The 288,358-nt window shown below is 40.1% G+C and overlaps 1 protein-coding gene across 1 annotated transcript; it reads left to right on the top strand.

Moving 5' to 3' along the window:
- Positions 1–71,629: 71,629 nt before the first annotated feature.
- On the top strand, positions 71,630–262,632 carry SCARF2 (scavenger receptor class F member 2). Its single transcript, XM_075214734.1, has 11 exons — positions 71,630–72,316; positions 157,150–157,208; positions 169,826–169,927; positions 178,524–179,043; positions 180,239–180,457; positions 183,372–183,500; positions 193,901–194,004; positions 204,510–204,627; positions 205,024–205,145; positions 257,359–257,511; positions 258,922–262,632. The coding sequence occupies exons 1-11, from the start codon at positions 72,081–72,083 to the stop codon at positions 260,178–260,180; spliced, it is 3,021 nt and encodes a 1,006-aa protein (XP_075070835.1). The 5' UTR covers positions 71,630–72,080; the 3' UTR covers positions 260,181–262,632.
- The last annotated feature ends 25,726 nt before the right edge of the window (positions 262,633–288,358 follow it).

The following is a 288,358-nucleotide window of genomic DNA, read 5'->3' as shown; positions in this document are numbered from 1 at the left end:
GGGGCTGGAATCATCAGGACCGCCCCTGGTCTAAAGGGGGCGGCCCGACTGTCACTACTGCATGACAGGCAGTCTGGCAGCGATTGCTGCTAGCTGCCTGTCAGTGCGGGCGCTTCTTACTGTGGTCATGTGAGATCAGGACTTCCACACCTCATGTGACCGAGTAAGAAGCGCCTGCGGCCGCACCGACAGGCAGCTAGCAGCGATCACTGCCAGACTGCCTGTCATGTATAGCGCTGGAGAAAAGACTGCTGCGCCAGAACAACAGCAGGTAATTCCAAATGTCTGGGGTCGGAGGGGCTGTGCAGATGAGAACGCAAAAGGAGGCAAGTAAGAATGCTGAAGGGGCAGGTGAAGAGGCTGAACAGGGCTGATGTAGTGGTTGAGGGAGATATTTAATAAAATAGAGCAGCTTTGGAGGGGGGCATGATCTTTGTATTGTGTGGCGGTTATGAGGATGCTCTCTGTGGTTCTAGGGTCATTAGAATGCTAAATATTAGACGGGTGGAGCTGATAGAAGTTTGTATTTGATTATAGCTCTTTCTCAACAATTTTCATATATTTTATTGCCTACATATCCCTGTGCTATGGGGTAGTTTTATTTGGCCATAATGGACTTTTGTGTTTTGGAGCCTAATCATTCATAATTTGTTAACATTTAGCATTATAATACAATTGCATATTTTCAAAACAGGACCCCAACTTTACAGAAGGCAGCTAGATGATAACAAAAAATAATTGCAAAGATGGATCTGTCTGCGCTGACTGGTATACTAGCTGCCTCTGTTTGCTAGCATACAACCTATCTATGTATGTACAGATGAACAAAACCTAATAATATATGCAAACAGATATGGCGCTTATACTCTATTAGATCTCAAAAAGAACACAAAAAAGGTAGTCCAGAATCTATACGTATTATTAGAGTCCCAAAAAAATGTCTTCAATGTTCATATGGTCTCAACGAAATTTGATCCCAAAGGGAGGGTGTTGTATATCCGGATATTGTTTTCCACCAATGTTCATACATATAAATAAGCAGAAAAAGATTGTGTTACTCCGTGTTCACTTATATTCTACTACGATCAAAAAAACCTTATAATGCCCGTGTGGTATAAAAGGTATTTAATTATCACCATGTGTGACCAGAAGTTCCCCGCTGAAAAATACACTTACACAGGAAGATATCTGTGATTCCAATGATGGTAATGGAGTACACTTGTAGATCTTCAATTAAATCCACGTAATTCTTTGAGTATAAGCTCAAAAAAAAAATAAAAGTGCTCCAAATGGTGCATTATCGCAATAAAATAAATTTATTATAAGCACAATATAAAAACAAGTAAAAGGTATGATCTGAGTGAAATCGCTGGTAAACCTGATACGGTTGGACTCTTACCCCATGTGGGATGATCTTGCGCATGTAGGGAAACCTTTATGTCCCTCTCCAAAGATCGGGTTGCCGGCTGGTTGTCACTGCATACTTTTCAACACTTGGGTTTGAATTCCTCTCCTCTCAGGGAATCAGCGTATTTCCTCTCAGTCCTCCTCGTCACCGCCTCTGCCAACGTATTTCAATTTGAAAAAATCTTTATCAAGGCAATATAGTGACACTACAAACGGCAAGGTCTTAAAGCGCATGCGTCCAAACAAAACTTTCCCGATTAGCATACGGTTGTCATGGTAACCCGTCATAACTCGAGAAGGATAGTTTAAAACAAATCCAGGTATTTCCTTATGTGCTTATGTCCAGACTTCACATATATAAAGTATTTCAAACATAATTCACATGATACACCAATATGAATCACACTCTAACATAAAATACTCCCCACTTTTTTCATTAATGATCCCGTCCATTCCCAAACTATTCTCACAGGTCCACACTTTCTTTCCCTCCTCGGAGTAAGCAAAACAAGTAACACTTCAATATATGCCCAATGGGGGAGAATAGGAGAGAGAATACTTATCTAGTTGGATAAAACATAGTATATATAATGGAAAGGTTTTTAGGCACAGCCTAATAGATCTTAACTTTCCCAATTATCTTATATTAATCATGTTAATACACTTTGTCACTCGGGATTAGGGGTTTGTTCTTATATATACAGATAAACATGAACCTCTCCATATTAGATTAACTGTGGTTTCAAAATAACCATTATACTAAGTACATGGGACTCTAATAATACATATATAGATTCTGGACTACCTTTTTGTGTTCTTTTTGAGATCTAATAGAGTATAAGCGCCATATCCGTTTGCATATATTATTAGATGATAACAAAGCTGCCAGAACGGGGAAGAGAGAAGAGCAAGAACTGGTAATAGAGAATGCACATTCTGTTTAAATTTGAATGCTGGCGAATACTCCTGAATATATTGGGGGGGGGGGGGGGTGCTTGTAGCCTAGGGTGGCTGGAACCTTTAATTGGGCCCTGTTGAAGCATTAGAGGATTGGTTATTGGCCATATCTCCTGATCACATTATTTACTTACAGCCTATGTTTCATTGTTTCATTCAGTGTGTATATTTAAACTAGTCATCTACACACTTGTATTCATGATAAAGGTTTTGAACAAAAGCTTCAAATGACACAAACTTTAATTACATCAATGGTTCTGTCACACACGATGACAAAAGCTAACACCAACATGTCATCATCAGCCATTTATATAGCGTCACTACTTCCACAGCGCTGTACAGAGGATGTGCACCCATTTGAAAAAATAATACCACTTTTTGGACATGACATAGCAATACGTCATTGCAAACCTCCAAATCATGGGATCAGATCACTGCCAACATCCTGCCTACATTCTAAACAACATGCAAGACTGAAACAACAATGATCCTTGTGTACTTATATAAATAAACAATAGGTTATTGGAACACACACATCTTTGAGTAAGTAAAGCATTGAGTAATTAATTCTTAATAACATTTGTTAACTATCACTGCATGCCAGAGTCTCCCAGAAAACTAACATATTGCTGAAAGAATAAAATCGAGCACATATGTATCAAAAAAAAGTCAGCACCAAATGATAAAATATCCACCAAGGCTCTAATTATAATAACCTTTTTTCTGTGTCACCCCCTCGAGCAAGAAGTTATACATGATCAGTAATAATGGATTTCAATGATGGTACAAAGTGGCCTATGCCAAGAAAATGTTTAGGCATTGGTTTATCAGCACAATTACTTTCAATGGCCTTTTAAGTACTAGTCATGTGATTGCCATTGCATTGCCAAAAATATCCACAGTTTTACCCACATAATAGAATTGGCAAGAACTCTTTGGGGTTGGGGTAACTTAAAAAAGGAAAATTTGTAAAACAGTTTCTACCAATTTTTTTTGACTTATTATCCATTTGGCGGTGTTACCCTTCCTACCCCACAGTGGAATGTATTGACAGTAATTTTCCCAGCTCTATTCATAGACTATAAAATCTGTGAAATGTGAATTTAAATATATAGTGTGAAATAGCAATACAAAATCGATACTTGAGTATACTACCACCGGAACTTTACACCTTTGCAAAACACCCTGCAGCAAAAATGGATTTGCGCATACTTTCTCTGAAATGTTGCCAATCTCTAATGTTTAATAATGTTTTACTGGACTATGTTCTAAAATAGGTGTGCACAACCATTTTGGCCTGAGGGCCACATTGGGAAATTCAAAAGACTGCAATAGTTCCTGACTTGAAATTGTAAAATACTTTGAATGTACTGTAGGAAAAGAGAAACCTCCATACCGAACATCAAGTCACTTTTGGGGGCAGAATTGTGCATGAAGGGGGCATGGCCGTGTCTCAATTTCTTCTCCTTCCCTTCCCGCTAGAGGAAGGCTGGCAAATTTTAGCCCGGCGGGCAAGACTTGACTCCGAAGCCCATAAGGAACATTTGAAAGGAAAAAAATGCAGGTGGCACAGTGACCCAGCCCAAGGTAGGCCACTATTGGATTAGCCTGAGGGTCTTATGCCCCCCAGCCAACCCCTGCTTCCTACCTCATTTTAGTAACACAATTCCACACCACCACAACCACAAATGCCAAGAAATGACATGTCCTCTTGTGGAGCTGTTGCTCCAAAATCTATGGATTAGAGTTGTTCCTGATTAACCTAATGTACTCTGGTGGCGGCTCATACCTTGCAGGTGCTGTTAGTTTGCTTCCTGTACATTTGTGTGCCCCACCTATCATGTGAGTGGAAATTTTTTTTAAATAAATTAATCTTAGCAATCAAGGGATATATTTTTCTAAGCGTCTGTTCTGATGAACTGACAATTCTTGCACTTTGTCATCATTTTTTAAAATGGCAATTTTATTAAAGACAATGGTCATTGGATGTTGTCTTTAATAAAACTGCTGTTTTTTTAAAAAAAATGGCAGCAAAGCGTCAAAAGTTGGCAGTTCGCCGGAACTACTGCTTAGTAAATATACGCCCCATATTCTGTTTATCATATTTTAGAGATATTTGTTTAGAGGTATCCAATGCATTTAAGACACCATACCATTCCAGAGGCTTACTTTCAGTCCTAATCCAAATAAACAATGGTCAATGTAATGCTTGTCAAGTAATATGTATATGCCTTGATAAAGGCTCTGATTGAGCCGAAACGCGTTGGCTGATGGGAGATTTGTGACGTCAGATGTTAGAAGTCAGCGGGTTTTTTCCCTTATCGTACTTTTGTGTCGTGGTGGGTAGCGGAGATTGCGAGTGAGGAGTGCCCGGGACACCGCTCGCTGTATGTCATCCTACGATACGTCTCTTTAATATCTGGAGGACGGTAAGGGTCCATCTACCCCCTGCTTATAAGCTCCATCTGCCGCTGTGCATTTGATTCTTTTGGTTTTTATTGTATGAATAAATCCTCCATACGTTTTTATACTATGAAGTATTTTATTTTTTCTATATGAACTCCTTCATTATCGAGTGTGGCAGAAGCTTTGACCCTACAGAAGGAGCGATATCTGCATTACATGTTTGATCACCTTTGTTATTTGGTGAGTGCATACCCCTGAGGGGTTAAGTTTAACCCTTTAACAACACGTGGTGTTTGTGTTATTCCTGGATTAGTGCACAGGTTTCTAAGGGTTACCTCTGACCATCGACATTTACCCACAGATTGCACTATGTTTTGGTTTTGTCTTCTCCTTTCTTCTATATTGATCCACGCTGGAGTATGAAGATATTGGGACTATTTCAGAAGATTCATCATTTCTCCTTTTGGAATGTAGGACTTTTGAGTCATTGACTTTTTAGAATTTTTATTGGTTATTCTTCTTTATTATATTTATATTTTTTCTGGCTGTATATTGTATCCCACATTTGGCGCCTGTCAGCAATTCTCTGTTTATGATATGTATTTGAGCCCATGATATAACTGTGTTCAAAATACACTAATTTATAATTCTATATATCTATCATTGCTTGTATATTGCTGCCAGTGCAAACCCTGGATAATTGCTGGAAGAATGCATTTATTTTTTTCAAATACTGAAATATTTAGCATTTTAATGTATTATAAGGAAAGAATTTAAAGAGCAACTGTTTTAGGCAATACCTGTCATTTATCAAGCCCAAAAGTTTAAGCAACAGTGTAGCAGACCTCATCCATAAAAAAAAAAAGAAACAGAAGTGACACATATGCAAAGTAACCCTAGCAATATAAACAGCAAAAAGGAAAAAGAGAAAACATATAGAGACATATACTGCCGGTTTCAACTGTAATAAGACATAATTCCTGACACAGACAATATTTTGGCCTAATTCTATTCCCTCCTGTTATTACAGATTACCTAGGGGAAAAAATACATATGATAATCAAATATAAAATATTCAGAGACAATGCATACACACTGTTACATAAATAAAAATAAATCATAATCATGATTGAGGCCCTTAAGCTAGTGTGTTTTAAACTCATATATTCCATATATTTCACTCTGAGTGAAGTTCATTGCCACCTGCTACAGGGTTTAAGTACATGATTAATGACCATACGTTTCAGTATTTGAACTGAATAGCAGGCTGCTTGCAAATGTCTAAGTACCAGAAGTACCATATAGAATAATGTATGTTTACTAATGTGGTTCTTTACTTGTTCAATAGTTTCCCCAATGTATCCCAGGTTATACGAACTGAGGTTTATGGCAACCTGTTATCTCAAAACTCTTTCCTGAATGTAGATGATGAAAGGAACTACTTATCCTTATTTTGTGTTCAGTGGTTACATTCAGGCATGGGTAAGATCCATACAGTTTAGGACCAAAATATGCGGGAATTCCAGTAGGACTGTCTGATTTAACCCTATTTTTTTTTAGTAGGACTCTTTCTAAACGATTGTAAAGGGTGATTTTGTACTTCTGGAATACTTGCATACTGTTCAATTGCTCTTGGCCTTTGATGGTTAAACCAGAAATTCTATGGAAAATGCAATACATTGGACACTATGCTTGAAAACAAGTAAAAAGCAAGATATCATGTCCATAAGAGACAAGAAGAGTAAATATGATATGACATGACAGTCATTAATGAATCCTTTCACCGTTTCTATCATTCGTTTTACAGTTTACAGAAAGATGTACCCCTCTCACCCTCTTCATCCATTGTTATACAGCAGTATTTAAATAGCTGCCACTTACCAACACTGGATAGAACTTTAGCTACTAAAATGAACTCATATATAACTGAAGATTTGAAATAGGCTCTTAAGGTTCAGAAACACTCTAAGGCTCCCGGCCATGATGCCTTCACCATTTTGTATTATAGAACTTTCTCACATATTTTGTTTACGCGTTTGCTCTCCACTTTTAACTCGGTTCTTCATGGTGAGAAGTTTCACAGGGATACCAACTGCTCCACCATCATAGTTATCCCCCAAACCTAATAAAGACCTCATCGCTTGTGTCAACTATTGTCTCAACTCTAAACACAGATGTCAATCTATTCACTAAGATCTTACTGAACAGACTGAATACTCATCTATCTCACCTTATTGACCCAGATAGGGTTGGTTTTGTCCCAACCAGACAAGCTCTTGATAACACCAGAAGGGCGATAGACTTGATTTCTTATATCAACCAGTCGAAGATTCCCTCAGTGATTTTGGTGTTAGATGCTGAGAATGCCTTTGATAGGCTCTCCTGGCCATTTATGTTTCAAACTCTCAAAAACTTTAGATTCTTTGGCAACTTTCTTCAAGCTATTCAATCTTTATACCATATTCCGTTGTCTTTGGTTTCCACAAGTGGCTTGTACTCCTCCGTATTTGGTATTAGTAATGGGACTAAACATGCCAGCCCTCTCTCCCTCCTCATTTATGCAACCACTCGCTGCTAGAGTTCAACTGAACCCAGATGTGAAGGGAATCCAGATTAAGTGCAGACAGTATAAAATTTCACTCTTTGGGGACAATGTTGTTTTAACCATGTGATCACCTCAGATCTCCTTCCCTAATTTGTTTGTGGAACTTCAGAAATTCAGCCTCTTATCCGACTAAAATGAGTAACTGCAAGTCCGAGTCTGAGTCGTTTGCTCTCTATCTCCCTTCCCACACTCGAAAGCTACTAGAAATCAATTTAGACTTTCAATGGCACTTTATAGCAATTCACGATATCTAGGTGTTTCCGTCACCAAAACCTATGATAATCTTTTCAAAAGCTAATTACACTCCGTTGTTGTCCATCATTAAGCGGGACCTGCATACCTGGAATTCCCTTTACATTTCGTGGTTCGGGAGGACCAACACCATTAAGATGAAAGTTCTCCTCAAGCTGTTGTATTTATTTCAAACTTTATCTGTGAAAGTTTCAGATGCTTTCCTTTGCTCCCTTTAATCCCTATGTGGCAAATGTGTTTGGAACGGCAAAAAACCTAGACGCTGTAAATATTGTCTAGCTATGTCCAAACACAATGTGGAGTTGGGCCTTTCTCTGTTAATAGATATTATCACATTACCCAACAGAGTCATCTCATTTCTTGTTTAAGCGCTTCCGGTATCAAGAAATGGGTTGATATTGAGAACGCAATGTCTAGTGACTTGGGGATAAGGTTTTTGCCCTCCATATCTAGAAGGGCAGACCAACCTCAACCTCTACTGTCCCCTCTATTCATTTTACTCTGGAGACATCGGATAAATGAAACAGTTTGAATTGGCTCCCTACCCTTCCCCACTTACGCCGCTCTGGAAACACCCTAAGTTTCCTTTGGGTTGTACTATGACTTTTGCCCACTTATGGCTTATACTGGGTTTGGATCAGTTCCTTTACATAATGGGTAAACATGGTGCGCAGAAAACATAACCTCCCCAGTACCTTTCGATTCTATTATATATTATGTCCAATTAAAAAGTTTTATACAAGCTCAGACACATTCCTCCAAGCTTTGTCCCCAAACGCCTTTTGAACTCCACTGTATTTATAACCTAGTCGTCTAGGCTATATCCCTCTACTCAATATCTCTTTTCTGTCTTCTTCCTCCCCACATTTGGATTCATTTGAACAAGCATGTTAGTGGACCTTGGAATAACGTTTGTTATGTTCGTATTGTCACTACCAATACATATTGTCCAATGTAATAAATGTGGTTCCAACACACAAAGAGATTTAATAACAAAAGATAGCAAAATTACAGCAAACCAGGATTATGCATACGAAGGTATAACAAAATACAGTAAAGTATAACCGAGTGCATAGCGCAATGGAGTCCAGGTATCAGGCATCAGTCCTGATGTCTGATTTAGCAAACAGAATGAATGATACTGTCCAGTAGCTTATTATGCAGTTTGAGTTAACAAAAAAAAACCAGTGGTGATGTCACAACATACACAAAGATAAACTAAGATCTTTCATCATTGGTCCAGGGTTTATGATGATCCAGTAGAATGCTGGTCATACGTTAGTTCAATGGAGTTCTCTATTCAAAGGAAGGGGCAGCTCACTAGAACAGCTGAACACATATAGTGCCTGAGGGAACCGACTAAATCCAGTTTAAACCAGCTTAGTTACATGTGCTGCCTACAGTATTATAGAGTATCAATCTTATAATAATTATAACGATCGCAGTGTGCGATCGCTTAGCCGCTGCTACCTGATTTCTACTGGTGAAATGAGGAATGATATAAGACCAAACCACGTACATTTCTTAATACTTGACCCATAAATACCTGTAATGTAATTTTATCTTTGTATAAATAATGTTTAGGTTTTACTAATAAACTGATGTGCATTGGAACTTTATTAAATGTGCACTATTTACAAATGTATGTGTAAATGTAAGTGTGTGTGTTGTTTACCTGTGCGACTGTTATTATACAGAGCGTACTAATCGCAATCGCACGGTAAACCAATATTAATCAATTTAGTCGACTTCAACCAATTGTTTGACTTCAACAGGCCACCCTTTGATAGTGCACAAAACTATCGCCTAACACTCTCACCCTTGCAAGATATTATTGCAGGATCTCAGTAGTACATTTCTTTTTTCTGTGATATTTGTACCTTTTAACACCATCACACCATCTGTGGATATCAGTCATGTCATCAGGGAAAAGAGTCATAATTTCCGAAATTACTTTAGAAAACATATATCTCTGGAGCTCAGAGTTAATCATTTGCATGCCCTACCCCCACATATGGAACACATTGAAAGGATATAAGGCACAATATAATATGTTACTCAATTTTCTAGTAAAGTTCCTCATGCCTAGTATTTTCATCTGTCCAAGGTAAGTTTGCCCTTTTACAATATTTAAACAATAACCTAGAGTAATTTTCGCAACAACCACTTATGTCTGTTATATAACCGAATTTAAGATATCTTTCAGCCTTGTCTGAACATACAGTTCAGCTTCCCAATACTCAAGTTTCTTTGTATGTGAAAAATTCAGACTCAAAAGACACCAGTCTACTGAGTATTGGCCTCCCACCCCATAATTCGAGTACCTCAGAAATATTTAGAGGGATAGAGAACTAATCCTACATAATTTTGTCTCTGAGGCATACACAGCATTTGGTTTGTTCTAAGACCTTACCCACTAAAGGATGATAATCATTCTCATTAATGCCTGCCCAAGTACAAATAATTACTGGACTGGCATTGCTGGATGCACTTCTCTTCAACTATCGGGTCATATTACTTACAGACACAATATTCTTCAGAAATAGCCCCTCACACTGTCACCCAGCAGACCTTTTCTTTACCCCCGAATTGAAAAGTGTAGTCAGGTGGACCGATTGTGTTCAAAATTTCTCCTCCATCCCCACATCCTCAGTATCACTTCCTGAACCAGTCTCCATCACCTGATCACTAATGCAAAAATAGAATGTCCTGGGATAATAATAAAGATGAGAGAAACACTGGAAAGGGTAAAACAGAAAAATTGCTGATCGATGATGGGATAACAGTCTTTGCAAAGTTCTTGCGATCTTAGGTTTCCCAGAACAGAATGACAAGAGTCATCCTCGGCTATTTTGAACCTTCTGCGGGTTGTTGACTTCTCTGCAGTGGATGGAACGGATCCAAGTGTCTCTGCTAGTTTCAGAGATGTAGTGCTGGTCATCAACACTTGGAACCTTCTGACCTGTCTGTTAAACAACTTGAGCATAGGAAATTACAGTCCATAACATATTCTCCCAGTCCAATATCATGATAGTGTTTAACATATCAGGAGGCAGTGTTTCTAACGTCCTTTGTTGCTGTCTCACTATTTGCTTCTCTGTATAAGATTTTGAACAGTCTCTTCATCATTACATTTTAAGTCGTCTCAGGAATCTACCATCAAGTGAGGTTGCTTGTCAAAAGTATTTCAAAAGGTGTCAGGTTGAGAGGTGGTTTAGGAGTGTTTCTGATAGTGTGGAGGACTAGTGGCAAAAGCTTCCGGCCACTCCAATCTAGTTTCAACTATAACTCTATTCAATTTGTTCTTGATAGTACCATATATCCTCTCTAATTTCCCACTGGCTTTTGTCATATAGAGAGTTTGTATCAAGTGCCCAGAAGTTTCACACATGATCTGAAAGATCACCAGTAAAATGAGTACCCCTATCACTTTTTATAATTCTAGGGATACAGTATCTGTATACAAATTCCTGGGTATGAAGCAGCAGTGTTAGTGACACATGGAAATGTCTTTACCCAGTTATAAAATAAAATATGTTACGACTCTGCCGATGTTTTATATGTGGCAGCAGTACCTTTAATCCACCAGAGGTGCTGCTGTTCTGCTCCTGATCTTGCACCATGCCTGAAGGGGTTAACCTCTTTGCCAATTAGAACTGCACCTGGCTCTCAGCTTCTTATACCTGCATCAACCTGTGCTCAGTGCAGTTCATCCGTGTATACCTGGCTGCTGCTTGTGTCCCCCTGTTCCAGTTTGGTTCTGCTGATACTTGATCTTCTGTTGTGACTTTGGCCTGTTTACCGTTTATGCTTGTTTTGCTCGTAACACGGGACTCTGCCTGAATACTGGATACTGCTTGAATTCTTGTTGCCCTCGACCTCGGCCTGATTACCGGACTATGCTAGTTTGCTTGTGACCCTGTACTTTGCCTGCACTCTGGTTTTGCTTGTACTGGTGTTGTCAGACCTCTGCCTGATCATAGGACTCTACTCCTCTGTTTGCTGCCCTGGACAGACTCTTGCATCCTGGCATTGGGTAACTCACCATTCTTATCCCTGCAATTAAACTATATATGCATTCACTGGAACCTGTTATTTCTGTGTACCTTCCTGTCACACCCGTTCATATTTATTTTGGGAGTTATACCTATTTATGAAAACCTGCACGTTCCTTGAACTGAATCTTTGCTCATATATTTTGCCGGAATAAGACATTTGTATTATACTTCCGTGGCCGCTTCCTGAGTTTACTAGGAATCATAACATGAGGAACTGTCATACAATCTAGGCCTGCTGATTGCACGCTCTCTGCTTAGTCTCGGGATTCCTGGTATTTTTGTATTGAACTCTGTGTTTGGCTATTGAGACCATGTCACTTAATCCACAACTACAAATACTGCAGTTGGACATTATTCAGCTCTGTTATCAAATCATACAGGTATCTCCTTTACTCCAAGAACTGCTTAAAACCCTTCCTGCTTGTGTGTTAAGTAGTTTCAGCACTAATTCTGATTCTAAAGCAACAAACTCCTCTAATGAAAGCATGCAAAACGCAGAGAATCCTCCCAGAACTTCTTCTGACATTGGTGCTGCATCTATGGAGTGTCAGCGTTCCCTACCATTAGGGATTCTAAACGATCAAGCTACCTGCGTCCCCATCTTACTGAGGAAGAATGAGGGTACAGAAGTAAACTATGCCTCTACTGCACCAGTGGCGAACATTTCTTACAAGACTGTCCACTCCGCAGACCACAACGTCCTATGGAGCAGCCTTCAGTGTGCTCCTCTCCAGATCCTGGTTTGTTCAGCATGTGACCTCCTGTTGCTTTACTTCAACCTAATCCGTTCCCTGAGATGGGGCCTAATCTGCCAGTTCCAGCTGCCTGTCTTGCAGTGCCAGTTCCAAATGCCGCCTGTCCTGCGGTGCCAGTTCCAGTTGCCGCCAGGACTGAGTCTCCTGCTGCTGTGTCCGGTCCTGAGTCTCCTGCCGCTGTGTCCGGTCCTGAGTCTCCTGCCGCTGTGTCCGGTCCTGTGTCTCCTGCCGCTGTGTCCGGTCCTGAGTCTGCTGCCTCTACTCCCGAGTCTTCGGCCGCTGCCTCTACTCCCGAGTCTTCGGCCGCTGCCTCTACTCCCGAGTCTTTAGCTACAGAGGGGGCGCTGCCCTTCCAGTCCGCTCCGGAGGGGGCCCTGTCCCTCCAGCCCACTCCAGAGTTGCCAGTCCATGCGGTTCAGCCCGAGTTGCCAGTCCATGCGGTTCAGCCCGAGTTGCCAGTCCATGCGTTTCAGCCCGAGTTGCCAGTCCATGCGGTTCAGCTCCAGTTCCCTATCTATGCGGTTCAGCCCGAGTTGCCTGTCCATGTGATTCAGCCCGAGTTGCCTGTCCATGTGGTTCAGCCCGAGTTGCCTGTCCATGCAGTTCAGCCAGAGTTACCACTTGGTGCTGTCTGCTCTGAGGCATCTCGCAGTGCTGTCTGCTCTGAGGCATATCGCAGTGCTGTCTGCTCTGAGCCATCTCGCAGTGCTGTCTGCTCTGAGGCATCTCACAGTGCTGTCTGCTCTGAGGCATCTCGCAGTGCTGTCTGCTCTGAGGCATCTCGCAGTGCTATCCAGTCGGAGTGCTGTGCCCAGTCCGGGCTTCCCGTCAAGTGTAAACAACTTGCTGTCCCAGCCGGGGAGTCTTGCTCTGCCGTCCAAGCCGGGGAGTCTTGCTCTGCCGTCCCAGCCGGGGAGTCTTGCTCTGCCGTCCCAGCCGGGGAGTCTTGCTCTGCCGTCCCAGCCGGGGACTCTCCAGAGACTGCTGCACAAGCTGGGAACTCTTCAGAGTCTGCTATTGAGCCTGAACGCCCAAAAGTCTCTTCCGAATCTTCAGACCCTCCTCCAGCCTTCTTTGACGGAGATCTGAAACAATTTTCTTTAGTCCTTCAACTCTGTATGAAACAATTTGAAGAATTTCCAGGATATTTCTCTGACCAATTTAACCAAGTTGATACTATTATCATGAATTTCAGAGGGGAGCTGCAGACTTGGGTTTTTTCCCTTCTTAATTCTGATGATCCCATTACCCACAACACCATAGACTTTGCTAATGCAGTCTGCCAGAAATATCTTCCACCTACAGCCAAGTCACATGATCTGGGTTTCTATGTGCCACCTCAGTCACAACAAACCTCAACCTTGGTACCTGGCTTTTGGGTATATCACCATCCTGCAATAAAAAGAAGAGGAGGAAGACCTGAAGGAAGCTTGTATGGCGCGTCTGGAAATCGCTCCTTAAAGGGGGGGCTATGTTACGACTCTGCCTATGTTTTATATGTGGCGGCAGTACCTTTAATCCACCAGAGGTGTTGCTGTTCTGCCCCTGAGTTTGCACCATGCCTGTTTAACCTCCTTGCCAATTAGAACTGCAGCTGGCTCTCCGCTTCTTATACCTGCCTCAACCTGTGCTCAGTGCAGTTCATCCGTGTATACCTGGCTGCTGCTTGTGTCCCCCTGTTCCAGTTTGGTTCTGCTGATTCTTGATCTCCTGTTGTGACCTTGGCCTGTTTACTGTTTATGCTTGTTTGCTCGTGACCCCGATCTCTGCCTGAACTTGTACTGGTGTTGGCAGACCTCTGCCTGGTCATTGGACTCTACTCCTCTGTTTGCTTCCTTGGACAGACTCTTGCATCCTGGCATTGGGTAACTCACCATTCTTATCCCATTCTTATTCTTATTGCCTTTGTTGAAGTCGTATAATTGGATGAACGAAAGTATATTGGTTTAATATTGGTTTGCCGTGCGTATTGCGAAGCGTACGCCACGTGTTACGTGGCGTGGTGCGTTCACACGGTAAAATACGCACGCACACACTCGCATTACAACAGTTAGTTATTTATATAATTTCATATTGGTCCTGTTACACTGTAATTCAGGAGCAGATAGTATCCGGTTTATTATTAGTCTATATATATATATATATATATATATATATATATATATATATGTATATATATATATATATATAGTGATTATATGTACAGTGTAGTGTTATTAAAGGTTTAAGTAATAGGAAAGGTGTCATGCCTGATATCATATTGAAGCCCTAATCATCAGCAGCTATCCGGTGCAGTCGGCGAAGAGATCGCACATTGCATACTTTAATTATTGATATTGGAGAGTAAACCTTTGTATGATACTGGCTATGAAAAGGAGCAGACCCCCTTGAGAGAAGACCCCCACCTGGATTCCTTAGATTGAATCAACCTATTACCTGTCTGGCCTGGACCCACCCAACGTCTGGACCTATAGAAACAATCTACGTCATCTCTATTGTTCACAATGAAACACTGACTGTATATATATTAGCTGCATCTCACTGGCGCCTCAGTCAACTCTGACACAATATTCTATACAGAATATTGTCCATCGGGTCCCGTGGTTGCGCAGCGTGCGCAAGCGATTGCATTGGTATGTATTATCTTTTGGTATTGGCTGTGCTGTACTGTACTTTATCATAATATAATAATGTATTGCAATTGTTGACTATTTACATCTGCTAAAATAAATCACTTTGTGCTTTGGACACACATTCAATTGATTGGGCAATGCTTATTTTAAAACGATAGAATTACTTTAATACCTTTTTTCTAGCTTGAGAAGAAAAGTCTGGTGCACACCAGTATGCTCTTACCAGCTTGCACATACATTCTTTACCCAGATGAGTCAGACCATGTGCTGCCTGAGCTAGGCCTGGAAGATATGCTCTGGGAGCTACGAGCCTACCTCGTCCATCTCTCCAGAGTTCAGAGTACTCCTGACCACATCCCTTCGCCTTCCAGACTACCTTTTCCTGTAGGGAAATCTTGCAAAACTACCAACTTTAGGAAAACACACATTCAACGGTCATTTTGACCCACCTACCACAGTATGCCATTGCATACTTGCCTTATTTCCTACACATTATATACTTCGTCAAACCTATTGGCCCTTGCTTAACCCGTACTTCATCGACCATCTCATACGTTTGTTTAGCACCCATGTGGAAACGGAATCCTCAACGCTTTGCAGTATAAAACAGTGGCCATGAATGAGTTCTGTAAGCTGCGTCCACTCACTTCTTCTCCACTGCGTACCACTAAACAATATACGCAATTCCCAACAGTCATTTTCAACTTGGAAAACGGAAATATCAATGTTTAGTGCCCATGTGGAAGTGGACTCCTCAACGCTTCGCAGCACAATTATATCCCACCTTTCCAGTTAAGTTCCTGCCGAGTACTTTAGAACTGGGAGCACTAAATATTGAATAATACCAGCCTTTCCAGAAAATTTCCTCTGACCATCCACAGTCACAATCACAGTTGCGTATGGAACACGTGCGGTCCGAACTCAGAGCTTACAGATATTAATTATCTGTATGCTCTATAATTACTTTTGGGATTGTCAAAAAAACCTTCATTTTTAACGTATACCTTGATTACCAACTTTGACGTCAACTTTATACCGTTTCTTCAACAGTCTCTTGTTATACCTTGTTTCCTCAACAGTCTGTCTAATTTCACAATCACGCAATTCACAATACACATACACCTTTGTTTTCTGTACAAAAAAATATTTTCCCAAATGTTGGTAATAACTTCTCAGAGGTTTTAACAATTCATTTCACTATAAAATACAACAGCAATATCTATCAATATAATTGTTTAAATATGTGGCATATGTACAGGGAGTTATATGCGTATGCTATGCAAACAAACCACATATTGAACACTGCACTGGCAATGGGTTAGGGCTCCAGGAAGTGCTTTCCACTGATTGGAGGCTGTCATCAGCTTAGCTAAAGCAGTACAATGATTGGCTGAGAGGGAGCAGGTGACTGAATCCAAGATGGAGGCGCCCAGGCACTTGATTTGGAGTGAACTATAGAGTGGAGACAGACTGGGCAGCACCCTGCAGGGAGACCAGAGACCAGCAAAGCCTGCGGACCGCAAGGATAATTTAGAAAGACAGCCAAGGGTAAGTAACAGGACCTTAGAGCCTAGTGTGTGACACGTAACTTAAATTCATAATATGTTGATAACTCTAGTTCTAAACAATTTAAAATGGATTCATTTGAGGTTTAATTTCACTAAGCATATGTGAGCACGTTCATCACCCATAGATTAGACACATTATGTTATAATCAACTACACTATGCAATTCTTTTCCCTTTCCATGATGATTTGTTGGGAGCATCACACAAGAATGACTATTATCTGATTCACCATTGAATAGGTGAGCATTTGACATACACTTTAGTAATCCTATTTCTTTAAAAGCTATATGCACACTGGCCCTGATTCATTAAGGAAAGTAAGGCAAAACAATGAGTAAATTTTCTCCTGGACAAAACCATGTTACAATGCAGTGGGTGCATATTAGTTTATTATTTTGCACATAAGTTAAATACTGGCTGATCTAGGACAGGCCCTACCCCAACAATAAAACTGCAATCACATTTTAAATTTAGCTCCCCCTCCAATGCAACATGGTTTTGCCAAGGTGTAAAGTTACTCCTTTATATGCTTTACTTTCCTTAATGAATCAGGACCACTATGTACATTTTCTCCTCTTTTGCATGGATTAAACTGCACTGAGGGATATAACTACATTGGATAAATATTTTGGAAGGATTCTGGGGACCCTCATTTTCCCACTTGTCAGCAAAATAAGAACCATGAATCTGTATACTAAATGTTTTAAACTTGTGACGGAGCTGTTCAAAGAATCTACATACCAAAATAATATTTCAGCAACCGTAAACATTATTTTGAGAATTCTGGTGTAACATTTTTGTACTTGAGGTCTTTTCAAGAGGGACAAGTCCTGCCCTAAGCTGCCTTCTGGCATCTAAGCTACACCCATGTTGAGTAGGTGGACTTCAAACACACAATTTAGGCTACTGAATAATAAAAAGAAATCTAAGCTGATATTAATCAAAATATTACAATTTTTGCAGGACCTTTCCTGGCTTACTTTTCAGAAATTGAGGTTTTTGCTCCCACTTAATACCTAGTAGCAAGAAAGAAGCACTGGGCCTTTGCCTTTTCCCTGATGGCACCCCATAACAGCAAGTTAATTGCCCGCTGCAGCCCAGATTGTCTGACCTAGTTTACCTGAGTTTTTTGTTTGCTTATAATAGACTTACATTAATGGTCATCAGTGGAATTACATTCTCTGCATTGGTTTCCCAAAGAGAACCTTTTAAGAGGGTATGGAAAGGACCAGGATGGCCTCTTTCTGGAGAACCATCAGAACAATTCTTCCAGTTCGAATAGCACATGAAGAATACAGGTTGATCCTAACTGGAAACTGACACTGCTACAATGTCCTTTCAGTTCCGTGATATCAGAAATGCATCATTCTGATTCATGGCCAATATAGATCCACTGAGATTTTGTCAGCCCTTTTGAGATACAAAACATTTCTTTGATAATGCATCTGGAGTTTACAAGACAAGTTTTATGACTTGATGGAGAAGAACATTGTTTTCTTATAGCTAACAGATAGTTAAAGTTCTGCATTGTTTCAGGCTTGATAACCATTAGGGGATTCTTTCTTTTTGCACTGTGGGTTTTTATTTTGATCATATCAAGTTTTACTTTACTTTAAGGTACACAGATTTTCTGTATATTTTATAGAAGAATCCTACTTGAAAAGCTCTGGATTACCTGCTATTTGATATATGTGTAATCAATATTAGATGTTTATATATCATCTTTTTATTTATATCCAATCCAAATATTACATATGTCTGTACAGAGAATATATAATCATTAATCGGTACCTGCCCCATTCAATCTTGCAATCTAAATTTCATACCAGACGGTCACAAACACATACATAATAGGGTCCATTTTGTCAGAAGCCAATTAACCTTTCAGCATGTTTTGGCTGGGGAAGGAAACTGGAGCATCCACAGAAAACCCAACATTGGATAGGTTTTTAATATGCAAACATATGGTCCTAAGTTCTATTGAAAATGTATGCTTTATGTATGGACTCTTCAGCTTTGTTCCACTGTTACTTTTCTATATCTGTTACTGTTTGAAGATGTTATATGTTGGTTTCCAATAATTTAGTAACGCCCATATTCTCTACCGAGACAAACAACTCTTGAACACTCTTTTGAAACAAGAATCCAATTTACTAGTTGGACCTTTTTCAAAATATTTCTGAGAATTTTTGGTCCCTTTTTCCCTGCTCTGATAGGGTTATATATACTATTCTACTTCACAGTGGACTGTATTAACATTCTAAGGCAAGGTAGGAGAAATAAGTTATAGGGTTCCTGAGTATGGGGGGTCTACCCACTACCTTCCATGCACCTATTTCCTTAGCCAGGCTGTAACTTAGGTGTCACTCCTGGAATGTTCTTTTTCCGATGGGTTTATTGTATTACAAAGTCAAATGTCTATGTGTTTTTTCCCCCACCCCTACTTCTTACCTGGTGTGCAGATAGTCATTTTAATTGCGAATTCTGGGGAATATATGGTACAAGCTTCTAAATATCTAGATGGCTCTGACGTCTGCAAACTTTGTACATATTCAGTAAATAGGAAAAAAAAAAAATATAAATTCTTTATAATGCAGTCCTTGCTCTGGACTCACACAACTTAGAAACTCATGAGAAATCCTGGGAAAGAAATCCTGAGAAGACTCTTAATAAGAAGGACTGAATGTAAATTAGAAAAATAATTAAGAAGTCATCAATTAATATAAATATCAGAACGTCTACCATATACTAGATGGTATCTAATGTTTCCTCAATAGTTTGACCTTTGTTTCAGAGACTGTAGATTACTGAGTACTTTCCAGTACTATTGGTGGTGCTGTTCTATGTTAAATAAAATTTTGGAGCATGGACTCTAAGCTAATTGAACAAACTAAGATTAGAGCAAATCAACGAAACAAGTTTATTAGTCACCAACAAATCAAATTAATTATTCACATCTGCAATGCTGCAAAATTTCATATCACTAAAACATCGTAAAGGGCATACCCCACTCTCCAGAAGTGAAATATTAAATTATCAAATAGAATATGCTTTATAGCCATTATGGAATACATTACAAATCTTGTTAATAATTATATGCCCACATTTCATAGTGTTTAGAATATAATGGCCCCCACCGCTTTGCCTGGAATAAGTTAAAAAGTTTGGGCTTGGGGTTCCCTAAGAAGATCACCCTTCTTGCCCTCACTTCTTTATTTCCTTTTCCCAAATACTTATCTCCTCTCTAGAACCATTTTCTCGCCTTTCCAGGCATTTACCCTATTTTTAAGTTTATGGATTTATTTCAAGGCTTTATCCAGATCTTTAGCCAATAACATCTTAGTAATTTGAAGATTTGTTTGCAACCGGGCTGGGTTGGGACTCTGGAATAGAACTGGTGGCTATGCGCAAGAAGCTGGGTGGCTTGATTAGGTTCCTTCGCATGGTAGAAAATAAACTGGCACAGATGTTTGTTGCTGAGAGTTCAAGAGGCTACTAGATATGAATGGCTTTGGAGACTGGAAAAAAGTCTGGAATAGCATGACAGTGATCAGATTTAGCAGAAGAGACCAGGCTGGAACCAGAATGCTGGACCGCACTGTAACTAGAACACTGGGCTGGGCTGAAACCGGAATGCAGGCTGTGCTGTCTGAGCAGAAACAACTGAGTAGACTGCAGACTGCTAGAAGACAAGTTGGCGTCTGAGGAATCAACATTGCACTGGCAATGGGTTAGAGCTCCAGGAAGTCCTTTTATAGTAATTGCTTTTCCCTGATTGGAGGTTGTGGTCAGCTGAGTAGAAGCAGCACTCTGACTGGCTGAAAGGGAACAGGTGACTGAATCCAAGATGGAGGCTCCCAGGCACTGGATTTGGAGGGAACTCTAGAGTGAAGACAGACTGGGCAGCACCCTTCAGAGAGACCAGCAGAACCTGCAGACCACAGGGACAGCTTAGAAAAACAGCAGAGGGGTAAGTAACAGGACCTTAGAGCCTAGTGTGAGACAAGTAATTTAAATTTGCTTTCCTTGGAGATTCCAGGTGCCATAATATGTTGATTATTTTACATTATGAATACTATAACCTGGACATATAAGTTATGATTTTTTTAACCTACTAAACGCCGCCTGGATTACATTATACTGGCAATGGGTCTGCCCATTGTCGCTTTAAAAGCACCATTTGCACTGTGTCTATTAGAAATTACGTTATTTCTTTATGTAGATATTTATGACAGTTGCATTTTTTCCATCTGTACATCATTAGAGCTGCCGGACATAATGATTGCTTGCTATATGGTAAGTCCATATTGTAATACTGTCACTTATTGTTTTTGGGGTTAATTTGTAGTTCTCAACTGTCGGCTTTGTCAGAGCCGATGACACCACTACCACTAATTTTAAAGATGCCCATACATCCGTTGTTCAAGAGTAGCAGTGATCGATTTCCACTCCACATAAAAGGACGAATTGCACTGTTGGGATTGGTTACGTACTGGGATGAACAATATTGCCACCACGTGTTCCTACATGGCAGTGTTGAACACATACAGTGATGAGGTTCATCATTTAAGCTGTATTTCATCTCAACTCAATCAAATCTGATAAGATTAGATTTATATAGTATAGTATGTTAATTTTCTAGCCCACATATGGTACAATGGTTTAATATTTTGTTAGAAATTTACCAAAATTGGCCAACCAAATCATGCAGCTTGTGGCCAGATTATCTAGTCAACCACTTGGGCACATTTATAGTCTGCAAAATGTTTAACCAGTACATTAAGCATGACTTTAAATTAAATGAATTCAAATTTTATATCAGAACTTTTGTCTAATTTATGGATAAATGTATGTTATATTAATAAGAATTTTAGTCTGAAAATATATTGTGTATAGATATTTCATATTTTATCTTTCCTTAAATTATGTTTGTTTAGTGGCAAGCTGAAGTTATAACTGTTTTTATGTTTAAGTCAATTAGTAAAAACAATGATGGCTGTCTTTTGACAGCAGGAAAACAATTCCCAAATTGCTAGCATTACCTGGTGCTCAGGTTCACATACAGGGGTATACTGTTAAATCTACTTAAAGAATACCCTGGAAGAATTCCTTATGGTTCTCCTGCATTATTCATCAGGAAGCACATTGTGACAAATTCCTCACACCTAATGATGCGATGACAGGTGTTGTTAAAACGTCAAGTATGATATGAGGAGGAAATATTGCTTCGAGTCAGCACAAGTTCATACTGATCCTTCAGGAAGTTGAAGAAAAGTGTGGAGTAATCCTTGTACCAGATATATTATGAATTAGTGCAGAGAATAATATAATTTATATCTATGACCTTAGAAAGGAAATGCTAATATTCGCTAAATATCATTTCATAGCTAGATGCAAATACCTTTCAGACTCATGCTATAGTGGGTTTATTAAATAACATCTTAGAACCACAAAGGTAAAGTATGTAAATGTATTAATAAAAATAAGTACAAAATAATGTTGAAAAAAAGAATACCATTATAGCAAAATACATTGAACACAGAAAAACAGCTGAAACAAGATAATGTAGTAACAGAAATAGAGTAAATACAATATATATAAGTAAACGCTATTTGGCCAATGGCACAAACAGGATAAAGTCAGAAGGATCTGAACCAATCAGTAGGACAAGGAAAGAGTCCAGGGATCAATAGTATAAGGTCCACAATAGAGACTCCTGCAAGACAGGGCTAAAATACTCTAGGTAGCAAAGATTGTCTGGTAAATAAACACATTAGTGAAGTACCTGAGCAACAGGAAAGCTGGCATAAAATAGTCCCAAGGATCAAGAACTGCACTCTACATTTTGCATCTCCAGGCCCCATAAAGTTTAGGTAGGATATATCCTTCTGAGGCCCCCTACACTCTGCTCCAAAAAAAAAAGACTGGGGACCTATTCTGAGCATGCGCCTCATGCACATGTTTTCACTGCACATGCAAGACCGCACTTAGAAGAGGACTCCAGTTTTTTGTTTTTTTTTCAGAGCAGAGCAGTATCATTGGGAGAAATTGTGGGGGCTCTGTGGGTCCAGCATTGTCTCTATCTCTATCTCTTATCTCTGGCTCAATAAAGGCTGCATCCCCTGCACCCACGGTAGTTCCACCACTGCTCAGGATTACAGACGTAGATGGTAATGTATCATCATCATCAACAACATTTATTAATATAGCGCCAACAGATTCCGTAGCGCTTTACAATTGAGAACAAATAGTAATAAAACAATTCTGAGTAATACATACATACAGAGCGGTAAGAAGGCCCTGCTCACAAGCTTACAATCTATGAAGCAATGGTTTGATACACAAGGGTAAGTGCTATATAATATTGAATATTTGTCCAGCTAGAATGCAAGGGTTACAAAGTATTTAGTGGGCTGTCACACAACTATGTTGGTCTTGACTTGTGTTAGTTGTGTAGAGGATGGTAATAGGCTAACCTAGGGAGATTAAGAGGGTGGCTGAGAAATATTATAAGCTTGTCTGAAGAGGTGGGTGTTCAGAGACGGCTTGCATGTTTGAAGACTAGAGGAAAGTCTTGTGGTGCGAAGGAGGGAATTCCATAATGTGGGTGCAGTCCGATAAAAGTCCTGTAACCGAGAATGGGAGGAAGTGATGAGAGTAGAAGAGAGACACAGATCTTGTGCAGAACGGAGGTGTCGATTTGCAGGTATTTTGAGACAAGTGAGAAATAAAAATGTCAGACAGAAAGCTTCTATTGTTGAGTGGAAATATTATTAATTCTGTTTTTGAAAGATTGAGTTTGAGTTGGCAAGAGGACATCCAAGAAGAAATGTCAGAAAGACAGTCAGTAACTTGAGACAACACAGATGGTGAGAGATCAGGAGAGGTTAGATAAATTTGTGTATCATCCGCATAGACATGATTCTCAAAACTAATAGGAGCTTATTAGTTTTCCAAGAGAAGTTCTGTAGATAGAGAATAGCAGAGAACCTAGAACTAATCCTTGTGGTACTCCAAATGATAAAAGAAGCAAAGTGAAGGTTGTTCCAGAGAAATTAACAAAGAGCGATAAGGTAAGTAGGATGAGAACCAGAATAGGACAGTGTCTTGAAGACCAAGGGATTGTAGCGTCTGTATGAGAGAGTGGTTAACAGTGTTGAATGCAGCAGAGAGTTCCAGGAGAACTATAAGAGAGTAATCACCTTTAGTTTTAGCTGTGATCAGATCATTGAAAACCTTGATCATTGCAGTCTCTGTGGAGTGTTGAGAGCGAAAGCCTAATTGAAGAGGATCCAATAGGTTTTTTGCAGTAAGGAAACATGTGAGGTGAGTGTAGACAATTCTCTCGAGAAGTTTGGAGCGGCATGGCAACCAAGAGATGGGGTGGTAATTTGAGAGAGAGTTCGGATCAGAATGTTGTTTTTTTTAGCATAAGAGTAATCACTGCGTGCTTGAAAAGTGATGGAAATATACCAGTAGAGAGAGAGAGATTACAGATTTTAGTTAGAGGTGGAATGAGCGTACGGGGCAAGGACCTACCAATTTGTGAGGATATGGGATCAAGAAGACAGGAAGTACAGTAGGAAGATAAGAAGAGTGTAGAAACTTCCTCTTCATTTGTGAGATCAAATGAAGAGAATGTGTCAGAGGATGTTAGGAAGGAATTGAGCTGATTGCTAGTCAAGGGAGGAGATACCATTTCAAGTCTGATCCTATCAATCTTGTCCTTGACAGAAGAAGCAAGATCCTGGGCACTGATGGTAGTCGGAGAGTTTGGGGTGGGAGGATTGAGAAGAGATTTAAATGTGTTAAAAAAAAGTGTATGGGGTTAGAATCCTGAGCATAGATGAGAGATTGGAAGTATGCTTGTTTAGCAGTGTCCAGAGCATTTCGATAGGAGTGGTAGATAGCAGTATATACGCTAAAATCATTACAGATACAGAATTTACGCCAGTGACGTTCAGCTTTATGAGAACGTTTTTGTAGATTTCGTGTTAGTTTAGTGTGCCACGATTGACAACGAAGTCTACGTGGAGTATGAAGAGTCGCTGGAGCCACTTGATTAATAGCTAGGGTATGGTGAAAATTAGGAACTGCCATATCAAGGGAAGGTGAATGTAGAAATTGGGGAGAGAAGGTGTTGGAGAAATTTGGAAAACTGTTGAAAATCCATAGAGTTAATATTCCTGCGGGTATGAGAAGGCATAAAAGAGTTTGACAGCAGGGAGGTTAAAGAACAAGGAGTAAGCGAGTAACTAATATTGTGATGATCTGAGAGGGGGAAAGGAGTGTTAAGGAAATTAGAAACGGACCATAGTCTAGAGAAAAAAAGATCATCCCACTGGGAGAGGTCAAGTGAGGAGGTTAGAGAGAGCAGTTTTGAAGCAGCATTAGAACGTGGATTAGCAATAGGGATGTTGAAATCACCCATGATGATGGTGGGGATGTCAGAAGATAAGAAGTAAGGGAGCCATGCAGTGAAATGTTCAAGAAATTATAGGTGGGGTCAAGGGCGGTAATAGATCGCTGCGATACGTATAGAGAATGGGTTAAAAATCCTAACAGTATTTGAACGTGAGTGATGAGACATTTGGTAGAACTGTAAATGTGTACTGTGGGAAGAGAACTAGTCCAACCCCACATCCCTATCTGCATCCAGGACTGGGGACAGGGCCGGACTGGCCATCTGGCACTTCTGGCAAATGCCAGAAGGGCCGATGGCTGGATGGGTTGGCCCGACTCTTCTTCTCCTCTGTCGCGTGCTCCTCCACTCCCTCCCCCTTAAGCCCTCTAAGCTGGACACAGTTTCAAGATTTTTGTTTTCTGAATGGGGGAGGGGATCGCGAGGGTGCCGCGATTTTTGTGGGGGGGATCGCGGGGTGCCGCGATTATCGCGGGTGGGGGCCACGGGGTGCCGCAATTTTCGCAAGGGGCGGGTCGCGGGGTGCCGCGATTTTCACGGTGGGGTCACCAGTGTGAGAGAGCCAGGAGGTAGGGGATGCAGAGAGAGGGGTGAGAGAGCATGGGGGTGCAGAGAGAGGGGTGAGAGATCCAGGGGGAAGGGGATGCTGGGAGAGGGGTGAGAGATCCAGATGGAAGGGGTGCAGAGAGAGGGGTGAGAGAACCAGCGGGGTATGGGGTGCTGGGAGAGGGGTGAGAGAACCAGCGGGGTAGAGGATGCTGGGAGAGGGGTGAGAGATCCAGGGGGAAAAGGGTGCTGGGAGAGGGGTGAGAGATCCAGGGGGAAGGGGGTGCTAGGAGAGGGGTGAGAGGTCCAAGAAGAAGGGGGTGCTGGGAGAGGGGTGGGAGATCCAGGGAGAAGGGGGTGCTGGGAGAGGGGTGAGAGTGCCAGGGGAGAAGGTGGTGCCAGGGGAGAAGTTGGTGCAGGAAGACGTGTGCGAGAGCCCGGGGAGAAGGTGGTGCAGGGGGTTAGGTGTGAGAGAGCCAGGGGGAAGGGGGTGCAGAAAGATGTGTGAGGGCCATGGGGGTAGAGGGTGCAGGAAGACGTGTGAGAGTGCCAGGGGAGAAGATGGGTTAGGTGAAAGGGACAAAGGAGAAGATGGTGCAGGGGCATAGGTAAAAGAAAGTGTAAAGGGAGAGACATCTTAAGAGTGGGAATGTCAGGGATGCAACCATCATGAAACACAGCTGGTAATGAAGAATTGGGACAAGTGTTAAAAAAAATTCCACTACGCTCTGTTCCTGCTCCCGACTGCCCATGTGAGCTTACAGCTGCTGATCCCTCCTCGCCCAGCGCGCCCAGTAGGAGAACAGAACACAGGATGCTATGATCAGGTAAGTTCATATATTTTCTTGTGTGCAATGTGTTTTTAACCATCCTTTCTTGAACTGGGGGCACTACTGTGTATCCAATGACATTTAAAACACTATGTATTTTTAATTAAGAGGAAAAAACACTGCTTGTCATAATTTTTTCTGTGATTGTGTCAATATATCTATTTTTCTTTGCATTGTAAATGGTGTATTAAGCTGCTCCTGGGACTAGCACTCTCAGTATCTGATATGCTGTACCAATTTTTAATTGTGAATGAGTTTTTGTCTGGGCACTACTAATGATTTGGGGGCACTTCTATGGCATAAATATGATTTGGGGGCACTATTGTGGCATAATATGATTTGGGGGAACTACTGTGTGGTATATGATTTGAGGGCACTACTATGCCATAATATGATTTGTGGCACTACTATGTGGCATAATATGACCTTGGGGCACTATGATGTGGCATAATATAAACTGAGCACACTACGTTGTGGCATAATATGAACTGGGGGCACTACGTTGTGGCATAATATGAACTTCTGCCAAAGGCAAGTCTCTCATTGTTGAATATGAGAGGAGCCCAAAGAAGTTGCTGTACTGGGGCTCAAAATTCCTCTTGTCGGCCCTGCCTGTGAGTCACGGGGGTAGACGTCTCCAGGTAAATAATCTAAATATTTCCTATCTAATCAAACTGATGGATCACATCCAATTATCCCTCACACACCTCCTCTATACCCCTTAATTTATATACTGTTATTTAAAATGAATGGAAAAGACGCATATCCAGTTACTGTAGTAAAAAAATATTTTTCTCTGACATTTTGCTGTAGATGGAAATACTTTTAATGCGGCCGTGTGGGTTCAAATGGTCATTCAATAGTTATGGTTTTTTTTAGATATATGTTAGTTTTATTTCATGTGGAATGATTCATGAAAATTCTGCCATTACTATTTAATTGAGGGAAAAGGGTACCTGTTACCTATATGTGTGTAAGTATTCTGTTGTTGCTATTTTGTGGGAGATTTGAAAAAAGCAAAACATTGGTTTCCTACAGTGGTGCCTCTATAATTGGTGGCATTACTGTAGTATGGGGTGGCGTGGTGGTGGCAATGCTGTAGTGTATTTGGGGCTTAGTATTGTTAATAAGTAGGAGAGGGTATTGCTGTAATGTGGGGGGATGCTGGTTGCTGCAATGTGGGGGGTAATGCTGGTTGCTGTAATGTGGGGGGTGATGCCGGTTGCTGTAATGTGGGTGGGTATTGATGTAGTATGAGTGTGTGTGGGGGGTTATTTATTGCTGTAATTTGGGTACTAATAATGTATTGTCATGGTATTTATTGATGTAATTGGGGTGCTAACAATGCAATGTTGAGAGTCATTAGGAGAAATAAATACCCCCCCCCCCACACACACACACACTCATACTACATCATGTTGTACAGCACCAGCAACGCACACTGAGCCAGCATCAGTGTGCAACAATATAGTGCATGGGGCCCACAACACGTGGGCCTGTGTGCTTTAAATGCCAGGGCTGATTGTTAGTCCCAGTCCGGCCCTGACTGGGGATGTGGGTGAAATGGAGGAAGAACCTGAAAAAACAATGAATTAAGAAGAACCTGGAAAAACAATGCAAGACACCTACTGTTGACACCAGCAATTTCATCAAGAATGAAACAACTTGAAAAACAGTGTATTATACATTCATGACACTACATTGTAGTTATGAAGATACAATTATATGTTTTACACCTCAAGTAAGTTCTACAGAAATTTTAGCCAACTAAGTGGGCATTATCTAAAGCACAAAAAATATATCCTGTTATGATTTTGGTTGATGTAATGCAGTACAGGTTTTTTAGATCAGTATACAAATAGTAGGTAGAAGTGTTTCCCTAAAAAACTGCATATATTCTTCTGAGTCACCTATCACACATCTATTAAAGGGTACCTGTCATCTACACAGTGGAAGCAGCCACAAAATAATTAGTTATGTATTACTGAATTATTTTAAAAGACCTTGATGGACTTGTTGCCCATATTTCAATTTTACTAAGTAAACTACCATGTAAGGAAAAACAGAATATGATGATGTGCAATACACTTTATTATTCACAAGTGTGCCTGCATGTCCGCCTAGTGGATACACAACCACATTCCACTTTTAGGATCTGTCTACATAAATACTCTGTATATCCATTTGCTGGAAATGTGTAAGGTGGAAAGAGTAAAAACTTCACTTCAAAGTCCTGCCTACTATCACTTCTCCTAAAATCCTACTCATTCAAGCCACATTTTATATATTAAATGGTAAAAGTACATTGGGGTGTTTTTATTTCATGGGTCCTTTTTGTGTAATTAAATGCAATGCAAATGCAATCAAAATGCCGCAATTGGCCTTCCAAAATGGTGTGATTCACCGAGAATCGCGTCAAATGATGCGATTCTCTGTGATATTCAGGATCCGGGAGAATTGCCAGCTCGCTCGGACTTTCCTGGAGAGTTGACAAATATGTAAAATACATCTTATAATGTGACAGGAAAACGTCTCTGTAGCCATCTGCTAGTCTGGTTACAGTAGACCCATAAAGTGAACTCTCCATCCATTAAATCTTTGAAGCTTATTTAAATATCTCACGTTACAAACACACTTTCTGTAGAAAGAAGCTCACCATGAAATATGTGCATAACATCACAACATGGCATATGTGCTAAGAGGTGCCTACTGCAACTTCACAAATAACTGGGAGTTTATTGGAATGCGTTTCCTTGGCCAAACAGCTGCATGCAAGCCTCACATCACCAACTTCCACTGCCAAGCGTCAGATGGAGTGGTGTAAAGCCCACCGACACTGGAATGTGGAGCAGAGGAAACGTGTTCTGTTGAGTGATGTATCATGCTTTTGTGTTTGTAAAGCAGATGGGTGAGTCTGGGTTTGGCGGATGCCAGGACAATATTACCTGCCTGACTTCTTTATGCAAACTGTGAAGTTTGGTCGAGGAGGGATAATAGTATGGGGCTGTTTTTCAGGATTTGGGCTAGACCCCTTATCTCAAATGAAGGGCAATCTTAATGTTTCAGCATACCAAGTCATTGTGGACAATGCTATGCTTCCAACTTTGTGGCGTCAGTTTGGGGAAGGCCCTTTTCTATTCCAACATGACTGTGCCCCAGTGCACAAAGCAAGGACTACAAAGACATTGTTTGATGAGTTTGCTGTGGAAAAACTTGACTGGCCTGCACAGAGCCCTGACCTTAACCCCATTGAACTCCTTTGGGATGAACTGGAACGAAGATTGTTAGCAAGGCCTTCTCGTCCAACATCAGTGCCTGACCTCATAAATGCTCTACAGAATGAATATGCACAGATGCCCACAGAAACACTCAAACATCTTGTGGAAAGCCTTAAAAGAATAGTTAAAAGTTGTTATCACTGCAAAAGGGGGACCAACTCCATATTAAAGTATAATTATTTGAATACAATGTCATTACAGTCCGTGTTGGTGCAATGGTCAAGCGTCTGAATACTTTTGTCCATATAGTGTATGTGTTTTCGTTTTGGATCTGTATAAACTTTGTGTGTAGATTTTGATTTTGGCAAAACCGCCATTACGTGTTTTGGTTTTGGATCTGTATTTTTTTTTAAAATTGCTGCAATATGCTAAAATCACATAATTTGGCTCTTTCTTGTTCCTACATTATTATTAACCTCAATAACACTAATTTGCAGTCATTTCCAGTCAATTATGACCACCTAACAGGTTACAATATTATTTTCATCCACTTTTGGCCAAAAACTGCAGCGAATTAGCTGGATACTAAGTGACAGAGCAACGGCATAAACACATGGCAGTTTATATCGCATGCAGGAAACCTTGCCACACAGCAATGGCAGATAAGAAAAGTAGTGCAAGATGGAATTGTTTTTGGGGCCTTCCACCCACCCTTATGTTGGATTGGCATGATATGTTTGAGGTTTTTGTTACAGATGGAAGAGTAAAAGTCCTACGAGTTCAAAGGTCTGGAGTCACTCTGCTGTGGGGTGTGAAGTGTGTCCATGTAGTGGGTCATAAATCCATCTGTAAAGAAAACCTCCTTTTTATTACTTTAGCTTATCTAAATGATGTATCCCCTCCCACTGTACAAATTTCTTGATGTAACAGCTCTTAAATGTTGTGCCTTTTTCTCAGTCATTCATTTGTAAACTTGCCTGATGAAGGGGCCTCTGTGCTCTGAAAGCTATTAAATACAATAATTATTTTTGGTTAGCCAATAAAGGTATCACTCCTATAATACTTTTGTCTTTATTTACACGAAAGTATTTAACATCACATAGATTTTTCTGGCTAAAACGGTACTGCAATAATAATGTTTTACTTTCAAAAATGACTCTGGTCCACGGGACACATTCACATTATTATGTGCATACTGACATCTATTACTATGAATGGCCTAAAACTCGGAAGGGGGTGGGTTGATTTTGAGGGGACTGGCTCCCTTGAGGTAAATGCAACTATTTTGACAGGAAAACTCATTTTTTTCTTCATCTACGGCTTGTATGTTATGTTATGTACTCAGCTTTACAAAAAACAATGCAGACCACAATCCAACAGTATGGTGGCTTAGTGGCTAGTACTTCTGCCTTACAGCACTGGGGTCGTGAGTTCAATTCCCAACCATGCCCTTACCTGTCTCAACTTTCTGGGCCTGAATAAAGGAAATAAAGTTAACCAAAGAGGAACTTTGACCCTTTGCCAAACCATGTTGTGACCCGTGTAAAATAAAGCTTAATGTATGTGGTACATGTGCAATCATTATTCGCAAAATTGACATGAATATATGTTTTATAACTACATTAAAAAAGACAAAAATTTTTTTTTTAAAAAAACCTTAAACCGAACCGTAAAATTTTTCAGAAATTAAAATGTTTTTTGGGGAGTTTTTGGCATTTTGTTATTTTTTTTCTCGTATTTTGCAAGTTTCTTCATTAGGCAAAACGTCATTGTTTGTATATTTTGGATGGGACCGCACTAGATCACTTAAAATGTATTGCAGCCTGTGGGAAAGGTGTAGGGGTTTGTCCCAATCCCCAATAGTTAAGTGAAATACTAAGTTAAGTGAGTTTTGGATTCTATAAGTACCGCCCTCCACGGCCATCCAGCACCATTTCACAGGGAGATACAGAAGCGGTAGCATGGTTCTTGGCAGTCTCTAGTGCAGTTAGGCAGCGTCATATCTAAAACAGAAAGAGGAAGGGTGGCAGTTTTCAGTCTATAGTGACATTCTATTGAGTTATAGCTCACACAGAAACAGGAGAGGTCCATTGCTCCATTCATCATCATCATCATCAACATTTATTTATATATATTGCTCATTGTCATTGCTGAAATAGGAATAATAGGGCTGTCAGTGTTCTTCAAAATCTCCAGTCACATTCTACTGTGCCATAGCTCACCCAGAAATAGGATAGGGGACAGTGTTTAGTGCTGAAACAGAGAATCAAATATTAGGGCTGGCAGTGGTTTTAAAAATCTTCATTGACATTCTACTGTGCCATAGCTCGTAAGGAAACAGGAGGGGTGGCAGTGTCCTTGTCACTCTCCAGTCTTCAGTCACATTGTTCTTGTCACTCTCCAGTCTCAGTCATGATGATACTAATCCCTCTACGTCATGTGCTAAAGCCTATGTTCAGGTGCATAGTTGTTTTAAGTCAGGGAAACAAAAATGTAAAAAAAGCTTGTAATTTTTTAAAGAAAAAAACAAATCTAATAAAGGTGAAAGTTTACACTACACTATACTAAGAGGCATACCGCTAACAACCTGTTTGAAAAACTAAGGGATGTCATTGTAACATGCTTATCCCGTTTGAACTCTCCTGAGGATATGTCATTTATGGTAACGCCACCAATATTGTGAGAGCATTACAGCTTGGTGAAATCCATCATATTCCCTGTTTTGTTCACACAGTCTTCTTGGTCGTACAGAGCTTTTTGAAAAATGACAGTGACGTTTTGGTGACTATGCTTGATCCTATGCCAATATCAACTTGTGTGTCAGTTCCTGCACTTGTCCATAAATCCGCTAAGAGTGTCTCTTCAATCAGGCAGTCTGTGTCACCTAGAAAGACAGATAACAAGAAGGAAAAAACCTTCTCTATGCCACCTCAGTCTCAACAAGCTTTAACCTTGGTAACTGGATTTATGGGCATATCGCCATCTTGTAATAAAATAAAAGGTCCTATCCCGACCCTTGGCTGGGACTCAGACTCTGAAAGTGAATTCGTTGAAGATACTAGTGGACGAACCTGCCAATTCTTCTTTTGCTTTTGAGGAATTGGGTCTTCTCTGTACTCCTAATTGTGTCTTCAGGAAGATCCCATAAAAAGAAGAAGAGGAGGAAAACCTGAAGGGAGCTTGTATGGATCGTCTGGAAGCCGCTCCTTAAAGGGGGAGCTATGTTACGTCTCTGCTTATTATTTGTATCTAGCAGCAGTACCTCATACCGCAAGATGTGCTGCTGTGCTGTTCCTGAACTCTTCAACATGCCCGAAGGAGTTAATCTCCTTGCCTGATGCTTAATTAGAACTGCACCTGTCGCACTGCTTCAAATACCTGCCTCAAACTGTGCTTTGTGCAGTTCAACCGTTTATTCCTGGCTGCTGCTTGTTTCCCCCTGTTCCTGTGTTTGCTCCATTGCTGCTTGATCTTCTGTTGTCACCCTCGGCTTGATTCCTGGACCCTGCTCGTTTGCCTGTTGCCCTGACCTTCAGTTTGACTTCTGGACTTTGCTTATTCGCTTGTGACCCTGATCTCTGCCTGGCTATTTAAATTCTGTTAACCAGATCTCTGTTTGTTCCCTGGACTCTGTCTGCTTCCCTGGACAACCTAGTGCCTCCTGGACTGGGGTAACTTATATTACCAGTTCCTGCCATTTAACTGTACAGTCACTATTTGGAACCTCTTCTTATCTGTGGATTTGAGTTATCCTTGTTTATGTATTTGCCTGAATAAAGACATTTTGCTTTATACTTCCATTGCTGCTTTGTGAATGCACTAGAATTCATAACAACTATTAGATATTACACATCAACCACTTCACATTGCATTGTATTACAACTGTGCATCCACCATGGTTATTTCAAAAAATAGTACATTGTTTGACATTAATCTAAAAAAAAAATATGAGTGAAGTGTATTAAGCTGTATGTTGTACATATTTAGTTGTAGGTGTTTTAAATGAACAATGCTTTTTGAACAGTTTAGTGTTGTTATACAGCGCTGCTGCTATAGCTTTTTTGGACTTAAACATGACCCCGAGCTTCCTTAAGCTTAAGAATGAAGTTAAGAAAAACACAAAGCATTTCTTCTTATATATCTGACGGATCCAAAGGCAAACCCCTACTCCTCTTAAGTCATTAAGATCTTCACCCAATCTTCGCCCATTCCCCTCCCTTTCCCAACCCTTTTTTCTTAAGTGGTCGGAGAACTTCTTAAGTGAAGTTAAGAAGGATTTAAATCTAATATTAAGAGATTCTTAACTTACGCAACAGATTTTCCTTCTTATCTCCCTTTTCTGAGAATGCGTAGAGACGATTTTCATAGGATCCACAAAAAATGGCAGATAAGATCAATAATGATTCGGGCCCATAGACAGTATTATTAGGGCAACAAGTGAAATGTAGAGAGTGTTATTAGGTTGACAATTCAAATGTAGACAGTATAATTCTTAATTCTAACCCTGTCCCTATCTCTAGACCTATCTCTATCCCTAGACCTGTCCCTATCCCTGACCCTATCGCTAGACATGTCCCTTTCCCTAGACCTGTCCCTATCCCTGTCCTTATCGCTAGACATGTCCCTATCCCTAGACCTGTCCTTAACCATATCCCTAGTTCTATAATATTACTGTCCACATTTGAATAGTCTACCTAATCATACTGTCCACCATGTGAATTGGCAAACTAATAATATTGTTGACCTGAATTGATGACTGTTACACAAGCTGATAGACCAAGGCCAAAATGTAAAACAGTACAAGATGGAATTGTCCTTGAAAACATGTTAAAAAGGACTTCTACCATTTAACAAACCAAGCACTTCAGTGGCAAGAACACTGCTACCCCTCCAGTTTCTGAGTGAGCAATGGCACTGGAGAGTGACATGAACACTGCTACCCCTCCTGTTTCTGTGTGAGCAATGGCAATGAGCAATGTCGCTGGAGGATGGAGAGTGACAACAACACTGCTACCCCTGTTTCTGTGTGAGCAGCAATGGCACTGAGAAATGTCACTGGAGACAAACAAGAATGCTGCTACTCCTCCTGTGACTGTCTGAGCAATGGTGCCAGATATCTGGTGGAGGGAGGTACCCTTGGAATCCAAAACCCGCGAGATCCGACAATGCGACAATGACGTTTTGCCTGTGATACATTGTGGCAAACACTGCACTACTGAATCAATCTTGCTGTTTATTTAGGAAGTGTCAGGATAGCATAAACAGTAATTTTCATCACAATCTCTCCCACAAGCCACTAACTGGCATCAGAGGCCCCGCTCACAAATACAAACAGTGTTTTTATCCTCCACTCAAGCACCACAAACAAATCACAACACAACAAACCAACTAGAGGGAATTTAACCCTGCTTGCAACCTGCTCCTGCAGACTAGCTGGGATTTTACCCGTTTCCCTATAGGAGAGGTGTACCAAATAAGACTCTTTGCCACACCACTATATATATATATATATATATATATATATATATATATTACATATTACAAATGTATACATATAGAAGGATAGAAGGTTTGGGGCTTAAGCTAGAGGTAATCTAGTCTTTAAATTAAAACATTTTGCCAATTACATACTAAGGAGAAAGGAATAGTACTGAACTTATTTGTGTAACAATCTTATGCTATATAATACTTAAATACTTACAATAGGAGTCAGTTATGCTCTTAGTTTTAAGAATTAGCTGAAAATAAGCCTTAATAAGTTTCAGATAACATTTTTTCCACAGGCATCCACTGTACTACCATGCTTACTGTACCATCAGCGTACACAAGTTGCAGGCCATTGCTTTTACCACATGAGGGAGAAAGATACTAGAATAACTCTTTAGTTACTAAACTAAAATAGGTTGAGCACCACTGCTCTACGCAATTGTATTCTATGCATTAAACTCCATACATACTTGCATTTGGAATGCATTTTTATAGTTTCTTAAAATACTAGTAAACATTCATATAAACTGCATTGATTTCATGTTTTTAATATGTATTTTATATGTGTTTAGATTTATCTACAAGTGGCTTCAATTTGAGTTATTCAAGCCATGTGGAAACACATATGTAAATGTTTCTTACTTGCATCTCACTGCATTTACAATGCGCTTCCATTGAAACGGATATGTTTTCAACTGCGTTGAAGTTAAACAAGAAATGTCCAAATACACTGCAGTGAAACGCAAGTTAAAGAGAGGTAAAAACAAATATATATATATATATATATATATATATATATATATATATATATATATATATATTCTTATAATTTTTAAAAGGTCAAAGTAAGAGAAATCAGACATCACAAGTGGGTGTTAACCTACGTTTTTAATGGAGGCCGGTGATACAGAATGATTGTTGCTGCTGCACACTAGCCACGAATGATAAATAGTCTAAAGATATCTGTTTACCACATTTCTACTTACCTAAGTTCTACTGTTTATAATTCCATAGGGTTTTTATTTACATGGTGGTTTTTTTAGAGACTGGTGTTTCTTGTAGTTTATATGCATGTACATTCGCCAACATAAATATGTGCATTTTGAGTATTGATTTTTACAACATTCATATTGGTCTCCAACTAATGCTTATAAATGCAATTTATTCAGCTTCGCAGAACATGCTGATGGAAAGGTTTTAAACCTGTAAGTAGCATTAATATTATGTTTTAAACACACAGGAATTTGTGTTCTCTGATGAAATGATACCATCAATAAAGATCTGTCCATCTGGTTCTTCTGGCTCCTGTTTTTAATTCTATACATTTTTAAATGTTTACATTATTATTATATTATTACATTAAGGCTTTACAATGGTCTCTAGTTATTCTCAGTGATAATGATTCATGTAATCTATTCATTTTTACCAAAAGGTTTTTGGATCTCCATAGCATAAGCTGCCTCCTAAAGGTAGTGTTATTTACTTATTACAGTTCATTACTGTTGCCTTCCACAAGGTAAAGCTAGGGCATTTTTGATTGTGGATTAAGTTGCATTCAGTTTTGGCATAATAACCATTTTGCAAAACTAACTTCCAGTGTATTTAATACATAATGCATACAGTTAAATGTGTTGGTCCCAATCTATTATTGAGTTAAGGAACCAACACTCTGTGAGTTTATACAATCCTATAATGCCCCAAAGTAAGATCCAACTGAAGTGTATTTTTTATATTTTTAGAATTTTCAACAACCTTCATTGGGATTTATCCATCTTTATTTTGATTATTCTGCTTTATTCACTTCATTCCTCGATGGTTTTACATTTTTTGAGTTCCTGGTTTGGTTTTCTTTCATTTTCAATTTACCCTTCTGGACTAATGCACCTGTTCTCAGTAACTGCTTTCACTCGTACTGTACATGCTTCTGTTCTATGTTGATTTTCCCAACCGTGGAGAATGATCTGCCGGGATGTGATCTGTATTTCCCAAGTTCTCCTCTTCTGTGATTCCACCTATCTCCTTACACCTTGTTGTTTGTCTACGTATCTACCAACAGTCCAGATTTTCATAAGACTTTCCCGATTTCTGGTCGTCAAAAGGGCTGTGACCTTTTGGAAAAACAGACAAGGTTTCACCCAAAAAGGGTGTGTTGTGGCATGGTTTGTGGTTTGTATGGATGAGGCAATTCTTAGTTTGTCCCAATTTTATAATTTTCAAAGTGTGTTTGTGTCAATTTTAGATTGTATGTTGTCATAGATAGGGCTCATGTTTGTTTACTGTTTGTGATATGCTTGTATTCCAATTTCCACTTAGTAGACTGCTGAATATGTAGTGGACAATAAAGAACCAATCTAGCAACTTTGAAACAAGTGGCTTATGGGCTTTGCTGAAAGGTTAAGCTGATATGAGGCATGTCTATACTACATTCCAACCTACTGCTGCAGATAACAAGGAGTTTTAATTTTTTAACAAAATGCTTATTTTCGTCTTGAAAAATTCTTATGTTGGCAATGTTTTAATGTTTTAGCAGATTTACTAATAACTAATGTGTCACTATTTGTGTTTTATAGTACACACTAATCCTACACATATGTTTACGATACTTTGTATAATTGGAATGAGCAGAAACCGATACAGTTAAGTGTGATCATATACTACACAGTACGTGTACATTGCACTTCTGATGCTCAAAGGTGGGAACTTCTGACCCTGAGATTTCAGCCGTTACATGTAATGAGGCAGGTATTAATGTTCAACGTAATTAACAGTACCTGAACAGGACAGAGATTATCGTGACAGGTACTGAGTAATTTTATATATATGGGCCTTCTCCACACTGTGTGTGGTTAGCCACTTTGATGTTGAGCTCTACCTCCATTGAGCGAGTGAATACACCGCCAAATCTCTGGGCCACAAGTTGTCCAGCTGCACTAAAAAGCCCACATTCCACTCCAAAAAGTTATGTCTATTTCTAATATGCTGTAGTACAGCTGCGCAATTCTCAGCTCCTGCCATTTGTGCTGAAAGAATATTAATGGGCTTTGGTCTAGCTTCAGCAGTCATTCCTTGTGTGTTGTTTCTTAAAATTAATATAAGTTAAATGTAGCTACTACAACAGAATAATGTGTTTTACCCCTGAATGTCAATGTCCTCAGATGTGCCATAACGCATTTGTTCTCATTTCTTAATGGTATTCATAACGGCAAACAACCATCTTAGGCAGATCGTTAAATCAAAACTGACAATCCATGAAAGAGCATATGGATATCTGTGATATTAAATGTTGAGCTTTTTTTACAGCTTTTAACCGAACAGAGATAGAAAAGTTCAGCTTAAGACAACACAAATACATCAGCTGTGTCATTCATGCAATATTTTCACAGTTTTGGTTCAATTCACAAGGTTGATCTTTTATCCCAATCTCCCAAATCCCTTAAGCCACATTTAGCATCTACAGACATATCTGTCATCCTCTGACAACCGCACAGGACAAGTTATAAACAGTGCACAACAATTTTGCTGAATTTAATATTTATATTGATCATATTAATAAACCACTGAACTACAATCAATAACCAGGTGATTTCTCTTCAACCGCTGTGTTTGATGGAACAGATTGCACTAATTACATAGCTTGTACACAACCATTATAAAGCTCATAGCAAATAATTTGTGTTTTTTTTAAGCCAGCAGAATAATAGAGTACATTCCTCTTGTCAACTATGCAGCATATTAGCTGTGAAAAAATGTATAATATACTATTATATTACAATACTAGTATTTTACTATAGAGGCAATCAGAAGGAATTTACTACTAGATGTGCACAGGAATTAACAATTTAGGTATTGTGCGGTTATCCTAAAATCTTAATACATTTTGTCTGTATTACTGTGCTTGACCGTTTTATTACTGCCAGACTACATCCTGTCACACAGACATCAGGGTAAATCATATGACCTAGGTACTACAAAATAATCATGACAGACTCACTAGGTATATATATATATATATATATATATATATATATATATATATATATATATATATTGTCCTATAGATTGTAAGCTTGCGATCAGGGTTCTCTTACTTCTCTGTCTGTATGTATTACCCAGTATTGTCTTATTAATGTTTGTTCCCAATTGTAAAGCGCTACGGAATCTGCTGGCGCAATATAAATAAATGTTGATGATGATGATAGGTGCCAGTTTTGGATTTCCCAGTAAGCTTCTTGGGTCCATGGATAATTCACATTATCAGTTTTTATACCAGCTGTCTAAAATAACAGAAGAGATTTAAATGGTAGTATCTTCCAAATACAATGTGGTGTGTAAAAATACAATATAACTGAACTTTGTAGTTTTCCATTAGAAAAAAAATGCAAATATAAATACTGTATATAAAGACATGGGATCAATTATCCAGAAAGCCACACCACTTTCATACCTGCTGCAACATAATAGGCCACTTTGAAAAGCAATTGTGAAACGTACGTTAATATAGGGACATCGTTGTGACAGGGGGATAGGGGCAGTGTTGGACTGGGGCATGAAGGGCCCACCGGGGGACTGCACCGCTAGGGGCCCACCAGAGGGGGTGTGGCCAGCCATCAAATAGGCGAGACCAGACACTAGAGGGGAAGTGGTCAGCCCACGAAGGACAGCTAGCACCATAGTGTAGTATATAAAGCATGCAGTGTGTATACAAAGAATACAGCCTTGACCTGCCCCTTAGATTGGGCAGAACAGTCACCAAAAATCGGGTTAGTCCCACTAGACTCAGAACATTTGACAGACTGTCCTACCTGTTCTTGTCACTTTGACCACCTGTGGCCGCTGGTTTCTTTAGTTGCAGCTTATCTGGATCTTGGAACGTTGGGGGCCCTATTTAGAAAAAAAAAATGGGTACATTTAGAAAATTCCAACCAGCCCCGGCATTAATTTAAATCAATAGGACCCACAATTAATACTTAGGCCTTCCTCCAGCCCCAACATTAAAGTAATAGTATTCACATTCAATAAATAAACCTATTTTCCTCCCACCAAACAGCCCCAGCAATAAATTAATAGCATTTATGTATAATAAATATACCTATTTCCCGCAACCATCACTGCCATTAAATAATTCATATTCATATTTAATAAATAGACCTCATGCTCCTCAAATTCAGCCCTGCATTCAATTAATAGCCCCCAAACCACCCCATCTTAAATTAATAGTCTCCACTATAAAATTAAATTGCCCCACCATCACCCCACAAACAAAATAGCACCCATTAGTTACCCAGCACCTACCACACACACATAACATTGCCACAAGCCCGCTGTGCCATCACACACACATTACTCTGCCCCTTCATCTCCATGCTGCTTTTGCTCCCCCCTTCCCCGGGCACCCCTTGATCACCCTGTGCCATGCTGCTTTGGCCCCCCTTCACACTCTGTCATGCTGACCTGGCCCCCCTTCACACTCTGCTATGCTGACCTGGCCCACCATCACACTCTGCCATGCTGACCTGACCCCCCTTCACACTCTGCCATGCTGACCTGACCCCCCCTTCACACTCTGCTATGCTGACCTGGCCCACCATCACACTCTGCCATGCTGACCTGACCCCCCTTCACACTCTGCCATGCTGACCTGACCCCCCCTTCACACTCTGCCATGCTAACCTGGCCCCCCTTCACACTCTGCCATGCTGACCTGGCCCTCCTTCACACTCTGCCATGCTGACCTGGCCCCCCTTAACACTCTGCCATGCTGACCTGGCCCCCCTTCACACTCTGTCATGCTGACCTGGCCCCCCTTCACACTCTGCCATGCTGACCTGGCCCACCATCACACTCTGCCATGCTGACCTGCCCCCCCTTCACACTCTGCCATGCTGACCTGACCCTCCTTCACACTCTGCCATGCTGACCTGGCTCCCCTTCACACTCTGACATGCTGACATGACCCCCCTTCACACTCTGCCATGCTGACCTGGCCCCCCTTCTCACTCTGCCATGCTGACCTGACCCTCCTTCACACTCTGCCATGCTGACCTGGCTCCCCTTCACACTCTGACATGCTGACATGACCCCCCTTCACACTCTGCCATGCTGACCTGGCCCCCCTTCACACTCTGCCATGCTGACCTGGACCCCCCTTCACACTCCTGCCATGCTGACCTGGACCCCCTTTACACTCCCGCCATGCTGCTTTGGCCCCTTCTTACTCTCTGCCATGCTGCCTCTGCCCCTTATCCCTCATACCTCTACCCATTTCCCTCATTTACCCCTCATTCATCTCTGCTTATTGATCTCTCTGTAAAAAAAAATACAAAAAAACGTCAGGCTGGCTTGGGAGTGCACTTACTTACCTGTGCAAAGCTCTGGCCAGCGTCCTTTCTTCATGCTCCTCTGGGCGGACAGGAACTCCTCCTCCTCTGCTCAAAGTGGAAAAACACACTACCACGCAGGTGCAGAGAGCCCAGACGTGGCTCTCTGCACCTGCGCGGTAGTGTGGTTACCCGAAGTGTCGCCGCCGCCGCCATCGGAAGTGTAGGGAACCAGCTGTTCGGTAAGCTCCGCCCTAATAATGGAGGGAGCGGAGCTTCACCCGGCAGGGCCTGCCAGTGGTTAGTCCGGCTGCCAGGCAGGCCAGTCCGAGGCTGGATAGGGGAATCGAGGACAATTCATTTAAGGAATCTCAATGCAAAGTTAGGTATAATTACATGGTGTTTCAGCCAGCCAGATCATTATGGAAATTGGCATGTAAATGTAACTAAGTGGAATTTATACATTAACGCTACCAGTTAATATCATACCGCTGTACACCCAATACATAATACCTCTGAGGTGTCCTGCACACCATGGGACAGTAACGTTGTTGTGTGATTACATGTGGGGTCATATTTTAACAACAAAGATGGTTGTTCAGGTGTTACAATGACACAGATGGTCTTATAAGGATATGTGAACACAGAACGTTATTGTGACATACACAACTAAAAAGTAAAACACCTACAATTCAGTATTACTGTCATTGAATTAACACTAGTATTATAAGGAGGGCAATAAAATGTGATTTAATTGAAATCACAGTCCTCTGCTTTTTGACCTGATATTATCAAAAATATAATGTGAACATATAAAGCAATTTTTGGAGAATCGCGTTGCCAGACAACTAGTAGTTTCTCTGTAGTGCAACATTGTACCCTACTCCAATATACATTAGAACTACCTAAATGTGCATAGCAACTGTTTATCTAGTGGTTAGCAGTGGTTAGTCACCATAATTTTATGCATGCCAATATACTCCACGCAGCTGGTTTATAGCAACTAAAAGTCTACGGTATTATACAGAGATAATAATAATGCTTGTACACATCCAGTCATCAAATAAAATATGGACTAACTGTGCAACAAGTATTTTGAGGGAATAACACTAAATTATAATTGTTAATCACTGAAATTGCACTTGAGAGTCCTTGTTTCACATATCACTTACCAGGTTTTAAAGGCAATAACATCATTACAGCCTATATCCAAGTGAAGAATCCTGCAGGTTCACTAAAACCCGATATACAATGTCCCATAATGAGGTATAGTGAAAACATCACTTACCACTAAAAAGAACACTCAACTGTGCTCAATTTATTTTAATATTTTATATTTTGCTTTTTAATTAACATTTTATGGACACACATTACAAGTTATATTTTATTTCATCACCTTTATTTTGGTTAGCTATATGTGGATTCACTAACAGATCCTAAATAACGCACCTTTATTAATACCCAGGGGGTGCCTCATATTAACAGTAGATCTTTTCTCTCTCTCATGTTGTATATAATAGGCCATGTTTCTAGTCCATCAAAACCATGCACCTTCCCAAGGAGACCATGCCCCTTTTGCTTTCAGAACCTTGGGGTTACCCCAGGCAAAATTAGGACTGCTGGCATGTAATGCCAATATCATACAGCGTTTAAGAAAACATTTATAATGATGAGATAAAAAAAATAAATTTGTCTAATGGTGAGCCTTCAACATGGAAATATACTTAAAGCGAATTAAAGGTATAGCAAAATAAAATAAATGGTCAAGTGAACCACATATGGCATGTTGAAGGTTGATGGTAAGGTTTGATTGGATTTAGTCAGAAAATAAGTATATGAATAATCCCCAAAAAAGTATAGTATTAATACTGTCACATATCTCAGCATATAGAACAAGAGAAGGAGCACAATATGCAAATAATAAGAACCATGGCCAGCAAATCAAGCTGCGTGTTCTTCTTTTAGTAAGCCTTGGAAGCTCAAAAAGTGTTGGGTTCACCATTGATTAAAATATCAGTAAATATAATGGAAAAATATCTTTTTCTGCGGGAGATGAAGGCCTCTGTACAATAATAATGGACCCTTTGGAAATTACATAAGAGGTTCCCAATTACCATCTGTAAAACCCAAAGCTTAACTTAAATCTGTATTCCGAAAGTAAAGTGTATCAAGTTTTCTCAGTAGAGCAGTACAAGTCAAAATAAACATTTATTTCTTTATATTTCCTGTGGGTAAAAATGTACTTTGCAATAATTTTGTCCATTATTATAATTTGGAGAGGTAAAGCTTTGGTTAGGAAGTAATAGTTAAAAATTCTTTAAAACCGATGGAGCTATTGGAACAAGTCAAAATTATTCCCTAATATTTAATAAAGTGTTATTGCCTATTAAAATGGCTTAAACAAACATCTTATTTCCCTTCATTATGTTACAAAACCCAGGCAGGAGGGGATTAAACAGCTCTGACTTGACATCATGTCAAAGAATTACATCGTACACAGCCTTTGTGATGTCACTCAGCTTGGTACTGCATTTTTGACATATTACATGTTGACAGTGCTCATTCATTCCATATGATCTTTTTAAATAGATAATCAAGGATAAGGCTTGTGTGAACCATGCTTATGAAAAGCTTATGTCACAGCTGAAAACATTGCTATTGTCATGTGTTTTGTAGCGTTATTACTGCATTATAACTGAACCAATCATTTAGCTTGGGTAATATGGTGGGAGTGCATGGCCAGAGTTGGACTGTGGCCACTGGCCACCACAAGACGCTAATTAAATATTGGCTGCAATGTATTCTATAAGTAAATAAGGAAGTACATATCCATATTTACATTTTTATAACACCGGGAACCACATATGAGTTTGTGGTGGGCTGCAAAGGTTAATGTGTGCAGTGTTTAGGGCACAGGTAATTAATGAACTTTATTTCATGGTGCAGAAAATGAAATGCCTTACTGAATAACAATTCATTTAACATTAATTTTCTATTAACAGCTAAACTGTTGTCAATCACCAATATTAATTTTGCTTTGGCAGTCAATGGTGCTTGTGCTAAGGTACAGTTTATTTACATTATACAGAGTCCAATCCCATAGTTGCCTCAGGTTCCATTGAAGTGATCAAGAACAACCACTTATGGTTGTTGACCACCGATTTGCTGTACATAATGTTCAAAGCGAATGTTATGTAAAGCTCAATAAGGAAGCCTAGACTAAAATCTTAATTTCTTGGTCCTCTAACTCTACCATACCTTAAATACTTGACACATATTTGACACCCCTATGCTTGTTGGGACTACATTTCTAGGTTTGCATTAACCGAGTAAAAGTAACTACAGGAAAAAATATATAAAAGTCCACTTTTATCTAATTTGTCTGTTTTCCTATTTTTTAATTATCTATTGTATTAAGCGAAAGCCCTATCTGCCCCAAGAAGACAATCTGAAATTTACTAGCGCACAAAAAGTAGTGAAGATTTTATATATATATATATATATATATATATATATATATATATAAATATATAATTTATTTACACATATACATACATATACACAGTGATCAAAGTGGGCTGGTATTAGGTGATATTCTACACAACCACTTATTCCACTGCCTTCCCTTTAAAACTACCAGATTCCATTCACTTGCATTTTCCATACCATCACTTCTAAATTTCCACTGCAGCTACTGTGTGTGTGTGTATATATATGTATATATATATATATATATATATATATATTATATATATATACACCGCACGCACGCACACACACACACAGGCCTCTAAGAGAGAGTTAGGTGTTCAGCTGACAGTCTGCAAGGCAAAGCTGCATACAAAATTATATATTTGCATACCGGCGCACTTAGTTTAACGATAAACAGGTGGAGGACATGTGTGTGACAAAATAATGGTATAGTGTGTGATTTAACTTACATATTTTGTAGTGGTTTAGAATGATGGCTGCAGCCAGAGATGATTTTGCCAATTATTGAAGTTTTAGTAATAAATAACTGCATCCAGGTGCTGGATTACAGTCTGCAAAGATGAGTTCTGCAGTTGGACCCACAGTCTTATGAAGAGCTTGCCATAGTGGTAGGGAGGTTTGGTGCTTTTCAATAAATAACCAAAGCACCTGCGCTGGTGCCAAAACCGAGGCCACGTAAGAAGTCAGGATTGACAATCCTTGCCACGAGGCCGAATGGTAAAATTGCTATTAACAGAGGGCCGGTTACAAAGGTGTTTAATCTGAAGTGCTTTGAATGTGGGGAGCCAAGTGTCCTAAACTACCGGTACCCATGGACTGTTTTGTTGTGCATGTTGGACCTGCTTATCCAAGTTGTTGTACTATGAGTCCCACTTCAGGAAATCCTTGTTTGTTCCGAGTGACAGTGCTTATCAACCAAAATCTTATGCTAACTTTGGTTGACTAGGAGTAAGCTTACAATGGTTTCCAGATCTGTCCTGCCTGAAACCATAACTACTTGGTTTCCTAAAGTGAAGGTCCTTTGCATATATTGGATTGCTGAGGAGTGTGAGAGAACTCTTCTTTCTGCCAATCACCCTTAAAAACCAAACAGTTATGGTAATGGCTGCCATAGTGCTTATTCTGGGTAGAGACTTCCCACAACTTAAAGAGGTCCCCTGTGAACAAGTCCAACCGGACATGTCGGCATCTGATTCAACGGTCGGAAGACTGGTCTTAAAGGATCTGTCCAATAAATCACAGTGTTGGGATCTTGACCTTAGGGAACAACCCGGAATGCTATCCTGGGGGTCATGGCAGGATTTCTATGAAAGTGTCACCGTTCGGGGAAGCCTGGGCAGTCAAACCTGTGCTGGCTGGTGATGTCGCGGATAAGCCCTCCCTGTCTGTCGGTGAAGATACTGATTGGTCCACAATAACAACTTTATTTCCTTTGCAGGACTTTGTTCGTGACCAGCTTAATGATGCAACCTTGGAACATGCATTTGAAAATGTGACTGAGGTAAATAATATAGCAAAATCCATCCAGCCTGCCAATTGTACACCATATTTTGCTGTTAAAAACTATTTCAGATAGATTTGATGTTGTACAAGGCGAAAAGGAAGAACAGTTAATGGTACCTCAAGTTAATGTACTTCTAGTGCTAAAACCAGCACATACACATCTGTGGAGAATAAAACACGGGAACAAGTTCTGCTCAGGTTATACTGTCCCAGTGTACATATGACGGTAAAAAGGTATTGCCGGTCTTATCCCATTTGTCAGAGAACCTCACCCAAACCTTCGGGTCAGGCACTTCTTATACCAATATCTGTAGTTCAGGTTCCCTTTGAACATATAGATATGGACCTTGTGGAGCCACTGGAGAAGTCTGCTTATATAATAGTGGTGCTTGACTATGAGATCTGACATCCAGAGGCAGTTCCCTTGCGGAATATAAAGTCCAGCACCATTGCTAAAGAGCTAGTGTTGATTTTTACATTTTTGGGAATAGCTAAGGAAATTCTCAGTGACCAGGAAACCCTTTTCACATCCAATTTGATGAAGGGCATGTGTCAGCTACCGTGTAGCATTCACAAGCGCTTTAACCACACATTAAAGAACACAATGAGGAAGCAGTGGCGCAAAAAGAATCAAGATTAGGACACTCATATCTTCTAATTGTTGTTTGCTATCTGTGAAGTATCTCAAGCCTCAACAGGTTTTAGTCCTTTTGAGTTATTGTTCATGAGACAGCCATGGGGTATCTTGGATATGTTGAAAGAAAAGTGGAAGCAGCAAGGCCCTAGAGAGCCAAATCTGGTAGTTTGTGGCCCAAATATATGAGAGGTTGGGAAAGATAGGGTCCATTGTACAACAACATGTATAAGAGGCTTAGGAATGGCAAAACTTATAACAAAACTGCTGTAGTTGACTCCTTGAATCCTGGGGACAAGGTCCTGGTTCGAATCCAGGAAAACAAACTTTTCACCCACTGGCAAGGTCCGTATGAAGTCCTAAGGGCTGTCGGCCCTATCAATTACAGGATCTGCCAATTGGAGAGGAACAAATATAGAATGTCAATCGCCTTAAAACTTGATATGAAGAGGACCCCTCTCCTTGGGTTGTGAGTACTGTCAGTGAAAACTCTGAAAAAAATACTGAAAAGTTCCTATAGAGCCAGCTTTATATGTTAGGCAAAATCAGCAGACTGAGGGAATGATACTCCGGAACAGGAATATGTTTTCTCCCATTCCTGGACGCACTACTGTAATTGAACATGACATTGTCACTCCTCTAGGAGTTGTCATAAAGCAGAAGTCGTACTGGATTCCTGTAGCCAGATGAAAGAGATTAAGAAAATGGTCCAGCTGGACACAATTGATGAATTCACTAGTGAGTGAAACAACACTACAATAATGAGTGTCTGCAGGAAACCGTGAACTATGGTGGAGGTTCCTTGCAAGTTTGGGGCTGCATTTCAGGAAATGAAGTTGTGGATTTGGGCAGGATTAATGGTGTCCTGAGTGCTGAAAAATACAGGCAGGTACTTATCCATCATGTAATATAATCAGAAAGGCGCCTGATTGGCTTCAAATTTATTCTGCAGCAGGACAAAGACCCCAAACATACAGCCAGATACTTTATATCATCATCATTTATTTATATAGCGCCACTGATTCCGCAGCGCTGTACAGAGAACTCACTCACATCAGTCCCTGCTCCATTGGAGCTTACAGTCTAAATTCCCTAACATACATACACAGAGAGAGAGAGAGAGAGAGAGAGAGAATAGGGTCAATTTTGATAGCAGCCAATTAACCTATTAGTATGTTTTTGGAGTGTGGGAGGAAACCGGAGCACATGGAGGAAACCCACGCAAACGTGGGGAGAACATACAAACTCCACACAGATAAGGCCATGGTCGGGAACTGAACTCATGACCCCACTTAGCCACTGTGCTGCAAATTGCCCTTGATAAACATATGTAGTGTCTCCTGTTTTTAAAATTTTGGTGATCACAGTTCAAATCTGGGTGTATTTTTCTTTTTTTTTTTACTTTCTTGCAAATAAGCAAAAAAAGCAATATTAGAAAATACATAACATCCCTATCACAAGTTGTATAAATGTGGACACCAAATTTGTAATCAGTTTCCTTGTATAAAACAAGCAAGATATGAAAAGGATTGACCCAATGTAAATGTATAATGTAATACAGCCACAGTAATACACATTGCTACACCAGGGCAATATGCTCATTTTCATACTTGCTTCCCAATTCTCACTATTAGTGTTCAGACATGCAGTGATTTACTATACTTCATTATATAATACATTCCACTTCAAAATACATACACATAAAAAACTGTCTCACACTCTTTTTAGTTTTAAAGTGACCCACAGTGAGCTGAGTATCAATCAGTCACAAGCACCTTCTGTCGCTAAAAGAGTTAAGGAAAACAATTTATATAAACAAAGCAAGGATGTAATTATTACCCTTCTGGGACTGTGCTCTACATGTGTTCAGAATACTAGTGCTTTGCAAAAAGACATTTCCATGGTTTAAAGGAATGGACTTTGCGGTTACAGATCTTGTGATTTTGGCTTCCTGGTCCCTTGACTCAGCCCTTCATGTGATTTGGAATACATTCTTACTATTTTACAGGGTATTCCAGAGTCTTAACCCTTGGGGCACCTAAATGCTCATAGTCTTTGTGGATTGTGACCATATGATTGCTTGTTAGTGGACTGGCTCTCATGTCATGAAAGAAAGCAGTGGGGGGTCCCCATTTGTTTAGATCATGCTCTAAGCACAAAGTCTGGGTAGAATATGAGCACTTAAGACATTCTTACCTTCAACATTATAACCTTACCATGTGGCACTCATGAATCTCATAAGGATACCTAAATGCTTTTCATTCTTACTAGTGAACCTTAACTAAGGTCCAGACCTCTCTTTGGAGGGATGTTAGCACCTTAACTGAAAGCAGTTTATATTGTATAGTGTTCCTAGCTTCTGTAAAATGTATTTTTTTAATGTGTTACTTGTCAGCTGCTCTCTCCATATAATCTTCAACTGGAACGCTGTACTGGTCATGTGAATTCTGCTTGTTCAGACAACCCTGTTATTACAATTCCAGAAGCTGGATAGTTTGTGTAACACAAAATCTGTTGTAAGCTTACAGTGCACCATTAGTGTTAAACTCACTATGAATTTTCATTAGTCACATGAAAATTAACATTCACATTAGGAGAGGAGCATGTTTACATACATTCTAACATTTCTTTAAGCTGTACAACTGCCATTTCTAACACTAAGCAATAATATCTCCCTGATACTTTCCCCCCTATATATATGTTCTGCTTTAGAAGTATGCCACAACGCCACTGCTCCTACTGCCTTCATTGTAAAACTATAACATTCCATTCACTTACATTCCTATAATCATAGCGCCACTTCTAAATTTCCACATTGACCACTGCGTTTACATACATTTATCTACAATTTCAACAGAATACAGAATATTTTGGTAAAAGGCAAAGATGGAATCCCCCCCATCAAAATCCTGGTCTTGTCCCTGAAAGCATTTACAGACGCTGATCAGCACTGTTATGTTGATATAACTAGTTTGCAACAGACTTTGCAATTTTAATTGTACCCTCTCCTCCATATCATAATCTTCTAGGATATATGTATTCAATGGAGACTAAATATAAACAAAAGGACAAGTTCAGTTTTGCCACATGTAGGTGGCCATATTGGATGAGGTCTGCCATTTGGTGCATGGGCCAAATGAGTGAGTGAATTAGATGATCGCCCATAGTGCTCATCTGTAATTTACCAACATGTCCGGTAGTACTTTGGTTGATTTTGATCATATTGTTATTGGGAAACTGTCTTTTTTTGGCCACATGCAAAGAAATCAGGCCAATTGACCAATATATCTGATGATTTCCAACATCAAGTTCTGTGTAATATGGTGGTGTTATACAAATAGGTCACAACAATAATGATTTTCCAGCATGCATGACAATTTTTTGTAATGTGAACAAACATTTAACCCATATTACAAAAGTCCATATAAATACAATAAAATAGTTAATTTAACATACTTACAGTACCTCAGCTCTACTACCTTGTTATTTGCAGATTGGGTGCTGTTACTATGACATCTCTGAATAAGGGCAGTATTATGCAGTATATACTGGAAGTAAATTAAATTCTATTATTTTTTATGCTCATTTTAGAATGTTCTTTGCAATGATTATATTATGCATATCAGTTATAACCTTGTAATTGTCAAAATCGTGGGCAGCACGGTGGCTTAGTGGTTAGCACTTCTGCCTCACAGCACTGAAGTCATGAGTTTGATTCCTGAGCATGGCCTTATCTGTGGGGAGTTTGTATGTTCTCCCCGTGTTTGTGTGGGTTTCCTCCGGGTGCTCCAGTTTCCTCCCACACATTCCAAAAACATGCAAGTTGGTTAATTGGCTGCTATTAAATTGACCCTAGTCTGTGTGTGTGTATGTTAGGGAATTTACATTGTAAGCTCCTATAGGGCAGGGACCGATGTGAGTGAGTTTACTGTACAGCGGTGCAGAAGTAGTAGCGCTATATAAATAGCTGCTGATGATGATGATGAATGAACATGGCAGAAGAACATTTATTTAAAGTTGTTTTGATTAATAAACCATATAAAAAGCCACTAGAGCCAAAATTATATAAAAATAAAACACTTTATTATAAATGTTATTATTCTGTGCTAACTTTTTCATCATTCGCATTGTGTTCTTGACTACTACCTTGCTATTGATCTTGGTATGTATTGGTCAGCTTTGTACTGCTGATTGATGATACACAAAACTCTACTTTACAAATACTGCATTGTACTTCATAGCTTTATAGTGTCAACTCAGTGCTCATCCTGCAATTCCCAAAAGCTCAGACTGAGGAAAAGGTTACTGCAGATTAATTATTAAATACACTCTGGCATTGGAAAATTATATTAAAACAGGGTCACCATCAGGGGGTTACACAAAGGAGCTATGTGAAAGGTAGACTGGCAGTTCAGGGGGCAATGTGATAAACTTTTGACACTCCTTTGTTGCTAATGGGAGGAGCCACTTAAAGCTGTCAGTGACATTAACATCTAGTAGACTGCTCTATAAACTCTGATTTACTAATAATGTAAGGATGTACAGTTTCCTGTCTGACATAAACAAATAAGAGAAAGCTATTTAATGATCTCTGCTCAATGTTACTGAGAGCTCCTGACTTTTTCCCCTCCTATAAACAGGCAAATGGCAAGGCTGGGGCTCAGGCAGACAGTGAGTACATCATAGCAATATGGAAGGTAGGTCTGCTAGACACTAGCTACCAGATTGGCAGATTGGAGGTCTGGTAAACATTTGCCACAATATTGAATGTTTGCATTATACTAGCAGCCTGATTTATGTCCTAACTATCATAATGGATAACTTATCTATACCATAGCCACATGAATGGCGGTCTTTAATGTATACTAACATTGGGGTTTGCAATATTATAGCTATATAGTAACCTATATCATACCACCCAACAATTTTTGAAAAACAAAATCAGGACAAAATAAGCTCCAAGCATGAGCCAACCAAAATACTGCTTGATCCACCTAAATTATGCCCAAAACTACCTAACCACACCCACATTTCCCACAAAGCCACACCTGATTTTCAACAGCTCATACCGCCAATGGGAAAAGTTCTACCAAAATCAAAACTTTTGGGAAGAATGCAACAGAATTTTCTTAGATTTTTATATTTGCCACTAAAATGGAGTCTATGTTACATCCTATAGATTGTAAGCTTGTGAGCAGGGCCCAATTAGCTCTTTGTCTGTTTTACCAAGTATTGTTTATAACTGTGTTTGTCCCCAATCGTATAGCAGTACAGAATTTGCTGGCACAATATAAATAAATGTTGATGATGATACTAGCCATTAGAGAGAACTACTGTAGTCACAGGTGAAAGGTGGGTTGCGCTGTTTATAAGGTTGTAGGGTGTCCCAAGATCTCTCTGTAATAGCAATAGTTGTTCAAAGACACCAAGGCCATGTGTTGTATGGGACCCGGATCTGCCTTATCTGTGATAAAGTACAGCTGCCATCTCTCTGGTTTTCTCCAGGGTAGTCCAGATTTTTGGTACTGTATCAGTTTACATGGGCAACCATTTTTTTAGGAGTCCTGGGAACTGGGCACTGCGTTCACTTGCTTCTCATAAGCATAGTTCCCGCTCCTAATCTCTTGCACCAGTTGATCAATCTACCAGTGTACACAGAGATCCAGAATGGAGCAGGTTCAGCAAATTGGAAGTGATAAGTAGCTGGCTTACATTAACAGTGCAGAGGAGTCTTAAGAAAGAGCAGCCTATTCAACTACTGCATGTGAGTGTGTAATCCTTACATGTATATTAAATGCAGTATTTTGTTGTACTGTGGTCATAAAGGGATTTGCATTTTAATGTAGTTAACATAATATAGGTTTTGCTTTAATTTATTGACATTTATTTAAAAGAACTCCACAATAGTCTGCAGAGCTTCACAACTGGATTTTATTGTAATCAGCCAATCTGATAACCCGAAAGGTCTCTGTAATGTATTGTCATCACCATAACATCAGCTCCTATGGTGATGGACACCTTCACCCACAAAGAGAACCACCATTAACTCTCCTGACTTGTTCACACACACTGACTTTAAAAGCAAATGCACTATTTACCCCCAATACTGCAAAGGTCCCTAAATTGCCACCTTTCAGAAACTGGTGGAAGAGGATTTGGAAAAAATGTACATCCCGAAAAAGACCACCCAGTCTAATATCAGCAAAACAAAATATTTGGCAATTAGGGAGCTTGAATCAAATTGAGACATAGTAATCAAACCGGCTATCAAACCGGCTATCATCACAATTATTTTTGGACCACCAGTGGGTACTATAGACAGATTTGTGGGACTGCGGTGGGCGCTAAATTTTGCACCCATCACCAAAGACTTAGTCGCAACTGCTCCATGTTGAAACAGTATGATTTGCAGGCTACAACACTCAATAATAGATTTCTTGAAAGGGCCTTTAATGAACAGCTGGTCGAACAAGCTTACACTGAAATGTGGGAGACAAATAGAGATAGCCTTTATACATAGGGTCCCAGGATACCTCTATACAACGCCCATTCATCACGACATTTAGCAGGGACACAAAGAAAGTTGAAAAGATCATAAGAAAGCACTGGGGAATACTACTGTGTGATGACCAATTGAAAGAGCTACTGCCAGAAAAACCCAAGTCTGTTTGCAAAAAAGCAGACGGTCTTAAGAACAGATCGGTCAAGAGCAGTATTCAGACAAACACCCAGAATATCACAAACACCTGGCTAGGGGAGAATACCAGTGGTTTTCACTATTGTAATCATTGCCATGCCTGTAAGACCCATCCTAACTAAACCCATTAAAACCTTTAACTCCAAAGTAATAGCTGAAGTACACAAGATCTGTGACAAACTTATTTGCGATAGTAATGGTATCATTTACCTACTAGAGTGTCCGTGTGGTAGGCAATATGTGGGAAGATCTATTTGTAACCTACACACAAGGATCTCTGAGCATCAGAGAAACATTAGAAAGGAATTCCAGGCACACAGTGTCTCAGATCACTTTGCAAAACATCATGGAAAGGATCCCTCATTACTGAAATTTTTGAGATCTGTAAAGTACAGAAACCATGAAGAGGAGGAAACTACATATATCTAGGGAAGAAAGCAAATGGATTTACAATCTCAAAACCCTTACACCTAATGGGCTAAACATTGATTTTGAGTTAGCTAGCTTTCTGTAGAAATAACATACCAACATCCTTGCTTATTTCCTCCTATACATACAGGAGCATTTTCATCTAGCTCCCTCTATTTATATTTCTATATATTTTTTTTTCTGGAATCTTGAAGGAATTCACACTATTTGCCTATTTTTTATGCGTTGACATTTGAATTCATTATGTTTATTGACATGTCATGGTCATATAATAAACCAGAGACTTTCATTCAGTATCCATTTTTACTGAGTTATGTATCTATACCATGGACCATTGTTGTCTTTACTGCTGCACATTCCTTCACAATCTTTCTGCTGACAAAGCTTTCTTCACAAAACAGAAGAGGATTCACTTATTACCTGTGATCATTGGGTCCTTAGCCTTCAGCTGTCTATCTATAAAAACAGCCAATCAAAGGTTAGGAAGCTCAGCACTATCTTACTGAAATCAGTCTACTCTGCAAATATCCCTGAGGAAGCCAATGTACTTGGTGAAACGCGTTGGTTTGCTGTTATTCTTACATCTGACTACTCACATATCTCTAAGGACAGAAATTCTTTCCTGGAACACGGGCAAAGATTTTTCACTTAGAAACAACGCATGCTTACCAACTATCTACATACCGCCGGGACGTGAAAACCATCTGGAGGCAGACTCACCTGCGGCCTGCATTGGAGGAGCTGTTTCGTGGACTGAAGACCGGGGACTGCACCCGAGAGTGGGGTAAGTCATTTCACTCAGGCTCCTGCTGTTTACCCACTACTGCCTACTACTCCATGCAATTATTGTACCGGTATTGATTGAGACATTTCATATTCTCTTCACTTCGTTGCTGGAAGTATGCCATAGGAAGGCGCTTCAGAGGAAACTTTGGACTACTGGATTTTTTTAAACAGTTCTTTTCGTGGAGGACTTTGTTTTTGGATCATTACTTGTGAATACCTATTGTGTGCACACACTCAGAAGTAAGAGCTCTTAACAGACTTTTTCATTACCTCAGTTTACTATTATATTGATGTATTGTTTATTTGCTTACTGCTTTATGGTTATTACATTATTCTGCTTTACCATAAAGTGAGTTGCATCTATTTTTGCTTTAACACACTAACAGGCACCTTGGGAATTACTGATACATAAGATCAGCTCTGCTCACCAGACTATGGGCTCTCCATTGTACTGTAGTCTTTACATTGTAATAGAGTCACCAGAATATTAGCTGCTTATGTTAATGTGGTTACCAGAAATGTGCTCCCCATTGTATATTGTCACTGGAATATGGGCTCTACATTGTATTGTGGTCACAAGAATATTGGCTATAAAACATTTACTTTTTTTGACAAGCTATTATGCTATTTACATTTTAGCCAGTGCACCACAATGAATTTAGAATATTACTTTTTACCATAGTATGGCATGCTAATTAAAATATTATTTGCTGAGGCATTGCTCCTGTCTATGTTTGGCCTTCACAAAAGGTGAAACCTTATCCTAAATGGTGCACATATATACACCATTATATTCAATTAACCTCTAGGAATATTGTTTTTGCAAGAGTTTAAATCAGCAGAATAGCTACAACAATCTGATTTACAAGTATGTGTCTCAGTAAATCTGTGTAATATTAAAGTGCTTAAATACAGTGGAGAAAATCAGTTTGCAGCTGTACCAATATTCATGAGAATGCAATCTATCCATGCAATAGGAACTAGTGTTATTACTAGTTATTACTTCAGCGAGAACTGTTAGGCTGCTTTTTGTTTGAGCCCACAATTGGCTGTCTCCACTGTTTGTAGGTGATGGGTATTCTGCCCTGCATGTTATCTAACAGAATATTCTTCCACTTGACCTTTTGCTTGCGCCAGTATAGAAACTAAGCCTGTATGGCACTGGGTTATCAGGTACTGAGGCTCAAGATATTTACTCACTAGCACTGTGCTATTGCTAAAATCATTGTGCAAGATCATCACCATCATTTATTTATATAGTGCCTGCAAATGCCACAGCGCTTTACAATTGGGAGCAAACGCAGTAATAATGCAATACTGGGTAATGCAGACAGAGAGATAAGGAGGCCCTGCTCGCAAGCATTATGTCAGCTTGTCTAGATACGAGTACCAATTAAAACAGGCACCCCTCTCTGTCCATATAAGTTTAGATTTTCTCTAAGTTTTCTACAATTTGTGTTCAAACACCATAGGGTTTCTGTATTTAAAAAGTGAGGCTGCAGTAGTCTATTTATGGAAATTTTAATGTCGATAAAAATATCACTAATTTTTATCAATGTAAAATTAAGCATTGTCACTTCAAAATAAGAAATCTTAATAAATTGATAACATTGCACTAAACAGCAAAGAAATGAGTGCATTTATTCTTCTCCACTGCCATATTATATATATATATATATATATATATATATATATATATATAGATAGATATTATTTTCCAGCTGCCATATTGTATTATTCATTTTGACTCAATGGACAGACTGCATTATTAGCACGAGTGTATTTTTCTAAATTGTTAAGCATGATTGTTTAACTTTTATATAGACATGTCAAGCCACAGTGTAAACAAAATATATACATGTGGCTTTCTTTAGATTACCACATGAATAAGGGAAATGGTATTTGGAGTGGGTTTGGTTGTTTCCTTTGGTGTAATTCTCTAGGATATATGCAAATATTTATTCTTAGTCATGTGGTATCCTATATATATTCCTAATCCATTACATAGTTTAGATAAATGTGTAAATTTAAAAAATTGGGATACATGCTTCAGAGTTTTGCTTACAATTAAGTCCACCCATTTTACACATTGACACTTGCTGGCCTTGTCTGAGCCCAGTATGTGATAGCAATTAAGAAAGTGGAGTAATGCCTGCATTTAACGGTAGACATACTGTATTTCAGCAAATATAGGAATTAGAATAGGAGCAGAGGATGAGTTGGGAAAGAGGTGGTTTATTGTGAAATTGGATGACAAGTGTGACTTTAGACATTCAGTACATAAAGTAACTGAATATTGCCCAGTGATCATTTCTAAACCATTGTTATATAAATAAGTTGTTATATAAATGAGTTGTAATGAATATTTGAACTACCGGGATATGGAACGTTATGCATGTGTTAATACTATTTTAGTATTGATGTAAATGTGCTCCACCCCTGTGAGCTCATTCTTATTCTGTAACATGAAACTTATTTTTTATGGTTATTATGTATAGTAAGATGCATCAGGCCACACTGTTAAGCTGCGACCATATAGGACATCACAGCCACAGGCAGCAAGATGCCAGGATTGGTTTTCAGGGACCACTAGTGTGAGCATGGAGGGAGGACTCAGTGACCATCAGTTGTTGAAGGTGGAGGGGGCTTGTTGCTCAAAGCTATCTTCAACTGAAAGGATCACGGGAGCTGGGGTATAAGATTCAAAACTAGCAATAGAAGTACAGAGGGGATGAAATGCCTCATGCCCCAGCGATAACAGTGGGAGCAGTGGAGTGAATGAGATGGATGAAAGGAGTTCTGCAGCTACCAGGAGTGTGAGAGAAAGATAATAGTGATCTGTGTTGTGATTGGTCGGTGTATTTGGACGTATACTGTGACTGTGTGTGTGGTGGAGTGCCACATACACAACATGGCAAATGGCAAATGAACACAACACCCAAAATCTTTTATGCAAAGTAAATAAACCTAGTTTGTATAACCTCTCTATAATACATCACTTAGATTCCCTTTAAGTGTGAGGTTGCTTGCCTTGGAACCCTCTTACGTTCTCTTATGTCTTTCTTGCAGTGAGATGCCAAAAACTGTACCCAATATTTAAAATGTGGTCTAACTATTGACTTGTACTTTGAAAATACTCTTTACATCACATGCATTTATACTAGGGGTGTGCACCGGCCACTTTTGGGGTTTTGGGTTTTGGGTAGAGATGGGCGGGTCCGGTTCTCCGAGAACCGAACCCACCCGAACTTTGGGTATCCGAGTACCGAGCTGAGCAGCTCGGTACTCTCCCGCCCATTCCGAATCCAAATCGAGGCCGAACGTCATTGTGACGTTGTCGGATCTCGGGACTCGGTTCTCGCGATACTTCAACTTTATAAATACACGCCTCCACAGCAATCCATCGCCATTTGACAGAGGGAGAGAGCAGGGTGTAGTCATAGGCTAATTAGAGCAGGGACAGAGAATACAATATTGTTCTTGCAATTGCTCTAACCAAAATCGCTAGTGCAGAGAGGAGGATAAAGGTTTATTATTTTTTCTTCATATTTGGCACTCCCCAGCGCTTTTGGGGTGTCCCCCATAATTGTGCATTAATATTTCTGGCTGTCAAAAGTCATATCTGTCAGCAGTATCTACTAAATAATTTGTAGCACACCTCAGTGCTTTTGGGGTGTCCTCCCTAATTGTGCATTAATATTTCTGGCTGTCAAAAGTCATATCTGTCAGCAGTATCTACTAAATAATTTGTAGCACTCCTCAGTGCTTTTGGGGTGTCCTCCCTAATTGTGCATTAATATTTCTGGCTGTCAAAAGTCATATCTGTCAGCAGTATCTACTAAATAATTTGTAGCACACCTCAGTGCTTTTGGGGTGTCCTCCCTAATTGTGCATTAATATTTCTGGCTGTCAAAAGTCATATCTGTCAGCAGTATCTACTAAATAATTTTTAGCACTCCTCAGTGTTTTTGGGGTGTCCTCCCTAATTGTGCATTAATATTTCTGGCTGTCAAAAGTCATATCTGTCAGCAGTATCTACTAAATAATTTTTAGCACTCCTCAGTGTTTTTGGGGTGTCCTCCCTAATTGTGCATTAATATTTCTGGCTGTCAAAAGTCATATCTGTCAGCAGTATCTACTAAATAATTTTTAGCACTCCTCAGTGTTTTTGGGGTGTCCTCCCTAATTGTGCATTAATATTTCTGGCTGTCAAAAGTCATATCTGTCAGCAGTATCTACTAAATAATTTTTAGCACTCCTCAGTGTTTTTGGGGTGTCCTCCCTAATTGTGCATTAATATTTCTGGCTGTCAAAAGTCATATCTGTCAGCAGTATCTACTAAATAATTTTTAGCACTCCTCAGTGTTTTTGGGGTGTCCTCCCTAATTGTGCATTAATATTTCTGGCTGTCAAAAGTCATATCTGTCAGCAGTATCTACTAAATAATTTTTAGCACTCCTCAGTGTTTTTGGGGTGTCCTCCCTAATTGTGCATTAATATTTCTGGCTGTCAAAAGTCATAACTGTCAGCAGAATCTACTAAATAATTTTTAGCACTCCTCAGTGCTTTTGGGGTGTCCTCCCTAATTGTGCATTAATATTTCTGGCTGTCAAAAGTCATAACTGTCAGCAGAATCTACTAAATAATTTTTAGCACTCCCCGGTGGTTTGCGCTCAGAATGGATTCAAAGCAGTCCACATATGATCTAAATGAGCAACCAGGTTCTGTCACCAGTCCTGATGTTAGTGTTCCCAGTACGTCATCTGGCCAAGGCGATGTCAAACAACAGAGTGTTTTCAAATTAGTGCAAAAAACAAAAACCAAAAAAAAATTTACTGTATTGAAGCGAAAAAGAAGTGTAACTGAGCAAAAGTTAAGTGACGATAAAAAAAAAATTGCAAGCATGCCATTCTACACACGCAGTGGCAAAGAGAGAATGAGGCCTTCACCTTTGGCTATTAGTGGCAGATCCCAAAAAGTTACCCAGCCTACAATTGGTGCACAACTACTGTTACGCGTCAAAGCCGAGCTGCAAGATAACAGTGAGGCATTACAGGAGAATATTTGCTCTGATTCACAAATGACAACAATCCCTGTGGAGAGTCCATCCAACAGTGGGATGTCTAATCGTGAGCATTCTGCTGATGTGTGCCTTAATAGCCCGAGTGTAGCCGGTAATACCCAAATTGAGGATGCCACTTTGGAATTAGAAGAGGATGAGGGGGAGATTTGTGTAGGCGACGAGGGCGCTAATGAGGATGTTGATGAGGATGAGGTTGTTTGTGTAAGTCCTGCACCAGTGGCAGCAGTTCTGGCACGTGACAAGAAAAAGGCCATTGTCATGCCTGGGCATAAAACAAAAAAATCCACTTCTTATGTGTGGAATTATTTCTACCCAAATCCAGACAACAATTGTATAGCCATTTGTAGTGTATGTGAAGCCACAGTCAGTCGAGGGAGGGACCTTAACCATCTTGGAACCTCGTCTATGTTACGCCATTTAACGAGAGTTCATGGCAAAGTGTTGGGAAAAGCTGAAAGTTCTTCCCAAAAGAATACAAGCACTCCCTCATCAGCTAAGACCCTCCGCTCACCGACATACCGACGGCTACAAAATACACCCACCACACCATCCTCATCAATATCCTCAGTAGCGCTCGGAGTTAGCCCGGCATCCCACTTAAGGCTGGATGACTCCGGCACTATTATTGATTCCTCTGAAGAAAGCGTTAGTCCTGCTGCTGCTGTTGCTGCTGCTGGGGGTGAATCGTCATCCCAGAGGCAGGTGAATAAAATGAGCAGTCCTACATTTCAGCAATTAACTGTGAAACAATCATTTGCGAGGGGAAGCAAATATGACAGCAGTCACCCAGTCGCCAAGCGAATCACAGACGCCATGGCTGCAATGTTAGTGTTAGATCTGCGACCAATCTCCACAATAAACGCAGCTGGTTTTTCACAGTTAATTGAGGTTTTGTGTCCGCGTTACAGAATTCCATCGCGACACCATTTCTCCCGTAAAGCTATTCCACAACTATACCAAAAAGTGTGTAAAAATGTAGAGATTGCGCTGAAAAATGCCATTCTGCCCACTGTTCACTTAACCACAGATATGTGGACAAGTGGAAGTGACCAAACCAAAGACTATATGACTGTGACAGCCCACTGGGTTGGTCATTCACCTTCACCAGCAGGAACAGCAGCAGCATGTACATCACTACGTAACATTTGTCACAGGCAGGCCACTCTTTGTATCACCGGCTTCACTAACAGGCATACGGCTAACAATTTGTTACGCAAACTGAGAGATGTGATTGATGCATGGCTTATACCACTCGGACTCTCCCCAAGGTATGTCATTTCAGATAACGCCAACAATATAGTGCGAGCATTACAGCTGGGTGATTTCCAACATATTCCCTGTTTTGCTCACACCATCAACTTGGTGGTGCAGAGCTTCCTACGAAATAACCGTGAGGTGCAGGAGATGCTTTCGGTGGCCCGTAAAATTTCAGGCCATTTCAGGCATTCAGCCACAGCATGTAGGAGATTACAGCAGCTCCAAGAGCAGTTTAACTTGCCCTGCCACCAACTTAAGCAAGAGGTGGTAACTCGGTGGAATTCCACCCTGTACATGCTTCAGAGGATGGAGGAACAGCACAAAGCCATCCAAGCATATTGCACAAGTCATGACATTGGGAAAGGAGGGGGGATATATTTCACTCTTGCACAGTGGGGAATCCTTTCAGTGCTGTGCAAGGTGCTGAAACCATTTGAAGTTGTGACATGTGAGGTCAGTGCTGACTCTGCTAGTTTGAGCCAAGTCATTCCTTTAATTAGACTATTGGAAAAGCAGCTTGAGAAAATGAAGGAGGAGCTGAAAGCAAGCAATTCAGCAAAGTATGTTGGCCTTGTCGATCAAGTACTTAATTCGCTTCACAATGATCCTCGAGTTATTAAGATCTTGAACTCGGATCAGTACGTTTTGGCCACTGTGCTTGATCCAAGGTTTAAAACCTACATTGAGTCTTTACTTGTAAATGAGCGAGATGTGAACTTTTGCAAGGAGCTATTGCTCAGCAAGTTGGCCGCTGAACTGGGCCTCGGCTTGACGACGTGTCCTCCTTCACTTTCTCAAGCTGTTGCTCGTAAAAAATTAAATTTCCAAAAAAGAAGCAGGGAAGACACAGGGGGCAGACGAGAACAATTTAACATCTGGGCTGGTTTGAAGGATTTTTCAAAAAAATGTGTCACTTTGCCCATAACTCCATCCAATATGAGTATAAACATGCAAAGGATGGTGGAGGATTATTTTCAAGAGGTAGTTGATATGGAAATGTCAGACAGTCCCTTTCCTTACTGGGAAGAAAAGCAGGCCATTTGGAAACCCATGTACAAACTTGCTTTGCAATACCTAAGCTGCCCACCCTCCAGTGTGTACTCTGAACGAGTGTTCAGCACAGCAGGGAACTTAGTCAGTGATCGCCGTAGAAGGTTACTTCCCAAAAATGTGGAGAAAATGATGTTTATAAAAATGAACTACATCTTCCACGAGGAAGGCCTTCACCATTCAAGACATCCAAGCACTGACTGTTCTCTAATGGCGGATTCAAGCGGCGATGAATTGATAGTCTGTGATGATGACGTACACACTGATGAGGGTGAGGATTAAGCTGAAGATGATGCCGATAACATCTTTTTAAAACTTTCTATGTAAGTGTAGGGTGCAATCTACCCCCAAAGAGGAAAGGGACTTGTGGCATTTCCATATCACATACCATCTTGAAAGGCTGCTGTTAGGGCAATTTATCCTTAAGGGTAGGGTGTCATAGACAGAGTGACCCTAAACTGGCTTTGTCCATTTTTCATAATATTGTACAGTCTATAATGGCTGAATTTTTGGGTATTTTATACAAGTGGAGGGGGGCCTAGAGAGACAGAAACCAAACTGGCTTTTTCCATGTCAATTAATATTGTACAGTCTATAATGGCTGAATTTTTTGGTATTTTATACAAGTGGAGGGGGGCCTAGAGAGACAGAGTGACCCCAAACTGTCTTTCTCCATGTCAATTAATATTGTACAGTCTATAATGGCTGAATTTTTTAGTATTTTATACAAGTGGAGGGGGGCCTAGAGAGACAGAAACCAAACTGGCTTTCTCCATGTCAATTAATATTGTACAGTCTATAATGGCTGAATTTTTTGGTATTTTATACAAGTGGAGGGGGGCCTTGAGAGACAGAAACCAAACTGGCTTTCTCCATGTCAATTAATATTGTACAGTCTATAATGGCTGAATTTTTTGGTATTTTATACAAGTGGAGGGGGGCCTTGAGAGACAGAAACCAAACTGGCTTTCTCCATGTCAATTAATATTGTACAGTCTATAATGGCTGAATTTTTTGGTATTTTATACAAGTGGAGGGGGGCCTTGAGAGACAGAAACCAAACTGGCTTTTTCCATTTCTTTACATATTTAACTATAAGTGTAGGGTGTAATATACATTCAAAGATGATGGCTGCATTGCCAATATGCATAGATGGAGAGGAAGACAATCTGTTTTGTGTGTAGAATAGGCCTACCAACGAAGAATTAAACTGTTTTTTTGGATGATTTATTACCTCAACAATTAGATTACTTGTCTCTAAAACAGTTGGAGCACTAAATTGGGTTAATTTAGGCCCAAAAACATGGATTTTCCCAAAAAATAGCAAAACAAAACCAAACAAAACCAAAACCAAAACCTAAACACGCAATGGCGGTTTTGCAAAACCAAAACCAAAACCAAAACACGACGGTAATCCAGATCCAAAACCGAATCCAAAACCAAAACACGGGGGTCAGTGACCATCTCTAGTTTTGGGTTCTGATTAGCTTGAGGTTTTGGGTTCTGATTTGTTTTGCCAAAACACCCCACGAAAGGTTTTGGTTCTGATTTTGGGTTTTGGGTCCTGATTTTTTTTATAAAAAGCATAAAAAGGTGCTAAAATCCATATATTATTTTTTTTTTCACTCCTACACTATTATTAACCTCAATTACATTCACTTTCACTAATTTCCAGTCTATTCTGAACACCTCACACCTCACAATATTGTTTTCAGTCTAAAAGGTTGCACCGAGGTAGCTGGATGTCTAAGCTAAGCGACACAAGTGGACGGCACAAACACGTGGCCCATCTAGGAGTGGCACTGCAGTGACAGACAGGATGGCAGTTTGCAAGAGTTTGCTAGAGGTGCAAGATGGAATTGTCCTTGGGCCCTCCCACCCACCCTGATGTTGTTGAAATAGGACATTCGCACTTTAACAAACCAATCAGGAACAGTGAACGTAGTTTAATCTCTGGTACTAATATTTCTGGACTGCAGGAATAGTGAACGTAGTTTAATCTCTGGTACTAATATTTCTGGACTGCAGGAACAGTGAGCGTAGTTTAATCTCTGGTACTAATATTTCTGGACTGCAGGAACAGTGAACGTAGTTTAATCTCTGGTACTAATATTTCTGGACTGCAGGAACAGTAAACGTAGTTTAATCTCTGGTACTAATATTTCTGGACTGCAGGAACAGTGAACGTAGTTTAATCTCTGGTACTAATATTTCTGGACTGCAGGACTATCTCTGATCGATATCGTGGAGGAAATTGACGAGGAGGGTGTTGCTGGTGTGGATACAACAGGACCAAGGGATTTAGGTGTCCCTGGACTGCTGACGGTCCTAGCCAAAGGTCCTGAACTAAACACTGAATTATGAAGGTTCTTCAGGTGACGTATAAGGGAGGTTGTCCTTAAGTGGCCAAGATCCTTACCCCTGCTTATTTGAGCTTTACATAAGGTACATACGGCCATACATTTGTTGTCCGGATTGGGATAGAAATAACTCCAGATCGAAGAGGTGGATTTTTTGGTCTTCTGCCCAGGCATGACGATTGGCTTTTTCATCTCATGGACAACAACTGTTTCCCCCCTGGTGCCTCATTTAAGATAACCACGTCAGCATCCTCCTCGTTAAGTTCCTCCTCAGCACCAGCTACATCAATATCCTCCTCCCGGTGTACAACATTCACACCTTCATTAGCCAAATCTGTAACTGGACTGTGGGTGATCCTTCCAGCATATGCAGAGGGCGTGCTGCAAATGGTGTAAGGAGCCACCTCTTCCCGTACAGTGATGGGAAGGTCAGGCTTCACAACCACCAACACCCTTGGACTCGCCTTGGGGATTTCTGATGTCATCTGTTTAGAAGGCAGAGTTGTTTGCTGTGTTGTTGATGACAGCTTAACTCTCTTAATTTTTTTGGAGGGGGGGAGGAGGAGGGCTTAGATCCTTGGGTGAAGCTGAACCACTAGTCCTGAACACAGGCCAGGGCCTAGGCCGTTCCTTGCCACTCCGTGTCGTAAATGGCATATTGTCAAGTTTACGTTTCTCCTCAGATGGTTTAATTTCCTTTTTTTGCTAATTTTAGTGAACTTTGGGTTTTTGGATTTTACATGCCCTCTACTAGGAGATTGGGCATCGGCCTTGGCAGACGACATTGATGGCATTTCATCATCTATGTCATGACTAGTGGCAGCAGCTTCAGCATTAGGAGGAAGTGGGACTTGATTTTTCCCTACTTTATCCTCCAAATTTTTGTACTCCATTATAATTTAATCTCTGGTACTAATATTTCTGGACTGCAGGAACAGTGAACGTATTTATATATTGCAGTACTAATAGTTCTTGACTGCAGGAACAGTGAACGTATTTAGATATTGCAGTACTAATATTTCTTGACTGCAGGAACAGTGAACGTAGTAAAATATTGCAGTACTAATATTTCTTGACTGCAGGAACAGTGAACGTAGGTAAATATTGCAGTACTAATATTTCTGGACTGCAAGAACAGTGAACGTAGGTAAATATTGCAGTACTAATATTTCTGGACTGCAAGAACAGTGAACGTAGGTAAATATTGCAGTACTAATATTTCTGGATTGCAAGAACTGTGAACGTAGGTAAATATTGCAGTACTAATATTTCTGGACTGCAAGAACAGTGAACGTATTTTAATTTAGCAGTACTAATATTTCTGGACTGCAAGAACAGTGAACGTAGGTAAATATTGCAGTACTAATATTTCTGGACTGCAAGAACAGTGAACGTAGGTAAATATTGCAGTACTAATATTTCTGGACTGCAAGAACAGTGAACGTAGGTAAATATTGCAGTACTAATATTTCTGGACTGCAAGAACAGTGAACGTAGGTAAATATTGCAGTACTAATATTTCTGGACTGCAAGAACAGTGAAGGTAGGTAAATATTGCAGTATTAATATTTCTGGACTGCAAGAACAGTGAACGTAGGTAAATATTGCAGTACTAATATTTCTGGACTGCAAGAACAGTGAAGGTAGGTAAATATTGCAGTATTAATATTTCTGGACTGCAAGAACAGTGAACGTAGGTAAATATTGCAGTATTAATATTTCTGGACTGCAAGAACAGTGAACGTAGGTAAATATTGCAGTACTAATATTTCTGGACTGCAAGAACAGTGAACGTAGGTAAATATTGCAGTACTAATATTTCTGGATTGCAAGAACTGTGAACGTAGGTAAATATTGCAGTACTAATATTTCTGGACTGCAAGAACAGTGAACGTATTTTAATTTAGCAGTACTAATATTTCTGGACTGCAAGAACAGTGAACGTAGGTAAATATTGCAGTACTAATATTTCTGGACTGCAAGAACAGTGAACGTAGGTAAATATTGCAGTACTAATATTTCTGGACTGCAAGAACAGTGAACGTAGGTAAATATTGCAGTACTAATATTTCTGGACTGCAAGAACAGTGAACGTAGGTAAATATTGCAGTACTAATATTTCTGGACTGCAAGAACAGTGAAGGTAGGTAAATATTGCAGTATTAATATTTCTGGACTGCAAGAACAGTGAACGTAGGTAAATATTGCAGTATTAATATTTCTGGACTGCAAGAACAGTGAACGTAGGTAAATATTGCAGTACTAATATTTCTGGACTGCAAGAACAGTGAACGTAGGTAAATATTGCAGTACTAATATTTCTGGACTGCAAGAACAGTGAACGTAGGTAAATATTGCAGTACTAATATTTCTGGACTGCAAGAACAGTGAACGTATTTTAATTTAGCAGTACTAATATTTCTGGACTGCAAGAACAGTGAACGTAGGTAAATATTGCAGTACTAATATTTCTGGACTGCAAGAACAGTGAACGTAGGTATTGCAGTACTAATATTTCTGGACTGCAAGAATATATTGCACTAGAATTTTTTTTATACTTTTTAAGTAATTTTTGTATATTTTTTTAAATTATTTTTGTATAATTTTTTTTTTATTTTTTTAAAAAAAATTATGATTTTTTAATAATTATAAAATTACTATGGACTTAGCAGAACAAAGCCCAGAACAAAAGCACCACTGGACTCAGCAGGACAGAGCACTGGCCAAAACACCACTGGACTCAGCAGGACAGAGCACAGGACAAAAGCACCACTGGACTCAGCAGGACAGAGCACAGGACAAATGCACCACTGGACTCAGCAGGACAGAGCACTGGACAAATGCACCACTGGACTCAGCAGGACAGAGCACTGGCCAAAGCACCACTGGACTCAGCAGCACAGAGCACAGGACAAAAGCATAAAGCATCACTACCCTACAACCTCCCTCTTCCCTGATCTCAGCCCAAATGAAGATGGCGGCCGCAAGCGGGGAATTTATGCAATCCGAGTCTCGCGAGATCCGACGCGAGACTTGGATGTTATAGCCTCGTTTTGGATTGAGGGCGCCGCCGGAAATGCCCGAACAGTGCTCGGATCCCGTCGGATCCGCACTGTTCGGGTGGGCTCGGATTAGCGGAATCCGAGCCCGCTCATCCCTAATTTATACCTTTTTTTCAAGCATTCCAGGATTTCAGTTGCCTTTGTAGCAGCTGCTTGGCATTGTGTGCTGCTACTCGGCTTACTGTCAACCATTATTCTTAAGTATTTTTCATTCATTTTATCCAGTTATATTCCATTAAATGTGTAATACTACTTTTATTTACATTACATTTAATCTGCCATGTCACAGCAGTTTACCATTTTTCATAAGCCATTCTGTAGCAATTGACAATCCTGGTATGTTTTAGTAACCTATATATTTAAGTGTCATCAGTGACTTAGATTTTAGGCCATACACACAGTCATTAGTAAAAAAAAAGATTAAAAAGGAAAGGGGCTAAGTATTTAATAACTTTAGCCTAGTCTGAATATGTTCCAAGATTTTCTACCCTTCAATCTTTCCTACCCATGTACATACATTTTCCCCTACAACTAGTACTCTCATCTTATTAACCAAACTGTGGATCAGTTTCACTTTCTCAAAATCTAAGTATATCAGATAATTTACACCAGCAGGATCCAGTTTGAAACTAATATCCTCATAAAAACTAATCATATTTCTTAGGCATGAGCGGTCCGTCATGAAACTATGTGACTCTGCTATCAAATTATGTCGGGTGTGGCACTAACCCGGTTAGGAGTCCATATATATATATATATATATATATATAAGAAAAAGTGATCTATCAATTACCGGATAGATGCCATCTAGGTCAGGTGTTTTATCTTCTTAATGTATTTTAGGCATTTCTGCCCCTCCTCCTGTGTTTTACAAGTAACATTTAATGGTGTGCATAGATTATTGCTAAACACTATATTTCCTGGGTTTCCTCCTTTGAGAATACAGATGAAAAACACATTTAAAAGATCAGCTTTCTCTTCATCTTCTACAAATATTTTGCTTATATTTAGTGGCCTACTATTTTAAGTTTTAATTTTCTTGCTGTTTATTTACTTGAAAAATATTTTGGGATTAGACTTGTAAGCTTTTGCAATCTGTTTTTCTGCTTCGGTCTATGCTAACCTTGTTTCCTGTTTACAGATTTTGTTATATTGCTTGTACTTCCATTCTGGTTTTAACAACATAAAGATTTTTTTTCACATATAACCTTCAATATGTGCTTATTTAACCACATTGGTTGCCTTTTATTCCTAGAAATGTCATACTATATGTACTTTCATTATGCGTTTTACCACACTTAACAACTTTTTAGTTGTCCTCTCCAGGAGATGCTGGAGGGGAGGTGAATTGGCAGTGTGGAGGGGGGCTGAGTGCCGCAAATCGCATCACTTTGGCGCATTCCTGGAAAGTGGCATGTATGATTTTGTGTCTGTGCCTTTATTTAAAAAGTGTACTTTCCCAGTCCACAAACTTCAATGCTCTTCTAAAATTCATAGATTTAATAGCTTCCTTACACAACATTTAATTAAAACTGAAAAAAAATGTTAGGACTATTATTCACTGTATGCTCCCTCACCTAAACATTAGATATAATATCTATTTTATTAGACAGCGCCAATTCCAGCATTGCTCCCGCCTTAGTTGGTTCTCATACCATTTGAGAAAGGTAGTTGTCATAAAATAGGTCAAAATCAGTGACTTTTGCCAGAACAAATATTTTCCTTGTCCCATTTTATGTATGGATAATTACAATCACCCATGAGAATGACCACCATTTTATAATTACATTTCAGTAAAATAGTTTATGCTAATTGGTATAGAACAAACCCCAGTCAGTACTTTACTGCTATGGTTTTCTCCATACCTATCTTCCCATACAGTCCCTACCTTATCATAAAGTCCTAAACACTGTTTTACACATACACAATCCTTGTTACCATTGTTAATATATTTCCTAAACATGCTATATTCTCTCAAATTCACTTTGCAGTCCTGACTTTCATCCAGGCAAGCCTAAGTTCACTAACATCTTTTTACGCCAATTTAAATTTATGCACACTTCCATATCATCTCTCCTAAAACCCTCACCCGATGCTCTCTTGTTTCTTGTCTACACTAGCCAGTTACTTGTCTACCCTCCACCTTTTTTCTAGTTTAAACTATTACCCACCTAACCATACTCTTCCCCAGCAAAGCTGCTGCAACCCCATTAAACTGCATCGGATCCCTACTGTAGAGCCTGCAGCCAAGAGAAATTGACCTAGGTCTCTAAAAACCCACAGTCTTCCTTCTGGCGCCATCTTCTCAGCCATTTCTTGCTTTGATCTGTATAATGGACCTTTCCAAGTTTTCATCTTACATTATGCATAAGGTATAGAAAACATTGCTTCACAGTAACATCTCCCTGGACCTTTGACTATTATTGTAAAGCCTTTGGGTACTCACTAAAGGTCATTTACAAATTTACAAAAAATTTGCATATACACTGCTTCTTGCTTTCTGCATGTGCCCCTTATTGCCTGGGTTCAAGTTGCTGGTCTTTGGAAACATTTGACTACAAGGGGATGCATCTATATTTGTAGGTTTGCACATATTTAGGGGGAAAAAAAAGTAAAAATATCCCTACCTGCAGCACTTCCTCTTTAGGACCACCCCTTAATTAATGTCACTTTTGAGTATTTGAAAGATATTATTATTATTTTATTTTTATAGTGATAATCAAATTAATCATATAATATGTCATCATTCACATCAGTAACTGTCCCATTGGAGCATACAGTTTAAATTCACTAACACACACACACACAGACTAGGGTTCTTTTTGTTATAAGCCAATTAACTATCTGACAAAATAATATCTTTTTGGAGTGTGGGAAGAAACTGGAGCACCCAGAGGAAACCCACGCATACACGGGGAGAACATACAAACTCCACGCAGATTGGGCCATGGTCGGGATCAAACCAATGCCTCTGGTGCTGTGAGACTGCAATGTTAACCACATTGGCACTGTGCTTCCCTGGTGCATCAAGAAATGTTCTTATCCTCAAAAGTACATCTGAAAGGTGCAAATTATGTCCCATTAAAATGATAAGAATGAGGATGAGTTTCCGGCTACAGATAATCCAGGTCCTTTTGTGTGGAGGAAAATGTTGTACACTCACCATTAAGGTGGGGAATACATCCCTAAAGACACCTAGTCCACCCCTGGCAGTTCATTTAAATAACCCTGTAATATGAAATCTCTTTTTCACATCACTACTTACCAAGACACAACCCCATTTTCTCATCTCCTTCCATCCATCTATTTGTGCAACAACTTTCACATGTGACACAAAACAGCATTTGCAATGTGTATTTGCACATTTGTAGATGACACATATAATCACTTCCCAGTTTGTTTTTTCACTTCTATAATAAACCCCCCATAAATATTCACCACAAAAGATGAGAAGAAACACTCAGTTATAGTAATATTACATACTGAACCACCCAAAAAAAGCATCATGCTCATATAAGAATCACTGAAATCAGCTTATACCAATAAACAAATCGTTTTAACTGTTATTATAATAGTTGTTTCCACATTTCCAAACTACACTGTTGCAAATACTCATCTTGGAAACATGTGAAGAAAGAATATTCAATTCCTGACAGAAAAAGTTATCTGACTAATCCTAGCTGCGATGCCCAAAGTGTAGAAGGTTGGGTGGGACATGTCCCCTTTGCCCCACCTCCTAGAGGATCAGGGTAGCAAATCTGGAATTTCCTTCTGCCACTCCTGCAGTAAAAATCATTTCAAGCTGCCTGGCAGTCAGAGTAACTGAGCTTCATTTCCGTTTGCAGAAAGTACTCAGTGCTGGGACTGTGAGCTGCTTGCAGCATAATAACAACACGTTTATCCCTCATCTACTCCACATCCTTGTACCTCAGCTTCCAGGGGGGGATATATATCCTGCTCCTACTCGCCCACTCATAGGACCCTCGGATGTACAAGTCCATCTCTCCTTCTAATGAAGAGCCTGTGAAGTTATTACCCACTCACTGGACAAACCATCTGGAAGTTGTTGTTGGATGATACCTCGTGGATGTAACACTAGTGGATTCTTTCTCTACTTCGCTACAAGTTTGGAGCCCTCTATGCCCCCTTCCCTGGCTGCCTTCTCCCTGCTGCGATGGTCATATGCTTCCTCCTGTCTGCCTCTGGGGGACTCTGAAACTTTCTTGAGCGTATTTTAGTGCTTTTTTTTGTAAGGAGAGTGTTTGGGATGGAGATTGAGCAATCGGCTTCTCTGGGTCGGATGGGGATGAGGAAAACAGGACAGTTAAGTGGAATGGAGGGAATATGTCAGAGGAAATGTACTCTACAGCTTCTTAAACTCAAGGGGAAAATAACACCCGGGTCTCACATCTTCTTTGTGATGATTTTAATGCTTTGCTGTGTGAACTATGGAAGTGGCCAGGACCTGAATCCTAGAGGAAGGAATGTATGCAAATCTCAAGGGTAAGAAACTGTACATCGCATATTGTATATTTAGTTCAACACATACATCTGTTCCTGTTCTCAGACTAGTGTGTATATTTGTGTATATAATAATATATGCCTTGGTCATAATGTGCAAACTAGTCCCTGCTATAACTGCGATATATATATATATATATATATATATATATATATATATATATATATATATATATATATATATATATATATATTGTCCTATGCAAATCACACTAAAAACCCCAGGACAATTATAAGTGACAAAGTGCATCTAGTATTGGTAAATTCCCAATAGGAGGGGCCTTAGGATTGCATAACAGATTATTGATTGGTTCATTGTGCTCAACTTGTTGAAGAAAGGTCCCAGGCGATAGAAGAGCACAGAACAGTGTCACTGCTCCAGTTTCCATTATAGCTGTGGCTGCTGTGATTTATTTCATTTTAAAGAAGAGTAAAGTGACACACACACAGCGTAAATCAGATACTCGTGGCACTGACTGACAGATAAGTGCATGGAAAGTCAGTTTATAATTTAACAAGGCACACAGAAGTCCACATGATTTAACTTACTGTGATTTCTCACATTCTACATTCATTTGTTGAATCTTTACCACTTATATTGAAAGACATTGCTTTTGCCAGGCAATACATCTCAGTTAATGTCATAAATGTGTCTTCTACCCGAATTCGTCATAGTTATTGGAATTGGAGCCTTTAATATATAAGTATATTAAGTGGCAGAATGTACTGTGGAAAATAATATTTTTTTTATAACAATTTACAAAGTGGCTGATTAAGTTCTGTTGGGGTCATTTACAGTAAACAGAGGTGTCACACGTTCGTTAATGAGCAGTCTTGCCGTTTTCCATCCATGAAAATGTTACCTCTCTCCTGGTCCTGACAAGACACCAAGGGCTACATTTACTAAACGGCGGGTTTGAAAAAGTGGAGATGTTGCCTATAGCAACCAATCAGATTCTAGCTGTCATTTATTTGGTACATTCTATAAAATGATAGCTAAAATCTGATTGGTTGCTATAGGCAACATCTCCACTTTTTCAAACCCACAGTTTAGTAAATCTAGCCCCAAGTCCCAGGTTGCCAGAGCAGCATTAAGTTGTGTAAGTCAGACCAAATTTCTACCCACCTAACAAAGTAGTTAGGGTGCATATTAAACATTGTGGAGTGAATAACATATACCTTTTTGTTTGTTTGTTTCATTGGTTTTTATTGAACTGTTTTGTGGTATATGGGATGGGGTACAGAAAAAAGGAAGGGGGGGGGCACATATAGTCACATAAATAATATACATAGTCACATAGCTTATTTGCACCTCTGATAGCTGCCCAGCACTCCAGTACTGAAAAAAATGGGCAAAAAGATTTGGATTCTAGGTGCTCTCTCTTCAAATGCAGAAATTGTAGCTGATGTCTGCTTACATTTGAGGCTTTGTTCACCAGACATGATGTGTAAGAGTAGAATCATTATGAGAATGTTGTTTAAAGCTTTTTAGAGGGGAACATTCTCAAGGGAAATCTTGTGTAAAGAAAGCTATTGCTACTTTTTCCTTATATTGTAACAATTCACTAACTTGCCTTTTAGTGGCATACCCAGTGTGTTAATTCATAAACAGGATGTGTATCAGAAATGTTCTCACACAGTAAAGTTTATTTAACTCATGTATAATGCAGAGACTGCTACTCAGCAGCAATACTAATGTAGACTTTTTTCTTTATTACAATCATGTGTAGGTTAGGCAGTTTTTACACTTCACACATTTTTCTTAAGTTGGCCATACAGAGGCTGATCTGGCTGCCTTGCTACAACAAGGGAGCTCTCTGTCAGGTTTGCCCATACACATACATTAGATATACTGTCTGGTGAAATGTACCATGCTTGTAAAATGGAGAGACTAAAGATGAATTCCATCCATTCTAAAATTCCCACCAGACTCCTCCCCAGCTGCTCCTGCCGTCCAATAAGCTGCAGTTTACTTCTGAAATGCTCACATGTAGCACTGGCCATTATTATATCAGAGAACTGAAGCAGAGGGGCAGGGGCTGAACGTTTCAATCTGAAGTCCTGGCAGTTGCTATAACTTATTACATATGGTATTTGAGAAACTACACAAAGGAACACCTAATTTGAGCAATGACATGAAAATGTACCCCAGAACTAGCACATTTTCTTAAGCTGCATTACAAAACACAAAATACATATTTGTAGCTGACCCCTATGATGATGATGATGATGCCATGTGAGAGTTTTTAATTTTGGAATTTGGGGAGAATGATCAAAGTTTTCTTCCATAAACTTTATGGTTAAAGCTAGAATTAGGAATGTGAGATCTAGGGTTAGGGATATGTTTATATTTTCCGCTTTGGATTAATAACATACTTTTTTAGCGACACCTTATCATAATTGTGTCCATAACTGTATATAGTATCGACAACAAAAGGTGGTTAAGGGATCGTAAGAATCATACTACTCACTTCGCCGTCTCATAATATCTAGCAAAACACTTCTGTATGTACTGTTGTAGTGTCAGCTAAGCAATTTTACTGACCTTAACTTTTTCTTCTTGGGATGAAAATATTGCTTCTTCTTTTTTTTCTTGCTGACTGTCAGAAAATGTAACTTCCATTTAGCAATAATATTATGTTTAGGTTTGTGGTTATCCCATTTATTTAACTTGGTGGGTATGTCTTTTTTTTGTAGCAACAACCCTGAAAGTGACTGATGGGAGTTGCTTCACTGGGACATCTCCCATTGGTTAGAGCAACTTCCCTGACTTTCTCTAAGCGCAGTCAGTTCTCACGGAATCAATGCAATGCAATTGTCTGCAGATCTGTCCATAAAATGAGAAATAGTGTATTATGAATGCAGCAACTGATTATATAGATCACTCCAACATTTTGGAATTCCCACTAGAGTAAACCATGTTTGGGGCAGCAGGCAAGCTCCCAATACTAATGTATGTTGAATAGAGCTTAGTGAAGCTTGGTGAGCTGGGGAACTGGATCTTACTATTTGGACCTGAAGCTTGATCTGTACATTAAATTCATCCCATGTCTCTTATTACATACCAATTTCAGTTCAACGTTCATATTAATGTATTCCTACATCAACTAGCAGGAATCTGACTTCTTTGAAAATAAACATTTAAAAATTTAATTAAATTTTTTTTAAAATTTAAAAAATTTCCCCTGCAAAGTCGACGATTTCCGGTGACTTGCAGAAATTGGAACTTATTACAGTTACCCCCTGGAATAAATAAATGAATATTCAGTATAATAATGGGAAGAACAATTCTGAAAATACTTTATTTGTGCATCAATTTGTTTTAGTTTTACTTGTAAATGTTCTAGATTGATCAGGAGTTTCTTTTTTTCGCATTGTTAGAGTGTGTCTGTCAGACACACAGAATGAAGCCATTTTGTGGGCTGAACCAATTAAAAAGTGACCCTCTTCAATTTCCTCTGCCCCTGGGTTCTCTAGTGCAAGTGGAATTGTCACACAATGACTGCTTAATTATCTTCTATGAGTACGCCATCTCTTAGAGGAAAGGGGTGTTCTAATTTAGGCCAATCACAGTATGCAAACAGATGATGACCTGGACACAGATACATATGCGCCTGCCAAAGCCGTATAATATGTGGATGGTCAAGGACAGGTGCATATCATCATCATCATCAGCAGCTATTTATATGGCGTCACTAATTTTTCAGCACAGTACAGAGAACTCACTCACATCAGTAGTGGATGATGAGGAGGACAGCAATGGTAATTCGCTTGTAGTCTGTTGTTTGCGAATGATCCTGATTTATTTCATGAGCATATATTTTGCTTTTGTGTGCTTGTTTAAGCAAAATAGTTATTTTTCCTGTATTAGAGTTTTTTTAAGTGTTATTGATGCCTAATAACGAAATGTATTTTGCAGTAAAAAAATAAATGGTATTAAACATGGGCGTAAGTGTCTGGCATAAACCATTAAATTTCAAGCGGCGCTGCATTGTAAAGGGAAGTTTCCCTTTACAATGCAGCGCCGCTTGAAATTTAATCGCCGAACACGCTGAACACACGGGTGTTGAAGAACCCGCATGTTCATACATTTACCCCCAGGTGACACCAAGTTTCCATCAGTAATTTATCTCATCTGTTTAAGATTTGGTTTATAGTGTGTGACTGGAGTAGCATGAATATGATAAGTAAGCTACTTTCCTGTCTCCATGTGTGATAAAAATGATTGCTTCTTCCATCAGAGACATCATGTATATTATTAAGTGTGAGCATTCTGATCTTTTTTGTACAGAACAGGTGAGCGGAAATAAAATGAATACTACTGATGTTCTGTAATGAAACGCAAGGTCACCTTTACAGACATTAAATATTGTAAGAAGCTAGTTTCTTTTAGATTTAGCGGCGGGTTACCAATAGTTTATGGCGCAGTTTTTTTTCCATTCCCCTTCCCTACTGCTGTTTAATGCTGATTATTTTTAATAGATAGACCAAGTACAGTGTTAGGGAAACTAATGAGGTCACTACTGTAAAAAAAATAGTTTTTTGATAAAAAAAAAAAAAAAAAAAGACCCAGTGAAGAAACACAATTAAAGGAAACATGTTGGATAAATATTTTAGAATTACTGTGAAAAAAACAATATACAGATCATGCTTGCATCATTGTAGCGCTGCGGAATCAGTGGCGCTATATAAATAAATGATGATGATGATTGTACTTGAAATTTATAACCACAATGTGTCATGACTTGCTACCAGAATCATAACTAGTCCTTATTGCCTTCAAATTTAACTTAAACTTTAAATTTTCCTACGCCCACTTTAGGTTTGCACCCTGGGCGGTTGCTCCTATCGAACAGCCCTAGTTAACGCCCTGCTTGCTATTATTTGTAAATTAATCGTCCTACTGGCAGCTAATTGGCATATTATGATCAGCATTTTAATGCTCTATTTTGCATCTATTGCAACTTGACAATGGTCACAGTCTGAAACACTGTGTGATCTGTTGTCTATTCCCATCTTACCTCCAATTAAACTGGTGGAACAGTGGTGTACAGTGTTTCATTTTGGAGACTGCATGACAGACTGATATCCATTATCCATTTCTGGAGTAGCAGTTAAAATAAATTCTACATACATAAATGTGTAGTCTGAATAAGGTTATCCTGCACATGGTTCTTGGCTTATGTAGAATGCCTATATTGCTTGCATTTTGATCCGTGTTCTGTTGTTGCAGTCTTGCCGCTCTAGCAATCAGGATAGGATAACATAAAATGTTGACATTTAATTTCGTAACACATATCAACAAACTGTGACACTAAGGCAACACATAGCTGCTGTCTTTGTGTGTCATAACAGACCCAGACAGAGACTCATTGTGTCATCAAGAACCCATTATATTAAATAAGATGTATATACATTTTGTTCATAGTACGATAGGCTGAAGGTAAAGAGTCTTTTTGTGCCGACATATATGTTGCAATTGACGTCTTTCATGAACCAGAACCTCAATTTGTTACTATTGTTATACCATTACTTGTCGTAATATTGACTCTTCACCACAGTCTCACCTGTAGGTACTGTTTTCCAGCAAAGAGAACATTTTCAAATCCAGGTTGGATACCAGAGTTATGATATTTCCCCTTCTCAGCCTAACTATTATCGAGAGGGTACGAGTGAGCACAGGATATGTGTATATGTAAGTTGGTATTCTGGATAACAAGGGAAGCTGGAGAGTTAGAAAGAATTGGTTTTATTGATAATGGAAATAATGGGTGATACACTTTGGAGGGATGTTGCAGAAAGGACACACTACACAGAGATTATGAGGCTGTGTCCGGCACAAACCCACTAAACCTAAGGATCACATGCTCATCTGTCAGATTTATTGTCACTGTTCTGTAATACCATATATTACCAGCATACCAGCAGTGAGTATGATGCCAAACAAATGTACTTGGAGCGCAGATACTCCAAGCTGCTGGAAGACCAAAAGATTACCTATGCAGCACAAAAGTGAAAGCCTTCTCCTGGAACCAGGTCTAGTTATCAATGAAGGATAATCATTGTTGCCAGAAGCTGGCTTTTTAAGATTTCTAAAATGACTCCATCTTCCACTGTCTCTTCTCATTCTAACCATATCACAACCGTACCACAACACTGGTAGCGGCACAGCAATGTCAGTCTCAAGTGGCTGCTTAATTATTACTGGCTGATTACTGGCTGATAATGCAGCTGCCTTACAATAGCCACACATCATTTCCCCACTACCAGCTACAATTCTTATTCTGCTACCTTGTGTATTAGGTGTTCCCCATTCCATGTGAACCAAAAGAGCTTTGGGAAACAAATCATTCCTCTATGGAATATATAAGGGTCATTTCTGATCATTTCCAGCTTCACAACTGCAGTACATTGCCTAATTTCTAGTGTTTGTGATCAGTTAAGCATTGAAGATGATAAAGTAGACTAGACTATATAATAAGTGGGCTTTATAATAAGTAGAGCGCAGTCAGGAGATGTCTCTAGGTTTGTGAATGGCTACCAAAAAGGTACATAAAGGAGTCATGTTTTTGAATTGTCAAGAAAGGTTTATTAGCATAGATAAAGGCTTATGGGCATATTACTGCTCTGGTGTCTTGAGAACAAAATCTCAATAAGGTGCTGTTTGTGCACCCATTGCATGCACAAATTGTGTGCTCTGAATACTTCACTTTTCTCCTTTACTTTTACAAGCTGTTTAAAGTGCATTTGAGAGTTAGAGTTAGAGCTGCAGAACATGCAATTTAAGACCATGCTTATTTAATAAGAGTTGTAACCAAAGCAATACATGTAGTTGGTACCTAAACATGACATTGCATGTAGTAAACAGGAGGGATACATGTTTAGCTTGTAAAGGAGCATACAGGTCAGCTGAAAGCATTGGGAAAATGTATGCATGCTGTATTATTATTATTATTTATTTATAGGGTGCCACAAGATTTCTGCAGCGCCATTCAGAATACAAATAGTGAGGGTAAACAGGCACAATGCAGGGGAAGAGAGAGGTGAGGATATCAAGCATGGAGAGATGGTTAGAAATGCTGTAGACATCTATACACGTGTGCGCTTAAACAAAGCACACCTGTACCTCTTAGTGTGAATGATAACTATTTAGAAATGCCAGACATGCTTGGGTTATATACACTAGATGACATCTAATTAGCATTTAATTTTGGGTGCCACGTAGCCCTTTTGTTCCTAGATGTCTCCATAGTTTGAAGTCCATTATTATTTTATTGATTTTTATTTTTCATCTGCTTTATGTTTGCTGATAGATTTCACCCTCCCATTGTCTCAGCTTTGCCCATTCCAATAAGATTATAAGTTCTCACCGTTACCCTCTTGTCTACTCCCTACTATAGCCATTGTACCCTAGGCAGCATACTGTTTTGGACCCCCTTCCCACTTCCGCTGGTCATGAGTTATGTTCCTGATATGGGCCCTATCTAGTGTTAGGGCTAACGGCTAACGGCTACCAAGATAAACTTTTAGAACAGATGGTATAGAGGTCTTCACCTTTAGCAGCCGCCTTTCCCGTAGAGCTTTATGTGCTTTTAGGTACTTGGATGCTCCCAGGTCTTAAGCTGTAGCGTAGTAAAAGTTTATCTATGGCGGCCGTAGAGCAGCTGGAATAGCAGATGGTAGCCAAGACTGGAGAGTGTGTTTAGAAGCAGGCCACGGTCAGGGGTCCATAGCAGGCAGATTAGTCAAGGATAGGCCAAAGAATGAGGACTGGCAGCGAGCAGGGATTACCAACAACAAAGCCAAGGGTCAGGGCAAATAGAGTGCAAGCAGGGTCCAGAAACAAAAAACAAAAGCAAGAGTCACAACAGAGAATAAGATCAAGTAGCAAAGTATACACAGGCACAGAGCAGGTTAGCAAAATGTGCAGCACACAGGACGCTATAACCCACAGGGAGGCTAAGCCCTCCCTGCCTAAAATACTAACACTGTCCAATCAGAAGCCAGATATCCAATAAACAATAATTAGCCCCCCCAGGAGGTAGTCATTTAAAACCTGTTATTTGCGCACCCGCCCAGCTGTCACAGATGCCGGGATGCGGCGCTGATTGTGAAGGCGGAATGGAGGTAGCAGAAGTGACGTTCCAGCTGTTGTCATGACACCCAGGACACAGGTGGGCGCAGCCCAACAGGAGCCACGGCTCGTAACATCTAGGGTTAATTTTATCAGAAGCCATTAGCCTACCAATATGTCTTTTGTAGTGTAGTAGGGAACCGGAGCACTTGGAGGAAACCCATGCAAACATGAGGAGAACATGCAAACTCCACACACACATGACATAATTAAAAAGGGACTAGCCTTTTATCTTTTACCATGCAGGGACCAAAGTGTGGCTCTGGCCTCAATGTCAGCTATAGGAGAATTTTCTTAGTGAACCATTCATTTTCACAAGTGACCACGTCCAGGGCCCGATTAAGGGTACCAGCCGCCCTAGGCTATTACCGCCGCAGCGCCCCCCTTCCCCCAATATAAGCGTATAGGAATACTCCTGAATATGTATATTCAGGAGAATTCGCCAGCATTCAAATTTAGACAGAGTACATTCTCTCTTACCTGTTCTTGCTCTTCTCTATTCCCTGTTCTTGCAGCTTTATTGTCTTGTAGCTGCTTCTGGAAAGTTTGGGTCCTGTTTTGAAAATATGCAGCAATTGTATTATAATGCTAAATGTCAACAAATCCTGAATGATTAGGCTCCAAAATACAACAGTCCATTGTGGCCAGATAAAACTACCCCATAACACAGGGATATGTAGGCAATAAAATATATGAAAATTGTTGTCAAAGAGCTACAATCAAATATAAACCTCTATCAGCCTCACCTGACTAATATTTAGCATTCTAATGACGCTAGAGACCACAGAGACCATCCTCATACCCGCCACACAATACAAAGATTATGCCCACCCAAAACTGATCTAGTTTTTAAATAGTCCCCTCAACCATTTCATCAGCCCCGATCAGCCTCATCACCTGCCCCCTAAGCATTGTTATCTGCCCCATTAGCCTCTTCACCTGCCCCCTTAGCATTGTTATCTGCCCCCATTAGCCTCTTCACCTGCCCCCTTAGCATTGTTATCTGCCCCATTAGCCTCTTCACCTGCCCCCTTAGCATTGTTATCTGCCCCATTAGCCTCTTCACCTGCCCCCTTAGCATTGTTATCTGCCCCATTAGCCTCTTCACCTGCCCCCTTAGCATTGTTATCTGCCCCATTAGCCTCTTCACCTGCCCCCTTTAGCATTGTTACCAGCCCCTCCGTCCCCAGACATAAGGACTTACCTGTTCTTCCTGCACAGCAGTCTTCTCTCCAGCGCTATACATGACAGGCAGTCTGGCAGCGATCGCTGCTAGCTGCCTGTCAGTGCGGCCGCGGCCGCTTCTTACTGTGGTCACATGAGGTGTGGAAGTCCTAATCTCACGTGACCACATTAAGAAGCTCCGGTGGGCGCACTGACAGGCAGCTAGCAGCAATCGCTGCCAGACTGCCTGTCATGTAGTAGTGACAGTCGGGCCGCCCCCTTTACACCAGGGGCGGTCCCGATGATGCAGGCCCGGCGCTGCCTAAATAAAAAAAAAAAAATGGCATTGAAAAAAAATGAATCTCGGTGATGCTGCGCCCCCCAGGCTCCAGCGCCCCAGGCTGCAACCTGGTCAGCCTATTGGCTGATCAGGCCCTGACCACGTCCTTTCACAACATCCCAGCAGTATGTTCAACCCCAACTTTAGAACACTCTAGTTTGACGGATTTTTTTTTGAAACTGTAAAGAGGCTGTGAAGTTCCAAATATGTCCAAAAAGAGTTTCAGTCACAATTAACTACAGCTTAATCTATATTATCGTTTGATGTTTTTGTAATCAATGTCTCTTTAAGGAATTTTTTGACTGCAAAATAACAATTTGATAGTATCGCCGTTGCTCCAAAATGCTTACAATATTGAATTGGCTATTTAGACTACTAAGGTCCTGAGGAAAAGAAACCCACAGCCTTGGAATAGATTGTATGGGTTTGTGTAGAAAAATGGGAACTGGTATTATTATAATATTTAGCAACAACATATTTGTAATGAAAATATAAAGCTGTTCATTGTGTACAGTCATATATACAGTGCAGGTTCCTGGTAATTTATAAAATGCATGTAGATTTTATAGCAACTTATTTGATACACTTAACTTTTTGTGTGACTCCAACATTCAATAACTGTAATAACCAGCAATGCCCTACTCTGTACGTGTATATGGTAGGAATAATTACAAATGTCGTAGGACTGTTTTGGGGTTGGATTCTGATTTTTTGAGAACGTAACAATGTCTCTCATTACATAGTATATAGTGCAGTGTTCTTATTAGTATGCTCTGCTAAGTTTCATGATATTTGAGCTGGATAGGATGAAAAACATTCTGGAGAGTACCTGGAGAAACATTGGAGGCTGTGGGCAGAGGTCTGGAAAGACTTATCCTTTCCCAACATTCTGTGCATGTGTTGAAGCCTAGAGATACTTATAGTTAGACCATAGTTACCACAAAAGCAAGATATAACATCCTAAGCATTTTAAAATCTGCACTAAAAATATAACATCAAAACTGCAACAGAATGAAATATGTGTGATGTTACTGGAGTTATTTCTTTATAAAACTATATATGGGTTATAGTGTAAAAGCACGCCCCAAGAGTTATTTTGGAACAATTGTACTTACAGTTTAATGCAAACAGCTGCTACATAAGAGAATAGTGTAATGTTACATTTCTTTTAACACACATAGTTTGCGGTCCTGAAGGATTTGCAGGCATGTTTACTGTAGTATAGCAATACATTTTATACATACATTTTTACCGGTTTGTATGTAGAATAATATTATAAAATTAATAGAAAAATGAAACCCAAATTTGATAAATTAACGTTAGCTGGCAATTCTTATTTCTGACCCTAATAATTACAAATTGACAATACACATTAGGAAGATAACGCTGGTGTATATTGTACAGAGTGTTTACATTTTATTGTTTTATTGAAGTTTTGGGGCTGTGTTACATATAGGTTCTGATTACCACTGACTTCATAGAGTAATTTTCTATCATTGACTATTATTTACTATTATTAACATATGTTATAGAGATAATGCCTAATTAATACAGTTATAGTTCAAACATTTAAATTATTATCATATGATATAGAGATAGGGGCTGATGCAGACCAAGTACTACACCAGTTTGCTGATGCAGTGTATCTTGCGTGAAAACATTCCCAGGAAAACGCCTATGTACCCATGCAGAGTTGAGCGATTCTGCCACTTACACTAGTCTGTGCCTGGGGAGGTGGGACGCAGGGGCAGGCTGGACCGGGGGGCAGGGGGACAGCGGGCCGCTCAATCTAACGGCTGTTCGGGCCGGCCTCACCCCCCAACCCCCCGTTGATGCAATAATAGCTTAATAATACCGGCGGCCGCATAGCGTGTCATGTGATGCGGCCGCATGTGTGCCCCCCCCGGGCTGAAACCTGAGAGTGGTCAGGGGCAGGTACAAATATCGGATGATGACGGTCTCTGGCATAAGTGAATTGCTCATGATAGGCTGCGATTGCACCACTGACACTGGTTGTGCTTTCTTCATGGCTTGGCATAGATTATGCTTTGTGTTAATGTAAATAGGGAGTTATTTCTGCTATATCAGATTTTTTTTTAAGTCTTATTGATAAAATAGCATATGCGTTTGCTGCACATTAAACAAACAGATCTTAAGATGCATACGGCAAATGGTTGTAAATATGACATTTTTATATCCGGCTATTTTGAGAATAAATTACACTAACGCGTACATCATGCACTCATATCAGCTTATGCTATTTTCTCTGTATCCCTCCGAACCATTATTCCAAAATGTTAATAAAACAGCCCTGTCTAACTATCAAGAAAAAAAATCTATATAAAATTCACTTTGACTGTATTGCAAAGTAAACATGTTTTCACTTTAATTTAAATGTAACACACTTGTTAAATTTGCTCTTATAACTAGTGTATCTCTGGCCATTAAAGGGGTAGAAGATTAACTTTAAACATGCCCTCTACATATAGCATCCCCCCCCCCCGGCACCTCCTCCAAACCCGTCTAACCCTGAACAACTCACATTTTCCCTGCAGCAATTATTGGCATACATGCCCACCTGTCATGTGACAAGTGTATGAGGTGGCGTGGTGAAACCATTGCCATCAACATGGCCCTGCCACACTCTATGAAAAGCTGCATTGAAGTCGAGTCGTCCATAGACGAGAACTGAGCTGCAACATGAACTTACTCTTATCTTCAACAAGTTAACTCGTGCATGATACTCATGCATTCTAGTCAAATCAAGCTACTTAAGGTGTTAAAAAGATTCTTGTCATGCATTTGGGCCATAGCCCAGGCCTCCTCAGGGGAAGAGCGTTACTTCCCGACATAAGCGCCCTTTTTTAACGTGGTTTTGTCTACATGTCACCACCTCATCATTTTTCTCCATCACCTCATCCTTCATTTTCATCGCCACATCTATCCAGATGTCTATCCAGGCACAGGGATCTCTCTCAGCGGTCCTGAGTATCACACTCCTCTCGCTCTGTCACCCCCGGCAACCACCAACCACTCCCCACTGTCACCCCCGGCAACCACCAACCACTCCCAACTGTCACTTCTCCTTCAAGAAATATATTTATATATTTTTTAAATCTTTATAAACACTTTTAACAATTAACAAATTAAATTAACAAATTAAAAACATCTTAGTATACCAAATTTCAGCCTTTTCTGAATTTTTTTTCCCACACACACTAAGAATTTAGTAGGTCAGTGTATAACTCTGCCCAGCAGGTGGCGCTGCAGCTTGGTTTTATTTTTTCCACACACACACACACACACACACACAGACAGGCTAACACACGCCACTAAGCATTTATATTATAGATTAATGGGGGTGGTCCCTAGGTGTAATGATATTTGATATATGTGAGCGGCATGTTTATTGTTTATGAAAAAAAAAGTACTGAAATGTATTGTTATTTATTTTAAAACAAGATTCCAGATATAATCATGGTGGGTGGAAGCACACTGCAAATGATTTGCTAAATGGGGCTCACAATATCTGTAGGAAGATACACTTGGTGATCATGTATTTGTGTATGAAATTATGACCAAGTATCAGCAAATCCCTTTTATGTTGGCTTTCAGAATCTTATAAACAATTGGTTTCCAGATCACAGATTCCATTAAGACTGGATTGCTGGGTACCGCGGGCTCCAGATGCTATTCTCATCCCTCCACGGTACATAGTCTTCACAAGAATTGAAAAGCCCAATTATTACTGGTGCACTGGATACATATCATGAGAGACAGTAAGCTTATAAGCTAAAGTACCCAATTTTGTACATAAATGCCCTAGTAAGAAAAATACATTACAAAGACATTTTAACATACTTCATTAACTGGGCCACACATGCTACAATCATAGGCAAATATTTGTAGCCCCAGGATGAGCCAAGAGTAATCTGCTTAAACTCAATGCATTATTATCGAATATATATAATCGTAAATACGGGTGAAAAATGATTAGTATCAGCCTGTATGTATGGTCATATTCCAACCATACTAAGTACTGGTATCTGCCCCAGTGTCACCGGATGTAGTTCATCTGCTCTAGCTATGAGCTGCATGACTGGATACTGAGCATTACATAGATCTACTTTTGTCTGTGAACACCTTCAAGCAATGTATCTATATAATCTGTGAGTTCTGTGATTTCAGTACCCATAAAGTACTGGCATGTTTTATAAGAAACAAAATATGATCTACTATGATTATAAGGATGTTAGCAGTCACCTTTGTAATCTTTATCCAGCTTATAAATGCTTGGCTCACATTTTGTCCATTTAACACTGGTATTGTTTACTATCTGATGTTTGGCTTTAAAATGGCTGCAGGAGGGGTGCAGGTGTGCATGACTAGGAAGACCTATCAGGAACCTCCATCACCGACATTGCTACCCCACACTTCTCTCTGCTGCGTCACACAGCCCGGGTTTCAGCCGGGGTTATTAGACGGAACAGCGGAGCCCTGGGCAACAATGGCTACATGTAGCAGCAACCAGTGCTTTGGTAGTGGGAGGAACTTATTAGCTTCAGGTAGTAAAGGAGCTTTAACATTAAAAGGAATGCCTCTGCTTACCCAATCCAGGATGTTGTAAATTTTGTTCTAAATATCATTTTATTTGTAATTTGTGGAAGAATATTGTGGCTGTAACTGCTTTGCATTGGTTAATGTCATATCTGGCACAGAAATTAATGTTTTATAGCTGTTGCAATGGATATCACACAATCATGGATAATAGCATTAATGACCTTTCCATTTAATAAGAACATGTCATGTAATGAGCATTTTCAATGCTTAGGGTGGATTGTATAAAACAGGAGAATTTGTTCCAACACACCGGAAAAAATAATGTAATTTTAAATGTAAATAAGACAATGGTTCTCTCAGTATTTAGCATTACTTCAGCACACAGTTAACTGTTCATAATATAAAGCCTGAGAGTCAGGAGAAGGTTTCTGAAATGTAAACATTTTACATTGAGTTGTACATCGGATTTCCTGTGAACCCTCCTATTCTCTCTGGGCCTCACTGGAGCTGCACAATAATTGTAGCTGACAGCACAGCCTGGCTGCACACATCAATATTCATGTATGGCTTGGAACATTTTCTTCCTGCAACTGAATGTATTGTTAGAACAATGTCCTCTACTTTTTCATAATCACGTGAATGAGAAACTTCACTCTCACAGAAATAGCACATAAGCAACTACTGTCAGATACCAAATCCATGTGTCCTTTCGCTCTTAATGAAGTCCTATCTAGATTCTCTAACATTGTCATTGCTATAACTCTTTAAATAGTTTCACTTCATTTCCTTTGTGAACTATGAACAACTGGATGTTGCCTGATGTATACATATTATACATTGTGTGTAACCATATGTCTCGTAGAGATTCATTACTCATTCCTGGGGGTAAGTTTATCAAGCTGTAAGTTTGAAAAATTGGAGATGTTGCCTATAGCAACCAATCAGATTCTAGCTGTCATTTATTTAGTACATTCTACAAAATGACAGCTAACATCTGATTAAGAACATCTCCACTTTTTCAAACCCGCAGCTTAAGCCAAAACCTAATTTAGAAAAGCACAGGAACAAAAGTAGAAAGTACTACTTTACTTAAATGGTAGTAAATGACTGAAACTGACCTCCAACCAGGGGGTAAATGTATCAATATGCGGGTTCTTCAACATCCGCGTGTTCAGCCTCTTCCGCGATTAAATTTCAAGCGGCGCTGCATTGTAAAGGGTTAACTTCCCTTTACAATGCAGCGCCGCTTGAAATTTAATCGCGGAAGAGGCTGAACACGCGGGTGTTGAAGAACCCGCATATTGATACATTTACCCCCAGGTGTTAATACTAATTCACCAGAACCCATAATAAAATGTAGGAAGGGCCCGGTGATCCACTGCAGAGGCCCCTGCTCTGCTCTTCTCAACATGACTGGGGAGCCAGCACAAGCACAGCAATGCTCAGTTCTGGCTTCACTGGAAATGCACTAACCCCCACATTTATGGGCCCTCTCCCCACAATAGCAACCACATGGGAAGCTCCAGAGGTACTTCCACCACTGCCTCCAGCAAAATGAATAAATCTGGAATGATTTGATAAACAAAAAGACAGTCCATGAATTATTTGGATTGATTACCTACCCACAATAATGCATTAAACATATATGATGGAATGGAATATATGCATATATTGCATTTAGTGTGCATTACAGATGTATAATTTCTTCTGTAGTCATCTTTTCACACGCCTTCATGGAGCCATCTCAAAAAGAGGTATATTATTCATGAATATTAATGACAGAGAACATTTCGTGCCAGTATCATGCCCATTGTGCTTCTGAGAAATCTTGTTCCCTTATCAAATTGTAGGACGTCTGCCAACTTTCAGCACATTGGCTCTGAATGATCCGTAGTGGCCAATCATTTTCAGCCTATATGGGAGACCATACTAACCAAGCTCATTTAAATTATACCTAGACAGCAATTACAAGACACAGATGAAGATACACTGGTCTATTGCTGATTTTCTCAAGAATCTTATGTGTATTAACTGTACACAGCAATTTAGATTTAACTTAGACTGTACTATTAATATGGCCTTTTTCAAAACTGCAGTTACACTTTAGTAAGTTAATATAAAAAAGTTATTATTATGCTCATTTATTCCTTTTAAAAGTGTTTTGTGTTACGAGCCGCGGCGGTGCCCAGCCGTTGCAGGGCAGCCGGGCGCGTACGCAACAGCGGGACAAGCCTGCGGGCTAATTTGGCCACTTAATGTAATTAGAGAGCTGGGCTCTCATTGGTCTGCTCCAGTATTTAGGGCAATGAGGTCTGCTGCCTCATTGCCGGTTATAGCTTCTGTCCCACAGTCTGCTGACCTGCTTGTTCCTGTTCCTGTTCCTGTTCCTGTCTATAGTATTCTGCTGACCTCTCATGTATGACCCTTGGCTTTGGATTTGGAATTCGCTTGTGTATCCCGTGACCCTGACCTTTGGCCTGTCTACTGTTTCTCGTGTTTGCCTGTGACCCTTGACCCCGGCCTGTTAAACTGATCTTGCTACCTGCTGCCGGCCCTTGACCTCTGCGTGAACCTCACTCCGCTTGCCTGGGTTCTCCCCAGCCGGTACACACCTCACGACCCTCTGTCAGTCTGCAGCCCAGTCTGTCCCCACCATCAGGGGCTCCAGTGAACACCTAATTGGCAGAGTAGACTCCGCGTTGTGTTGTGCCGGCTGGAGGGGTTCCTAACATTATAACTGGCCCACTCACGGAGACGAGGTTGGAATGGATGCAAGTGGATCCACACCGTCTCCGGCACAAGCCCTAGCAGCCCATGTTGAGTCCTTGTATCAGATGATCCAGGGATTGGCTGAGCGTCTGTCTGTTCAAGAAGAAGTCGCAAAAACTTCACAACCCACTCCAAGATCCACCTGTGAACCTAAGATGAATTTGCCGGATCGCTTCTCTGGAAATAGATCCCTGTTTCGGAATTATAGGGAGAGTTGCAAGCTCTATTTCCGGTTGAGACCCCGCTCCTCCGGGTCAGAGCATCAAAGAGTCGGGATTATCATTTCCCTCCTACAAGGTGACCCCCAGTCCTGGGCCTTTTCTTTGCCACAGACCAGTCCTGCCATGCAGTCCGTAGACGCTTTCTTTGAGGCATTGGGTCTACTATATGATGACCCGGATCGAGTGGCCTCCGCGGAAGCTCATCTACGGGCCTTGAAACAAGGCCGGCGGTCGGCAGAAGAATACTGCGCTGAATTCCGTAGATGGTCACCTGATAGTGGATGGAGTGATCCGGCCTTACGTAGTCAGTTCCGTCTCGGCCTATCGGAACAGATCAAAGACTCTTTGGTGCAATACCCATCTCCTACATCTCTGGAGGATCTGATGCACCTCTCCATTAAAATCGACAGGAGGTTTAAAGAGCGGAAAACCGAAAAGGAGACATCATCGCCTCCATCCGCCTTCATTCCTGTTTCCACGGATGGTGAGGAACCGATGCAATTAGGGGCATATCGCCTTTCCCCTGAGGAAAGAGTCAGGAGACAATCACAAGGCCTATGTCTCTATTGTGGCACAAAAGGCCACTTCTCCCGTTCCTGCCCAAATAAGCCGGGAAAAGAGCATGCCTAGGGAACGAGGTGAGAGTTCACCTAGGTCTGCAGATTGTTTCCCCGAAGAATGCTGTTTTGATTCCTGCACAGCTCACCTTCAGTGCTCGTTCTGTGAAACTATCGGCCTTCATTCACAGTGGAGCTGCTGGCAACTTCCTCGACCTCGAGTTTGCCCGATCCGCTGGGATTCCGCGGATTAAACTCCAATCTGCCATTACGGTATGTGGCTTAGATGGTAGTCCGTTGCCAGGCGGCAAGATTACTTGGGAGACCCCAACACTACAGTTGAACATTGGCGCTCTCCATTCGGAATCCATAGTCTTCCGTCTTATCGAATGTCCGTCGGTTCCTTTAATTCTGGGCCACCCCTGGCTATCCCGCCATAACCCCGTCATGGATTGGGTAAAAGGAGAAATTGTCCAGTGGAGCCCTCATTGTACACAGTCTTGCTTGACACTACCTCTGCGTGTGATTCACTCTATTCCGGAGCAGCTCCCTTCACAGTATCGTGACTACCGGGATGTTTTCTCCGAAAATGCTGCTGACACTCTACCACCGCCCTGGGATTTCGACTGTGCCATTGAGCTCATGCCGGGCTCTAAGTTACCCAAGGGACGCTTGTACTCTCTCTCCGGCCCAGAGACCAAATCCATGCAAGAGTATATTGACGAAAACTTGGAGAAAGGCTTCATCAGGCCATCCAAGTCCCCAGTAGGAGCAGGGTGCTTCTTTGTGTCCAAGAAGGACGGCGGACTCAGACCCTGTATCGATTATCGGGGGCTGAACCTTATAACGGTCAAGAACACCTATCCCCTTCCCCTCATCTCCGTACTTTTTGATCAACTAAGAGGGGCAACTATCTTTACAAAAATTGATCTTCGTGGTGCCTATAATCTCATACGTATTAGAGCAGGTGATGAGTGGAAGACGGCATTCAACACGCTCTCGGGCCACTTCGAATATCTGGTCATGCCGTTTGGCCTTAGTAATGCTCCTGCTGTATTCCAGGATTTGATTAATGAGGTGTTACGTGAGTTCCTGGGACACTTTGTTGTTGTCTACTTAGATGACATCCTCATATATTCAAAATCATTGTCTGTGCACCAGGGTCATGTCAGACTAGTCCTACAGAAATTGCGGGAACATCACCTCTACGCTAAACTCGAGAAATCCGAGTTCGAGGTCCAGAGGGTATCCTTCTTGGGCTATATAATCTCCTCAGAAGGTTTCACCATAGACCCAACCAAGGTCCAGGCAATCCTGGATTGGGTACAACCAAATAACCTCAAGACGGTCCAGAGATTCCTGGGATTCGCCAATTATTACAGGAGATTTATTGGCGGTTTCACTGATATCGTGGCTCCTATCGTCACCTTGACCCGCAAAGGAGGTGATCCAGCTGTTTGGTCACAACAGGCAATAACTGCATTCGAAACCCTGAAGAAAGCTTTTGTGTCCGCTCAGGTCCTCAGACACCCGGATCCTAAGGTACCGTTTATTCTTGAGGTAGATGCCTCTGACGTCGGTGCTGGGGCCATCTTGTCACAAAAGGATCCCCAGACCCACCGCTTACATCCATGTGCCTTTTTTTCCCGTCAGTTCTCCTCAGCGGAAACCAACTATGACGTGGGAAACTGAGAATTGCTGGCAATTAAATGGGCCTTTGAGGAATGGCGACACTGGTTGGAAGGCGCTGCACACCAGATCTCCGTCATAACGGATCATAAGAATCTGCAGTATATACAGTCAGCCAAACGTCTGAACCCCCGACAGGTTCGTTGGTCGCTGTTCTTCACTCGGTTTAACTTTATTATCACCTATCGTCCTGGTTCTAAAAATATTCAAGCGGACGGCCTGTCCAGAAGTTTCCTGGCACATCATGCTCCGGACTCTAGCCCAGAACCTATTGTTCCTGTGTCTATAATCCATGCCGGATTAACTCAAGATTTGAGCTGTACCTTACAAAGGTTCCAGTGGTTGGCTCCTGATAATACTCCGGTAGGATGCTTGTTTGTTCCTGTTCATCTAAGAAAGGCAGTCCTTACTGAAGCACACAATAGTCAGTCTGCTGGACACCCTGGAGTCTTCAAAACATTGGAAATCCTTTCCCGTACTGTATGGTGGCCATCACTGTCTGCCGATGTCAAGAGTCATGTCTTGTCTTGTGAAGTTTGTGCCAGGAACAAAGTTCCCAGGACTTGCCGGGTAGGTCAGTTGGTTCCGTTGGCCGCTCCTGCAAAGCCTTGGATACATTTGTCCATGGACTTTATCGTTGATTTACCACCTTCTGCGGGACACAATACCATTTGGGTCGTGGTAGACCGCTTCAGCAAAATTTCATTCCACTAACCCGGCTTCCTACTGCTCGAGATCTAGCCATTCTCTTCATACAACATATTTTCCGTCTCCATGGACTTCCTTCTGATATCGTTTCTGATCGTGGATCACAATTCATTGCACAATTCTGGAAATCCTTCTGTAGCCTACTCGGAATTAAAATCAGCTTGTCATCCGCATACCACCCTCAGTCAAACGGGCAAACCGAAAGGGTTAACCAGGCCTTGGAGCAATTTTTAAGATGCTACACATCAGAGTTCCATGATAACTGGTCCTCCTTGTTACCCTGGGCGGAATTTGCTTGTTATAACTCGTGCCATTCATCCACCAAAGTCTCTCCATTTTTTAGCAATTATGGCTTTCACCCCAGATCCAACTCCTTATACTCACTCAAATCTGCTGGTATCCAGGAGATCCGCTCCACTGCCAGGGACCTCAGACTTATCTGGATGAAGGTACACTCATCTTTGTGACGAGCTTCATTTGCTGCAAAAACAAATTCTGACCGCCACCGTACCATCTGCTCTCTCAAGGTGGGTCAGAAAGTATGGCTCTCTACAAAAAATATCAGGCTCAGACAGCCTTGCAAAAAGTTGGGCCCTAAGTTCATTAGGCCATTCTCCATTATCAAGAAGGTTAATTCCGTAGCATTCAGGTTAAAAATTCCGGTTTCATTAAGGATCCCCAACACATTTCATTGTTCATTGTTGAAGCCGGTACTATATCCTAGCCAAACCCAGTCTCCAAGTGTGCTTGGGGGAAATTCAAGCAAACCACTAAGATACGTGGTCCAAAGGATCCTGGATTCTAAAAAAAGTACAAGGGCAGGTGCACTTCCTGGTGCAATGGAGGAACCGCGGATTAGAAGAGCGCTCTTGGGTTCCGCGCAGACAACTCCATGCCCCAAAAATCTGAAGGAGTTCTTCAAAAGATTCCCTAGAAAACCGGGATGTCGGGGTGCCTTGACCCCTCCTCAAGGGGGGGGTACTGTTACGAGCCGCGGCGGTGCCCAGCTGCCGCGACTTTCCTACCTCCGTCCCGGCCGTCGCTATGGCGACCGGGACGTCACTTCCGGGGGCTTGCCTGCCGTTGCCGTGGCAATGGATAGACGCTCCTCTCTCCAGCGTCGCGTCCCGGCGTTGCAGGGCAGCCTGGCGCGTGCGCAACAACGGGACATGCCTGCGGGCTAATTTGGCCACTTAATGTAATTAGAGAGCTGGGCTCTCATTGGTCTGCTCCAGTATTTAGGGCAATGAGGTCTGCTGCCTCATTGCCGGTTATAGCTTCTGTCCCACAGTCTGCTGACCTGCTTGTTCCTGTTCCTGTTCCTGTCTCTAGTATTCTGCTGACCTCTCGTGTATGACCCTTGGCTTTGGATTTGGACTTCGCTTGTGTATCCCGTGATCCTGACCTTTGGCCTGTCTACTGTTTCTCGTGTTTGCCTGTGACCCTTGACCCCGGCCTTGTTAAATGGGACTTGCTACCTGCTGCCGGCCCTTGACCTCTGCGTGAACCTCACTCCGCTTGCCTGGGTTCTCCCCAGCCGGTACACACCTCACGACCCTCTGTCAGTCTGCAGCCCAGTCTGTCCCCACCATCAGGGTCTCCAGTGAACACCTGATTGGCAGAGTAGACTCCGGGTTGTGTTGTGCCAGCTGGAGGGGTTCCTAACATTTTGTAAGTCCATCAATATACAGCTCAGATAAACAACTTGTTAACATAGCTGCGTTACATTGGAATGTAACTCTATTTATTAATAATTCATTGTGCTTTAAGATTAAATTAAATCATTAGTATGATTGGAAATCCTTCTTATGAAGTCCAGTTGACACAAAGAAATAAGAGAGTAGTGACATTTAATGATATGTCCATCCCATTTTTGTCCACTCTCCCAGAATTTCTGGGAGACTCCCGAATTCTGAGTAGGTCTCTTGGACTCTCAGGAGAGCAAGCCATTCTCCCACATCCTGCCCACTTTCTAGGGATAGTGACCTCCAGGATGCGATTCATCCCGATTTGCGAAATTTTGTCCCCTCCCCTTGGTGAAATAGTGGGGCATTGAAACGATTTCGCCTCCCTCCGTATTTTCACTTCACCTCCCCTCTGGGATCTTCTTGGTTACGAAGTAGTCTCCTTACTCAGCAGTTTTCTACTCTTTTTAAAATCGTTGAGAAGCATTTGTACATGTTATTTCTGTCGCAGAGCCTGCCCTGCGTCACACAACACTATTCGTAGAATTTGAGATGTTTTTTCGAGTATTGCCTTCCAAAATGTCATGCATGTGCTAGGGAGATATGCTGGTGACCAATGAGTTTAGCTGTAATAAGTTGATGTATAGCATGCTGTAGTGTTTATTGCAGCATAAGGACCATTTTGTAGAAACCGAGATCAAGGTTTCAGTCAGTTACTGTCAGGGATTCCCATATGAATGTACTAAAGACATACAGCTGACCACAAATGTTGCTGCTTAGCTTTGGCAAAAATACACCTATGGTGACAAAGAAATATACTTCAAATAGTTCTGTATTACTGAAGATATGCCACAACTAGGAACATGAATAGTGCAGTTAGGTAAGCATTAGCGCTTATGTGTCTGATCTGATGATTATTGCATGAGATAATAAGAAAACTCGCTGCATAAACCAAAGAAAAGAAAAACATTACTTTTGCATTAGCTGCATTGTCTAATAATTATACTTGCCTACTCTCCCGTAATTTCGGGGAGTCCTCCCTGTCTCCCAGAAGAGTAGGCAAACCTACAGGCTCTGTAAAATACCGAAATTCACGGCATTGAATAGCGGGGTGGGGCTTAATGATTCAATTAAGCCACGCCCCCGCTATTCAATACCTTGAATTTCTGTATTTTATGGTAGGGGTGGGGCTATAGTAACTTAATTACGTCGGCACGCCCCCTCCTACCCTCTGTCACATGATCTGTACTCTGATCTCCCAGAGTACAGATTTAAAAAGTAGGCAAGTTTGCTAATAATGACTGCTGACTGGCTATGGTTGATTCTATGTAATTCAATGACAGATGCTGGAGGGTGGAGATTCATGCTGAAGATAAACCCGATACCAGAGAACTCTAAAATGAAATAGTAGGTTTGAGCAAAAGGAAGTATTTCTGTTCAACAATCTTTCAGGAAGTATGTAGTTACTCTTTGCTTACCATTGGATTGTGGTGTGTGTGGCACATTTACTGTCAACTCAGAGCTTATATGTTTGATTTGGCAAGCCAAACACAAGTTTATTATGATGACTTCTGCCAAAACATGTAAGAAAGAAGAAAAAATACAGTGAAAATATGTCACCTGTACACTATTACCATAGATCATATTGCCCATTTAGTGGAAAATTAATTTTACTTCTAAGACAGGATATGCTGTATTTCCCTTTAAGTGCATCTAGTTAGTTCTCGGTGACATACAGAGGAAACACAACACAGACATTCAGTTCAGGTATTTTTTAATGATGCTTGAAAAGTGTGGACAGGCCAACTCCTCACAGACCTCTTAATGTAAACTGGAAAGTTTCTTCCTCCTTGCACAATGTGAATGTTTAAAAATAGCTGTCCGTGGCTGGGATGACTAATGTGTGCTTCTTGTTTTGCAAAGTTTTCCTTAATTCACTTTGGAAAGGTTGTGGGGATGAATAAACTTTCAGATTAAAACCAAATGGTCACTTCATTTTAAAGGCGAAGTCGCACTGGATCAGAATTGGTTTACAGTGAAAAATATCTTTTTCTTCTGTTAATTTAGGAGCTCTAGAAGTTTGTGAATCAGATACACTCATAGTTACCAACATTTTAAAATAGTTTCCAAGGATACTGCTGCTGAGCATGTGCATCTGAGCACGTCACTAACGATACTGTCTTGGTGGACCTTGGAGCACCACAATCCCCATCGTGTAATGTTGCCTTAATTTGATGAAACAAATTGTTTGAGAAGAATAGTACAGTATTGCAGTTAACCAAGGCCTTGGCTACAATAAATACAATGGTTCCCAATACAAGCAGATCAGGATGTGTGGCCTACTGCTATATGTGCTTTCCGCAGTACCCTTTATAAAGATTTTCCACTGCCACTGGAGTGTGGATAAACAATTTACTGTTATTTTGTCAATCCCATATTATCCTCCTGCTTATTTTGCCCCATCCAGCTTACTAGTTTCAATGGTGGACTGCACCACCAGCTTCTATATGTGGGCTCCTTCTGCTGCCAGCTTACTAACATTGCTGGCAACAGCAAAAACCTGCCATTAGGGTTCATGCACATTACGTAAAGCAATCATGGTTTACCTGTAAGACCGTTAGAACACAATATTACAAATACCAATGTTTTCAATGTACATATTATGTATTTGTTTACATTGTACTTAAATTCTGAGTACTGCAAATATACTGTAGCACTTCGTTTCACTTGCATCCTACATTTGGGTACAGAGGCTGTGTTTACCATAGAGATTAATGATTGCTATAATAACATATGGTTCCAGCTGTGTCTACCGTGTGTTTGAAGGAACTTACTGCATCTTAGGCTGTCAACAATACCAAGGTCTGTTTACTGAACGTAGTCCAGGTCCACTGTTAACTTAGGTCAACTATGGGCTCTAGCCACCTAGGGTAACACGTTTGATCATAGTCCCAAGAAAAGTAGACCTAAGTCAAGCAATAACAATGGAAGGGATGGGAGACAAGGAGAAGAGGCACATCCTTCTTCACTATGGTAAAGGGCGACAGACAGTATGGGAGAAACTGCCGAAACCTCAGTAGGTGTTACATGTGAGATACGTGTATTTTGTTCGTGATATGGGATGGGTTTATATCCTAAACTGGGGAAATGGATGGTTATGATACTTGTCTAGGATTTATGTAATCCGATGGACAACAAGAAATACAGGAGAAAGTCCTAACCGCAAAGTAGAGATAGGTCTGGCAGGAGTTAAGGTGACAACAAATTTCAAGTTCACTTAACACAAGTATAAACAATTCAAACGTAACGTATCTAAATTGATTTAAAGGCCCAGACAAGAAACAAAAAGCCATATTGTCACCAGCGATGCAACATTGGCCATTGTGGACAAAGGTAAGCAAGTGATGGCCTCTGGTGATCAGGAATAAGAAAACATCATAAATCATGTCATACCCTGACCAGAGGCTTTAGCTATGCCACTGCTCATCCTTCCTCTTTTAGTTCATTTAAATAACCAATTTAAACACCTAGTGACTTATTGAAAGCATTTAGTCTATAGTCTATATTGCTACATAAACATCACCATCTTCGGCACAACAGATGCAAGTAAGATCAAAAGCCAAAGCTGGCCGAGAAAGCCAGTCTAGCTCTACCTAACTATTTTTACTTCCTAGTTTCGCAGATCCATCATGCTTACCACTGGTTATAGCCATTCGCAATGACTTCAGCAATGACACTGGATGCAGAATTCCACAGTCTGGCAAACCTTCTTCTGAAATTCGCTTTACAACTAGCCTGTGTAATAAACCACATTTCTACATTTACCCCTTTGTGGAATAATGGGTTGGTCTATGTTGACATTCCTATTGTTTTGGAGGTAGTTGAAGCAAGCTGGTATTGTGAATATAAGACAAGTCTATGAACAAGTGAGACTAGACCTACTACACGAAATTGTGAATGAGCATAAGTTTCAAAATGTCATGAGTACCATTCTCATCCATAGCCTTCTCTGCTGTTGCTTGTATGTCCTCCCAGTGTTTGTGTGGGTTTCCTCCTGGTGCTCCAGTTTCCTTCCACACTCCAAAAACATACTGGCAGGTTAATCGTCTTTTGACAAAATATAACCCAGTGCCTATTAGGGAAATTAGACTGCAAAGGGACTTATGTAAATGGAAAATATTCTTTGTACAGCGCTACATAATTGGTGGTGCTATATAAATACATCTTCATGATCATCATCACCATTTATTTATATATAGCGCCACTAATTCCGCAGCACTGTACAGAGAACTCACTCTCATCAGTCCCTGCCCCATTGGGGCTTACAGTCTAAATTCCCTAACACACACAAGGACACACAGACTAGGGTCATTTTGTTAGCAGTCAATTAATCTACCAGTATGTTTTTGGAGTGTGAGAGGAAACCGGAGCACCCGGAGGAAACCCACGCAAACACAGGGAGAACATACAAACTCCTCACAGATAAGGTCATGGTCAGGAATTTAACTCATGACCCTATTGCTGTAAGGCAGAAGTGCTAACCACCTAGCCACCGTTATGATGATGATAGTGGAAACCTGTCCTAGCCTGTTAAGGCCAGAGCTGTAGCCTCTATGGGAAGGGGGTCCTCAGAAAACTTTCATAGATTATACTTCTCCCAAGCTGATCCCTGTGCTTATGCTATTACCGGGTGATAAAAAAGATCAGGACTTCTGGAGTGGCTTTTGGTTCCAGGATAAAGGTACGGTGCCCCGAAGACCTCAGTCCATTGTACCAATATTATATAAATAAGTAAAAGAAACACACTTATTTTAAAAAATACACTTTAAGTGAAGTAAAATCCTCTAGTTTACTATTTTATTTAAAAAAAAATTCTTTTTTCTTTATGTGCGAGCCCCATCTCCTCTCTCCTTGCATCCTAATACTTGGAAAGCTTCCATTGGCACTCTGTGTATGTACTTATTAGTTGTAACCTTTGATTGCTCTTTGAATAACTGTCTAGCTTTCAGTCGGGCCTCAGCAGCTTTATTAATACAAATATTGTGTGCTATTTATCATTACACATGCATACTTTTCCCAGCTGCCCCATAACACATGGCTTCTGTATAGAAAGACAAACAGCTGCATCCTGCCAGAGTCTGTTCCTTTTTATAGACAGCTGGCAATAAAGCCAGATAAATATCAATATTGGGTTTTAATGCTAGAATTGTCACTGTTTCAGATGCCATGTTTTGGAAGGCTTTTAACCTGAATAAGTTAGATCTTTACTTTCTAGCACTCAAAGACATTTGTACAGCTGGCATACACGATGCAGAATCTAGGATTATTTGTAGTCAGTTCTGTTCCTGCACAGGCTTAGGTAGGTAGAGAAAATCAAAGCCGTGTTATAAATATATAGCCGTTTTAGTTAGAAGACAAGCGGAAAGGCCATCTTCTCGGAAATTAGAATATTTTGTACTTTTGTTGTAAAACCAAAAATAGTGTATCGGGTTTAGTAGAATTCTTTATATGTATGCTAATGTATGAGGAGAGTGTGAGAAATGAAAATTGTTTTCTGATGTAGTCTTCACTTTCATATTTCTGCATTAATAATCGTACATACCAGCTCAGTACTTTTGGATTTGTGAAGTGGAAAAAAATATGTCTGAAGAGCTTGGTATGTCAAGTTCAGGTGGGGCCAACACGAGTTTAATATAGCACAAAAAGAATTTATCAGTGAAAAACCCATATGTTGCCTGTATTCTGACTCTGGTATTACAGATTTTGTGGGACTCTGATCCATATTTTAGGGTTAACAAATTCTATTGAAAAGGTTTTTGGAATCCCAAAGCCTACTATGAACTTTAATTTTCATATTTAAACTAAACATGGGAGCATATTAAGATTAAACATGGGGAGCCTGATTCATCAAGGTACGTATACTGAGTGCAATGTGCGTTTGTTTTACAATGCACTTATTTCAGGCCTTCGCACACCCGAATTCGACAAGCATCTGAAGATACGTGCACTGATGAATACAGGTGTAGGTCTGCTCTCCTCTACTACACACGAGACTGCAGGGTACGTCAAATACCTATGTGGCATATATATTCTCAAAAGAATGCATAGAAAAAGAAAAAAACAATTAATGTCACCTGTTAATAATATAGTTGTGGCTGGGTCACTTATAAATGACTTATTGTATAAATTTATTTCAGTTAGTGGCGCAGTGCGCTGATGTATATAGTTGCAAATGTACTGATTTTTGCATTAGAAATGTATTGATTTCTGATGCAGTAGGTATATGTTAGAGAAAATGTGTTTTTGTAAGAGAGGAAATCCCATGCTAATTAGGCCTTTTCATTTGTGAGTGACCAAGACATCTTTTAGCCTAAATGCACAGGAGGGGGTTGTTAGATTTTCAATCTGTGTCTTAGAGAGATTGGGAACCTAATTTAAGAAATCACAGATTGATCTAAATTGATCTAAATTCTGTTATGTTTAAATTGCATTTAAATACGAGCTAATCATTGAATATAATATCTCAGACTTTGTGGTGCCAGGTAGGAAAGGGGGTTGGTATACCCCCTGCCAACATGTGTGTGAGAAACAGTATATAAAGAGCTCTGTTGGACCATGTAAAATATTATACCATCTCTACTTCTGGATGATCATTAGTACCTCCAACTAGTGTGTAATTGTCCTTGTAAGGACCCCTTGAGCAAATAAACATCACTGCTTGAAGATTCTGCCTGACAGCTATTGCCTACTGTATCCTTTGACCAACAGATAAGAACTTACACTCTAATCCATTCCCCGGCTGTCCTGTGTTGAACCCCAGTGTCTCTGTGTCAATGATCTGCCCGCTACCCAGCAGTCCTGATCCATAGTAAGCGGTCAGCAGGTACCAGCCAACCCACAGCAAAGTGGCGCTGTAGCAGCTATATCAGCTACCCCAGAAGTGAGCGGTTCTAGGTGCCATGAAGGAACGTAGTGGTGACAGTGAGATTCTCCTATAACTTTTGTGCAGTTGGCATTCACAGTCGGCAAGTGTCTGGTGGCAAGGTAACACCAGTAGGAGTAGTCAGTAATAGTCGGTTACTGATGGTGAGAAAGAGACCCAAATAAACTGTGCAAGAAGAACATCCCGTCATCCTTCTTCCCCCAACAGACCGGGAGGCGACTGGGAGGCGAAGTAAGCCTATCCAGTCACTATAGGCTTTAATTAAAAAACACTTTTTTCCCCCATACAATTAATTTATTAGGATGCTATAAATGTCTACTGTACATAAAATTATTTTTTACAGTTTCTCCAGATAGCATACACCTGTTATAGTATGCATAACCAGCCGTCATCAATAGTGAGCGGCACTTAGGCTAGCCCTGTAGCTGGAGCAAGAGATATGGCTGAAAAACAAGTAGCTAAGAGATGCACAGAGCTTGAATAGGACACTGCTGCATGTGCTCAAGTTTGGCATGTCCTTACTGTACATTTACTATTGCCAAACATCCCCTTCCTACCACATTCTGTCTCTGAAATCTTAGGCTGCAGAACGTGTCCTTTGTGTTCAAAATGAATTTAACGTGCTGTGTTCTGTTGCGTATGGCATGCCCAGAGTGATTTTGTGGATGATACGCACAAAATTGCTGTTTACGCCCCTCGATGAATCAGGCCCAGAAAACCTAAATAATGAAATCATGTCTGTATTTTTAGCTCAACGTTAGTGATTAAGATAATTTTTAGTCTTATGTTCTAAAATCTTAGGGAAAAATAGAATCTTGCAAAGTACAATATGGGTATGTTCAAGGATTATGAGCAATGTAGACCTGGACTCAGGCGCACCTGACAGGAAAAGTAACTACCTCTGGTGTAAGATGCGAACTGATAATGATGACAATCAGCTGAGATGTGTCCGACTCAGCATTCTATGAATAATGTGTGTTTTTCTGGACTAACTAGAAGGTCTGATGGAACATTTTAAATACTTTCGAAACATAGCTTGACACTTTGTTGAGTTTCTGTTTGCTTGATCAAACACAATGTAATTGAAAGCAAGTTTTTAGACATAGGAACCAATATGGTTAATTCTATCTGCTGTAAATCAGTCCTATATACAGGTCACTTATCTATCCACACAGCGAAGTAACTGGATCAGTGTCCAATTTGACCACACATGTTAGTGGCCAGTTGACCGAGATCCAGCCATGTGGCACGCATGTTCATCCTCCCATTCCCGGTTACATGACTTTTTTTCGGGCTGCACCCACTCTATGGAATTCTCTCCCTCGCACAGTAAGACTCTGCTCTGGTCTACAAACTTTCAAGCATTCTCTGAAAACCTACCTCTTCAGACAAGCTTATAATATTCCTCGGCCACCCTCTTAACCTCGCTACCTTTAGCCTGTTACAAAGTTTCACGCGGGACGGCTGCCCCCTGACCAACATTGTTGTGTGACGGGTTAATTTAGCTTATGAGTCACTTTTACCTTTGCAGTCTGGCTGGGCCAAAATGAAAAATGTAGACTTAACCTCATGTGTAAATCTCGTGCCATCTCCCATTGTCCCATAGATTGTAGGCTTGCGAGCAGGGCCTTCTCACCTCTTTGTCTGTTTTACCCAGTTTGTTTATTAGTTTATTATGTTTGTCCTCAATTGTAAAGCGCTACGGAATATGTTGGTGCTATATAAATAAATGATGATGATGATGATGATGATGCCCAGCAGATCTCTTCTGACTTTCCAGGGGCCTATTAGACTGCAGATGACTGCACAAACAGGCCAATAGAGGTCATCTGCAGTCCTCTTCCCACAGCATCCTTCAACTTGTCTGATAATAATTCAATCAATGGAGATAGATTTGGAATATCTGCACATATTGTGGCATGCATGGCCAGCAACTAGGTTAGACCACACCTAAGACATGCAGAAGCTTCTGGCAGTATTCCCATCGCATAGTCCTATTCAGACCGATAAACTAGTGGCATATGGCTGCTCGTATGCATTACAAAAGAAGAGAGCTGGAGTTTTTTTTCCAATGCATTAACATTAATGGTAAGTATCAGTCTGATGTAATATTGGAGTAGCTAAAAACAATGCAATTTGAATGTTTAGTTACAGCTGTAAATTTACATTAAAATGAAAGTATACACAAACAAATGTATAAACAGATATATAAATTATTTTTTTCATAGAGAGGTGCATTTGACACCAATATCTTCCCATAGATACCACACATCAGTACAACTTACATTATGTTACTCTCAGTCTTTGTCTCTCTGCTTCTCTGCTTTCCCCTCTTAACAGCAGTGTCAGACTGGAGCATGAAGGGCCCACCGGGGGACTGGAACACTAGGGCCCCACTAGAGGGGGTGTGGTCAGCCATCATAGAGGCGGCACCTGACACTAGAGGGAGAGTGGTCAGTCCACGAAGGACAACTAGCACCTTAGTGTAGTATATAAAGCATACAGTGTGTGTATAAAGAATACACAGTCTTGACCTGCCCCTTAGATTGGGCAGAACAGTCACCAAAAATCAGGATTGTCCCACTAGACAAGGCTTGGCTAACCTGTGGCACTCCAGGTGTTGTGAAACTACAAGCCCCAGCATGCTTTGCCAATATATAGCAGCTTATTGCCGTAAGGGTATGCTGGGACTTGTAGTTTCACAACACCTGGAGTACCACAGGTTAGCCAAGCCTGCACTAGACTCAGAACATTTGACAGACTGTCCTACCTGTTGTCACTTTTACCACCTGTGGCTGCTGGTTTCTTTAGTTGCGGCTTGTCTGGATCCTGGAATGTTGAGGGCCCTATTTGGAAAAAATAATGGGTACATTTAGAAACGCCAAACTTCCCTGCCATTAAATCAACAGCACTTACATTTAATAATTAGGCCTCTCTCCAGCCTCAATATTAAAGTAATAGTGCTCACATTTGATAAATAGATCTATTTCCCTCCAACCAACCCCAAAATTAAATTAATAGTATTCCCATTTAATAAATAAACCTATTACACTCCCTCCAAACAGCCCCAGCAATAAATTAATAGTATTTACGTTTAATACATCCATTTCTCACAACCATTCCTAGCATTAAATAATTAATATTCACATTTAATAGATAGCCCTCAGCCCCTCATTCAATTATAGACCCAAACCACCTCAGCATTAAAGGTCCCATCACCCCCTCCATATAGTGTTCTCTGTGCAGCCTCCCTCACTATAGTTTAGCATAGGCATTCCTCCCTCACTATAGTTTAGTATAGTCAGCCCCCTATAGTTTAGTATAGATAGGCAGCCCCCATATGCAACATAGTAGTGCCCCCAAAACAATGTTATGCCACACAGTAGTGCCCCATAAACAATATTATGCCACACAGTAGTGCCCCCAATGTTGTGCCACACAGTAGTGCCCCCAATGTTGTGCCACACAGTAGTGCCCCCAATGTTATGCCACACAGTAGTGCCCCAATGCTATGCCATACAGTAGTGCCCCCAATGTTATGCCACACAGTAGTGCCCCAAATGTTATGCCATGCAAGGGTCCCAATTCTCTCACACACACATATAAATATATATATATATATATATATATATATATATATATATATAGTGATAGCACAAACAATATAAACAAATGGTTAAAGAGTCTAAGTACCCATATGTTGATTTCTGCAGCCTCTCTGCTCCTTCTCCCTTCAGCGGTGGCGGGAACATCAGCTGACAGGGGGAGGGGGTGGGTCACATGATCGCAGCTGCGATCGCAATTGAGCAGCAGGGACGCCGGAGAGGACCCTGGTGAGGACAACAGGCCTCCAGGTAAGCTCCGCCCATGTGTAAAAGGGGGTGTGGCCGTAAGGTAGCAGGACCTACCAGTGATTTCACTGGTAGCCCACTGGACCAATCAGACGCTGCTTAACAGTATGACACTACAGCGCTTTCTTCACCTACACCATCGCTTACATGGGCACGTTAATGCTTCCCACATCATCGGCACACTCATCTCCTGAAATGTTATGTGCTGCTGTGGATATTCAGATGATCTTATTGGCTACATCTTTGTCCATGTCAAAACAGAGTACACAAAAACAAGCAGATTTGAAGAATGATAGCAAAAAGTTCTTAGATACTAGTCAAGTAATCCATCTAAACCATCTAATTTACTTTACTCAAATTGTGTATTTTCTGTAAAAAGTGTGAGATCTGTAATTAAATGCTCAATATAATTGATAAACAGCTAGCCCTTATATGAACATAGGTAATTATTACTTAGGATTTTAATACCTTATGGTTAATAAGTTATGAACCTTTTTATACATTTCTACTTAATTTGAAGGATTACTGTTTTCTACTGTCATTTCTAAGATCTTGTACCCTCTATATCATCCCTCTTAGTTTCTCAGTTTCAGGTTAATCCACCGAATACATGCTATGAAAAAAATACAATATGTTTTTTGGAAAAAAAAAAAGTATTTTAATTTCCATTAAATCAATAACTTAAGATGCACAATGATTCTAGTGTGAAGTAAATTGCATGACAGCATGTAGGGTGTTCTGGCACAGGTAAAGGGCATGGTGTTCAAATTAACAAGCAATGATTTATTAAGCTAGTACTTCTAGACTGGACTGAGGGGTTTGACTTCTCCCCCCCTTGGAAAAGCCTGGCTCGGGAGCCTTTTTAATGAACGTTTAAAGCAGGAACATGTGTACATATGGACCCAGAAATTATCATTTACAGTTTCCTGTCTCACACACTCATGTTCATGCTGTGTGCACAGCTTAGTTAATGAAACCAAATCCTGCTCAGAGTTTTTGGTTATTAGCACAATTCCACCTCAAAGCAACAAATCTGGGCTACGATTGCTAGAGTTTTCAATTTCAGCAGTGTGCGGAGCTTGCCGAAATAATTTGAGCTGGCTTTTCTCCAGTGCTGATAAATTGGCCTACACTGCTGACTTCACGCTGTTTTAGTCTAGGTACAGTTAACTCCTGCTGGAATGTCTAAATCACTGTGAATTATCTAAGGTACAGTCCAGGGGAGATTTTCAGCAAGGTTACAAGAGGTTGACAACATGACACCTTCTTACAAAAATGCATATTTCAGCATTCACCATTCACAGTCAGTTTTTATTGGTATTAAATAGTGGAATAATCCAGGAACATTTCTTATTTTCTCATTAATTTACCCAATCTGATGTGTTACATGGATAGCATTTGCATAATACTCTTTCTGAAGGAAATTTGCCTTTGTGAAACATAACTCAATTATCTATTAAAGGTTGATAAACATGAATACCAATAAAATGCTCTTACCATCTGTTCCCCTTTCTCTGGCTTTCATTTTTCTTTATAATTGTATTCATTTATTTTTCTTTTGTTTTTCAGTATCTGTAACTTTGCGTACTATAGCTCTTTGCATTACATATATAGGGGGAGATTCAGTTAGGAGTGATGTGCCACCAGACATGGCCTCGATGTCCAGTTTCTCACGTTGCCTCCTATTACAGTAGCCTCTATGGTCTATAGGAAAAATGAGGGGTGGTTTCTGATTGAGCATCACATCAATGTGTCTCCGCAGACTGTTCCGGAGACACAAAGCCTTGTATTGAATCTCCCCCATAGGGTAGACTTCAGTGCACATTCTGTACTTTATGGCTTCACATCATGGTTACAACCATTCACTTCATTAGAAAGGTGAGGTATTAATCTACTTGGTGGCAGAACTTAATGAAATGGTGCAGTAAAGTCCTCTCTTTTGAAAATAAATGTATTGAGCTGCAGTAGTTAGGCTGGGTACTCGCTACTGAAAATTTCTCCTGCTGCCCTATCAATAACAATTTTACCGATAGCTGATAAAAAAGAGCCCTGATCAGCATGCCAATTCATGTGTGCACACTATACACGTTTTAAAAGATTTACACTTAGATATGTGCTCTTCATCTGTCATAACCATCTAATGAAAAGATCATGATTCTATGGAGATTCTGATTGTGAGTCCATGCACACTGCCCAATTGAAAGAACATCGCTCAATTGTGGGCCGAGATTTTTAGTCCTGTTTAAAAATCTAATAATTTGATGAGATGAGCTTTGGAATGATAATCGCTCATCGTTTCAGTGTACGCACTAACGCAATATCAGGCTGAACAGTCTTTAATCGTGTGATTCCCACAATGTTTGGCTAAGGAGCTTATAGTGTGTACCCAGCCTTACTCACTGCATTGAGTTACCACTATTGCATTTACAAATGTTTTTCCACAATGTTTTATAACTGAACATAGGATTCCTACTTGTTTAACTTCTGTATTGCTTGAAAACATTGTAGTGGTTCTGCAACATAGCTGGAAGTTAGAGTGGTCTATTTATCAATGGGTGAAAACTACAGATTTAGGACTTATACTGATTTAACAAAGCCCCCAGGCCAGTAAAGTCCTTCAGTTGGTATCACCAGTGGTAGCCTTCCTCTGTCCTCCTATCGCTATCGCCATCTCAGATAGACGAAAGCCAGTGATCAGCCCAGGAAAAATGATGACAGCTGATGGTCAGCCCACCCAAAAATTCTTTATTATTAAAATAAAGCATTTTCCCCATTATTTTTGTTTTGTGAAACATCCACTCACTTTTGCTTGGACCCCATAGAGACTCGAGCAAAAATGAGCATTACTTTTTACAGTTACGTTTTACAGTACAAATGGTAAAAAAATGCACAGACGCAGTGTTCCTCAGTTGATTCAGTTTAGTCTTTTGCAGATTCATTAAAACATCATTACACATATACAGATGCTCTGATATCACCAATTCCATAAATCTGACTATATATGCAGCCATTTGGATCACCAATTTGGTTGTGTCGAGATTGTTAAACCATGTTGGCCCCAAATTACTGAGTGCACATGTTCAAGTTTTATCACTTGCAGAAAATCTCATACCCAATAACAGTGATCTATCCAATCTTGTTACCCATGAAACTGGCTAAATTGGACACAGGACTTTTTTGGCAGCTTGTGTTGGGATAGTTTTACTAGAATCCTAGTGAGCGACTTGTGTCTTTTGGTCATTCATGGGGGCAGTAGCTATGGTACTTCTAAAAAACAAGCTAGAAGCACTTGAGAAAGACAAAACAGAATTAAACAAGGTTAGGAAGGCCATATGTGCACCTGTTAAAGACTACAAACAGTCTGAGAAACTTGCCTGTATTATACTAAAATAAAATACTTTGTTTCTCTACTCTGATTTAACAATGTTCTGGCTATTTATACAAATGTCGTTCACTAGATGTGAATTATCTTACAAATAACTTTCTGTATTGCATTTCAAGACTTTTAATTACAGAGATGTGCTCACTGCAATTACCTTTGCTAGATAGTTTATCTGATGAAGGGCAAGGGAATAGAGTCCCAAATGCTTTGATCTTTTTTTGTCACTGTTTGATTGTCAAATGCACAGTAAAACTGAAATATTATAGTAATAATTACTTTAATCTACTTCTCACTGTGACCTGAATAAGTCATTTTTTTGAATGACTGCAGTTGAAATATGATCTGGAAATCTCTGAATATATAATGAATATTCTTGCTTGTCAGATTCTTAGTTTCTAACACAACATTGAAAATGTATTAATTTATGAATATACAAGATAGATAGATTTTTTTTCAACAATGAATGTGCATGGCTGCTATATTTGAGCACTGCTAAAATTGTTACTCCTAATAAATGCCCTGGAACACTCATTTTGCATCCTATTACTATGAATAAAATGTGAATGCACTTTGCTCACTTTCCAGTGGCAGAATGGGGTGGGTTCTACTGGTAAATAAGTGTGATCTCACTATAAATGCGCATGTCCTACTTGGATTAAGGCATGGTTTAAACCAGTGTTTCCCAAACTCAGTCCTCAGGTCCCCGTAACAGTGAAGGTTTTCCAGGTGACAAGTAAAATTTTTAGTACTACCTATGGATCTATTACAGTGTGTCAGTCAGTAATGAATACTCCTCCAGCAAGGAGATATGGAAAACATATCGCTGTTAGGGGATCCTGGATTAGGTTTGTGAAACACTGCTTGACTTATTGATGACATGTGCTTATTTGTCAGAAGTTTCTATATGAAAATTTTGGTAGGTATAAAGATGGCATAAGTAAACAGGTACAATTAAATCAAACTAACCCGTTGTTTCTGCCTTCTGTAGTGTTTTCGGTACATTAGGGGAGTCCTCTAAAATTGGAAGTGTCCTGCCTTAATCGGGATAATATAAGTGTGGTTGGGGTCTATAGATATATGTGCAGGGTTATTTAGCTGTATTAAAGAAATTAAAATGTTGTCAATCAAATTAGAACAAAGTTCCTTAAAAAATATTTGCAGGAATGTCCTTACACACTACAGTGTTCAGGAAGTAAGCAAAGTAAATTAGTTTTGGAAATATTCGTAGGTTTTAGACGATAAGATGCTAGATGCACAGCAGTGCTACATGTACATTGGCATAGCTGATGTTTATCAGCCATAATTGTTCTAGAAATGATTTTTTGAGTTTTTTCGCTTGTGCCCTTTGGTGAAGGGGAAGCCTACTTACCATGGACAGAAAGAATTGAATATTGTCATCCCAGCATACACAATGGTCAGTACAGGAAAAAGCCTTTATTATTTAAATAGAACATTTTTCTCTTAGGTTTCTATTTTGTACATATTTTTTACTCTTTTCATATTTTTTCCTTAATGAAAGTGGAACTGGAAGCCCAAGTTCAGGCTTCCAGTTCCACATCGAATGTGTGAAGTACAATGTCAGGTCAGCCATACGCAGAGACACCCTGGACTGACTTGCAAAGTGATAATCAAGTAGTCTTATTTAGAGAAGCTCAGGCTCGGTTCCCCGAGAAGCGAACACACCTAAACTTAGCAGATCCGAGTACTGAGTCAAGCCAGCTCGGTACTTTCGCGCCCTCGGAATTAAAAAACAAAGCAAAACATCATTGTTACATCGTCGGATCTCACGAGTATTGGATTCTATAAGTACCGCCCGCCATGCAGATCCAGTGCCATTTCACAGAGGTACACAGAAGGGGTAGCACGGTTCTTGGCAGTCTCTAGTGCAGTTGGGCGGCATCATAAATAGAAAAGAAAGAGGAGGGGTAGCAGTGTTCTTCAAAATCAGTCTTGGTCTAAATCTGCAATCAAATTATACAGTGTTATATAGGTAACACACAAACAGGAGAGCTCCATTGCTCCATTGCTAATTGTCATTGCTCAAATAGAAATAATAGGGCTGGCAGTCTTGGTCTTCTAAATCTGCGGTCACATACTGTGCTATCATAATGCAAAACATCTTTTACCTTGATCAAGAAAAAAAGAACTGTAATCCAGGCAAAGTTATCTGCAGAAAAAAATAAAATTGCCAATATGCCATTCTACACACGCAGTGGCTAGGAAACAATGAGGCCTTCGCCTTTCTCTGAGTGTAGTTCTGCAACTGTCACGGAGGCATCTTCTTGTAAGGTCAGTCATGACCAAGCAAGACCTTCTCATTCTGACCCCAAAAGGGCGTCCAAATACTTTTACGTGTAACAGCCGAGCTGGAAGAAAACATTAAGTCATTAGAGGAAAATGTATGTTCAGATTCAGAAAAGACACAAATCCCTGAGGAGAGTCTATCCACGAGTACTATGTGTAAGCCTGACCTTTCTGATAGTGTACCCATAAAGAAGGCCCTTTTCAGCATTTCTGCAGATGTATGCATGAACAGCCGAAGTGTAGGCGGTGATACACAAATTGTGGATACCAATTTGGAATTGCAAGAGGATGAGGGGGATATTTGTGTAGCTGACGAGGGCGCTAATGGGGATGTTGATGAGGATAATGTTGTTTGTGTAAGTCCTGCACCAGTGGAAGCAGTTCTTGCACATGATAAGAAGAAGGCCATTGTCATGCCTGGGTATAAAACCAAAAAATCCACCTCTTATGTGTGGAATTATTTTTACCCAAATCCTGACAACAGTTGTCTAGCCATTTGTAGCGTTTGTAAAGCCACAGTCAGTAGACGTAGGGCCCGTAACCATCTAGGAACCTCATCCATGTTTCGCCATTTGAAGCAAGTTCATGGCAAGCTGTTGGGAAAATTGGAAACTTATGCTAAAAAATAACAACAAGCAGTCCATCATCAGCTAGGTCCCTTTTCTCAGCTAGATCCCAACACCTGAAAACTACACCCACAACACCGTCCTCATCAACATCCTCAGTAGCAATCGGAGTTAGTCCTGCATTCAAGTTGCTAAGGCTAGATGACTCCTCCACTATTCTGGATTCCTTAGAAGTATTCTTGAGCGTTAGTTCCACTGCTACTGCAGCTGGTGCTTGAGGGTGAATCTTCATCCCAGATGCAGACCAAGAAGAAGACTACTAGTAGTTTACAATCATTGACTGTTAAACAATCCTTTGCAAGAGGAAGCAAGAATGAAAGCTGTCACCCAGTCGCAAAGTAGATCACAAACGCCATGGCGACTATGCTAGTTTTAGATCTGCGTCCAATATCCACTATTAATGCAGCTGGTTTTAGACAGTTACTTGAGGTCTTCTGTCTCCATTACCAAATTCCATCACGACACCATTTTACTAGGAAAGCTATAACTCACCTCTACCAGAAGGTTCGTAACAATGAAATTATTGGGCTACAAAATGCCATTCTACCCACTGTACACTTAACCACAGATATGAACTGGGCAAGCTAAAGATTATATGACTGTGACAGCCCACTGGGTTGGTGATTCGCCTTCACAAGCTGGAAAAACAGCGGCATGTACCCAAGTACGCCACATTTCTCACAGGCAGGCTACTCTGTGTATCACCGGCTTTACTAAGAGGCATACAACTGACAATCTTTTACAAAAACTAAGGGATATCATTGCAACATAACTTATCCCGCTTGGACTCTCCTCAGGATATGTCATTTCTGATAATGCCACGAATATTGTGAGAGCATTACAGCTGGGTGAATTCCATCACATTCCCTCTTTTGCTCACACAATAAACTTGGTGGTGCAGAGCTTTTTAAAAAATGACAGGAACGTGCAGGAGATGCTGTCTGTGGCCCGTAAAATATCTGGACATTTACGGCATTCGGCAACAGCATGTAGGAGATTGCAGCAACTACAAGAGCAATTTAATTTGCCCTGCCACCAACTGAAGCAAGAGGTGGTGCTTCTGCGGATGTAGGAACAGTGGAAAACCATCCATGCTTATTTCACAAGCCATTACATTGGGAAAGGAGGGGGATGTATTTTACTCAAGAGGCCAACATTAATGATGGGGTAGATCTTAGAAACCTGGGGCCTGATTCATTAAGGATCTTAACTTAAGAAACTTCTTGTTTCAGTCTCCTGGACAAAACCATGTTACAGTGCAAGGGGGGAAAATTAGTGTTCTGTTTTGCACATAAGTTAAATACTGACTGTTTTTTCATGTAGCACACAAATATCAACTTTAAATGTTAGTGTACAAATAAGCTATCAAGTATTTGTGTGCTACATGAAAAAACAGAGAGTATTTAACTTATGTGCAAAACAGAATGCTAATTTGCACCCCTTGCATTGTAACATGGTTTTGTCCAGGAGACTTAAATTAAGAAGTTTCTTAAGTTAAGATCCTTAATGAATCAGGCCCCTGGTTATTAAAGACATAATCTAGAAATAAAATGTTTTTTATTTTCAGTGCTAGATGAAACTTTCAGAGCAGGTCTGGCCAACCAGTGGCTCTCCAGGTGTTGTGAAATTTCAAGTCCCATCATGCTTTGCCATAGATTGCCAGCTGATAGCTGGTAGGGAATGCTGAAACATGTAGTTTCACAACATCTAGAGAGCCACAGGTTTGCCAGAAAGTGATTGAAACTCTATCTTGCATTTTCTGCTTATAGTAAAAGCTTAATTGACCTGTATATTGTTCTGAAAATACAGATATAAAAACATGCCCCTGTAAGGTATGATCTACTGTTACCAAATATAATGCAAAGAGCGGTAAGATAATAAACATCACTGTTGTGTATCCAGGTAAATACCAAAGCTACTCAGAAATAGCATTATTCCAGAATGTTAACTAACCCAGTAGTACCAAGAAAAATTATTGACACTAAAACTATTTGTAGCAAAAATTCCATTTTATTTCAAATGACACTGAAATAGGATTAGAAAATACCCTAGTTTTGGCACTCTGTAAAAGAATATTGCATTCATTCATTTTATATAAAGGAAATTTGTAAAGGTTTATCATTGTTTGTCACATCTATCCAGCATCTCTTATTTGTAGCCTTCAGTGTTTCTAGTAGCACTCCTCCTACACCACATGCCAGAAAGAATTGAATATTGTCATCCAAGCATACACAATAAATTTCACAAAATGCAAGTTTATAAATAAAAGAAATACAATGCGGAATGGCATTCAGTGGAATAATGAAGCAGAAATGGAATAGTGTGCTATTCACACCTTTGTAAAAGGCCTGTTCTGATGAAATTTTGATTTGCACTATATTTCACCGCAATTTCTGAGGAAGTGAGGAAGGTGTGGATGACGTAAAAGAAAAGTTATTTCAGCTGTGTGGAAAATTGACCCTTGGCCTGCTGCTGAGGTTTTTTTTCCCTAGTTTAGTGACTTGATGCATGCAGTAGAATTCGCTGGAGAAAATATGCGGAGATGTATGCAGAATATACTATGACTTTTTGTGTAACTTGAAAGCTGGGTTTTCTCTGGAAAAGGAATGCACCATTTGGTACAGTAAAGCTGTATATATCTGTAAGTAATACTGCTGGTTTTTTTTTTTTGGTTTTTTTTTTACTAAAGATATACTGAGCTAAGTGTAACATTTTGTAGCGTTCTATACAAAGAACAGTAAATCCATTGATTCAGAGCAACATTTCATGGGTAAAATGAAGACATATGTTTACGGTTTTATCTACAAGTAAATTATTAAAGATCATTTATGAAAGTGTAAAACTACAGTGTCAATTCTGTTTTGTAAAATTACGCTCTTAGATTTACCTAAATGCATCTGAGTTTACTGGGAAGCTCATGGATTTGCACTGTCCAATTGAAGACATTGGGTGGATCATGGGGTCTCCTTACTGAGTAAAGGCACATGGGTTTTTCTACTGCATCCAATGAAAAATTAGATTTTGATTTTCAGGGTGAGATTAGTTAACTGAGATAAAGGGATGCAAATAAGGTGTAATGCTCCTAATTTGCAGGAGGGCACATTGCCAATTTCTCCCCTCACATGGATTTGATGTGTCCACCATGTCCCTTATTCTTTTAATAGGTGACAGTTTGATTTTCCAATTGCAATTCTGCTGAAAACTGCATTTATAGGCGCACTTAGACCAAAACTGCAAACACACAATGGTCCTGCAGTAAAGGCAGTCTCGTGATTAACTCAAGACATAAATTATGCTGAGTCTTAAAGGGGAAAAGCTGAAAATAATCTAAATAAATAAATAAAGGAGGTGGTTCTAAGTGTTAGCAGGCTGGACTTTGAGGTGACGTTTTTACTCTTTACACCAGGGTAATTTTTTAGGTGTGGATATCTGTTAAAGGACCTGTGGTAGCGCCTCACATGCGCACGCTATCCTTTAATTATATTCTTAGATACACTTGCTATAAAACTCGCACTTTTATGCACTTTTCCTTACACAGTGTTGCCTTACTCAGTCTTTTGACCACACTAAATAACACAAGTTTTACAGAACTATTTTTCCAATATTCACTGTATCTCAGCAGTACTTCACAGTATATATTCGTTATAAATAATCAATACTCACAACATATGTATGTATTTAAATCAAAGTATTTTACTGTTAACACAGAAAAGCTTGTATTCACAATTCACACATATATCATAACGTTGTTCAACATAACATAGTATATAAATATAGCATTAACCCTAGGTTCACCGCCGTTATTCCTTACACTATCCTAGCTTTGCATATGTATCCTTAATAAGAATCAGTATTTATAATATTGATTTAACTATCACATATCAGATAATAGCTACTCAATTATATGTATATAAATAGTTAAATCCACATTACAAATACACATATAGCTCTATGGATATATATATATATATATATATATATATATATATATTAATTAACCCGTGCATGATACTCATGCATTCTAGTCAAATCAAGATACTTAAGGTCTTAAAAAGGTTCTTGTCATGCATTTGGGCCTAGCCCAGGCCTCCTCAGGGGAAGATCGTTACTTCCTGACGCAAGCGCCCTTTTTAATGTGTGTTCATGAGGTAAAATTACCTCACGAAAATGAGTTTGACCCCTCAACTCGTAAATTTAGCCTTTACTACCCCTCCCACGGGGGAAGGGGGGATGATGGAAGTTAACTGACTTGACTATTCTAATTTTTTTGTCAAATAATGTCAGTATACCAAATTTCAGGTCAATTGGATGAGCCCTTTCTGAGAAAATAGTTTTTTCCACACACACACACACTAACGCACGCCTCTACACATGTGTGTTCATGAGGTAAAATTACCTCACGAAAATGAGTTTGAGCCCTACCAAATTTCAGCCCTTTTTGAATTTTTTTTTCCCACACACACTAAGAATTTAGTAGGTCAGTGTATAACTCTGCCCAGCAGGTGGTGCTGCAACTTGTTTTTTTTTTTCCACACACAGACGCCACTAAGCATTTATATATTACATATATATATATATATATTAATGATACTTATCAAGTCCTTGTATCCTCGGTCCTATTCTTATCTGCAGTGTAGGGAACGTTCCTGTAGTATAGAATCCTTTCTTGTAGCTTAGTGTAATATATATATATAGTAGTGTGTTGTAATCCTATAGATCTTTTTTGCAGTGTAGTGTATCCCTATTTGTATAATGTTCCTAGTATATTTTCTGCAGTGTAGTGTATCCCTAGTGATAGAATCCTTTCTTGTAGCTTAGTGTAATATATATATAGTAGTGTGTTGTAATCCTATAGATGTTTTCTGCAGTGCAGTGTATCCCTCGTGTAATGTATCCCTAGTGTATTTTCTGCAGTGTAGTCTAGAGCTCGTTGTCAAGGGGCAGCAGGCATGCAGAGAGAGCCAGGGGAGTCCAAGTCTGGACTTTTATAGTCCAGGCTAGGAAAACTCCCAGCCTGCCCAGCAGCCACACTTGTGTGGTGATTCACCACACACACGTGTAGCTTCCTGTGCGTCCAGGGGTGATAATGTCATCACCCCTGGCGATTCTCCCCACTGTGTATGTGCCGACTTGAGTCGGCACACACAGTGGGGATTCTAATATGCAACTGCGCATGCGTGACTCGCGCATGCGTAGTTGTACTCGGTACGTGCACGCGCGCCCACATACCCATACGTGCGCGCGCAAGTTGCGCATGCACACGTACTATCCTTCGCTCCCCTTCACAATATCCATAGTGTAAAGCTACTTTATTCTAATTAATAAAAAGAAATTAGGGTAAACTTTGAATATTTGTCTTCTACTGTAAATCTGTAAAGGAGTTTTTTTGACGTTTAAGTTAAGCTTAAAATAGTCCTGGCTATCATATAATGTTTTGCTGCTTTTATCTTTGTATTCACAACTATGTTAAAATTTAAATATAGGAAAAAAATATTTCATTGTTCCCTTTTTGGTACTGTATTGAGGGCAAGGTCTAACATTTGCCACAAAAATCATGGTCAATAAATTCCGTCATTGTAACCATTTTATATAATGATATCAATAGTTTTTTTCCAAGTCAATATATTTATTCATCTGTACAAATAAACACAAATCTAAAGAAATCATATTGTTGCAAAATGAATGACGTTTTGTCACGATGTAATCTTATTGCTAGATCAGTGGTCAGAATGAAACTTCAAATTTTGTCTGCTTTCTTAAAAGGAATAGAAAACATTTGCTATATTTTACTATGGAAAAAATGTATACCTTATTTCCAAAGTCAAAAGAAACCTTATATTTGTTCTCGGATAAAATAAGCCCTGTTGGGATTTAAGTTGCTTCACAAATTACTGTAACTTGGCAATTATTATCTGGTTTTAATAATTCTTGATAATGGAGAGACCATTATAGTTCGCAACTTTGCATGTTTCAATTACATCTGAGGAATTGGTTACAAATTTGCTAATTATTTGTCTGTGTGATTTTCAGTCACCAGGCTAGAATACCTGATCTGTCCTTTACTCAGGAATTTTGATCTATTTTTTCCTACTGTAGATAATTAGGTTATCAACCCTGGCAGTAAATAGGAGTACAAACCTAGTTACCCCCCTCACTATGGGGCTGACGTGTCATTATAAGCAGCATATTGGGGGACTTGCATGCTCATTTATTGTTTGTTACTAGGTGTTGACTTTGTATGTTGTAATTAATAATATGAATAAAGTTCTTGATGCCTCCCTTGTGTTACTGCATTTTATGGAATCATTTTGATGGTCTCTTAATGTGTCTTTGTATTGGAATTTTTGCTTTGTGACTTTAATAACTGCCCACATATAGAACTACAGACTCCAGCTGTGGCTTCTATACATTATTATTATTGTAGTTTTGTAAGGTGCACCAGTGCTCTGCCGTGCCATTCAATAAGGAAAACAGGACATACAGACAACAGGGATATGCAATAAATAAATGCAGACAAAGGGTAGGGAGAGTCCGGCTCATTAGAGAGCTGACAGAGCTGAAGAAGGAAGAAAGAGTTTGGTTCAAATGGAGATTGGGACAGTTGTGAGGGTGCATTAATGTCAGTTGTAGCTGGGTTAAGGTAAGCTCTAATAAAGAGATGGGTTTGCAGTATGAAGATTTGAAGACTGTGGGAAAGCCTGATTGGGCGTTGTAGGGAATTCCATAAGTGGGTACCTACATGGAAGAAGTCTTGTAGGCAGGAGTTAGAGGTGGTTAGTAAAGGTAACACGAGTTGCAGATCAGTGGTAAATCGAAGAGGGCGAGTATTTTAAAATGAGATATGAGATATATGAAGTGGTGGTGTTATTGAGGGCTTTGTATCAAGGGTGAGTAATTTGAATTGGATCCTGAATAATACAGTGATCCAGTGTAGGGATTTGCAAGATTGCGTGCCAAACGTGGAACTTTGAAAGAGGAATATGCAGCAGCATTTAGGATGAATTAAAGTGGGGATACATGAGTGAGGGGAATGCAAGATAGTAGGAGATTGTAGTACATGAGAGAATGGATAAGAATATTGGTAACATTTTGGGTAAGAAAAGGGCATATTCTGGCAGTGTTTTTAAAGGATAGTTGACAGGACTGGCATAGAGACTGGATGTGAGGAATAAAGCAGAGGGCTAAGTCAAGTGTGACTCCAAAACAGGGGGCTTTAGAGACTGAGGAAATTGTGGTGTCACTGATTGTGAGGCAGATTTGAGGGGAGGTGGTAATTTTGGGAGGAGGAAAGATCATAAGTTCTGTTTTGGACATATTGAAATTTAGGTAACATTGGGATATCCATGTGTGATAGCCAAAAGACAGTTTATCACAGAAAATAATATAGAAGGGAAGAGGTCAAGAGAAGAGATATAGACTTGGACGTCTTCAGCACAGAGTTAATACTGGAGGCAGAATGAGCAAATTACTTCCCTAAGAGAAGAGGTGTATAGTGAGAAAAGTAAAAGTCCAACAGCTTTGTGGGATCCCAACAGATAGTGGGAGTGGAGGGGACTAAGTGCCAGAGGTAGGAACAAGGAGAGGTTCAATAGATAGGAAGTGAACCAAGAAATAATTATGTCAAGAAGTCCAATGGATTGAAGGGTCTGTAGAAGAAGAGGATGATCAATAGTGCCAAAAACAGCCAAGAGGTCCATCAAGATGAGTATGGAGAAATGACCCTTATACTTTGCAATAAGTACGTCATTGATCACTTTTGTAAAATCACTTTCAATGGAATCTTGGGGTCGAAAGCCTTATTTCAGAGAGTCAAGAATGGAGTAAGAGGAGAGAAAGTGATACAGGCGGTTGGTTATACACCAGTCGCTCAAATAGTTTGATTGCAAAGATGAGGAGAGAAATAGGTCAATAGTTGCAGAGGCTGGATCAGTAGATGGTTTCTTTACATTTGGTGAAATGAGCACATACTTAAAGGAGAGTGGAAATGTGTCAATGGAGAGAGACAGGATGAATAGGTGAGCTAGAGGTGGGCATGCAGTGGGGAATAAGGAGCAGAGAAGTTGGTAGGGAATAGGGTCGAGGGAACAGGTTATAGGGTGAGATGATAAGATGAGTGCAGAGCTTTTGACTTCGTTCCTGTAGATAATTAATTGAGGGTAGATTGGGGAGTGTAGTAAGCATGATCAGATAGTGGGAATTGTATGGAACCTAGGCTTAGATGAGCTGTCACCAGCTGGTTCAGACCCTGTAGCTGCAAAGCAACCTGAAATCTTCATCATTACCTTTCCACCACCACGCTATTGGTTGGTATGTAGTTCTTGAGGTGACATGTGGTGTCTGGTTTTCACCAAACATAGTGTTGTGACTAAACACAAAACAACTCTACCTTGATCTCAACAGAAATACTGTGTTTCATCTAGATGCAGCTTTACAAACTTATGCTGTACTGCTACCCTTCCATGAAAACCATACTTGTTCAGTCTTTTTCTGATGGTAGAGTCCTGAACATTTACCATGTTGTCAGAGGCCTGTAGATCTGTAGTTGTATCTTTTGGATTCTTACAATTTCTCAGAGCATCACATGGTCTGATCTTCGGGTGAATTTGTTCACTGCTCAGAACACTGGTAACTGCTTCAATCTTCTCCATTTGTAAATAATTTTTCCCACTGTGGAATGATTTACTTAAAATTGCAATAATTTTATCTTCTTTAAGATCATTGCAGTTGTCTTTTCTCCATGAGATTGTGTTGACACAAGCCTGAATGCTTTATCACTTCCTGTTGATCAAATAATGAAGTGTACTTGATTACCAACACCCAGATAAAACTTTCTTCTTTATGGATATGGAAGCAGTAACAATGTGTTAGGAACCCCTCCAGCCGGCACAACACAAACCGGAATCTACTCTGCCAGTCAGGTGTTCACTGGAGCCCCTGATGGTGGGGACAGACTGGGCCGCAGACTGACAGAGGGTCGTGAAGTGCGTACCAGCTGGGGAGAACCCAGGCAAGAGGAGACAGGTCCACGCAGAGGTCAAGGGCCGGCAGCAGACAACAGTATCGATTAACAAGCTGAGGTCAGGGGTCACAGGCAAATAGCAGAACGGGTATACCGGCCAAAGATCAGGGTCACAGGAAACACAAGCAAGGTCCAAATCAAAGCCAAGGGTCATACACGGGGAGTCAAGTAGAGATATCAGGATACAGGACAGGAACTAGCAGGTTAGCAGACTGGAACACAGGAGCTATAACCGGCAATGAGGCAGCAGACCTCATTGCCTTAAATACCAGTGGCCACCAATCAGAGCCTAGCTCTGAATTAGACACAGCCCCCAGCATAATTAATAGGCTGCATTAATTAGCCCACAGGCTAGAACATATGGTGAGCGCTGCGCCCGGCTTCCTCTCATTGCCGGGACGCAGCGCTGAAGCGTCTTCTCGTTGCCCCGGCAACGGCCGGGTCAGGGCCGGAAGTGACGTCCCGGTCGCCATAGCGACGGCCGGGACGCAGGTGAGTGAGTCGCGGCGGCTGGGCACCGCCGCGGCTCATAACAGTACCCCCCCCTTGAGGAGGGGTCGAGGGACCCCGACATCCAGGTTTTCTTGGGAACCTCCTGAAGAATTCCTTCAATTGTTTAGGGGCATGGAGTTGTCTTCGCGGAACCCAAGATCGCTCTTCTAACCCGCGGTTCCTCCACTGCAGCAGGAAGTGCACCTGTCCTTGCACTTTTTTGGAATCTAAAATCCTTTGAACCACATATCTTAGTGGCTTACTCGAACTTCCCCCAGGCACAGTTGAGGATTGGCTAGGATACAATACCGGCTTCAACAATGAACAATGAAATGTGTTCGGAATTTTTAGTGAACTAGGAATCTTCAATCTAAAAGCTACCGGATTGATCTGTTTGGTAATCATGAACGGCCCAATAAATTTAGGCCCTAGTTTTTTACAAGGCTGTCTGAGCCTAAGATTTCTAGTTGATAGCCATACTTTCTGGCCCACTTTGAATGGGCAGGTGGTACGGTGGCGATCCGAAAATTTTTTGGCCGACAATGAGGATTTTTTCAAGGAGGACTGAACTTTCCCCCAAATTACTTTCAGATCAGCAGCTGTGGAATGAATCTCCGGAATACCAGCAGATTTGAGAGAGTACAGAGAATTAGACTTGGGATGGAAACCGAAGTTACAGTAGAACGGGGAAGTTTGAGTAGATGAGTGAGATGAGTTATTGTAGGCAAACTCTGCCCAAGGCAGCAAAGATGACCAGTTGTCATGGAATTCTGAGGAATAACATCGGAGGAACTGTTCAAGTGCTTGGTTAACCCTTTCAGTTTGCCCGTTAGACTGAGGGTGGTATGCAGATGACAGACTGATCCGGATTCCGAGGAGGGTGCAGAAGGATTTCCAGAATTGTGCTATGAATTGTGAACCACGATCAGAAACAATATCGGAAGGAAGTCCATGGAGCCGGAAAACATGTTGTATGAAGAGAATGGCCAGATCTCGAGCTGTAGGAAGCCTGGTTAATGGGATGAAATGTGCCATTTTACTGAAACGGTCCACCACAACCCAAATAGTATTATGTCCTGCAGAAGGTGGCAAATCAACAATAAAATCCATGGACAAATGTGTCCAAGGTTTTGCAGGAATGGGCAATGGAAGCAATTGACCCACCGGGTGAGTCCTGGGGACTTTGTTCCTGGCACAAATTTCACACGAGAGGACATGACTCTTGACGTCAGCAGACAAGGATGGCCACCAGACCGTACAGGAAAGGATCTCCAGCGTCTTATAAACTCCAGGGTGTCCAGCAGACCTACTATTATGCGCCTCTGCAAGAACCGCCTTCCTTAGATGGACTGGAACAAAAAGACGTTGTTCCGGAGTAGTATCAGGGGCTAATTTCTGGAATCTCTGAAGTGTGATACTCAGATCTTGGGTTAATCCAACATGGATTATGGAAGGAGGAATAATAGGCTCTGGGTTCGAAACTGGAACGTGGTGTGCCAAGAAACTTCTGGACAGAGCATCTGCCCGGACATTTTTGGAACCCGGTCGATAGGTGATCAGGAAATTGAACCGGGTAAAGAATAACGACCAACGGGCCTGTCTGGGATTTAGACGTTTGGCCGATTGTATATATTGCAAGTTCTTGTGGTCGGTAATGACAGAGATCTGATGTGGAGCACCCTCCAGCCAATGTCGCCACTCCTCAAAGGCCCATTTGATTGCCAACAGTTCCCTATTCCCGACATCATAGTTGGCTTCTGCTGAAGAGAACTGACGGGAGAAATAGGCACACGGGTGTAGACGATTAGTATGAGGGTCCTTCTGTGATAGTATAGCCCCAGCACCGACGTCAGAGGCGTCGACCTCAAGAACAAATGATTTAGCTGGATCCGGGTGTCTAAGGACCTGAGCGGAGACAAAGGCTTTTTTCAGGCTTTCGAATGAGGCTACTGCTTGAGGCGACCAATTAGTTGGATCCATTCCTTTACGGGTTAGGGCCACAATGGGAGCCACGATGTCCGCAAAACCTGGAATGAACCTTCTATAATAATTGGAGAAGCCCAGAAACCTCTGCACCGCCTTAAGGTTGTTTGGTTGCACCCAATCTAGAATAGCCTGAACCTTAGTTGGATCCATGGAGAATCCCTCAGAAGAGATTATGTAACCTAAAAAGGATACTTTCTGCACCTCGAACTCACACTTTTCTAGTTTGGCGTAAAGGTGGTTCTCTCGCAGTCTTCGTAGAACTTGTTTAACGTGATTCTGATGTACAGACAGAGATCTGGAATAGATGAGGATATCATCTAAATAGACGACCACGAAACTACCAAGAAAGTCCCGAAGAACCTCATTGATTAAGTCCTGGAATACTGCAGGTGCATTGCTAAGACCGAACGGCATAACCAAGTATTCATAATGGCCAGAGTGCGTGTTGAATGCCGTCTTCCACTCGTCTCCCTCCTTGATACGGATGAGGTTATACGCTCCACGAAGATCGATTTTTGAGAAGACAGTAGCACCTCTCAGCTGATCAAATAATACGGAGATGAGCGGAAGGGGATAGGTATTCTTGATTGTAATAAGATTCAATCCCCGGTAATCAATACAGGGTCTTAGTCCTCCGTCCTTTTTGGATACAAAGAAGCATCCTGCTCCTACGGGAGATTTAGATGGCCTGATGAAGCCCTTCTCCAGATTTTCTTCAATGTATTCCTGCATGGACTTGGTCTCCGGACCAGAGAGAGAGTACAGGCGACCCTTAGGCAACTTGGAACCAGGAATAAGCTCGATGGCACAGTCAAAGTCACGGTGAGGTGGTAAGGTGTCAGCAGCTTTCTTGGAGAACACATCCCAGAACTCATGATATTGTGAGGGAAGCTGCTCCGGAATAGACTGAATAACCCGCAGGGGCAGTGACAAGCAGGACTGTGTACAGTAAGAGCTCCACTGGACAATTTCTCCTTTTACCCAGTCCATGACAGGGTTATGACGGGAAAGCCATGGGTGGCCCAAGATCAAGGGAACTGATGAACAATCGATAAGAAGGAAGGTTATTGACTCTGAATGGAGAGCTCCGATTTTTAATTGTAGTGGCGAGGTCTCCCAGGAAATCTTGCCACCAGGCAACGGACCTCCATCTAATCCACAGACAGTAATAGCGGACTTGAGTTTTACCATCGGAATTTTAGCAGCGCGGGCGAACCCGATGTCCAGGAAGTTGCCTGCAGCTCCACTATCAACGAAGGCGGACAGGTCCATTGAACGAGCACTAAACATGAGCTGTGCAGGGATCAATACGGCGTTTTTCGGGGAGACAATCTGCAGACCTAGGTGAACTTTACCCTCGTTCCCTAGGCATGCTCTTTTCCCGGCTTATTCGGGCAGGAACGGGAGAAGTGGCCTTTTGTGCCGCAATAGAGACATAGGCCCTGTGATCTTCTCTTGTCTCTTTCCTCAGAGGAGAGACGATACGCCCCCAATTGCATGGGTTCCTCACCATCCGTGGGAACAGGAATGAAGCCGGATAGAGGTGATGATGTCTCCTTTTCGATTTTCCGCTCTTTAAATCTCCTGTCGATTTTAATGGAGAGGTGCATCAGATCCTCCAGAGAGGTAGGAGATGGGTACTGCACCAAAGAGTCTTTGACCTCATCCGACAGGCCAAGACGGAACTGACTCCGCAAGGCAGGATCATTCCATCCACTATCAGGTGACCATCTACGGAATTCAGCGCAGTATTCCTCTGCCGAGCGCCGGCCTTGTTTCAAGGCCCGTAGATGAGTTTCAGCGGAGGCAGTACGGTCCGGGTCGTCATATAGTAGACCTAACGCCTCGAAGAAAGCGTCTACTGACTGCATGGCAGGACTGGTCTGCGGCAAGGAAAACGCCCAGGACTGGGGGTCACCCTGTAGAAGGGAAATGATAATCCCGACTCTTTGATGCTCTGATCCGGAGGAGCGGGGTCTCAATCGGAAATAGAGCTTGCAGCTCTCCCTGAAATTCCGAAACAGGGACCTATTTCAAGAGAAGCGATCCGGCAAGTTCATCTTAGGTTCACAGATGGAACTTGGAGTGGGTTGTGACACTTTTGCGGCTTCTTCTTGAACAGACAGACGCTCAGCCAATCCCTGGATCATCTGATATAAGGACTCAACATGGGCTGCTAGGGCTTGTGCCGGAGACGGTGAGGATCCACTTGCATCCATTCCAACCTCGTCTCCGTGAGTGGGCCGGTTATAATGTTAGGAACCCCTCCAGCCGGCACAATACAACCCGGAATCTACTCTGCCAGTCAGGTGTTCACTGGAGCCCCTGATGGTGGGGACAGACTGGGCCGCAGACTGACAGAGGGTCGTGAAGTGCGTACCAGCTGGGGAGAACCCAGGCAAGAGGAGACAGGTCCACGCAGAGGTCAAGGGCCGGCAGCAGACAACAGTATCGATTAACAAGCTGAAGTCAGGGGTCACAGGCAAATAGCAGAACGGGTATACCGGCCAAAGATCAGGGTCACAGGAAACACGAGCAAGGTCCAAATCAAAGCCAAGGGTCATACACGGGGAGTCAAGTAGAGATATCAGGATACAGGACAGGAACTAGCAGGTTAGCAGACTGGAACACAGGAGCTATAACCGGCAATGAGGCAGCAGACCTCATTGCCTTAAATACCAGTGGCCACCAATCAGAGCCTAGCTCTGAATTAGACACAGCCCCCAGCATAATTAATAGGCTGCATTAATTAGCCCACAGGCTAGAACATATGGTGAGCGCTGCGCCCGGCTTCCTCTCATTGCCGGGACGCAGCGCTGAAGCGTCTTCTCATTGCCCCGGCAACGGCCGGGTCAGGGCCGGAAGTGACGTCCCGGTCGCCATAGCGACGGCCGGGACGCAGGTGAGTGAGTCGCGGCGGCTGGGCACCGCCGCGGCTCATAACACAATGTACTTACTTTTAACATGTGACTTTTTTTCATGATGGATTATTTTTGATTAATAAGTAATGACACTAATACAAGTAAAATATGTTGTAGGTCATTTCTCCATGAGATTAGATTTAGCAAAATTAGGACTTGATTATTTGTTAATTATGTCCTCACATGCAAAAGCCATGTCCAAACAACAATTATACTGCTGCTGGAGGAGGCGGCACCACAATGCTTTCTTGTGTAAAGACCACTGGGTGTAGGACACAAGAGCTGTGGAGGAGCTGAAATTCAAAATGTTTGCAGGAGAATTGACCATGGATTAGATTCAGGGGGTAAATAAATATCTTACAAGTGACAAGGATCCCAGACCCTATGGTTCTTTTAGTTAGCAGAAATTGTTTTTTTGGTTATTGTTTAATTCTGGATAGAGGTATGCTTGAGAAAATAAAATGTATTTTCATTTATTCAAATTATATTGTAAACCATAAGAAACAATAAATTAAAATGAAATGCATATGACACTGCTATCTTTCCATTCCACCATGCACTTAGGACTGCTTTAGCTTTTGTTGGTAGATTACAAAATCATGTAGCTGATAACTAGTTTAATGTGATGCAACCAGATATCTTAAAGAGATTCAGAGCTACTTGATTTGCTTTTAGCATACTTTTTGCACTCTCTGTTTGTCTCTATTCCACGTGAAGAGTATGGGGGACAGAGGGTACATTTTTGTAGGTACAGCCTTTGAGTAGCCTGTTCTAAACAATAATAATAATTTTTAATTCATATAGCGTCTGTCTTCCAATGGGACTCAAAGCACTTTACATTATTGCTTTTTGCATCATTAATCACCAATACTTGCAGGGGTAGATTGGGAACATAAAGTGGCCCTGGAAAAAATTCTGAAAGTGGCCTCATGTGGGCGGGAGCAAATCAACTGTAGGAAGGGCAAACACAAAAGGAGGCGGGATTAGTACAAAGTTGACTATGCCACCAGAGGGCTGTAAAGTGCTAGACTGCCCATTATATACCCCCAAAATGCCCACTCATGGGTCAGAGCTCTAAATCGGGACTGTCCCGCTGAAATTGGGACAATTGGGAGGTATGATTATTGGTTCACCCGCATAATGGCTGCCTCCTCTGTGTACGAGTGATGGGTACACTAATACATAGAAAGTAGGACAAAATGAGCAACTAAATTTAGTAGTAGCAACCCAGTAACAGAAAATGTCATCACAATATACATATTCGTGTTTATATAATAACATGGTGCAGAGGAATTGCCAATATAGAAAAATACAGTTGGCAGACTGTCCTGCTCTCTCCTACCTGTTCTTGTTGCTTTGCCCACCTGTGGCTGCTGGTGTCACTTGATCAGTTGCCGCTTGTCTGGATCCTGGAATTCTGGGGGCCCTATTTGGAAAAAAAATGAGTACATGAAATTTAGAAAACTCCAATGAGCTCCGGTGTTAAATCAATAGCACCCACATTTAATAAATAGGCTTCCCTCCAGCCCCAACATTAAAATACTAGTATTCACATTTAATAAATAAACCTATATCCCTCCCTCCAAACAGCCCCAGCAATAAATTAATAGCATTTACGTTTAATAAATATAGCCATTTCCCACGACCATGCCGGCATTAAATAATTCATATTCACAGTTAATAAATAGCTCTCTTTCCCAAACTTTGCCCCACATTCAAATAATAGCCCTCAAATTGCCCCACCATACCAGTAAAGGTCCCATCATCTCACCTTAAATTAATAGGCCCCACTATTGAATTAAATAGCACCACCATAACCCCACAAATAAATTACTAGCACCCACCATTAAATAATTAGCACCAACCCACAGTCCACCATTAAATTAAAAGCCTACCTCCCACCCAAATTAAAGTAGTGAACGCCCACCGCCCCAGCAATAAATAGCATTTACGTTTAATAAATATAACTATTTCCCGCAACCATCACTGCCATTAAATAATTCATATTCCCATTAAATAAATAGACCTAATTCTTCCCAAACTCACCCCACATTCAATTAATAGCCCTCAAACCACCCCATCTTAAATTAATAGGCCCCGCTATTAAATTAAATTGCCCCACCATCACCTCAGAAACAAAATCGCACCCACACCCATATTACATTGCCACAAGCCCCCTTTGCCATCACACACATTACATTGCCACAAGCCCCCTTTGCCAGCACACATATTACATTGCCACAAGTCCTCTTTGCCAGCACACACATTACATTGCCACAAGCCCCTGTTTGCCAGCACATAACATTGCCATCAGCCCTCCCCCTGATGTCCTCTCACACACACACACACACACACACACACAACATTGCCATCAGCCCCCCCTGCTGCCCTCACACACACACATAACATTGCCATCAGCCCTCCCCCTGATGTCCTCTCACACACACACACACACACACACACACACACACACACAACATTGCCATCAGCCCCCCCTGCTGCCCTCACACACACACATAACATTGCCATTAGCCCTGTCACTGCTGCCCTCACACACACACACAACATTACCATCAGCCCCCCCTGCTCCCCGCACCCCCCCACAATGCCATCAGCCCCCCCTTGCTGCCCTCACACACACACACACACACACACAACATTGCCATCAGAGCCCCCCTGCTGCCCTCACACAACATTGCTATCAACCCCCCCTGATGCCCTCACACACACAGCCAAAAAACCCCCCTGCTGCTCACACACACGCACATTGCCAACCCCCCCCCCCCTGCTACTCACACACGATTCCAACAGGCCACCCCCCGCTGCTGCTGCGCCTGCACCTGTCACCAGCTTCCAGCGGCGCTTCTTTGCTCACATGGGCTGGCACCTGTCACATGGTGCACGTCCCATGTGATATCTAATTCTTGTGTGATAGGCCGCACATAGTGAGGATGGCCAGCAGATCCGCGGCCATTTCAAGGAGGTTGGCTGGTTCTGGGAAGTTTACCAGTCACCTTCCTTGCTTAAGGTCATAGGCCTACAGGGAAATTTCCTGGTAGGCCTGGATACCAATCCGCCCCTGGATACTTGTATCATAAGCTTTCTATATACCTTTATCTGTAATCTCAGTGGTATAATATTTCTAATAGCTTATCCTACCTAATAAAGATCTAAACTAACCTGGGAAAATGTTATGTGATGACAGTTCAGTAATCTATACTTTTTTGCCTCGTATGTCAGAAGAAATCAGTTAAATCATAAAATCATTCCGATGTTGCTTTGTTCCTGCTGCATTATTTCCATGAATGCCTGGATATATGCAATGAACGAGTAAGTAAGATTTGTGTTTTCTTAGTGCCAGTTTATAACCAGTAATCCCAAATGTCAAATTACCCCTAGTTTGATATGCGGTGTATAACCAGAACTTACCCCCTGCTGTCAGGGAGGTCAGTGCAGGACACAGAAGTAAAACACCAGTAATTGGCCTTAAGAAACTATCTTTCTGGTAGTAATATAATATAATACATCAGGCTTCTTTTTATCTTTTACATGTTTGCATATCACATGTAATTATAATAGTGCTGTTTAAAACATGTCTAACATCTATCATTTTGTTCAGCAGACCATTGTGTTTAACATCAATAATTATGAGTGCAGACCATTGTGTAGATGGTAAAATCTTAAATGTACTGAATGTAGTAAGTAACAGTAATAATTGATATTTCTTACAGTTTAAAATGTCAAGTATATAAAAATATGAAATACCTTTCTCTGTTCTATTGAAAATGTATTCAAATATAAAATCTAATTGATGTTCTTCAGTGGGGTAGACACAATATATTAGCAGCACAGCTGATAAATAGAAATGTTTTAATATTCGACAGCATTCTTATGGCCCATAGATGGTATTTGTTAAATGATTACATGGAAGGTAATCCATCAGACTCCAATTGATCTAAATGTAGCTGTACTGAACTCAGCCTCCATCGATTAAAAGAAAACTTACATGAGAAAGCTGCTGCAACATGTACTTGAGTTCCATAAATCATTTTGATTAAGTTATACAACATAGTTGAAACCAAATCTAATCAGTATGAGAAATTGTTTCCAAACTAGCACTTTACAATGTAAAAAAGTAGAAAATACTTTCAGTTTTTTTTATCTATTTTGCATCTTTAAATATTGCATATACTAGTTTTGAGACTTTTGTTGCCATTTTATACAATGATTCACTTCTGCCTACACTTATCCTCATGAACCTCACATTTGTTAACATGCCAAAGGCAACCCCCCATTTCTCTGAAGGCCAGCATCTGCAGGCTGCCAAGTACTTGTATGGCCTCCTCTTCCTGAACATGTTCAATATTCCTTCTCAAATTTTCCACTGTGTATACTGTATAAATGGGTGGTTGACCCAAACCAATTGACAAACACAAAAGTAAAAAAACAAAATAATAAAGACAATTTTAATCAGTACCTCCATTTACATATATTGTAAATGTAGCTATTGTATTAGTAATTGCGCTGATGTACGTTCTCTTCGAAGTCAGACAATTGCTACAGAGTACAATAACTAGACCATTCCATGAGGAAACCAATTGTAATACCCATAATTACCTACTCACAGATCTATGATGGTGGCCAATTGGTTAGATTCCATCAGAATGTCCCATGTTTAGCTATAGTTATGTGATTGTTTACATCATACTTGACTACTCTCCCAGAATTTCTGGGAGGCTCCCAAATTTCGGGGAGTCCTCCCAGACTCCTGGAAGAGTAGGCAAATCTCCCGGACCCTGTAAAATGCAGAAATTCACAGCATTGAATAGTGAGGGGCGGGGCTTAATTACGTCATTACGCCCCGTCTCCACTATTCAATACCTTGAATTTCTGTATTTTATGGAAGGGACGGGGCTATAGTGACGTAATAACGTTGTCACGCTCCATCCTACCGTCTATCACATGATTTGTACTCCGATCTCCTGGAGTACAGATTTAAAAGTAGGCAGGTATGGTTTACATTAACTATTTACATGTATGTGGGCTGACTTTGCATATTCTATAATAATGACTAATTAGGCAGCTGTAAGTCTAGGCTTTATAGTATCCCTCAGTGGTTGAAGTGGGCTGGTATATGGTGGTATACACCACATCTGCAACTGCCTTCATTGCAAAACTATCAAATTCAATTCAAATATTTTCCATATTTTCAAACACTTTTCCATTTCCACTTCGACCACTTGTATCCCTGCATAAATTGAATTCAAAGTGATCTAGGTAAGAAAATTAAAGGCACTTAGGGAGGATTTCCGGAATGCCTCCGGAATGGTCTTGAGGGCACTCCACAGAGATGTATCTTTGTTGATTTTTCCTTACACACCACAGAGGTGCACAGGGAAGTCCGCAATGTTTGGGTACCATTGTACCCAGAAATGAGTACAGCCGGCCATCACTGTGATGTCTGGTGGCACATCATGGGGAATTGAATCCCCTCCCTTAGAATGAAATAAACAGTTTAATGTGTATTTTACATTTCAATTACACGCAACAATAATGACAATAATATAATGACAGATTTTAGTGCACCTACTACCTGCATTCTACACATGAAAAGATATTTAAAAGAGCAGAAGAATATTGACATTTCCAGGCATTATAAAACGCTGCTGTCAACAGAAATTTTAGCTGTGGTTTATTAAACATCTTAATTTAGCTACTTTATCATCTCACCCCACTAAAGGTAACACCATCTGTTCATTGTCAATGGAACTAGTAATCCATCATTATCACTTTCAGACTTTACAGAATAGTAATAGATCATCTCTTTGCAGCCCCACTTAACTCATTAAATGTCTTCTGTTCATTTTCAAACTGTAGTGAACTGGTGTATTGTGAATAAATGTGTGTAACTACTGACATTCCATCTACAATAATAGGTGTTATGTAGGGATCTGTTAAGTATAGAAGGTTTTTCAAATAGGCAATGTCTGGGCATCTGTTGCTTACACAAAGGGGAGGATCCATTTTGGGGACTGATCCACTCAATTACAATTCAGTGAGGCATATCTTGAACAGTGTTAATGAGACATAGGGCTAGATTTACTAAGCTGCGGGTTTGAAAAAGTGGGGATGTTGCCTATAGCAACCAATCAGATTCTAGCTTTCATTTTTTTAGCACCTTCTACAAAATGAGACCTAGAATCTGATTGGTTGCTATAGGCAACATCCCCACTTTTTCAAACCCGCAGCTTAGTAAATCTAGTCCATAGTGTATTGATAGACTGCATCTTTATGTATATTAGGCCAGCCCACCTGTACACTATGTATAGACGACATGTACTCTTATTTCTTCCAAAAACAACCAAGAAATCACTACTGCGTTAAGGATGAAGAGCAATACATGCAAAGTAGTTAGCATTGCTTCCTTACAGTGCTGGGGTCATGAATTCTAGTCCAACCAGAGCCCTATCTGTGAGGAGTTTGTATGTTCTCCCTGTGTTTGTGTGGGTTTCCTACGGGTGCTTCGGTTTCCTCCCACACTCCAAAAACATACTGGTAGGCTAATAAGCTTCTGACATAATAAGCTCCAATGAGTCAGGGAGTGAAGAGAATTATTACAAACCCACTGTTATATGATTGACGCTATATGATCAATAATAATAATAAAAATGAAGGATCTGATTGAAAAGAACGGCTGCACCTTGAACTCTGCTTGCTCTGTATCCTACGTCCATACTGTCCCCCCATTCTGACTGTCAGGATATTTAACTGCCAGGACTATATATAGGTTTGTCTGTGTGCATAAATGCAGGAGTGAAATAATGCAGGGGAAAATAAAATTAGAGTGTGGGAACAAAAAAAACCTGGCCCATCTCACAAGGGATACAATAATACACCAAGCAATAGTAAGGTTTTTTACAATTATTTTAAATTTATATTTCTTGTCTGTAATTCACTTTATTGTGCACAATACACTACATTACTGTTTAGTTCACAAATGTTCTTTTTATTAGAGTTCAACAACATAATCTTTAAAACCCTGTGCACGACCAATTAACCCTTCTACCCCTGTAAGTTCATTGCATACAAATGTGCTTTAGATTTGTTCAACACAGACGGTATTAAGAGAAACACATGTGTCGTTTAATAATTAGGTGTCAGCCTGCGTGACATATCTACAGCTCTTAGCCAATAACAACATACTGGAACTGGATGAAGCTATCTCATGAATACTAACTTGGAAAGGTTAGAAAGTTGCTGTATTTAATCCAACTCAAGCTCTGGAGACAGTTTAGTGGGAAACAACCAAATGCAGTTCAAGTACTTGGACAAAAAAAATAACACCCTCTGGCCTTCTCTAGCTAAAGAGTTGGGAATTGCATAGTTTGAATAGTTTTCTGTTTGTAAAGACATCATTGGTAGTTACACATACTTGCCTACTTTTTAAATCTTTACTCCGGGAGATCGAAGTACAGATCACGTGACAGAGGGTAGGAGGGAGGCGTGACGACGTTGTTACGTCACTATAGCCCTTACCCTACTATAAAATACAGAAAATTATTGCCATTGAATAGCGTGGGGTGGGGCTTAATGACACAATTAAGCCTCGCCCCCGCTTTTCCATTCAGAGAATTTTGGCATTTTACAGGGTTCCGGGAGGTTTGCCTACTCTTCTGGGATTCAGGAGTCTCCTGGAAATTCTGGGAGAGTAGGCAAGTATATGTAACAGCAACTTTAAACAACCCGTAAGTACTTTCTGAGCCTGATGTTTGTAATCCTCCTAAACTGACTGGCTCTTACTGTATTTGTTGTTATGATTGTTCAGTATGTGTCATGAAAACGTAACATATGCTTGCAGCCAGGGCTGGACTGGGACTAAAAATCAGCCCTGGCATTTAAAGTACACAGGCCCACCTCAGGTCCAGAAGCAAAAAAATCGTGAGCCGTCGCGCAGCGGCGGCACCAAAAAGGGCGTGGCCAACATGGGGCATTGATACATACATTATAATAAAACATTACATTTATCATGCCCTCCCAGCCACATCACGCCATCCCCCCAGGCACATTATGACACCCCCAGCCCACTGTACTTATCTATGCTGCTGACATCCATCAGGGTGGGAACTTCCTGTAGAGTGAACAGGGAAGCTCTTAGTCTCACAAGATTACCAAATCTTGTGAGACCTAGAGCTCCTCGGCTTGCTCTGCAGGCTGTGTCCTGTCCAGGGACTGGGAGCAACTATCAGATTCCTCCTGCTAACCAGAGCTGGATTAACGCTCGGGGGGCCTGGGTTATTTAAGACAGGGGGCCCCTATTATGTAACATGGTTATCATATTAGACACAATGTTAGAAAAATACACAGGCAATACTGTGTGCACTACTGTTATGTGCACGCAGCTTTGCCTTCACAAGCAGTACATTGTGAAGTGGGACTTACCTCCCAACTGTCCTTGTAGTCTGATCAAATCTCACTAAACGAGACAGTCATCAAAATTCGGGACTTCCCCACCTGTGTTCTTGTCACTTACACCACCTGTGGCTGCTGGTGTCTTTAGTAGCTGCTTGTCTGGATCCTCGAATGCTGGAGGCCCTATTTGGAAAAAAAAAATGGGTACATGTAATTTAGAAACCTCCAACCAGCCCTGGTGTTTAATCAATGCAACCCATGTTTTATAATTAGGCCTCCCTCCAGCCTCAGCATTAAAATTGTAGTATTCACGTTTAATAAATAAACCTATATACCTCCCTCCAAACAACCCCAGCAATAAATTAAATCGCATTTACGTTTAAGAAATATACCTATTTCCCCCAACAATCAATGCCATTAAATAATTCCTATTCACATTTAATAAATAGACGTTATTTTTTCCCCAAACAGCCCCACTTTCAATTAATAGCCCCCAAATAATATTATGCCACAATAGTGCCCCAGTTCGTACAATAGTGCCCCCAAATTATTTTATACCACAATACTGCCCCCGGTTAATATTATATCTCAATAGTGCCCCCAAATCATATTATGCCATACAGTAGTGCCCCAAATCATATTATGCCATACAGTAGTGCCCCAAATCATATTATGCCACAAAGTAAACATATTAACAACACTAAATTACATTTGCATAAAATGTGAGGTTATATAAATATCCAGTACGAATATATAGCCCACCCCTCCCCCCTGTGTGGCATCCTCACTTTTCTCCCCCCCCCCCTGCTTTCTGTGTGCCATTCTCTTCCCCCTTTTCCAGCTTTCTGTGTGCCATTCTCTTCCTCCTTTTCATGCTTTCTGTGTGCCATTCTCTTCCCCCTTTTCCTGCTTTCTGTGTGCCATTCTCTTCCCCCTTTTCCTGCTTCTGTCTGCCAGTCTCTTCCCTCTTTTCCTGCTTTGTGTGCCATTCTCTTCCCCCTTTTCCTACTTTCTGTGTGCCATTCTCTTCCCCCTTTTCCTGCTTTCTGTGTGCCATTCTCTTCCCCCTTTTCCTGCTTTCTTTGTGCCATTCTCTTCCCCCTTTTCCTGCTTTCTGTGTGCCATTCTCTTCCCTCTTTTCCAGCTTTCTGTGTGCCATTCTTTTCCCTCTTTTCCTGCTTTCTGTGTGCCATTCTCTTCCCTCTTTTCCTGCTTTGTGTGCCATTCTCTTCCCCCTTTTCCTGCTTTCTGTGTGCCATTCTCTTCCCTCTTTTTCTGCTTTCTGTGGGCCATTCTCTCCCCCCTTTTTCTGCTTTCTGTGTGCCATTCTCTTCCCCCTTTTCCTGCTTTCTGTGTGCCATTCTCTTCCCCCTTTTCCTGCTTTCTGTGTGCCATTCTCTTCCCCCTTTTCCTGCTTTCTGTGTGCCATTCTCTTCCCTCTTTTTCTGCTTTCTGTGTGCCATTCTCTTCCCCCTTTTTCTGCTTTCTGTGTGCCATTCTCTTCCCCCTTTTCCTGCTTTCTGTGTGCCATTCTCTTCCCCCTTTTCCTGCTTTCTGTGTGCCATTCTCTTCCCCCTTTTTCTGCTTTCTGTGTGCCATTCTCTTCCCCCTTTTCCTGCTTTCTGTGTGCCATTCTCTTCCCCCTTTTCCTGCTTTCTGTGTGCCATTCTCTTCCCCCTTTTCCAGCTTTCTGTGTGCCATTCTCTTCCTCCTTTTCATGCTTTCTGTGTGCCATTCTCTTCCCCCTTTTCCTGCTTTCTGTGTGCCATTCTCTTCCCCCTTTTCCTGCTTCTGTCTGCCAGTCTCTTCCCTCTTTTCCTGCTTTGTGTGCCATTATCTTCCCCCTTTTCCTACTTTCTGTGTGCCATTCTCTTCCCCCTTTTCCTGCTTTCTGTGTGCCATTCTCTTCCCCCTTTTCCTGCTTTCTTTGTGCCATTCTCTTCCCCCTTTTCCTGCTTTCTGTGTGCCATTCTCTTCCCTCTTTTCCAGCTTTCTGTGTGCCATTCTTTTCCCTCTTTTCCTGCTTTCTGTGTGCCATTCTCTTCCCTCTTTTCCTGCTTTGTGTGCCATTCTCTTCCCCCTTTTCCAGCTTTCTGTGTGCCATTCTCTTCCCCCTTTTCCTGCTTTCTGTGTGCCATTCTCTTCCCTCTTTTTCTGCTTTCTGTGTGCCATTCTCTTCCCCCTTTTTCTGCTTTCTGTGTGCCATTCTCTTCCCCCTTTTCCTGCTTTCTGTGTGCCATTCTCTTCCCCCTTTTCCTGCTTTCTGTGTGCCATTCTCTTCCCCCTTTTCCTGCTTTCTGTGTGCCATTCTCTTCCCTCTTTTTCTGCTTTCTGTGTGCCATTCTCTTCCCCCTTTTTCTGCTTTCTGTGTGCCATTCTCTTCCCCCTTTTCCTGCTTTCTGTGTGCCATTCTCTTCCCCGTTTTCCTGCTTTCTGTGTGCCATTCTCTTCCCCCTTTTTCTGCTTTCTGTGTGCCATTCTCTTCCCCCTTTTCCTGCTTTCTGTGTGCCATTCTCTTCCCCCTTTTCCTGCTTTCTGTGTGCCATTCTCTTCCCCCTTTTCCTGCTTTCTGTGTGCCATTCTCTTCTCCCTTTTTCTGCTTTCTGTGTGCCATTCTCTTCCCCCTTTTTCTGCTTTCTGTGTGCCATTCTCTTCCCCCTTTTCCTGCTTTCTGTGTGCCATTCTCTTCCCCCTTTTCCTGCTTTCTGTCTGCCATTCTCTTCCCTCTTTTCCTGCTTTGTGTGCCATTATCTTCCCCCTTTTCCTGCTTTCTGTGTGGCATTCTCTTCCCCCTTTTCCTGCTTTCTGTGTGCCATTCTCTTCCCTCTTTTTCTGCTTTCTGTGTGCCATTCTCTTCCCCCTTTTTCTGCTTTCTGTGTGCCATTCTCTTCCCCCTTTTTCTGCTTCCTGTGTGCCATTCTCTTCCCTCTTTTCCTGCTTTCTGTGTGCCATTCTCTTCCCCCTTTTCCTATTTCTGTCTGCCATTCTCTTCCCTCTTTTCCTGCTTTGTGTGCCATTATCTTCCCCCTTTTCCTGCTTTCTGTGTGGCATTCTCTTCCCCCTTTTCCTGCTTTCTGTGTGCCATTCTCTTCCCTTTTCCTGCTTTCTGTGTGCCATTCTCTTCCCCCTTTTTCTGCTTTCTGTGTGCCATTCTCTTCCCCCTTTTCCAGCTTTCTGTGTGCCATTCTCTTCCCCCTTTTCCTGCTTTCTGTGTGCCATTCTCTTCCCCCTTTTTCTGCTTTCTGTGTGCCATTCTCTTCCCCCTTTTCCTGCTTTCTGTGTGCCATTCTCTTCCCCCTTTTCCTGCTTTCTGTGTGCCATTCTCTTCCCCCTTTTCCTGCTTTCTGTGTGCCATTCTCTTCCCCCTTTTCCTGCTTTCTGTGTGCCATTCTCTTCTCCCTTTTTCTGCTTTCTGTGTGCCATTCTCTTCCCCCTTTTTCTGCTTTCTGTGTGCCATTCTCTTCCCCCTTTTCCTGCTTTCTGTGTGCCATTCTCTTCCCTCTTTTTCTGCTTTCTGTGTGCCATTCTCTTCCCCCTTTTTCTGCTTTCTGTGTGCCATTCTCTTCCCCCTTTTTCTGCTTCCTGTGTGCCATTCTCTTCCCTCTTTTCCTGCTTTCTGTGTGCCATTCTCTTCCCCCTTTTCCAGCTTTCTGTGTGCCATTCTCTTCCCCCTTTTCCTGCTTTCTGTGTGCCATTCTCTTCCCCCTTTTTCTGCTTTCTGTGTGCCATTCTCTTCCCCCTTTTCCTGCTTTCTGTGTGCCATTCTCTTCCCCCTTTTCCTGCTTTCTGTGTGCCATTCTCTTCCCTCTTTTTCTGCTTTCTGTGTGCCATTCTCTTCCCCCTTTTTCTGCTTTCTGTGTGCCACTCTCTTCCCCCTTTTCCTGCTTTCTGTGTGCCATTCTCTTCCCCCTTTTCCTGCTTTCTGTGTGCCATTCTCTTCCCCCTTTTTCTGCTTTCTGTGTGCCATTCTCTTCCCCCTTTTCCTGCTTTCTGTGTGCCATTCTCTTCCCCCTTTTCCTGCTTTCTGTGTGCCATTCTCTTCCCCCTTTTCCTGCTTTCTGTGTGCCATTCTCTTCCCCCTTTTCCTGCTTTCTGTCTGCCATTCTCTTCCCTCTTTTCCTGCTTTGTGTGCCATTATCTTCCCCCTTTTCCTGCTTTCTGTGTGGCATTCTCTTCCCCCTTTTCCTGCTTTCTGTGTGCCATTCTCTTCCCTCTTTTTCTGCTTTCTGTGTGCCATTCTCTTCCCCCTTTTTCTGCTTTCTGTGTGCCATTCTCTTCCCCCTTTTTCTGCTTCCTGTGTGCCATTCTCTTCCCTCTTTTCCTGCTTTCTGTGTGCCATTCTCTTCCCCCTTTTCCTATTTCTGTCTGCCATTCTCTTCCCTCTTTTCCTGCTTTGTGTGCCATTATCTTCCCCCTTTTCCTGCTTTCTGTGTGGCATTCTCTTCCCCCTTTTCTTGCTTTCTGTGTGCCATTCTCTTCCCTTTTCCTGCTTTCTGTGTGCCATTCTCTTCCCCCTTTTTCTGCTTTCTGTGTGCCATTCTCTTCCCCCTTTTCCTGCTTTCTGTGTGCCATTCTCTTCCCTTTTCCTGCTTTCTGTGTGCCATTCTCTTCCCCCTTTTTCTGCTTTCTGTGTGCCATTCTCTTCCCCCTTTTCCAGCTTTCTGTGTGCCATTCTCTTCCCCCTTTTCCTGCTTTCTGTGTGCCATTCTCTTCCCCCTTTTTCTGCTTTCTGTGTGCCATTCTCTTCCCCCTTTTTCTGCTTTCTGTGTGCCATTCTCTTCCCCCTTTTCCTGCTTTCTGTGTGCCATTCTCTTCCCCCTTTTCCTGCTTTCTGTGTGCCATTCTCTTCCCCCTTTTCCTGCTTTCTGTGTGCCATTCTCTTCCCTCTTTTTCTGCTTTCTGTGTGCCATTCTCTTCCCCCTTTTTCTGCTTTCTGTGTGCCATTCTCTTCCCCCTTTTCCTGCTTTCTGTGTGCCATTCTCTTCCCCCTTTTCCTGCTTTCTGTGTGCCATTCTCTTCCCCCTTTTTCTGCTTTCTGTGTGCCATTCTCTTCCCCCTTTTCCTGCTTTCTGTGTGCCATTCTCTTCCCCCTTTTCCTGCTTTCTGTGTGCCATTCTCTTCCCCCTTTTCCTGCTTTCTGTGTGCCATTCTCTTCCCCCTTTTCCTGCTTTCTGTGTGCCATTCTCTTCTCCCTTTTTCTGCTTTCTGTGTGCCATTCTCTTCCCCCTTTTTCTGCTTTCTGTGTGCCATTCTCTTCCCCCTTTTCCTGCTTTCTGTGTGCCATTCTCTTCCCCCTTTTCCTGCTTTCTGTCTGCCATTCTCTTCCCTCTTTTCCTGCTTTGTGTGCCATTATCTTCCCCCTTTTCCTGCTTTCTGTGTGGCATTCTCTTCCCCCTTTTCCTGCTTTCTGTGTGCCATTCTCTTCCCTCTTTTTCTGCTTTCTGTGTGCCATTCTCTTCCCCCTTTTTCTGCTTTCTGTGTGCCATTCTCTTCCCCCTTTTTCTGCTTCCTGTGTGCCATTCTCTTCCCTCTTTTCCTGCTTTCTGTGTGCCATTCTCTTCCCCCTTTTCCTATTTCTGTCTGCCATTCTCTTCCCTCTTTTCCTGCTTTGTGTGCCATTATCTTCCCCCTTTTCCTGCTTTCTGTGTGGCATTCTCTTCCCCCTTTTCCTGCTTTCTGTGTGCCATTCTCTTCCCTTTTCCTGCTTTCTGTGTGCCATTCTTTTCCCCCTTTTTCTGCTTTCTGTGTGCCATTCTCTTCCCCCTTTTCCAGCTTTCTGTGTGCCATTCTCTTTCCCCTTTTCCTGCTTTCTGTGTGCCATTCTCTTCCCCCTTTTTCTGCTTTCTGTGTGCCATTCTCTTCCCCCTTTTCCTGCTTTCTGTGTGCCATTCTCTTCCCCCTTTTCCTGCTTTCTGTGTGCCATTCTCTTCCCCCTTTTCCTGCTTTCTGTGTGCCATTCTCTTCCCCCTTTTCCTGCTTTCTGTGTGCCATTCTCTTCTCCCTTTTTCTGCTTTCTGTGTGCCATTCTCTTCCCCCTTTTTCTGCTTTCTGTGTGCCATTCTCTTCCCCCTTTTCCTGCTTTCTGTGTGCCATTCTCTTCCCTCTTTTTCTGCTTTCTGTGTGCCATTCTCTTCCCCCTTTTTCTGCTTTCTGTGTGCCATTCTCTTCCCCCTTTTTCTGCTTCCTGTGTGCCATTCTCTTCCCTCTTTTCCTGCTTTCTGTGTGCCATTCTCTTCCCCCTTTTCCAGCTTTCTGTGTGCCATTCTCTTCCCCCTTTTCCTGCTTTCTGTGTGCCATTCTCTTCCCCCTTTTTCTGCTTTCTGTGTGCCATTCTCTTCCCCCTTTTCCTGCTTTCTGTGTGCCATTCTCTTCCCCCTTTTCCTGCTTTCTGTGTGCCATTCTCTTCCCTCTTTTTCTGCTTTCTGTGTGCCATTCTCTTCCCCCTTTTCCTGCTTTCTGTGTGCCATTCTCTTCCCCCTTTTTCTGCTTTCTGTGTGCCATTCTCTTCCCCCTTTTCCTGCTTTCTGTGTGCCATTCTCTTCCCCCTTTTCCTGCTTTCTGTGTGCCATTCTCTTCCCCCTTTTCCTGCTTTCTGTGTGCCATTCTCTTCCCCCTTTTCCTGCTTTCTGTGTGCCATTCTCTTCTCCCTTTTTCTGCTTTCTGTGTGCCATTCTCTTCCCCCTTTTTCTGCTTTCTGTGTGCCATTCTCTTCCCCCTTTTCCTGCTTTCTGTGTGCCATTCTCTTCCCCCTTTTCCTGCTTTCTGTCTGCCATTCTCTTCCCTCTTTTCCTGCTTTGTGTGCCATTATCTTCCCCCTTTTCCTGCTTTCTGTGTGCCATTCTCTTCCCCCTTTTCCTGCTTTCTGTGTGCCATTCTCTTCCCTCTTTTTCTGCTTTCTGTGTGCCATTCTCTTCCCCCTTTTTCTGCTTTCTGTGTGCCATTCTCTTCCCCCTTTTTCTGCTTCCTGTGTGCCATTCTCTTCCCTCTTTTCCTGCTTTCTGTGTGCCATTCTCTTCCCCCTTTTCCTATTTCTGTCTGCCATTCTCTTCCCTCTTTTCCTGCTTTGTGTGCCATTATCTTCCCCCTTTTCCTGCTTTCTGTGTGGCATTCTCTTCCCCCTTTTCCTGCTTTCTGTGTGCCATTCTCTTCCCTTTTCCTGCTTTCTGTGTGCCATTCTCTTCCCCCTTTTTCTGCTTTCTGTGTGCCATTCTCTTCCCCCTTTTCCAGCTTTCTGTGTGCCATTCTCTTCCCCCTTTTCCTGCTTTCTGTGTGCCATTCTCTTCCCCCTTTTTCTGCTTTCTGTGTGCCATTCTCTTCCCCCTTTTCCTGCTTTCTGTGTGCCATTCTCTTCCCCCTTTTCCTGCTTTCTGTGTGCCATTCTCTTCCCCCTTTTCCTGCTTTCTGTGTGCCATTCTCTTCCCCCTTTTCCTGCTTTCTGTGTGCCATTCTCTTCTCCCTTTTTCTGCTTTCTGTGTGGCATTCTCTTCCCCCTTTTCCTGCTTTCTGTGTGCCATTCTCTTCTCCCTTTTTCTGCTTTCTGTGTGCCATTCTCTTCCCCCTTTTTCTGCTTTCTGTGTGCCATTCTCTTCCCCCTTTTCCTGCTTTCTGTGTGCCATTCTCTTCCCCCTTTTCCTGCTTTCTGTCTGCCATTCTCTTCCCTCTTTTCCTGCTTTGTGTGCCATTATCTTCCCCCTTTTCCTGCTTTCTGTGTGCCATTCTCTTCCCCCTTTTCCTGCTTTCTGTGTGCCATTCTCTTCCCTCTTTTTCTGCTTTCTGTGTGCCATTCTCTTCCCCCTTTTTCTGCTTTCTGTGTGCCATTCTCTTCCCCCTTTTTCTGCTTCCTGTGTGCCATTCTCTTCCCTCTTTTCCTGCTTTCTGTGTGCCATTCTCTTCCCCCTTTTCCTATTTCTGTCTGCCATTCTCTTCCCTCTTTTCCTGCTTTGTGTGCCATTATCTTCCCCCTTTTCCTGCTTTCTGTGTGGCATTCTCTTCCCCCTTTTCCTGCTTTCTGTGTGCCATTCTCTTCCCTTTTCCTGCTTTCTGTGTGCCATTCTCTTCCCCCTTTTTCTGCTTTCTGTGTGCCATTCTCTTCCCCCTTTTCCAGCTTTCTGTGTGCCATTCTCTTCCCCCTTTTCCTGCTTTCTGTGTGCCATTCTCTTCCCCCTTTTTCTGCTTTCTGTGTGCCATTCTCTTCCCCCTTTTCCTGCTTTCTGTGTGCCATTCTCTTCCCCCTTTTCCTGCTTTCTGTGTGCCATTCTCTTCCCCCTTTTCCTGCTTTCTGTGTGCCATTCTCTTCCCCCTTTTCCTGCTTTCTGTGTGCCATTCTCTTCTCCCTTTTTCTGCTTTCTGTGTGCCATTCTCTTCCCCCTTTTTCTGCTTTCTGTGTGCCATTCTCTTCCCCCTTTTCCTGCTTTCTGTGTGCCATTCTCTTCCCTCTTTTTCTGCTTTCTGTGTGCCATTCTCTTCCCCCTTTTTCTGCTTTCTGTGTGCCATTCTCTTCCCCCTTTTTCTGCTTCCTGTGTGCCATTCTCTTCCCTCTTTTCCTGCTTTCTGTGTGCCATTCTCTTCCCCCTTTTCCTGCTTTCTGTCTGCCATTCTCTTCCCTCTTTTCCTGCTTTGTGTGCCATTATCTTCCCCCTTTTCCTGCTTTCTGTGTGGCATTCTTTTCCCCCTTTTCCTGCTTTCTGTGTGCCATTCTCTTCCCCCTTTTTCTGCTTTCTGTGTGCCATTCTCTTCCCTTTTCCTGCTTTCTGTGTGTCATTCTCTTCCCCCTTTTCCAGCTTTCTGTGTGCCATTCTCTTCCCCCTTTTCCTGCTTTCTGTGTGCCATTCTCTTCCCCCTTTTTCTGCTTTCTGTGTGCCATTCTCTTCCCCCTTTTCCTGCTTTCTGTGTGCCATTCTCTTCCCCCTTTTCCTGCTTTCTGTGTGCCATTCTTTTCCCCCTTTTCCTGCTTTCTGTGTGCCATTCTCTTCCCCGTTTTCCTGCTTTCTGTGTGCCATTCTCTTCTCCCTTTTTCTGCTTTCTGTGTGCCATTCTCTTCCCCCTTTTTCTGCTTTCTGTGTGCCATTCTCTTCCCCCTTTTCCTGCTTTCTGTGTGCCATTCTCTTCCCCCTTTTCCTGCTTTCTGTCTGCCATTCTCTTCCCTCTTTTCCTGCTTTGTGTGCCATTCTCTTCCCTCTTTTCCTGCTTTCTGTGTGCCATTCTCTTCCCTCTTTTCCTGCTTTCTGTGTGCCATTCTCTTCCCCCTTTTCCTGCTTTCTGTGTGCCATTCTCTTCCCCCTTTTCCTGCTTTCTGTGTGCCATTCTCTTCCCCCTTTTCCTGCTTTCTGTGTGCCATTCTCTTCCCCCTTTTCCTGCTTTCTGTGTGCCATTCTCTTCCCCCTTTTTCTGCTTTCTGTGTGCCATTCTCTGCCCCCTTTTTCTGCTTTCTGTGTGCCATTCTCTTCCCCCTTTTCCTGCTTTCTGTGTGCCATTCTCTTCCCCCTTTTCCTGCTTTCTGTCTGCCATTCTCTTCCCTCTTTTCCTGCTTTGTGTGTGCCATTCTCTTCCCCCTTTTCCTGCTTCTGTCTGCCATTCTCTTCCCTCTTTTCCTGCTTTGTGTGCCATTATCTTCCCCCTTTTCCTGCTTTCTGTGTGGCATCCGTCACCCGCTATCTCCCCTACCCCCACCGTTTTACTGTACTTACCTTTTCATCTTCTTTTCTCCTCCTGTTTCTGTCTTCTTTCTTCTTCTGTTCCACGCTCCTCAGACCCGGCCGACTCGACAGTGCAGCGCGCAGCGCTGCCCATGTGATCTGGTGGCTGGTTCCTGGGGAGGAGCCAGCCACCAGGCTGTCAATGCACGCTGTGTCAGTGCATGGTGTACGCTGTCAGTACACCGTGCACCGACTGCCAGGGACCGGACCGGCCCATCTGCCCATCGGCCCTTCTGGCATTTGCCAGAAGTGCCAGATGGCCAGTCCGGCCCTGCTTGCAGCCCACTTATGAAGAAAGTGAAGTAGTGTAGTAGCAGTAGTGGTAAGGGATCGTAAAGTCCAAAATGGAAGCATATTTATTCATGGTCTTAAAGTTACCATGTAAAATTAGGGTTGGCTATATATATTAGTTTAAATATATGATACTTCATGATAAAATATCTCCCCACTTTGAAAATTAATTTTTTAAGATACATTTTACTGGGATCAGAGTAACATTTTCTTATCATTCTTGACCTCCTGCACATCTGTGTGTTCCAGTTTTAAGGTGTTATAGAATAACCTGTAGCCAAATAGATCATCATAATTGTCAAAGCAGCCCATATTATTTCAGAATGTGAGTGAACTGATCTTGTGGGAGGCAGTGACCTGTTTGCTTCTGTGAATATGGGGCTATTTAACAAGTGAAGAAGAGCCAAAATGCTGGTGTAAACTAGAGATGTTCAGGTTCGATTTTCTGAAAACTGAGCCCACCCGAACTTAGGGGATCTGAGTAGGCTTGTGAGCTGGCTTGGTATCTCAGCGTGTCCTCGAATCTGAATTGAGGCAAAACGTCATTGTTCCATTGTCGGATCTCACGGGTTTTGGATTCCATAAGTACCTCCCTCCCCAGGAGATCCAGCGCCATTGCTCAGACAGAAACAGGGGTAGCAGTGTTCTTGTCACTCTCCAGTCTCCAGTGCCATTGCTCATACAGAAGCAGGAGGGGTAGCAGTGTTCTTGTCACATGCCAAAAATTGACTGGAAATGATTGGAAATTAATGTTACAGCGGTTAAAAATAATGTAGGAATAAAAAAAGAGCAAAATGATGTGGTTTTAGCAAAAAATCGGGTTCCAAAACCAAAATAGGAAGTTAGTCCAGATCCAAAACCAAAACCAAAACACGGGGGTCAGTGAACATCACTAGTGTTCACCTCTTTCTTATTTAACACTGGATAAATTTAGATTAGGCTGCCGGTGAAGGAAAAAGGGCTTAGTAAAGGAGGGGAGTCTTCTCCAGGACTCCTTTCTTATTTTGGGCAAAACAAAAATGAGCCATATTTTTCCTTTATTAAATTTGCCAAATGCTGAAGGTTGGCTTTTATGCTGTTATCCAAGTCTATACTTTATTAGAATCTAGTATTAACCACAAGAACAAATAACAAAAAAAAGACAATATTATTAATTCTTTTATGTAATTTTTAAATAAATTTGACTTAAAATATAATGCTATGACTTATTATTTAGTTTTCATTTTAAAGGGGTCTTCTATGAAGAGAGTGGAACAGCATTAATAGTATCCGGCATAAATGCTAGCTTACTGTGACTCTAGGAAGCTGCTGAATACCGTTAATGAAAGTATTTCATCAACATTTATTTATACAACGCCAGCCGATTCCATAGTGCTTTACAATTTGGAACAAACAGTAATAAAACAATACTGGGTAATACATACATACGTAGAGATAAGAAGGCCCCTGGCCGCAAGCTTACAATATATGGGACAATGGTTTGATACACAAGGGTAAGTGTTACATCATATTGAATACTTGTCCAGCTAGAGTGCAAAGGTTATAAAGTATGTATGCTCAGTCACACAACTATGTTGGTCAGAAGGTTGTTGTCTTGTGTTAGCTTTGTAGAATTTTGCAATAGGGTAACCTAGGGAGATTAAGAGGGTGGTAAAGGAATCTTATAAGCTTGTCTGAAGAGGTGGGTTTTCATAGAACACTTGAAGGTTTTAAGACCTGAGGAAAGTCTTTTCGTGCGAAGGAGTGAATTCCATAAAGTGGGTGCAGGCCGAAAAAAGTCCGGTAACCGAGAATGGGAGGAAGTGATGAGAGTGGAAGAGAGACACAGATCTTGTGCAGAACGGAGGTGTCGAGTTGGGAGATATTTTGAGACAAGTGAGAAGATTTATGTGCAATTATGATGATTGCCTTGTATGTTAGTAGAAGAATTTTATATTGGATTTATTGAAAAGCAGACAACCAATGTAGAGACTGACAGAGTGACCAGGAGATGTAAAATGATTTGCAAGGAAAATCAATCTAGCGGATGCGTGCAAAAAAGATTGTAGGGGCTTGAGTCTGATTTTGGGAAGACCAGTAAGGAGGGAATTACAATAGTCGATGCGGGAGATGATGACTGCCTGAACTAAAGTTTTTGCAATGTCTTGTGTGAGATATGTTCATATTCTGGATATGTTTTTTAGATGTATGCAGCATGATGTAAATATAGAGTTGATGTGGGAAACGAAGTATAATTGCGAATCAAGAATTACACCTGGGCATCGAGCTTGCGGGGTGGGATTTATGGTCATGTTGTCAACAGAAATAGAAATGTCAGGCAGCAAGCTTCTATTGTTGGGTGGGAATATTATTAATTCTGTTTTTGAAAGATTGAGTTTGTATGTCTTTAGTAAACAATGAGAGTGAGTGGGCATCAGGACTGTCTTTATTACAGTCAAGCTGCTAGAACAGGAATTGGAATGTCTAGAAATGGGACCTGCCATAATACAGGCTGTGTCTAATTCTGCTGGTGACTTTGATATTTAATGTCCACACAAAATCCAAGATGTAACTTGGGGTCAGGGGTCATAGGCAGGGCTAAAACCAGACAGGAAGGAACAGCAAACAAAATAGGGTAGGTCAGGTCGGACATAAATGCAGGCCAAAATATTCAAGACTTGATAGGACTGATCAGACAGGTCAGGTCAGGTCATGTTATGCCCCTCCTTATATAGGTCTAGACTGAAATACAGATGGCTGATTAATGATGTTGAGAAATAGAAACTGAACTAGTGAGCTATGCTCATGTGACTTAGAATGTCACATTCAAGTGCAAAAAGGACAGGTTTTCTCCTAAAGATCACACATTAATAATATCAATGTTAGAAACTACTGAAACACATACAATAAGGGCATGTCCCCAGCATTTATCTTGCCTTGCAAGGACATTCAGAATTGAATTCTGTGTATTATTTCTGAAATCGGTTCATTGTATCCATTCAATCATTCAATAAATTGATGGAATTTGTTACATTTTTGATAGATTAAAAATTTTTGCTAAATTCCAGAAATTCAACCATGTTTTATTATTTTTTATTATTATTTTTTATTTATAGGGCGCCACTAGGTATCCGTAGCTTACAGGGACAAACAAAGTACAATACAAGGTGAGACAGCACGATACAGTAAACAAAATGCACAGTAACTCCGAGATCTCAAAGCACAGCTAGAGGGGCGGGTGAAGGGGACAGGGGAAGGTCCCGCATACGGCGGAGCCCAAGAGGGCACGGGGGGCAGGGAAACCCCCAGAGAGGAGAGGAGGGAGCAAGAGGGAACGGGGAGGAGGAGGGCAAGGTAGCTGGAGAGCAGAGTTAAAAGTGGTGAAGACAGGAGGAGAGATGACCCTGCTCGAAGGAGCGTACAATCTAAGGGGTGGGGTAGACAGACAGAGAGACACGAGGGAGGGAGAGAAGGAGGATAAGGGAAGGGGAGTGAAGGGGAAGAGGCAGAAGATCTGGTAGGGAGTTAAGTGGGAGACTGGAAGGCTTTAAGAAAAAGGTGGGTTTTTAGAGCCCGTTTGAAACTGGACAGATTAGGGCAGGTTCTGATAGAGGGAGGGAGCTTGTTTTAGCTGGTACGATCATATTTGAGTCAGTGAACACGTGGACGAGCCAGTTTACAAATGATTCAATGAGTCATGTCGCACATGTTCCACCTTAAACTGACATATAATAATTTGCGGACCTTGAACACAGGCGGCAAACTTTGTACATACTTGTGTACCGTTTGAATTTAATAAAAAAAGTAAAATACTTTTAATATTTAAAAATAATTTCTCAATACACTAGTTTTAACATAGCAAACATAGCGAACCTAAAATGTGAGCGGCAAACTTCAAACACGATCAGTGAATGAGAACTTGGAATGTGAAATGCAAATGACAAACATGAGATGCAAATTACAAACCACAAATCTGAAACCGGTTATTGTACCACGAACATGTTCGTAGTCGTCGAACTGATGAAATTTGATCAAACTTCCAAACAGTTTGACATTTTTAAACATCTCTGTCTCATATCTGTCAGATGTGTTACAATTATGTGTAACTATTTTACATTTTGAACAGGTTTTTTATGACTTTAATCAGAAAAGACTAGATAATATGATCCCTATTCCTTAGATTTTATTATAGAAACATTTGTAATAAGCTCTGCATTTATTGAGAATATTAGAACAAACAATGCATCTTATGTGACACAATTGCCATAAGTCATATAGCGGCAAGAACCGGCAAGAGTTGTGTACCAACAGCCACACTGAAGGATTTTAAAATGCTACAGGTAAATTGCCTTTCATGCAGGAAATGAATAAATGTCTTTCTGTCATAAAGTACCTCTGGGATCAGCAGGAAACCCCATTGGTGACTTTGTCAGGGTTTACTGCAGGAGACAGAGGACATTTCATTTCATTTGTTATATCACAGATAAAAGCATTTCCAATTGTATATTAAAGATTTAAAAAAGAGTAAACATTAATAATAAATAAATCTAATGTTTAGAAAGTGAATAAACTAAACCCACAAACACCATCCAAAAATATTTTATATATAAGTCTTATATGATCTACGAACATAGATTAATCCTTCTCATATTTGGTATTACTGTCAATTTGGATGTTGCAGAATAAATTAGTGGTAAATTTCATGGGTTGAATTAGTAAATTTATGTTTTTTATGCTTTCGAGTGGTGTACTCCATATAATGCATCATGAAGACCAGAATTAAGGTAGACTATCCGAGGTGCAAATTTGGCATGGACCTCAATAAGATTAATACAGTTCACTGGTGTCCCCTTAAGATAACTTTTGTGAGGAAGTCTGGGCTCACATTGAAGAAGTCTCATTTAAACATGAATTTTTATACGGGTTTCCAGTAAAGTATTATTTAAATTAAGTAATTTACTAAAATAGTGCCTTTGCAATCTACTGTTCTAGAAAAAAACAGGATACTGAAACCTGTATAACAACAACAACAAACACATAGATGACAAAAATGCTGATAAGTAGACAATATTACAAATTTATTAAAAATATAAAACCATAATAGACACTGAGATGAATTTGTAATATTGTCTGCTTATCGGCCCTTTCGTTATCTATTTGTTTATTATAGAATTCTACTTCTAGTTGTTCTAAAACAAACTATATTTTTAACAGCAGTTTATAGAAAACATTATCGTTTTTATAGGTCCTACTGTGTTTGTAAGATAGATGATTTAATTAAACTACTGGTAAACATCAGTTCAATAATGGTGCTGATACATTGAAATGAAAAAAAATTCCTAATTTTGTAGCATAGTGCTAAGAAGTTTATATCAGAGTCCTAGTATGCATATTGACAAAACAATTTAAATTTTAGTTGTGTATTTCTAAAGAATGGTTTGTGAAGAATATTGGTTTGCTATAATGACAATTAACCTAATAGCTGGCTAATGACTTTCTTATAGAAAAATAGAAGAACCTCTCTCTTATAGCTGCATTACATCAGAGGCTGATTAATGATTAAATTTCTACCCTTTGGGTATTTTTTCGCATAGAAACAAAAGACCTCTTGTGCCATTTTTTATCAAAGCAACTCTACATAATCCATTTGATTATGTTCTGGGATCAGGATGTGTGGATTCAAAATCAGAATCTGCTGAAAAAACGGAGAGAAAATTAAATAGTGAAGAACTGCAGCTCATTTTAATAATTTTACCAGATGGGCTGTTAAAGTGAGTACATTCTTTGTACCTTTAAATGTATGACTGGGCTCAATGTTATACAACCAAGATGTAAACAAGTGAAAGGTATGTGCCTTATAAACATTTTATAAGTCTGAAATCCATGATAGTCATGTATTTTTTTTTAATAGATGGCTTTGTTCTCCGTTTGAGTGGCGCTCTGTACTTATAGATTTTTCCAGCCACAATCATTTCTTATTATGCTCATGTGTTTAATAAACTTAGTGGAGGTAATTCATGAAGTGCAAACAATGCACCTTGGTTTTGCACTGGTGTACTTTAATTGTGTTCCCAGTGCACACCAAGTTGCGCACCTCCTAATCACACTCAGGAGTAGCCACCACTGACTAAAAGTGTGTCATGATGTGCTGAGAGACAGAAACATTTAAGGCTGGGGTAATTAACAAGACTTGGATGCCTGAAGTGACAACTGTGTGAAGGACAGGGGTCCCGAACATCATCATGATCATTATTTATTTATATAGCGCAAGCAAATTCCGTTTACAATAAGATCCCTGCACATTATAACAAAAGAATAAAAAAAATAACAACTCAAATAAATAAAGTTTCATTGTAAAAATCACTCCCGAAATCTTGATCACCAATTTATTTAATTTAAAAAAACTACTTTGAACTTCTGAATAGACAATTTTACCACTCTAGTTGTACGAGGATAATGGATCTGAGTCCCAGATCACAGCATAGTATACCAAATTAGTAAAAATAAATAAATGACAACATACAGTCATGGCCAAAAGTTTTGAGAATGACACAAATATTATTTTTCACAAAGTCTGCTGCCTCAGTTTTTAAGATGGCAAATGGCATATACTCCAGAATGTCATAAAGAGTGATCAGATGAATTGCAATTAATTTCAAAGTCGCTCTTTGCCATGACAATGAACTGTATCCCAAAAACAACATTTCCACTGCATTTTAGCCCTGCCACAAAAGGACCAGCTGACATCAGGTCAGTGATTCTCTAGTTAACACAGGTGAGAGTGTTGACAAGGACAAGGCTGAAGATCACTCTGTCATGCTGATTGAGTTAGAATAACAGACTGGAAGATTTTAAAGGAGGGTGGTGCTTGAAATCATTGTTCTTCCGCTGTTAACCATGGTTACCTGCAAGGAAATGTGCAGCCATCATTGCTTTGCACAAAAAGGGCTTCACAGGCAAGGATATTGCTGCTAGTAAGATTGCACCTAAATCAACTACCTATCGAATCATCAAGAATTTCAAGTAGAGAGGTTCAATAGTTGTGAAGAAGGCTTCAGGGCACCCAAGAACGCCCAGCAAGTGCCAGGACCGTCTCCTAAAGTTTCAACTGTGGGATCAGGGCACCACCAGTGCAAAGCTTGCTCATGAATGGCAGCAGGCAGGTGTGAGTGCATCTGCATGCACAGTGAGGCGAAGACTTTTGGAGGATGGCCTGGTGTCAAGAAGGCCAGAAGAAGCCACTTCTATCCAGGAAAAACATCAGGGACAGATTTATGTTCTGCAAAAGGTACAGGAATTTGATTGCTGAGGACAGGGTAAAGTCATTTTCTCTGAGGAATCCCATTTCACATTGTTTGAGACATCTGGAAAAATGCTTGTCCGGAGAAGGAAAGGTGAGCACTACCATCAGTCCTGTGTCATGTCAACAGTAAAGCATTCTGAGACCATTTATGTGTGGGTTTGCTGCTCAGCCAAGGGAGTGGACTCACTCTCAATTTGGCCTAAGAACACAGCTATGAAAATGGTACCAAAACATCCTCCAACACCAACTTCTCCAAACCATCCAAGAACAGCTTGGTGATGAACAATGCCTGTTCCAGCATGATGGAGCACATTGCCATAAGGCAAAAGTGATAACTAAATGGCTCGGGGATCAAAACATAGACATTTTGGGTCCATAGCCAGGAAACTCCCCACACCTTAATCCCATTGAGAACTTGTGGTCAATCCTCAAGAGGCAGGTGGACGAACAAAAACCCCCACATTTTGACAAACTCCAAGCATTGATTAGGCAAGAATGTACGGCCATCAGTCAGTATGTGGCCTAGAAGTTGATTGACAGTGTCAGGATGAGGGCATAAAATATGTTATGATGAAATAGAATATTAAATATCAGGGCCCAAATAAAATATTACATTGATAAATATAAGTGAACATGATTGTCCCCTTTAGAAAAGTTTGTTTCATTTTTAAAACATTTGGTCAATTATTCAATTAGGAGGTAATTAGGTTTAGCAGACCCTTTGTGAGGAGACAAACTTAAGACATGCAGATCGCAGATACTAGACTTCCATTGTTTTGATCATGTATTCCACTTCCTAATTGACTTCCTTTCAATAGGTTTTGTAAACCCAAAAGAACCGCTAGATGTAAATTAGGGAGAGCCAGATACCTAGGTGAGATCCTTGTAGACACAGGCAGCATTTGAAGGCTGCCTATACAGGTATATAGAAATATGAACTTCAAAGAAAGGTCTTCATATTTCATTTTTTGGGAAATCTGGGTGCCACTCCCTACTCAGGGGAAAAAACCACACCGGGTTGTGAATTATACTTACTAGTGTTACCCGGGAACAGCTATAATCATGTGTCTTTGGGAAAGGTATTTCATATTGCTATGATTCCATCATGTTTGGTAATTAAATGTGCGGGAGATTATGACCGGTTTATTGACGGGGGAGTTATGTTTCTGAGATATATCTGAGAAAAGCTAAGACAGGTCAAAACTTAGGAATAGTTTTGAACAAGCCTTAGGTGACACCCAAGGGACATTCCTGCCCCCACATTAGAATTCACACTGCCCCTGTGAATGCCGTCCCATTTGAGTTTGCTTAAAAACCTGTGTTGTGAAGGGACAAACTGTCAGCTTCTTGGGGATCAACCTAATTGAAGGACTGTCCATCTTTTCTGCCTATCCCCAGGCATACAGATTATTATGTGTAAGTGATGCTCTGTACTTTCCTCCCATTTGTTTTTATAACTGTTTGCAATTTTTTATTTGTATGTAAAATCTTTATCTAATTTTTTTTTTTTAATTATCTGTAAGCATTGTACCTTTTGTTTATGAAAGTTAACAATTTAAGGAGGTTTGTGACAGATAAAGGGGTTCAGGAACAGTTTCCTGACAAAATAGAGGTGATTAAAAAGTATGACTGTTGGAATATATGATAAGATATCTAATCAGGGAGTAGCTAGAGAGGGCTTATCCCTGACAGACAGCATGACTGGAGCGAATTGCAGAGGTCTTCAAAAAGAAGGGTCAACACTGCAAATATTGACTCTTTACATAAACTTAATGTAATTGTCAATCAAAGCCTTTGACACTTATGAAATGCTTGCAATTTTACTTCAGTACACCATAGCAACATCTGACAAAGGGGTCTAAAAACTGAAGCAGCAAACTTTGTGAAAACCAATACTTGTGTCATTCTCAAAACTTTTGGCCATGACTGTACATACAAATTTTCAAATATAGTTTATCATAAAAACTCCCCAAAACTTTCCCTTTTTATTAAATATAAAAATCTCTTCTCTCTTCATAATTCACACACTGTGATGCGCAATGCAAAATTATGAAAGCTGGGATTTCTATGGACTACTTTTTAATGACCGCCATACACAAAGGTTTTCCCTTTCTTGACGCTTTGATTGCTTGAGAGTGGGGTTTGGGGGGGAGGGGGTATATTGTTATTTGCACCCCTGCACATAGAAGAACAAGTTATGTGTTGACCTGGGGCTGCTTTTCACTATGGAAAGAGAACTAAATGCATAGAGATTGTAAACTCCTCCTCCTGTTGTGTATGGTGGGAGCTGCAGAAAAGTCTATCTGGCAGTTATTTTCCAATGCCATGTTCCAGTCACAGTAGAAAAACACTTTAGAAGCATTGTGTCATAAATCATTCATCAGTTGCTGTTATTTCTGATTTATAAGGCACTTTTGAGAGTTCTGCACCTTCTCACCTGTATTCCGCTGGTTGGTGTCATACGTCTAACTGGCTTCTACGCTTTTATGGAGCACTTGATTCGCTAATCTGTGTTGTGGTGGTGGTGGTAGGGGAAGGGGTTGTGGACAACAGGAAACCCCCTAAGTGCGCCTGTCATACTTATGGCTTAACGAATGAGGGAGTGCATTACAAGGACTATATTTTATTGTTTTTGCTTTACTTTTTATTGAATAAAATTTGCCGGGTATTTTTAATTAACATACGTAGAAAAGAAAATTGTATGTTTTACAGATCATCAAGGTCTCAATCACTGTGTAGCACAAAATACAAGTTATGGCTTATTGGCACAAGCCTTGCGTTTCTTTTTTATCCATGATACTGCATATTCTGTTCTGTATTTTCCATACGAGCTGTGCAAAACCCTTTCAGCCTCTGGCAGTTTGGCTAATAACCAAGATGTAAATGAAACTTTCCATGTATAACTGTTTAAATGCTAGAACTTCTAAATGAGTAATATGTGTGCAGGGCAGTGTGCTAAACTAGAATATAGTAGGGCCTACACTGATCTGCATGTATCTGTAATAGGGAACGTTCCTGAGGCAATTGCCCCATTGCCCTTTGCCAGCCACCCCTCATGCCTTGTTATAGAAAGACTATTCCATATTTAAATCACTTTTCCAACATAAGAATTAATGGAGTTTAACCACATTCTGGCATCAACACCAAACTTTAAGCTGTCTGCTGTATCTAAGGCCAGAAGACATGTAAAAAGAGAAGGGCATTACAGTCCAAAGAGAGTAGAGTGTCCTACTGCACTGAAGTTTTTCCTTGCTGCTCAGTGTCAAATGCAGAGATTCAATTTAGCACATAAAATGGCCCAAATGGTATAAAATGAAATTAAAGGTGGACATTTTATTCATTTGTCAGTATGCCACTCTGCACACTTATCTACATTCTTTTTAGAAAGAAGTCAGTTGAGACATGAAATACAACAACACTACCAATTTGTTACTGGCACATTTGTCATTTTTCTAAACTCTGTGAAATCTATTGTGGAACATTTACAGCTTTACTGTAGTTTGTATCTTCAGTGGGAGCGCTCACCAACTGACCTTCATGCACACATGGAAAATGTCTGATGGGATGTGGGAAGATGTTGCGGGCTTTAGAAATGTTTGTAGACCTGTGCTTCTAACTCAGGAGGAAAATGGCTCACCCTGAAACAATACAATGACTTAAAAGTATTTAATAAATTGGCAAAGTGACAAATTTATTAGAGTTCTACTTAATGTGCACATGAGAACATTGAGATAATACATATATATACACACTTTCAATATCCACTATCAGGGGTAGATTTACTGAAAAGCGTTTTGATGAAACCGTTGCCAAACCAAAACACCATAATACAAATTGCCACCACGATTTTTAACATGATCAAAACACAAATAGTCAGGTTTACTAAGCTGATGTTTGCCAAAACGTCAGAAAAACCGCCAGTGATAAATCCAGAAAAAAAGATGTGGTTGTGAGAGGCAAGATTGGTCCAACTGCATGCTGTTTGCGCTATCTCGCCATTCTTTAGATTTTGGATCACCTTATATGCATATACATATTCTGCATTGCAGTAGCTACTGAAAATCATATCTACTTAAATTTCTACACTTGGAATGGAAATATGGAAAAATAATTGGCTAATGTTCATTCCTATGTACCATAGAAGCAGCCAAGAAATACAACCATAGCACTTCGCCTGTCCATTTGAAAAAGTGGCCAGAGATTAGAGGTTTGATAAACTGAAGTGTCTTTCTCTGGTCAGTTTTTCTGTGGTTTTACAGATTTATCTTGTGGTCCCATTTACTGTCAGTAATCTGTTGTTCCTGAGCACTCCTGTTGGTGTGGTCAGGAACAACAGACCAACGCTCACCAACGCTGAGTGGAAACTATGCACAAGTTGTAGGAAACTAGTCACTGTCACCAGCCTTCTTCACTAGAGTCTGGAACCACTTATTTCTGGGTGTTGTATATAGCTGTTGCAGCACCTCTTTCCTGGCGACTGTGGCTGGTTTACGCCTGACCACTTACTTTGGATCAGGACTGCATGATTGTTGACTCAGGGTGCTGGGCTAAAAACACAGCCAGGGAATGAATTAGAGTTTTAGAGCTCTTATCTATAGGACATATATTTTCAACAGTTAATAGGCACCATGCTTCATTCCTTGTAGTGTTTATTGCTGAAATAGTCATTACAAACTATTACACATCCCTCTGTGGTAGGGATGATCACCCAAATGGATTAAACAATTGTACACACACAATACAGCAACATGTGCTCTTTTTGTAGAGCCAAAACCTGTCTTCACCGCTGTTATAAACTCAAATAACCACTTGAAATACTGCAACAATCCTAACGACTATTTGAACAAGGTGGCCAGTCTTGGAGAGGGACTAGACTGCAACAAGCCAACCAATCAGAACAATATTTGGCTGGCCCAATGGACAGAGCCTTTACGAGCTATTTATCCTCTGGTTTTGAATGACGGCAGAACTTCATTCAAGCCAACAGGAGATTTTACAACTCAAGAATATCACATTTAATGTTTAGCTTAAGGGGATACCTCTATGCACAGGGAGCAAGGCTAACGTCTAAAACACGTATTTAAACACAATTTACAGTGACCTGGGGTTCTCAAAGGACCCCCTGGTATGCATTCAAACAAAGAAATTTAGCGGTCAAGCTATCACCCCCCCACCCCCCCACACACACACCTAGCCTCAGATCAGATGCTAATTAATGTGGGTTTTCCTGTCTCAGTTTCACACAATGATGCTGTTGGCATACTACCTTAGAGATTAAGAAACTTTTTTCCAGTTACAATAATATACACCAGGCACACTATGACAATAGCACAAATTGAAACAATAAGTTATTTCTTCACATTTTGTGGGGGATGGTGGATTCAGCCACAGAAAATATGCTAAATATTTACTCTAGAGAGCTGGACCAAAACTAGAAGTAAGAGGGTCCAGCATAGAAACAGATCATCTAAACAGAGCTCTTTAATTTATTAAAAAATATCTAAAATATAGGATTTATATTAAAACCATGGCAAATACAGGTGTACCCATTTTGTTGAAAACAATAAAAATCATAATTTTGGTTTATTGCACAGAATGGTCTATTTAATAAAGAAAAGAGTCCTTTATGCCTTAAAGGGTATGTACACCTTAAAACACCAGTTCTGTGGTCCTTTCAATCATGTTTATTGTACAAGACAAATAGTAATCTTATTTATATTTGTGCTACACAATTTGAAGTAATGAGTCTAACGTTTAGTGTATTTTTATTTTTATTTTACAAAACAGCTCTTCAAGTTTCACATGCTGCCCAGGATGGCGACAGCAAGGAGAAGAGTGTTTACTAGGTAAGCATGAATATATTGGAATTGTTCAATATGAAATTATTTTCATGATGTCTATCAAGTGAATATTTGTTTTCTCAGACATTTTGTTCTTGGGGAAATAATATTATTGGAGATGTATTTTGCACTATATTATATTGTATTGCACTATATATATACTATATTGCTGCTTGGTCTGGTGGTAGTATAAGTGCTATAACGCATTATATTAGTCATTTAGAATGAATGCATTGTCACGGTTAACAGTTTTGATTAGTGTAAGTACAGATTTGTGTCTTTCAAACTATCCTCAGATTTTGACAAGGACGAGTCTGTGTGAGACAGAGATTGATATTTCCTCACACTATGCTGTCACCTGTCAGGCATGTGCAAGTTAACAGCCCATTTAATGTTGAGCCTGGTAACCAAACAAAATCATTTTTAATAACTCCAATGTGCAGCGTAATATATACAATGGTGCAGCAGTGTGTTGTTGTTGTCTTTGCCTGGGGTGCTTCCACTACAGTTTGAAATGTAATAGAATCTATTGACAAATATCCTGTGCTATGATTGGTTACTAACATTAGTTGCTTCTAATACAGTGAGCTCATATTGGCTGCTGTAATTAATCATATTTGATGCAATATCCAATCCCAGTGCAGGTTACTTTAGAGTCTATAAATTACTTTAGTTGAATCACTTCAGCACAGCCAAGAGCAAAGTATTCCTGAGGGACAATCATGGAAGATAAAGATTTAAAGATGAAAGATAGATTTAAATAAAACAAATTTCAGATTTTCCCTGTCTGTGTACAATTATATCACTGCCATTGCCCACAGTTTATTTTCACATACCCTTATGGTCTTTCTGCCCTCAGGGGTCATGTACCCTACTTATGTATCTGGGGATTTCAATAATTACTGACTCAAATGGTTTTTACACTTGTCTGAGAAAACTTTTCTTGATGTATCCCTGAATTAATACAAACCTACCAGAATATAGATTTCTATTTAAAGACAGCACCTCAGACTCACACACATTAAATATTTCCATGTAAAGTCAGAAGACCATGTGAGATTTGAAACTCCTGTTAGAAGCCTGAATATAAAAAGGTACCTTAGGAGAAACCATCCATAAAAAGCATCCCCATACTATGACATTTTATATTCTGCGGTAGTGTCAATTACACTCTGTGACCGGATGAGCTTACTTCACCACCCAGTCTGTTGGGGGAAGAAGGATGACGGGATGTTCTTCCTGCACAGTTTATCTGGGTTTTCTTTCTCACCATCAGCAACTGACTGTTACTGACCACTTCTACTGGTGTCACCTTGTGGATTGGCTCATATCTCCTGACCGCTTACTATGGATCAGGACAATTGGGTAGCGGGCAGAGCATTGACAGAGATGCTGGGCTCAACACAGGACAGTCGGGAATGGAGTAGAGTGTAAGCTCTTATCTGTTGGTCACAGAATACTGCAAACAATAGGTGTAATGCAGAATCTTCAAGCACTGATTTTTGTTTGCTCATGGGGTCCTTACAAGGACCATTACATATATTAGTTGGAGGTACTAGTGATCATGCAGAAGTACAATTGGTATAATACATTACATGTTCAAACAGAGCTCTTTATATACTGCTTCTTACACACATATTGGCAGGGGGTATAACAGCCCCTTTCCTACCTGGCATCACTATATTTGAGATATTATATTGAACAATTAGCATGTTCTCTAAAGTTGGATTTAAATGCAATTTAACCTCAAAAAGGTTAGGTTTCCAATCTCTGTAAGACACAGGATGAAAGTCTAATGACCCCCTCCTGTGCATTCAGACTAAAAGCGATCTTAGTCACTCACAAATGAAAAGGACTAATTAGCATGGGATTTGCATTCTTCCCTTCTTAGAAAAACACATTTTCTCCAACATATGGTTACTGCGTCAGAAATCAATGCATTTCTAATACAAAAATCAGTACATTTGCAATGATATACATTGGTGCACTGCACCACTAATTGAAATTAATTTATACAATAAATTATTTATACGTGATCCAGCCAAACACATTTTATACTGTAAAAATGTTATGCAAACACAATCCGTATCCCAATATTTGGTTATGATGTCACTCCCCACCTTTATATGACCTCACTCCCTTTAGGAATCACACCTCCCACAGTGGTTATTAATTTAAATTTACACTTATCCAGTGCTGCTCATGCAATATAACACTAGACACAGCCAGTTTTTGAAACCAGCCTGCATAGACAAGGCCGGTGAAAGCACTGTGGGCATCTCACATTCTTGGAGGCGGTGCCCACAGCTCTCTTGCAATTTCTTAGCAGATGGGAAAAGTGGGGGCAACATCTCCTGTCTGGGAGTGTGCAGTGACATCTTAGCTCAGCACATCACTGACATTGAGGAGCAGCCAACAGCTTCACAGATAAGAAACTGCTGGCTGCTTGGCTTCTTCGCCTCCATGTCAGTGGCCGATTGTCACTCACCGGACCGTGAGTGCCTCTGCTCTTGTGCGTGGTTCTCTCACCTTCCTGCCGGCGCCTGTCCTGAGCCGCGGCCGTCCGCCATCTTGATAGGACTGTGCATGTGCAGGATCCCTGAACTCTTATGACCTTGCTTTTAACTTAATTGGTGGATCAATCACCTCTCCCTATTTAAGGCACCTGTGGCCTTTGTATCGTTGCCTGATCTTGATTCTCACTCCCTGTGAGTCTCTGAAGGTGTTCCCTGTGTCCTGCTCGTATCTTCAGTTTCCTGCTGGATTACCTGCTCTGCTCATCGGCGGTTCCCATACCCGCTACAGACTCCTAGCTCTCCTGCTCGTGTCTTCTGTTTCCTGCTGGATTACCTGCTCTGCTCATCGGCGGTTCCCATACCTGCTACAGACTCCTAGCTCTCCTGCTCGTGTCTTCTGTTTCCTGCTGGATTACCTGCTCTGCTCATCGGCGGTTCGCATACCCGCTACAGACTCGTAGCTCTCCTGCTCGTGTCTTCTGCTTCCTGCTGGATTACCTGCTCTGCTCATCGGCGGTTCCCATACCCGCTACAGACTCCTAGCTCTCCTGCTTGTGTCTTCTGCTTCCTGCTGGATTACCTGCTCTGCTCATCGGCGGTTCCCATACCCGCTACAGACTCCTAGCTCTCTTGCTCGTGTCTTCTGCTTCCTGCTGGATTACCTGCTCTGCTCATCGGCGGTTCCCATACCCGCTACAGACTCCTAGCTCTCCTGCTCGTGTCTTCTGCTTCCTGCTGGATTACCTGCTCTACTCACCGGCGGTTCCCATACCCGCTACAGCTTCCCAGCTCTCCTACTGTGTCTGCACCGGGACAAGCCTCTCTACTCAGCGGCGGTATGCATACTTGTTATTGACTATTTACTGTTATCCTGCATATCTGCCTTGGACAAGTTTCTCTACTCAGCAGCGGTATACATACCCGCTATAGACTATTAGCTGTTATCCTGCATATCTGCTTTGGACAAGCCTCTCTACTCAGCAGCAGTATACATACCCGCTATAGACTATTAGCTGTTACCCTGCATATCTGTTTGGACAAGCTTCTCTGCACTCCAGCTGTATACATACAGTCATAGACTATTGCTATTTCTCTACCTATCCGCACCTGGACAAGTCCTCACCTCCTCGCAGTGGTACAACTTGCTATCCGCAGACCACTGACTTCCCCGCTACCTACCTGCACCTGGACAAGTCTTCCCTTCACAGCAGTGGTACAACTTGCTATCCGCAGACACTCTGACTTCCCCGCTACCTACCTGCACCTGGACAAGTCTTCCCATCACAGCAGTGGTACAACTTGCTATCCGCAGACACTCTGACTTCCCCGCTACCTACCTGCACCTGGACAAGTCTTCCCATCACAGCAGTGGTACAACTTGCTATCCGCAGACCACTGACTCCTCCGCTACCTACCTGCAACTGGACAAGTCTTCTCATCACAGCAGTGGTACAACTTGCTATCCGCAGACACTCTGACTTCCCCGCTACCTACCTGCACCTGGACAAGTCTTCCCATCACAGCAGTGGTACAACTTGCTATCCGCAGACCACTGACTCTCCCGCTACCTATCTGCACCTGAACAAGTCTTCTCATCACAGCAGTGGTACAACTTGCTATCTGCAGACCACTGACTCTCCCGTTACCTTCCTTCACCTATTCACGTCCGCCCGGCTCTTCTTGGTTGATACCTGCCTCTGCACTATAGTTGCAAGTCGCTGACTTTCCTACCATTATAGCTGCGAGTCGCTGACTCCTATTTACTCCATTGACATTCTCTCTCCACCTGCTATTGTATAACGTTCCTACTATTCACCCTACTGCCCAGAGGATCGCTGTGTAAACCCCGCCCCTCTGGTAAGCATTATCATCTGGTGAATCCTGGGTAGAACTCCTAGTGCCCGTGACACTGATGCTCCGTGTGGGAGCATCGTGGAGACATTAAAAATATTGAATGAGTGAAATTATGTTTTAGGAGCCTCCTAACTATTTTCTCCCTAGGGGACCACTAGGTTTGCCCAATGGTATCTCCGGCTCTGTGCCTAGTAACAGATTTTATAAGTCTGTTGATCTGTGTTTTGAACTTTTGATGAGTGTCTTTTATCTGTCTAATATACTATAATGTGCTATATTTGATAATGTATAGTAGTGCTATGTTTTCGCTATAATGTGATATAAAACATACCTATATGTAACATAAAACAAAAAAAAATTCAAAGTTTTCCTTTAGCTCTTTCTTAAGATAATTAATGTTAAATAAAACATTTCAATTTGTATTTTATACTGAGCACCTCTTATGTTTTTTTGGCACTTTTCAGTGTTCACCCAGACATTTGTTCACTTTGGAGTGCCGTAATATATATATTTTGGACTATATAACTACGTCAATATATTTTACATGCTTGAGACACTTCACAGACACAGCAATACGATGTTCCTGGGAAAAGAGGGTGACAAATGATTGACTGTGAGGTGGTAATATAACACATTCCCCAAATCACCTACAATCACATGCCTCTTTCTTCAGCCAGAACCACGTCACTGATTTTATGTCTGTGAAGTTTCTTCCATAAAATACAGAATTGTGCTTGTTCCTGCAGTGTTTCATCCATCACTATTAATAAGCATCAGTGCATATACAAGTGAAAGCCTTCTATTATGTAAAATGAATGTCCTGCAGGTTTGTTGTAAAACTACAAAAGAACTACGATGTAAATGGATATACCATATTTCCCCATGTATAAGGCTATCCCATGTATAAGACGCACTTTAATTTTGGCCCCGAAATTTGAAAAATAAAATATTATGGTAGTTGTCAAAAAAGGCAGGCAGAGTGTAATGGCCGGCTGCTCTGATTGTGATCAGAGCAGCCAGGCAGCACACTCTCCCCCCCTGCTGCCACTGTGCCACTGTGCCTCTGTCCACCTCCTCCTAGATCCCCGATGCAACTGTGCCTTTGTCCACCTCCTCTGTGATCCCCGCTGCCACTGTGCCTGTCCCCCTCCTCCGTGATTCCCGCTGCCACTGTGCCTGTCCCCCTCCTCCGTGATCCCCGCTGCCACAGTGCCTGTCCCTCTCCTCCGTGATCCCCGCTGCCACTGTGACTGTCCCCCTCCTCTGTAATCCCCGCTGCCACTGTGCCTGTCCCCCTCCTCCGTGATCCCCGCTGCCACTGTGACTGTCCCCCTCCTCTGTGATCCCCGCTGCCACTGTGACTGTCCCCCTCCTCCGTGATCCCCGCTGCCACTGTGCCTGTCCCCCTCCTCCGTGATCCCCGCTGCCACTGTGCCTGTCCCTCTCCTCCTGGATCCCCCCCTCTGTCACTAACGCTGCCCTGCTCCCCCTCGATCTCCCCCGCTGTCACTGTAACGCTGCCCCGCTCCCCCTCGATCCCCCCTGCTGTCACTGTAGCGCTGCCCCACTCCCCCTCGATTCCACCCCACTGTCACTGTAATGCTGCCCCCCCCTGCATCCCCGCTACCCCTGTATAAGAAGCACCCAGGTTTTAGACACAAAATTTGGGGGAAAAAAGTGCGTCTTACACATGGGGAAATACGGTAGGTGCTGCGTATTTCAAGCTACAATATAAAGGAGATGCCAACAGTGCTTTAAATAATAATGATAATAGTGGCAAAGTGATTGACTTAAGTTAGGTACACACTACACAAAATTTCTCCCAATGAGATATCTGTAACAATTTTACCAATGATTGAAAGTCCCGATGAGCATGCTGGTTCATGTGTACACACCTACATGAGTTACCTTCAGATCTGTGCACCTCATCTGTCGCAACCATCTGCTGAAAAGAGCGTACACTCTATAGAGATCTGTCTACACTGCTGATTGTGAATGCATACACACTTCATAATTTGCCCGACATTGTTCCATCATTCATAATGATTTTTAGTCAGTTTATAAAATCAAATCAAATGATACGTTGTGCATTGGTACGATAAAACATGATCGTGGTATCGTACACACTAATGCAATATCGGACCTAACAGTCGTTTATTGTGTGATTGGCATGATGATTGAGTGAAAAACCTGTACAGTAGTGTGTACCCAGCTTTACCACATATGTTTAGCAAATAATCTTCCCTCACATCTAGCAGGCCCCAGGGTGTGACTGTAACGGGCCTTGCAAACAATCCAAATAGAGCACATCTTGTAATCACCTTTATCTAGGTGAGCTGGGTAGTGTCAGACTCCAGGGGAGGAAGACATGGGTTTGCCATCCGTCAATCAGGCTAGAGGTGGGAGAGAAGCTTATTGTTTATAAGGCTTGTGTTTCCTGTGGGCAGTGCAATTAATGCTGGACAAGCTGGTCGATCTAATAGACATGTGGTCTATGTTAGGTCAGTGCTATGGGGCCGCCAAGGAGAAATTGTTTGTTTATATGTAAGTTGTCTGGCATCCAACATATAAAGCAGATGGCTATTATATCAGAATTAAATGTGAGCGTCATCTTGAAGATGCAAGAGTCACATAGTGTTTCAGTCAAATCCCATTATTATTCAAGGGAACAGGAAAAATTGGTATAAAATCTGGGAATATGTAATGTAGAGGAAAAATCTGAATACAAACTAGATCAAGTAAAATTAGAAAAAAATAGTTAAAATTTGCAATTGAACACAGTGTACTATTTTATCTATAGATTTTTCAACAAACCAAAAACAAAATAGATGTGTTCTTACATGAGCATACAAATCCAGTACTTTAAACTGTATATACAATATTTTGTAACTTCTGAATTAATACAACATGAATTATTATTGAACTCATTGAGTAATAGCCAGCAAAATAAATGCTGTGTGGTGTAAAATGTGGGGAAATTTATCATCATCATTTATTTATATAGCACCAACATATTCCGTAGCGCTTTACAATTGGGGACAAACATAGTAAACTAATAAACAAACTGGGTAAAACAGACAGAGAGGAGAGAAGGCCCTGCTCGCAAGCTTACAATCTATGGGAAAAAACACACAAAATCGCACTGCACACTGCTTTTAGCCAGTAAGAAAAAACAAAATATAACTGCCTCCTATTTATAAATGAAATACAGAGGTCTTGGTTGGTCCTAGGTAGAGATGCTAAAACTGTGCACCGTTTCTGAAAGTGGTTCTCTGGATCAGTACAAAACTTCTAAAGTTTTCTGGAATTTATTGAATTACTGATTGATAAAAAAAATAGCAAAATTTGAGAAGTTGATTAGGTTTGACCAGCCTGGTCAAGAACGTTTGACCTAGTTCGCACATGAATGTGCCAGTAACACTTGCTTGCAAACCCTCTGAGCTTAAAAGTTTTAATAGTTTTTAATGGTCCAAATGGTGAACCTTGAATGTGAACAGTGAACTTCATACAAAGTTTTCACAGTTCAAATTTGAAAAGAAATTCTAAATATTTTAATCATTTAAACAAAATATTTAAAGCAGCAATTCTGTGAAAAAAATGAGATGTGCTTTTTTTCACATAAGTCACTGTGGCAGGCTATAAGAAAAAGCTTCATAATTACGATTTTTCCTTGGTTTGCTTCTTAAGAGATACATGCTTAAAAATACTTATTTAAAGAAAAAAAAACTTCTATGTGGAATTGTTGCTTAAAATAATTTTTTTTTTTTAACACAAGCGGCAAACATGAATGGCGAACAGCAAGCCCTGAACACAGATGGTGAACCAAAATGCAATTGACAAACGTCTTATAGTACACTTACTATTATATTTTTAGATTGTATTCCAGGTGTAGAAACATCCAGCCACCCTTAACTATAGAAATAAGAATAATGGATTATAATGTTCACAGCTGTTGAATTCCAGACCAAAAGACTTATTAATTGACTCTACTTTTAACTTATTTTTGTACCCAATATTTGATTGCATGTGCACAGCATGACCTTTTTAGAGGAGATGGTGATAAGCAAAAGCTATTTATGTATTGAGAGTGGTCTGTTAGCTGAGGCAGCCTGTCGCCATGTAAATTTGTAGCATTGCCTCATATGCAGCAGAGGATGTACCTAAACTAATGGCTTTGTATAAAAACTACCCCTGAAAGCTGTATCTGTATAAACCATGTAGATAGTCAGTAATGGATTATCGGTTGGAAGATAAAAAAAAGAAACTAATACATTAACTATTGAGAGTCAACAATTAACAAGACAGATATTTATCAATTGATTTTTAATAATCCATAGCAACATTAAATCAATCTGGCTGTATTCTGTGCATGCTTGCACAAACTGGTTTATTTTTATAATGTCTTTAGCACCTATTCCAAAGATTTTAAAGTGTATGTGTGACATATTACAAATCAAATTAACGCCTTGTGCAAACACATAAGAGACGAAAACAGCACACAATGCGATAAGTAATTAATCCACTGTAAACCAATGCCTTCATCTTTATTATCATTTATTGTATTGACCCTAGACGTTTTTTTTAATGCAATTGTGTTACCCAATTTCCTTTTAGGTCTTACTTGTGACATCATCCACAGCTGTTTCCTGATAGTTGATGTTTCATAGAATCCTAAACCTTTCTGCAATGTCCACGTGTGTCTTCTCATATCTTATATATACTGACTAGTTAATATACAGTATCAGGCCTCACAAAATTATAGATATCGTGACCTTATGATTGACATAGAGCTGATTGATTGAAACTTAAGGTTATTTAACTAAGATTTTCAGTTGATGCCATTTATAAAATAACATGAAAAATAACACAATTATGCCATTCATAATGTCACATCACATGTAGTTCCTTATAGACACATATACAAGAATATAAAGGCTAAAACACTACAGTGATCGGACATCTAACGCTATATATTGCTGAACCTGTTGATTAAGGACAGAGTGTATTGGAGTTTCATTTGGTAGGGACAATGACAGACATATTCACTTTCAGAATCTCTAAAGAGTCATTGTGACAGAATAGACCACCTATGCCTCCCTGTCTGTTGTTGCTGGGAACCGACTGGGCTTACTTTGCCACCTTTCCCTTTCGTTATCCCAAATGCGCCCTCTAACCGCAGTAGGAGGGGCTTACAAATGCTGCCACCACTGGACTCCTTACCGGCATCCAGTGCCAGGTTCCTTCTGGGTAACTGTCACTGCTAGGGTACTCCCTCGCTGGTACATTTGGGCTGGTACCCTTGACCGCTTACTATGGATCAGGGTTGCTGTGTATGGATCCCCCTGGCCTATCACACTGGCCAGAGCTGCTGGTTAGCGGGCAGAGCTGGGAAGCTGGGTCCAAACCTCAGACAGCCGTAAACAGATTACATTTTGAGTCTAATCTGTAGGTCACAGGATTTTCATCATGGAAGATGTTTTCAAGCAGGTCTTTGAAGCAAGTGATGTTTATTTGCAGTCACACTGAATGAAGGTACCAGTAATCAGGTCAAATGGAACAAGAACGATGATATATTTCAGTGTACAAAGTCTCTTTTTTTATACAGTATGGACACAGCCTCACAGGGTAAGCCAGCCCCCTGAGGTCTTGAGTTAATTTTAGTATCAGGATCTGATATATGTTTTCCAAACATGGATTTACATGCAATGCAAAGCTAACAATATTTACACTACTCTGTTATGTGCTAAAACTTGATGCTTGCATTATCTGAAATGCAGCCACGCCAGACAGCCAGGCAGCGGCCCCCTACTGCGTATACAGGCTAAACAGGTGTTTGTCACTTCACATAAAGACTTACTTGGCATTTCCTGCTATCAGCAAACAGACTTCCCAAACAATGATACTTCCATACAAAATGTATTATACAGTGGTGCCAGCAACTCTGATTGAAATACATTTCTACAATAAATTATTTCTACATGATACAGCCACAAAAAAAGCTATTTATAAGTGATCCAGTCACACTCATTAGGACAACTACAGTGTTTATCAGGCCTGAGCAAACTGTGGCTATACAGGTCTTGTGAAACCACAAGAGCCAGGATGCTTTGCCAGTAGATAACCAGCCAAAATCTGGCAAGATATGCTGGGACTATATCTGGAAATTATATTTCTGGAGATTGCACCCTCTATATCTTTAGACTGAATATTAAATTTCTGGTATAGAACCTAGTGCTGAATAGCCTTTTTATTATGCACAGACAATAAATCCTCTTGTAACAGTCTAATAAAACACCCAATATTTACTGTGAATAATCCAATGTGCTTTTTTCCTTGATACTGTATATTAAAGAATGTTCTTGTATTCCCTTTGAACAAGTTCTTGTACTTAATGGTATTATAATGAGTTTTACCATCTTCCAACACCTTTCCTAGAATCTACTATTTGCTACCAATATACATACTGGTCCCTATACATTATCCATTACATTTGTGCCATGGAAAATATAGTTTTTGTATTTTCTTTATTTAATAGATACCTATGTATTACAGTGAAGAACATAAGCACATTAAATGTATGAACTTTGTTAGTTTGACATACTTTATCTGTTCTTAAATAATGATAGACATAATACAGCCACTTTTAGCATCTAATACGATATTAATTTAATGCATGCACATGGTAAAGATTATTTAAGTTGGCTAAACACGGTTATGTGAAAATTTAGGGTGGTACAAGAGTTTATTACAGAGCCCATCCACACTCTTGATGCACTTTCAAATGTTCAGCTGTTGGCTCTTCATTGACGGTTCTGGTGTTTTGGTTTACAGTCTGGACACCCTCTACCCCCACCCCTTGGTATTAATACCACATTGCCCTATTTTAAAACATTCAGCTGGTAGACATCTGAATAGGCAAGGTGTTCCAGGATAAAGAGGACAGGATGGGATTGATCAACTAACATCCAATCAGGTGCTGCCTTCTTTGGCCAAGAATTACCCAGTCCTTTAAAATGGCTCACAATCATCAAATAGAGCAGTCAGCTGCTAATGCTAGCAGAAAACTAACAAAATAATGCAAATGCAGTAGCATTTGATTGCAATATATCCAGGAAATAGTTGTAACTTCTCTGAATAAATCCAAGTCAATCAGAGAGGCAATTTTGTTTTTGAACCACCAATGTTAGCTTGCCAGATGAGTCCAAGTTATTATTATTATTATTATTATTATTATTGTTATCATCGTAGATTTATAAGACGCCAGAGTGCTCTGCAGCACTGTACAGTAGGGAAGACAACGACATACATAAAACAGGACATACTTAAAAAAAGAACAGACAAGGCAGACAAAATGAGACAAAAAAACAAAGGGTATGGCGGAAGTTACAAGTTACAACAATCTGCCCTGTAGTTTGTAACTTTTGTGTGCACATTACAATAGGTTTATGCCAAATATTTTGAACGCCACACATTACCTTTGGCTGTATGTTTAATACCTTCTATTCTTTTTCAGCAAATTTTATTTTAAGTTAGGGAATATTTGTAAAGGAAACTAACAAAGAACATAGTTGCTAAGTTGAACATTTTGAAAACAAACAATATGGCAAAACAATGCTTTAGAGGTGTTAGAACATAAGAAGCAATGACATGTAAGGTTGTATTGTAAAAATAAAAATAAACAAAGGTGGCGTTAATGTGATACCTTTATCTGGCTAGAAATAAAATATACAAGAAATGTGTCTCAAGGTACCTAAATTATTTACTGGTAGTAATGGAGAGAATTGTTGCAATTTTATGTAAAACGAATTTTGTGGCAAAACAGGCTGTTTCACAGAGGGTTTTTTCAGAAAGAGCTTAAATGATATGTAAATATGCAAAAATACCTAAACTATTCTACAATCTTTCAAATGCAATTAACAAGAAAGTATAGCTAAAATTAAATAAATTAAGAGTTATGTACGAGTTAGCAACCAAGGCCATTGAGGATGGATATCTATACACACTGGCTGGCAGCCATCTTTTCATAGTCTACTACATTGTTCCACGAGATGTCTCAACTGTCTTATCATTAGAGAGCTCAAGAGCACTACAAATCTGTCTGTTTTTCGTGAAGTCTGTTTCCTATTAATTATGTGTGAGTCCTTTTAGTACACAAAAAACAGCCATAGTTTACATTAACTAGATTTTACATAATGATGGTAATATATATTGTAACCCCTTTATAACATAATTTTCATTTTTATTTTTCTCTAGCTCTTTGTGAAGGCAACTTCACCTGTAAGGAGAATGAGGTCTGTGTCAGGCCGAATGAATGTCGCTGTCGCCATGGATACTTTGGTGCAAATTGTGAAACAAGTAAGCATTGTACATTCCTCAGAACATTGATATTGTATCTCCTGATTATCTTACTGCATGTATTTGTACCGCAAAATGTGAATTTCCACCTTACATTCAGCGATTTTGATACATTTTTCTGTATATTGACAAAAAAACTTGCAAAATTTGAGCAGTTTGCATTAAGGCAAAATATTTGTTGCTAACTTGCACAGCCACAGTTCACCAGGTGCTTACTACTTTCATGGTTTTAGTGTTGCTTAACCCAGCAGTACTTTATTATTATAAATCATAAAAATAAATGATACAATAAAAAATAAACCTCACTTTATGTTGCATTTTATTTTATATGTTCCCTCCCCAAACAGCATTGTTTTCTTTGCATATCTGGCTGATTATAATGGAGTATATATTATATTTATATTATATTATAACAATAGATTATATAAAAGTGCAAAAAGACATTTTGCTTTAAAAAAACTGATGTTTTTGCCAGCATAAGGGCTTGAGCGGAGCACCGAGTGTCAATCTGACACCCTGGCCCACAGCTGGATTAAGGCTCTGGGGGGTCTGGAGCACTTTAAGACAAGGGAGCCCTTTAGTATAACATGATTATCATTTTAGACAAATTTTAGACAATACACAAGCAATACTGTGTGCACTACTGTTAGATGCACACAGTTCTGCCTTCACGAGCAGTACAGTGTGAATCAGGACATACCTCCCAACTGTCCTTGTTGTTGGATCAAATCCTGAATAAGTGAGACAGTCACCCAAATTCAGGACTGCCCCACCAGATTCAGGACAGTTGGCAGACTGTCCTGCTCTTTCTTACCTGTTCTATTTGGAAAAAAAATGGGTACATGAGATTTTGAAAAACTCGAACAAGCCACGGTTTTAAATCAACAGTACCCACATTTTATAATTAGGCCTCCCTCCACCCACAACGCTAAAATAATAGTAATCACATTTAATAAATAGACCTATTTCGCTCCAACCAGCCCCACAATTGAATTAATAGTATTGCCATTTTAATAAATAAACCTATTTCCATTCCTCTAAACAGTCCATGCAATAAATTAAATAACATTTACGTTTAATAAATATAACCCTTTCCCACAACCATTTCTGGCATTAAATAATTAATATTCACATTTAATAAATAGCCTTTCTCCCCAAACTCAGTCCCATATTCAGTTAATAGCCCCAAACAATGGAACATTGACCAGCTGATTGCCAGTCTTGTTCATGCCCCTAACCCTTATAAAAACCATACTCTAATCTTTCTTAACTAACCTATAACTGACCTAATTAAACACCAATGATTGATAATGACTAACTAACCTACTTATCTACCTATACTATACACGCATAAATAAAATAAACTATCTACATAGCCATCTCAAGGTATTCCTTCACACATCCAGAGAAGAAATAAGCACGTGCTCAGTATATCCCATATTATATCTTGTACCAGCTGCATGGCAATATAAATGCCCATATATGTATACAAAACAAAAAGACAGTTGTTGTCAGCGCTTATCCTTAACACTGCATAATTTTGATAAAAGTAGTTTTAAATAAAACTGAATATAAAATACAATTATGATAAATTGGTTGTAGTTAATCAGTGGTTATAGACTAACGAAATATTGCATTGCCAAGGGCAATGGAAATAGAAGACGCTTTCATGCATTTTATAGTCCGCTGTACATCATGCATTGCTCTTTGCAGTTTCTGTGCAAATTGATTTCCTTTTTAAAAAAAATTATTTCTTGAAAGATACTTCATTGAAAAGGAAAAAGAGAATAAAATTATGAGTGCATCTAAAAAGTTATTAACAGCCGGATCAAAATGCCCTATTGATTATTTACAGTATGTATATTATTTAGCACTCAAACTCATGTAAAATAATATGCAGCAATTACTTGCTTCTAGTATTGTCTAGAGATGCTCACTGACCCCCATGTTTTGGTTTTGTTTTTGGTTTTGGATCTGGATTACCTTTGTGTTTTGGTTTTGGTTTTGTTTGGTTTTGTTTTGCTATTTTGATTAAAAATCAATGTTTTTAGGCCTAAAATAACCAAATTTAGTGCTCCACTTGTTTCTAGGATAAGTAATGTAAAGCTAATAAATTATCCAAAAAACAGTTTCATTCCTGGTAGGCCTTCATTAATTCTACACACAAACCAGATTGTCTTCCTCTCTATCTATGAATATTGGCAATGCAGCCATCGTCTTTGGATGTATATTACACCCTACACTTTTACTTAAATATGTAAAGAAATGGACAAAGGCAGTTTGGTTTCTGTCTCTCTAGGCCCCCTCCACTTGTATAAAATACCAAAAAATTCAGCCGTTATAGACTGTACAATATTAAGAGAAATGGACAAAAACAGTTTGGGGTCACTCTGTGTATGACACCCTCCCCTTAAGGAGAAAATGCCCAAACATCAGTCTTTCAAGACGGTACATGATATGAAAATGCCCCAAGTCCCTTTCCTCTTTGGGGGTAGATTGCACCCTACACTTACATAGAACGTTTTAAAAAGATGTTATCATCATCATCTTCAGCTTCATCCTCACCCTCATCAGTGTGTACGTCATCATCACAGACTATCAATTTATCGCCGCTTGAATCCGCCATTAAAGAACAGTCAGTGCATGGATGTCTTGGATGGTGAAGGCCTTCCTCGTGGAAGATGTAGTTCATTTTTATAAACATCATTTTCTCCACATTTTTGGGAAGTAACCTTCTACGGCAATCACTGACTAAGTTCCCTGCTATGCTGAACACTTGTTCAGAGTACACACTGGAGGGTGGGCAGCTTAAGTATTGCAAAGCAAGTTTGTACATGGGTTTCCAAATGGCCTGCTTTTCTTCCCAGTAAGAAAAGGGACTTTCTGACATTTCAATATCAATTACCTCTTGAAAGTAATCCTCCACCATCCTTTGCATGTTAATACTCATATTGGATGGAGTTATGGGCAAGGTCACACATTTTTTCGAAAAATCCTTCAAACCAGCCCAGATGTTAAACTGTTCTAGTCTGCCCTCTGCGTCCTCCCTGCTTTTTTTTAGGAAAATTCAATTTTTTGCGAGCAGCAGCTGCTTGAGAAACTGAAGGAGGACATGTCGTCAAGCCAAGGCACAGTTCAGCGGACAACTTGCTGAGCAATAGCTCCTTGCAAAAGTTCACATCTCGTTCATTTTGAAGCAAAGACTCAATGTAGGTCTTAAACCTTGGATCAAGCACAGTGGCCAAAACGTACTGATCCGAGCTCAAGATCTTAATAACTCAAGGATCATTGTGAAGCGAATTAAGTACTTGATCGACAAGGCCAACATACTTTGCGGAATTGCATCTTTCATGCTTTTCCAATAGTCTTATTAAAGGAATGACTTGGCTCAAACTAGCAGAATCTGCACTCACTTCACTCATCACAACTTCAAATGGTTTCAGCACCTTGCACAGCACTGAAAGGATTCCCCACTGTGCAAGAGTGAAATACATGCCCCCTCCTTTCCCAATGTCATGGCTTGTGCAATACGCTTGGATGGCTTTGCGCTGTTCCTCCATCCTCTGCAGCATGTACAGGGTGGAATTCCACCTAGTTACCACCTCCTGCTTAAGTTGGTGGCAGGGCAAGTTAAACTGCTCTTGGAGCTGCTGCAATCTCCTACATGCTGTGGCTGAATGCCTGAAATGACCTGAAATCTTACGGGCCACCGAAAGCATCTCCTGCACCTCACGGTTATTTCGTAGAAAGCTCTGCACCACCAAGTTGATGGTGTGAGCAAAACAGTGAATGTGCTGGAAATCATCCAGCTGTAATGCCCGCACTATATTGTTGACGTTATCAGAAATGACATATCCTGGGGAGAGTCCAAGTGGTATAAGCCATATATCAATCACATCTCTTAGTTTGCGTAACAAATTGTCAGCTGTATGCCTGTTAGTGAAGCCAGTGATACAAAGAGTGGCCTGCCTGTGACAAATGTTACGTAGTGGTGTACATGCTGCTGCTGGTGAAGGTGAATGACCAACCCAGTGGGCTGTCACAGTCATATAGTCTTTGGTTTGACCACTTCCACTTGTCTACATATCTGTGGTTAAGTGGACAGTGGGCAGAATGGTATTTTTCAGCGCACTCTCTACATTTGTACACACTTTTTGGTATAGTTGTGGAATTGCTTTACGGGAAAAATGGTGTTGCGATGGAATTCTGTAACACGGACACAAAACCTCAATTAACTGTGAAAAACCAACTGCGTTTATTGTGGATGTTGGACACAGATCTAACACTAACATGGCAGCCATGGCGTCTGTGATTCACTTGGCGACTGGGTGACTGCTGTCATATTTGCGTCCCCTAGCAAATGATTGTTTCACAGTGAATTGTTGAAATGTAGGAATGCTCTTTTTCTTGACCTTCCTCTGGGCTGGCGATTCACCCCCAGCAGCAGCAACAGCAGCAGCAGTGGGACTAACGCTTTCTTCAGAGGAATCAATAATAGTGCAGGAGTCATCCAGCCTTAATAATTGGGATGCAGGGCTAACTCCGAGCGCTACTGAGGATATTGATGAGGATGGTGTGGTGGGTGTATTTTGTATCCGTCGGGATGTCGGTGAGTGGAGGGTCCTAGCTGATGATGGAGTGCTTGTAATTTTTTTGGAAGAACTTTCAGCTTTTCCTAACACTTTGCCATGAACTCTCGTCAAATGGCGAAACATAGACGAGGTTCCAAGATGGTTAAGGTCCCTCCCTCGACTGACTGTGGCTTGACTACAAATGGCTATATAGTTGTTGTCTGGATTGAGGTAGAAATAATTCCACACATAAGAAGTGGATTTTTTGGTTTTTATTACCTGGCATGACAATGGCCTTTTTCTTGTCACGTGCCAGAACTGCTGCCACTGGTGCAGGACTGACACAAACAACCTTATCCTCATCAACATCCTCATTAGCGCCCTCGTCACCTCCACAAATCTCCCCCTCATCCTCTTCTATTTCCAAAGTGGCATCCTCAATTTGTGTATCACCGGCTACACTCGGGCTGTTCAGGCACACATCAGCAGAACTGCTGAAAGGGTCCCTCTTTATGGGTACACTAACAGAATGCTCACGATTAGACATCCCACTGTTAGATGGACTCTCCACAGGGATTGGTGTCATTTGTGATTCAGAGCAAACATTATCCTCTAATGCCTTACAGTTATCTTGCAGCTCGGCTTTGACGCGTAACAGTAGTTGTGCACCACTTGTAGGCTCGGTAACATTTTTTGATCTGCCACTAATAGACAAAGGTGAAGGCCTCATTCTCTCTTTGCCACTGCGTGTATAGAATGGCATGTTGGCAATTTTTTTTTATCGGAACTTAACTTTTCCTCAGTTACACTTCTTTTGCGCTTCAACACGGTAAAAAATTTTTGGGTGTGTGTTTTTTTGACTGATTTCAAAAGACTGTGTAGTTTGACATTGCCATTCCCAGATGACGTACTGGGAACACTACCATCAGGACTGGTGACAGAACCTGGTTGCTGATTCTGCTCATATGTGGACTGCTTAGAATCCATTATGAGCCCAACGCACTTGTAGTGCTACAAATTGTTTTAGATACTGCTGACAAATATGACTTTTGACAGCCAGAAATATTAATGCAAAAGAATGGGGGACACCATAAAAGCACTTGGGAGTGCTAAATATTATATTTTAAGTCTGCTGACAGATAGGACTTTTGACAGCCAGAAATATTAATGCAAAGGAATGGAGGACACCCCAAAAGCAGCTGGGAGTGCTAAATATTATATTTTAAGTCTGCTGACAGATAGTACTTTTCACAGCCAGAAATATTAATGCAAAAGAATGGGGGACACCCCAAAAGCACTTGAGAGTGCTAAATATTGGGGAAAAAAAAAAGACTCCTCTATCCTCCTCTCTTCTTTATCAATTGTTATCAGAATTGTAATCAGAATTGTATTCTCTGTCCCTGCTCTAATCAGCCTGTTACTACACCCTGCTCTCTTCCTCTGTGAAATGGCGATGGATTGCTGTGGAGGCGGGTATTTATAATTTTCAAGTATCGCGAGAACCGAGCCCAGAGATCCGAAGACGTCACGATGACGTTCGGCCTCGATTCGGATTCTGAGCGGGCAGGAGAGTACCCAGCCTGCTCGGCTCGGTTCTCGGATAGGCAAAGTTCGGGTGGGTTCGGTTCTCGGGGAACCAAGCCCGCCCATCTCTAGTATTGTCTAAGTTTTAACTAAAAAAAAGAAACCTAGTCTGAAGTGACATTTCCCATTCACAGCTGCATTGCCATTTGTGCAACTTTAAGTGGACAGAGGACACTGCACACATATCTTATTTGTGCACACCCCATTGCACAGATACTAGTGCATTTTCACATACTCCATTGACATTTACAAACACCCCATTAACCAGATATTCTTGCACAGACCTGTTAGCTCTGCTAATTCCATAGCTAAAGAGTATTGATCTTCCAACTGTATGGCGGGAGCTTAATGGAATGGGTTTCCATGGCTGAGCAGCTGCATGCAAGCCTCACATCACCAAGACCAAAGCCAAGCCTCAAATGGAGTGGTGTAAAGCACACCAACACTGGAGTGTGGAACAGTAGAAACGGGTTCTGTGGAGTGACAAATCACACTTCTCTGTTTGGCAGTCAATTTGAGTCTGGGTTTGGTGGATGCCAGGAAAACGTTACCTACCTTACTGCATTATGCCAAATGTGAAGTTTGGTGGAGGAGGCATAATGATATGGGGCTCTTTTTCAGGGTTTGGGCTAGGCCCCTTATATCCAGTGAAGGATAATCTTAATGCTTCAGCATACCAAGTCATTTTTGACAACACTATGCTTCCAACTTTGTGGCAACAGTTCGGGGAAGGTCCCTTTCTGTTCCAACAAGACTATGCCCCAGTGCACAAAGCAAGGACTACAAAGACATGGTTTGATGAATTTGGTGTGGAAGAACTTGACTGGCCCACACAGAGCCCTGATCTCAACACCATCGAACACCTTTGGGATGAACTAGAGCGGAGATTGCGAGCCAGACCTTCTCCTCCAACATCAGTGCCTGATCTCATAAATACTCTACAGAATGAATGGGCACAAATTCCCACAGAAACAGTCCAACATCTTGTGGAAAACCTTCCAAGAAGAGTGGAAGCTGTTATCGCTGCAAAAGGGGGATCAACTTATATATTAAAGTATATGTATTTGAAAACAATGTAATTACAGTCCCTGCTGGTGTAATAGTCAAGCTTCCAAATACTTTTGTCCATATAGTGTATGTGTATGTAATTATAATTATAATGCCTATCCTTATTATTTGTGTATGAAATAAATCATTTGACAATTATCCAAGATCAGCCAATAAGCATCAAACAGGTAGAAAAGAAACAAGCATCCCGTTTGGATTGTAGATCATATTTAAGCAAGATGAAATAAATAAAGAGCCACAGACCATACAATGTATTTTGTTCTCCAACAATTATTTGTACTTCATGGGTCTCTAGAGCATCTGTTTTAATTTTTCTTTAAAAAAGAAACAGTGTCAATGCCATTTTAAATCTCTGACAGAAAGTTTTTCTTCCAGTATTTCCTTCAAAACTTTTAAGACTAGTAAATCATGGGTAGGCAATTAGCACTTCAGCCAATGACTAACTGCATCTCTTATGATACCCAGCCAAAAAGCAGTGAACTTTGTGATAAATGTTGACTTCACCCAACCCTTGTCACACCAATAGTCCCTAAATTTGGACCAACCTAATGTGGTTCATGTTTGGCTTCTTTTGCCAGGTACAAATATCCCTGAATCCTTGTGATAATTGCACAGAAACTGAAAACTGTGGAGTTATGTGTAAATTGCATTAGCAGTGCAAAATCTAATCTTCAAAACAATGCAACGTTTTCTGGAATATTATCACAACACCCCATTGCAGACAGCTGAAGTCAAATTACATGTCTTTAGGAGTGTGTCCCAATGGGATCTGATAAATTTTAAAAGGATGACATTACATTCAGTTAAGCTGCTGTGACAACTCTGGCCCTGTATATGAATCCACAAATCACATTTAAACAAACCTGCTGCTAATTGTCTGTTTGCTCAGTCAGAAAAGCTGCTACAAAGTGTGAAAAAAGATAATGATGGACATATTTAGCAAAGTATATACACTTTAATTTTTGTAGGTACATTACCTATCACAATAATACACATCCTTTTATATGTAATATATTTATATAGTTTTTATTTAATGGCAAGGGATTTAAACTATATTTTACATAGTGTTGAATGTTTGTGCATTTGTGTTTTTTTTGTGTTCATTTTGTTAGTGATACGCTCTATTTAGCAAAGACTGATTGTTAAGTTGATGGAGCTAATCAGGCTAATTATAAGTTGGATATCAAAGCAAGATTAAAGAGTACATATGAGCATTGCCTGAAAATATAATATATATATATATATATATATATGTCACCTGTTATGTTCATAGTTTATTTCATTTGATAGACTTGCTGTTTTTTTGAAGATATGTGACTTTATGTATGAATAGGTAACATTTCTTTAATACTCTGTTCTGTTTTGCATTCTAGAATGTCCCAGGCAGTTCTGGGGTCCAGACTGTAAAGAAAAATGTGCCTGCCACCCTCATGGACAATGTGATGATGTGATTGGACAGTGCACATGCAATGCAAATCGATGGGGGCCAAACTGCGAGAACGCCTGCCTCTGCAAGCATGGCAAATGTGATCAAGAGACTGGAAAGTGTACCTGTGAAACAAACTGGTGGGGACCTCAATGTTCAAATGCCTGCTATTGTAGCACCAACTCACAGTGCGACCAAGCCACCGGCTGGTGCAATTGTCAGCCAGGATGGTGGGCACGGAGCTGTAACAACCAGTGCTCATGCAACAATTCCCCTTGTGATCAAATGACCGGTCGGTGCCTGTGCAGGGACCGATTATGGGGTCCCCGATGTGACAGAGTATGCCAGTGCTTTAAAGGGAAATGTAACTCTGTGGACGGATCCTGCACTTGTGAGCCTGGCTACAGGGGCAAATTTTGCCGTGAACCTTGTCCTGCTGGACTTTACGGACAGGGCTGTAAGAAACGGTGAGGAGACTTCAGTATTTTATTTTTATTAATCAGATGGCCCAACTGAACTGTTGCTGAACTAGCTCTCCCATAATGCAAATATTCTATTAATTCAGTGTTTCCCAAATATTTATGGACGTACTGAAATAAAATTAAATATTAGACTAAATACATAACTGGTAGACTGACATAACACTATTATAGACTATTCTAACAACTTATGATTTCTGAATGAATAATACATGCACTTAATTTAATACTGTTTGTGGTCATTTGACATAACATATGTACTTTTTGCAGGTTTATACTGGGTGTGTTTGTAATATTTAAGTCAATAGCAGTAAAAATTGGCTTGTCTACTTATTTTATATAATATTTTGCCCTTTTTCCCTCCATTCTGCCAAGCTCTTTCCAAGCATATAATGCAAACAGTTATACAGACTTAGGGGCAGATTTATCATTTATCGGGATAAAACGAGAAATACTTATCAATCCTTATCGCATGGATAAGGAGTGATGTATTTCTCAAATTTATGAAAAATGGAACACAGAAACAGCAGTACCGAAAAACTGCTGTTTCTGTGATAAAAAAAACATACTTACCACTGCCTCTTCGGACGCGGTGTCTCCGATCTCCTCCTCCTTAGCTTAGTTTCTGTTCTTCATGCAACTGCGCATGTGCCGTCCGGAGAGCTTGAGGCTGTGACAGGGAGGGATCACAAGATCACTCCCTGCACATGCGCTGTCCAGCTCTGCTCTCCGGAGCAGAGCTGGACATAACCAAGAACAAAAGTTTTAGCAACATTTCGGATGATGTACGCCAGCTTCATTAACATTGACACAACAAGTTCCCGAAAAAAACATTTTGTCGGAACTTGTTAGATTGCGGCCAGAGCAGTCACCATACTGCTGAATGGTGACTGCTCGCAAAAACGATAAGGAGTGCAAAGCAGCAGATATCCATGATATCTGCTGCGATGCACCTTTAATAAATTTGCGTAGGACACATCGTGGCCTAATTTACACGGTAAGTGCACGATAGTGCACTACCGTGATTTCTTAAATATGCCCCTGAGGGTGGTATTTTTAAGTAATTCTGCTTCTTCACATCCAGTTCACAGCAGCAGTCTGGATATGTTGTTACCAGTATTTTTAGTTTTGACCGTGGCCATTTAAAGGACATTAATTCTTAATTCTTGTTCTTTTCATCCAGGTGCGGTCAGTGTAAAGAGCAGCAGCCTTGTACCATTGCAGATGGAAGGTGCATTGCATGTGAACCAGGCTGGAATGGAATAAAGTGTGATCAAGCTTGTGCCCATGGTTTCTATGGCGACGCATGTGAGAAAATGTGTCCTCCGTGCAAAGATGGACACACTTGTAACCACATTAATGGAAAGTGCACACACTGCAATCCTGGCTGGATAGGTGATCGGTAAGTATATATTTTATTTTATTGTACAATGTTGTTTTTTTTTAAAATATATTATATTGTAGTGCACTGTCTTTCTTGTTAAAGTTGGACAAATAAAAAAAATCGAAAAATAAATATTAAAAATCCACACCTATTATTAACCTTTAAGAATCAGTAACACTACATATTATATTCCTCATTTACCTTGAGTTTCTGAAACAAATAAAATGATCTATTATATTTTCATCAGGTAGCCGGGCTACTCAAAGTTTTTCTGTTTGTTCCATGTGCTTCAAAGTCCCAGTGCCTGAGCCTATTCTAAGCATTATATTTCTTTGTTTTTGTGATGAGTGCGGCAACTGCTACTGAATATAAACCTGAAGTTGCATGTAAGGATACCGGGGAGAGTGAGCGCTTGTTTAGGGTTTGAGCACTTTATTGTATTAAATCATCAACTTCTGCACAACCAGGATTTCCATGTCAGGCACTGTTTTTGCACTGATGCGGTGCAGGAGACGGACTCCTGCACCCTCTCAGCAGCCGCGTCCCTTTGCCTAGCAACGGTCGGCTTCCTTGTTCCTCTGCACGCTGTTCGTGCGCATGCTCATTTCAGCCGCGCCCCGTTGCTAGGCACCGGGACACTACCTTCGCTCACCTGTCGGCGGTCAGACACTCTGACCGCCAATCAGGGTGCATCTTATGGCTTATATAGCGCCCTCTAACACCTGTAGGGTGCCGGAGTTTTGGTTCACTCATACTCCAGCGCTTCCTGAACTACTGATCCTGTGTTCTTCGGTTCTGACTCGGCTTCCTGTTAACGTTTTCCTGTGTTACGTTTTGGTACTTCGCTGCTCGGCTGGTTTGACTATTTGACTTAACCTGACTTCTCTCTGGATCCTCCCTGTGTACCGCATCACTCGTTTGGCTTTGACCTGGACTGCCTGACTACGCCTGTCTACCACTATCGCTACACCGGTGACTGTCTTGGTGAACCACGACCTGCATACCCTCTGCAGTTAAGCCCAAACTCCCTGGCAAGGGTCCCTGGTTAGCGGCCATTTCTTCAATTCTGTGACAGTCCTCAGTTTTGAAGTGGGTGGGAACAGTGTAACCTGGATCAATCAGATCAATGGAGTATTCACAGTTCCAAGAGATGAGTGTGCTGACCATGTGGGAGGCAGTGAATGGTCTACTCAGTAGATTATGTAGTTAGGGACAGTGCTGCATGTAACAAGGGCAGTGTCATAATATGAGGAGGGAATGGTGTCAAGCATGAAGATACTAGTGGAAGGAGCAAGGTGTCAAATGTGGTGTTAATCGTTATGGTGATTACCAGTATAGTGGCAACACTTAAAATGACATGAAAATGCTGATTCTTCTAATGTAGACATGTATAAAATAGACACTAACTGAAATACTTACAGAGAACATTTCCAGCACACTTGGTATGAAAGCCAACGCGAGAACAAGCCAGCAATGTGATGGTCAGTTACATTTAGGAGGCAATGCTAGGACCTATATAATGATTTTTACTAAGCCTTACACATTGTACAGGTGACAGGTACTTGCCCTCTAAATAGCAGCAATATAACTGTCGCCATTTTAAGTGATGACCATCACAGTGCCGGCTTGTTCTCGTGTTTACTATGTTGTATTATCAAAAAGGTGATATAATACTTTCAATGTGGATGAAATGGGTTACAACCAGTGCCAGAGTGGGGTATGGAGAACCAAATAGGGAAAAGGGAAACAAAAGCAATACATAACCTGGGTGTGGCCAACCCATAGAATAGTGCTTGACTAGTTCATCCTCCAACCACCTCATTCCTCCTCTATTATACCCATTTAAGCCGCAAGAACCAGTATCTGGTTAGGCTCAGCCATATAGATTCAAAGTGGAGGGAAGGAGAAGGTCAGAAGGGGGTTTTATATACAATAAGGGGTGAAGTCCTCAGGCAGTGGGACCCACCATGGATTTCATCAGTATCATGATCGGTCAGTCAGAAACTGGTTACATCAGTTGTACTATCTCAGCCTTGGCTGATTGTGATCTGCCTCTGTTGGATGTACAAGAGCCTCTCTGCTATATTTCTGGACACCCATCAATCTCTCTTGGAGATTATGCCAATCCCTGTGATGCCATTCTGCTTAAATTCACCAACCCACTCTTTTTATGTTGTTCAATGCAAGAAAAGCACAACAAAATTGGAGCTGTGCACAATTCCATTCCTTTGAAAAATAGGCACCACTGCTTATTCACACAGACATCATGCATCCCATCATTTTAATAATCTAAATCATCCCCAATCCACCAAACCATGCCTTTGATCAGCCCAAAGGCAAACCCAGATTCAACCATGTCCACATGCCTGTCATGCCACACACCCTTCTCCATAGTGAATGCCCCATTCAGACTGAAAATAAAAAAAACAGGACTATTGGGAAATATGATATCACAAACCTGAAAAGCTATTAGCATATGCACTGACACACTAGGTAAACTTGCCTGAAAAATACTACTGAAGCAGACCTGACAGATTTGAGTATGTCATGATTTGAGAACATCATATATGTTTTAGCGAACAGTTTTTTTCGTCTGAAAGGGGTCATTAATTTCCGCATAATGCGCTGTAAAGTGCATCTGAAACAGTCGTGACAGCACTCAGAAAAATCTGTAATATTTGGGTAGTGCTGTACCTGAAAATGAGCAAAGTCAGACATCACTTTAAAGGCCGGTGGTTCATTGAATCCCCCATAATAAGTCCAGAGCAGTTTCTTGAGTCCAGTTTTAAAAAATTAAATCTTTTCTAGATTAGATGAAAAAGCTAGGAAAACTGCTTTAAAGAACATTAGAAAGTGATTATATGTTTAGATGAAAACTGTACATGCTCATAAATGGATGAATATATTAAAAATATTCTTTCTTTATTTTAAGGTGTGAAACAAAATGTCGCAATGGTACATATGGCGAGAACTGTGCCTTTCTCTGCAGTGACTGTTTCAATGAAGAGTGCCATTTCGAGACTGGAAAGTGCCTTTGCAGTGCAGGTTCTTATGGACCATAGTAAGTGGCAATGATTTTTGTTGTACATTTTATCAGACCATTTATTTAGTGACATAACTAGAATTTAATTTATTGATATACTTGCCTTTATGCTAGGAGAAGAGGTACAAAGTGCTTAACAGATGTGTAAAAGCAAATATTGATTCTCTTAATCCAAATATTAATTTTAATTGATGAGTCTCCTATTCCTTAAGTAACAAAACTGGGGGTGCCATGCCAATACCACTAGATATTAACTTTGGAGAACTTTATCTGTAAACAGTGAGCAGTGAAATTGTCTCTACAGCTAATAGGTTGTTTGTTATAGCATGCCCAATCAGTTGCACCGACACATTTCCCACTCTTTACTGTTTACATTTAAACTTGTCCAGGCTGGAGAAGCATTGTGTCCTTGTGGTGGTGGGGTTGAGTATCTCCACAACCCTAGAGGTTCCAGGCCTGGTTCCCCCATGGTTTTACTACTAGGAGGGTTCACTCTTTCAAACATTATTTTATGACAATAAACATTTTGTTATTTGGCTATTTCTTACACAGTTTTGTCAATAAATAATAATGTAGCATTTAATATTAATGCTGAACCTTCAATAGTGACTGATTGAAGTGATAGAGAATTAAAACTGATAAAAGATTATTTGAGTAAAGATAACTGTTCTACATAGCAAGGAAATGCTGGAAAATGCTGTTATTTCCAAATATTTTTAGTGTTCCTCTTTAACAGTTTAAATACCTACTATCTGGATTGTTTGTTTGCAGTTATAACACATTTTACAGTCTGACTTACTGTGCCAAAAGATATTAGACAATCATTCATGTTTAGTACATCATGTGCGGAAAAGGTAATGAACTTAATTTAAATATAAATGACTTGTGCAGAGATAATCTGAAGGTCTTAACTACTTGTATGTATTTTGTGAGTTTCTAGGGGAGTTATGTAGGCCTGTTTTGCAAATTAAAGTTAGTCATATAGAACAAATCAATGCAAGACATGGTTTTATAAGTAGTACCATATGATAGGCTATCCAGGGACTTTTTTTCCGTGTAAAGCGTTGGAGCAATACCAAATAAGGTCAAAGGTTGAGTTTGTCAGGACTTAGAACAGACTTCAATTTACTTTCATGTGCGCTTCAATGTGTTTCAGCTCATAAAATGTAATGAAAGTGTAAAAAAGTAAAGATAGTAAGGATCATTTCCGAACATGAAAATTGTGTCCTGCAGCACATATGACGATTTGTTACTTCATGCAGCTAGTTTTGTGCAAATGTGCTTGTTTATACAGCAGATTACATTGACTGTAGGGGTCGTAAAAGTGTGTACCTTCAGATTACAGGTGCCATGTGTATCAAGCGTTCCAAGTTAAACTGAATGGGGGGGGGGGGGGGGTAAGTGGTATCAAGCCTAAAGCAAAAATTAGATATCATTTTATTCAATACACAAATGTGACATATGTATCAACAACAGGCCCAATGTCACAACGTCCTTTTTAGTGCCCACCCCCTTTTTCACTAATAGCACATAGAAAAAACATAGAGAGCTGCTATGCGCGGCCACATGCACATTGTAGTACAATACAGCACCGCCACGGATGCTTCTTTGACAGCGTCGCGGCTGCTGTATAGTACAGTACCGCAATGTAGGGACACTGTTCTTTGTTCTTTAGATGATACAATATCTTAGTATAGGTGTATTAACTTAAATTACTGATCTCTTAACTGTATATAAGTACCTTCCTCATTTATGTGTGTGTGCGTATCCCTGATTACAAAACAATTCCCATATTAGTAGCCTTAGTTCAGAATTCCTGGTTAGTTCAGAGATATCCTAGTATATGCAGCTTGCTTTCAATATATAACGCTATTACTCCCAATATATATTACAGCTCCCATGTATATCTTGTTCAAAACAATTTTACTACTGCCAGTATATAACTAACTCCTATGACAAACTACATGTTCCATATGCATCACAAACAATATTCTACATAATACACACTGCCCTTTATGTAACATGGTGTTGTCCATATAACACACTGTCCCCATATGTAGTAGGGAAGGGGGAAGAAAGCAAAGGGGAAGAGGGGAAAGATACTTTAATCTTACTGGGGTCACAGTCTGAGCAGAAGAGACCTGTGAAGAGCAGAATATAAGCTTAATGAGCCCTCCCAGTATCCTTAGCACCCATGTGTGTGCAATCATCACACCCAATTGGATGCACTGTTTGTTGGGCAAGTTCGATGACCTCATCACACTTGGTCACCTATCTCCATTGTGTAAGTTGTCAAACACTGGAGCTGTGTAAGCTAAATGTTAAACGATTTTAATGTTTCTATGACAGCATAGGTTACTGAAATATGCTGTACAAACTTTTGCACAGCATAAACCACAATCATCATAGTTTCTAGCAGTGTACAGTTACTTACAAAGTAGTACTAGAGTGTCACATGCAAAGCTCATCATCATTCATCAAATGCATCTTATATTGCACAATTAATTGTAATTTTTGCTGACCCAGAAATATTGTGAGTAGAATAAAGAACCCCCGTTGGGCAAACATCATATCCTTCACATCCTCAGGACTCAAGTAATAGGCTATGGGTGCTCCCCTGAGTTATAGAGGTAGGTCTGTACCACATTGTTACCAAAAATAAGTAAAATATCTTTTTTCTTAGCTTCCTGAATTTTCTGATTAGTGAGGTTTTATTATACATGTCTGTGTTAGTGTATGAATTTGAGAGTTAATTTAATACATTATATACTCATAGTTACATATGGTTGTTATTATTATTATTGCAGTATTTACCCTGCACAACCTTATGGTCAAGATAAATCCTATGAAACAGTTTGATAAAAAAAATTCAGCAAAGATGGTTTATTTTTAAACTTAGTCTCACGCAGCATGAGCCGCTGAGTGTATTTGGAAATAGTATGCTGACTTTATAAATTGTAATGATATGTGTTGGGAATAAAACCAACTATTCTGAAATAAAATCTAATTGGTGTTTTTTTTATTATTTGAATCAGCTGTGTGTCATTTACAAGGAAAGAAAAAGTTTTAGTTGTTGAACAATTTAATTGGTCTCTTACATGTGAAATAAATATTCAAGTCAAATTTCCTGTATTCAAGAAGCTAAAACTATTAAACATTGTACTACACTGTATCTTGATCCACTATATACTATAATATGATTATATGAACAAAACTGTTGTGCAAAATATTCACAGCTTTCAGCATTTGGACATGAAATCCCGCACATTTCACCATCGAAATTTAACAGTAAAACTCTACTGGAATCCTGCTATGCTTATTGTACTGAATGGGGAGGAATGGGTGATATAATAGCCCAAATTAGTGTATTTTCCATCTCACTTGATACAGGTCAACTGATATAGCTGTGAGACAAATAGATGCACCAAAAATACTTAAACAGTACTTTTTTTTCCACCAGAATGCTGGAGAAAATCAATAATTATGATTTTGCAAAATATCTTACTATTATCTGGAGGGTATGAATTTCAAGATAAATTTGTGGGTTGAGTTCCTCCTTAATGGAAGGAGTTATTCGACTGTTCACATACTGTATGGTCCTGCATTGTAGGGAACTGTCTGCCAAGAGCCAGGTGACTAATATGTTACTCGTTCACTCATACCATTATTCTTAAACTACAGGTTGTAAACCAGCCATACAGATTTTAGTACAGATTAAGAACCTTTTTAAAACATTATGACCCTTTACTCTTGAAATTTAAATAAATGTGCTGAACTGTGTTGTAATTGTTCCACTCATTAATATGCATTTCTTATTTCTTTTAACCTGATCATGATTTTTGTCTAAAGCAAAGTGACTCCATTTATATGTCTGCGTATATATACACTAAGGGGCCAATTAAATTCTGCTGAGAATAATGCGGCGTTGGCAGTTTTACCGTTAATATGGTAAAACTGTGCATAATTACCCTTAATGCGGTAATTTCAAAGGTGGATTTTTACTCAGGGCACCCTGAGCTGCAAGTTGAAATCCAGGCTAAAATTACCGTATTAACGGTAATACTGTTAACGACGCTCTATTCGCGGCGGAATTGAATCGGCCCCAAAGGGGGGGAACTCAATTGGCCACTAAAGTAACGCAGCCTGTGCACTATTACCGATATTACGGTAATAGTGCATGTAATTACCCTTTATACAGTAATTTCAATGCCGACTTTTTGCTCGCACCTCCCTGAGCCATGAGCAGAAAGCAGGGTTAAAATTATCCTATTAACGGTAATTGGCTTAGCACGGCGTTACTGATATGGACAAAAGTATTTGAATGCTTGACCATTACACGAATGGGGACTGTAATAACATTGTATTCAAATACATATACTTTAATAAGGAGTTGGTCCCCCTTTTGCAGCAATAACAGCTTCCACTCTTCTTGGAAGGTTTTACACAAGATGTTGGACTGTTTCTGTGGGAATTTGTGCACATTCATTCTGTAGAGCATTTATGAGGTCAGGCACTGATGTTGGAGGAGAAGGCCTGGCTCACAATCTCCGTTCTAGTTCATCCAAAAAGTGTTTGATGGGGTTGAGGTCAGAGCTCTGTGCAGACCAGTCATGTTCTTCCACATCGAACTTATCAAACCATGTCTTTGTAGTCCTTGCTTTGTGCACTGGGGCACAGTCATGTTGGAATAGAAAAGGACCTTCCCCAAACTGTTCCCACAAAGTAAGGAGCATAGCATTGTTTAAAATTACTTGATATGCTGAAGCATTAAGATTGCCCTTCACTGGAAATAAGGGACCTAGTCCAAACCCTGAAAAACAGTCCCATACCATTATCGCTCCTTCACCAAACTTCACAGTTAGCATAATGCAGTCAGGCAGGTAACGTTCTCCCGGCATCCGCCAAACACAGGCTCACCCATCTCACTGTCAAACAGAGAAGCGTGATTCGTCACTCCACAGAACACGTTTCCAATGCTCCACATTCCAGTGTTGGTGTGCTTTACACCACTCCATGTGACGCTTGGCATTGGTCTTGATGATGTGAGACTTGCATGCAGCTGCTCGGCCATGGAAACCCATTCCATTAAGCTCCCGCCGCACAGGTTTTGTGCTTACATTAATGCCAGTGTAAGTTCGGAACTCTTCAGCTAAGGAATCAGCAGAGTGTTCGCGACTTTTGCGCACCATGCGCCTTAGCAGTTGTTGACTTTGCTCTGTGATTTTACGTGGTCTTCCGCTTCATAGCTGAGTTGTTGTTGTTCCAAATCACTTCCACTTTCTAATAATTACATTTACAGTTGACCGTGGAATATCCAGCAGGGATGAAATTTCACAAAATGTTTTATTGCAAAGGTGGCATCCTATCACAGTACCACGCTTGAAGTCACTGAGCTCTTCAGAACGACCCATTTTGTATCACAAATGTTTGTAAATGGAGACTGCATGACTAGATGCTTGATTTTATATACCTCTGGCAATAGGTCTGATTGAAACACCTCAATTCAATAATTAATAGGTGTGGCCAAATACTTTTGTCCATATAGTGTATGTACATTATATATAGTCCTCTAACACTTATATATAATCCTCTAACATTGTATCCAAATGTTCTAAAATTGCATACCTAGGACATCCATAGTACATAGAATGTTCTAAATAAAAGATCACTAGAATCTGATTAATTGCTATTGGCAACACCTCCATTTTTCCTTTTTAGAAGGCGTGATACATTTAAGTATTATTCTGTCAATGCAGTCTAATGAAAATACCTGAACAGTTATGAAAATTTATAATGCTTAAATCATAAAATCAGTCCTACATTGAAAATGCATTAACCAATATTGTACTTACTTGAAAGACTAAAAATATTTCAAGATTATTGCAATAGCAAAGATTTTCTATCACTGCTTAATCCAAAGAAAATATTGCGGAATGCGGAGTGCTCAACTACCCAGCGATAGTTGCTGTCAGCGGTAAGAGTAGCCTTGTTACTACACCAGCCAGTCATGGTTGCATCTGTACATTTGTGACCCAGCATTTCCGCTACACGCATGCAAAGTAGAAATGGAAATTGTGACTTGGGCTTCTGGTTCCACTTGTTTAAAAAAAAAATAATAGTAAAAATGTAAAAATGTTAAAAATAAAGTCTAACATTTTTTGGAAAAAAATCTATTTATTGTCTGGCACTCTGATTAACAAAATGCTTAATTTTAAATGAATAAAGCATTTTCTTCTATGAATATCCAATGTTATCGCCATCCTGAGATATAGATATAGCAAAAGGAGGACTGCATCGGTGAATGTTAGATCTTAGAATGGTGGTATCCCTTGATAGATATTAGGGAAAAGCCCTGACTCTGGTGAAAACTGATTGCTTTTCTTTACATAATTGATAGAGCCCAGGGGGTATATTTACTAAACTGCGGGTTTGAAAAAGTGGAGATGTTGCCTTTAGCAACCAATCAGATTCTAGTTATCATTTATTTAGTACATTCTACAAAATGACAACTAGAATCTGATTGGTTACTGTAGGCAACATCTTTTTTCAAACCCGCAGTCTAGTAAATATTCCCCAAAGACTTGAAAATGATGCCTTGTCAGTTGATGTTTTCAGGATTGCCCCATAGGAGAACACATTGATCGATCAGTGTCTCAGTCATTCCAAATTGTCCATCTGTATTTCTGTATCCTGAAAACATGGGCACATGAAATGTGAGGGGCATATAAGGACATGACTGAAAAAGAATGTATGTACTTAATATATGACTATTAGATGGGAGGCATGATATAAGACAGGAGAAGATTACTTCTGCTCCTTTGAAAAGAAAGTTATCATGATAAAAGAATGAAGCATGTGATGCATCTCCAAGATTCAGCTGTTTTCCTATTATTTCATCTCTGCACTTCAAAGACATGTACAGCACCTCGTGAGGACTTTGATATCAAATGCACTTGTTTTTATGTGTCTGCGAATCTCTAGTGGACTGCTGGAGTGAACCATGATGAGAATCATATTTGTTATTAATTACAATGTATCCTTGGTGCATACAGACAAGACCAAACCCTTTTGTAGTTTAGACACTGGGCCACATGTACTTATTGAAGTGATTGTTTAAAGCCATGCTCAAACTTGTAAGAAGATTACATTACATTTATTGTGGATTGAAAGGTGTATTAATTTTTTTTTAACTCCTAATGATTTAGTAAAGTGGCTTAAATTTATATATTTGTACAGAGATGTGCAGCATTTAACTCAAAGCAAGTTTCAACACCTTTCTGCTCTCAGTAGGATCTAGCAAGGTGCACCAATTCAGCACTATCAAATAGGATCTCTCCTTATACCAAAGGATTTATCTAGTCATTCTCCGTTCTTGTGCACCAACAAATATGGCGCAATTGTCATCTACCCCCTTATCCTAAACATCATTATGGATGTCCCTGAGGACAAAGTTGTCTCTCACCTCACTTCCTGGGCATTTGATTCCATTGAACTCCAGTCTTATTTACTCTGCTCTCTCCTTTGTTCCAGCCTCCAAGTCTTTTCACTTGCAAATTCAAAGTAACTCCAGAATCATAGGCAAGAGTAAGGTCCCCAGAATACCCCCTCTACTGTTTAAAATACATGGCAAAGCCATTTCTTGCACATGCTCCAACTCCCCTTTGCAGGGCAGTATGATTTATACTGTACCATATGTAGAATGCACGCAGTATGTATATACAGAGCATATATTATAAATAGTTTGGTGACGGGTACTGGTGGAATCCCTCTTCCTTTGCCTGCACTGAATATATACATTCCTTACACAAGATGCTAGGCCTGCTAACTGACTTATGTACTGTTGTATATGTCTCCCATCTTGATCACTTTTGATTTAAACACAAGGATATAAGAAGCATTATTACATTATTTCTATAACATAGCTATTACACCTCAAACCTTTACTAGCTTTAGTCAAGCAAGAGCCTGAAATTACATATAAGCATATGACTGAAAATCTGACAGATTTGTCCAGAATATCCTGTTGATTCAGCTGATTCTTTAAAGGATTAGCATGTCCCCATGTTGTCCTGCAATTTCAGTGCTTGTGTTTACGTTGTAATACAGGAACCTACGCGTTCTACTAGTGTTCTACATAAGAGACTACAATAATTGCAGGGCATGATTTAGTTAGGCTCGGGAAAAAGAAAGCCAGAGATAAACCTTTACAGAAAATAAAATGAATAGTCAAAGTGAATAAACACCATAATAAACATTAAACATTATTCTGGAAGAACATTTTATGAGAACCATTTGCTGGTAATGTTGTTCACACAGCACGCACTGCAGCTTCTCTTGCTGAGCAAAATTTTAGTCATAATCATAAGAAAACACAGTTCTGCCATAAACAATATGTGTCATATGACAACAATGGTTACTGTGCTGTGCGCTACAAATGGATTAAGCTCTGTGAATGTTATGCACTTTATTGTATATTCCTTGTTTTCAGAAATTAGAAGTGATCCAAACGTTACATATGGTTACCTGCTCTAGCAGAATTCATCATCCCCATGTGTGCCTCCAGAAGTTATTATTATTATTATTATTATTATTTATTTATTTATAGGGCGCCACTAGGTTTCCGTAGCGCCGTACAGGGACAGACAGAAATACAGTACAGGGTGAGACATCACGGAACAGTTAACAAAAAGCACAGTAACTCGGAAGCTCAAAGTACAGCTAGATGACAGGCGAGAGCCCCAGCGGGGTAGCTAGAGGGGTAGAAGGGCCTCACGGAAGAGACAAGGAGCTGGAGAGCAGAGTTAAGGTGGTGGAGAACAGGAGGAGAGGAGGCCCTGCTCGAAGGAGCGTACAATCTAAGGGGAGGGTAGGACGGACAGAGACGCAAGGGTATTATAGACTCTCATTATAAAATTGTTCTTCTTAAATGTCAGAATCCTTAGGAATTAGTCTAAACATGCTATCAAGCATAGAACAACAGCAGAAATATGTTTAATTTTGTGACTCACAGACATAGTTATTTACCCTGCTATTCAATGTTCAGTTGTAGTCATGAGAACAACATGATTTATAAAATATTAGGGAGGTATTCAATTGTTCCGAAAACCCGCCGCGTAAAAACTACTACCGTTATTACGGTAGTAGTTAGCTGGATTTCAACTCCCGGCTCAGAAGCTGAAATCCAGCGAGAAAATTACCGTAGTAATGGTTTTTCCGCGCACTATTACCGTAATAACGGTAATAGTGCGCAGACCGCGAGATTTTCGGCGTTTCCGCCGACACCTGAATACCCCCCTTACGGGGGTATTTAATTGTCAGCGTTAACGCTGAAAAACGAGCGCTCAAAAAATATTACCGTTTATACGGTAATATTGCGTGCGAAAAGCGTTATCACGGTAGTTTACTCGCGGAATTTCAGCTCGCCGCTCAGGGGGCTGCGAGCTGAAATTCCGCGAGTAATTACCGTATTAACGGTAAGATTTTTTGAGCGCTCGTTTGTTAGCGTTAACGCTAACAATTGAATACGCCCATAAGTATGTTACTAAAATAAATAAAATTTCACAATGTTAGGATTGTGTATTTTTAGCTTCTAGACATTCAAATATTTAGAGTCAACAGTCTCTGTGTATTGTGTTCTTTTTGTATACCATCTTAAATTTGAAATTTCCATTTCTTACATACAAACGGAGCCATGGTTTTCACACCTTCTAATACTATCCATACACAATGATTGTCCATTGTACCATGTATGGGCTCCAAAGCAATTATCCTGCAAGATCAAATCTCATGCTACTGAATTAAATTTGATTGGTTGTGGGTGTGGCAGACAATTAGATTTAGGTTATATACCCACTGGATTTTCACATACATTTTTTAATGCATTTAATGTGCATCAAATGCATGCACATTCGATACTCATTTGATATTTGCTTTTACTAGTGTTTTAGAGATCGTTGTATACTTTCCAATCTATGAAAATAAGGCAACCTCGTGGGAATAGAATAACTAGCCTTTCGAAAAACGCTACAGCAATGCAATGGAATGCATGTAAAAATATTAATGGGTATGGTTATACTAGAAACAGTGATTCCTAGTGACAGAAATATATATATACGAGTTAAAAATGCATTTAAAATGCATAATGCAAACTCCAGTGTGTATGTACCCTAAGTGATGTTCCCATCAATGCATGTGTGGAGGGGAAAGGGGTGATATAGGTATTGCTGTAAAGTTATGATTGTTAGAATGTGGTGTAACTATGGCTTCATATGAGATAAATCACACTGCTTTTGAAAGCCCTGATGATTTTTTTACATCCTTTAGAGTCATTAAAATAATGATGTTCTATAAGTAAAGTGCATAAAATGTGCAGCACAATTCCAGCTATGGATTACCAACGCTGTTTGCTTCATTTATAGCTGCAATCTAACATGTCCGACTGGCCAATATGGAATTAATTGTGACCTGTCCTGTGTCTGCCATGATGACAAGTGTGATCCTGTGAGTGGAGCCTGCCACATGGGTGAGTTTGCTACTGAAATTAATATACATACAATAATTTATTATTATTTATTGACGTACGTTTATATAGCACTATCAAATTACGTAGCGCTGTACATATACACTTCAAATGTTAATGTCCCAATAATAAAGTTATGCATTATATTTTTTTTTCAAGGAATGCACTTCATATGCATAATACAGGATCCATCACCAAAATAGGGTCAGTATGATATTTAAGGCAGGCTGTTGTGATTCACCTTAATAAATTACAATTTCATCACAGATAACTTTAAATATAAGCATGTTTTACCACATAGTTTAATGGATTGAACAGTGACGAATCATTGACACTTTTTTTAGACACAAAACCTAATTTCAGAATTATTAAACTATTTAAAAAGAAATACAATACTACTTCAAACGCAAACTATGCTTACAAGTGAAACATAAAAACTCCCTAAATAACCCTAATTAAAACTGCAGATAGCAAAACAGCTAATTACAAAGGCACTTGCTGGTATTTATAAATTAACTGATCAACTTACATTTGTGTATTATGGTCACTAGTTAACATGGGTTGAGAAGATATCGCCCTCACTTTTGGTTATCCCATCATCATTTAGTAATGTTACCTACATAGTAATTATATTCCCATTCAATTACTTTCCCTTGAAATATTGATCACTGCCTGTTTACAGCTGCAGTGTCAGGCTGTCCATTCATTTGCTGCATTAGTTACACTACCCAGACTTGACTGCCACAAAGAGTGTACATTGTTCCTGTCCCTTGAAAAGGGAGGTAGCCTTCAGCATCCGGGCAGTGCTAATAAGTGGAAGGAAGGTAATGTTCAAAAGTAAACAACTCTTGTAATTTGGGATCTGGGTGTCCTGGATATTCTAAATAATAATGTATCTTGTATATGGTGAATATTCTCTATAATTTTAGATGCTACTCTGGGTAAAATATGTAGTACAGTACAAGTATACAAGCTGTCTTACTATGGTCTTAAAATATGGACATAAAATTTACTGAGGTCACAAGAATCACCTGTATAGTGGGTAGTAGCAAAAATTTTCCTAGTAGTAAAGATAATTAAAAAAAATATATATGTTAAAATATTGGTCTCATTTTTATATCTACAAAAAAACCTGTGCAATCCATATAGTCATCCTACTAATAAGCTTTAAGTAAACGGTGTTTAATATATATATATATATATATATATATATATATATATATATATATATATATATATATAGCAAAAGAAGGAGACGTAGGCGCTTACTCCTATATGAGCACAGACCTCTATATCCTAAATACAGTCAGAATTAGTGTAATAGGAACAAGTTTTTTCTGTCACAATTCCCAAATGAGAGTAAAGTTATATGGATCCTGCGGAAACGTTTATCATATAGGTGTCTTCACATTACTCACAGGCCTTAGCTCTGCCCTTTATCTCCCACTCCACAGGAGAAGTCTCTCGCTGGCAGCAATAAATAAAAGATGGTCCTAAAACAAAAATCAACTTTTCTTGCTAAAATGCATATGATTGCGATTGGTGTTGTTGCTTTCCACCTTCAAATTCCTCACTCCAGGAGTTTCATTGAATGTACTCCACCCAACACATAAGGAGGAAAAAGAAACATACACATAGTGTGATACCGCAGATAAAAATAAAATCACTAAGCTTTTATTTAACTCACATTAAAACATAAATTACACATTACATTAAAACATAATTAGATGTTCAAAATACAAATTTAAATGACAATCCACAACACAGACATACAGGAATCCGTTCCAGATAGATGGAAATATAGGCATCCAAAATATAAAACTGCGCCCGTCCGGAAAGAGAGCTGTTAAAACTGGATCATAAGGGTTACACTGTAATGATCATGGAATGTCAAAAGTCTTCCCCTTCAATGCACCATTGCGTCTCAACCCATACAAGAGTCTTTCTCAAGCTAGCATAAAGAGGGGAAGGAAGGGTATATAGAGGTATCCACAACCAATCAGATTGAACAAGGCAATTATGGGATAAAAACACAAATAACATCATCATATTTATGAATAATATGATTTAAGAATAATATTTCATAATGTTTCTTTAACAAAACTGCCGCATTTATTACCTTATCATGACTATAAGACGATCACATGATTAGAACAACCAATCCTAAGTACTCATTTTCAGGTTTGGTGATCTTGTGACACAAAGAGCATAATCTAGTGTTAACTATTAGCCGACCATGGGCCTGATTCATTAAGGATCTTAACTTAAGAAACTTCTTATTTCAGTCTCCTGGACAAAACCATGTTACAATGCAAGGGTGCAAATTAGTATTCTGTTTTGCACATAAGTTAAATACTGACTGTTTTTTCATGTTCTTTCACTACTTTTTTTTTAATATTTCACCTACAATCTCTAAATAAAGGCTTCGGCCCGATATGTTTGTATAGGTGATTTCAGCGGACTGGAGTACCCATGTTTTCCAAATCTTTTTCCATTGATCTATCTTCCATTGTTTCCGTTGGAGGTGCACCCCCTCAAGAGACAATATGATATACTGAAGTGATACTCTACACTTTTGTTTTGTAGTATATCGTGAATTAATGAGGAGCGTCCGATTCCTTGTCTTCTTTATCTATATGCATGGAGGGAGATTTTTTTACCTAGAAGAACTATTATAAAATTAGAGGGAGGAAGTGTTTTATCCAGCAGGCAGTGTAACAAGCGTTTTATTTGTTCCTCCTGGGTCACTACTTGTTGGCTTTAATTGCCTGGCGGAAATTGAACATCTGATATTGAGAACAGTGTGGAAAAGAGTTAGGCTTGCCAATTGAAAGGTTGATTTATTGGACATTAGGAGTACTCTTTACCGTAATCCTTAGTACAGTAAGTTTCGGTGGGTCTTAAAATATTTTGAAAGTCGTTTTTTATATGATCACAAGGCACACACTTTTTCTGCTATTGACTTGTTAATGTTTTAATAGTGTTTTTATAATGGTATAAAACATTCAATGAGAAGAAGTGTATTTGGGAAAGATCCCAGGTGTTGATGTCATACTTGTGAAACAATTATTTAACTATTTTATTTGGAAGTTTTAAAATAAGTCCAAAAACCTTGCTTAGAGTTTTATACTGAGGTAATTGTGGAAGTGTAATTATCTTCATTTTGTTTTATTTTTACCATTTGATTAGTAGGAAATACTGTGTTTGATAAACTGTGTTTTTATTTGTGTGTGTAAAAGAATTGCACATGCAGTACAATTGGCATCTATAATATTTTTGCTAAGATTTTAAAGCATATATCATCTCTTTTGAAACAGGCTAAGGGCTCTTCAGACCACTGTACGCAGTTATGGACATACATACTTTCTGCATGCTGTCTATAAACAAATAATGTGAGAGAATTCTCTCCAGAGAGAACTAAATATATTGCACAGCATTTCGTGTTTCCCCCGACTTTTGCAAACGGATGAAATGATCTATGCAGATATGCAAAATGCACTTAAAAAGAAAACTTTTTTATTGTTCTTACTGAGCGTTCCTAATGAAATCTTAGTTTGTACACAGTTTCTTTTGTAAAGGAAACATATATTTTGTAATACAAAAGGCAATTAAAAGCACTCCATAGTTCATTAGAAAGGCTGTTAATGGTGACAACCCCATAGGTGTGGGAGTGCAGCTGGAAGCCATGCTAGGCAGAAGTCATGCTATACTGTACACATCATGCAACATTCACCAGAGTGAAACTGCTAATACCCCGATGACTAAGCAGCCAGATTCCCATGTTTATCAAACAAAGCACATACAGCTAAAAATAAAACTCTAAGCCTCTTCCTAGATGACATTGTTTATTCGGAACATTCTATTCATTTTTGTAGATTGTGGTTTGGGTAGTGAAATTGCTCCCTTTGACATCATGGTAAAAATGTTATTACAAAAACAACTTTTGGCTTTGTATTACTAATTCTTCACATGAATTATCAGGTTACTTGCAAGTTGCATTTTCCCAGAGGTCGAACATCGAAATAGCAGAGTAAACATCTGAATACAGTTTCCAGAGCCATTTTGGGCTGGTGTATCTAAGTATGTTATGTGCAGTGCACATAGTATATGGTGTATATAGAAAACATGCTTTATCCCCACCAATTACTGTGATCACTGTGATAACGGGAAGTAATGTCTACCAGACACTGAACACGTCATACTCAAAAAAATTAAGCGGTACTGCATAGTTATGTAAATATACAGGACAGCTGATAATTAGCTTGCATTAGATTTCTATAGTGTATGTAACTTGCAGCTTTGCATATGCCCATGATTACAGCTCTTTTAGTGAACACAATTTGCACATGCGATTTGGAGAACAATCGCAGCCAACTCTGCATCAGCACCATTGTCTCTGAACTGCTTCACTTCAGTTATGCCACTTTCATACTGCCGCCGCTGCAATATCCCGGGTTTTTGAAGCCGGGTTTTTGCAGGGTCTCGGAGCGTCCCAGCTCAGAAACACCATTCATACTGCACCTCGGACTCAGGAATTTCCCGGGTTGACCCCATTCATACTGCACAAGTCTGTGCCCTGGCAATTTGTGGGAGTCTTCACCAGAGCACTTTTCATTGGCTGAAAGCTGGAATATGAAAAAAAAATTCTCTCTCTCTCTCTCTTCTCTCTCTCCCCCCTATGCAACTATGCAAAAACCCGGGTTGCACCATTCATAGTGCAGGCAACCCGGGTCCGACCCGGGAATTACCCCTCGATAAATCCTGGGTTGAAGACCCGGGTTTTTAGACCCGGGATTTTTCACTTGTACCATTCATACTGCACCAAGACCCGGGTCGTTTGAGCTCGCCCCGGGAAAAACCCGGGATTTTGGTGCAGTATGAATGGGGTATGAGTGGCCCAGCTGGGCAGGATTTGGGATGAGCAGACCTGAACCAGTCGAAGCTAAGTTCTGAAGTCTGTTGAAGGCATAAAGATTAGGTTAGGGACACTTGTTAGTCAGGCTTCAAGCTTAATACATGCTGCATTAACACAGTTGCCAACTTTTCATAATTTTCAGGAAGAGTATAAGATTTACAATTACCTTTATTCTATCTATTGACCGTTTACATTATCTATCCTTATTCTCTGAGCTATTCTGATATAGGAGCATTTAGAACTCAAAAATATAGATAATAACAAGTTCAAGTAACATGACATTAGGAGGATTTTAGTGTATGAAGTTCTGCCTAGACAGTACAACGTGTTAAAGGGCACATTTTAAAAACAATTTGCCCTTGGGTGCTGTGCCTGCAGCCACAGGGGTGTAAGATTGCAGATCAAGAAGCAGTCTGCTTCCTGTTGGTCTGCGGGGTCACACACCGTCAGGTAACCTATACATAGAAGTCAGCGCCGCGGCTGCTATATAGTACAGTGCTGCCGAAACTGAGCTGCTGCGTATGTGCGGGCGCATGCGCAGCAGCTCTCTCGCTGGTTTTTTTTTTTGGGTGGGGGAGGAAATCCTGCGTGCGCCCCTGCAGAAGCTCCACCTACCCAATGTTTACAGGAGAGGAGAGCATCACAGGAACCTGGAAGGGTAAGTTTGCAGTGTTACAGTATTCCCTTTGGTCAGGGAAAAGTCGAGGTGCATATACATCAGCTTCGACCAATGGATGTTTTTTGGGATCATAACATTTACAATCAATAAGAAACTGTAAGGTCCCTCTGGAGATTCAAGAATCAGGGATTTGTTTAATCTCTTATTCCTGCTGATTCTATTTTAGAATGGGTGGTGGCAGACCTTCGCTTTAGAGTATGAAAACAAGAGAAGGAACAGTCCCGCCATTTCACCAATCGTCTAGCTCCCTGATTTCAAACTCCGGTTACTCCTCCAGAATAACCAATGCAATTGGGCCAATCTTATCTCTCTAATGAGGAAAGAGAGAAGATTTAAAAATAAGTTCTGTTTGTATTCCAGTCACCTTCTTAGGAACGGTCCTATGTGTCTAGTAAAAGACAGAACCTAATGGGATCTGGAGAGGCCCTGTTAGTTTCTTCTAACCCCTCTTCCTCATGTCCATCTAACTCCGACTTAGTTACCATAATTTTTTAGCATCATTCCACTTGTGCAATATCCTTTTCTATGTTTCTGGTGCAGCGTCAATTTTATTTCAGCCTCCGCTGTTGCCCAATTTACCCTTCCTGTCTGCTGGAGGCAGGAATTGACCTGATACTCTGGCACCCTAATGGTGCCAGAGTCAGGTTTAAATAGTGGATCCCAGGAATTAATAGGTCAGTGGTCAGTGACTTCACAGACTGCCGACCAAGAGCCAAACCTAGCGTCCCGTTGCCTAACAACGGGGCTCGCTACTGCGCCTGCACAGGTGGCGCTCGGACAGCCGGGGGACACTGCTTTTCTGTTGCCTAGCAACAGAATTCCCTCGGCCGGAAGTGACAGGCAGCCGTCCCTGCTTCATAGTCGCAATGCAGGGACGGTGTCTGACACTCGGGAAGCCAGCTCGTCCTTGATAGGATCGGACAATCCCTGTCAGAAGGTAGCAACCAAAGCCTCATTACTCCATTGGTGTTCAGAGGCCATTGACCTGAATTGAACAGCATATTGGCCCAGAAATTGAGTCCCATGGTGAAAGCGCAGTTTACCAGATGCAGTGCTAGTTACTCAACCCAGTTCATCAAAGGGCATATCCAGATAGGAGAGAGATTATGTAAGCGACTTTGGCTTTTTCAGACGGAAAATTCTCTGGGAGAAGCATAAACTGGATTGCGCATTGGTTCAAAAATCTTCTATATAATTTGGGATCACCATCAAATTTAGGAGGATTAGCAATGCGAAGTTGGGAGGAAGCAGACAGACTAGCAGGCTAACCTGTTGCTCTGACACTGCTGCAGAGTTCAGAGGAGGTTTAAATATGCTAGAATATTTGAAAAGATCGCCTTTGGCAGCAGTCACGTGACTTCGGGCACAATAGTCCTGAAGCGCTGCTCTGAGGAGAGCATCGCTGGAGCCTGGAAGGGTAAGTTTGTAGTGTGACAGTCCTAAATGTGTAAAAGCTAATGCCTCAGACTCTTGTGGGACATTGAATAATTTATCAGAAAAGTTGTATGGTCATTTTTGTATTCACTTATTTTACATTCCCATTTCTTCCATCCCCCCTATTCTTAACAAGGATATGTTTTGTTTCTCTTGTGATATGCAGGATCAAAAATGGATCTTGCTGTTCGATTCTACAGGTGGTACTTCTCATCATCATCATCAGCAGCAGCTATTTATATAGCGCCACTAATTCCTCAGCGCTGTACAGAGAACACACTCATATCAATCCCTGCCCCATTGGAGCTTACAGTCTAAATTTCCTAACACACACACACACACACACACACACACAGACAGACAGACAGACATATGGAGATAGAGAGACTAGGGTCAATTTGATAGCAGCCAATTAATCTACTACTCATCATCAGTACATTTTTATAATGTTTTTGGAGTGTGGGAGGAAACTGGAGCACCCAGAGGTAACCCACCCAAACATGGGGAGAACACACAAACTCCACACAGCTAAGGCCATGGTCGGGAATCAAACTCATGACCTCAGTGCTGTGAGGCAGAAGTGCTAACCACTGTACTTTTATACTTACAGGTTATCGCAACAAATGAATGTGACTTGTTTTCCCAATATTGTTTACAAATTCATTGTGTATGAAAACTGTTTTGTGAAAAATATTTAAAATAAAGAATATAAAAATACATATAAGTAAAGTAGTCAGCTGTGACAGGTTGGTAGTAAGTGTGTGCGGTATTGTTTTAGGGATGGAATAGATCTTGATTGGTAGGTATACAGTCAAGTCGATAAATATTGGGACATCGACACAATTCTCATATTTTGGGCTCTATACACCACCACAATGGATTTCAAATGAAACTAACAAGTTGTGCTTTAACTGCAGACTTGCAGCTTTAATTTGAGAGAATTTACATCCAAATCAGGTGAACAGTGTAGGAATTACAACTGATTCTATATGTGCCTCCCACTTTTTAAGGGACCAAAAGTAATGGGACAAACTAAACAATCCTACATCAAACTTTCACTTTTTAATCATTTGCCGTCAATTACAGCCTGAAGTCTGGAACGCATAGACATCACCAGACGCTGGGTTTCATCCCTGGTGATGCTCTGCCAGGCCTCTACTGCAAATGCCTTCAGTTCCTGCTTGTTCTTCGGGCATTTTCCCTTCAGTTTTGTCTTCATCAAGTGAAATGCATGCTCAATCGGATTCAGGTCAGATGATTGACTTGCCCATTGCATAACATTCCAATTGTTAGCCTTAAAAAAACCTCTTTGGTTGCTTTTGCAGTATGCTTCGGGTCATTGTCTATCTGCACTGCGAAGCACCGTCCAATGAGTTCTGAAGCATTTGACTGAATATGAGCAGAAAATATTGCCCGAAACATTTCAGAATTCATCCTGCTGCTTTTGTCAGCAGTCACATCATCAATAAATACAAGGGAACCAGTTCCATTGGCAGCCATACATGCCCACGCAATGACAATACTACCATCATGCTTCACCGATGAGGTGGTATGTTTTGGAGCAGTCCCTTTCCTTTCTTCATACTCTTCTCTTTCCATCACTCTGGTACAAGTTGATCTTTGTGTCATCTGTCCATAGGATGTTGTTCCAGAACTGTAATGGCTTTTTTAGATGTTGTTTGCCAAACTCTAATCTGGTCTTCCTGTTTTTGTGGCTCACAAATGGTTTACATCTTGTAAACCCTCTATATTCACTCTTGTGAAGTCTTTTCTTGATTGTTGACACATATACACCTACCTTCTGGAGAGTGTTCTTGATTTGGCCAACTGTTGTGAAGGGGTTTTTCTTCACTAGGGAAAAAATTCTTCTGTCATCCACCACAGTTGTTTTCCGTGGTCTTCCGGGTGTTTTGGTGTTGCTGAGCTCTCCGGTGCGTTATTTCTTTTTAAGAATGTTCCAAATATTTGCTTTGGCCAAACCTAGTGTTTTTGATATCTCTATGATGGGTTTGTTTTGATTTTTCAGCCTAATGATGGCTTGCTTCACTGATAGTGACAGCTCTTTGGATCTCATATTGAGAGTCGACAGCAACAGATTCCAAATGCAAATGTCACACCTAGAATCAACTCTAGACCTTTTACCTGCTTAATTGATGATGAAATAATGAGGGAATAGCCCACACATGTCCATGAAATAGGTTTTGAGTCGATTGTCCCATTACTTTTGGTCCCTTATAAAGTGGGAGGCACATATAGAAACTGTTGTAATTCCTACACCGTTCACCTGATTTGGATGTAAATACCCTCAAATTAAAGCTGAAAGTCTGCAGTTAAAGCACATCTTGTTAGTTTCATTTGAAATTCATTGTGGTGGTATATAGAGCCCAAAATATGAGAATTGTGTCCATGTCCCAATATTTATGAACTTGACTGTATCTTTAGCACACAAGCAGTGGTAAGTAGCTTGGGCAGAAGCAAATTAAAAATTTGCTATAGCAGCTAGTAGTTTCTAGTTCAATTCCCCCTGGGGGAATTTTGATGAAGCCATATTAATACGAACTAATGTATGAGGTATTTGGTAAAAATACCAGCATTATCAACCATCAGTAAATCAAATTTAAGAAAACAATTGGACTGCTTTCTAGCACTACAATAATGAATATATCATCGCTGATTTTTTTTTCAATATCTTTTCCTTAATATGCTGTTATTTCAGTTGTGGACATATTTCATATAGCATACTCGTCATCAGTACATTTTTATAACGTTTATGACTACAGTAAAAAAAAAAACATTCTTGAGCTGGGAAATTTACAACTACTATAAATTTTTAGCATAAATTTAGCCTTGTCCATAATTCCATAACCTTCTTCTGTTCAGATTTATATATGTGAAAAAAGTTATTTTTCCAATATGCCAGTAAAGGCTTGTTGTCAGTACATGCATAAATGTGATTAAGCATAATTTTCTTGTAAACCCCATTTCAGTTTCAGATGAAGGTTACTAGATTATTACAAGACTCCTCTTAAATGTTAGAGAAAAATGTCCTGAGAAAAGCCCCTTACTCCTATCAATACTTCTCCACTAAAGTGTATATGTAGAAAAATACTGTGGGGCAGTTGTAGTGTTACAGATGTAGCAGATGTTAGTAGTATTAGTATGTGAAGGAGGTTATACTTTTGGGTTTAGAAGTTTATTCCTTAGCTTGCCTCAGTTTTCACTACAGACCAGAGGAAATCGAGATATTTATTTTTCTTCTTTGTTTCTTTTGACTAAAATAAGTGTAATCTCTTTGCTGATTGCTTTATAAAGGAATCTCTGACATAGAAAGTATGTTGCTGAAATGTCATTGTAGGTGTACAGTATGTTCCCACAGTCATTAGCAACTCTGTGTGTTAGTTTTGCCTGGGAATAGTAACTATAGTTTATGGAAAGAGTATTAATAACGACCTTTTATAACTTCTGTTCTCTCATTTGTAGAAATCAATCAACGTATGGGAGTAATTGGAGCTGGTGCACTTGTGGCGTTACTGCTGATTCTTCTGCTATCATTACTATGCTGCTGTTGTGTCTGCCGCAAGAAAGATGAATCAGCTGAGTAAGTTTGTGATTACCTAGAGAAGGATCTGACTTTTCATCTGTGTTTAACAATCAAGGCCCAAAAAATAAAGCACAAGATGTGATCACTGAACTGATCAGAACACAATTTTACTTCAATTATCACATTCACAGTCATTAGTAATTAGCTTACACAACCGCAAAAGGAATACAAAAGTAAAGTTAATGACATTTGCCCCATTAATAGTATAAAAAGCAATTCTATTTGAATCGTAACAATTTAGACTTCTGCTTTTGTTTAAAAAATGTCCTTTAGTACAAATATATTGTTTGGTTTCTTCCACACCAACACATACTTCAGTTATTGAGCTAAGAACTAATGCAGTTTATAAAACTTAAATATCCAAAAAGATGACTTATTTCCTCTTTTTTACAGTGGAAACCAGGATCAGGTAACAAACAAGAAGCCCCCTCGACGCTTCTGTGGACGTTTTAGCCGAATCAGCATGAAGCTGCCTCGAATTCCCTTGCGCAGACAGAAGCTGCCAAAAGTTGTTGGTAAGATTATTTATTATGATTTTCAATTGTGTCTTTCCAGTGAACCTGCAGCATACGGCAAAAATATGGAAACTGCTCTAATAAAGTGTACAGTACTTTATGAAATATAAAAATGACATTCTATAGACTTCACAGAAGGATAATAGATGGAGTTAGCAATGCATTTACACCTTTTTCAGTAGAGCTCATGAAAAATATACATTTCTCTGATATTTCTGCTTCAGAAAGGACTTTTTTCAGTAATAGCAGTAAAAGTTTGGATTTTGCTACCAGGGTAGATTGTGTCTGATGTACAGATATGATCATTGAGAAATTAGGTACTTTTAAGCTAAGTGACATTTACTATTTCACATTAGGCATTTTACCTCAAAATAGTGAAGTGATATGTACTTTCCTTTGTAGCCCTTACCTGATAAGGACACATTTAATAACCATCAAATTTGTTTGACTTGATGCCCACAACAAACTACATCAAAACATTGTTCTGTATTGAAAGAGTGATATCATTAAAATGTTGCCTATTTGATACTCAAGGAATGTCTATGGCAGAAGTAAACTATGTGGTATGTATAACCTTAACCGGTTTGAAAATAGATCGAATTTGGCTTGTGTGAGGGTGGTGAATCTCAATCTTACCCTTACAGTTCCTAAAGATGTTAAAATAAAACTTATATGCCTACTTTTGTAGGATTATAACAATTTTTCTTTTTTGAACAGCGAACATTTCTGTGTTGAAGCTCAAAGTTCACTATTTATATGGAAAATTGTTAAAAATACTATGCAATATAGCCATTAAGCTAGAATATGTTCAAACCAGCTTGAACATAGTTCAACATTTTTCACCTTGCTTGAATGTCACTCAAATGTTTAGTCTAGTCTAAAGTTCGAGGATTTATGACAAGTTTTTGAACTTCAGATTCAGTTGGACTACTTTAAAACAAATTTGTTAAACATCTAGACAATGAATATATCAATAAACACACATTTGGATTAAAGCAGATCAGCAGGCACATAGAAGCAACAAATAGTGATGTGTTAAATGCAAAAAAAAAAACACTGTTTTTTCTTTAGTTTGGTGATTGTGTCTTTTTAAGATTTATTCAGGACTAACCTTTTTCATGATTGATCAAGAGCAGTGGTTCCCAACCAGTGGGTTAGGATTGTGTGTCACAATATCAGAACAGATGTCTCACAATTCAAGTATCAAAAGAATAATTCAATAAAAATATTTTTTTTAGAACTATGATTGGATTTAAATGGAAAGCTACCACCAAAATGATGAAAAACATAACAGTTATATAAACAAGCACTCAAATCAAATAACACAAACTGATGTTTTTGATATATTTATTGTATAGATCCTTTCATGAAATGGCTATTTCTGTCTGCCACTCACTTTTTCAGACCGTAACTTCCGAAATCTATGCAAATAGGTTGTAAAACAGTTACAATAAGGTATTCTTGATATGTTATGACAACCTCCAAGAGAAAAGAAAATAGAAATATTTTATTTATAACTTGTATATTTGTTTTGTAATTTTAGAAAAATTTTGTTATTAAAACTACTTGTGAAAAAAATTGTATTTTCCTCACAAATGCAGTGATATGTTGGATTTACATTTATTTGATTTATTCTACTTTTATAGCACCGGAGGTCACATTAATATTAACCACATAGCACTATCAATCCCATAATTTGGAACCACTCACCTCAGGCAATGTGATGTCTCCATATTTGTGAACAAGGAATGTTTGATACACATGAAGTAACGTAATGTCACACACCGGGTCTTCGGTTCGTCTAAACCAAGACCCGCTGCACATACCTCGCCGCCGGTGTCCATGCTTCCACGCGGCCGGCTGCCATCTTAGGTTCAGGTCTGCGTATGCACAGACCCGACTTCTTCTTAAACCTCCCCCCGCCCTCATTTGTCCTCAGACTGCCTCACCCTATTTAAGACACCTTCCTCCTACCCTCGGTGCCTGTTCTTGGTCCTCATTCACCTGAGATCAAGCTGTAGATCACTTCATCTCCTAGCGCTCTGTCCTGCTGTTCGCAGATCAACCTCCACCATTCCAGTGGTAATAGTCTGCAGTCCGCAGACCATCACTTCATCCTGGTGCTCTATCCTCCTGATCACAGATCATCTCTCTCCCTTTCCAGTGTTGCTGAAATCTGCTGATTCTGCCATACTCTCCTGAGGGCCACGACCTGCGTAGCGGAAGCCGCCAAAATCATACCCTCTTGCGGGGGTCCCTGGAGAAGACCAGCCGCTGCGCCTCTGGTGAGTAACCGTTATTTGGCAGGATCAGGGTCTGTGATTCATAGTCACCCGTAAGAACAAGCGGACCCCGCCACGGAACCTTCAGCGAAAGACCTACTGCAACATCTGGTCGCTCGAGTGGAATAACAGGATGCCATTCAAACGGCAGTTACTACAGTGCTTCCAATCTTTGGTCTCTTGGGTGGACTCTTTGCAAACAGTGACTCCACCTCCCACCCAAAACCCCCCTGTGGTTCCTCAGGTCTCCTAGCTGCCCTCTGCGTCTGCCCCCTCTACTTTACATCTGCCTGCTCCCTCCAAATTTGATGGGGATCCAAAGTCCTGTCAGGGGTTTCTTAATCAATGCTCCATCCACTTTGAACTCCAGCCTCAAAATTTTCCTACTCATCGTTTCAAGGTGGCATACATTATTTTGTTACTCTCTGGGCATGCTCTAGCATGGGCCTCTCCTCTTTGGGAAAGAGACGATCCACTCTTAAATGATAGTGCTGCCTTCATAGCCACATTCCGGAGAATATTCGATAAACCCGGTTGGGTCACTTCAGCTGCCTCTAGCATCCTCCGGCTACGACAGGGGTCTCGCTCCGTAACGCAGTATGTGATCCAGTTCCGCACCTTATCCTCGGAACTTCAGTGGAACAATGAAGAGCTGCTCGCTCCCTTCTGGCAAGGACTATCAGATAAAATCAAAGACATTCTGGCTTCTCAGGAGTTACCCTCCACTCTGGACGCATTCATTTCCTTGTGTAATCACGTTGACCTGAGGTTCCAGGAGAGGACTTTAGAGAGAGAATCTTCTCTACGCTCAGCTGTCCGGTTGGCACCTCGCTTTCAACACCCCCTGCCTCCGGCGGAGCCCATGAAGTTGGGTCGCTCACGACTTCCACCTGAGAAGCGAGAACGCCGCTTGAAGAATAAATTGTGTATCTATTGTGCCGACCCTGGTCATATGCTTAACTCCTGCCCCAAGAGGTCGGTAAACGTAAGGCCCTAATCTGTTCTGGAGAGGTCAGGCTGGGGTCTTTGGAATCCTCTCCAATCTCTTTGGGCTCTAAGATCTGCTCCTTCCCTGTCACCATCTCCACCCCTGCCGGGCCTCTTACCTCTTGTGCACTGCTGGACTCTGGAGCTGCTGGCAACTTCATTTCTCATTGTCTAGTCATTTGGTGGTCCCTACCTGTCATTCCTCTGGAGAGAGCCATCGTCATCACGGCCATTGATGGATCTCGAATTCCCAACGGTGTCATCACTGAACACACTACTCCACTCTCTCTTCAAGTAGGGGCATTGCATCGGGAACAAATCTCCCTTTTGGTTCTTCACTCAGATACTAGCCCTCTTGTTCTGGGTATGCTCTGGCTCCAACTTCACTCTCCACAAATGGATTGGAGTTCGCCAAAAGTCCTATCTTGGGGGTCTGCTTGCCACCAGAGATGCCTTTCCCTAGTTCTTTCTGCTAAACTGGCTAGCACTTCTCAGAGCTCTCCTCTGCCTGGTCTTCCTGTCCAGTACTCTTCCTTCGCTGATGTATTTGACAAAGTGCGTTCGGAACGGCTTCCCCCTCATCGAACCTGGGATTGTCCCATAGACCTACAGCCCGGTAAGGTTCCACCTAGAGGTCGGGTATATCCTCTTTCTCTGCCCGAGACCCAGACTATGTCTGACTACATTAAGGAGAATCCCCAGCGTTCCGGGACCTACTCTGCGTTTGTGTGGTTGTCTATCTGGATGGCATCTTGATTTTCTCTTCTCACTGACAACATGTGGCTGAAGTACTCTCAAGACTCAGGAGGAACGCAGCTATTCTGTAAGTTAGAAAATTGCTCCTTTGAACTCCCACATATCCCCTTATTGGGCTCCCTGGTGTCTGGCTTTGGCCTCGAGATAGATCCTGAGAAGGTGAGGGCTGTCTTGCAATAGCCTATGCCCATCTTAAGGCGATCCAGCGCTTTTTGGCCTTCACGAACTATTATCGGCGTTTCATTCCATTGTTGCGCCCATAGTTGCCCTTGCTCTCAAAGATTTCAACACCAAGCAATTGCCTCTTGACGCACTACGGGTCTTCTCTCTGTCCTGCTGTCCGCAGACCAATCTCCACCATTCCAGTGGTAATAGCCTGCAGTCCGCAGATCATCACTTCTTCTCCAAGCGCTCTATCCTACTGTCCGCAGATCAACCTCCACCATTCGAATGATAGTAGTCTGCAGTCCACAGACCATTGCTTCATCCTAGTGCTCTATTCGGCTGATCGCAGATCATCTCTCTCCCATTCCAGTATTGCTAAAATCCGCTGATCCAGCCATACTCTCCTGAGGGCCACGACCTGCATAGCGGAAGCCTGCAAAACCATACCCTCTTGCGGGGGTCTCTGGAGAAGACCAGACTCCGCGCCTCTGGTGAGCAACAGTTATTTGGCGGGATCAGGGTCCGTGATTTCTAGTCATCCGTGACACATATCAAATGATCACTTTTACATGATTTTGAATATGTTTGGAGGTGCTGTACTATAGACCAGTAAACCTACATTTCTGACATAAACCCCATCCTAGGTTTGCTATAGTTTTGGCATAAGTAACCATATGTACTGGTAGTTTTCCAGCATTTGAAAATGTGCGTTTAAATCCAGAAATTCTTTTACTTTAAAAAAATAAAAGAGAATAAAAAGGACTGTAAAAGAATGGATGATGACTATAGTGCCTGGGGTAAGTATATTCACATTTGGATGCATCACATAGATGAGGATATGTCAAAAATTGTTTTCTAATGTGTGTAAATTGTGGTTCTGAACAATTTATTTGTTTTAATGTTGGATTTTGCTGGATTGTTGAATTTTGCAATACCATTTACTTTACCATTTGACATACAGCATTTATTTTAATGTTAAATACCATATGTTCCAGGAATTGAGATGAATATATCATTCTTTACTTTTTCCATAACTGCCTTGTGGAGTTTTTCTTAAGTAGCACTAAGTTTAGCAAAGAATAGAAACATTTAAACAAAAAAAGACTTTCAAATGGCTCACAGCCATTGCGGGTACAGCTGAAATTTAAAGAACAAGAATATTTAATTTAATGAAAAGTTATAATTACAATACGCTTTGCCTTGCATGAAACATCACTTATATGTATGGGTTATATATGGCAGCATTCAGAGTAAGGCATCTGAGGCAGTTGCCTGGGTGCTGGACTAGATACACCAGTAAGAACACTTTTAATAATTGCCAGCTCCTTCACTGAACCAAGAAAACCATTATGACTAACTTATATACTGTATGGTTTGGTAAATTTTCTCTTAATCTTTAATTAAACTTTTGAGACTCTTTAAACACTACCAACCTGGAAATATAAACCTTATTATACTTAAGCTAAAGTTATTTTCATACATATATCCCCCCTCCCCTCTCCCCACATATTTTAAGTGGTAACGAGTGAAGTTTCTATGAAGATTATTTGTATCACAGCAACTTTGTTTCATTTGTTTTCCTTCAAGGTTCTTCAAAACTATAAAAAATATCCAGGCACATTTGTAAAATTAACATTCTTTTAATTTGTTTAAGACTAAAGCTTCTAAAAGGAAACGGTGAAGCAACCAATGTGATTTTAGCCATCATTTACCTAGTACATTCTATAACATTATAGCTAGAATCTTATTGGTTGCTATGGGCAGAACTTTTCTTTATTAGATGTTTGAATCATCTGTTGTAGTGCATGCAGTATCCAGTTCATATTCATTGTTACATTAATTGTTTGGTCTCCTCCCTGGTATAATAACTTCATCTATTCCAAAACTTAAACTTACGTTCGTTCCTGCCAATGAAAATTTGCTTCTGTGAATTGATAAAGATTAGGGATGTGCACCGGCGACTTTTGAGGTCTCGTGTTTTGTGTTTTGGATCCGGATTTTCATTATTTTTGGGGTTCGGATTTGTCTTGAAAAACACTTGACGAAAGTTCTCGGTTCGGATTTAAGGTTTTGGATTCGGATTTTTTTTTAAAAAAACATAAAAAGTTTAAAAATCAAGTTTTTGGGCTTATTTTCACTCCTACGCTATTATTAACCTCAATAACATTCAATAACAAGCATTTCCACTAATTTACAGTGTATTCTGAACACCTCACAATATAGTTATTAGTCCAAAACGTTGCAACGAGGTATCTTTCTGGACTGCGTAGAGGAGTGGGTCACCACAATATATATAATAAGAAAAGCATCAACTTGTATGATTCGCACCAATAAATGTACCTGGACTGCGTAGAGGAGTGGGTCACCACAATATATATTAAAAACCCTGAACTTGTATGATTCGCACCAATAAATGTACCTGGACTGCGTAGAGGAGTGGGTCACCACAATATATATTAAAAACCCTGAACTTGTATGATTCGCACCAATAAATGTATCTGGACTGCGTAGAGGAGTGGGTCACCACAATATATATAATAAGAAAACCATCAACTTGTATGATTCGCAGCAATAAATGTACCTGGACTGCGTAGAGGAGTGGGTCAACCACAATATATATAATAAGAAAACCATCAACTTGTATGATTCGCACCAATAAATGTACCTGGACTGCGTAGAGGAGTGGGTCACCACAATATATATTAAAAACCCTGAACTTGTATGATTCGCACCAATAAATGTATCTGGACTGCGTAGAGGAGTGGGTCACCACAATATATATAATAAGAAAAGCATCAACTTGTATGATTCGCACCAATAAATGTACCTGGACTGCGTAGAGGAGTGGGTCACCACAATATATATTAAAAACACTGAACTTGTATGATTCGCACCAATAAATGTATCTGGACTGCGTAGAGGAGTGGGTCACCACAATATATATAATAAGAAAACCATCAACTTGTATGATTCGCAGCAATAAATGTACCTGGACTGCGTAGAGGAGTGGGTCACCACAATATATATAATAAGAAAACCATCAACTTGTATGATTCGCACCAATAAATGTACCTGGACTGCGTAGAGGAGTGGGTCACCACAATATATATTAAAAACCCTGAACTTGTATGATTCGCACCAATAAATGTACCTGGACTGCGTAGAGTAGTGGGCACTGGGCACCACAATAAAAAATATATAGAAAACCTTCAACAGGTCTGAATTACACCCAAAAATAGTATCTGGACTGCATAGAGGACTGGCCACTGGCCACCACAATATAATATATATAAATCCTTCAACAGGTCTGAATTACACCCAAAAATAGTATCTGGGTTGCATAGAGGACTGGCCACTGGCCACCACAATATAATATATAGAAAACCTTCAACAGGTCAAAATTACACCCAAAAATAGTATCTGGACTGCGTAGAGTAGTGGGCACTGGGCACCACAATAAAAAATATATAGAAAACCTTCAACAGGTCAGAATTACACCCAAAAATAGTATCTGGACTGCATAGAGGACTGGCCACTGGCCACCACAATATAATATATAGAAATCCTTCAACAGGTCTGAATTACACCCAAAAATAGTATCTGGGCTGCATAGAGGACTGGCCACTGGCCACCACAATATAATATATAGAAAACCTTCAACAGGTCTGAATTACACCCAAAAATAGTATCTGGACTGCATAGAGGACTGGCCACTGGCCACCACAATATAATATATAGAAATCCTTCAACAGGTCTGAATTACACCCAAAAATAGTATCTGGGCTGCATAGAGGACTGGCCACTGGCCACCACAATATAATATATAGAAAACCTTCAACAGGTCAGAATTACACCCAAAAATAGTATCTGGACTGCGTAGAGTAGTGGGCACTGGGCACCACAATAAAATATATAAAAAACCTTCAACAGGTCTGCATTACACTGCACATACGGCTGCTCCTCCATCCTCTCCAACATATACATGTTGGAGTTTCAGCGTGTGACAACCTCTTGTTTTTGATAATGTCAGTGCATTTTGAATATTTTTCAATTTGCCCCACACCACTGAATGTACTTTATCTATGATACGCATCTATCTATCTTGACTGCGTAGTGTGGTGGCCCCGGTACACAATTTGGTACCGAGGCCACAATATAATTAAAAAACCCTCCACGGGTCAGAATTCCACCAAAAAAGGGTATGGACTGCGTAGTGTGGTGGCCCCGGTACACAATTTGGTACCGAGGCCACAATATAATTAAAAAATTGGGCATCAACTGTCACCGTTGTTTAATATCTGATACACCTAAATATGGACTGCACAGTGGAGTGGCCCCGGTAGTAAATTTAGTGCCGGGGCCACAATACCTCCTCCAACTTCCAAGGGTAGTGTTTATAAAGACAGACAGCGTCGAAGTGTTATTAGTTGACTTTCTTAACCCTAAAATTGTCCCTGTTGCAAATATTCGTGCAATGGACAGTTACTTTTTTATTGAAAGACTCAAGCTTTCAAGTGTAGTATAAACAACAATACAGTAGTTTTAGAGCACGTCAATACCTCTTGTTTTAAATTATGACAGGGCATTTTACTTTTGGTTTAATTTCTTGAATTTGTTTAAATTTGGTTTTACTTTTTGAACATGGCAAACGACTGTTGATTGGTCATATAATGCAAAAAAAAAAGTTCCAAGATGGAATTGTCCTTGGGCCCTCACACCCACCCTTATGTTGTTGAAATAGGACATGCACACTTTAACAAACCAATAATTTCAGCGACAGGGCCTACCAAACAACTGTGGCTGAAATGATTGGTTTGTTTGGGCCCCCACACCAATAAAACAATTCATCTCTCCCTGTACAAATTAAACAGGCTCTACTGAGGAAAGATGTGGTCCTCATCCTCAACCTCTGATTCCTCTCCCCCTACAGTGTGTACTTCCTCCTCCTCACACATTATCAATTCGTCCCCGCTGGACTCCACAACCACAGTCCCTCTGTACTGTCTGGAGGGCAGTGCTGTACTTCATTGAGGAATTGATTATTCATTTTTATAAACATAATTTTTTCAACGTTGTGAGGAAGCAACCTCCTTTGCCGCTCACTGACCAGGTTCCCCGCTGCACTAAAAACTCTTTCCGAGTACACACTGGAGGGGGGACAACTCAGTTAAAAAATAGAGCCAGTTTGTACAGGGGCTTCCAAACTGCCTTTTGGAGTTCTACCACGTCACTACCTCTAGTTAATTTAGATTGCAAGGCTTGTAAATATAAATACTTTGAAGATAAAAAAAGCAGGCTGCACAGACTGTGGAGCTAGAAAGTGAAATTAAATGGACCACGTTACTTTGGTGACTATCTATGCCCCCCCCCCCCGCCCTACACTTGTAGTTGAATATAAATAAAGCAGCCTGCATAGACTGTAGAACTAGAAATTCAAATATACAAAGAAATGGACAAAGGCAGTTTGGTATCTGTCTGCATCAGACCCCTTCTCCACTAGGAGTAAAACAGAAAACTTTTCAGCCGTTATATAATCTAGAATATAAATAGAAATTGAGAAAGGCAATTTGGTATCTGTCTGCATCATAATCATCAACATCCTCCTCAGCGCCAGCTACATCAATATCCTCCTCCCAGTGTACAACATTCACACCTTCATTAGCCAAATCTGTAACTGGACTGTGGGTGATCCTTCCAGCATATGCAGAGGGCGTGCTGCAAATGCTGGATGGAGTCACCTCTTCCCGTACAGTGATGGGAAGGTCAGGGTTCACAACCAACAACACCCTTGGACTCGCCTTGGGGATTTGTGATGTCATCTGTTTAGAAGGCAGAGTTCTTTGCTGTTTTGTTGTTGTTGCTGACAGCATAACTCTCTTAATTTTTTTGTAGGGGGGGGGGGGGAGGAGGGCTTAGATCCTTGGGTGAAGCTGGACCACTAGTCATGAACAAATTTTGGTTTTCCATTATATGTAGCACAAGAGAGCGTACCCCTAAGCCACACACACTCGGCAAAGCCTTTAAAAATATATGCGGCACAGGAGAGTAGCACTGGACTTATACTGCTGAATCAGTGAACTTTGTAATAGCAGTACCACTGGACTTATACACTGCTGAATCAGTGAACCTTGTAATAGCAGTACCACTGGACTTTTACTGCTGAATGTGTGAACTTGGTAATATTGCAGTACCAATGGGCTTATATACTGCTGGATTGGCTTTGCAAATTTGGTTATAATTATTTTTTTTTAAAATTTTTTATTTTAATTTTTTTTATAACTTTTTTTTTATTTTTTAAAAACTTGGGAATAATGGGGAAATAACTATGCCCTTAGAAGCACAGAGCACAGGACACAGCACCACTGGACTGAACAGGACACAGCGCAGGACCCAGCAGCACTACTGAACTCAGCAGGACAGAGCACAGGACACAGCACCACTGGACTGATACTGCAGAATGTGTGAACTTTGTTATATTGCAGAACCACTGGACTTTTACTGCTGAATGTGTGAACTTGGTAATATTGCAGTACCAATGGGCTTATACTGCAGGATTGGTTGTGCAAATTTTGTTGTAATTAAAAAAAAAATGTAATTATTTTTTTGTATTTTTTTTAAATAACTTTTTTTTATTTTTTTTAAACACTTTGGAATATTTGGGAAATAACTATGCCCTTAGAAGCACAGAGCACAGGACACAGCACCACTGGACTGAACAGGACACAGCACAGGACCCAGCAGCACCACTAACCTCAGAAGGACAGAGCACAGGACATAGCACCACTGGACTGAGCACAGCACAGCACAGCACTGAACAGCACGAGATATAGCAGGACAGAGGACCACCTAACACACCCTCCCTCTACCCTGATCAATGCCCGAGTGAAGATGGCGGCGACTAGCGGGGAATTTATAGGATCTGAGTATCGCGAGATCCGACAACGGGATTATGAGTCAGAGCCTCAGTTTCAAATTTGAATTTGGCGCCAATACCCGGATCTGTCTCGGATCCGACTCGGATCGGCAACGTTCGGGTGGGCTCGGATTTCAAAAATCCGAGTGCGCTCATCTCTAATAAAGATTGAGAGTGAATACTAGTATGGGCAGGGCCACCTTTACCATTTATTTCATATTATTGTATGGAATTATTTTATAAATAAAGCCTAATAACGAGTGGTTCAAGTGGATATTTAGACGTGATGGTATGGAAATATGAAAATATATGAGTGAATAGAATTTGATAGGTTTACAGTAAAAGCAGGAGGAGAAGTGGAGGTATGGCTTGCCACCGTATGCCATCTCATGTCAACCACAATAGGTGAATCCTGGGCACATATTACAATGATTTAAAATATTTGGGCAGCACGGTGGCGAAGTGGTTAGCACTTCTGCCTCACAGCGCTGGGATCATGAGTTCAATTCCCCACCACGGCCTTATCTGTGTGGAGTTTGTATGTTCTCCCTGTGTTTGCGTGGGTTTCCTCCGGGTGCTCCGGTTTCCTCCCACACTCCAAAAATATACTAGTAGGTTAATTGGGTGCTATCAAAAATTGACCCTAGTCTGTCTCTCTCTCTCTCTGTCTGTGTGTGTGTATGTTAGGGAATTTAGACTGTAAGCTCCAATGGGGCAGGGACTGATGTAAATGAGTTCTCTGTACAGCGCTGCGGAATCAGTGGCGCTATATAAATAAATGGTGATGATGATGAATACTCCTATAATTGGGAACAGAAAAGGACAGCTTCGTATACTAAGCTAAATACAGAAGTGTTAAAACTCTACCAATGATGTAAACGTTTAGTCTACATGGAATGGTATTTGCTGATCACTTTGGTAATCACTGCTTCCTCATTTCTGAGAATGAAAAACTCCAGTTCAGGAAGTAGCACTTAAGTTTCTGTTAGAATGTAGAGTACATTAGCACACCATGGATAGTAAATGAAAGCACCCAGCAAATGTTTACCCATTGTTTATGATATAAAAAAGTTAGTCTAGTATTTTTATATAAAACATACTCTTTACTGCTTGGTTCAGTAAAAGGAAATACACTATATTTTTAAATATTATTATTTTATTTTTTTGGTGAAATTCTATAGAAGGATACGAGTGATGAGGTGTGAGGAAGCTTTAAAATATGGTTCGTTTACTACATCCTGCTTGCACTGTGTTTATTTACTTCCTTGCAAGGTCACCCTGTGCCATACTTTTCTCATGAAATTGTCCTTTTATATTACATTTCTCCAAGCAAAAATAATAAAAAAAGAAAGCGAGCACATTTACCAGGTGACTTTTTTCAGACTAACATTATTTATTTTGCTATAAACAGACTTTAAAACAAAGTTCTTAGACTAAACAGTGGTAGTTACTGGATTTTCAAAACAAAATTACACATTAAAAGGCAATCCAAAAACTCTAATCTGTGTAGGATTATTATAATCAAAGAAAACTATTTGATTTGTTTAGTTGCCTGGAGATACATTGCTGCAAACATTTGTAAAAGTGGAATTGCCACACATGGGCCTATTTTTCTATCTGTGCAATATACAGCATAAGAAAATCCACCATATCATCATTAAATAATAACTAGACCCCATAAACTGCAAACAATTAATAAAATCACAGTTACAATTAATATAATATTCTTGTTGCTCTATTAGACATTCCCTTGAAGCAGGAGTGTAATAATAATAGCTGGAGTCTATGGCAAATGGTATCATACCATATGCTGCATCTTGGTTTGCAGCTACCACAGTGAACCATAATTACTGGCAGGCAACTAGCTCTAATGTTGGTGACCAGCTGTGACTGTCAGAGTGGTTGGACTGTAGTAACATATACACTGAATATATAGCGGTGTCCCTTAGTTAGTGACGTTATTGATTAGTTGCTGGTTTTGTCTTGACGGATTTGTACGGCTATTGTGACAAATTGCTTTTTGGAAGATTAAACTGTAATCACCCAGAGGTTCAAAGGAATTGGTCCCTTGTAAAATGTATAATCAGCCCCAGTCTGCAGACTCGGACTTACTTTCTTTCTCCAATCCACCTCTCTGGCTCAGTGTAGGTTGGATGCTCTGGGGTATTTCCCCTGTCTCTCGCAGTCTCTCTCTGAGGGTTTTAACTGCCTCCTAAAATGGCACTACCATCCTGCCCCCTCTTTATCTCTTCCGCGTGCCAGGTAAGTGCAATAATATTTTTTTTTATTCTCTATTGATGGCAATATATATAGCAATATTCAGAAATTTAAAGCGCAATGTGGGGACCCCTAAGGTTAAGTGTTTAAACACATAACCGTACATTGCAGCTTTAAATTTCTATTTACAGACGTTGCGATGTCGTCAGCCTGCAGTGCCGAACACTTCTCCAGTCGAAATCACTTGCTGTCAGCATCGTGCTCCCATCGTAGTGGCATTAGCAGAGTGAAAGAAGATAAGCTCAAATTTAGACATTTGAACAAAGCCTTGGAGAAAAACAATAGTGATAGGAAGAGGAGGGAAGACAGAAGGAGGCAAACCAGAAGAAAACAGTGTTACATCTTACTGCACTGTAACATAGCTACAAACAGTACTATAGTACTATAGGTTAGGGTGGTCGGCATGGCCTATTCCTACGACTTGTGACAAGCCCAGGACATGACTAAAATCCAAAATCTTTTTCAGATAGCAATGAATACAGCATGTGAATGGAAAAAAAGACAGATGATTACTTCTCAAAATTCTTGTTTCATCGGTTGCTTTTGTTTGTCATTTCCATGCTATATCCCACTGTATGGTGTTTGATATTTTAACTGTACTCTACACTACTTACGTTGCTGGGAGAGTGAGCAGTGCTGAACTTATGTAGCAATTGGATTGTGTATCATATTTGATAGGCACGATCCGGAGGGCTAGAGCTAATCAGCTTTGCAAGCTGTTACCAAGCACCCTGTGTAGCTTGTGCATAACATTTGTAGCTCAATTTCCTCCATGAGTCTCTGGCAACCATTGCTTCTGACTGATGTCACAGAAGATCAACCCCAGCTCCCAGGAATGTCATATGTTATGTTATCATGGAACAGCATTGCTCTGTGCACCCCCATATTTAAAACAAAAAACCCTGTATATCTAAATACAACACAGATACAGGAGTCATTGACATTCCGAAATCACCTGGTCCTTGGGGCGATGGGGGGGGGGGAGACTGCCCATTTCTGCATTATTGTACTAATTAATTGAATGCTCTAATTAAAATTAAGGCCCAAAAATACCCTGCATTAGTTATCAAAGTGTTCCAATTTGCAATCAGACATAAAAGAAGTGGTTGGAAGGGGTCGGCAAGGGTTGAGCACCTTACTTGAATTATAATAATATAATGTAATATAAAAATATATAAAAATTAATTAGTAGTTTTAATCCACCGCTAAAAAAAACTTAAAAATATAAAAATTAAATTGTTATATTATTTATGTGGGTCAATTTGTCATAATGTAAAGAAGCTGCCTAATGTGTTTTGCACTAAAGGGTTGGATACCAGAATAAGTAGTAAGTAAAGCTGCCATTTTGATGAGTAACAGCATATTATTGCTGGATAGCAGTGTTGGATAACGCATTCATATGTCTGCATTTGTTACAAAATGACAAATTGGAAGGGCCTTTAAAAGATTTAACTTGTCTGGCCTTTGAATTACAAAGGACCAATAAATTGCTTCCTTTACCTCTTGACTGCTTGGGAAAATTACACCATAATATATTTTGTGCTCAGATCTAAATAGGACAATATATTATGTTTGCACAGCCTCTCAGAGGATGATTAATTAGTTGTGACCATAAAAGGCAGATGTTCTGTAACCTTTCTCCCCTGTCAGCCCCAGAGAAGAGGGATTGACCTGGTCTTGCATTTGAAACAGGAACACTAGTTAATCTGAGAAACAACAAATGTGGGGTTATCTATTTAAGTGGAACATTAAAAACCACTCAAGTTAAGACAGAAGCTGATAAGAGCACCTAATGTGTTTGTAAATTGTTCACTTTTTGTTGGACATTATCAAACACTGACCACTAAATGGTACAATCCAATGAAAGATAATATCTGTAATTAATGTAGCATTTGCTTATCTTGGAAAATGTAGCTTTACGCAAGGAAGGTCGATGCAGCCATTTTGGTTTATTTTTTTCAAGACTGACAGCTACATTGTGGAGGTCATCATTTATTCTTCCTTCTGGGGTGTAGAGCACAGGACATTACAGACTTATCCAGTCATTACTGGAGTAACTAAAGGTGCCCACACACTGTTTTAGGCTTAAGTCTCCATAATGTGCAGTGCTTATTGACTCAGAATTACTGCCATTCCTGACAGTCATCTAATCTCGGTCAATCAGATGTCAACGGGACAGATGGTCATTTCAAACAATCTACTAACCCTATGGCTCCCAAACTGTGCACCGCAGCTCCTTGGGGTACTGCAGAGATTGCACAGGGGTGCCGCGGCCAGGGCTGGTGGTGAGCAAGCCAGGGGACTACTTGGTAATTATTTTGGCTTAGGGGTGTCTTGAAAAACTTATGGAGACCCTAAGGGTGTCTCGAACTGAGAAAGTTTGGGATCCACTGTACTAACCCTAACATTTCTGTGTGACTGGATCATACAGTCCTACTAACCAATTTTTTTAAATCTGGCTGGACCAATATGCAATATGTGGCACTTAAATTTATGTATCAAACTCCTATTTTTCCATAGATTGTAAGCTTGCAAGCATGGTCCTCTTATTATGTTATTATTATTATTATTATTATTATTATTATTACTATTATATATAAGGGGGCAAGATTTACAGTAATATACAATGCAGACAGCAATGATTCATAATACATTACAAAATACATTATTAACTAAACATTCAAAGACCAGACATGTACTAATTATCAGATTAAACACAGAAAACAACAGATTAAGTTATTTATGGGACAGTGTTGGTAATGGCTAAATGTGAAGTAGACCTGGAATCAAGAAAACAGGGATAGGAAAGCAGACCTAGAGGTACAGAGGGTGATGCAATCGAAGGAGAACATGAGCTCATGAGAGCTTACATCCTAAAGGGAAGGGAAAGACAAAAATTGGATGGCACTGCTGGGGAAGGTGGTAGCAGAGGCAAAAGGACTTGAGAGGGATGGAGTGTGGGTAGAGATGAGGAGGCGGATTATACATAACAATAAGTGACTCCTGACTTATTAATCTGTTTTACATTGACTTCTTGTTGTTAATGTCAGTTATACTAAGTTTCTACAATACATAGCAGCTAACGGAATTGATGGATTTTCTTACAAATGAAGGAAATTGCTGCTTATTTTACATGCATTTAATTAAAGCATACTGCAAGTCTGAGTTTTGCACAGAGTTTACAGGAACTACCAATTTTGAGCTTTATATCAATATGATGTTAGTGCTATAAGGCTTCATATTGTAAAAAAAAATCTCACAGTGAAACTATTTACTCTAGGTCTTCACTGCAAATCTTAAATTGTAAATCTTAACTTGTTTGACATTCCTAAACTGTCAGAGGTTTAAGGTTAGACCTCCATAGGCAGAAATGCCTACACACAGTGAAATTATTGTTATTGTTAAAGTGTAAAAAAAAAAAAAAAGACATGTAGTTAGATAACGTCATGACCCATGCTATAAATTTCAAGAAAGGATTAATTACCAGCTGCCCAGAGTCTGAAACTAGTGTTGCATTTACAAATACAACTGCCTGAACTAGCACAGTTTCCAACTGACCAGAGCCATGAACTAGTGCAATACCCACAATTACCAAATGCCCAGAGCCAGAAACCAGCACAGTGCCCGTGGACGCCAACTCCCCAGAGCCAGGAGCCAGCACAGTGTCTGTGGGCGCTAACTCCCCAGAGTCAGGAGCTAGCACTGTACCTGTGGACGTCAACTCCCGGGAGCCAGGAGCCAGGAGCTAGCACAGTGCCTGTGAACGCCAATTCCCCGGAGCCAGGAGCTAGCACAGTGCCTGTGGACGCCCACTCTCCGGAGCTAGCACACAGTGCCTGTGGACGCCCACTCTCCGGAGCTAGCACACAGTGCCTGTGGACGCCAACTCCCCGGAGCCAGGAGCTAGCACAGCTACAAATGTTATCCCTCTACCTTACTTATAGAGTGGTTCCCCCACCTCACACATTGTAAACTCATTTGGGCAGGGTCATCTTTACCTTCTGTTTCATGTTATTGTATGCTTTTTGTTTGTAACATGATCCCCTCAATGTACGGCGGTGATTATTATGTTGCCACTTTATAAAAAAAAGATAATAATAATAATTAAGCAGTTTTTTTCTGAATTGGATACTTTACTGGGATTTTAAGTAAAAAATAAAACACATGTGTGATTTAATACAAATGTTATATATCAATGGCAATAAGTCCAACAGTTCCTTAATTCCCTGATGTTGAAATATATCCTTTCTATATTGTATTGAGTGATTAATGGAAAACATATATATTTTCTGGTTTTCTTTCTACATTTTTTGGTAAACACATTTCAGGTTGTAAGTTACAATACGGTTTCTGCGACCGTGATCTGGTACACTAACAATACAAATGCATTGAGCTGCTTTTAAAATACTAAAGCAAGGGAAATGTATGCTTGGAATATTCCTGAGATGTACCAATTGCTGTTTGACATTGGTCATTGCAATTATTAGACACACGTTACATAACACATATCAAATGATGTGTGCTGCATTTTCTTATGAGACTCCAAAACACTTGTGGACCTTTGGAGGACTGGAGCTGCGATATATAAAATAAGACTTCACACTTTGCAAAGAATGCACAAAATATAAAGCCATTTAGAAATTTGTTATCTATATGGCTGCTTACTCCTTTTAAGCTTCCGTTTTTTTTCTGAAATATCTTTTCTCTTAATGGAAATATGAACAGCAAAGATTTTTTTTTGCTTGTCTGGTAAGAATGTAGGCAAATTAATTCTTTGTTTTATTACTGACATGGAATTTGCCTAGAACCCAATGGCTTCTTACGTGATAATTCAGTTATAGATGGTAACTCATTAAAAAAAATCAAGTTTCATGTATATTAATCAATTTGGTAATATCTGATCTTTGATATATATTTATGACATCTAGTAACTTGCTCTTTAGGTGCACGCTTTTGTCATCTTTTGTCAACAATGTTATGCTCTCAAATGATGAGAGTCTCACAATCCTGGGTACATCCAAATGAGGACTAGAGCACTCCAGTAGCTCACAAATTAGAATTCTTAAAAATGTGTAAATCTGTATTATCAAACATAGAGAATCATCATCATCATCACCATTTATTTATATAGCGCCACTGATCCCGTAGCGCTGTACAGAGAACTCATTCACATCAGTCTCTGCCCCATTGGGGCTTACAGTAAAGTTGTAAAGTTGCCAGATTATTTGAAAAGTACTGGACCCTTTGCTGGACAATGCTGGAATATTGTCAGCAAATGAAAGCAAATATCAGTGACTGCTATTGTATTTCAGCAAAATTTAAAAGAATAAAATACATTAAAGGGGGTGTACACTTTTGGGCAACCCCCTATCTTTGGTTAGGCACTATTACGAGGCACTATTCCCACTGTTCCCTAAATTGAGATGCTAAAGCAGAAGAAATGAAGGTCTGGTAATGTTATTGCCTTATTACTTGACATGACATAATAAAAATGGACTATGCTATGTGATACTAGCAAAAGTACCTGTCTGTGTGCTGTGAGTTCTTAGGACACCCATCTCTTTGTATTCGTCCAGGTATGTGACTTCTATACTCTACTCTGCAGTATATGGAAAGATGGGCCATTACTGCTAAAGTTATCTCGAGAGATGTTTGTTGTTTGAATAAGTAGACACCTCTTTTGATGTATCCTTTTGCTTGCTATATTAATAATGATATTGAGGGCTTTCTTAAACAGATTAGATAATGCCAGTGAAGAGTACCACCGCAATTCTTCTTCTGCTGTCGCCATTTCAATGACTTACAATATGAGTGGTAGGAGAAGTAATTAACTAAAATGTAAGCAATCATCTGGTGCTGTACTGGTTACTTTCAGTGGTCCTAGCAAAAATCCATCTAACCATTATAAGGTAAATGAGAAGAGAAATAGTTATGCTGAGATGGGCTACACTAACTTACACTGTTGAGTTAAACCATTGAAAAGCAATCCCTGTTCTCTTGAAAGGATACAGTGCCCTCATGTAGTGTCCTGTTGAAACAAATGCACAAGGACCAACAGTAGTAGCATTTGGTCAAAAAGAAAGAAACTTATTTTCTGGTGTCGCTTGTGCAGACAAACTGCAATTGTCCGTGATTATAAGTGATAAGTCAACACCAATGGCAAAGGTTAATAACAGGGTGTCACAGACGCACACCACTCTGTGCAGCTTCCCTCTGGCCACTCAGTTACTGTGGATGTTTCTGAGGGCAAGCGCAGGCAGTTGAAAGAGCAGCCACAGAGCTGCACTGCAGTGAATTGGCTGCTGTTTGATTAGCTGTCTGCACCTTTTTATTGCAGGCAGATGTTGTGTTACTACCCGAGATACCTGTAGTTTCCTGCTAGTCTGGGTCTGATTAAGTTCCCTGATTGTTGGTTCTGACATTCTCTGAATAACGACCAGTTTCAGGATTACTGTCTGCCCTGACGTTTGCTTTACTCTGACCATTCTCTGGATTATAGTCTTCCATAACCTTATGCTTTTGACCATTTTCTGGATTGCTTATTGCCGTGAAATTTTGCTTGGGCATTGACTGTTCCTGTTTTGTTGCCAGATCAGTCTTTTACTTGCATATTGTACCTTATTCCAACCTGTGTGTGTATCTGAATTTCTCCTATTATACGTTCCTCTGTTCAGTTCAGTTAGTATCTCCAAATATTTCTAGCACCAGTGCCTATATCCAAATAAGTCTCTAATACTGTGTGTACAAGACCTGAGAACAACTGAATACCGGTGAACATTTTCAGGTGTTATAGGGGACTGTTATAGGCGAAGATCTCAACTAGCCTGGTTCTAGAGGTTTATTCTGGGAACTTAGCACCTGCTATCACATAGAGACAGGAAGAAGAACACAAGCAGGAGGATATTGAAACTAAATAGAACAACAAGGTCATGGGCACAGTCAGGCTCGGACTGGCCTGCAGGGCAGCAGGACTATCCACCGGTAGGCCCCGCCACATTATAGCCACACCCCCTCCATTGTTAGGGAGGAGTTAAGAAAACAGCTGACTCCCGACTTGCATACAATTCATCTTTTGGACATACGCGAGAACAGGAAGGGACAGATGCGTTCCACAGTGGAACGCAGGCACCTTCCTCTCCAACAGTAACAAGCACGTACCACGAGAAACATCCTCTGATTTCAGCACACTGGGTACCCGGCCACCATCTCTATATACATCGAAACTGCAAGTAAACAAAGTTAAATTTGAAAGCATCGCAGCAATAACCATGTGATATATGTGGACAGTGATCTGAATATTTATATTGCACTAGCAGAGACTTAAAGAAATACCAATTCCCATCTACTGGACTTGTATGCTATGAACATTATTTTATTGAGATATCAGTGACTGTGTTATATCTGGATCAATGCAGCATTTATACCCACTGCCACTTGCCTCCCAGTAGCTAGACTAGTCCAGGTCTATATACCTAGGTTTGTCTGATTTTTTATGTATGTTCAATTGATGCCATACCATATGTATGTATATAGAAATCAATGCCTCATAATATAAATACTGTGCTTTAATTGGAGTATTTTATTTGTCTATATTAATGTATTTTTATGTATTTTAACCAGGATTCAATAAATTGTGATAAAACTAACATTAAATGTTATCCCACTAATTGAACCGAGCCTCTTGCTCACAGCCTAATACAAGATATAGAAAAATACGAATTGTATTCAAGATAAAAGAATACAAATTTTATTATTAGCATTACACTTGGAATAATACATAAGTCAATGAGCGCTTAACTTTCGGTATATTATTAGTTCGTAGAGAGGGATAACCTGTGTTAATGCTGCTCTTGCAACAGTAGGGGTAGAGCGCAACTCCTCCCCCATCCCCTCCCCCCCCCCCCGTTTTTGCCAAACACTCGCATTAAACACACTACCACACAGGTGCAGAGAGTCGTGTCTGGGCTCTCTGAACCTGTGCGGTAGTGCGTTTTTCACTTTGAGCAGGGCAGATGAGAGTAGGAGTTCCGGATATCCAACCGCCCAGAGGAGCATGAGTAGGTTAGTAACTAAGTGCGCAGTCAGCCTGTCATTTTAAAAGAGAAGGATGAGCACACTACATTCTTTATATACTACACTATGGTGCTAGCTGTCCTTCGTGGGCTGACCACTCTCACTTTAGTGTCTGGTCTCGCCTCTATGATGGCTGGCCACACCCCCTCTGGTGGGCCCCTAGCGTTGCAGTCCCCCGGTGGGCCCTTCATGCCCCAGTCCGACACTGGGCACAGTAGTTGGCAAATAGGAAAGGGTAATTAATATTTTAAAGGAAACAAGGTACTGTGTAATATCCAGCATAACCTTATAACATAATAAGGGGCATAGCTCGTCATTTGTGGGGCCCCCTGTACCACCAAATGGTGAAAAACTCACATATACATATTTTGTTGCTTTGACAAAGAAGGTGCCTTCCCCCTCAGCACCTGCATCCTCTGCACCTACGGTAGGCAGTCTAATGCCATCCAGAGTGAATCTCAATTGGATGAAGAATCCTGAAATTCAGGAACAGCAGGCGTAGACAAAAACCCAACTCAACCACTTATAGAAGCAATTATGACAATACGTGGTGTTAGCTGAAGGTGCAATGGTTTTTTCAGGTAATGTGTGACCACAGAAGGTTTCTTCTTTATAAAATACTGATGATATTTCAATATATTTGGATATTTTAATTTTTATGGTTCATTCTGGAGGAGTATAGCTATGGTGCCTACATTAAGAATAAGCAGCCATACAGTTCTCATAGCTGAACCTTGACTCACACTGAATCACATTACCCAAAAGGACCATTGCATTTCCAGATAACACCAAATATCGTCCTACATGCAGAAAGAACCAGCAGTATAAAACTTTAGAATTTTGATAGTTTATTGAAGTGTTACAAGAGACTATCTGTATCCTTGACAACTGATATTGTCAGGATATTTTCAAGAGTGAGAATGACTATTAAGGACAATGTGCCTTACCTTTCACCACCCTGGAAACCACATGCATACTCAGGGCCTGATTAAGGGTTCTGGCCGCCCTAGGCTAATACGGCCGCAGCGCCCCCCCCCCCCCCTCCTCCGAATATATAGGTGTATTGGAACACTCCTGAATATGAATGTTCAGGTGTATTCTCCAGCATTCAAATTTAGACAGATTGTGCCATTGTCTCTTACCTATTCTTGCTCTTCTCTCTTGCAACTTTCATATCCTCTCGCTGGCTTCTGGAAAGTTGGCGTCCTGTTTTGAAAATACAAAAATGTATTATAATGCAAACCCTGAATGATTAGGCCCTTTAGTTAAAACAAAACACTCCATTATGGCCAGCTAAAAGTACCCCATTGGACAGGCATATATAAGCAATATCTGAATATTTGTTGTCAATCAAATACAAACCTCTACCAGCCCCATCTCACTAATATTTAGTATTCTAGTAATTGCTGAGACCACCCATGTGACCACCACACAATCATGAGATTCTGCCCCCCAAAGCTGCTCTTTTTTTTAAATACCCCCTGAAGCCATTTTCCTTAACCACAACCCCCCCACAGCCATTTTCCTTAACACCTGCTGCAGCCATTTTCTTTACCTCCCACCCTGCATCCATCCCCCTTGCAGCTATTTTCCTTACCTCCACTCTGTAGCTATCCCCCCCCCGTCACATCAAAACTCCCCCACTCACATATATCAGCCCCCCTCCTCTGCCCTCCTTCATACATATCAACCTCTCTCCCTCCCTATAGATTTTCATGGCAGCCCCCCCCCTCCCACCCTATAGATTTGTATGACAGTCCCCCTCTCCCTCCCTATACATATGCAGGGTAGTCCCCCCCCCCCTCCCTATAGATATGCAGGGTAGTCCCCCCCCTCCCTATAGTTATGCAGTGTAGTTCCCCCCTCCCTACAGATATGCAGTGTAGTTCCCCCCCTCCCTATAGATATGCAGGGTAGTCCCCCCCCCTCACTATAGATATGCAGGGTAGTTCCCCCCTTCCTATAGATATGCAGGGCAGTTCCCCCCCTTCCTATAGATATGCAGGGCAGTTCCCCCCCTTCCTATAGATATGCAGGGCAGTTCCCCCCCCCCCCCTCCCTATAGATATGCAGGGCAGTTCCCCCCCCCCCTCCCTATAGATATGCAGGGCAGTTCCCCCCCCTCCCTATAGATATGCCGGGCAGTCCCCCCCCCCTCCCTATAGATATGCAGGGCAGTTCCCCCCCTCCCTATAGATATGCAGGGCAGTTCCCCCCCTCCCTATAGATATGCAGGGCAGTTCCCCCCCCCCTCCCTATAGATATGCAGGGCAGTTCCCCCCTTCACTTACCTGTAGTTGTGCCAGCGTCGCTCCTCTCCTCAGATAAGCAGATGGGAAGTGAAGACGTCCTGCTTCCTGTCTGCTGCACAGCAACAGGCAGCCTGGCGATTGGCTGTGTGCTGCTAGCCACTGACCACCAATGCTTTTGATCGTTGAGCCCTCCACCCATAGCTTTTTTATTTAATTTCTTTTTCCCAGTCTCTTTTCCTCTCTCCTACCCCTCCTCTGTCTATCCCATCTATTCTCTCATTCCTTTTCTCTTTATCCACTCTCCTTTTTACTCATGGGAGCCTATTTAAGAAGTTCCTAATCCCCGAAAACAGACTTTTTGTGGGACAACTGCAATATTTATAACTAAAGCATCGCAGCAGATATCTCCGATAGCTGCTACACTCCCGCTCTTATCGTATACAAAACTCTTAGGTTTCTCTGGGGACTGCTATTTTGCATAATCTACTAAGTACTCAAATCCAAAATCAAAGATTTTCAGAGCTTATGCCCGATGACGAACGATGGCCATTGTAGCCTATTGGGAGAGCATTGTGGTTGAGGGATCTTCGGATCCCTCCCCGCGTCTTACCTGCTCTCCCCTCCAGTTACTACTGCAAAGGTGGCCACTTAGTAATAGTGACCATAGAGAAAATAGGTGATAGGTAGACTGTGTTTTCCGGGATAGCAGTTTATGTGACTGCTGCTCTGGCAGAACACTTTTAATAAATGGTCACTATGTTTCATTCCTTATCATTACGATAAGGTATGAAAATGATCATATCAAAAATGCAGTTATTGTTAAATATGTCCTTTATTCTATCTTTTTCACTCTCTTTCCTTTGAACTTTCCCTCACACTTTTTCTTGCTCCTTTTCATTATTTCGACTTTCTCTTTTTCAATGTTTCTCTTTCCTGTTTTCTCTGTCTTCCTTTTACTTTTGTTTTCACTCCTCACTTTCCTTTTAACTTTTCCTCTCTCTTTTTTTATGCATTTCACACTTAGGGGTAAAATTTTTCGACCTGCGGGTTTGAAAAAGTGGAGATGTTGCCTATAGCAACCAATCATATTTTAGTTATTTGTTTAGTACATTCTACAAAATGACAGCTAGTATCTGATTGGTTGCTATAGGCAACATCTCCACTTTTTCAAACCTGCAGTTTAGTAAATATACCTCTTAAGCTCCATTTCTCTTCCTCCTCTTGGGGCCTGTTGATTAAAAACAAGCAATAGGAATGTTTTACTATCACAGCTTATTGCATTACCATAATGTACTAATAAGGTACAGCCGGGCAGCTGAGTGATACTGGCCAGGAGTGATAAGATATGAGCAGATATTGTTGTCATGTAATGTTAAAGGACAACTTTTATTGAGCTATGAACATTATACCGAATGTTACCATGTCAAATATATTGGTCTATAGTTATAAATCCATGAAATTTGTATAATTTTTTTTAATTGTTTTATAGTTCAGCTGGCCTGGCCTATTATTCTAACTGAGGAGTGGGGTAGAGCTATATTACAATTTTGCACAATTGTCATTTCACAGCAGAAGTGGCCATTTTGCTGGGGTTCAAACATATGTTGATACAATGAGTGTGGCTTTTGACTTTCAGCTGAGTGACCACCTTGCACTGTATTTCTAAATGTACATTTCTTAGAATTTATAGTTTGTGAATAGAGTTGGAATTAGACAGTGAATTAATTCTGCTATGTAGTGTGGTTGTGGTAGAACTGAGAACACTGTTAGCAAAGGCCCGCCAGAGTCAGAGTAGAGGGCTCCTCATGTCGGCTCCTCTATGAGTGCTATGCCGTCTGTTGTTGGATAGGGTTTATGTTGGTGCAGGGGGTCTCCCAGATGAGGGTTATCTGGGTTCCTGGCTCTGGGAGTAGGATAAGGGTGGATGAAGGTACGAGGGGGGGAGGGGGGTTGAGAAGTATGAGGGCTAGAAGACACTGGAATGTGACAAAGTGGGGGTGCTGAGGAGTATACCCCTTGGTTCATTGAGGAGGGCTGGCACAGTCGACCACCACTGGCTGCTCTGTTCAGGTCAGACAGGTCCTGAAAAACAATAAAATAATATCATTACACTATCATACCACAGATTAAGTGTTTCCCTGTACAGATGAACATCATTGTTGGGACAGACAGTTTTCGGAAGCGCTGTGCTGGCCCCTACAAAATGGCAAAATGGGAAATGGCTCAGAAAACAGGGATCAAAGAGCGGCATTAGGAATCAGTAAGTTATGTTAGAAAACACAGAAAATTGAAAAATAGGCCCCCAAATGTGCATTGAGGTAACTACTCTGTGGAGCAGTTTACAAAATTGTAATACTAATACTAACTACAGTGCCAACCTTTGTTGACAGTATAAAGAATAAAAATATATTTTCATACAGTTCCATGTTCCAAAGTTTTCCAAAGACATTTCCTTCTACTAACATCCTTATTTAAAGCATCTAGTCTATTAGCAACTATTTTTTAGCACTGATCCTTAGAAATGAACTAAACTACAATTTTTGTGGTTTTCTCAAAAGAGAAACCTTTTCATGAGTTCTTTAAAATCATTTCATCACAGTCATTTTGTTTCACACAAAACAGAGGAAGAGGGGGGAAATCCTATCCCCTATGTCTGTTTTTATACCCAGAGGCAAAGTTTTATTTCACTTGAATAAAATGTTTTGGTCAGAGGCCCTGTTTTACTTGGCACTCACTTTTTGCCATGTGTTTGCATTATTATATATTGTGCATCTAAAAACAAATCTAAATATATGCTTTACAAAAATGTAACAGATTAACTTAACAAAAAAAGAGAAGGAACTTGCAATAAGCAACATGAGAAAGGGTGTTTTCAAAATGAAATGCCAGTAACAGCTATAGACATCCATGTATAAGGTTGTATTCAAATGTAGCTGCAATCAGATTTATTCCAAATAGTAGAAATTGAAAGGCTCCCCCAAACAGTTCCATAAATTCTAACTTTTATTTATCCGCAAAGGTTAAAAATGTATGCGCATATGACATATGCTAGTCCAATCAGATTTTCTCCCGGTTGGCTTCACACGTGTCCGCAATGAATCTTAATTCAGCTATCTAGCTAAACTTCATTGAAATGCAGAACATATATGGGCAGCACAGTATATATGTGTGTGTGTGTATGTATATATATATATATATATATATATATATATACACAGAAAACAGAAGTGCCAAACATAGTGTAAATCTGTGAAACTCAAACTGATAAAGTAGCCATAGTGTAGTATATTAATTAAGACCAGGGGGTAAATGTATTAACGTCCGGTTTTGTCAACTCGAGGGAGTTCGGCGAGTTGACAGCTTAAATTTAAAGCGGCGCTGCCTTGTAAAGGGAAGTTTCCCTTTACAAGGCAGCGCCGCTTTAAATTTAAGCTGTCAACTCGCCGAACTCCCTCGAGTTGACAAAACCGGACGATAATACATTTACCCCCTGATATATATCAAATATTTAATAAAAAATATTATAAAAAAAAACAAGCAAACATATGCCTGTACATAGAATAAAAATACAATGCACTTATCTGGAGACAGAGTCCCACTGCGGAATTCCAAGATGAATTAATGTCCACAGCCAGCTGAAGGGAACAAGGATTCCAGGTAATCCCCTTAACGCGTTTAATCCTCAGACTTCTTCTGGGTGTGAAGAATATGCACCTTTAAGTCACAAAAAAGATTCCATCCATGGTCCACATACTTGATTCCCTCCAACAACACAGCCATACTTTCATAAGTTTCTTTCATGTCCACTGCATAGGCCAGAGGCACTGAAGGGAGTTTGTTCCCATTATGGAGTATCACTGCTTTCAGACTACTCTTTGAGAAATCAATAAACAGTCGCCACTCACTAGTATTGTGCTGAAAACCAAACTCAGTCATTAAACCGTTAATATCAGTACACACATTAACAAATGGAGTCTTGCCAAGCACTTTCTGTGATTAAATACTTTAGTTTTTGAGTTTAAATTTTTCTAAATATCTCAAAAACCTTATGCAATATCAAATTTCTGAAGGTATATTTGGAGTATACACACAAAATTACATGGAAATAGATATATATTATTGCAGATGCAAAACGGCTGTTGAATAGTGTTTTGATGTTGTCTGCTATAATAATCACCCGATCGCATACTAATCGCAAATTATATTATTGTAAAGAAAATTGCATATGGATCTTTGAACTACCATCATTCAATTATTAGACTTTAACACCCGTTATCGCCATCATGAGATGGCGAGTGCGACACATTAAGGTGTGCACCAGGGAAATCTAGAGAGGGATTATGATTATCATATTATGCCACACAGAAGTGCCCCTAGTTCATATTATGCCACATAGAAGTGCCCCCAGTTCATATTATGCAACACAGAAGTGCTCCCAGTTCATATTATGCAACACAGAAGTGCCCCCAGTTCATATTATGCCACACAGAAGTGCTCCCAGTTCATATTATGTCACACAGAAGTGCCCCCAGTTCATATTATGCAACACAGAAGTGCCCCCAGTTCATATTATGCAACACAGAAGTGCCCCCAGTTCATATTATGTCACACAGAAGTGCCCCCAGTTCATATTATGCCACACAGAAGTGCCCCCAGTTCATATTATGTCACACAGAAGTGCCCCCAGTTCATATTATGCCACACAGAAGTGCCCCCAGTTCATATTATGCAACACAGAAGTGCCCCCAGTTCATATTATGTCACACAGAAGTGCCCCCAGTTCATATTATGCCACACAGTAATGCCCCCAGTTTATATTATGCAAAAGAGTAGTGCACCTAGCATGATGTATTTTATTTATTACATGTGAAACTCACTGCTCCGTCCTCAGCTCCTCCAGATGATTAGGGCATGAAGTGAAGGGCAAGGCCACCGCTGCGCCACTATGTCTTGTGAGTCACATCGGAAGGCCGGTGGCACTGGTAATTTTACTGCTCATGTACATGAAAAGAAAGTTTGATGGGTATACTATGCCATGAGATGAACCTCATGGAGTGATATGGGACTGGTCCTGATAATTGCATCTAGAAGGTCTCGTTGTCCAATTTATTCATAAGGCATTTCATATAAGGAAGGAGAGTATTACAGAGGACTTTCTTGTATTCATATTGGTCTTGTCTCTGGAGTCGAGGATAATGTTGCTGGTGTGAATGCTGCAAAACAGGTTTTTTTTTTATCCAAGCTTTAAGGTGGCAATGTGCAACCCAGTGACATATGTGCAGTTTCATTAGACAAATATGTGTTGATGAACTATAAGATATTCTACAGTGGCAAATAGGAAATCTTAGTATGTTCAATAAAGAAACACATGAACATCTAGAATAAATGCTCGATTTGGCCAGCACTTAATAATGTTACTGGCTGTGTGAATATTTCAAAATAGACTTGGCACTGAACGGTACTCCGGTTGTAAGCATGAGAAACTAACTGTCTGAATCAGCTCTAATTTCAGTTGAGATAACCTAAGCTTTGAAAATGTTTTGATTGTAAACATCAGCCTCTTTACCCAGCAGTTGGATATGTTTATTGCTGTGATAGCAAGTACATTTGCCTTTTCTTGATGCATATTTGCAGAAAATGAAGTGCTTACATTGACCTGTACTGATACACTATTTTTCTTTCGTGTGAAATTTTATTTTTATATGTATATTTTTACAGTTTAGGTTTCACACACAAAGATGCCGCCCAGACATCACCATGATTTGTGAGCCTACAGGAAATATTATTGTGTCAGATACAGACGTACAAATGATATTTAACAAAATGAGAAGTAACACTTCATTTCAGTTAAAGAATCACCAGTTTTAACCACCTGGCCTTTCCCCCCAGGTTGAACGCCACTTTGTGTTACGGTCAGTGCTGGTGCTAGTTCTCAGGATTCATAAACTTAATTATGCAACTATGCTGCTAGCAGCTTGGTTAGCAGGGCTGGGAGAACATGGTAAGCTCGGTAAGCTCAGCAGGAGGGCACTGCGATTACTGGGGAACAATGCCAGTCTGCCTGCGGCTAAAAAAATCCAAACATTTTTGTGGCGCCTTGTGTTCCGAGTCCCAGGTGAACATAGCAGGGATAGGAATAAGAGTGGTGGTATGGAGGATCAGCGCATGGAGATCCCAGGTGAGGTTAGCGCATGTGAGATACATCTACTGTCTAGGACTGCTGCAATGCGTAAAGGCTGTAAAGGATGATGGGAGGTGTAGTTTATTGTCACAAACATTGCACGCAGAGTTGTGATGTACCTGCAGGCTGCCCTTTCCCTTCCAGAACTGCATTAGGGGAAGATACAAATCCAGAAACTGCTGTTAGCATTAACTGAAGCTCCTACAATATTATATCTTGGGTCACAATAATAAAATAAAGACACATGTACATTATTTATTGCAGATTTAATTTATACATGGAATTATCCTACAAGTCTTTTTTAAATAAGACTTTATTATTACCATTTATTTATATAGCACCACTAATTCCGCAGCGCTGTACAGAGAACTCACTCACATCAGTCCCTGCCCCATTGGGGTTTACAGTCTAAATTCCCAAACACACAAACATATACACACACACACACACAGAGACAGACACACACACAGACTAGGGTCAATTTGTTAGCAGCCAGTTAACCTACTAGTATGTTTTTTGTGTGGGAGGAAACTGGAGCACCCGGAGGAAACCCACGCAAACACGGGGATAACATACAAACTCCTCACAGATCTTTAGTAAGATTGTTACTAAGATGGTTTTCCAGAGACTTTGGACACAATTATAAATCCAGAAACTAAAAGTACAGAAAATTATTTTTCACTGTTGAATGTTGAGTAGTGATGGACAGTCATGTTTCTATTAGAGATGGGCGGGCTCGGTTCCCCGAGAACCGAACCCGCCCAAACTTTGCCTGCTCGGATTCCAAATCGAGGCCAAACGTCATTGTGACGTCGTCGGATCTCGGGGCTTGGTTCTCGCGATAATTGAAAATTTTAAATACCTGCCTCCACAGCAATCCATCGCCATTTGACAGAGGGACAGAGCAGGGTGTAGTCACAGTCTGATTAGAGCAGGGACAGAGAATATACCTTATTCTTCATCCAATTCTGATAACAATTCTGATAACAATTCATAGAGAAGAGAGGAGGATAGAGGAGTCTTTTTTTTTTTTCATCATTTGGCACTACAAGTGCTTTGGGGTATCCCCCATTATTTTGCATTAATATTTCTGGCTGTGAAAAGTCCTGTTTGTCAGCAGTCTGAAAAATAATTTTTAGCACTCCCAAGTGCTTTTGGGGGGTCCCCCATTCTTTTGCATTAATATTTCTGGCTGTCAAAAGTCCTATTTGTCAGCAGTCTAAAACAATTATTTTTAGCACTCCCAAGTGCTTTTGGGATGTCCCCCATTCTTCTGCATTAATATTTCTGGCTGTCAAAGTTCTGTTTGTCAGCAGTATCTAAAACAATTTGTAGCACTACAAGTGCTTTGGGCTCAGAATGAATTCAAAGCAGTCCACATATGAGCAGAATGAGCAACCAGGTTCTGTCACCAGTCCTGATGGTAGTGTTCCCAGTACGTCATCTGGGAAAGGCGATGTCAAACTTCACAGTCTTTTGAAAAAATTTACCGTGTTGAAGCGAAAAAGAAGTGTAACTGAGGAAAAGTTAAGTGCCGATAAAAAAAAAATTGACAACATGCCATTCTACACACGCCGTGGCAAAGAGAGAATGAGGCCTTCACCTTTCTCTATTAGTGGCAGATCCAAAAATGTTACCGAGCCTACAAGTGGTGCACAACTACTGTTACGCGTCAAAGCCGAGCTGCAAGATAACAGTATGGCATTAGAGGATAATGTTTGCTCTGAATCACAAATGACACCAATCCCTGTGGAGAGTCCATCCAACAGTGGGATGTCTAATCGTGAGCATTCTGTTAGTGTACCCATAAAGAGGGGCCCTTTCAGCAGTTCTGCTGATGTGTGCCTGAACAGCCCGAGTGTAGCCGGTGATACACAAATTGAGGATGCCACTTTGGAATTAGAAGAGGGGGGGATTTGTGTAGGCCACGAGGGCGCTAATGATGATGTTGATGATTATGATGCAGACAGATATCAAATTGCCTTTCTCAATTTCTATTTATATTCTAGATTATATAATGGCTGAATAGTTTTCTATTTTACTCCTAATAGAGAGGGGATCTGATGCAGACAGATACCAAACTGCCTTTGTCCATTTCTTTTTATATTCTAGTTCTACATTCTATGCAGGCTGCTTTTATTCTAGTTTACTACAAGTGGATGAGGGGGGCTGATGCAGACAGATACCAAACTACCTTGGTCCATTTATTTTTACTTTCTAATTCTACAGTCTATGCAGGCTGCTTTTTTCTATTCCACTACAAGTGGAGGGCGGGGGGGGGGCATAGATAGCCACCAAACTACCTTGGTCCATTTATTTTTACTTTCTAATTCTACAGTCTATGCAGGCTGCTTTTTTTCTATTCAACTACAAGTGGAGGGCGGAGGGGGGCATAGATAGCCACCAAATTACCTTGGTCCATTTATTTTTACTTTCTAATTCTACAGTCTATGCAGGCTGCTTTTTTTCTATTCAACTACAAGTGGAGGGCGGGGGGGGGCATAGATAGCCACCAAACTACCTTGGTCCATTTATTTTTACTTTCTAATTCTACAGTCTATGCAGGCTGCTTTTTTTCTATTCAACTGCAAGTGGAGGGCGGAGGGGGGCAAAGATAGCCACCAAATTACCTTGGTCCATTTATTTTTACTTTCTAATTCTACAGTCTATGCAGGCTGCTTTTTTTCTATTCAACTACAAGTGGAGGGCGGGGGGGCATAGATAGCCACCAAACTACCTTGGTCCATTTATTTTTACTTTCTAATTCTACAGTCTATGCAGGCTGCTTTTTTTCTATTCAACTACAAGTGGAGGGCGGGGGGGCATAGATAGCCACCAAACTACCTTGGTCCATTTATTTTTACTTTCTAATTCTACAGTCTATGCAGGCTGCTTTTTTTCTATTCAACTACAAGTGGAGGGTGTAATATACACCCAAAGACGATGGCTGCATTGCCAATAGGCTAATATGAAGAGGAAGGCAACCAGGTTTGTGTGCAGAGTTAAGGACGGCCCACCAGGGATTAAACTGTTTTCTTCCTAATTTATAAGCTTTAGAATTACCTTACTTATCCAAGAAAAAGGTGGAGCACTAAATTAGGTTATTTTTTGCCCAAAAACATTGATTTTTAAACAAAATTGCAAAACCAAAGTAAACAAAACCAGAACCAAAACACGCAAGGGCGGTTTGGCAAAACCAAAACCAAAACACGACGGTAATCCAGATCCAAAACCAAAACCAAAACACTAGGGTCAGTGAGCATCTCTAGTTTCTATCATCACTTTTATGCTAATCTGGACATTCAGTGACCATCATTCATCCCTAGATATATTAGACTTTCCAGAAAAGACAGAACCAAGTCCAAAATATAAAGTAAGGCATTTAGTGGAAGTTGTAGGAAGCCATATACAAGACAATAAATTAAGGTCATCTGAAGGTGGACAACCATTTAAAACAACAATCCACATCAGTTGTTGCTTTATTTATTTATTTTAAATGGCAAGTGATGTACCTATTATGCATGCATCTATTAGTGATTTTCTAATTTTCAAAATCTCTGTGAAAGGTAGACAAGAATGTCTGCCAATCACACTTTCAGACTCTCAGCAACTCATGTGATACAGAGGGAGGAGAAGGAGGGGAATATTTTAAAGTGCATATTGAGCTCAGGAGGGAATTGCAAATCCTATCTGCTCACGTCATCATGTGCCATGTGACTGTGGTTGCTATGGTTGTTATATGACACTATGCAGAACTACAGATCAATTAACATCAGCCTGAAGAAACAAACCAAGGAAAATTGTAATTAAAAAGCTTCTAATTATAGCCTTTCATATTAGATTTTTTGTTTTAAATATCTTTATTTTCATCAACAACACGTAATAAACACACATGACAGAGAAAAGGTAACAAAATAACCTATATGTAGTGATAATCCTGCATACACAAACATACATAGCATGGAACCATAACCAGATTGGGAGATTTAGTAGAAGCTGTCGTTTGGAAGAAAGAAACCCCAAATGTCATCTAGAGCTATGAGTTAAAGCACTGTAGAGGGACTAGAAATGAATTCCTAGAAAGATACATGTTGCTAAATTTTTCTGTTTAATGGGAGGGGTGGGGAAGGAAGAGAGAAACAGGGGTAGATTTACTTAACAGGTTGTTCAAACAACAGGTTTTCTGGCAGTTTAATCATCATTATTGTTTATGTATACAGCACCACTGTCACAGATTTCACAGTGCCGGACAGTTGGCATACAACACATAAATACAATCCATAGTAAAGCTTGAGGTTTAGGACTGAAAGGTGCATCCAATATGTGGTGGTTTGCAAACTGCACCAATAGTGCCATTTAGTCTATATACGCCTCAGAGTTCATCTGCACAAATTAAAAACATACTTGCCAACTTTTAGGATCTCCGCTTAGGGAGATCCTAGTGTCGAATGTGGGGGGCGTGATTGTGCGGAATGAGTCATTAGGTCCTGCACCTGCTGCTCAAATGCTACTAAGGCTAAGCCTAATGACGCAATTCACTGTGAATCGCGTCATTAGGACCCACCCTCACCCACTTCTTAAGGGAAGGGTGCTAGATGCAGGAGGTAATACTGCTCTCCTGGGAGTCCTGGAGAATTCCTAGAAATTCGGGAGTCTCCCAGACATTCCAGGAGAGTAGGCAACTATGGGTAACTGCACTCACAGGTACTTCAAGTTAGAATCTAGGATGCTGGGCCTGAGATTGACTTTATTTTACTATGATTTCACAGCAAAGTATATAGGAGCCTGAAAATCTGGTTCAATATACAGCATATCATCATGACTCCTAGAGTCAACACAGGAGATTCAAAGATGCTGTCTATCTGCTGTGATCAAAGCACAAAAAGCAATGCAGGTTTTTATCCTCAGCACTAGTCACAAACTTAATACAACACTTCAAATGCAAGTGTGTTAGTGTTTGTCTGTGCTTTGATCATAGCAAGATCGGGAAAATCTGAATGCAGTCACTGGTAACTTATGCAGATGCTTTTAATTTAAATATAATGTTTGTATTTTTGTGTGTGCAGCACTGTATGTACATTTACTGTTATATTGGAAAAGTCATCAGTTATTCAACAGTTATCTTTAGCCCATTATGCTCTAGAAATACAGTATTCTTAAATCAATATTATTATTATAGCAGCATAAAATACAAGACTCTTTTTGTCCTATTTTTTGACTTAAATGAAGTTTAATTAGCCTGGCTGTGATTTCTAAAAATTATAGCGCTAGGGAATTATCATAAAATGAATCCAGTCACCATAATATTCAATAAAAGTTTCAATATATTTATTTTGTTTTAAATGATGGTTTGAAATCTCCACTTTATTATACAATTGTTGTGTGTTTTAAAAGTTATATATAATTTATAAATATAGTATAACTTGTGTATTATATGGCTTGTTAATGTAAGACATAGAGAAAGTAGAAAATACAGCTTTAATGTTGCCATCACGCCTACATATATACTTGATGCAAGTTAACCCGTGCATGATACTCATGCATTCTAGTCAAATCAAGCTACTTAAGGTGTTAAAAAGGTTCTTGTCATGCATTGGGGCCATAGCCCAGGCCTCCTCAGGGGAAGAGCGTTACTTCCCGACGCAAGCGCCCTTTTTTAACGTGGTTTTGTCCACATGTCACCACCTCATCATTTTTCTCCATCACCTCATCCTTCATCTTTATCGCCACATCTATCCAGATGTCTATCCAGACACAGGGATCTCTCTCAGCGGTCCTGAGTATCACACTCCTCTCACTCTGTCACCCCCGGCAACCACAAACCACTCCCAACTGTCACTTCTCCTTCAAGAAATTTATATATATATTTTTTAAAATCTTTATAAACACTTTTAACAATTAACAAATTAAATTAACAAATTAAAAACATCTTAGTATACCAAATTTCAGCCCTTTCTGAGTTGTTTTTTCCACACACACTAAGAATTTAGTAGGTCAGTGTATAACTCCGCCCAGCAGGTGGCGCTGCAGCAAATTTCAGCCCTTTGAGTTTTTTTTCCACACACACTAAGAATTTAGTAGGTCAGTGTATAACTTCGCCCAGCAGGTGGCGCTGCAGCTTGTTTGTTTTTTTCCACACACAGATACACGCCACTAGGCTTTTATATAGTAGATGATCTTGAAAAGATGAATAAACCTGCAGGGTTTCATGTCAAAACATCAAAACACACTGCAGCATTGTATAATAATGGGTTAAGTAAAAAATGTATATAGAGAGCAATCATATATATAATGTATATATAGCAATCATATAATTACCCGGGCCCCTCTCGGTGGCCCTGCCTGTATGAGAACATGTAATAACCGTTAAGTAAACCTGTACCTTTTTGCTTGTTATACCTCTGTGTCTTATTATTTCTGCTTGCGTAAATATTTCACTCTTGTACAGCTGAACCTCAATATAAATGTAATTAACACATTCATTTCTTATAAATTTAACTATGCTCACATCACCAACTTTATAAGAATTTAATGTTTTAGTTTTACTTAAACTCAAGTTCTGCTGTATAATCATGCACTGTTGACTCAGAGAAGGAATGGTATCTAACACAGGAGTATATTAAAATAGTCAGATTGTTTGCTTAACTCTGGTTTTGACTGTTAAGTAAACAATCTATCTTTTTATTATACGTCTGTGTCTGTTATCATTCCTTCTATGTGTCAATATTTCATGACCTACATCCAAAACTTAGTTTAAGTGAAGATAAAAGATTAACTTCTTACAAAAGTGCAGTAGTGTAGGATACTCAGTGAAAATATTTACTGGGCATAATTGTATAACATGTTAATGCGCAATGTAATCTAAATGGGGCTTAGCTGAAATAATTTCAATATAGCTCTATGGAAAGCAATTGATCATATGGTAATCAGGCATCCATCAAGCTATAAACTTGAACGTTTTCTGTGTCTTTATTTTCTTTATCAAGATTATGGAGGAAGTGTTGTGAGACACATATTATGCAACTCTCTCTTAATCATACTAGCCTAGTCTCCTATAACGTCCAGAAAACTTCCGTATTTCAGGGAGCTCTCCTGGATACCTAATCCTCTTGTAAAGAGGGGAAGCGTGATTATGTGTTTCACATAATTAGGCCTTGCTGAATGGGTCATCACACCCCCTGCACTTGCCCTTTGAACCTCCATGAGGGCAGGTCCAAAAAGTAGAGAGTATGTAAGCAGGGCCTGCGCTGAAACCGCCCCTTTTGACTTGGTTTTGATCACCAGACAGTAATCGAAGTAGTGGTGTAGTATACCATAGTATGTAGTATGCCATATCTCCAATTCTCCGACTGCCTTCATTGTAAAACTATAAAATTTCCTTCACTTACATTCCAATTTCATCATCACAAATTATATAGCACCACTAATTCTGCAGCACTGTACAGCAAACCCACTCCCATCAGTCCCTGATTTACAGTCTAAATTTCCTAACATACACACACACACAGACCGAGAGAGACTACGGTCAATTTTAATAGCAGCCAAATAGCCTACTAGTACATTTTTGGAGTGTGTGAGGAAACCAATGCAAACACAGGGAGAACATACAAAGTCCAGATAAGGCCATGGTCAGAAATGGAACTTTCCACTTTGACTACTACCACATGATGTTCAATATATAACACAAAATATAATTATTAGTCGCAGGACAGCCTGCCCTATTGTCGTTACCCAGCTTGAAGAAAGTGATTTTTTGTCAAAAACCAATGACAAAGGGTTGAAATAAGGAGCAATAAGGAGCTTTTGTAGCTTAAGTAACTTAACTTAAGTGACTTAAGTAAGTCATCATTAAGACCTATTAATGCCTCTATTTCCTGTACCATGAAGGGTCAAGGCAATCTACCAAAGGCATTCTGTGAGACCAATGTAAAGATCAAGAGGACAGTTTTAATTTGTTGATATGATGAATTAGGTTGATAGCCCAAGGGGTATATTTAATAAACTGCAGGTTTGAAAAAGTGGAGATGTTACCTATAACAACCAATCAGATTCTTGCTGTCATTTTGTAGAATTTACTAAATAATTTATAACTAGAATCTGCAGTTTAGTAAATATACCTCCAAAGCTTGTCTCAATTGGATAAATTCTACTTGAACTGGCCAGGCAATAAAGTTTGGAGTTTATGGACTAGGATTTTTGTGAAAATGTTAAAATCTGTATTCAAAAAGAAAATGGGTATGTAATTACTGCAGTTACAGTGTTCGTTTTTAGTTTTTGGGATCACAATTATTTTTGAGTGTTCTGTGTCAGGGTGTAACACCTGCCCTTGCAACATTTTGTTAAAAACCTGCACTAAATGAGGGTAAATAGAGTATTCAACTTTTACTTTTATTTTGTTTTCTATAAGTAATTCATCAGGAACCCATACGGATCAGGAACTATTGATGGATTTTATGCTTAAAGCTTTTCCTTAATTTCAGAATTCAGTTTGTGTGGGTAACCGCCATATCCAGCCTAATGTAGATTTTTATGTATAGAGTCAAAAAAATCTTATTCAGTTGACTGGGATCATGATATAGTTTACATCTTTTGTCTCTTGCTCCTGAGTAGCTTTCTTTGCTCTAAATTTGTTAACCAAGGTAGTGTCTTCCTTAAATTTGTTTCAGCCATCACAAGCTCTGTTCTGTTTTTTTTTCTGCTAATAAAGAGTGGACTGCTCCTTATAATTTAGGAAATTGTTCGTATATTCTTTTTAAATATGTTTGATTGTGCGATTAGTCTAGGACTTGAACTGGAGGCTATAGTAAATAAATGGCACTACATTGTTGACTTTTACACAGCAATGATTATAATTATTTTTCTAATTACTGCCTTATGAACATCCCAAATCGTTGTTAATTGGATTTCAGAATGTAGACTATTAGAGAAGCAATCTTGATTGTGATTTGTGATTTATTTGTTGAAAGTGGGTTAGTTTTACAAGAGTAGTTAAATCTCCATGAAGGAAAACCTCTCGGCATGCCCAGGAGATCAAATAAGGACATGATCATGTTAATTCTAGAGTGCAGTTGATGAGGATATGAGTAACACATGTAATCAAAAGTGTAGTTTTCTGTACATACAGAGTAATAGCAGATTGTTAGAAAAATTAGGGCCACACACACCACCGAAAGCCTCCTGAGCATATGTCCATTGGATGGAGGAAAAGGCTACAGGGCTATGAACACAGTATATGAGACTTTACCTTCAATCCTATATTTTATTTCTATTGCACTGTATTAAACATAAGTGTTTTATGTTATTTGTGCCCAAGATGTGTGTTTGCCTATGTATATGTTTGAAACAGAAGCCAAATGTGTTAATTTCCACAAAACATTTTCCTTGCACCCATTATACCAGAAGAGGCGATGGGGGTGATTTCTGGTGGGGTTAGGTATCCGGGGTCTTAATCTGCCACTGCTTAGCTGCATTTATCTATATTATGTATTTGGCACAGTTTAAGTGCCCTAAATTAATGTAAAACATGGCATAGTTCTTGTAAAAATGTGTGCTGTTCAGCGGTAATCCCAATTCACGTTCAGCTAAACGTTCATTCTACCTCACAGTCATAAGCCTCCTCGGGTATTCATTTCCACTATACCTAAGAGCCTCTCTTATGCTGTTAGAAGCTTATTTGAATATGTAGAAGCTTTAGATATTTATCGGATATTATTGATGTTTTGCAGTGTTCTTTTCATTAACATTTTAAGTAGAAAAATGTAGAATTAGCCAATTAAATATTTAAATGGCTTGTTTAACTCTTATTGGTAACTATACAGTCCAGTAAACAAATAAGTTGACAAAAAACTGAAGCACAGTAGAATACAACAGTCACATTTTGACTACTGAGAAAATGGCAAAATAGCACTTTTTAAATGACACCAAGGGGTAAATGTATCAAAGTGCAATTTTGCAACTCCAGCGATTTTCTCGGGAGAGTTGAAACTCGCCGATGTATGAAGCTGAGATTTCATGCAAAATTGCCAGAGTTCTGCTTCTGTCAAAACCGATATTTGCAAAATCGCCAGAGATCAAACTCCCGACTGTTTGCCACTGCAGCTATACAGCTCTCAAATGTATGAAGCTGTGAGTTAGCAAACTCAGGAGAGTTTGCTTCAAAACACGCCAGATACAACACGCTGCTTGATAGCAGTGTGTTGTGGAAACACATCACTGTTACACTGCCCTGGCAGTGTTATAACTGTAAAGAATAGATAAATCGCGATTTTCCGCGATTTAAACACGCTGGCAAAACTCGCACTTTGATACATTTACCCCCCAAGGCATAAATTGATGCTGCGGATTTCAAAAAGTGGACATGTTGCCCATAGCAACCAATCAGATTCTAGTTTATATTTATTTAGTGCATTCTACAAAATGACAGCTAGAATTTGATTGGTTGCTATAGGCAACATCTCCACTTTTTCAAACCCGCAGCTTGATAAATATGCCCCTAAGTGTTTCCTTATAAAATGTAGATCTTTTGGATGTATTGGTGAAGCATAAATAAATCAACTTGATGTCTTTGCGTCTGCCACAATTTGCGACGAATATCCCCTCTCTAAGGGCCTGATTCATTAGTGATCTTATCTGCCATTTTTTGCTTATCTTAAGCAAATCCACTCTGTGCATGCTCAGAAAAGGGAGATAAGAAGCAAAATCCACTGCGTAAGTGAAGAATTTCTTAAGTTAAGATGAAAATCCATCTTAAATTCACTCTATCTCCTCATTTCTTCTTAAAAATAAGCATCTTTTTTTTCACAAGATAAGATCACTAATGAATCAGGCCCTAAGTCTGTAGCTTACAATTCTGAAAGGTTATTCTGTTTCTTTATTTACAAGCTCATGGCCATTTCAGAGCAGCATTTGTCTACAGAACAATAGAATATTAAATGAAGCCTTCATTTTTTTCGTATACAGTTATTAATAGCATCAGAAGCAGTCGACTCAGTACACACCCTATTTAGGACTCCTATGTGCCCTTGTTTTCCCAAGACGTTGCTGGGTTTTGCCACTTAATCTGTAACTGGGAGTAACAACCAAACTTTCACATTTTTGATTTCGTTAGATTAACAATATTAGAAGCAAAATATTCCAAGAATTGTTGTACAATATGTGGCTATAGGAGATATTTGTGTGAACTGAGCAAACGTATGTGACAAGAGTGTCCTATATTTTTGCTTCAAAATTATAGAAATCTTCATTATAATGTTCCTGAAAACCATGATAAAAAAAAGCATGACATATTTTGTTTAGATGGATGAGGATCTGCTCACTTAGGCTCTGTGTACATTATATTGGGATACTGCCAACATTTTTTCTGAATTCCAGTGAACATTAAAATCATATGCCTGGCATATGGTTAAACAAAGAATTGTAGCCTAAAATTGAAGTTGTATAAGCTTACTAACATGTGTCATCTGGGGGTAAATGTATGAACATGCGGGTTCTTCAACACCCGCGTGTTCAGTGTGTTCGGCGATTAAATTTCAAGCGGCGCTGCATTGTAAAGGGAAGTTTCCCTTTCCCTTTGAAGAACCCGCATGTTCATACATTTACCCCCTGGTGTAGTTTTCTTAAGTACTTTTTCTTTGCATGTTTTGTAACATTTGATCTAGGAATTTGTATCATATGACAACTTATCACTCCCTTATCCATTATACAAACAATCTCAGGTTTATATTTTAGATACTATAGGAGAGAGAGGCAGAGCTATTTATCAAAGAGTGAAAAACCCTATCTCTGGCAAAAATGGGTGTTTTCCCTATCTATCAAGGGGTTAACACAAGCTACGGCCTATTATTATTATTAACATCTCAGTATGACAGTAGCAGAAGCAAATTAAAGATTTCATACATTTTTTTCTAAAAAAAAAAATGTCACTGCATATGTGTGAGCCAGCTAGCCGAGCCACGGGGGTTGGCGCCAAATGTAGTGATTTGTGATGAATCACGTCATTGAGGCCCCAGACCAGCCCACTTCACTAGGAAGTGTGCAGGGTGTGGGAGAAATGCCTGCTCTTCTGTGGGTCCGGGAGAACTACCTGAACATTGCGGGAGGCACCCAGGGACATTTTAATAGTAAATTGTGCCAATAACAGATATCCTATCAATGCAACAGTATAAAGATATTTAAAAAGATTATTTTGGTAGGTACCAGTGGGAAAGGAAAAATAAAACCTTACAGGTTGTTTCTTACTTGCCAACTTTACAAATCTCCCCTCCATGCAAGTGCGGGGGGGACATTGCACCACAAATCATGTCATTTTTGCCTCATCCAGTATAGCAAATTGTCATACCTGAAATTTAGGAGTCTCCCAGACATTCCAAGAGAGTCGGCAAATATGTGTTAACTGAATCCCTCAAAACAATTTTAAAAATGTGTTTCTAAATCATATAAAAAATTATTTTTCTAAATTGTGAAGTCTCTAAGGAATGGATTCTGCATTTTTCTATTCTCTAGTTACTGACCAATAGTAGAGCTTTTAGCCGATCATACTATGTTCTGCTAACTTGATAATCCCATGCATTGTTTATTTCCCACAGCTGCCTTCTCCTTAACTTTACATTGTTAGATTTATTACTAGCTTGATATTCTTCTAGGATTAAACACTCATCTAAGAGTGTGAATTAAAAGTATACCTACCTACAATGGTGGAACTAAGGCTAGATACACACTTAAGAATATTCCCACAGACATGTTATCTCAAACGATTAATCCTACAACTGAAAGTTCAATCAGTCTGACGATTCATGCGTACACACACGGACACGATTTACCTTCAGAACTGTGCTTTTCATCTGGTCCTTTGTCTGGTCCTCTAGTCTTCAAAGAACGACAGCACAATATTCATTCATTCATTATTGTTACATTGTCACACTAATTAAAACCGCCTTGTTATAGATATCCACATGTCCTAACAAATTTCGTTAGCTTCTGTGACTCTCTAACGAAACATTCTGTCTCAGAATGAACAAATGAATTATTCCTTCTACAGCACTCTTCACATTTATTCACCAAAACATTCATCACTAGCAACGGCTGACAAGAACACGACTCTGTAAACTCTATGGTGATTGAGCATGAATGCAAACACACTATACAATCGGTCCATGATTGGTCGGAAAATATTAAACAGTTCGACCAACCAAATGAAATGATGATCGGCACTTTGGGACGACTTTAGATCATTGTGTCACTATACACACTCACACGATATCTGACCAAACAGTCGGATGTCGGCTGATTGGAGGTTTTTCGTGCAATCATTGGGCCAGTGTGTACCTAGCCTAACTCTGTTCCAGGGGGTGCTGTGACTATGGAGTCTGTGCTGTACAAACAGGGATAAGTCTGTGACAACAGAGATTCAGTACAAACTGACCACATTCCTACACAGCTGTCCTTAGGGAACTGTTAATACTAGGAATTTCACTGCAATTATTCTGACAAGCATATATTGGCCTAAGGTTATCCTACAGTGAGAAACACCATAAAAATATGATTAAATAATTACACAGGGAAAAATTACAGGAATAAACATTTAATCAGATTATGTATTTGGAAAAGTATAATAAAATATATTTTCCCGGCAAATGATTAGACATAGAATTCATATGTCTGGTAATGGCGACATTTATGAAAACTAGTGTAAAGGTGGTGTGGCTCATAGTGAACTTTCAGATACTATAATTTTTTCAGTGCAGTTTAGAAAAATTTAATTTTGATGATTACTTCCACATACCTACTATCAGTTCCAGTTTTGGAAGGTTGAAGGGGGTGTAGACTGCTGGAAAAGGGTGTGGCTTTGCCCACAAATGGGGTGATAAGGGCTTGGTTTATGCAAATTAGACAGTTGGGGGGAAGGGATGACCTCTTTTGTCCAATCGGGAATGCTGGCAAGTATACTTTCATCCATCTTCCAAAGTACATACATAGCATAGAAGGGGCAATGTATTAAAGCAAGCACTACTTGATAGATGTCTCAGCATATATTCCTAATCTTACAAATAACTGCATAGTTTTTATGCTGATTGTACTTATCACAATTAGTTCTTCCTTTTTTTTTTCAAACATTGTGTTTGATATTTAAAATACTCATGTTTAGTAATTATGACTTGGGTCAGGCTCCTGTAATCTTGAAAAGTAAACCTGGGACATCCATATGACCTAAAGCTTGGTCAGGTCAGGCCAAAAAAATCCACCCATACTTCACTGTAAGTCCTGAATAAAGCATTACCACTAGTGTTAATTTTGGTAGATCAGGATTTTAAGTTATGAAAAAAGAAGTTTTGTGAGGATTGGGCACAGAAAAAAATGGGTCTGTGTTGGGAAAAACCAAGACACATGGGAGCCTTAGACCAGGTTTTATGTGGACTATTTCTGTCTACAGTGCATAAGTAGGGGGGGAAAAATCACCAAACATGAAGGAGGAAGATACTGGCAATGGTGAAGGACCCACTTCCTCCTACACAGTGGCACAGTGGTTAGCATTGCTGCCTCTCAGAGCTTGGACCATATGTTCCATTTCAATCAGGGAGCTATCTGTATGGACTGTGTTAGTTCTTGTTTTTTTTCTGCATGGTCTGACTTCTTCCCACATTCCAGAAGCATACTGGTAGGTTCACTAGCTTCTAATAAAATTGACAGATGTGTGTGAGTTTGTGTGGTAGAAAATTTGACTGTAATCTACACTAGGACATAGACTGATGTGAACAGTTTTCACTTTCTCTGTAAAGCACTGTGTAATAGATTTGTGCTATATAAATAAAGGATAATAATTATAGTGTAAAGTAACCTAATTTAGTTACCATGTGGAATGCAGTCAGTTTTGATGTTTTATGCTTTTAGATGGAAAATGTATTATACATTCTGGGTTACTCATATATCATATGAATATTACATTGAATTTAGATCCTTTAGCAGACATGGCAAATCATACAGTTTAATACAGTGCATGGAGAGCTCACATCAATTGTACACTTGAAGAGGTCTGTGAGTGTGAAGAGGTCTGTGAGTGTGAAGATGTATGCCATGAACTGTAATTTGTGAGGGACTTAAGTGTTTATTTGCTGAAGGGTGTCACAACCTACCACAAATCAGCAGGACCAATATGTCTACTAGGACATCCTAAATACACAGCCAAATCTAATAATGCAGATACACTATATGGACAAAAGTATTTGGCCACATCTGTTAATTATTGAATTGAGGTGTTTCAATCAGACCTGTTGCCAGATGTGTATAAAATCAAGCACCTAGCCATGCAGTCTCCATTTGCAAACATTTGGGATACAAAATGGGCCATTCTAAAGAGCTCAGTGACGTCAAGTGCGGTACTGTGATAGGATGCCACCTTTGCAATAAGATGGTTTGTGAAATTTTCCCCCTGCTGAATATTCCACGGTCAACTGTAAGTGATATTATTAGAAAGTGGCAGTGTTTAGGAACAACAGCAACACAGCCATGAAGCTGAAGACCATGTAAAATCCCAGAGCGGGGTCAACAAATGCTAAGTCGCCAATGCTCAGCTGAAGAATTCTGAACTTCTATTGGCATTAACGTTAGCACAAAAACTGTGTGGCGGGATCTTAACAGAATGGGTTTCCATGGCTTCTCTGTTTGACAGTCAGATGGGCGAGTCTGGGTTTTGCGGATGCCAGGAGAACGTTACCTGCCTGACTGCATTATGCCAGCTGTGAAGTTTGGTGGAGGAGGGATAATGGTATGGGGCTCTTTTTCAGGGTTTGGGCTTTGCCCTTATCTCCACTGAAGGACAATCTTAATGCTTCAGCATACAAAGTCATTTTGGACAATGCTATACTCCTAACTTTGTGCCAACAGTTTATGGAATAGTGGAAACTGTTATCGCTGCAAAAAGGGGACCATCTCCATATTAATATATATGTATTTGAATACAATGTCATTACAGTCGCTGATGGTGTAAAGGTCAAGCGTCCGAATACTTTTGTCCATATAATGTATCATGCCAATGTCACAATAGGAAATAATAAGTTTCTAGCAAACAAGCATTTGGATTTTAAACACATTGATGTAAATTTTGTTAAGTTTAAATTGCATTTAAATCCAAGTTTAGAGGACATATTACATCCTGATGCTAATCACTGAATGTAATATCTCAGACTTTGTGGTGCCAGGTAGGAAAGAAAGGGTGCTGGTTTACTCATGCCAACTTGTGTATCAGAAACAGTATATAACAGTATATAAAGAGCTCTGTTTGACCATGTAATGTATTGTACAATCTGTACTTCTGGATGCTTCCTAGTTCCTCCAACTAGTTTCTTGAGCAAATAAACATCACTGCTTGAAGATTCTGCCTGACGCCTATTGACTGCTGTATCCTGTAACCAACAGATAAGAGATTACACTCTAATCCATTCCCCGACTGTCCTGTGCTAAACTCAGTAGGCCTGAGTCATTAAGGAGAGCAAAGCATAAAAAGGAGTAGCTTTGGACAAAACCATGTTGCATTGTACATTGGAGGAGGAGGTAAATTTAAAATGTGGGAACAGATTTATAGTTAGGATAGGACATGTCCTAGATCAACTTTAAATGTCAGTGTAAGAATAAAGCTAGCAAGTATTTGTATGTTAGATGTAAAAAGAGCCAATATTTAACTTATCTGCAAAGCAATAAACTAATTTGCACCACTTCCATTGTTACATAGTTTGTCCAGGAGAACATTTACTCCTTTTTTTTGCCTTACTTTCCTTAATGACTCAGGCCCAGTGTCTCCATGTCAACACTCAAGAGGTACCAGCCAACCCACAGCAAAAAGGCACTGTAGCAGCTATATCAGCCACCAAAGTGAGTGGTTCTAGGTGCTGCAAAGGGGCCTAATGGTGGCAGCAGTATTCTCCTACAACTATTACGCAGCTGGCATTCGCAGTCGGTGAGTGTCTGTGGGCAAAGTAGGAGTGGTCAGTAACAGTCGGTTACTGATAGTGAGAATGAGACCCAAATAAACTGTGATGGAAGAACATCCTGCCATCCTTCTTCCCCCAACAGACCGGATGGCAAAGTAAGCCCATCCGGTTACAGTATCTCATTACAATTATTAAGATTCTGTAATTTTCTAGTAGTTTAGAAAATGAAAGCAAATATTTGTTGCTAAATGTCACCGCACGTTTTCTAAGTGACCTGTTTACATGTTTTTATAAAAGACCCCTAATAAGGTAACACAAGGAGGTTTATTCACTATATCATTCAGCACACCAACTTTTTTGCAGAAACAGCTGCTACTTCTGTGCATAATTGTATATATTTTTTAAAAGTTTTTGTTCTACATTTTCTACAGACTAAGGGATATTTATGAACCTCAATATATGCTTTTCCACAATTTTTGTGTGTTTGAAGGCTTTTATTACTATTAAAGGGCATCTACAAACGCTCTTTCCTACACAAGTGCGAATGGTAGGTGCAAGTTACGTCCCATTATAAGTCTAAAGAGAAGACCCAATCTCTGGCAGGTGGCAGATAATTCAAGGCCTTTTTCAAAGAGAATAAAACAGGGGAAGCCCATTTACAGTTGCCTTCTGAATCTCATTTAAATATTTCCTCCCCCAGAATGAAATTGCGTTTTTACATTTCATTGCAAGAGTTGGTTGGATCTACCCAATGCATCCCATCGTCTGCTGTAAACTTTGCTATGTGGTCCAGCATCTTTTTTTATGTGTACATTATTTTGAGATGTGTCTCCCCAACTGGAAAGTAAAAATATTAATAACAATGAAAATGGAGCTTTTAAAAATTTAGTCTGTAAGCAGCGTGTGTGTTACACACTATCACATTTGACAAGGTGTAGAAAAAAAGCAAAGTGCTTTGTCAGATGTTATCAGATCCAGGCTTCCTTCATCTGACAGCACGTGAAACTTAAAACTAGTTAAAACTAGCTGAGCAACCATGATATAATATATCATTAAATAAAAACAATAATATATAGGGAAACATCTTAATTTCACTAGCACAAAAAAAACTATAGTACATTTTAAGGATATTCCAGTCATACTATAACACATAAGTTCTCTAGTTTATTGATTTTGGGTATTTGTTCTGGAACTCATATATGTAATGTGTTTGCTGTATTGCCTCTGCAATTGAAACATTGACATCCGGAGGCTGAGAGAAGGTACTGCACTCTTTAAAACAATCTTATAGTGCCTCATTTATTAAGGAACGTAGATGCCGATTGTGGCATTTACTTTTTGTGAAGTATATTTAAATTATTAGCACAGTGTGCCAATTTATATTGTTAAAAATGTACCGATTCTTGATACTGTATATTAGAAATGTACTTATTTTTTTATATTGTGTTATATTTCTGCATAGGAAATGCATTCATTTCTGAGGTATTAATTTGTAACAACTTCTGAGACAGGATGACCCTTTCATCTTCCATGCTGTATTTTCTGTGACCTACAGATTATACACAATTCTAATCCGTTTCTGGCTTTTCTGAGGTTTGGAGCCAGCTTTGCCTGCTACCTGCAGCTCTGGCCAGTGTGATAGGCCAGGGGTACCATCCAGAGCAACCCTGATCTAAAGACAAGAGGTCAAGAGTACCAGCCCAGGTGTACCAGCAAGGGGGTACACTAGCAGCAACAGTTACCCAGAAGGACACGGTTCTGGTTGCCGCTAAGGAGTCCAGTGGTGGCAGCAGCTTAAGCCCCTCCTACTGTGATTAGAGGGCGTATTTGGGATAAAGAAAGGGGACGTTGGCAAGGCAAGCTCAACCGGTCCCCAGCAACACAACGGACAGGGTGGCATAGGTGGTCCATCCTGTCACACCGATACTTGTCTTATTTTGCATTAAATTGCACTGCTCATGCCCAGAAACTATATGCCAGAGAATAGAAGTATATCTTCGAGTAAAATGGAAAATTAAGACAGGCTACAATTTCATGGGTGGAACAGGGAGGGGAATGGACATATGCACGCAGTCAATGTACAGTAAGGGCATGCCAAGTGCAAGTGCACGCAGCAGCATTTGACACAAGCCTTGGGCATCTCTTAGGTATGTGTTTTTCTGTTGTATCACTTGCACCAGCTACAAGTCTAGTGTAAGTGTCGAGTGATAGTGATGATAGACATGCCAGAACATGTATTTGCAATCAAGAACAACTGTGAAAATTCATTTTATGTACAGGAGACATTAATAACATCTTGATTAACGTTGGCCAACTCTCCTGGAATGTCTGGGAGACTCACAAAATCCGGGTAGGTCTCCCGAACTTAAGGAAGAGCAGGCAATTCTCCCGCATCCTGCCCACTTCCTAGTGAAGTGGGCAGAATGTGAGCCTCAATGACGCGATGATGATGATGTAATTTTGACCCTGCGACAAAATGTTGATTTTGACGCAGGGCGGTGCCAACATGACGCGATTTGTCACACCTCGCACCCTTCCGCCTTCTCACAATGCCCCCTGTCTGGGAATATCTCACAAATCTAAAATACAAAGTTGCCAAGTATGCAATTATGCATTATAAACTATTGGAAAAATGGAAAGTTCAATTACATTACGTTTCCACAACATATTAAAATTCATATTTTATTATTCATTAGTGTTCATTCTTGTGTACCTGATAAACATTTTATAAATAACCTATATACAGTATATAATCTAATACCAGGCAGTCAAATGCCTGTAAATATACTGTAATATTTTAGGATATGGTCTAAGACCTTGAATTAAAATGTAAATGGTCACTTCTAACTTCAAAGAGGAAGTATATTTCTATTAACATTATGATGTTCTGGAAGGAGAAATCAGGTAAATCTGCAAGTGTAAGTGACTCTGCAAAGAGCAGACTTCTCATAAATCATTGTCGCCTCCCACAGGAGCAAACAGCTTGTTGTCTTGGCAGAGTATTCGGGGAGTGCTGAATACTCTGGTGCACAGGAAAAGGTGCTGGAACCCATAAAAAAGGGATTGTTTTTTTTCTCTCAATTGCATTGGGAAAAAGACACCATGCAAGTGGCTAAAGTAACTTTTCTCATTTGTACAAGTTTGCATAAAACTCTCCTATGGCTTTATTTGTACATCTTATTCATCTCTGGCAGGCCAGCCAAGTTTTCTTACCTGGAAATGTGCCTTGCTTCTTAATATTGTATGCAGACGGCTTTGTCTGCGGCAGCCTTTGGTTTCCTGTGCACACAGAGCTGTAGAACTAATTTCTCAGCTACAGGTGCTCTGGATTATTTTACCAGGCTGCTGGCATTATAATCATGGTTGAAGCTGCAAGAAGGCTAAGGCTGGGTAGTCTGTCTTTGGTAAACTTCTTACATTTGAATACATTGCTTTCCTCTCTTTAAGCAATGTAAGACACAGTACAGAACAGTTTAGAGTCATGCAATGTATTATGCTGTCATAGCAGCATGTGGTGTTTTTATTATTTTGCTTACTGTGCTAAATTGAAATCCGTTTTTCTTTTAATCAGTCTAGGGTCAAAGTTTTGATTACCTTACAATGATCTCTAAGTCATACAAATATTCAATAAAAGCTGGGCGAATTGTTTTGGTAGACTCACTTGCATTCATTAGAAAGGTTAAACTTTTGAACACAAGCATAGTGAGCTAGTAAATAATCAGGTGAAATATGTACATATGTTTTATTTTTTCCTAACTGGGTTCTCATTCTTAGATCCTTTTATTTATCTGCTTTCGTCAAATATACAGTAGTTATGCTATATGAAAGTGCTATTTTTGGTCATTTTATTTTGTTTATATTTGTTTACCAGAAATATTAGGTCACACACACCTCTTGTTTCTTTTCCAATAGTCCAGGCCCATAGGCAAACCGAGGGGGGTTTCCTAGTGCCTGGAAAACCCCCTCCAAGCTTGGGGCAGTGTATAATTGAGGTGGGTGAACCCTGCAGCCGCTTCACACAGCTCTGCTCGAAAAAAGAGAGAGCTGCATGCAGCTAACAGTAGTGCACGCAGCATTGCCCATGTATATTATGGGAACAGGGAGAGTTTGAGCGCAGCCAAGCACTCTCTAACATTATAGCTACGCCCCCCCCCCCCATGCATGCTGGTCATGCCCACTGGCGGCGTGGTGTGGAAACCCCCCCTCTGCAAATCCTGCGTTTGCCCCTGAGGCCGGTACTAGAGTGTTGGCTGATTCTTTACTAAGCTGAGTGGTATTTATTAGAGATCTCGCACTGCAGCATAAACCTGGTGAAAATTGTTTTCACATTTTCTGCAGTCTAAATATCTGCATTACCTGGGCCGTTGCAAGCTTTCTCTGCACCCTAGGCAAAGCTTCAGTCTGCTGCCTCTGCTCCCCCAATACCCACTTCCCAGTCTTGACTTTTGTAAAATTAAAATGATAGCTTTTACCTCCTCTTGGCTGGCTAGCTGGCAAGGCTGCACTGATGTCTGAAGCAGAGCGCTGTCCAGGATACAACATACTTGCCAACTCTCCCAGAATGCCCTGGAGACTCCCAAAATATGGGTAGGTCTTCTGTACTCTCGAGAGAGCTGGCTATTCTTCCGCAATCCTCCCCTTACTAGGAACTGGGCAGATTTTGAGCCTCCATGATGCGATTCTCCAGGAATGGCATCATTTGGCCTGCCCCCCCATGGTAAAATGACACATTTGCGTCATTACATCACGAGGGCGGAAATAAAATTACGTTATCCGCCGAGCCCCGCCTCCTCATGTCTACCTCTCCCCCAAGACTCCCGGAGGCCAACCTGGAAAGGTTGGCAACTATGAGCTACACTGCTGCACAGGGACAAACACAGGATTTCTAGAAGGAGTTTCAAATGTTAGATTTCAGAACAGAGCAAAAAACTTGTCGCAATAAGTTGGCAACAGACTTTCTATTACTATATACAGATCACCTGGACATTACACATCCTGATACACACCAATCTCTATTCACTGGTCTCACCCAATAATATCTGCTCCCCTGCCCACCAGCTTTATCCTCACATGTCCCCAAGTGGCACCCGCCAAAGTCCTGTGCATTACAAAAGGTCTGGGATAGTAGCATACGTTGCCTCATGGGTCATAGGTGTGGTCACAGCTGAGATAGAATGTTGTACCGGTGATCTTTCTCTGCTACTTGTTTAATTAGTAAAAATATCACAAGGGTTTCATTATTACAAATTAACCGTTTTTTCATGTAATAAATAAACAGCAGTGCTATTTCCTGGAAAAGTTTTTTGTTCCTTTCAGAAAAGTTAGTAGTTGTTAGCAGTTGTTTGTATAGTACAGTTAATGTAGTACATTTGCATGCTGACCTTTACCTTTTTTATTTATTTCAGTGGCTCACCATGACATGGAGAACACATTTAACTGCAGCTTCATTGAACCACCATCCGTGGTTGAACAACCATCCCCTTCATGGTCATCCCGTGGTTCATTTTCTTCCTTTGATACCACTGATGATGGACCAGTGTATTGTGTACCTCATGAGGGTGAGTGAGACAAGTATTTCTAGTGTATAGCCTTCAGAATATATTTACGTGTGATTATGTTAGATTATTGGTTTTACAACATTAATGGCTGAAGAAAAATGAACTGTTCATTGGATTGAGAGTCTAGAAGTTAAATGCAGTTTTATACAGTTGTGTGGATTTTCACTGGGGGCTCTTTAGTTTTCTATCATTGTGCATTTACTGCCCACATGTCAAACCTGTATGTAAGAAATATAACAACATACATGCAGGACAGCCAACAACTGAGTTATTTATTTGTATAACACACATGACAACATATTTTATTTAGGGCACTATACTAAAATGATAGCGGCCCTTTAATGTATTGTATGCAGCAGTATATGCTCTGTCCCATTTTCCAGGTGTAACTGAGAGGCGCAGCGTCATAAATGGGCATTGGCCATCATAAGAGGATCATTATTCTCAGCCACCACGTGTGTTATAAATAACTAGACTCATGTTTAACTTAAAAATATCAGAGAACACGATCAGCCTCAGGAGTAGTACTTTGTACTTACAGAGTGCTCACTTAGCATTTTGCCCTCCAATCATACAGGTAAAGATTCTATAAGTAAAACATGCATAGATACGTGTGTATGTTGAGTCATATGTAAATCAATATACATCCAATTCAAAAACAGCAGTATTTCTGCATCAAGTGTACATCAGGCATACAAAATGCATATTCTTACTTCTCACAAAGCATAGAGAGTGTTAGTAATAAATGCAAAAGTCGCATTGCCCTATTCATACACAATATAATGTAATGTATGTGAGAAAAGTGTAATGACAATGTTATTAATAATGTGAAAGTCGTATTTCCATATAAAATATAATAAAATACAAATACCCAAATCCGTTGTTTAGCCATTTAAGGAGCTTCTTTACTGCAGTAGTCCAAATAGAAATGAAACTAAATAATCTGAATGGAAAGCTGCAACTTGATATAATATAGCCGCGATGAGTGAAGTACTATCAGACTTTATGGGAGCAGTCAATCAGAAGTGACTAGATAGTGTTGCAGTTGTCATCATCATCATCATTATCACATAGCTTTACACTACAAATAATTCATCTAGACTGATGACATCTGATCAGATTGACCTGTTTGCAGTAAATTCAATTTTAACATTTTTTTTTATAGCTTAACGTAAACGTAGAATTTGATGGCAGATAAGAACCGCTTTGCCTATTTAGTCTGCCTACTTTTTCAACATATAGTAACCTCAAACCCTATTTGACCCTTAGTACGTAAACCCTTATGTCTATCCCAAGCATGTTTAAATTGCTCTACTGTCCTTGATATATTTGAAAGTTGCGATAATTTTAGTTTTTCTGTCTAAATATTGCTGCCACTCAATTCCAGTTGTCCTTTTTTTTATATTTTAGAATCGGTGACAGACTGTAAAGAGAAGGGAAATGCCAGTGTTCTGGAAAAGTTGACACCTCTAATTAATGAGGAAGAAGCTGGGGAGTATACTTACTTGAAAGATTCTGGATCTCCTAAATCATCCCAAGTTGACAACAGTGAAACCCCACTGCTCAAATCTTCAGATAGTGAAAGATCATCTTGTGGTTCTGGATCAACTGGTAGTGCATTGTATGCAAAAGTTGCAAGGCTATCTAAACAGTCTAAAGATGAGGATGACCCTACCATGGATAATAGATGTGCTACTATAGGTGCAAAACCCCCATCTCCAGAAAGAACAAAACCTCCTCCACCTGATCCATCCACAAAACCTAAAGTATCTTGGATCCATGGCAAGTATAATTCAAATCACTCTTACTCACTACCAGCATTTAATAAGTCTCCAGAGAAGTCAACCAATAATTGTGACCAATTGGAACAAAATTCAAGTGTTAAAGATCACCATAGGAAGAGAACCCCCAGTGATACATGCCCTGCTGGACAAGGCAAAAATGAAGAAAAAGTCATCATGAGGAATAAGGACAAGGGGCAAAAGTACTTGAAGGATATAAGCAGTGCAGAAAGCAAACCTTCTGAAGAAGCCCAATCTCCATCCAAATCAAAGCACAGAAACAAAAGCCATGATCACACAGAAAGTATTAATGGGACAGTTCAAAATGCCCTGAAAAGGATAGGAAATCTGCATATTGACAAAAAGAATAGTGATGGTAAAGATGCTCCTAAAAGTCCAGATCACAGCAAGTCTCGAGCTGAAGTTTTTCATCCACATTTGTCATCAGAGGCAGCTTCGTTGCTGGCTGCCCAACTAAAAGAAAAAACTCAAAGTCTCAACAGGGTGGAGGTCAGCACCAACCAAAATGGTATTGGCCCACTCAAAACACAGAAAGAAAAACCCACTCCTCCTCAAAAAGCCAAGCGATCTGCGGCAGCCATTAACCAGAAATCCAGCAAAGCAATTCTTCCAACAACCACCAATCTACAAAAAATGATTAGTCCAGTTTCAGAGATTGTTCCAGCTTCAGGAAATCCAGTTGAAAAACAAAATTCTAGCAGCAGTCAGGAGCAGGCTGCCAATGTAAAGCAAGAAACTGCAGAAACAGCAGTTAAGAAAACACCTATTAAAAAGCCTCCTAGGAAGAAAAGCAAAGATGCCACCATGGACAATGAAGGAAAAGTGCAACCAAAAATGGCCATAATGCCACCACAGTCAGTAAAATAATGATGGCATATTTGCACATTGTTATCTCTCCAAAAGGGGCATTATGATGGATTCTATTGACTTTTGCAATACACTATGATGTATATTGCTGTGCCCACATATTGAGCCAAAGAAAACTGAGACTGTCCTTAGGGCATGAGGATGGATATATGTGGAATCAAGTTTGTGCCAACTTAAGGCTTGCTCACAGACAAAGGAGACACTGGCCTGATGTACTTCTCGTTATACAAAATATATCCAGAATACAATATGTGCCTCTATATGTGGATTCTAGTGCCTATGCATTATCATGGAAAAGCAGACAATGCTTACCAGAGAAAAGAATGATCTCTTGTTTAATGTCTCGTAAACAACACATGGAGAAAGCGGTATTAATGACATGCTATGGCATCTTCATAGCATCTGTTTGTCATATAAACCAGACTATTCAGTAACTATTTTCAGTTTTTGTTTAGCATAATTACCTTCTGCCAATCCTTGCCTTTATTTAGATGCTTCATAATACTTCATTGTTTGAAGGAAGCCAAGCAACTAAATTATTTTTTCAAAAAATGCTTATTTTTGTATTCCGTTGAAAAGTGGAGAGTATGAAGGTTCTTTTTGAGGCATCATAAGATGCAGACTGTTATCACCAAATGTTAGTGGGCCGTAGAGTTGTAAAATTGTGTATGGCGTTCAACCTTGGCAACTGTCTCATAAAGTGCATAAGCAGTGCTTATTTTAATATAAAGTATTTTATGAATCTGTCCTAGTTATGCAGTAATGGATAAGCTAGTATTTTTTTAAATTGTGTTATTTGTATTTGTTTGGTTATTTTGTACCAGAATTAGTATTACCATAGTGAAATTTGCCTCACTTACAATGCATCATCTTGTGTTTAATAATAGGGCATAACTGCAGCTTAGACATGGAGTTTCCCCAAAAGTGCCATTATTTAATGTGTGCCAATCGCTTACACACGATGAAGGCAGCTATATTATCTGAACTAATATTGATGACAATGCAGCCTATGAATTCACTAAGTATTAGTGACATCACATTGGCATGAACTTCATTCCTAGTGAATTTAAAAACTGTGTTATTTTAAATATTGGCACTCCTAACGAAAGGACTGCCTCTACTGGGTAGAGAATGGATACACTTTAAATAGTGGTAGTGAAATTCCATGTCGAAGCTTGGAGTCATGTCTGTGTGATGAGCACACTATAACATGATCCACTATCATCCATGTAATTAATTTTCCAGCCTGTCATTAAGGTATTCATAGCCTAACAAGCAAAAAAAAGTTGTTAAGTATATACAACATTTTTCTCTTATGCATAAAGTTGGCTTTTTCCTTCTTGTGCTGAAAAAAATGATGTGGGATTCAGTAAAAACTTCAAAACCTGGACTCAACAGGGAAGAAGACACACTTCATTGAAGATACCTATTATAAGTGTGATAAATGACAGTTGTCAAGTAATTAAACGGTAGTATTTTTTTTATAAGTTGTAAGCAAAAACAACTTCAAAGACCTCAAGAGACATGTAGTTTAGCACTTACTGCATTATTCATTAGTACACACCTCGTACAATTTACGGCATGCACTTTCTGTCATATTTACAACTCAAACATTCATAACATTTAATGGTAAATAAGGGGAGACGTAACACTATGACATGGCTTTAAATGAATAGGATGCTTAGACATAGCATTGTGTTGTTATTAACAATAAAACACCAGTTTAATATCAGTAATGAATACTGCAGAATGAATATATGCCACATTCAATGCCTCAATTGGCAACATCTTCACTTTTTCAAACTCGCAGTTTAGTAAATATACCCCTAAGTCACACCTCCTAACATTTTAGCTTCCCAAAAAGACACTCTGACTATGACCTGGTGCAGTGTGCACGCTCAGCCTAAGAGCCATTCTGCTTGAAAAGAATGACTAAATTGTGAAAAATGCATTGTGGGATTTCATTTCTAGCTTAATCACTTCATTTTCAAAATTGCAGCATGTTCAGTTTCAGTTTGAACATTTTGTTATTGTTTGTTTGATTCTTGAATTAAATTGCGCTCCTAGATGAATAGCTTAAAAGCTTTGTCTCTTCACAACGCAAGGCATTATTCAGACTTTTTTAAGCAGCTCTTAAACAGTTATGCTTTGTCCACTGTAATTATAATAAGGTGCCAAAGTATGTGATTCACTAACAATATGCAGTGGCTCATAGCAACCATTAACCAATTAGCCTTGATTAGTGCAGATTAGACAATGAAAGCAAATTGCGGATTGGCTGCTAGTTTTTCTACACTTTCATTAAATAAATAACCACCAAAGTCAGCCAGGAACAGACTGTACACCATATGTACATTGAAATAAGATGAAAATGGCATAAGATTCTTCTCTGCTGAAATGTATAACATTTAAAATACACAAATACTGTAAAGTTGGCTGTATAATTATCAGGTATAGTATATTTAAGGCTGAAAAAGCTCTAGGTCAAGAATAGTTTCAACAGAACTTTTCCAAAAGAGTTTATTTTATAAATCTTGAATCTTCATTTGCCAATGTGTATATTTTTTGGCTGCCGATATTATTTTTGGACTAGTTCCCATACACGAAACAAAAAAAAAGAAAATGTATATATTACTTCAACATTAATCTTAAATAGTCTGAAAATGAACTAAAGATAGATTCTTATCTTTTTTGTTCAGTTGGAGTAGTAGCAAGCACACAGACTGTAAAGCTGAAGAGCTTGAGCAGACTGTGTCGGGGAAAACCTAGATTTTTTTAAAATAATATACATCAAAAGGTTCTTTTTCCATACAGCTGTTGGTCGCATTTCAGCAATGGCATATATGTACCCAATATTTTCTTGACACTTAGCAATTTTAGGCTGATGAAGAAAGTATTAAAATGAGTTGTATGCCATAATACTGTAGCATAACTACACATGTACAAACAAAACCCATGTAATATCTGGGTAATCAAGGTAATGACTATTATCTCCGGTGGCTTTGAGGGAAAGTCTTCTCTGTATCTTTCTATGGGGCAGATTCAATTAGTAATGAAGTCCCGTAGGAACCTTGCGTGAGGAAATAGTGTGCGCTGTACGGGCAATTATGGTAGAGAATCTTTGCTCCAATTGTTTGCCCTGAGCAGAAGTGGAAAAGATTTTAACCATGAAAACTTTGTGGAGGAACCAAGGGTGAAGTTCCAATGGGACGTCACTCTTAATTGAATCTGCCCCTATGATTCAGACCAAGTAAGTAACCAAACAGCCACATAGGTGCTATATAGTGCTCTGCCAATTGCCTCACCAAAAACTTTTTATATTTTTTTTATTATTGATCATTAAATTGATGCCGAGACAGGTTCTTAAAGAGTAGAAAAGCCTACGCTAATTTGATAGCTATCACTATCACTGTACTTCCGGGTTTTGTCCTGGCCTATGCACTGCCTGATGGCCACATAAGCCTAAAAATGTATTACTGCTAAGAAGGTGGGTAGTGGAGGGGAGGAGCATGGAGCCTGCTGGGGAGGGATCAAAAGTTCCCTCTCTGTCTGGACTTTAATTATAGGGAGGGGCTCTATTGTCATCTTCAGATGTGTTAGCAATTGGAGACTAAGCTTTTACAGCTTTTTAGATTACCCATTTTGCCGTCCCCATAAAGATCCATGAGGATGGCTTTTGCAAATTATTTTGTACTAAAAAGCCAGAGATATCTCTGATATCTCTGGCATTACAGTATTGTTAAAATGAAGGATTTAAAGGCCGCAAGTGCTTGATAAATAGGCCCCCAGGTCTGTTTTTTCCCATGTCTTTCTGGCTGTCGTTAAATTATAGGTCATTATGTAGGACATATAAGCTACATAAAAGTTCCATAACTCTCTTACACCTAAAGCTTAAAGCACAATTCCAACATAGAATGAGCATTTTAAAAAATTGCTTATCTACTCCCTCATACTTTAATAGTGGGGTTCCAACCCCCTGGAATGTCATTCCTCTATGCTGAGGGGGACACCTGATGGAATCTGGCCTCTGAAAAGGACGACTCAATGTACAGACCATAATGTCTGCTTGTCTCCACTTGCTACGGGATAGTTACATTATTTTTAAAATACTTATCATGAATTTCACATCTCTTAAACTGGAATTACATAATAAATAACAAAGCTTTCAATCCTGATTATTGCATGGAAAGATCTTTGAAATTAAAACACAAAGTGACATTTGTCAGTTATAAAAAGCCAATTATGTAAACCTGTGTAGAACATTTCCACTTATTTTACATAGATATGATCACTACCTTTCCAGTTCTTGTAGTTCTGAACCAAGGTTACATATGTTTAAAGCCAATACTTTGCCTAGGTTTACAGAAGTATAAAAAACATGCAGATATTCAAAACCAGCAATTATCTTTATAGCATGCTTTTGCAATTATACTTGAGATTTATGAGTTTAAATAGATCATTTAAACTTTCCTATATTACCAAGAAGCTTGCTTTCTTTTGTTTGACTAATCTGTTAATATTTTGATGTAGTCCATATCAACATGTATACAACTTCTCCTTATACCTGTTATATTTTTGTTTTTTCCATAAACAATTCTATTTCATTTTAATTAAAAAATATTTTGCTGTCCAGATGGCTGGCTATATATTGCAATTACTATTTTGCAATGTGGATATTAAGGAGGGATGGCTTGAATATGCAAGTTGAATACAATTTCTCCTTTGTTAATTCAGGTTTTATTTCATATTTGTCATCTCGTGAATGTGTTATTGTGGGTCAAGAGTCGGGGTTAGGGTAAAAGGTCAAGCTGGTTTTGACTGATGCCCTTTGTACCTGAGAATATAAAATACTTTCTAGTGAAACTGAAAGCTATACACAACCAATATTGGTATATTGGTGATGGAAAAGTTCTATTTATAACCTGACAACTGAACCAGTGTGTAAGTTGATTTTTGTAATGTTATTTTGCTAGTTGGTTTAGCTACTTATTATTTTGTATTAAAAGACTGGTACTGCACCTGATATTGTTGCCCCAGGGAAAGCTTTGTTAATAAATTTCTTTTTGTTTCTACTTATGTCTGTTATGTCTTAGCTACCATTTTTTTGTGCTTTACTTTTTTTTTTTTTTTACTCAATTTAATATTAAACAGTTTGTTTTTATTCCTCACATGGTTATATAAAATATCATGTAAAATATCTTTAAATTTGATGAGTAGTGATGGTAAATCTGTAAAATGTATCCTTATAATTGAACTTTGATGTGACTCTTGTTGCGCAAGTCATTTTGAAAGTGTTCAGTGATGGAAAGCAGAGCTCAATGAAGGTGGATATGAGGATCACCTCTATTGTAAAATGAAAAAAGGATATTAGAAGTCACCAGGTTTGTGGCTTGTATATAAGCACTTGGCCGGCAGCCTCATTGGTACACTACATGGCTAAAAGTATGCAGACACCCCATATAATTAGTGTGTTTGACCTCACTCATTGCTAACACATGCTTAAAATCAAGCGTACAGTCATGTAATCTCAATAGTGAAACATTAGCAGTGAAAAGTTTGTAGAGAACAGCTCAGTGACTTTCAATGTAGCAGTGTCATAGGATGTCACCATTGCCACAAGTCTGTGCGTCATATTTGTGCCCTGTAAGAGCTGTCCCAGACAAGTGCTGTTTTTGTAAAGTGGAAATGTCTTGGAGCAACTTCTCAGCCACACATACTCACAGAACAGGGCCAACAAGTACTGAAGTGCACAATGAGTCCAAGTCATCTGTCTCTGGTTGCAGCGCTCACTGAGAGTGATCTTTATGGATTGGGTTGGACGGACAGCTACACACAAGCCTCAGCTCACCATGTGCAATGCCAAACATTAGCGTAAAACATACCGCCATTTGACTCTAGAGCAGTCTGATGGACAAATCTCTGTTTGGTGAATGCTTGAAATATGCCTCCTGCCCCAATGTGTGCTGCCAACTGAAAAGGTGGAGGAGAAATAATGGTCTGAGGCTGTTTTTTATGGTTTGGCCTGGTGCCCTTAGTTTCAGTGAAAATAAATCTTCAATGACATACTAGGGAATTTATGTGCTTCCAACTTTATGGCAAGAGTTTGGGGGAAATGCCCCTATGCACAAAGCTAGGTCCATCAAAAAATGGTTTCCCAGAGTTTGGTTTGGAAGAACTTGACTGATCTGCACTGAACCCTGAACTATACCCCATGAAAACTTTGAGGATGAATTGGAAGGCTGATTGCGAGCCAGGACTCATCAGTGTCCACATCAGGGCCCAACCTCACTAATGCTTTTGTGGCTGAATGAATGCGAATCCCTGCAGCCATGTTCCAAAATCTAGTGGAAAACCTTCCCAGAAGAGTGGAGGCTGTTATAGGGGGACCAACTCCATATTAATGCCCATGGTTTTGGAATGAGATGTTCAACAAGCACATATGAATGAGATGTTCTGGTGTCCACATACTTTTGGCCATGTATTGTATATGGTCACAGAGCTCCTTAGTGACTTCTAATATGCTCATATTTTACAGCATGAGGTACATTATTACCATTACATATATAGCATAGAGCTGCAGCATTGATGGACATTAAAGATCATGAGACACTTCCAAATAGCTTTTATTTAGTCCCCCTTCCCAGTCACCATAAATACATTTCTTCTTTGTCCCACAAACCCTTTGTGCATGGCTTCAGTGAAAACTCTGTTGGGTGACATTGTTACCCCACAGCAATAGGGGGGTGATCTTCAACTGGCAAGGTTGGAAATCTGACCATTCTACTGGTCTTTAGACTGGAATGGGAGCATCGGCATCATGACTGCTGTACTGCAGGAATATTATGACTGAGTCTTCAATGTATAATGACATGTAGCATGCAGATTTCCTTAAATACTGCAGGACTCTGAACTCAGTCTTCAGAACTTACCATTTATAAAGATATTATTTTCAGGAGATTATACATACACTAGCATTAATTATATAATATTATTGTTATTATTATTATTATTATTGTTAATAAATATAATAATAAATTTTATTTATATAGTATATTATTCAGCGCTGTTCAGAGATTACATGTTATTCACATACGTCCCTGCCACATTAGAGGTTACAGTCTAAATTCCCTAAGACATAAACACACATACTAGGGTCTATTTTTTTTAGTCAGCAGCCAATTAACTATCCAGCATGTTGTAGGAGGAAAGCATATCATGCAAAACATAGGGAGAACATACAAACTCCACACAGAGAGGGCCCTGGTTGGGAATTGGAAATAAAACTGTATTGCTACAGCCCCAAAGCAAGCTAATGCCACCATTAGCCATCTCCTAGAGCTAAGATTAATAGTTCCTCAGTTCAGTGTGGGGCACCTCAGGAAGAATTTATCTTTGCAGTGGATAGTCAAGACATGGATGTAAATTAGATGGAAATGTTTAGCAGTAAATAAAATGCAAGCCAAAGACATCAAAGTGATACAATTTTTTAAAGGGAAAAACAGGAAGACCAAATTGAATGATTTCAATGAAGACATGCCAGATCACTTGTATAAATATAACGAAAGTAGGCCACAGATGTTTCTCAACTACATAAAAATACAGTAAATTACATTGCACACAAGTAAATGTTTGTCCCAATGAAAAGAAGCTATTCATAACAAAACTGAGAGCAGACTGCCATTAAGAAACAATAACAGTCTCTGGTAGCTATTATTTCAGATGGGACAAGCAAAACAAGAATGCAGCAAACCAACAGAATATTAGAGTGATCAGGAGGAGTACATAACAGATACATAATTAATATACCCATCATGGAACCTTACTTGGAGGTTTGTATTTTACCAGGACTTCACAACTCCAGGTTCTGAAAGCCAGCAATAGTCTAGATCAGGGTTTCCCAAACCCAGTCCTCAGAGCTCCCTAACAGTGCAGGTTTTCCATATCTCCTTGCTGGAGCACAGGTGTATTCATTACTGACTGACACAATGTAACAGATCCACAGGTGGTCCTAATTATGTCAGATGTGATCCAGAAAATCCTCACTGTTGGGGAGCCCTAAGGACTGGGTTTTGGGAAACCCTGGTCTAGATTCTAAAGGACAATAATTATCCATATATATTTTTGACACATTGTGACATGGGAACCCTTCTTGTGATGCACACACGAACAACTTCTTGCTTAGTTCTTTGACTTTATTATCAGGATAGCAACACAAACTTTCTTGTGAACCTAATGCTAAATAAACAGAGACTCCCTAGACACTGGCCGACTTATTCAGCATCAGTCACACTGTACAAATGAAAAAGACAGGTTTAAATTCATTATACTCCTCCCACAGCCCTCACTTGATGAATAGATGACACTCCCACCTTGCCTTTGAAAAAGAGTTCTCTGCAGGTGTTCTGTTTGATTACTCTAACTGTAAACACACCCTGTCAGTTTGCTGTTAGCTGTGGAAAAAGATCCTTTTAAACCAATACTAAAATAAGTAAGTCAAATCACATTCTATACTATTATTTTGTCACACATATGTCCTCCACCTATTTATCTTTAAACTAGGTGCTCTGTTATCTAATTATATAATTCTGTCTACAGCTTGGCATTGCAGCAGACAGCTCTTGCCCGTGGCAATCCACTCTATTTGTCACTATATATATATATATATATATATATATATATATATATATAATTGATTATTGTCACGATACTTACCCCTCCGCGTTCCTCCGCCGCTCCGTCGGACCCGGAAGCCACACTTCCGGGTTCAGCGGTCACGTGCCCGCTACCTAGGGCGGTCACATGATCGCTACCTAGGGCGGGGAATTTAAATGGGACACTATAAAAACATAGCTCTGACACTTGGTGAGTGTCAGAGCAACTTACCAGTTCTTGGCTCCTGATTCCTCTGTCCTCTTTGTTCCTGCTTCCTGTGTGTTTGAACTCCAGTGTACCGACCCGGCTTGTTCACCCTTCTGGATTCCGTTGTCCTCTGTGTACCGACTTGGCTTGCTGACCTTCCTTATTGCCTGTGCTCCTGACCCGGATTGCCTCACGCTCCTTTCCCTATACGTTTATCTGCTTTCCTGTGTACCGACCCGGCTAGCTGACCACACATCTGTTCTGGTGACCTGTGTACTGACCCGGTTTGATTGACTCCGAGATTGCCTCCTGATTCTGTCTGCATTGCCTGCCTGTGTACCGACCCGGCCTGTCCGACTATTCTCATCTTGCTCCTACTCCGCTGTAGTACATCTTGGGGCAAACCTGAGGACTGCGACCTGCGGCTCCTGGCAGCAAAGCCCATCCCGCCTTGTGGCGGTTCTTGGTGAATACCGGGGAGATCGTTAGACTCCGCACCTCAGGTAAGCCAGCGTTAATCAAGATTAGTAGTGTATCCAGTAAATCCGTCACAATTATACAGTGCACACAGGTATATAGTCCGAGGTCTGTCTACCACCTACTACCAGGTGCAAATGTTCCAAACATTTAAATGGCCTAAGCTAAGTTCTTGTTTCAAAACTGCTCTCACAGTGTAGTTTAGGCACCAGCATCCCCTTTAAAATCCCAATCTCCATGGGACAAATGCAAGAACTAGAAAAGACAAGCAAAAGGAGACCCTTCCATGGTGCATTACAAAAAATAAAATGTATTCATATAAAAATAGACACACATACCGAAATTAAAAACATAGTCAGCATATAACATATCACACTTTTACTATAGCTGCTATGTGTGTGAATTATCCAATTGCCCTAAAAAAAAGCAGTAATTGTTCTTCTGAATCCACCACTCCTGATGAAGTTGTGAGCAACGAAACGCGTAGAGGGTACAGACAAGGATCACCGCCTGTGAGTTTGGTTCAGATGAGATAAATAATCATAGCCCGCAGAAGTGTGATATGTTATATGGTGTATTAAAGTAGTTCCATCGTTTTCAAATAAGCATTGCTCAAGCGATTCTATTGTGTTTCTAACGCACAAAGTGATTTATTTTAGCAGATGTAAATAGTCAACAATTCAATACATTATTATATTATGATACAGTACAGTACAGCCAATACCAAGAGATAAATACATACCAATGCAATCGCTTGCGCTCGCTGCGCACCCACGGGACCCGGTGGACAGTATATCTGTTAGAATACTGTGTCAGAGTTGACTGAGGGCCAGGGTGTGTGCAGCAATGATTATATACAGTACAGTGTTACACTTGAACAATAGAGATGACGTAGATTGTTTCTATAGGTCCTGATGTTGGGTGGGTCCAGGGTAAACAGATCATAGGTTGATTCAATCTAAGGAATCCAAAGGTAGGGGGTCGTCTCTCCAGGGGTCTGCTCCTTTCATAGCCAGCATCATACAAAGGATTATTCCCTAATATCAATAACTAAAGTATGCAATGTGCGATCTCTTCGCCGACTGCACCGGACAGCTGCTGATGATTAGGGGATCAATATGATATCAGGCATGACACCTTTCCTATAACCTAAACCTTTAATAACACTACAATGTACATATAATCACTATATATATATATATATATATATATATATATATATATAGAGCAAAATACGTAATAAACACTGGCGCTCACAACAGTATTGTATGAAGTAAATATATAGAAAGTCCACAAAAACACCTCTTCCACATATGGAGACAGCCTTTCTTGTAATTGGTAGGTAAGTCCAGAATCATATAAAGTCAAATAAGGATACGGCGCACAATGGTGTGTTACTAGGGAAATTAACCCAAGTTCAGTGGGGAAGTAGTAATAAAATCAACAGTTCAATGTTCCACGCTTGCTGGACGGTCCTCTAGGACCAAGGGTATATGTCCAGTGTTGCATATATAAAACAACAGAATATTAAAAGCATAGGATTAGTAGGAGCAGTGTGTTAGTGATAGCCCATCACCATAGTGTTACACACCCAAGGAATTATATTGCTTATCTGTATAATTAATCCAAAGACTGGAACACAGCTTAATAACCACTTCTCTTTCAATAATGTGTGGTCAGCATTCTCAGCAACTGCAAGTCTGGTCTCCAGTCATATAACATCAGCATACTGTAAACACCATATCTTTGTTCCACTCAGTGGATAAGAAAAAGAAGATAATGCACTATATGGTGTAGTATTTCAAAAGTAACAGTATTTAATCAGAATTAACATATAAAATGCACACTCACAAAGAGTAATGAAAATACAAGCTTATCTGAAATTCAGGTATCAGATATACCATGTCCTCAGGTGCAACAGGAACCTCCCACAGTCTTCCGCACAGGATTAACTGATGGTATGGTGATCCAATATACACAGGAACGATTAGAACAGAGCCTCTACGCGTTTCGTCCTCAGCAGGACTTCCCCAGGAGGTGAGGAAGTCCTGCTGAGGACAAAACGCGTAGAGGCTCTGTTCTAATCGTTCCTGTGTATATTGGATCACCATACCATCAGTTAATCCTGTGCGGAAGACTGTGGGAGGTTCCTGTTGTACCTGAGGACATGGTATATCTGATACCTGAATTTCAGATAAGCTTGTATTTTCATTACTCTTTGTGAGTGTGCATTTTATATGTTAATTCTGATTAAATACTGTTACTTTTGAAATACTACACCATATAGTGCATTATCTTCTTTTTCTTATCCACTGAGTGGAACAAAGATATGGTGTTTACAGTATGCTGATGTTATATGACTGGAGACCAGACTTGCAGTTGCTGAGAATGCTGACCACACATTATTGAAAGAGAAGTGGTTATTAAGCTGTGTTCCAGTCTTTGGATTAATTATACAGATAAGCAATATAATTCCTTGGGTGTATAACACTATGGTGATGGGCTATCACTAACACACTGCTCCTACTAATCCTATGCTTTTAATATTCTGTCGTTTTATATATGCAACACTGGACATATACCCTTGGTCCTAGAGGACCGTCCAGCAAGCGTGGAACATTGAACTGTTGATTTTATTGCTACTTCCCCACTGAACTTGGGTTAATTTCCCTAGTAACACACCATTGTGCGCCGTATCCTTATTTGACTTTATATATATATATATATATATATATATATATATATATATATATAGACTAATAATAAACCAAATACTATCTGCTCCTGAATTACAGGGTAACAGAACCAATATGAAATTATATAAATAACTAAATGTTGTAATGCGAGTGTGTGCGTGCGTATTTTACCGTGCGAACGCACCACGCCACGTGTTACATGGCGTACGGATCGCATTTGCATGGCTAAACAATATTAAACCAATATACTTTCGTTCATCCAATTATACGACTTCAACAGTCCACCCTTTGATAGTATAATAAACTATCACCTTAAAGATGTTATATGCAGGATCTCAGTACCACGTTTCATTGTTATGTAATACAAATCCCCCTTGGTGTATGACCACGCTGTTTGTAGATCTAAACAAGTTATCATAAGAGAGAGTCTTAATCCTCTAAACGATTTCTTCTTTTACTATAAACCGTACACTTCTGGAGCTTGGAGATAACCTTTTGCATGCCCTTCAAGGGTGCAATAAAACACTTAATACATTATTTGGATAGGTAAAAGGTACAATAGAACATGTATCAGCTATACAGAATTCTCTACTACAGTTCTTCAAGTTTAACAGGTTCTTCTGTCCAACGCATGTCTTTAAGCTCAGAATACATTTAAACACTTCATGTTCATCAATAGCATCATCCTATGTCTATCAATAATGTCATATGCAATCTCCTTCAGCCTGCGTTAATATACACACTTCTAATAATGTCATCAGATCTTTTCATCAACACTTGTGGGCGGGCTATTGTCTGTTTATTCTTCCCAGTCTCCCGATACTCAGATTTAACAGTGAGCGGCTTGCAAAGCATTGGAAGACTTTAGACTAAGGGACCTAGGTGTCCTACTTTTTCCCTTAGTGACCTCCCGCCTATAGTTCGGGTACCTCAAGAATATTTAGTGGAAAGAGAACTAATCCTACTTGATATAATCACTGAGACACGTGTGAGCACGCCCAGCACTTTGTTTGGTCTAAAACCTTACCCTCCCATGAACGATAATCATTCTCAAGGATGCCTGCTCAAGTCCGAATATTACTGGACTGGCATCGCTGGGTGTATCTCTTTTCTAACCATGGGGTCGCCGTACTTACAGACGTAATGCTACTCAGACAATAGCCCCTCGCACTTTCTCCAAGCTCAAAGGTTTCTAAATTTTCCTTTACCCCTGAATTGAATAGAGTAATTGGCTGGACTGATTATGCTACTAACTTCTTCCTCCCCAATACCTCCTTATCATTACCTGAACCAGTCTCTGTCACCTGCTAATAATCAAAAGAATTAACCGTCCTGAGAAGAGAATAAAATGAGAGAACACAAAACAGGAAAAACTACAACTTCATGCTGGACAACAGTCTTAGCCTTTGGCTCAGGTGCTACTAACTGCATTCGAGGCCTTCCAGTACAGACTCATGAGTGCCCTTGGACCCTTCTCTGAGTGTTTGCCCCTCTGCAGTGGGTGGAATAGGCACCAGTGTGTCTCTGCTACCCTTGAAGCCGTGATGCTGGTAGCCTACATCTGGTACCTGTCTGTCAAATAACCTAAGCTTAAGAAATTTCTGCTCCACAACTTACTCTCCCGATCCAACATCCTGACAGTTAGTGTGACTTTTCAGGAAACAGTGTTTTGGACGTTCTTGGTTGCTGTCTCACTATTTACCTTCTCTCAAGATCTAACCTAGCCTCCCAGTTACAATCTCATCTCACGAGGGGTCAAGAACATTTCAAAAACTGACAGGTTAGGAGTCTGCCCAGGAGTGATCTTTTGGTAGCGGGAAAGGACTAGTGGCCGAAGCTATCAGTCACTTCAATCAAGTTCCAACTCCTAATCTATTCAATTCGTTCTACCGAGTACCACTACTTTATGTTCATACTGGTTTATGGCTAATTGAAAGTATGTGATTTGTTACCACTACTCATACATTATACATCTGTTATTAATAACATGAATACCCCTATCATCTATTATAACTCTAGGACTATCACATTTAATAACAAAAGCTTTGAGTATGATACAGTAATACATTAGACACATTTCAATATACCTTTACCCAGATATATTTCATTAGTACACCAGTGTATACTTGAGGATCCTGCATGGTGGTAATTGTATGACGTGTATTTGTTTTACCTGGAGGAAAACCCATCAGCAGGAGGGATATGGGATGGCTCTATTGGTCTACCTTGTCCATCTTTCCAGAGTCCACCAGACTCCTCACCATATCTCTTCACCTTCCAGACAGTTTATTCCTCAGGTAACACAAATCTTCATATATTAACCAATATGTGTATGTGTGCATGTTTGTGTGTGTGTTCACCTTTTAGAACTAAAACAATACAACGAAAAGCAAAACAAAACATAGATTTGTTAACTGTCACATAAAACCCTGCTGTCTATTTGACAGCTATGTTCGCCCTGGTGTGACAGCCATGTATGGTCGTGTGTGAAAGTGTGGACCTTACTAGCAGCTACTTCAGTTGGTAACTGTGTCACTGTATAAAGTCCTCTATGTAGTGTCCTAATCATGTGCTGGTATTGCTATAAAACGATTTCTCAGTCACCTCAACATCGCCCCCTAGACTAGAAAAATGCTGAAGACCAATGTATCAATCAATTTTCCCTCTGCCAACTCACATGTCATTCTCAGTACCTCACATTCAGCTACTTGACTAAGTGGGAGAGGTAAAGGGGTCTATTTCTATAACACTTTCTTCAAATATAACAGTATCCAGTACGTGTCTGTCTAACAGTAAAAAATATAAAACATGAAAATTCTACATTTTCTAGGGTTTCACATTATGTCGTATCTTGTGGTAAAAATCCTACTCCAATGTTCTATACAGAGATGCATATCTGTATGCCTAACCTCCAGCAATCTCCTATCCACCCTTTGTGCCTCCATATAAAGGCACATTTTTGTACAGGAGGCACGAATCATAAAACAAAAAAAACCAAAACAGATATGCAATCTATAAAACATGAATCGTATTTCCACAACAGAACCTTTCTGCTTAAAATCAGCAGTGTCTATACACATGAAAACAAAACCCTTGACTGTTTCTGTAACTCATGTCAATCTAGTGTGTGTATCTCTGAATTTGTCTTATGTAAAAAAATAAAAATATGTTTTAGCCCCATTGTTGAGACTGTGTCTGATTTTATCTCTACCAGAGCAGAGAGAGAGAGAGAGGTAGAGAGAGAGAGAGAGAGAGAGAGGGAGAGAGGGGGAGAGAGAGAGAAAGAGAGAGAGGGAGAGAGAGAGGGAGAGAGAGAGAGAGGGAGAGAGAGAGGTACTAGCGTTTGTGTAAAGAATGAGAAATAGGAAAGCAATGAATGATGGGAATACAAAGATTTGAATACAAACATACATGCAGAAAGGGAGAATTTTACAACAAAATGACAGCTGGATTGGACTCTGACTCTATGGGGAAATGGCTGTATTCATTTAACTATGATCCCTCCCAAGAATGACTAGGGGGTCTTAACAGTGCAATCTAGTGTCGTCAGTCATTTGTTCATTAAGAACTCGGTATCTCATTGACTACATACCTTTTCAACGGACTTTCCTAACTTATAATAGAGAAATGTAAAAATTAACTGTTGATGACTCATCTGAGATACATAAACGATATTTTGGAGCAAAGTATGTATATACTTCATAGTTGGATAATGATTCTCAGCCAAACAAATTATCATGAGACACTGCAGTCTAAAACAAAGAGTGTTCCATTTGTCTATTGTTAATTAGTCTTTCAAGAGTAATTCTTCTATTTCTCTATCTCACCCCTTTTAAACACTAAGTTTATATATCTTCTGTGTACCCTTATCTGTGAGAAGAAAAACAAGATAGTTATCTTAAAACAGCAAACAAAACAAACATTTCCATTCTTTTCCATCGGCCAGCGATTTAGGAAAGCAAACATGTGACAACATAAAACAAACAAACAAAATCAACAAAGATTACCTTTTAAATAAGTTTCTTTCTACATTTTGCACCTTAATACTTACCACAGATTAACTCTAGAGTCGGCTATATTTCTCCCCCAGAATATTAGTTGTTACAGAATGTGCAATCAATTGTAAGGGAACCTCTGAGAGAAGTGTTCGCCTCCTTTGTGGATGTCTATGTGATTTCCAACCCAGGTATCCATTCTTCTCTCTACACAGTTCCTACTCATGTGTACCTTCTTACGGCAGTAGAAGCACGTCCCTGTCATGTCTGCACAATGTTTTGCTAGCTGTCCTATTTTATTGCATTGAAAACACTTCCTCAACTCATGTTGTTTCTCTTCCTTTTTACAATCTCTCCTAATGTGTCCTTCTTCTCTGCAATTGTAACATCTCACTATTCTGGGTTTCCTGTTATGTGGGTTGTATGCTGGTGGTCGTGTGTGCAGTCCCTCTAGTGCTGGGATACTTACCATCATTACCCTATCACTTAGTGTCTCTTTCTGTTCATTTATACTTTTATCATGTCCTATAACTGACTCCCTGAGAGCACTTACAGTGATTCCTCTCCAGTTTGGTAATGAAGTTTGCACCCTTCTTTTCAAGTTTTCCCTGAGGCCATCCATTAGAACTTTAACATCACCATCTCTGTCCGCTTTCCCATTGGGAACTGTTGTACTGCAGGCAGGATGTAAGTCTACCAAATCACTATGACTAGTTGCTGAAATTGCTGCTGCAGTACAATGGATGTCTTCCCCTGTGTTAACCTTCACATTATTCTCACCACTTTCAGACGCTGCCCCTGCTGGTGGGATCATTCCTTTTCTTTGTCCTGAAACATTACTTTTAACATTACTTAAAACAACATACATGTTACTAGTTACAGTTTTCACATTTTTGGTATTGGCTGTACTATCCGTCCCGACCGAATTTGTCAGGGGCGTGTTTGCGCTCAGTTCGCCACACTTTGCAATGCACACTTCCGGAATGCTTGTTTCTGGTACGCTTACTTCCGCTGAACACGCGCTTCCTTGCCACGTGTACCCTTCTTGTTGCCACAATTTTAAACAGCTATCATGTTCAATTCTTGTTTTTGTTGATTTAATCAACCGCACTTTATTTCTAACAATATTTAACACCTCTGACTCAAAACTACCCATGTTTGGGAAAGGTCTTTCACAATCCTTGGTCATTTTGACCTACTTGTCCCAATATTCAGTTGCGTATGCACCATATTTATTAAACATGAGAAATCTTGCTGAACTAACCGGCCATTCATTAGGCAGCACAACATGAACTATCTCTAGCGTTTGCTTTGCATCCATTGTGAAAACAACCTATTTCTCAACGCTACGCAAAAATACTTTTTTACCTGTTCTCCTTTCAAACAGAACCTACTAGAGATTTTTATCCATGGATGGTTTCACAGGCTACGCCCACACACCTCCTAACACAGAAATATCATTGCAGACTAAAGGACTATCAGCTCCTTGATACCCTGGACTCTACCACAAAGTCTGTTTTCACCGTATACCCTGTATACTACTTATTTAAATCACGTGCTTCTTCAATACACCGTATGCTACATAAAAAAATCCACATACTACCATATCACCGTATACCCTGTATACTACCTATAACACCGTATGCTACATAAAAATCCACATACTACCATATCACCGTATACCCTGTATACTACCTATTCCCAAACCATATACAGCTTAGAATACTGTATATTACCTATAACACCGTATGCTACATACAAATTCACATACTACCTATTAAACTGCACCGCATGTTACATAAAAAATACACATACTACTTATTAAACTGCACCGTATGTTACATAAAAAAAATCCACATACTACTTATTAAACTGCACCGTATGTTACATAAAAAATCCACATACTACCTATTAAATTGTTCTTATTTCAAACACAACCATCCAGTCCCCCTGGTCAGACAGCAACCGATATCTCTGTCTTTTCAATAGTAAATCACCTCTTTGTCTGTCTTCAGCAGTATGCAAATTCTTCCGTTATCTATCTCTTTTCAACAGTATGCAAAACTCTTCTCTTATCTTTATGCATACCATTCACATACAACCTTTTGTTTTCTGCACAGACAATAGATTTCCCAATCAATGGTAGTTTTACAGAGGTTTTAACAAATGCTTATATAACAAACTATGAACATATTAACACATATGTAGACTATGTTTCATATATAACAGACTATGAACACGATTGTTTAAACACGTGGTAACAATACCAGAAGTTCATACACGCTAAACAGGAAGCACACATACACTAGGCAATGCAATACCCTTTAAAACGCAAAACGACAATAAAAAGAAACATTTTTCTTTCTTGTCCCTAGATTCTAGTTAGCATTCCTTCAGATTACGCAACTACGGACATTCGGCTTCTCAACACAAAATGGACAACAGGTTTTGAACACATTGCGTTCTTTCCCATATGAGACGCGTCCGTCAATATCCACCCTTTGTTAAGGAACCGAATTCCGTCAGCGTTGCATACCTTCCGGCAACGTAACCTCCTAACTCAAGAGCCCCCAAATTATTAAAGTAGTTCTATCGTTTTCAAATAAGCATTGCCCAAGCGATTGTATTGTTTCTAACGCACAGTGATTTATTTTAGTAGATGTAAATAGTCAACAATTCAATACATTATTATATTATGATACAGTACAGTACAGCCAATACCAAAAGATAAATACATACTAATGCAATCGCTTGCGCTCGCTGCGCACCCACGGGACCCGGTGGACAGTATATCTGTTAGAATACTGTGTCAGAGTTGACTCAGGGCCAGGGTGTGTGCAGCAATGATTATATACAGTACAGTGTTACACTTGAACAATAGAGATGACGTAGATTGTTTCTATAGGTCCAGACGTTGGGTGGGTCCAGGGTAAACAGATCATAGGTTGATTCAATCTAAGGAATCCAAAGGTAGGGGGTCGTCTGTCCAGGGGGTCTGCTCCTTTCATAACCAGCATCATACAAATGATTATTCCCTAATATCAATAACTAAAGTATGCAATGTGCGATCTCTTCGCCGACTGCACCGGACAGCTGCTGATGATTAGGGGATCAATATGATATCAGGCATGACACCTTTCCTATAACCTAAACCTTTAATAACACTACAATGTACATATAATCACTATATATATATAGACTAATAATAAACCAAATACTATCTGCTCCTGAATTACAGTGTAACAGAACCAATATGAAATTATATAAATAACTAAATGTTGTAACGCGAGTGTGTGCGTGTGTATTTTAACGTGCGAACGCACCACGCCACGTGTTACGTGGCGTACGGATCGCATTTGCATGGCTAAACAATATTAAACCAATATAATTTCGTTCATCCAATTATACGACTTCAACAGGTGACTATCTTTTTAATTTTGGTACGTGTGCCTATTTTTATATGGATACATTTTATTTCTTGTAATGCTTGTCTTTTTTTCAAATATGTATTTATATTGTGGCAAGAGCCCGCTACTGCAGAAGCACACGCGTACAACTTCTTCCTTTTTATGGTTCTTTATTGTCAAGATGGTAATAATGTTTTGACACCGTATACTTGCACAGCAATTATGGAGACCCTCAACGCTTACTATACATAGTCCAGCTCTCTGTCCAGATCAGCCAGCTAGCACAGTGTTGATCTCCCTGAACAATGAAACAAGCAGGGTTTTATACCCGACACTCCTCCCACAGGCCTAGCTTGATGGACAGGTGACACACCCACCTTCTCTTTAAAAGGAAACGCCCATCTCTGGCTCTGTTTAGACTATCAGACCCACCCTGTCTGTTTGCTGAGAGGAAGCAGCTTTTAAATCATGTAAGTAAACCAATTTTAAACTACACATATGTTTTTACCTGGTTTAATCTCCACATAGGTACATAACTGTGCCAATGTTTTACTCTACTTCCCTGCTTTCTCTGCATATTGCCAGCTAAATGCCTCCTTTTGTTACAATATATATATATATATATATATATATATATATATATATATATATATATATATATTTACAATATATTTATTAATTATCAATGATTTACAGACACTCCCAGGTTTTAAAGATTTTTAAAGACTTGTTATGTTCCTCACAATGTCCCTAATTCCCATTAGTGGGCACAGGGGAAAACCTTGATGGTGAGCCCTAGTACCTCTTCACTAAATGAAAGGGACAAAAGCAAACAAACGTGTTAAATTACCATTGAAATAAACAAAGCCGGTGCTGGGTTGTTCAGAAAATCCCTGCATGGTGTCGGCACATGTGGCATGAAGCCCAGTCTAACACTTCAAAGGACATGTCTGGAAGATGCTTCTCTGTGCATGCGTCCAGGGCACGGATATGCCAGGGGGCCCGGCCTGGGCCCTCACTGCCGACTGTTTTTCTTTAATCTTTTAAACCTAATTTATTTATTTTTTTCGTCTTTTTTTTTTTTGCGGGGCAGGGGTGGCTCCGACCCCATCGCTGGGGTAGCAGGGTACTAAAAAAACAAATAAAACCAAAAAACAAATACTCACATGACTGCAGCACCGGCATCCCTCTCCCTGCTCCGTTCGCACTGAATGTCGGATGTAACGTCATCATGTCATGCCCGACATTCAGTGAGGAGCGGCGCAGAGAGAACCCAGCAAGAAGACAGAAGACAAAAGACCAAAGACAGAAGAGAAGAGATGAAAAAAACAATACAAAGGTAAGTAAAGGAATGGAGGCAAAGGGAGGAAAACAGAAAGGCACTGAGTGATGAAGAAGGGGGGGAGGGGGGCAGCATAAAGGCACCGAGTTATGAAGGAGAGGAGAGGGAGCAGCATGCCACTGTGATGAAGGAAAGGGGGGCAGCAATTTCCAGTGATGAAGGGGGAGCAGCATGGCACAGTGTGATGAAGGAGGGGGGGAGCAGCATGGCACAGTGAGATGAAGGGGAGGGGGGCAGCAATTTAAGATGGGGTGGTTTGGGGGTTATTGAATGTGGGGGTGAGTTTGGGGAGATTGAGATCTCTTTATTAAATGTGACTATGAATTATTTAATGGCAGTGATGGCTGTGGGAAATAAGTATATTTATGAAATGTAAATACTATTAATTTATTGCTGGGACTGTTTGGAGGTAGGAAAATAGGTTTATTTATTAAATGGGAATACTATTATTTTAATGTTGGGGCCAGAGCCGTAACTTAGAATTCTAGTGCCTGGGGCGAGAAAGACAAATGCCGCCCCCCTAGCCCTCAATTTTAACCAAATTAGCCTAAAATATTCCTAAATTTCGCTCCTTTAGCGTTGCGCCCTGGGCGGTCGCCCTTGTCGCACAGCCCTAGTTACGGCCCTGGTTGGGGCTGGAGGAATGTCTAATTATTAATCGTGGGTGCTATTGATTTAACGCCGGGGCTGGCTGGAATTTTCTAAATATACCCATTTTTTTCCAAATAGGGCCTCCAACATTCCAGGATCCAAGCAAGCCGCAACTAAAGAAATCTGTAGTCACAGGTGGTGAAAGTAACAAGAACAGGTAGGAGAGCGTAGGACAGTCTGTCAAATTTTCTTATTCTAGTGGGACAATCCCAATTTTTGGTGACTGTTCTGCCCAATGTAAGGGGCAGGCTAAGATTGTAAACACCTTATGTACACACTGCATTCCTTATATACTACACTATGGTGCTAGATGTCCTGAAAGTCAGGAGTACTGCGACATATGTCACGCTCCGGCAAGCGGACACTAAACCCTTGTGCCAAAGGTGTACACAACAATGCAGGGTTTTTTTCTGTAGGAGGGTGGCCTAGCACTTTTCACCTGCTAGCCATGCCCCAATGATGCATAGCCACGCCCCCAATTGTATGAACACACTCACTTACAATTTTACCATGTAAGGGGGGCCCCATGAAGTTATTGCACCGGGGCCCTGAATTCCTCTTGGCAGCCCTGCATGCGTCGCTACCTGCCCACTTGCTCCAACTTGGAAGCTGGGGCCAAAAGCATGGTGAAATCCTATCATGTTTTCTCTTTTTAACGTGCCCTTGCCCAGGTTACCGGTTACACTTGTGCATTGCTTTTTTTTACATTTGTATTTAGGTATGTATTTAATTATTTAATTACAGGGCTTCAGTTAATATTAATTTAATGATTAGGCTTCAGTTACTTTCAGATATAGAATTGGACTAATGCTTAAAACTATTTTAATAATTTAGATCGATTACTAAATTTTGTGAAAAAACTTTAAGGGTCACCTTAACCAAGCAGCTCACATTAAAGAGGTGACTCCTCTATTCAAAACACGGGCTCTCCTGTCTTCTTAGGACACTAAGGAGCTAAAATGTAAACATTTTTAAGGACTCTCCTATCAAGGTTTCGTTAGTAGTTTGATGGTGTGACCCTGTGCGGTCTAGGTTCATATTAAGTAAGGAAAATTATGGAAAAGTTATCCTATTACTTAGGGCCTTAAGCTATAATGAGAAAATAAGGGCCTTAAGCTAATCAAAAATAACGCTTTGAGCCATTATCAAATATAGTGCTTTGTATGCTTCTATACACATAGGGCCTGAGTCATTAAGGAGAGCAAAGCATAAAAAAGGAGTAACATTTGCACCTGGGCAAAACCATGTTGCATTGGAGGGGGAGGTAAATATAAAATGTTGGGACAGATTTATACTTGGGGTAGGACATGTCCTAGATTAACTTTAAATTTCAGTGTAATAATAAAGCTAGTAAGTATTTGTGTGCTAGATGAAAAAACAGCCAGTATTTAACTTATGTGCAAAATAATAAACTAATTTGCACCCCTTAAATTGTAACATGGTTTGTCCCAGAGAACATTTAGTCCTTTTTTGCTTTAATGACTCAGGCCCATAATGTTTCTGTTAAATCAATTTAAGATGTCATATCTCCTTAAATCTAATTCAGATATTTTGTGTTAATATCCTGTCTGGAATGAAGAAGCTATCCACAAAGGAACAAAGGAAGTTACCTGAGCATCTGCTAAAGCGAAACTTTACAGAATCACGAAGCTATGCCAGCCTCAAGGATCCCGATTCAAGAATCAATAAGGAACTTGATGATATTTAGCATTCTTTTGAAATTACTAAGCTTGACCGCTACCGTGTTCCATACCTATTTTTATAATATAGAAACTTTTAATTTCTTTATAGATATTTTCCATTGACGTGATTGATATGACGTGATTAATGTTTATAAAATATGAGCTATTTCAATTACTAAAGGAGTTCAATTTGGACACCAGACACTCTGTGTGGTATCTTATTTCTGAGCTCTGATCGATCAATACTGCTGCTACTACATCTGATATATACGAACATTGACTTGTCAATTGCAGGTAATTATACATCTGTATAGCAATACAGAAGATCACCCCAACAACCCCTTTATTAAAATGTAGCTCTTCAAATGTTATCAGTTAATATTTAATAAAGAGGAGTACTAAGTGTAAACCAGTGTAGGTCTAGACTGAAAATCTGAATATCTGACTGTTGTCCCTGGTAGTCTTAACAGCCTGATCTGGGCTCCCAAACTTCTATTAAAATGGGCCGTTCAGCCTCAGATAGCCAACCAGCCCTGCTTTTAATAATATATGTATTTGTAACGGCCATTACATTTTCTGCACTCATTCACCACTACTTTATTGGATGAACAGTAATGCCAATAAATAAGTAGGGACATGCGCTCATGTACATTGTATGAATGGGCTATTAAGTAGTTCCATTCTGGCCCTACACATCATAGAGCGGACTGGCACTCACAGTGCAACATGTCACGAATCGGGGTCTTAGTCCTGTGTATCCTCGCCGGTACCATAGTACTGTACATCTCCCTTCTGGTTGAATGCAACATTCTATCCTGGGACAAGTGTGACTTCTGTCTGCAGTCCTGGAGGCTGCCATCTTGGGTGAGACATTTGCTTAACATCCTACTGAGTCTGAACACCTGATCTCATCCACCAATTGGCTTCCTCTGCCGGCTATAAGAGTCTCCTCCTACACTTAGCAAATTGCCAGTGCAACACTTTCCTAGTTCCAGACTTCCACAGTTGCTGTTGGTTGCTGCTTAAATCCTGTCTGCTGTATACAGATCTCAACCATCATCCTTTGTGTGAAACCAGCTTCACCCTGTTTGCTGTTCTATGGATTTCTGCCATTAACTCTCTGAGTGAGTTCAGCTTCATTGTGTATGCTGTTATATGAACTGTAAACCATTAAACCTCTATGTGAATTCAGCTTCATCCTGTGCTGTTATGAACTGCAACCATTAACCCTTTGTGTGAATTCAGCTTCATTCTGCCTGCTGAAATAAATACTTTGGTTATTTATTCCTCATGTGCATTCACCTTCATTCTATCAGCATGTGTACAGATTCCAGCTGTTATCTTCTGTGTGGATCCTCCTCTCATCAATCTATTCCTGTCTCTCCTACTGGCTATCTGGGGTAGTAGGTTGTTGTTCTGAGCTATCCACCTTCTGGAGCCATTTCTGTGTCTTGGGGTACCGACTTCCAGTTCCAGGCCTAAACCAGGTTCTGAGTTGTCCGGGGCCAGTTAAATGCTTAGTCTGTTCAGGAGGTTGTCATCCCTGTATATCCTCTGCCTGAGTTCTAAATCTTCCCAGTCCCAGTTGTGGTACTATATTTGCCTGAGTCTCTGAGTTCTTGGAGGTACTGAGTCTCTGGTCGTTGGTTCAGGCCCCCCCTGTTCCTTCATCCAGGTTCCAGTCCATCAGCTCCAGATTCCAGGCATTTATTTCAGTACAGAGTCCAGTACAGCATTTCTTCTCCTAACTTCCAGTATACGGAATTAGAGCAAGCTCTATGAGCAATGCATTCATCCGGTCTCCCAGTTTCCACTACACTCCTGCCACAGCTAGCCTCAGGGGTCCTGCGATGGATCCCAGAAACCCTATTGCCATGACACAACAATCATAAAGTATGACCCTTTACTTGTTTAGATGCAACTGTAACAGGTACCTATCTATGTAGAGATTTCTAGTAGACTTGGGTAACTGGGACTTGTAATTCTTCAACAGTTGGAAACTCACATTTTATCACAATATGAACTTATAAGATAGCAAACAGTCACATTAATCATTTGTGCTGGTGTTCCCAATTTTATTATGGAAAGAAAGCTTTCTAATACCTGAGAAGCTTTATCAAAGAAATGTTCATTGATTAGATTCTGACTCCCTTTTATGCATAAAAAGATTCAAATAGTTTGAGAAGCAAGTAAAAGTGTTTTCTGCTAAATGTGATTTGGAAGTGCTTGCATGATTTAATACAGAACTTAGAACAATAATGGAAGCATTAAAAACAAAAATTCTAAAAGTTAAAACTATATAAATAGATATGAAAGAATATAAACTAAATTACATATACATCTGGAACCAATCGAAAAGCTTGTTAAAAGCAATGGCTACACCCATTGCAATGTCACATGCACCAACTTTTGGTTTGCTGACAGGTGGTTTAGACTCCAAATTCATGGTTCATAATGTAATTAAATGAAAATGTACAAACTCCAGGGGGTAAATGTATCAAGCTGAGATTTTTCTGGCGGGTTTGAAAAAGTGGAGATGTTGCCTATAGCAACCAATCAGATTCTGACTGTAATTTTGTGGAATGTACTGAATAAATGATAGCTAGACTCTGATTGGTTTTTCAAACCCGCCAGAAAATTGTCAGCTTGATACATTTACCCCAAGGTCCTAGAAACTTAAAGAACAATCATCAACATCATCATCAACATTTATTTATATAGCGCCAGCAAATTCCGTAGCACTTTACAATTGATGAAAACCAGAAGGGGTAGGAAATAAAAGAACACAAAAACTCAGCGACAATGGAAAGTGTTAACAGAGACTACCACTAAACACAGTGATGTAAAATAAAATTGTGTCAAGATGGATTGTCAGAACAGAGGAATAACTTTTATTTAACATTTCATCTAAAGAACTATCATTTGTTCAATTAAAAAGGATTAACATTTGTACTTACTTGTAAATCTACATTTTTGACTTTTGAGTATTGTTTGCTACATTTCTGTGATCAATTAATTTGAGGATGTGGTATTTGTACTTTAATCCTGTTATGAAGAGTAGCAGGTGCATAATGCTGCATCGCAGCAGGACTTACCTGGACATACACTGGAAGAACAAATCCGACACTGATAGACAGGCATCACAGGGCCCCATAACCTCCACATATAGCATTTACCCGAGATGAAACAGGGCAAATGTGTGGGGAAAAGGTTATTAACCCCTTATGTGCTCAATAAATTCACAATTTATATCTGGGGGGCAAGCATTATATTCAAACCCTCCTTTATGCTTCCTTTGGTTTGGTTAACATGTTGCTCAACGATAGCACCTACCTTTTGGTAGTCATCTATCTATATAATCCCTGGACTACTGGGATCTGTCTCCAATGGAGGCAGTTTTGGTGCATATGATATGTCAGACTTATTTTGATCTTAGTCTGTGTGTAGTTCTGTGACTGGTTCTATCTATGATAGTTTATGGTTCCTGACTGGGCTTTTAAAAAAATTAATCAGCAAGATCTTACTGACCTTTTGTAAAAAAATTATGAATGATTATCTATTTATTTATCTATACATGTATACATGGGATCTAGTCTTTAATCTAACATTCCAATCACTTTGCCCTGTTTAACTGGTGTATGTAGTATATAGGGCTGCTGACATAACAATGAATGAAGAAATGTTATTTCATTTGTCTTCTGTTATGTATGCTCCTGAAGCTGACTCTGTGCATACAAGGAATATTGTCTAGCTCTGATCAGGATAAAGGCAGCCATGCTCCTGATTATACAATAGATGCTTGTTGTCAAGATCTGCCTGTAGCTTATGCATTACATGCTGCTTTGCCTGGCAGCTCCTGCCTTTTGTCCTTATTATTATTTTAGCAGTACCTCTGATTACCAGAGGTGCTGCTATTGTGCCTTTCTTGTTTGCTTTAGGGGTTAACCTGTTCACCAATTATCCCATGCACCTGGGTGTGTTCTTATTTCCTCTATATATACACACCTGTCTCTACCAGCATTCATTGCTGGTTATTGATGTTACACTCTGTGGTCACTTCCTCTTGTTGTGCTCCTGGATTTATGCTGCTTGAGATCTATTTCACCATACATTCTGCTGATCTGTTTCATCTGTGAACCTGGGACTTACCTGTGCATTTCCCTGTACTTGCTGCCTGGAATCTTTCCTCACCTCCCATTTACCTGCAACTGCTGTATATCTGGTAATTTCTGCAAGCTCATTATTACATCATCTGTTCATACTCTCCAGCAATAAAGATTGTATGTTTTTTCACCTTATCCATGGCTCTTTGGCTGTATTCCTACATTGAATCGTGACACTTGTCTTTTTAAGAAAGTTATTTTGGTTAGACTTAAGGCTGCAGCATTTTGGGTATGTTAACCCTGGGATGCCATACCACTACATAATTTATTCCTTGCAGACACTTTATTTTCAAGGTCCTCTCCTGTACCCTATTCACTGTACTGGATCCAGAAAAAGACCTGGCAACAAACAGCATGTCAATTTAATTAATTTAAAGATTATGGAACAAACCATAAGATAACTATTACGTTTTTTGTTAGCCATAATATAATTAACATTTGCCACAATATGACTAGTGAGACTAATAAGTAGGCCCTAAAGTCAAGATTTTGTATGGACCATCCTGGCTACTAATATCTGAAAAGCAAGTCGCCAAACATGAGCATTTATGTGGTTTGAGAAACAGCAATGACATTTCAACAGGATGACCTCGACGTTCCAAGTACTCAATTAACCAATTAGAATCAAAACTCAGAGGCTAACCGGCAGTTTCACTACACATGGTAGACATTCCCTGATGGTCAGCTGTCTCTAAAACAGAAAATGAAAAAGAAAGTGCCAACATGTCTTGGGGGGCATCACTGGGTTTGGCACTAACAGTGTAACACCATAATAATATTAACTAGGTAAACAATGTTTGGGCTTATTCATTCTCTAGATCAGAACTGCATATTAAAGTATCTCAAGGGATCAAGAACTCAAAGGTTATCGGTACAGAGGTAGAGAAAAAGGAAAGCATCTTCAAG

This window comes from Mixophyes fleayi, chromosome 1, assembly GCF_038048845.1.
Source record: "Mixophyes fleayi isolate aMixFle1 chromosome 1, aMixFle1.hap1, whole genome shotgun sequence".
Classification (NCBI taxonomy): domain Eukaryota; kingdom Metazoa; phylum Chordata; class Amphibia; order Anura; family Limnodynastidae; genus Mixophyes; species Mixophyes fleayi.
The sequence above is the reverse complement of the archived record's forward strand: the minus strand, read 5'-3'. Positions and strand labels throughout refer to the sequence as shown.

Coding starts and splice junctions, on each gene's coding strand:
- SCARF2 (XM_075214734.1), top strand. CDS start 72,081: ATGGAGATTGAGCAATCGGCTTCTCTGGGTCGGATGGGGATGAGGAAA. Junction 169,928..178,523: donor TGGTGCAAATTGTGAAACAA/GTAAGCATTGTA, acceptor TTTGCATTCTAG/AATGTCCCAGGCAGTTCTGG. Junction 257,512..258,921: donor GTATTGTGTACCTCATGAGG/GTGAGTGAGACA, acceptor TTTATATTTTAG/AATCGGTGACAGACTGTAAA.